Source organism: Pseudorca crassidens, chromosome 15, assembly GCF_039906515.1.
Source record: "Pseudorca crassidens isolate mPseCra1 chromosome 15, mPseCra1.hap1, whole genome shotgun sequence".
Classification (NCBI taxonomy): Eukaryota; Metazoa; Chordata; class Mammalia; order Artiodactyla; family Delphinidae; genus Pseudorca; species Pseudorca crassidens.
This window is the reverse complement of record NC_090310.1, coordinates 3,933,759-4,181,239: the sequence shown is the minus strand read 5'-3', so window position 1 is coordinate 4,181,239 and position 247,481 is coordinate 3,933,759. Positions and strand designations below refer to the sequence as shown.

Genomic DNA, 247,481 nt, shown 5'->3' with positions numbered 1-247,481 from the left:
CAGGGAACACTTGCCTAAGTATTATGTCTGCAGCTCATGATAGAATATGGCAATATATATATGCATACACACATATGAGATGCCGAATATATGAACTGGACAGTGGCCAGACCACATATAAAAGCAGAACTGTGGGGACTTCACTGGCGGTCCAGTGGTTAAGACTCCAAGCTTCCGATGCAGGAGGCGGGGGTTCCATCCCTGGTGGGGGAACTAAGATCCCACATACCGCGAGGCAAAAAAATAATAATAATAATTAACACCAGAACTCTGACCTACCACCTCTGTGAGCTACCCAAGAAACCAACCCCCTTACCTACAGTAAAAAGCCCAGGAAGCCAGACTGCTATCTCTAGTCACATTCCAGGAAGCTAAACAGTAACTTTTATAGCAGTTGGTTCCAAATGACGAGGACTGGATCAATAACTGACAGCTTCCCTGGTTTTTGTACCTGCTTCTAATTAGGACCAACCAACGAAAGTCAAACATGCTCCCCTCCAAAGAAGGCATACCAGATATCTTCCTTTTTCCGCTGTAAAACTCTCGCATTCCTCTGCCTGTCTTTGAGTCTCTACTGAAACAAGTGACAGTGACTGTCTCATTTGCTCTAACAAGCTCTGAATAAATAGCCTTGCCTGTTTTCATTTGGTTGGTCTTCATTTAGTTTCAAAGATACAGTTAATGGTAAATACTTTTCTGTAGATTCTGCTTATTTTGACTAGCTACTGTATTGTGTGGCTTTCCTCTCATTTGCTATTAAAATTTATTATTCAAAATTCACTAAGTGAAGGTAACAGGAATTTAAACTTAAAATGATGCTTTTCAGATTATCAGTGCCACACGAAGAAGAACTTTCTGATTCCTAGAGCTGTTGAAAAGTGTAATGGGTTTCAGGTGGAGGGTCAGAGGGTATTGGAAGAAAATTCTCCTTTGTGATTGTATAGATCTGTGCTGTTCAATACAGTAGCCACTAACTACATGTGACTACTGAGTACTTGAAAGGTGGCTAGTCCAAATGAATATGTGCATTACAGGGAGATCAGCTCGGTGCTTTGTGATGACCTAGAGGGATGGGATAGGGAGGCTCAAGAGGAAGGGGATATGGGGATATACGTATACATGTAGCTGATTCACTTTGTTGAACAGCAGAAACTAACACAACATTGTAAAGCATTTATACTCCAGTAAAGATGTGGGAAAAAAAACCAACCCCGAATGAACTTTTTGGCCAACCCAATACATGTAATAGCAAAAATAAATAAATAAATAAGATGTGCTTTAATTGTAAAATACCCTGAATTTTGAAGATTTGGTATGAAAAAAGTGAATGTAAAATATGTCATTAATAACTTCATAATGATTATATGCTGAAGGAACAATGTTTAAGACACACTGAGTTAAATAAAACACTTAAAATTAAAAAATAAAATGATGCTTTTCATATGCTTCTAACATTTATACTCCTAAAGTTACTAAAGCTTAAAACTTTAGGATATCTTATATTACATAATAGTGTTAATAAATTTGACTTCTTATTTTACAATGTTGCTAGAGCTGCCTGCAGAGTTTAAACAACCAAATATGATATTAGTCTGAAATAGATATTCTCTGTGACATGTGTCTTGTGTGTGTGTGTGTGTGTGTGTGTTGGATGGGGATGTTAGGGGTAAGGAACGTCATTATGTGATTTTGAAAAACCTATAAAATGATCATTTACGCTACTTACTAATATGTTCAAATAGTAAGTTTCATATTAATTAAGGTTTTGCATTATTGGAAGCAACCTGTAAGAACTTTTAAAATATGCTGTTAGGTTCAGCTCATGCTCTTTTTGAAAAAAAGGAAAAAATAATCTTACTTTTTTGTAACATGGGATTGCTTTTCCTTTTGTTTCTAATTCCTGTATTAGGTTTGGACATCAGGGATTTGAGTCCTTTGCAGATTCATCTACATAGTTTTCTACCTTTTGGTTTGTTCTAGAGAGAATTATAAACAATAGAAATCATCTCCTTAAGAAAGTTTAGAAAGATTCATTTGTGAACCTTTTGAGTACAGAACCTTTTACAGGATAATTGTTCGAGGGTTTTATGTCTTTTTATTGTTGTTGTTCTTTTCCTGTTTAATCAACTTTGGTAATATATTATTTTTCTTCCAAATTGTCTTTTAATTCAGTACTTTCAAGTTTTTTACTATGTTATTTATCATGTCTGTTACTTTGAATTATTTAAAATTTCCAGATGTATTTTTAGAGAGTTTTCCAATAACTGGTATCTCTTTTGTACTGATTAGCACAACCAGAGGTTTATCGCTTATTTTTTTCCCAAAGAGAAAGCTTTAGATTTATTCTTTCTCTTCTTCTCTGATGAGAGAGAAAATAAAACTCTTACAGGTATCATCTTCTAACATCAAGATTACATGGAAACTGGGCTTCTCTGGTGGCGCAGTGGTTAAGAACCTGCCTGCCAACGCAGGGGACACGGGTTCGAGCCCTGGTCTGGGAAGATCCCACACGCCGCGGAGCAACTAAGCCCATGCGTCACAACTACTGAGCTTGCGCTCTAGAGCCTGCGAGCCACAACTACTGAGCCCACGTGCCATAACTACTGAAGCCCATGCGCCTAGAGCCCATGCTCCGCAACAAGAGAAGCCACCGCAATGAGAAGCCCACACGCTGCAACCAAGAGTAGACCCCACTCGCCACAACTAGAGAAAGCCCGCGCGCAGCAACAAAGACCCAATGCAGCCAAAAAAAAATAAATAAAATAAATAAATTTATTTTTTAAAAAAAGAACCAATGCTCAAAAAAAAAAAAAGATTACATGGAAACTACTTTAAAAGAAATGGGGAAGGGGATCATTCCAATCCTAATTATAAAATGAGAACTAAAAATGGATGGAGCTATATTGCTTAGGAGATGGATGAAACTGCTGTAATAGAGACACTAAAACAATAGTGCCTTAAAAAAATCATAGACAATTATTTCTCATAAGCCCTTCTAAGAAACTTAGAAAACTAGGCTTCTTCTAAATGACTACTCTACCATCTCTAGGGCATTTTCCTCCTCTCCATGATTCAAGATGGCCATCAACCACATCTGTATGTCAAACAGCAGTAAGAAGGGAAAAGTGTATAAAATATCCTTTCTTTTAAGGGCACAGTCCAGAAGAGGCATGAGTCACTTCTGCTCATATCCCACTGGACAGGTCTTAGTCATATGACCACTGCTATCTACAGGAAGACTGGGAAAAAAAACATCTTTATGCTGGGAGGGCAATATTCCCAGCCCCAAATCAGGGATTCTGTTACTACAGAAGCAAAGAATAGATATAGGGAGGTAACTAGCAGTCTCTGCCATAGGAGGTAAGAGAGGATTCGCAATGTCACGGAGAATGCCACCCAAACAGGTGAAGCAGATTGTGACATGAACAATGAACCTCCCCCACCTCGCTGAGTTGGACTATAGACAGCAATGAATTTTATCCATTTACCCCATTTCACTACAGGACAAAATTTAATCTTGGGGGTGGGAATGATAAGCAGTAATAGCTTACCTGGATATGCTGGATAGAGCTGGAGACAAGGGAATCTAACTGCTCTGATTATAGGTTTTTATGTTTTCAATTTCTTTGAAGAACATAATAAACATACAGTATAACAAATCAAACAATACAAATATATAGAGAAAGCTAATTCCTCAGCCCCTACGTTCCAAAGTAACAAATATAAATAGGCTAGTATCTATTCTTCCATATAATTCCCCTGCCTCCGTGTAATCATATATAAAATCATATAAGGACCATTCACATTTAATATGATTATTAATATAGCTGGGTTTAAATCTCTCATCTTGCTATTTGTTTTCTGTTCATCCCATTTGTTTTCTTCTTTTCATCTTTTCCTGCCTTCTTGTGGATTAATTGAATATATACATATTTTTAATAATTTTATTTATTTATTTATGGTTGTGTTGGGTCTTTGTTGCTGCACGCGGGCTTTCTCTAGCTGCATCCAGTGGGGGCTACTCTTCCTTGTGGTACGTGGGTTTCTCATTGCAGTGGCTTCTCTAGTTGAGGAGCACAGGCTCTAGGCATGCAGGCTTCAGTAGTTGTGGCCCACAGGCTCAGTAGTTGTGGCTCAAGGGCTCTAGAGCACAGGCTCAGTAGTTGTGGCACCTGGGCTTAGTTGCTCTGCAGCATGTGGGATCTTCCCGGACCAGGCTCGAACCCGTGTCCCCTGCATTGGCAGGTGGATTCTTAACCACTGCGCCACCAGGGAAGCCCTATTTATTTTCTACTTTATCAATTTATCCTCCAAACTTATCATTTTCTTTCTATCCTTTTTCTTTCTGTTAATTTCTTTGGGTTTAGTTTGATGTTCTTTTTCTAAAATTCCTAATATGGATGCACAAAAATAAACAGAGTAAAATAATAAAGGCAACTTCTATGTTGAAGTAGAAGAAATTCTGCAAGTCAGAAGAAAATGAAATGCTTCTTTTTAAGTGCTGAAAGAAATAAACAAAACAAAATAAAATCCTGTTGATGTAGAATTCTCCAGTGGACTCCCTGAGTTGAAGGACTGAACCTGAGAGTCCAGGGAGACCAAAGTAGTTAGAGTTCTCAGGACAGGGTGCCAGAGAGGGCTATAATAATGATGATGTCATATAATATCATTTGAAGATAGATTATGATAAATTAAAATGGATGCCGTGAATCTAAAAGAACGACTGAAGTAAGAAAACAACGAGTTATCGTTAATAAGCTGACGAAAGAGATAAAATGGAATTGCTATAGACTGAATATTTGTTTCCCCAAAATTCAAGTGTTGAAACCTAACCCCCAAAGTGATGGTATTAGGAGGTGGGGGCTTTGGGAGGTGACTAGCTCATGAGGGTAGAGTCCTCGTGAATGGGATTAGTGCCTTATAAAAGAGACCGGAGAGTCTGAGCCTGCATGCCACAACTACTGAAGCCTGTGTGCCACAACTACTGAAGCCCGTGCGCCTAGAGCCCACACTCTGCAACAAGTGAAGCCACTGCAATGAGAAGCTTGCGCACCGCAATGAAGAGTAGCCCCCGCTCACCACGACTAGAGAAAGCCCATGCGCCGCAATGAAGCCCCAACGTAGCCAAAAGTAAATAAATAAATAATATGTTTATAAAAAAGAAAATAAAAGTAGAGAAGGTCAAAAATCCAAAAGACCTAGTTGAGAATGACAAAATTATATTACTTTTTGAAGATATAGGAGAATATCTTCATGATTTTAGAATGTGGAAGAGAATTTCCTAAGAAGAACAGAAAAACCATTAACTATAATGATTGATAAGTCTGTATCAAAAGTAAGGACACGGTCAGAGGATGAATGAACTAGCCATAGAATGGGAGAAGATATCAATAATATACATAACTTCAAAGCACATCTGCAGAATTAAGAATGCCTACAAATCAGTAAGAAAGAAGCAGATGATGCAACAGAAAAAAGAAGAGGCCAAAAACACTCGAGAAGGCACTTTCAGGAAGAGAAAACCCAGATGGACAATTAAGGACACAAAAAGGTGCTCGACTTCAGTAATGATCAAGGAAATGCAAATTATAAACACCAGACTGGCACTGGTAATTCCAAGGATGAGCAGGGCTGTAAAATCAGTGGAACCCTAATTACCGGAGGAAATTAATACAACCACATGGGGCAACATTTTGGTATTCCCTAGTGAAGTTGGACGTGCATATACCCCGTGCCCCAGCAATTCCACCTTCAGATATATACCACTAAGCAGGAGTTTACAACCTCAGCACCATTGACTTTTGGGGCCAGATAATTCTTTATTGGGGGCTGGGGGCTGTCCTGTGCATTGCAGAACGCTTAGGAACATCCAGATGCACGTGCACCCTCCACAATTTTACTACCAAAAATTTCTCCAGACGTTGTCAACTATCCTCGGGGGAGGGAGAAGAAGCAAAATTGCCCCCAGTTAAGAACCTCTGGTTTAATCCAATCCGGTAGCTTATGTAAATTGGGCAAGGAATTACAGCCTCATCAGACTAGAGACTTAGATAACAGGCAACTTGAATCCTGAATACATGGCTTGCAAGGTAGCATTGGCTTTCCTTTACCCATAGCCAAAAACGGGGCCATCTTCCACGGGAACTGATGGGGTTCCTTCAGCATCTCCATTTGGAGAGCTGACCTTGGAATCCCTAAAGCAACTATTAAACGGGGTTTCTCCAAACTAGTGGTTACCAGTGGGAAGAGAGAAGGGGGGAGGGGCAAGATAGGGGTAGGGAGTTCAGAGGTATAAATTATTCGGTAAAAAATAAGCCACAAGGATATAATGTACAACATGAGGAAGATAGCAAATATTTAATAATAATGATAAATGAAGTATAACCTTTAAAATTTTTGAATCACTGTATTGTACACCTGTAACTTGTATAATATTATACATCAACTATACTTCTATCAAATATAGTAATAATTATAATACAAAACAAGCAAATAAACCAACAGGGTTTCTCACTCATTTCTTTGAGAAATATTGCCCAGGAGAGCAGCTCCAAATCTCACATTCTGTCTCAAATCTCTTTGCAAACATGGAAACTCACCCACATGATAAGGTAGCCCCATGCTTTCTTGAGACAATAACAATTTAATGATTAACCAATGCCAGCACAGTTAAAATAACACAATGCCAACACTACTAAGCCCCAGATTTCAGTTATATGAGCCCCTGTTATCATTAAGCTTCAACTGAGAAATCAGTGTCCCATAACGAAATCTCCTCTTAGAAAAATTTAAATAACTAAATCTCTTATCCTTAACTTGAAAAAACTCTGCATAACCCCACTCATGTGGGTCTCAGGCGCCTAGATAAAAATCTGCCTTCCTTCTTTTAAAACCTGCACTGTTTTCCATTAAAACTAATGTTTCCTTCAACATCTCCAGAGGTGGATTAATCCTCCCCCAAGGCTATTGTGTTCCCACTTTTCCAAAACCCCAACAAGTCAACCGTTTATCTGAAAAACACATGGCAGCTGTGAGGAGCTTAGAAGTCACCACTCTATCCGCACAACAAGTCAAAAGCTGAACTGAAAAATCAACAATCTTCCCAGATTCATCAGAAAAGTGAGGTCACAGGGCAAGCCACTGCCCCCTAAATTAGAAAGACAGTCGGGTGAATACAAAGAAACACAACTTACCAGAGCAGAAACCCACAAGCAGAAACCTCCAAGGGAGCCAGTTCCGGGGCAGGAAAACCTGGACTGTAATTGATGAATTGCTGGAAGCTCCAGTGTGGATGAGTCTGAGAATCAAAAACTCCATGGACACCCCATCGTCGGGGGGGGGGGGAGGGGTCCCCACGCTCTTGTGAGTTTCCCTCCAGGAGCCTGACCAGGTTCTCACAGTGAATACAGGAGAAAAATCACCTCATGCTTCCTGCAGGGGAAGGGGAGAGGTAACCATTTTTAAATACACCAGAGCATTCTGGTTTCCTTAACAAGGTCTGCCCTCAGGAGAAACTAGTTAACCACAGCCTAAGCTGCTTGGGTCTTATCAGAACCTAACTGACCCAAGGGAGGGAAATACCCAACTCCAGCCCCTCCAACTGTATTAACCCACTGAAGGAGGTGAAGCGGGTTAAAAACCACTTGTGAGGCTCACAGTCCAGAGGCACAGACTCATCAAAAGACTGAATCCTAATCATTGTACTATAAGCATTTCTCCTGCCTCCACACGTTACCGTTACATTACCAAAGGCCAATTTACAACAGGTTTTTGTTTGTTTGGTTGGTTTTTCATTTGGTTGGGGTTTTCTTCCGGCCATGCTGTAGGGCTTGTGGGATCTTAGCTCCCCAGGATCAAACGCAGGCCCTTCTAAGTGCAAGTGCAGAGTCCTAATGGCTGGACCACCAGGGAATTCCCTACAGCAGGTTTTTTAACCGAGTACATCATATCCACCTTTCAACAAAAAATTACAAGGCATACTAAAAGGCAAAAAAAAAAAACCCAAAACAAAAAAACCCCAAACCAAAAACTAACCAACCAAACAAAAAAGACAACAAACCACTTTGAGAAGACTGAGCAGGCATCAGAAGGAGAGTCAGATATGGCAGGAATGTTGGAATTATCAGACAAGGAATTTTTTTTTAATATGGGGTGGTTAGTTGTGTTTTTATAATTAATTTATTTTATTTATTATTTATTTTTGGCTGTGTTGGGTCTTCGTTGCTGCAGGCAGGCTTTCTCTAGTTGTGGCGAGCGGGAGCTACTCTTCATTGTGGTGCACGGGACTCTCACTGCGGTGGCTTCGCTTGTTGCCAAGCACGGGCTCTAGGACTGCCGGCTTCAGTAGTTGTGGCTCACGGGCTCCAGAGTACAGGCTCAGTAGTTGTGGCACACAGGCTTAGTTGCTCCGCGGCATGTGGGATCCTCCAGGACCAGGGTTCAAACCTGTGTCCCCTGCATTGGTGGGCAGATTCTTAACCACTGTGCCACCAGGGAGGTCCCGACAAGGAATTTTTTTAACCTACGATTGGACATGTATACACTACCAAACGTAAAATAGATAGCTAGTGGGAAGCAGCCGCACAGCACAAGGAGATCAGCTCTGTGCTAGAGGGGTGGGATAGGGAGGGTGGGAGGGAGACGCAAGAGGGAAGAGATATGGGGATATATGTATACATATAGCTGATTCACTTTGTTATAAAGTAGAAACTAACATACCATTGTAAAGCAATTATACTCCAATATAGATGTTAAAAAAAATAAAAAATAATGACTAGATACAAAATATATATATATATTCTAAAGGTTTTAATGGAAAAAGTAGTCAACATGTAAGAACAGATGAATAATGTAAGCAGAGGGATGGAAATTCTAAGAAAGAATCAAACAAGGAGTACTAGAGATCAAAACACTGTAACAGAAATAAAGAACGCCTTTGATGTACTCATAAATAGACTGGACGTGGCTGAGGAAAGAATCTCTGAACTTGAGGATATCTCAACAGAAACCTTAAAAACTAAAAAGCAAAGAGAAAAAAAAAGAATTAAAAAGCAGAATAAAATAGCCAAGAACCGAGACAATTTCAAAAGGCATAACACATGAATAATGGAAATACCAGAAGGAGAAGAGAGAAAGAAGGAGAAATATTTGAAGGAATAATTACTGAGAATTTCCCCCAAATTTATGTCAGACTCCAAACCACAGATCCAGGAAGCTGAGAGAACATCAATCAGGATAAATGACAAAAAACAAAGAAAATCCTGCACCTAGGCATATTATATTCAAACATCAGAAAATCAAAGATAAAAGAACAAAATACTGAAAGAAACCAGAGGAAAAAATCAGCTTACCTATAGGGAAACAAAGCCAAGAATTACATCTGACTTCTCAGAAACCGTGCAAGCAAGAGTAAGTATTTGAAGTGTCAAGAGAAAAAACCCCACCAACTTCGAATCCTGTACCCTGAAAAATTATGTTTCACAGGTGAAGGAGAAATAAAGACTTTCTCAGACAAAAATTGAGGGAATTTGTTGTGATTAGACCTGCCCTGCAACCATATGCCATTAGCAAATTGCAAATTGGGACTTCCCTGGTGGTGCAGTGGTTAAGAATCTGCCTGCCAACACAGGGGACACAGGTTCGATCCCTGGTCCGGGAAGAACCCACATGCCACAGAGCAACTAAGCCCATGTGCCACAACTACTGAGCCTGCACTCTAGAGCCCGCGAGCCACAGCTACTGAGCCCATGAGCCACAACTACTGAAAGCCTGCACGCCTAGAGCCCGTGCTCCACAACAAGAGAAGCCACTGCAATGAGAAGCACACGCACTGCAACGGAGAGTAGCCCCTGCTCGCAGCAACTAGAAAAAGCCCACGCGCAGCAATGAAAACCCAACGCAGCCAAAAAAAAACCACAAAATTGCAAGTTAAAACAACAATGAGACACCACTACACATCTCAGGATGGTCAAAATCTTGACCACTGACAACCCCAAATGCTGGCAAAGATGTGGAGCAACAAGAACTCTCACTTATTGCTGGTGGGAATGCAAAGTGGTGCAGCCACTTTGGAAGAGAGTCTGGCAGTTTCTTATAAAACTAAACATATTCTTACCATATGATCCAGCAGTCACACTCCTTGGTATTTACCCAATGGAGCTGAAAACTTACGTCTGCACAAAAATGTGCACACAGATGTTTATAGCAGCTTTATTCATAACTGCCCAAACCTGGAAGCAACCAAGATGTCCTCAGTAGGTGAATGGATAACTAAACTGTGGTCGATCCAGACAACGGAATATTACTCAGCACTAAAAACAAATGAGCTATTAAGCCATGAAAAGACGTGGAGGAAACTTAAATGCATATTACTAAGAGAAAGAGGCCAATCTGAAAAGGCTATGGTATGATGTGATTGCAACTATATGACATTCTGGAAAAGGCAGAGACGGTGAAAGGATCACTGGTTTCTAGGGGTTAGGGAAGAGGGAGGGATGATTAGACTGAACACAGCAGAATTTTAGGGCAGTGAAGTCATTCCATATGATGCTACAATGGTGGATACATGTCCTTACAGATACATAAAACCCAGCAGGGTATACGATTGTCCACTAGTACAAAAGTTTCCCTCAGCCCGGTTTTACTCAATCTTCACCCGCCTTCGCACCACAAGTCTGACATCTTCTGGAGCACTCAAGCCTTCTGGGTCCCTACTTGCCGGTGGCCCTGAGCAAGGCATTTAACCACCATACCACCAGGCACCTGGGAAATGGCAATCACTGTCTCCTACCCTGGAACTAGCTTTCTGAAGGCAGTAGTAACCATGCAATCCATGTTGCTCGTTGTCACCAAGAGGCCAGCCAAGTCAACTAGCGAATGGAATTTTCCACTTCCTCTAAAACCTTCCACAGAGCTGATTTTCACTTCTCGCTCGTGGCACCCGAGGCCGCAAGCTCATTTTATCCCATAGCTAATATCGGTGACAAAGCAGGCCCTGATAAAGAGGGTGAAGATGCCCATAATTACCTTAGCAACGGAACATGCTGTGCATTTGAGTCATATAATCCCATCCCCATAGCAACACAGAATCACAGAATCATGATCCTTTGGAGCCCGGTGGCAATAGCGCTCACTAATCTAACCCCTTAGATTAAAACAGAAATGAAAACAAAACCTTAAAAAATGTCATTTACCGCTCAGATAGCCTTCATATCCTCGTACCCATCCTTTGTTTATATCGTTTATAATGGAGTGTTGATACAAGTAGGATAAGCCTGGGAGTGTCCATTGTGACTGCTGATTCTGAAGCTGATTTCAAATATGAATCTTTGTTCTACAGAATTAGGAACAAAGGGGGGTTGTTTGATGGATGGAAGCAGAGTCGGCCAGAGACGAGGGTAGACATGTTGATACAAGCACCCTTCATTCGTTTATCACTTACGTGTCTCCATAAGTGAGATTATATCATCCGTCTACTTCTGAGGTTGGCACACAAGGAATGAACTTCTCTTTTATCACCTGGAGCTGCAGATTCTAACAGGAATGTATTTTCTCTTCAGTCAAAACACCTTCAGCTCCTGGCCTCACAGCAGCTCTCCTGGTCAGAGGGTAATTTAATATGACATGCAAAGATGGGAGTGACACCTCTTTTTGGTATTTGCTCTACCTTTTTTAAAAAACTAATTTATTTACTTATTTATTATTTTGGGTTGCATTGGGTTTTGTCGCTGCGTGAGGGCTTTTCTCTAGTCGTGGTGAGCAGGGGCTACTCTTTGTTGCGGTGCTCGGGCTTCTCATCGCGGTGGCTTCTTTTGTTGTGGAACACTGGCTCTAGAGCGCAGGCTCAGTAGTTGTGGTGCACAGGCTTAGTTGCTCCGCGGCATGTGGAATCTTCCTGGACCAGGGCTTGAACCCGTGTCTCCTGCATTGGCAGGCGGGTTCTTAATCACTGCGCCACCAGGGAAGTCCTGCTCTACCTTTTGGATGCACCTTGGTATAATTCAGAACCAAGAACTCTGCAGCAGGGTGGTGTCTCCCCATCAAAGCATATGATCAGCTGGGATTTACAGAGCAAGCAAGGAACATCTGAGGTCGGCACTTAATGAATGGATTTCCTCCAGCTGGGCAGGCAAGTGCAAGGAGGGAGGGATAGGGTCTTTCTTATCTGCTGCTGCATCATCAGTGGCTAGCCCAATTCCTGGCATACATTAGACACTGAAATATATATATTTTTTAATGTGGTGGGAGCAGGGTGACAGGTTGGTTTTCAATCTTCCCACTTCTAAAGAACCAAACAAAGCCAACAAGGATAATGAGGAAACAATCCACCAACTATACTCCATCAGATCTCCACAAACTTCCAGATGCACATAAAGGTGGACAAACTGCCTAAAACAACAGATGGACAGGACTTCCGGTTTCAGTCCAACATGTAAGGAGCCTGGGAGTTACCACGCTGTCCTAACAAGCAAAAAACTGAACAAACTGAAAATTCAGCAACTCTTCTTAGATCTATCAAAGAAGTGAGGTCACAAGGCAAGCCACTGCCCCCCAAATTAGAAAGACAGTCGGGTGAATACAAAGAAACAGAACTTACCAGAGCAGAAACCCACAAGCAGAAACCTCCAAGGGAGCCAGTTCCGGGGCAGGAAAACCTGGACTGTAATTGATGAATTGCTGGAAGCTCCAGTGTGGATGAGTCTGAGAATCAAAAACTCCAGGGACACCCCATCGTGGGGGGGGGGTCCCCACGCTCTTGTGAGTTTCCCTCCAGGAGCCTGACCAGGTTCTCACAGTGAATATAGAAGAGACCCCCACCCCACCCCCATGCTTCCTGCAGGGGGAGAGGAAAAGTAACCCTTTTAAAAGACACCAGACGGTTCTGTTCTTAACAAGACCTGCTCTCAGGAGAAACTGCTTAACCAGAGCCTAAGCGGCTGGGGTTTTATCAGGGTCTAAGTGACCTGGGGAAGGAGAAATACCAGCTCCAGCTGGCTCTAGCCTTCTACATGGAGGAAGGGAGATACCCAATTCCCTGTGTGTTAATCTCCTCTTTAGTCATATTGGACTGTGGCCCACCTGAATGACCTCATTTTAATTTAATTACTTCTTTAAAGACCCTGTCTCCAAATACAGTCGCATTCTGAGGTACTGAGGGTTAAGATTTCAACACATGGATATTTGGGGAACACAACTCTGCCTATAACATCACCCTACTAAGAATCTGACACTAAGCTTATTATTAGAGATGATGTACATTGTTCTGTGCCTCCTTTTTAAAGGCTAATCAAGAACATTAGACACCTGTGTTAAATTTTTTTTTTTTTGCGGGTACGCGGGCCTCTCACTGCTGTGGCCTCTCCCGCTGCGGAGCACAGGCTCTGGACGTGCAGGCTCAGCGGCCATGGCTCACGGGCCCAGCTGCTCTGCGGCATGTGGGATCCTCCCGGACCGGGGCACGAACCCGTGTCCCCTGCATCGGCAGGTGGACTCTCAATCACTGCGCCACCAGGGAAGCCCACCTGTGTTAAATTTAAGCAAAAGCATGAAGGAAATCATTTCAGCACCTCTGAGGTGACTTGTTGGCTCTAAAGGTGAATAAGGTGATGGCAACGGTTCTTCAGAGTTTCTCATGGGCAGGTAGATCATTGGGAATCACAGGAGTACAACTGTTCTCTTGAAAAGGCAGTTTGCTGTCCTGGTGGGCAAGCCCATCACGTGGGCTTCTTCCTGTCAAGGTACTTTGAGTACCAGCAAGAAGGCTTTTGTCCTTCAAGGTTCTTTATCCACTACATCGTCTACAATACCAACAGCAGATGAGCAGAAAAATTCCCGGGATTGCTATCAGGATGCCAATCCCTGTGGCCCTTCTTTGATGAGACTGTCCCTCCAACTGCTGGTTAGCAGTATGTGTAAAGATTGCTTCTTTTGTTCTTAATCTTTTTTCCCCCTCACCTTGAGTCCCATGATACTCACAAGTTTAGATTTCTGATGGATCATCTGTGATGGTTGGATCTCAGGTATGTGTATGTATGTATGTATATATATATATATGTTTGGCCTTGCCACGCAACAGCATGTGGGATCTTAGTTCCCCGACCAGGGATCAAACCCGCGCCCACAGCTTTGGAAGCACAGAGTCTTAACCACTGGACCGCCAGGGGAGTCCTCAGGTCAATATTGAAGCTCAGGTACCCAGGTGATGTTGGCTAATTAGGTGTCCTTGAGGATGCCCTGGCATTCTTCCAAGGTGGGGACTGAAAGGCAGCTGGCAACAACTCCACCGGAGGGGCCTGCGGGACAAAACCCCACATAGTGGGGCCACTTCAACCAATCTGGGGACATGCTCTCCAGCTCTTTTGCTTTCTGGAGCCCAACCAGGAAGTCCGGATCAGATCTTATACAGGCTCTTCTTTTAGTCTTTGAGTGGTTTACAGCTTCTTTATTGATGTTCTTTTTTTGCTATGTGTAATATAGTAAGTGCCTTCTACATTCTAGGCATTGAGCGCTAGAGGAAGAGTGGTGAGCGAAAAAAAAAAGAAAGAAAAGAAAGGACTTCCCTGGTGGTCCAGTGGTTAAGAATCCACCTTCCAATGCAGGGGATGTGGGTTCGATCCCTGGTGGGGGAACTAAGATCCCACATGCCACAGGGCAGCTAAGCCCATGCCGCAACTACCGATCCCGCAACTACTGAACTCGTGCGCCTCAGCTAGAGAGCCTGCATGCCTCAACTAAGACCCAAGCAGCCAAAAATGAATAAATAAATAAAATATTTTAAAAATAATAATAAAATAAAAGTTTAAAAAAAGAAAAAGAGAAAACAAATAACAGACCTGGCCCCCCGTCCTTATACAATGACCACAGTAGAGAAGAAAACATTAATCAAATAATCATACTAATACATACATAACTACAAATTGTAAATGGGCTATGAAGGAATGTTTCAAAGGGGAAACTGATCTAGCCTTAATTGTCAGAAAAAGTTTCCATGAGAAAAATAACATTTGATGTGATGACTAGGCAAAGAGTAGGTACTCAGTACATGTTTGTAGAATCTGATTCTTCTCCTAAAAGCTTCCTTTTCAAATCTGGATGTGGAAAGAGCTAGAGAAAGCAGAAGAAAACACAATGGGGGTGGGGTGTACAGTAGAAATTATCTAGAAACTGAAAACCCTCCTGAGTTTTTTGGTTTAAAAGAAATATATTATTTATTTATTTTTTTTGGCTGCGTTGGGTCTTCGTTGCTGCACGCGGGCATTCTCTAGTTGCGGCGAGCGGGGGCTACTCTTCGTTGCAGTGCACGGGCTTCTCATTGTGGTGGCTTCTCTTGTTGCAGAGCATGGGCTCGAGGCGCACGGGCTCAGTAGTTGTGGTTCACAAGCTCTAGAGCGCAGGCTCAGTAGTCGTGGCACATGGGCTTAGTTACTCCGTGGCATGTGGGATCTTCCAGGACCAGGGCTCGAACCTGTGTCCCCTGCATTGGCAGGCAGATCCTTAACCACTGTGCCACCAGGGAAGTCCTCCTCCTGAGTTTTAGATCAGAATCTGAAATTAACAGTCTGTGTGACATTGGGCATGACACTCATCCTCTGTTTTCCACCTATTATGACACTTTGAGATTAGACTGGCTCAGGGTTTTCCAAAGCAGGTACATATACCACTGGTGCTAAGCAAAATTATTTTAATTGACATATGTTTGCATGTTAATAGTTACTTATTTTTAAATGAATATAAATAATATAAGGACCATAAAAAATCCATGATTTCAAAAACAGTATCATTCAGGAGAAGATTCAAGTAAGTAGTGCTGAGCCTTCCACCTCCTATGTTGGTGAGTAAGAAGAACCAGAGTCATCCTCCCACAGTAAAAAACTAGAAAACTGAACATATATATATATATACATATATATATATGTGTATATACATATATATATATATGAAACAGCAGTTTCCAGACATTGGACAGCATGAAGCACAGGACTGGATGCCTGAGAGACGGATAACAAAGGAAATGAGCCCTGTAACTACCCCAGCTTCTGCCCAGAAGCAATTTCCGGACCATAGGCACAAGGAGGGGAGACCTAATCAGAGCCCAGGACCCTTATTGAGTGCAGGGGATAAAGATCAGAACTCAAGGAAACTCAGGCAGCCAGAAATTGTAGGGCATGATTTTGGAAAGCGTAGAATTGAGGTTCAAATTATATGTGGAAGTAAAAGCATAAAAGATGGGGGTGGGGGATGGAAGTATATGATTGTAAGGGTACAACATTATTAGAAGATGGGCTGTGATAAGGTAAGTATACATGTTATAAACCTTAATGAGATAATTAAAATATTAATACAGAGAGGAATAGCTGATAAGCCAACAGTAAAGATAAAATGGAAATCTCAAAATTACTCAGTTACATCCAAAAGAAGGCAGAAAAAGAGGGAGAGGGAACAAAGAATAAGAGGGTCAATTATTCTTGCAAGAATACAAGACAGTAGATTTAGACCCAATCATATAAATAATTATATTAAATCAAAATGGTTTAAACACTTGAATTAAAAGACAGAGATTGTGAGGTTGGATAAAAAGGCAAGACCCAGCGTATGCTGTCAACAGACCCAAAGTTTTAGTTGGAGATGTCAAGACTTCCCCTCTCCCTAACTGCAAGAACAAAGAGACAGAAACTCAGTAAGGATGCAGATTTTAATGCTGATCCTGTTGACATGACCAGAACACTCCACTGAAGAAGAAAAGAATACACATTCTTTCCAAATGTACATAGATTCACTAAAATAGACCCTATCATTGGCCATATAACAAGTCTTGATAAACTTTTTCAAGTTGACAGCATACAGAATATGTTCTCTAGCCACAAAATATTAAATTAGAAATCAGTTAGAGAAAGATATCTAGAAAACTCCCCCAAATAGTAAATTTAAAACACAATTCTAAATAATCCATGAGTCAACAAACAGATCACAAGAGAAGTAACAAAATATTTAAGTTGAATGGAAATTGTAAGAAATATATCAAAACTAAAAATTTCTGCTCTTCAAAAGAGCACCAAGAGAACAAAAAGTTAAGAGAGAACAAAGAGGTAAGAGATTTGAAAGAAAATATGCATATCAAGAGAACAAAAAGGTAAGAGATTTGAAAGAAAATATGCACAGTACTAAGTACTTACATCAAAAATGTAAATGCTGCTGAAAGAAGATATAAATCAGTGGAAACACATTCCATGTTCATGGATTGGAAAAGGGTATTGTTAACCTGTCAATACTACCCAAGGCAATCTACAAATTCAATGCAATCCCTATCAAAACCCCAATGATTTTCTACATTTATTTATTATTTATTTTGGCTGTGCTGGGTCTTAGTTGTGGCACATGGGATCTTCGTTGCGGCATGTGGGCTCTTAGTTGCAGCGTGCAAACTCTTAGTTGTGGCATGCATGTGGGATGTAGTTCCCTGACCAGGGATTGAACCCGGGTCCCCTGCATTGGGAGTGCAGGGTCTTACCCACTGGGCCACCAGGGAAGTCCCCCAATGACGTTTTTTACAGAGAGAAAAAAGCCATCCTAAAATTCATATGGAATCTCAAAGGACCCCGAATAGCCAAAATAATCTTGAGAAACAAAAACAAAGCTAGAAGGGTCATACTTCCTAATTTCAAAACTTACTACAAAGTTACAGGACTCAAAATAATATGGTACTGGCATAAAGACAGACATGGAATAGAAAAAAAGAGTCCAGAAATAAACCCTCAAATACTTGGTCCAATGAATTTTGACAAGGATGCCAAAACCATTTAATGAGGGAAAGGACAGTCTTTTTGACAAATGGTGCTGGGAAAAGTGGATATCCACATGCCAAAAAATGAAGTTGGACCCTTATCTAACCCCATATACAAAAATGAACCAAAGACCTAAATGTAAGATCTAAAACTATAAAACACTTAGAAGAAAACACAGCAAAATCTTTATGACACTGGGGCTTCCCTGGTTGCCCAGTGGTTAAGAATCTGCCTGCCAATGCACGGGACATGGGTTCGAGCCCTGGTCCGGGAAGCTTCCATATGCTGAGGAGCATGGAGAGCCCGCTCTAGGAGCTGTGCTCTAGAGCCTGCGAGCCACAACTACTGAGCCCGTGTGCCACAACTACTGAAGCCCACACGCCTAGAGCCTGTGCTCCACAACAAGAGAAGCCACCGCAATGAGAAGCCCGCACACTGCAGCAAAGAGTAGCCCCCCCTCGCCACAACCAGAGAAAAGCCTGCGCACGGCAATGAAGACCCAACACAGCCAAAAATAAAGTAAATAAATTAATTTTAAAGAAGAAAACCTACAATGAGATACCACCTCACTCCCATTAGGATGGATAATGTTAAAAAAAAAAAGTAAATAACAAGTATTGGCAAAGATGTAGAAAAACTGGAACACTTGTGCACAGTTGATGGGAATGTCAGATGGTGGAAAACAGTATGATGGTTCCTCAAAAATGAAAAATAGAATTGCCGTATGATCCAGCAATTCCACTTCTGAGTAGTATGTACCCAAAAGAATTGAAAGCAGCATCTTGAAGAGATATTATATTTGTACACCCATGTTCATAGCAGCATTATTCACAATAGCTAAAACATGGAAGTAGCCCAAGTGTCCATCGACAGATGAATGGATAAAAAAAACGTGATAATACAGACAATGGAATATTATTCAGCCTTTAAAAGGAAGAAGATTCTGACACATGCCACAACATGGATAAAACTTGAGGACACCATGCTAAGTGAAATAAGTCAGTCCCCAACAGACAAATGATCACACATACATGAGGTACTTAGAGTAGTGAAAATCCTAGAGACAGAAAGTAGAATGGTGGTTGCCGGGGGCTGGGGGGAATGGGAAATTGGGAGTTATTGTTTAATGGGTATAGAATTTTGGTTTTACAAAATGAAGAGCTATAGAGATGGATGGTGATGGTGGTTGCACAACATTATGAATGTATTTAATACCACTGCACTGTATACTTAAAAATGGTTAAGATGGTAAATTTTATTTTATATGTATTTTACCATAATAAAAATAACCAAAAAATGAACATACGTTGAACTAAAGGAACCAGGCACAAGAGTACATGCTTTATGATCTCATTTATCTGAAACTACAGAAAAAGAAATTCTAATCTAAAGTGACAGAAAGCAGATGAGTGGCTGCCTAGCTCCAGGGATGGGGGTGGTGGATTGATGGGGAAGGAGCACAGGGAGTATTTTGAAGTGATGGAAATAATCTCTATCTTGATTATGGTGGTGGTTACATTGGGCATATAAATCTGTCAAAACTGATAGAAATATACCCCTATACTGGGTGCATTGTGTTGAATACAAATTATACTGCAATAACATTGATTTTTTTTTTAAGCAATGGGCCAGAATGGCAGGAAATTACTACTTCTGAAAGCAGACAGAGTTCAAGAATAATTTCCTCCGTGGCCAGACTAGTACAGCCTCATCTCGATAAAGCTGATGGCAATACTTACAGCTCTCGGGAACAAAGTGATGACGCACAAATTATGAAAACACAGTCCTCTGCTATTATAAATGATTTTATAGGTCGCAGGCACATTAAACTAATTGTAACCAGAAAATGAAATCAAGGGAACAGTGCTGTGATGACTCACAGAGGTGTGTGAATTATACCACAGCTCTCTGGAAGGTTCAGAGTAAGCTGGTGTGTGTTTCACACCTTCTGCCCTATTGCATGGAAGTACAGCCAGTACAGTTGATAGGAATTTCCATAGAAGAAATTTCCATGCTTCTTCCCAGGAAAATAGCAAACCGTCACTTGACAATAATTTTGTCTGTAGTAGGTATCTTTTTCCCTTTCTGATTCTTGGTGCTGGTTAACATTAAAAGCAAAAAAAAAAAGTGACTCCTCTTATTGATGTAGAACTTCGTTTTTCCCTCAAACTAAAAATGTGGAGCAAATATCCCTTTATTTCTGACTGGTCATTAACTATTCCATTCTTCTCCCTCTCTTTTTTAAGCAGGCAAGTTTTATTATCAAATGTAACCTTTCTACAAAAACTCAGTAGTATTGTAGTAAGTATTACTGCCTATCAAAGTCTTTCAGAGCTTTGGGCAGACAGCATCTTAAGACAGCAAGTATAAAGAACTGTTTTTCTGAACGTCAGTGCCAGTTATCACCAACTTTCACACAAAATGGTTTTTGTTTCTTATTTTTATTTTTCCTACTGCAGTTAAAGGTCCGTTGCTGGTCAGTGAAGAGGGAATGTTTGACTCTCAATTCAAGGTGTTCATCCAAGTAATGCGAAGTCAACAAAAACAGCAGCCATGTAAATCTGCATGGCACTGCAGCCAAGCTAAGGACATCATGAGTAACTCAGAGAAACACATGCACTCATACAGATGGCCAGTGGGCACATGAAAAGATGATCAACATCGCTAATTATTACAGAAATGCAAATCAAAACTACAATGAGATATCATCTCCCACTGGTTAGAATGGCCAACATCAAAAAATCTACAAACAATAAATGCTGGAGAGGGTGTGGAGAAAAGGGAACCCTCTTGAACTGTTGGTGGGAATGTAAATGGATACAGCCACTATGGAGAACAGTAAAAAACTTAAAAAACTAAAAATAGGACTACCATATGACCCAGCAATCCCACTCATGGGCATATACCCTGAGAAAACAATAATTCAAAAAGAGACACGTACCACAATGTTCATTGCAGCACTATTTACAATAGCCAGGACATGGAAGCAACCTAAATGTCTATCGACAGATGAATGGATAAAGAAGATGTGGTAGGGGACTTCCCTGGTGGTCCAGCAGTTAAGACTCTGTGCTTCCACTGCAGGGGGTTCAGGTTTGATCCCTGTTGGGGAACTAAGATCCTGCATGCCACACAGTGCGGCCAAAAAAAAAGTTTAAAAAAAGAAGATGTGGTATATATATATATATACAATGGAACATTAGCCATAAAAAAAGAATGAATAATGCCATTTGCAGCAACATGGATGGACCCAGAGATTATCATACTAAGTGAAGTAATTCAGACAAAGACAAATACCATATATCACTTATATGTGGAATCTAAAATATGACACAAATGAACTTATCTTTGGTACAGAAACAGACTCACAGGTATGGCAAACAGACTTGTGGTTGACAAGAGGGTGGGGTAGGGGTGAGAGGAAAGGATTGAGAATTTGGGATTAGCAGATGCAAACTATTATATATGGAATGGATAAATAACAAGGTCCTACTATATAACACAGGGAACGATATTCAATATCCTGTGATAAACCATAATGGAAAAGAGCATGAAAAAGAATAAATATATATGTATAATGGGTCACTTTGCTGTACACCAGAAATTAACACAACATTGTAAATCGACTACTTCAATAAAATTTTAAAATAATAAATAAATGCCCACTTGCAATCAGCAAGGAGTCAAGCCTGCTGCTTGCTGTAAGGATTTGGCTTCATTGGCTCAAATTTTTCACTCCACCAAAATATAGGGCACAGGCCCACTGTCCAATCATGTTCGCTGAAAATACTGCAGCCTGAGTATAGACAAAGGTTCCCTGAAGTTGCTAGAAATTGTCTTATTTCTGACGGTTTCAGGATCACCAGACATCTTTCAAACACTGGGCTAGTATGCTGTGTAGTTCACAAAGACCTGAATGCCCACTGGGTAGTATGCCGGGGATGGCTGCGGTGCTCGTGGGTTCAAAAGCACAGAGGGCTGATAAATGGCAGCTTCAGTAGGAGTAACTGCTGCAGGAACTGGAAATGTGTGGGAAGGGGGAGACAGGCGTGGGAACTTACATGGCGATGGGGATAAGTCACTTCGATTTAAAATGCCCCCCATTAACACAAAGCTCATCTCCTCAGCTGAACACTGAAAGACTTCATATCTGTTCTTTATGGTTTTTTTTTTTTTTTTTTTTTTTGCGGTACTTGGGTTTCTCACTGCTGCGGCCTCTCCCGATGCGGAGCACAGGCTCCAGACGCGCAGGCTCAGCGGCCATGGCTCACGGGCCCAGCCGCTCCGCGGCACGTGGGATCTTCCCGGACCGGGGCACGAACCCGTGTCCCCTGCATCGGCAGGCGGACTCTCAACCACTGCACCACCAGGGAAGCTCTTTATGGGTTTTTATGACACTTCTTTTTTTTTAATTTTACTGAAGTACAGTTGATTTACAATGTTGTGTTAGTTTCTGTTGTAGAGCAAAGTGATTCAGTTATACATATACATATGCTAATTCTTTTCTCATATAGGTTATCACAGAATATTGGGTAGAGTTCCCTGTGCTTTACAGGAGGTCCTTGTTGGTTATCTATCTTACATATAGTGGTGTGGGTATGTTCAGCCCAAGCTCCTGATTTATCTCTTCTCCCCACATTTCCCCTTTGGTAACCATGTTTGTTTTTGATATCAATACGTCTGCTTTTGGGCTTCCCTGGTGGCGCAGGGCTTTTCAGCTCTGCTGCTTTGTGGTTCAGTGAGTGGGCTGGTGTGGGCTCATCTGTGGCATCTCAATAAGACGGAGCAGCATCATTAAATAAAAAATAACAACAATGACAATTAACTGAATCTTTGGAAGCATGTGCCGTCAAATGATACCACCCTCTTTCCTGCTATCTGCTGGCCAGCTGCTCATACCTTCTTATTCATTGATGATTTTAGGACCTGTCTTATTCCATGATGATTTTAGGACCTGTCTTATTCTATGCTCTTCCCCTGCCATTTCTGACATCATTTTAAATAATCTATCCACACCCAGGCCTCTTAGTTTCCTGATTCTTCCCCTTCAATGATCGATACTTTCTCTCTACCTCAGTCACCCACTCTCATAGTCACACCCTAGGCTTCATCATTACCAACAACTGCACCATTTCCAAGACCTCACCTTCAAGCATCCCTCTCTTTGATACCCTCCTATGTCTCTAGCTTCTTTCTTTCCCCTGCATCTAAGCAAGTGGCTGGAGAAAGACCCACATCCTTCCTACATGGCCTCATTTTTTTTAATGAATTTTGTTTATTCTTTTTTTAAAAAATAATAAATTTATTTATTTATTTTTATTTTTGGCTGCGTTGGGTCTTTGTTGCTGCACGTGGGCTTTTCTCTAGTTGCAGTGAGTGGGGGCTACTCTTCGCTGTGGTGCGCGGGCTTCTCATTGGGTGGCTTCTCCTGTTGGGAGCATGGGCTCTAGGCACATGGGCTTCAGTAGTTGTGGCACTCGGGCTCAGTAGTTGTGGCTCGTGGGCTCTAGAGTGCAGCCTCAGTAGTTGTGGTGCACAGGTTTAGTTGTTCCGCGGCATGTGGGATCTTCCCGGACCAGGGCTTGAACCTGTGTCCCCTGCATTGGCAGGTGGATTCTTAACCACTGTGCCACCAGGGAAGCCCTACATGGCCTCATTTTAAATTTATGATCCCAGAACTCCAGACCAGCAAGCCTCTGCATTCTGCTCGTCATTTCACCCTCCACTCTTTTTCCTTCACCAACCTCCAAGATCCTCTCCCTGACCTCACTCTCAGCTAACAGTCTTCCTTCTGATTTCACTGAGACTCAGTTCCATTGTATTGAATCTCTGAGCAGCATTTGACACTACTGATAACTCCCTTCTCCTCAGGACATTTTATTTCCTTGACCTTGGGATACCACCCGCTTCTGGGTTTCCTCCTCTTTCACTGCCCTTTCCTTCTCAGCATCCTCCTCTAGATCCTAAATGCTCAAGTGACCCTGGCCTCCCTCAGCTGTCCTCTCTTCTCTATCTACAATCATTCCCTAGGTATAAGTATAGTCAGTCCTGAGGCTTTATATATTATATATGTCTTAGTGAATCCCAGTTTAAAGTCCCAGCCTCAGGGCTTCTCTGGTGGCCCAGGGTTAAGAATCTGCCTGCCAATGCAGGGGACACGGGTTTGAGCCCTGGTCCGGGAAGATCCCACATGCTACAGAGCATCTAAGCCCGTGTGCCACAACTACTGAGCCTGCGCTCTAGAGTCTGCGAGCCACAACTACTGAGCTTGCATGCTGCATCTACTGAAGTCTGCACGCATAGAGCCCATGCTCCACAATAAGAGAAGCCACCCCAATGAGAAGCCCGCGCACTACAACGAAGAGTAGCCCCCACTCGCTGCAACTAGAGAAAGCCTGTGTGCAGCAATGAAGACCCAACAGAGCCATAAATAAATAAATAAATAGATAGATAGATAGATAGATAAATTTATTTTTTAAAAAATCCTCAGCCTCTGAGTTCTGTCTTTCTGAAGCTACACTCATAAATCTAAATTGCCTATTTTTTCATATATTAATTTTTATTGAATTTGTTAATGTTACAGTTTTTGCACTGCCAAACCATGCCTGAGAATTCAAAAAAAGAAATGGTACAACAGACAGCCTCGACTACAATCCTGCAGCCTGTGGAACAAAAACCACATTCACAGAAAGATAGACAAGATGAAAAGGCAAAGGGCTATGTACCAGATGAAGGAACAAGATAAAACCCCAGAAAAACAACTAAAGTGGAGATAGGCAACTTTCCAGAAGAAGAATTCAGAATAATCATAGTGAAGATGATCCAGGACCTTGGAAAAAGAATGGAGGCAAAGATAGAGAAGATGCAAGAAATGTTTAACAAAGACCTAGAAGAATTAAAGAACAAACAAACAGAGATGAACAATACAATAACTGAAATGAAAACTACACTAGAAGGAATCAATAATAGAATAACTGAGGCAGAAGAATGATAAGTGACCTGGAAGACAGAATGTTGAAATTCACTGCTGTGGAAGAGAATAAGGAAAAAAGAATGAAAAGAAATGAAGACAGCCTAAGAGACCTCTGGGACAATATTAAATGCAACAACATTCGCATGATAGGGGTCCCAGAAGGAGAAGAGAGAGAGAGAAAGGACCAGAGAAAATATTTGAAGGATCATAGTCGAAAACTTCCCTAACATGGGAAAGGAAATAGCCACCCAAGTCCAGGAAGCACAGCGAGTCCCATACAGGATAAACCTAAGGAGAAACATGCCGAGACACATAGTAATCAAATTGGCAAAAGTTAAAGACAAAGAAAAATTATTGAAAGCAGCAAGGGAAAACCGAAAAATAACATACAAGGGAACTCCCGTAAGGTTAACAGCTGATTTCTCAGCAGAAACTCTACAAGCCAGAAGGGAGTGGCATGATATACTTAAAGTGATGAAAGGGAAGAATCTACAACCAAGATTACTCTACCCAGAAAGGATCTCATTCAGATTCAATGGAGAAATCAAAATCTTTACACACAAGCAAAAGCTAAGAGAATTCAGCACCACCAAACCAGCTCTACAACAAATGCTAAAGGAACTTCTCTAAGTGGGAAACACAAGAGAAGAAAAGGACCTACAAAAACAAACCCCAAACAATTAAGAAAACAGTCATAGGAACATACATTTCAATAATTACCTTAAACATGAATGGATTAAATGCTCCAACCAAAAGACACAGGCTTGCTAAATGGATACAAAAACAAGACCCATATATATGCTGTCTACAAGAGACCCACTTCAGACCTAGGGACACATATAAACTGAAAGTGAGGGGTTGGAAAATGATATTCCATGCAAATGGAAATCAAAAGAAAGCTGGAGTAGCAATACTCATATCAGATAAAATGGACTTTAAAATAATGTTATAAGAGACAAGGAAGGACACTACATAATGATGAAAGGATCAATCCAAGAAGAAGATATAACAATTATAAATATATATGCACCCAACATAGGAGCACCTCAATGCATAAGGCAACTGCTAACAGCTATAAAAGAGGAAATCGACAGTAACACAATAATAGTGGGGGACTTTAACACTTCACTTACACCAATGGACAGATCATCCAAGATGAAAATAAATAAGGAAACAGAAGCTTTAAATGACACACGAGACCAGGTAGATCTAACTGATATTTATAGAACATTCCATCCAAAAACAGCAGATTACACTTTCTTCACAAGTGTGCACGGAACATTCTCCAGGATAGATCACATCTTGGGTCACAAATCAAGCCTCAGTAAATTTAAGAAAATTGAAATCAAATCAAGCATCTTTTCTGACCACAACGCTATGAGATTAGAAATGAATTACAGGGAAAAAAATGTAAAAAACAAACACATGGAGGCTAAACAATACGTTACTAAATAACCAAGAGATCACTGAAGAAAACAAAGAGGAAATCAAAAAATACCTAGAGACAAATGACAATGAAAACACGATGATCCAAAACCTATGGGATGCAGCAAAAGCAGTTCTAAGAGGGAAGTTTATAGCTATACAAGCCTACCTCAAGAAACAAGAAAAATCTCAAATAAACAATCTAACCTTACACCTAAAGGAACTAGAGAAAGAAGAACAAACAAAACCCAAAGTTAGCAGAAGGAAAGAAATCATAAAGATCAGAGCAGAAATAAATGAAATAGAAACAAAGAAAACATTAGCAAAGATCAATAAAACTAAAATCTGGTTCTTTGAGTTGATAAACCATTAGCCAGACTCATCAAGAAAAAGAGGGAGAGGAATCAAATCAATAAAATGAAAAAGGAGAAGTTACAACAGACACCGCAGAAATACGAAGCATTCTAAGAGACTACTACAAGCAATTCTATGTCAACAAAATGGACAACCTGGAAGAAATGGACAACTTCTTAGAAAGGTATAATCTTCCAAGACTGAACCAGGAAGGAATAGAAAATATGAACAGACCAATCACAAGTAATGAAATTGAAATTGTGATTAAAAATCTTCCAACAAACAAAAGTCCAGGACCAGATGGCTTCACAGGTGAATTCTATCAAACATTTAGAGAAGCGCTAACACCCATCCTTCTCAAACTCTTCCAAAAAATTGCAGAGGAAGGAACACTCCCAAACTCATTCTATGAGGCCACCATCACCCTGATACCAAAACCAGACAAAGATACTACAAAAAAAGAAAATTACAGACCAATATCACTGATGAATATAGATGCAAAAATCCTCAACAAAATACTAGCAAACAGAATCCAACAGCACATTAAAAGGATCATACACCATTATCAAGTGGGATTTATCCCAGGGATGCAAGGATTCTTCAATATATGCAAATCAATCAGTGTGATACACCGCATTAACAAATTGAAGAATAAAAACCATATGATCATCTCAATAGAGGCAGAAAAAGCTTTTGACAAAACTCAACACCAACTTATGATGAAAACTCTCCAGAAAGTGGGCATAGAGGGAACCTACCTCAACATAAAAAAGGCCATATACGACAAACCCACAGCAAACATCATTCTCAATGGTGAAAAACTGAAAGAATTTCCTCTAAGATCAGGAACAAGACAAGGATGTCCACTCACCACTATTATGCAACATAGTTTTGGAAGTCCTAGCCATGGCAATCAGAGAAGAAAAAGAAATAAAAGGAATACAAACTGGTAAAGAAGAAGTAAAACTGTCACTGTTTGCAGATGACATGATACTATACATAGAGAATCCTAAAAATGTCACCAGAAAACTACTAGATCTAATCAATGAATTTAGTAAAGTTGCAGGATACAAAATTAATGCACAGAAATCTCTTGCATTCCTATATGCTAATGATGAAAAATCTGAAAGAGAAATTAAGGAAACACTCCCATTTACCATTGCAACAAAAAGGATAAAATACCTAGGAATAAACCTTCCTAGGGAGACAAAAGACCTGTATGCAGAAAACTATAAGACACTGATGAAAGAAATTAAAGATAATACCAACAGATGGAGGGATATACCATGTTCTTGGATTGGAAGAATCAATGTTGTGAAAATGACTATACTACCGAAAGCAATCTACAGGTTCAAAGCACTCCCTATCAAATTACCAATGGCATTTTTTATGGAACTAGAACAAAAAATCTTAAAATTTGTATGGAGACACAAAAGACCCTGAATAGCCAAAGCAGTCTTGAGAGAAAAAAATGGAGCAGGAGGAATCAGACTCCCTGACTTCAGACTATACTACAATGCTACAGTAATCAAGACAATATGGTACTGGCACAAAAACAGAAACATAGATCAATGGAACAAGATAGAAAGCCCAGAGATAAACCCACGCACCTATGGTCAACTAATCTATGACAAAGGAGGCAAGGATATACAATGGAGAAAAGACAGTCTCTTCAATAAGTGGTACTGGGAAAACTGGACAGCTACATGTAAAAGAATGAAATTAGAACACTCCCTAACACCATACACAAAAATAAACTCAAAATGGATTCAAGGACTTCCCTGATGATGCAGTGGTTGAGAGTCCGCCTGCCAATGCAGGGCACACGGGTTCGTGCCCCGGTCTCGGAGGATTCCACATACCGTGGAGTGGCTGGGCCACAGAGCCATGGCCGCTGAGCCTGCACGTCCGGAGCCTGTGCTCCGCAACGGGAGAGGCCACAACTGTGAGAGGCCCGCATACCGCAAAAAAAGAAAAAAAAAATGGATTCGGGACCTAAATGTAAGACCAGACACTATAAAACTCTTAGAGGAAAACATAGCAAGAACACTCTTTGACATAAATCACAGCAAGATCTTTTTTGATCCACCTCCTAGAGTAATGGAAATTAAAACAAAAATAAACAAATGGGACCTAATGAAACTTAAAAGCTTTTGCACAGCAAAGGAAACCATAAACAAGATGGAAAGACAACCCTCAGAATGGGAGAAAATATTTGCAAACAAATCAATGGACAAAGGATTAATCTCCAAAATATATAAACAGCTCATGCAGCTCAATATTAAAGAAACAAACAACCCAATCCAAAAATAGGCAGAAGACCTAAATAGACATTTCTCCAAAGAAGATACACAGATAGCCAACAAACACATGAAAGAATGCTCAACATCATTAATCATTAGAGAAATGCAAATCAAAACTACAATGAGGTATCACCTCACACCAGTAAGAATGGGCATCATCAGAAAATCTACAAACAACAAATGCTGGAGAGGGTGTGGAGAAAAGGGAACCCTCTTGCACTGTTGGTGGGAATGTAAATTGATACAGCCACTATGGAGAACAGTATGGAGGTTTCTTAAAAAACTAAAAATAGAATTACCATATGATCCAGCAATCCCACTACTGGGCATATACCCAGAGAAAACCATAATTCAAAAAGACACATGCACCCCAGTGTTCATTGCAGCACTATTTACAATAGCCAGGTCATGGAAGCAACCTAAATGCCCACCAACATTTGGATAACAACAATGGATAAAGAAGAGGTGGTACATATATACAATGGAATATTACTCAGCCATACAAAGGAACAAAATTGAGTCATTTGTTGAGACGTGGATGGATCTAGAGACTGTCATACAGAGGGAAGTAAGTCAGAAAGAAAAAAACAAATATCGTATATTAACGCATGTATGTGGAACCTAGAAAAATTGTGCAGATGAGCCAGTTTGCAGGGCAGAAGTTGAGACACAGATGTAGAGAACAAACGTATGGACACCAAGGAGGGAAAGCCGCGGGGGGGTGGGGATGGTGGTGTGCTGAATTGGGCGATTGAGATTGACATGTATACACTGATGTGTATACAACTGATGACTAATAAGAACCTGCTGTATAAAAAAAATAAAGTAAATAAAATTCAAAAAAAAAGAAATACTAAACTTTCTTTGGGTTATTTGTATGGAAATATGTTAATATAAATGTTTCAGACATTACATGAAATTCCTAAAAATCTTATATGTTCTGGTATAATGTTATAAGTCATAATTCTAGTTATTACTTTAAAATGTATATCTCAGAAATAACTAAATTTCCTGTCAATTGCATTATTATGAACTTCCATCAAATCTTTAACTGTGGTCATTTTTAAGTCTTTTGTCATTTACAGACAGTTCTGGGTGTACTCTGATGCTTTTGCAAAATTTCCTATAAAAGGGTTTCATCTTCAAGGAATTCATGGAAAAGACTGACAAGTACAGGTTTCTGGTAACTGACTATACTGCTGAGCTGAATGAATAAGCATTTTCAGAACTCTAATGGAAAACTGATGGATTCATAAAAGTGCTAACAAAAGATCAAGATGGAAAAGAAATTAATTACATGGGACTGAGTGAACTGATGAGGATGATTATAATTTTTGTGACTTTCTGTTTGAATTAAAAAAAACTGTGATGTAAATTTATATAAAAAGAACTTAATGTAAAACAATGTCACTCTTCTCACATATTTTCTCTTGTTTTGGAAAATATAGATATTTTCTGTTAAAGACGTGATTTATGCTGACACGTGATAGGTTGATTATTGTTATTATAAATGAATTAATAAATATTTTTAAGTTTCCAAAAAATAATAGCCTCATCCACCCATCATACAGCATATTAAAACTTGATTCAGAGGGCTTCCCTGGTGGCACAGTGGTTGAGAATCTGCCTGCCGATGCAGGGGACACGGGTTCGAGTCCTGGTCTTGGAAGATCCCACATGCCGCGGAGCAACTAAGCCTGTGAGCCACAACTACTGAGCCTGTGCGTCTAGAGCCTGTGCTCCGCAACAAGAGAGGCCACGATAGTGAGAGGCCCACGCACCGCGATTAAGAGTGGCCCCCGCTTGCCGCAACTAGAGAAAGCCCTCGCACAGAAACGAAGACCCAACACAGCCAAAAATAATAAATAAATTTTAAAAAAACCCCAAAAAACCTTGATTCAGAGACTTCCCTGGTGGTGCGGTGGTTGAGACTCCATGCTCCCAATGCAGGGGGCCTGGATTCATTCCCTGGTCAGGGAACTAGATCCCACATGCATGCAGCAAGTGAGAGTTCGCATGTCACAACTAAGACCCAGTGCAGCCAAATTAATTAATTAATTTAAAAAAAACTTGATTCGTGTGTTTTGATAAGTTCATAGTCTTTTAAAAAGTTATAACAAGGGTTGGAATTTTTAAATCTCCTGCAGGTCTTCAGATTTCTATGCCATTAAATTACAGTTCCACATATTCATCTTAGTTCATTCCTCAATAACATAACTCCCAACAAAATTATGCTGGGAAAAATGCATACTTTTCGGGGAGATGTGTAGCTCAAGGTCTGAGAGATTATTTGTTAAAAGATTTTTGGTTCCCAAATGAAGTCTTCAGATCAACCAAGAATCCTTTGTTTCTCAGTCATCAAGAAACAAAGGATCTAATTGCATATTGATATGTCTACTTGAAGGTCTAGTTCGCCATGTAACATGTGCAAAACATGTTCACGTCTCACTCCAACCAAAAGCTATTCCTCTTGATTTTCCCCATATTTGTGAATGGCACCACCATTCACCCAGCTGCACAAGCCAAAAATCTTGTAGTTATCCTCAACTCCTTTCATCCTCTCTCACCCCACATCCTATCTATCTGCAAATCACTGTTTTACCTTTAAAAGAAATCCCAACTCTGACCATTTCTCATCACCTCCTCCCTGACTGTACTGGTCCAAGCCACGCTCTCTTACCATTTAGAATCCTGCAATAACTTCCTAACTGGCTTTCCTGATTCTGGTCTCGGAAAACACAAACAAATCAACTCACGTCCCTGTTCCCAGTTCTCCGGTAGTTTCCCATCACACTTAGAATAAAATGCAAATTCAATTTAAGACCTACGATTTGGCTCCCGACCAGCTTGCCAAGCCCATTCCCTACCACTCTCCGTCTCACTCACCGCACTGTCATGCAGCCACACAGCATAACGCTGTTTTTCTAAACGCCAGGCGTATTCCCATCTCAGGGCTTTCGGCCTTTGTATACCGTCTGCTTGAAGTGCTCTTCCTCCGGGTGGTAACCACGGCTCACTCCCTCACTTCATTTAGACCACACTATTATCCCCATCACTCTATCCCTTTCTCTGTTTTATTTTTCGTGTGTGTGTGTGTGTGTGTGTGTGTGTGTGTGTGTGTGTTTCCAGAACGCTTCCCGTCTAGGCCAGTATTTTAGTTGGTTAGTTAATTAGTTCACGAGTTATTGACTTCCCAATAAAACATAAGCTTCATGAGAACAGGGACAGTCTATACCGTTTTGGCTCCAATTCCTAGACCAGTGCCTAGCATACAGGAAGCCCTCCGAAATGTGTTGCATGAATGACTTGCCAACGGCAACGGATGCAAATAAATGCATATCCAGGAGATTTCCACGGCTGCCCGCTTCACGCTTCACGCCCTGGAGTTGAAAACTCCAGGGAGACAGCGAGACCTCCTCACGAGGTTGAGAGGCTCTCAGTTCCTTTCGTCCTCCCGCCTAGTGGGGGAGTCAAGACTCAGCGGGCCGTGAGCCGGGATGGAGGAGCGGACAGGCGTCCCTCTCTATGGTGTTACTCCCCAGACCCCTCCTCCCTATCACCCGGCGTGCCTCTATGGTTCTTCCTGTCATTAGTCGGGAGGGGGCGCTGTGCGCAGGCGCGAGGTGACGCCGCGGCAGGGCCGGAAGGAGCGCAGCGGCGGCCTGGGCTGCGGCCACGAAGCTGTCGTGGTGCTCCTGCGGACTAGAAGCTGCGGCGACAGAAGCCGCCGAGCCTGCTTCGAGAGCCGGCGAGTTGAGTGGTAAGTGTCGGCCGCGGGGCGCGCCAGCTATTCGGGAGGTTCTGTGAGGCTAGTGGCGTCTCCGCCCGGCGCCTCCATTGAGCCCGGGGGTGAGGGTGGGGGCGGGGGCTCGTTTGTGAGGGGCGGCGGGGGGCGCTGGCCGGGCTCAGCCGCGGCCCCGACGCGAGCGAACCCGGCGCCGCGCCGGGCGCCGCCTAGCGCCGAGCGTCTGGAGCAGCGGGGCTAGCGGCCGAGAGGGAGCGATAGAGGCGCCGGCGGCCGGCGGACCCTCCTCCGCTCCCGCCACTTCGGGAAGTTTCGCGGGCCGGTAAATCCGAAAGACCGAGTTTCCTCGGCGGCGCCTCACGGGAGGCAGTGGCCGTGGAGCCGAACGCGGCCGGGGGCGCGCGGGGGGGCAACATGCCGTGACTTTGATCTCCGACGCCCTGGCCCGGGCGAGGGGTGGCGGGGGGCTGACGGGCCGCGGTCCCAAACCCTCCCGACTCGGCTCTGGAGGGGCGTCTTCCCGAAAAGGCGGCCACTGCTGCCCAGCCCTCGTGAGGCCTCCCCAAGTGTGTCAGAACCCTGGGCAGCGCGGGGAACGCGAACCCGACAAATGTGCCCGGAGCGCCGAGCGGCGAACGAGGCCGATCTTCCCGCGTGAGATGTGGCCCGAATACCGTGTGGGACGATTGTCGAAAACTTCGGGCCGCTTCAGTCCCGTGACCAAGCTCACTGAGTGCCTGCAAGGTCCCGGTGATGTCCGCTGGGCAGGGTTCCGACATCAGCGAGCCGAAGGCTCTGTAAAGAACTCGGATGTGTCGTGATAAGCGTCTGGGTAGGGTTGTCTCAGGCTTTTTTATTTTTATTTATTTGTTTTGTTTTGGCTGCGCAGGGGCTTTCTCTAGTCGCGGCGGGGCGGGGGGGCTACTCTTTGTTGCGGTACGCGGGCTTCTCATTGCGGTGGCTTCTCTTGTTGCGGAGCATGGGCTCCAGGTGCGCGGGCTCAGTAGTTGTGGCTCGCAGGCTCCAGAGCACAGGCTCAGTAGTTGTGGTGCACGGGCTTAGTTGCTCCGCAGCACGTGGGATCTTCCCGGACCAGGGCTCGAACCCGTGTCCCCTGCATTGGCAGGTGGATTCTTAACCACTGCGCCACCAGGGAAGTCCCTGTCCTAGGCTTTTTGATGCAAAGAGAAGATGACTTACCCTGCTGAGAGAGGGCTGGGCAGACTTTAGTATGCTGGCCTACTGGAAGACCTTTAAGAAATGGCCTTGCTTCGTTGGTGTTTTGTAGAAGTAATTTTTTGCGGCTGGGGGTAGGGAGTGGTTGAATTTAAGGAAATATTTGGAGAGCGTGGGGCCAGATTTTGGACCTCCCCGTAAACTTAAATAGAGGCTTTAGATTTTTCTTCTGAAGACAGGCAGTAGCTAATAAAAGAGAAGTCTTGCAGCCTCTTTGGAGAAGTCTAATAAAGGAAGTTGAGATGTGAGTCTGGGAGACTGAAAGTTTATGAAACAGGATAGATGAGAGAGCCTGCGTTTACTAATTCTGATAGCTCCTGTTTAATGAGGGTTCACTAAATTCTAGGCTATAGTTAAGATCTTTACAGACATCTGTCTTTAGCCAGATACCGTTCTAAGGATTTTCCATATATTAACTCTTTGACGCCTCAGTGCTGTGGGTTTTGTCATTATTCTTATTTTAAAGAGGAAGAAAGGGAGATGCTGAAAAATAGCTTACCTGGTTGCAAAGCTTGTAAGGGTCAGAGCTGGTACTTGAACCCAGTTTGGCTCCAGAGTTCATGCTCCTAATTATCCTGCTATACCTGTGAACTTGTTTGTTCAAGAAGTTCTTCTGGAATATTTACTTTTGCCAGGCTGTGTCCTATGTCCTGAGGCTGTGGCCTCTCCCATTGCGGAGCACAGGCCCACGGGCCCAGCCGCTCCGCAGCATGTGGGATCCTCCTGGACCGGGGCACGAACCCACGTTCCCTGCGTCGGCAGGCGGACTCCCAACCGCTGTGCCACCAGGGAGGCCCAGGAATGAACGTTTTTTAGCAGAGGAGATAGATATTAATCATAGCTTCCTAAATTGTAGATTATCATTGTGGTGAGTATTTTGAAGGAGTGAGAGGTGTGTGAACAAACACTGGGGTTAGTCCAGAAAGGTTTTTCTCTGAGGAGGTGACATTTAAGATGAGGAACTGAAGGATGAATACAGTTAATTTGGTCAAAGAGAGGCAGTGAAGAAGAGTAACCCAGCCAGAGAGAAGAGCCTGAAGTGGAAGGCAGAAGCATGGAATGTTCAAGGACCTGAGCCTTGGTGCCTGCAGATTGGTGAATAGGGGAAGAGGTATGAGGTGGGGCTAGTCAGCAAGGGCCATGTGAGGCAGTGTTTCACAGGCCATGGTAAGGATTTTGGTTCTACCATGATGAGATCTGTGGGGTTTTTTTAAAAAACAAAAACTTAATGCTATATGAAAATTCATCATAGGGTGTAACCTGTAGACAGTATTGGGATAGAAGGGACGGGATATCACGAGTTCACAGAGGATTCAACTGTAATAATATAATTGAAAACATTGATTTCTCCCCTTCCCCTTTGTGGATGAGTATATGCTTGCCTATCCATCCCAGTTTCTTTTTCTTTTCTTTCTTTTTTTTTTAACATCTTTATTAGAGTGTAATTGCTTTACAATGTTGTATTAGTTTCTGCTGTATAACAAAGTGAATCAGCTATATGTATACATATATCCCCATATCTCCTCCCTCTTGCGTCTCCCTCCCACCCTCCCTGTCCCACCCCCTAGGTGGTCACAAAGTGCTGAGCTGATCTCCCCATGCGATGCAGCTGCTTCCCACTAGCTAGCTGTTTTATGTTTGGTAGTGTATATATGTCCATGACACTCTCTCACTTTGTCCCAGCTTACCCTTCCCCCTCCCCGTGTCCTCAAGCCCATTCTCTATGTCTGTGTCTTTATTCCTGTCCTGTCACTAGGTTCATCAGAACCTTTTTTTTTTTTTTTGAGATTCCATATATATGTGTTAGCATATGGTATTTGTTCTTCTCTTTTTGACTTACTTCACTCTGTATGACAGACTCTAGATCCATCCACCTCACTACAAATAACTCAGTTTCGTTTCTTTTTATGGCTAAGTAATATTCCATTGTATATATGTGCCACATCTCCTTTATCCATTTATCTGTCGATGGGCACTTAGGTTGTTTCTACATCCCAGTTTCTTTTTTTTTTTTTTGCGGTATGCAGGCCTCTCACTGTTGTGGACTGTCCCACTGCGGAGCACAGGCTCCGGATGCGCAGGCTCAGCGGCCATGGCTCACGGGCCCAGCCGCTCCGCGGCATGTGGGATGTTCCCAGACCGGGGCACGAACCCGTGTGCCCTGCATCGGCAGGCGGACTCTCAACCACTGCGCCACCAGGGAAGCCCTCCACATCCCAGTTTCTGAACCAATTTTCAGTTGACAGTTGATGAAAAATCTCAATGTTATATATTGAACTCTGTAGCTTCCCCACCGAAATTTTTGAATAATTTTTGGTTTAAAATCTTTTGTATTGTAGAAAGATACTGATAACAGGATTTTTAGAGCTCTTTTAAACTGCTTAAACTCCAGACTAATTGTTTGCATATTATCTGTAATTATGGATGCTATTTTACTGTAGTTTTTTCATTTTGTTTATGTATTGAAATTAATATGCATTGCATTTTCTTATTCTGAACTCATCAGCTTCCTTGTTCTTTCTTAATATTATCACCATCCTCCAGTCACCTGATCTCAACATCGAGGTCAACTTTGACTCCTTGTTTCCTCGTGCCCTTCATGGCCAATTACATACAAAAATCCCATTGAATCTAACCTCTGTGGTCAGTATCTTGTATCTTTTCCTCCCTCTGCTTACTGTTACCTTTAGTTCAGACTTCACTGGCTCTTGCTTCCCGGGTTTCCTGCCACTAGATTACACACTGCAGCTAGGTTGATTTTCCTAAAGCACAGCTCTCTGCATTGCTTCCCATTGATTAGAAAATAAACTTAGAACTCTGCTTCACTTACCTGTTAGCAAACCACCTCCAAGCCTGGTGACTTAGTATAACGGTTTTATTTGTTGGCAGTTTTTTGAGTCGAGAAATTGGGAAGGACTCACCTGAGCCTTTTTCCCCCCCACACACATGCTGTCAGCCAAGGTGGCTGGGACTGGAGGATATACTTCCAAAATGGCTTCTTTATTCATACGCCTTGTCTGAGACTGCTGGAAGACTGGGTTCAGCTGCCCTTTCCCTCTTCATGTAGTGTCAGGGCTTTCCATGTGGTCTCTCCATCAGGGTAGTCAGACTTCTTACATGGTGACTATGGGTTTCAAGAGCCCTAGATGGAAGTGCTGTTCTCTTAAAACTAAGCCTGGAACTGGCAGAGCATTAAGTTTAGCTTAAATATTGCTGTCTCCACTAAGCCTACTCTGACTGCCTGCCCTCTTTCAACTGGAATAGTCTCTGTATTGCACTAATGGGTTTATACTTTGTAGTATACTTAATTGTGTGCATATTTTCTCTCACTGATGGAAGTTCTTTGAAGCAAGATCCATGTTGGATTTTCTTTGTGTTCCCCATGATGCATAACACAAATTCTTTATACCAGGTGGTGAGCCTGCAATAAACATTTGCCAAACTCTTGTAATGTATTTTAATTTTAAATGTTAATGTAAATAATACCAATTTAGTATATAAAAATATAAGGAAGCAAAAAATGTAAACCTATTACTTAGAAATAACCGTTATTAACTTTTCTGTGTTAATTTAATATTGATTACATATTAGTACAGGATTACAAAGAATGGCTACCTAAATGTTAAGATGAGAAACTAGTATTTGAGTTAAAAGCAATAATCATTTATAGACACTTAAAAAAATATGCTAGGAAGAGGTTTTGTGGGTGCTGATATGACATGGGCATGTCAGCTTCTCTTAGCCTGTGCCTGGCTCTTCTTTGCCCACCTTTCCCTAGAACATTCAAAGAGTTAACCCACTAAATTTGAAACATCCTTTATTACCCCAAAATCAGTGTTGCAGAAGTGATGGGCATATTTTTGGAGATTACTCTGGAAAACAGGAACACCACAAAACCCCAGGACCATACAGTATTATATTAGGAGCATCTGGAAGGAAAAGTGGAGAAGTGACATGAATAGAAGAATTGAGAAGAAAATGATTTGTTAGAGACAGACCCAAGGACCCTGGTCACAAGGAAGCAAAGATGCAGTTTTGGAAATCATAAAATTGTGTGAGAGAACCATGGGTGATTCCCATCTTTTCCCGACTTCCTTTGTTCTCCAAATTTTCTATAATGGTATAATACTTTATAACTGAAGAAAATCATGATAAACTGATGGTTGTCGTGTAAGCCATGTTACTTGACTCTGATTGTATATGGCTATGATGAAGAGCTCCAGTCTCTGGCAGAAGAGTATGTTTTTGGAGCCACTCATTCATTCAGCAACTGTGAGACTCTGGAAGTACAGCTATGAATAAGACGTAGTCAAGGGCATATGGAGAAAACAAAATGCGAACTTCTCATCATGTGTTGATTCATTCATACAACGAAGTGAAGGGGATAAAAAAAAAGATCATTAGGACAGTTGTGGGCGGTGGAAGAGAAGATAGAAGAATTGTCATCCAATTTTCTTAAATTCTTACAATATTACTACATAAGATTCTCCACCAAGTAATGAAGTGATGAAATATATCCTAATTTTAAGTTCTAATTTGGAGGCATTAATTGGTATATTTGACTATAGAGTATAATCATAAATGTGTAAATGATTATTTGTATAATTAAAAGCAAGAGGTGACAACTGAAATATTCTTTTTTGGGTGGCATTTCCTATTTCTGAACTCCACTTTGGTGTCTGATCAATAAGCGAAAAGACATACATAGCTTCTTGCTACTTCCAAAGGGAAAACGAAGTTTCTTATAGAAGGAAGTAAAAGTTTTACTGTGAATAGTTGTAATACTAGTGAAAAGTAGCTTGGAAGAGGAGAATAAAGTTCTATCTCCACCCCTCTCCCCCCGTTTGGTTGTATTATCAACATAGTAGTAGTAGTAGTAAACACTGTGCATCTGTTGTTTCCATTTCACAGGTAATAATGTCATAATGTGACACTTGCTATTTGCTAGTCATTATGCTAAACACTTTATATATGTTTAACTCAATTAATTTTAAAACAACTGTATTGTCATTTTACAAATAAAGGAATTAGGCCCAAGAGATTAAGCAGTTTATGCATAGTCACTGATTCACTAATTGGTGAAACCATGGTTCATACTTAGGCCATCTGCTCTGAGCCCAGATGAGAGGACTGAATGTCAGGGAGTTAAATGACCTTTACAGAGAAGCTAGTCAGGAGTAGAAATTTCATCATCAGACTTCTTTTCTCACTGCAGCTTGGGGCCACTGTACTTGCCATTCATGAGGAATCTTGCTTTTAAAGCATCACTAGTAATCTGCTTAACTACAAGCTTGACAGTCTAACTAAATTAGGTATAAAATAAATCACATTTTCCTTTGATTTCCAGTGTAAAATTGAAGGAACCTAGTTATGGTAAAAGAAGAAATAAGCTGGGTTATTGGAATTAAGTGTTCAAAATGCATTTTTAAATTTAATTAATTAAATTTTGGTTGCATTCATTGGGTCTTCGTTGCTACGTGTGGGCTTTCTCTAGTTGCGGCGAGAAGGGGCTTCTCTTGTTGCAGAGCACAGGCTCTAGGCGCCCAGGCTTCAGTAGTTGGGGCACGTGGGCTCAGTAGTTGTGGCTCGCGGCCTCTAGAGCACAGGCTCAGTAGTTGTGGTGCACGGGCTTGGTTGCTCCACGGCATGTGGGATCTTCCCGGACCAGGGCTTGAACCCGTGTCCCCTGCATTGGCAGGTGGGTTCTTAACCACTGCACCACCAGGGAAGTCCCAAAATGCTTTTTAAAAATTGTATTTAATGGGACTTCCCTGGTGGTCCAGTGGCTAAGTCTCCGTGCTCCCATGGCAGGGGGCCCAGGTTCGATCCCTGGTCAGGGAACTAGATCCTGCGTGCCGCAACTAAGACCCGGCACAGCCAATTAAATAAATAAATATTTTTTTAAAAAATTGTATTTGAAAGAAAAGTACTTGAATAGGTGCAGTTGAAATTTGATACCAGGGCTTCCCTGGTGGCGCAGTGGTTGAGAGTCTGCCTGCCGATGCAGGGCACACAGGTTCGTGCCCTGGTCCGGGAAGATCCCACATGCCGCGGAGCGGCTGGGCCCGTGAGCCATGGCCGCTGAGCCTGCATGTCCGGAACCTGTGCTCCGCAACGGGAGAGGCCACAACAGTGAGAGGCCTGCGTGCCGCCCAAAAAAAAAAAAAAAAAAAAAAAGAAATTTGATACCAGAGCTCTTTCCATTATACCATGCTATTTACAAAATCAATAACATCATTATTGTTATTTCAAGTGAGATACTTAAACTTATGCTTGGGTTTATAATTTTTAAACATTGAGATACCTATGTTCAGTTATAGATACCAGAAAGTTCTGTTGTAATACTTAAACATAGTCTTGATATAAAATTTTATAGTATCTTAAGTTGGGAAAATGATGACATTATTTGACTATCTATAGACATCATATAATAAGCCAGGGTCTGGGGCCCACCTCCTCTGAAGTACATGATTTCTCCCAGGAAGGCAAAGAAAATTGAGATTTTCTTAGAGAGGAAGAAAAACCTTGAGTGGGTAGGTTACAGATAGGATCTTGGAACTAAAAAGCCACTGTAGCAGTTATAATTGTCCCCCATTGGTTCTTACTTACTGATTTTCATTCTTGTGATGTCCGTCAGAGTAAAGCAAGAAAATGGTTCAAAAATCAAACTACAGAAAGAAATAAAAGCAATAATTCTCTTGACCCCCAAATACTGTTTCACAGAGGCAACCACTCTCTTTTTCCCTTAGGGTGACTTTTTTCCCTTATGGTGACTTTTTTCCCTCTAAGTTTTCCATTGTTAAATACAACACACACACAAAGAAATTTCACCCCAAACAGCTAAGTTTAGGCCTATGCCTAAACTTTATCTAAATGGAGGCATTCAGTATATTTTCTTTTATGTCTGAATTCCTTCACTCAACCATTATGTTTTAAGATCCATTCATTTTGTGTGTGACTACAATGGCTTGATTCTTGATGCTGTGTATGTTTCAATTGTATGAGCATACCTCAGTGTATTTGTCCATTCCATCATTGATATGAGTCCTTTTCAGTGTTTGGCTGTTAGGAATAGTGCTGCTGTGAACATTCTTGTGCATAGACTTGGTGCGTGTAAGTGTACATTTCTGTAGTACAGATTTTACAGTGGATTGTTGAGTCTTCCAGGATTTATATTTTCCACTATAATTGATAAAGTATCAAGGATTCTTTTTTTTGTGTGTGTGTGTGGTATGTGGGCCTCCCACTGCCGCGGCCTCCCCCGTCACAGAGCACAGGCTCTGGACGCACAGGCCCAGCGGCCACGGCTCACGGGCCCATCCGCTCCGCGGCACGCGGGACCCTCCCGGACCGGGGCACAAACCCGCGCCCCCCACATTGGCAGGCGGACTCCCAACCACTGTGCCACCAGGGAAGCCCTCAAGGATTCTTTTTTGCACAGTTGTGGTACCAGTTTTCTCTCCTACCAATAGTACATGAAAGTCCCCATTGCTCCAAATCCTCAGCAACACTTGGTCATCAATTTTCAGGCTTCTAGCAATCCTTATGGGTATGCAATATCTCATGGGAGTTTTTTGCCCTTTACAAATAAAACAATATATAAAACATGTATGGCTTAATGAATTATTATAAGGTGTTTGTATGTACTACTTAGGTCAAGAAGTAGATCATCCCCAAGCCTCCTCTATGCATGCTGTCCTGAGCATAATTCATTCCTTCCCCCTGAAATTAACCATTAGTCTGATCATTTTCTTGTATTTCTTTATGGTTTTTTCACCTGAGTGCATCCCTATATCTTTTAAATCTAGGGTTTCTCTTCCATTCCTTTCATTTTTCCTTATAATTTATCTGTTGTTGAACCTGAATCATTTGACCTGTTAGTTTCCCAGCACCTAGATAGGTGTTTGTCAGGCTTAAAAAAAAAAAAACATTCCTCCCTGTAGAGCCATTTTAGACATTTTTTCCTGATTCTCCCCCATTAAATACTAAGGAGTAAGATTTTGTTGGGTGGGATTGAATTGGGGAGGATGACAAACCATTGTAATATATAAGATATTTTTACCCCCTTGCAAAATTGCCCCCATTGAGAATACCTGATCTAGATGGCATACTTAATGGTGTAATTCAAAAATTTTGTTTTTCAGATAGCTTCTATTCTAAAAATTAGGCTGTGTACAGATCTGATTGTTTCTGTCAAGACAGTAGATAGTGTTCTTTCCTCAGAAGGCAGTTATGTCTTATTGTCTATGATGTTAGAGTCAATGATATTCAATGTCTAGGTCCAGTAATTTTTTATTTTTTTTTTTCCCACTTGTGGGATCTTAGTTCCCTGACCAGGGATTGAACCTGGGCCACCAGAATGAAAGTGCCAACTCCTAACCACTGGAACGCCAGGAAATTCCAAGGCCCAGTAAATTACTGAGGATTGCAAAATGGTGATATTTTCATTGAATTTTTAAATTAATACTACAGTAGTTTTATAAAGAAATGATTTCCTCATCTACTGTTTGGTTATCCAGTGATATAGTTTATATAGAAAAGGCAAGAAAATGCCTGATTCTTTGCCTTTGTTTTACTAGGTTTAAAGATAATGTATTGGTTGACTATCATCTTCTGAAAATGACTTTAAAAAAATTATGAACACTTTCATTTATACATTTTTCTAAGGTGTTTGTACCATATCAATTATTATCTTTACTGAAGTTCAAAATGTTCCATCTTTGGCCAGTGGAAGCCTCTTCAGGAATTTATTCTGACAGGATTCAGTCTTTGATAAGTAGTCTTTGATAGCTTCCTTGATATGGGATATGACAAGATGTTCCATGTTCATTTTGTATGATTCCTGCCCCAGACTTGGAATTAGTAATTTGTCCCAAAAGCCTTCATCTCTTTCGATGAGAAATAGTATTTCAAATAATCTGGGCACCATGGATGTTCATTGCTACAAGCAGGTCTTGTTTGAAAACTTTTTTTTTTTTGGATGGAAGTAAAATATTTTACGAGTTTATACTAATATTTATAATTTAAATTTAGGACTACAGTGGTTTTACTTAACTTACTTTATTGCTTCTATATTATAATTCCTTTTTACCACACTAAGAATCTTGATTCTCAAGGACACAGGGATTGATAGAATTAGAATATGCAACTTTGTTTTAACACAGCCAAAAGTGTCAAAATGAAAGTCTCAGAATGTCACCACTAGCATGATTACTGTAAACAACTTTAAAATCTTTCATATGCTTCCCTTCCCCATAATTTTTATAATTGTACTGTATCATTCAATCTTAGTTATAATTTAATCTTAGTACTGTAAGTAATTATGTATTTCATGTTTACCACTAGTCTTTGTGTCAGTGTCTCTCTAGTCATTTTGGTTGCCTGAAGCTTGCTTTTCTGTTGTTTCCTCAGGAAAATCTTGTAGGAAGTTCTTGTACATTGTTAAGTTTGTGCACTTTTTTCTTAAAATTAGTTTTGCTGGATATAAAATTTATGGCTCACGTTTTTTTCTAAAGTATCTTAATCTGTTTACGAGTGTCTTAAAGCATCACTGTAAAAATCTGTTAATAATCTTAATTTTTTCTGTTATAATTCTCAAGCCCAGATGCTAAAGGATTTTTTTCTTTCTTTAAAGTCCAGTAATTTTACTAGAATGTGTCTTGATGGTTGTCATTCTGGGTTGCTTTCCTTAGGTATGTACTGTGCTCTTTTGAAATGTTGCTTTAATATTTTTACTTTAGGAAAGTTTTTTTTTTTCAGTTACAGTTTTTTGTGTTTTCTTCCCTTTCAGTTTATTCAAGAGCTCCTTTATCTCCTTTTTTCTATTTAAAATTTTCCTTTCACCTTTCAGTTCTCCTAAAGCAGTATGTGTTGTGTTTATTAACACTTGTGTTTCTTCTAATTTACTTTGCATTCCTAAAACACTTTATTTAATTTCTGTTTCTTTCCTGAGATATGTCACTTCATTTCTGAGTTTTTCTATTTCTGATTTATGTTGTTATTTTATGTCTTATATTATTTTCTTAGTGACCCTTAGGTTGTTACATCTTTCTGGCATGTTATTGTTTATAGGGATGTTTTGCTTCTTGTTTTTCTTACACCTTTATATGAGATTTGACATCAGTTCTTTTCTTTGTTAATTTTTAGTGAAATTAGCTTTTTTGGATTTTAAAAAAAAATTTTATTGGAGTATAGTTGATTTACAATGTTGTGTTAGTTTCAGGTGTACAGCATAGTGATTCAGTTATACATATACATATATCCACTCTTTTAGACTCTTTTCCCATATAGGCCATTATAGAGTATTGAGTAGAGTTCCCTGTGCTATACAGTAGGTCTTCATTAGTTACCTATTTTATATGTAGTAGTGTGTATATGTCAATCCCTGTCTTCCAATTTATCCCTCCTCACCCCCCTAGCACCCTGGTAACCATAGGTCTGTTTTCTACATCTGCAGCTCTGTTTCTGCTTTGTAGGTAAGTTCATTTGTACCCTTTTTTAGATTCCACATATAAGCAATATCATATGGTATTTGTCTTTCTCTGTCTGACAGTAGGACAGTCTCTGGGTCCATCCGTGTTGCTGCAAATGGCATTATTTTGTTCTTTTTTATGGCTGAGTAATAGTCCCTTGTATGTATGTATCACGTCTTCTTTATCCATTCCTCTGTTAATGGATGCTTTCTTGGACTTTTAGAAGGAGATGTAGTTTAGGATAACTTTTTCTAACTTCACAGAGCTCCTCTTCATACAATGTTCAAAATATGGCAGCTTGCTTTTTGAGACTTCTTGATTCTGTTCTCTATGTTTATCTGGACCTAACTTCTCTTTCCTTTGTCTCTATCTTACTCAGTTTAACTGTTCCCAGCATTTTCTTCTCATAGGGCTGTGTCCTGTCAGGAAGCCCTGGTTGATGAGTTTCAAAACTTCATGGATCCTAGACTGCTATATCTTTTTCAGATCTTACAGGGTCAGGGCCTCCTTGCACTTACACACAATTGAATTGAGCAAAACCGCTTCGTAGTATTAGCTCCTTTTTCAGATTGGCCTGTGTGCTTTCCAGTGAATTCCTGTCGCTTATTTGGGGTTATATATTGATACTGTTCTCAGGTTTGAATGGTACCCTGTGCTTTCTGAGGCACCAATGATGCTTCAGAAATTGTGTGGTTCTTGGTGGTTTGTCCTCATGTGCTTGCAGTTTGGAGTCTGTGGAGACTCCTTTGTTTTGTCTTGTTTTTGTGTAAACTGGAATTTTTGTAACCAGGGAATTTTTTTCTGTTTTTATTTGAAAATTTGGGGAGGTTTAAAAGCTATGGTGCCACCATTACTGCCATCTTCCCAGAATTTATTTATTTGTTTATTTATATTTGGCTGCTTTGGGTCTTCACTGCTGCGCTCGGGCTTTCTCTAGTTGCAGCGAATGGGAGCTACTCTTCATTGTGCGCAGGCTTCTCATTGCGGTGGCTTCTCTTGTTGCGGAGCACGGGCTCTAGGCGCACGGGCTTCAATAGTTGTGGCTCACAGGCTCTAGAGTGCAGGCTCATTAGTTGTGGTGAATGAGACTAGTTGCTCCGTGGCATGTGGCATCCTCCCGGACCAGGGCTTGAACCCGTGTCTTTCGCACTGGCAGGCAGATTCCTAACCACTGCATCACCAGGGAAGCCCCCATTTTTCAAGTTGTCTGATTCTTCTTTTCCTTTTTTTTTTTTTTTTTTTCTATTTTCAGTTAACATGTAGGAGTTCTTTATATTTTCTGGATAGGAACCTTTGTTATATGTATTGCAAATTTCTTTTCCCAGTGGCTTGCCTTTTCACTCTTAATAATTTCTTTGGTGAACAGAAGTATTTTATCTTAATGTACAATATTTCAGTCTTTTCTTTGGTGGACAGCCCTTTTTATTTCCTGTTTAAGATATATTTTCCAGCTCCGATTTGTGCAGGTATTTTCTTATGTTATCTTCCAGAAACTTTATTATTTTACCTTACCATTTAAATCAAAAGTTCACCTGAAATTGTTTTCATCTAAGGCATGAAGAAGAGGTCTAGTTCTTTGATCTTTCCTATGCTCCCAAAATATAGTTTTCCAGTACAGTGTCACATAGTTTTAAAAATCATGTTTATCCACTGCTCTGCAGTGCTGCTTTTGTCATAAATCAGTCGTCCATATGTGAATGAATCTGTTTGTGGACTCTGTTCCATTGGTCTATTTTTCTCTTCTTTTGCCAATACCACATTGTCTTAATTATTGTAGCTTTATAATAATAAGACTAAATATCCAGTAGTATAAATTCTCCATGTTTTGTTTTTGTTTATGAATGCTTTACTTATTCTTGGTTCTTTACATTTTCCTGTAAGTTTTAGAATCATCTAGTACATATCCATTTTTTAAATCTAAGGCTGTCTTAAACTTGTAGACCAATTTGGGGAGAATTGACATCTTTACAAACTTGAGTCTTCCAACCCACAAATGTGGTATGTCTCTCCATTTATCTACTCTTTAATTTCTCTCAGTGATGTTTTACAGTTTTCTGTGTAGAGGTCTTACACATTTTTCATGTGTTCATCCCTGTTATTTGATTGTTTTTGATGCTACTCTTTTAAAATGTCTTTTTGTCTAATTGTTTCATACTAGATCATTTTTTGTATGTTGGCCTTGTATCTAGAGATTTTGTTTTTCATTCATTCACTTATTCCAGTGGTATCTCTGCGTACAGTTACACATACAGATATACATAATTTTGTTCTCTTGTAATATTCTAGTATCTTTGATTTCTCTTTCATGTAATCTATCTGGAATTGATGTTGATGGGTGGTATAAGGAATGTATCAAGGCTCATTTTCTTCCCATATAGATATCCACTTGGCCCAGCAATGTTTATTGAAAAGGCCATTCTTCCCACTGCATTTCACTAACACCTTTGTTTTTATGTGGGTGACCAGGTGTATGTGGCTGTGTTTCTGAGCCCTCTGTTCTATTTTTCTATCTTTGCATCAGTACCACAATCTTATCTGCAAATAATGCCACTTTTATTTCTTCCTTTCAACCTGATATTTTATTTTTTATTGCCTGACTCTGCTTGCTACAACCTCCAATACAGTGTTGACCAAAAAATGGTAAAAACTCAGTTTCAGAGAGAAAGCTTTTCAGTGTTTCACTCTTCGGTGTGAGGATTGCTCTAGTGTTTTTGAAACGGCTTTAATTAGATGAAGGAAATTCACTTCCAGTACCAATTTGCTGAGAGATTTTAGTCATGAATAGGTGTTAATTTTGAACACTTTTTTTTTTCAACTGCAGTGACTATGTAGTTTTCTTTTACTCTAGTAATGAACGTTGCATTGCTTTGGTTAGGATTTTTCATTTGTGTTCATGAGAGATTCTAGTCTTTCTAGTAATGTTCTCATCACCGTTCAGTATCAAAATTGTGCTAGCCTCGTAAAATGATTTCAGAAATAATGTTTGCTCTTTTTCTGTTCTCTGAGTTTTTGTAATACTAGTTACATTTCTTCTTCAAATGTTTAGGAAACTTTACTGGGCTTGCTGTATACTTTGTGGGAAGGTTATTAATTACTTATTCAGTTTATTTGATAGAGATCTGTTGAAATTTAATTTTTTTGTTCAATTGTGGTAAATTGTGTCTCAAGGAGTTTATTTCAGTTAAAATTTCAAATTAAGTGGTATAAAGTTATTCATGGTATTTTTTTATATTGTGGAATCTGTAGGGATGTCTTCTTTAACATTCCAGATGGTGGTAATTTGTGTTTTTTCCCTTTTTTTCTTAATCATTCTTAATAAAGGTTTATCAATCTTATTTAATCTTTTTAGATTTTTTTGTATGTTATTTATCTTTTTAGAGAAACCTTTTTGCTTTGATTTTTCTCAGTTTTATGTTTATAATCTGTTTCAGTTTCTGCTCTTATAAGTTTTTTCTGTGTACTTTTTCTGGGTTTAATTTACTGCCCTTTTTCTAACTTCTTGAGATCAAAGCTTAAATCAATGATTTTTGGGTTGTTTTTTCTTCTCTAAAGTATGCATTTGGACCTGTAAATTATCCTCTCAGCACTGCTTTAATTCCATCCCACAAATTTTGATGTGTTTTGTTTTCATTACCTTTCAGTTCAGTCAAAATAGTTTCTAATTTTCAATGTAATTTTTTTAACCCATGGGTTGTTTAGGTTACTTAATTTCTAATACGTAGTAATTTCCAATTTTTCTTTTACTGACTGTTGTCATACAACACATGCTGTATGATTTCAAACCCAGCACATTTGTTGAGGCTAGCTTTATGGCTCAGCATGTAGTCTGTTCTGTAAATGTTCCTGGTGCTTCTGAAAAGAATGTGTATTCTGCAGTAGTTAGGTGGAGTGATCTATAAATGTCAGTAAAGTCAGCTGTTTGATAGTGCTGTTCAAGTCTTCTGTCCAGCTGTAGGTGTGGATTTGTCTTATTTCTTTAAGGTCTGTCAATTTAAGCCATATATATTTTGAAACTGTGTTATTAAGTTCATACAGGTTTAACGTTGTTATATCTTCTGTGAGTTGACCTTATCTGGATGAAATCTCCCTACTTGTTTGTAATAATACTTGTAATATCCATTTTGTCAGATACTAGTGCACTCATGCAGTTTTTTATGGGTTTTGTAAAGAGCAGGGGGATAAAGTAGTTAAAAAGAGAATTTCAACAGAGAACTAGAATTTATTTTTAAAAATCAGATGGACTTTTTATTGACATATAGTTGCTGTACAATATTATATAAATTATAGGTGTACAAATACAGTGATTTACAATTTTAAACGGTTATATTCTATTTATAGTTATTATAAAATGTTGACTATATTCCCCGTGTTGTACAATCAGTATATCCTTGTAGCTTATTTTATACCTAATATTTTGTACCTTTATTTCCCCCTACCCCTATATTATTGCCCCTTCCCCCTTTCCTCTCTCCACTGGTAACCACTGCTTTGTTCTCTCTATGTGTGAGTCTCCTACTTTTTTGTTACATTCAATAGTTTGATGTATTTTTTAGATTCCACATATAAGTAATACTTTACAGTATTTGTCTTTCTCTGTCTTATTTCACTTAGCATAATGCCCTCCAAGTCCATTCGTGTTGCTGCAAATGGCAAAACTTTGTTCTTTTTTTTTATGGCTGAGCAGTATTTCACTGCATAAATATACCACATCTTTTTTATCCATTCATCTTTTGATGGACACTTAAGTTGCTTCAATATCTTGGCAATTGTAAATAATGCTGCGATGAACATTGGGGTGCAGGTATCTTTTCGAATTAGTGTTTTTGTTTTTTTCAGATAAATACCCAAGAGTGGAATTCCTAGGTCATATGGTAGTTCTATTTTTAGTTTTTTGAGAAACCTCCATGTTGTTTTCCATAGTGGTTGCTCCAGTTTATATTCCCACCAACAGTGTACGAGGGTTCCCTTTTCTCCCCATCCTCTCCAATATTTGTTATTTGTGTTCTTTTTAATGATGGCCATTCTGACAGATGTGTGTTGATATCTCTTTGTGGTTTTGATTTGTATTTCCCTGATGATTTGCGATGTTGAACATCTTTTCATGTGCCTGTTGGCCATCTGCATTTCCTCAGATGGACATTTTATAATTAAGAACTACAGTATCTGAAATTAAGGACTTATTAGATGAGTTGTTAACGTTTGATGTTTGCTTTCTATCCTTTTACTTTAAATATTTCAGTTTTCTTGTACTTACACTGTTTATCTTGTAAAACATGCTTAGTTGGGTTTCATTTATCCATTCTGATAATCTGTTTTTTAATTGTAGTAGTCTGTTTATGTAATATAATTTCTGATACAGTTGAATTTTTTAAAGTTGTACAGCATAATGACTTGACTTACGTACACTGAAATGATTACCACGATAAGTTTAGTTAACATCCATCCATATAGATACCAAAAGAAAAAAGTTTTTTCTCCCTATGATGAGAACTTTTAGGGTTTACCTTCTTAGCAACTTTCAGATGCACCAGACAACAGTGTTAACCTTAGTCCCCATGCTGTACATTACATCCCCAATACTTGTTTATCTTATACCTGGAAGTTTTACCTTTTGACCACCTTCATCCAATTCTCCCACCTCTTGTAAACACAAATCTGATCTCTTTTTCTGTGAGTCTTTTTTTATAGTTTTGTTTTTTTTGTTTGCTTGTTTGTTTTTAGATTCCACATGTAAGTGAGATCATACAGAATTTGTTTTTCTCTATCTGACTTATTTCACCTAGTATAATGCTCTCAGGGTCCATCCATGTTGTCTCAGATGTCAGGGTTTTCTTCTTTTTTGTAGTTGAATAGTATTCCATTTTCTTTACCCATTCATCTGTCAGTGGACACTTAGGTTGCTTCCATGTCTTGGCTATTATAAATAGTGCTGTAGTGAACATGGCAGTGCAGATATCTTCAAAGTATCGAGATATGTCGTTTCCTTCAGATATATACCCAGAAGTGGAATTGCTGGATCATGCGGTAGTTCTATTTTAAAATTTTTGAGGAACCTCCATACTGTTTTCCTTAGTGGCTGTTCCAACTTATAATCCCACCAACAGTGTACAAAGGTTCCCCTTTTTCCATATCCTGCTAGCATTGTTATCGTTCATAACAATGAGTTTTTGAATGAATGATACCCATTCTGACAGGCAGAGGTGATTTTGATTTGCATTTCCCTGATGTTTAGTGCTGTTGAGCACCTTTTAACATACCTGTTGGCCATTTGAATATCTTATTTGGGAAAATGTCTATTTAGGTCCTTTGCCCATTTTTAAAAATTGGATTATTTTGGGTTTTTTGCCATTGATCTCTGTGAGTTCTTTATATATTCTGGATTTTAGCACCTTATTAGGGGTTATGATTTGCAGATATTTTCACCCATTCCATAGGTTGCGGTAATTGAGTTTTTAATTTACTTTTTGAAAAATGTTTTTTAGTTCCTTTTTTTGTTTATTTTATTTTAACTTTTCCGGTTTAATTTTACTTTTTTAAAATATACGTTCCATCTGTTCTTTGATCCTTTGCTGATCTTTTGTATGTTCTTTTGTATGTTCTTTTGCAGTAATGGTTTGTTTGGGGGTTTTTTTGCGGTACGCGGGCCTCTTACTGCTGTGGCCTCTCCTGTTGCGGAGCACAGGCTCCGGAGGCGCAGGCTCAGCGGCGATGGTTCACGGGCCCAGCCGCTCTGTGGCATGTGGGATCTTCCCAGACCGGGGCATGAACACGTGTCCCCTGCATCGGCAGGCGGACTCTCAACCACTGCACCACCAGGGAAAGCCCCAGTAATGTTTTTTTTAATTTCTATTTTTCCTCTTCTGTTAGCTTTTTTTATTATTTATTCATTTATTTATTTTATATAAGTTGCTATAGATAATACATTTTTATTTTATTTTTTTGACTGCATGGGGTCTTCATTGCTGTGCATGGGCTTTCTCTAGTTGTAGCGAGCAGGGGCTACTCTTTGTTGCAGTGCGCGTGCTTCTCATTGTGGTGGCTTCTCTTGTTGAGAAGCACAGGCTCTAGGTGCGTGGGTTTCGGTGGTTGCAGCACGCGGGCTCAGTAGCTGTGGCTCGCAGGCTCTAGAACACAGGCTCAGTAGTTGTGGTGCACGGGCTTAGTTGCTCCACGGCATGTGGGATCCTCCCAGACCAGGGCTCGAACCCATGTCCCCTGCATTGGCAGGCGGATTCTTAATAACTACTGCGCCACCAGGGAAGTCCCGTTCTGTTAGCTTTTTAGTTATTCATTTTTCATTTATTTATTTATTATTATTTTGTTGTTGTTGTGCTGGGTCTTGGTTGCAGCAGGTGGGCTCCTTAGTTGCCGCTCGCCGGCTCCTTAGTTGCCGCTTGCCTGCTCTTTAGTTGCGGCACATGGGCTCCTTAGTTGTGGCACACAAACTGAGTCACAGCATGCTTGTGGGATCTCGTTCCCTGGCCAGGGATCGAACCTGGGCCCCCTGCATTGGGAGTGCGGAGTCTTAACCAGTGTGCCACCAGGGATGTCCCCTTATTTTTCTTTTTCTTTTTTTTTTTTAAATTTATTTTATTTACTTATTTATTGGCTGCGTTGGATCTTCATTGCTGCGCATGGGGTTTCTCTAGTTGTGGCAAGCAGGGGGCTACTCTTTGTTGTGGGACATGGGCTTCTCATCGCAGTGGCTTCTCTTGTTGTGGAGCACGGCCTCTAGGCACGCGGGCTTCAGTAGTTGTGGCACGCGGGCCCTAGAGTGTAGGCTCAGTTGTTGTGGCGCACGGGCTTAGTTGCTCCACGGCATGTGGGATCTTCCCAGACCAGGACTTGAAACTGTGTCCCCTGCATTGGCAGGCAGATTCTTTAACCACTGTGCCACCAGGGAAGCCCCTATTTTTCTTTTTAGTGGTGTTTTCACGATAAGCTTAGAATGCTACCTTGACCAGGTATGTGGGAAGAGTTTTGATATTCCCTCATTCTTAATGTACTTTTTTTTTTTTTTTCAGACTCTTTGGAACAGGTAGTCACCATGTTCAGATATTAGCAAGCACATAGCTGTATGTCTGCATTGGAAAATGGCAGAGGGAAACAACAATGAAGAGGTAATTCACTTGAACAACTTCCACTGCCACCGGGGACGAGGTAAGTACTCTCACTTTCTCTCTTTCATCATTGCTTTTTCCCTTAGTGTTACAGTTATATCGTCTTCGAAATGAATCTGTTCTGCACCATGTAAAACCCAGAGACGTTTCATTTTTATATCTCAGGACATCAGGTTTAAATGGACTCATCAGACTAGAATTTTGTGTTAAATGGTGATTCTTGCTGGCATGAATGAAGTTTAAGAACCTTCTATCACAAGTAGATTAGATCTTAAGAGGTAGGAGTATAGGAACTGTGGTAGTTCTCAGTTTTTGAAGGAACAGTGACTGCAGAGGAGTGCACCTCCAGGCCTGTGCATTCTGAAAGTACTGAATCTGCTGCTAAAGCACTTCTGGTCCCTCAGACAATACTTAATTTAGTTTTTGCCAGAAGATTCTGGTTTAGCCTTACAAGGAATTTTAGGACGTGTATTCTTTGACTTTACAGTTTAAAATTAGGGGAAATTCATTCATTCATAAAGGGAGGGGAGCCTACATTTCTCTAAGATTCCTAAATGCATATGAAATTTCCTATCAGATCGTAATTCACAGTTACATCTAGACTAAAAGGAAAAACGTTATGCTGATGAGTAGGAAAAGATCATAAGTATAAATTCCATGGAAAGAGTTTTACCATTTTTTGTGTGTTTTCCCGTTGATAATATTTTGTGCTTATGAAGACTTTTTTTTTTTCAGCAGAAGGTAAATTATATATATAGGGCTTTCAGATAATTTAAAATTGAGCAAATTTTTTATGCAAATAAATTGAGAAAAACAAGTTTGTTTAAGCTATGCAAATTATGAAAACAAAAGAAATACTGAATTTTTTAGGATTTTATTAATGTGTATTCTAACTTGGTAGTGATTATAGCCATAATTTATTGTGATTTAAGAAGTTTTAAATCCTAGTTGTAATTTGTATGTATGATCATTTCCAAATTTTCTGAACGTGTATATCAAATAAATGTTGTGATTGTTTTTTTAACTGAGTCTTAAATATACTTCAACAAAGTCTCTTTAAGAACAACTAATTTATTCTGGGAAATTATTGGCTTTAGAGGTATATTTTTCTGTTGGACACGTTTTGTGTATTTTGCACCCGTTGTGAAGAATTTTGTCATGAGGAACTATACACATTTTAAGTGTATAGTTCAGTGAGTTTTGAAAAATGAATATACCCATATAACCACCACCTCATCATGATGTAGAACATATCCAGAAAGATTCCTATATGCCCCTTTGCAGGTAGTCCTCACCCCACTCCTGAACTAAGGAAACCACTGATTTGCTTTTTGTCACTATACAGGTTCATATAAATAGAATCATACAGTGTTTACTTTTTGTCCTGAATTCTTCTGCACAGCATAATTTTTTTGATTCATCCATGTTGTTGCATGTATCAGTAATTCAATCCCTTTTAATTGCTGAATAGTATTCACCTAAAATTTTATATTCAGTGAAGATAGCCTTAAAAATAAAGATAAAGAAAGGTTAAAAGTACAAGAATAAAACAAAAGATATATTATGCAAACAGTAGCCCTCAAGACAGAGCTGTTAAGTCTATATGTTATTATATAAAGTAGACAATCCAGCCAGAAGTGTTAACACAGATAAAGAGTCTGGGAACATAGAACAATTCTAATCTCTATAGAGTAGTAATATGGTATCAAAATATACAAAGAAAACATTGACAGAACTAAAAGGAGAGTTGGACAAATCTACAATCAAAATGGGAGATTTTTAACATGTTTCTTTCAATAACTGAGAGAGATCAAGCACACAGAAACATTTGTATAAATATGGAACACTGGAAGAACATGATCAACAAACTGGACATAATAAACATATATGGGACTGCCACTGTACTCGGGACAGACCCGGGCGGCTGAAACCCTGTCTGCCCTCCAGGCCACGCACCAGGTGTTGCTGTCTCTAAGCTGAACCTGGTCACCTTCTTTGAGCAAAGAGCCCTGGAATGTGAAGAAAAGGAGACAACAGTCATACACCCAGATTGTGAGTACAGAGAGACCTTCAAGATGGCAGAGGAGTGAGACGTGGAGATCATCTTCCTCCCCACAAATACATCAAAACTACATCTACATGTGGAACAACTCCTACAGAACACCTACTGAATGCTGGCAGAAGACCTCAGACTTCCCAAAAGGCAAGAAACTCCCCACGTACATGGGTAGGACAAAAGAAAAAACAGACAAAAGGATAGGGACGTGACCTGCACCACTGGGAGGGAGCTGTGAAGGAGGAAAAGTTTCCACACACTAGGAAGCCCCTTCACTGGCAGAGACGGGGTGTGTGTGGGAGGGCGGGGGGTGGAAGCTTCAGAGCCACAGAGGAGAGCACTGCAACAGGGGTGCAGAGGGCAAAGTGGAGAGATTCCCGCACAGAGGATTGGTGCCGACCAGCACTCACCAGCCTGAGAGGCTTGTCTGCTCACCCGCTGCAGCGGGCGGGGGCTGGGAGCTGAGGCTCGGGCTTCGGAGGTCAGATCCCAGGGAGAGGACTGGGGTTGGCTGCATGAACACAGCCTGAAGGGGGCTAGTGTGCTACAGCTAGCCGGGAGGGAGTCCGGGAAAAAGTCTGGACCTGCCTAAGAGGCGAGAGACCATTGTTTCAGGGTGCGCAAGGAGGGGGATGCAGATCACCACCTAAACGAGCTCCAGAGACAGGTGCAAGCCGTGGCTATCAGTACAGACCCCAGAGACGGGCATGAGACGCTAAGCCAGCCGCTACAGACACCAAGAAGCCTGTGTACAAGCACAGGTCACTGTCCACACCTCCCCTCCCGGGAGCCTGTGCAGCTCGCCACTGCCAGGGTCCCATGATCCAGGGACAGCTTCCCCGGGAGAACACACGGCGCACCTCAGGCTGTTGCTACGTCACACCAGCCTCTGCCACCACAGGCTCGCCCCGCATTCTGTACCCCTCCCTCCCCCTGGCCTGAGTGAGCCAGAGCCCCCTAATCAGCTGCTACTTTAACCCCGTCCTGTCTGAGCGAAGGAACAGATGCCCTCAGCTGACCTACACGCAGAGGTGGGCCCAAATCCAAAGCTGAACCCCAGGAGCTGTGCAAACAAAGAAGAGAAAGGGAAATCTCTCCCAGCAGCCTCAGGAGCAGTGGATTATATCGCCACACTCAACTTGATGTACCCTGCATCTGTGGAATGCCTGAATAGACAACCTCATTCCAAAATTGAGACAGTGGACTTTGGCAGCAACGATATATATATTTTATTCCTTTTTCTCTTTTTGTGAGTGTGTATGTGTATGCTTCTTTGTGTGATTTTGTCTGTATAGCTTTGCTTTTACCATTTGTCCTAGGGTTCTGTCTGTCCGTTTTTTTTTTAATTACTTAAAAATTTTTTTATTTTTAATATTATTTATTTATTTTAATAACAATTTTATTTTATTAATTTCTTTGTTTCTTTCTTTTTTTCTCCCTTTTCTTCTGAGCCATGTGGCCCACAGGGTCTTGGTGCTCTGGCTGGGTGTCAGGCCTGTGTCTCTGAGGTGGGAGAGCCAAGTTCAGGACATTGGTCCACCAGAGACCTCCTGGCTCCATGTAATATTAAACAGCAAAAGCTCTTCCAGAGATCTCCATCTCAATGCCAAGACCCAGCTCCACTCAACGACCAGCAGGCTACAGTGCTGGACACCCTATGCCAAACAACTAGCAAGACAGTAACACAACCCCACCCATTAACAGAGAGGCTGCCTAAAATCATAATAAGGTCACAGACGCCCCAAAACACACCATCGGATGCGGTCCTGCCCATCAGAAAGACAAGATCTAGCCTCTTCCTCCAGAACACAGGCACCAGTCCCCTCCACTAGGATGCCTACACAACCCACTGAACCAACCTTAGCCACTGGGGGCAGACACCAAAAACGATGGGAACTACAAACCTGCAGCCTGCGAAAAGGAGACCCCAAACACAGTAAGTTAAGCAAAATGAGATGAGAGAGAAACACACAGCAGATGAAGGAGCAAGGTAAAAACCCACTAGACCAAACAAATGAAGAGGAAATAGTCTACCTGAAAAAGAATTCAGAGTAATGAGAGTAAAGATGATCCAAAATCTTGGAAATAGAATGGAGAAAATACAAGAAACATTTAACAAGAACCTAGAAGAACTAAAGAGCAAACAAACAATGATGAACAACACAATAAGTGAAATTAAAAATTCTCTAGAAGGAATCAGTAGCAAAATAACTGAGGCAGAAGAACAGGTAAGTGACCTGGAGGATAAAATAGTGGAAATAACTACTGCAGAGCAGAATAAAGAAAAAAGAATGAAAAAAATTGAGGACAGTCTCAGAGACCTCTGGGACAACATTAAACACACCAGCATTTGAATTACAGGGGTCCCAGAAGAAGAAGAGAAAAAGAAAGGGACTGAGAAAATATTTGTAGAGATTATAGTTGAAAACTTCCCTAATATGGGAAAGGAAAGAGTTAATCACATCGAGGAAGCACAGAGAGTCCCGTACAGGATAAATCCAAGGAGAAACAAGGCCAAGACACAAATTAATCAAACTATCAAAAATTAAATACAAAGTATTAAAAGCAGCAAGGGAAAAACAACGAATAACATACAAGGGAGTCTCCATAAGGTTAACAGCTGATCTTTCAGCAGAAACTCTGCAAACCATAAGGGAGTGGCAGGACATATTTAAAGTGATGAAAGGGAAAAACCTACAACCAAGATTACTCACCAAGGATCTCATTCAGATTTGATGGAGAAATTAAAACCTTCACAGACAAGCAAAAGCTAAGAGAATTCAGCACCACCAAACCAGCTATACAATAAATGCTAAAGGAACTTCTCTAGGAAGGAAACACAAGAGAAAGAAAAGACCTACAGTAACAAGCCCAGAACAATCAAGGAAATGGTAATAAGAACATACATATCGATAATTACCTTAAATGTAAATGGATTAAATGCTCCAACCAAAAGACATAGACTGGCTGAATGGATACAAAAACAAGACCCATATATATGCTGTCTACAAGAGACCCACTTCAGACCTAGGGACACATACAGACTGAAAGTGAGGGGATGGAAATGGAAATCAAAAGAAAGCTGGAGTAACAGTTCTCATATCAGACAAAATAGACTTTAAACTAAAGACTATTACAAGAGACAAAGAAGGACACTACATAATGTTCAAGGGATCAATCCAAGAAGGAAGATATAACAATTGTAAATATTTATGCACCCAGCATAGGAGCACCTCAGTACATAAGGCAAATGCTAACAGCCATAAAAGGGGAAATCGACAGTAACACAATCATAGTAGGGGACTTTAACACCCCACTTTCACCAGTGGTCAGATCACCCAAAATGAAAGTAAATAAGGAAACACAAGCTTTAAATCACACATTAAACAAGATGGACTTAATTGGTATTTATAGGACATTCCATCCAAAAACAACAGAATACACTTTCTTCTCAAGTGCTCATGGAACATTCTCCAGGATAGATCATATCTTGGGTCACAAATCAAGCCTTGGTAAATTTAAGAAAATTGATTTCGTATCAAGTATCTTTTCCGATCACAATGCTATGAGACTAGATATCAATTACAGGAAAAAATCTGCAAAAAATACAAATACATGGAGGCTAAACAATACACTACTTAATAACCAAGAGATCACTGAAGAAATCAAAGAGGAAATCAAAAAATAGCTAGAAACAAATGACAATGAAAACACGGCGACCCAAAACCTACGGGATGCAGCAAAAACAGTTCTAAGAGGGAAGCTTATAGCAATACAGTCCTACCTCAGGAAACAAGAAACATCTCAAATAAACAACCTAACCTTACACCTAAAGCAATTAGAGAAAGAAGAACAAAAAACCCCAAAGTTAGCAGAAGGAAAGAAATCATAAAGATCAGATCAGAAATAAATGCAAAAGAAATGAAGGAAACAGTAGCAAAGATCAATAAAACTAAAAGCTGGTTCTTTGAGAAGATAAACAAATTTGATAAACCATTAGCCAGACTCATCAAGAAAAAAAGGGAGAAGACTCAAATCAATAGCATTAGAAATGAAAAAGGAGAAGTAACAACTGATGCTGCAGAAATACAAAGGATCATGAGAGATTACTACAAGCAGCTATATGCCAATAAAATGGACAACCTGGAAGAACTGGACAAATTCTTAGAAAAGCACAACCTTCTGAGACTGAACCAGGAAGAAATAGAAAATATAAACAGACTAATCACAAGCACTGAAATTGAGACTGTGATTAAAAATCTTCCAAAAAACAAAAGCCCAGGACCAGATGGTTTCACAGGCGAATTCTATCAAACATTTAGAGGAGAGCTAACACCTATCCTTCTCAAACTCTTCCAAAATATAGCAGAGGGAGGTACACTCCCAAACTCATTCTATGAGGCCACCATCACCCTGATACCAAAACCAGACAAGGATGTCACAAAGAAAGAAAACTACAGGCCAAGATCACTGATGAATGTAGGTGAAAAAATCCTCAACAAAATACTAGGAAACAGAATCCAACAGCACATTAAAAGGATCATACACCATGGTCAAGTGGGGTTTATCCCAGGAATGCAAGGATTGTTCAATATATACAAATCAATCAATGTGATACACCATATTAACAAATTGAAGGAGAAAAACCATATGATCATCTCAATAGATGCAGAGAAAGCTTTCAACAAAATTCAACACCCTTTTACGATAAAAACCCTCCATAAAGTAAGCATAGAGGGAACTTACCTCAACATAATAAAGGCCATATATGACAATCCCACAGCCAACGTTGTTCTCAACGGTGAAAAACTGAAACCATTTCCACTAAGATCAGGAACAAAACAAGGTTGCCCACTCTCACCACTGTTATTCAACATAGTTTTGGAAGTTGTAGCCACAGCAATCAGAGAAGAAAAAGAGATAAAAGGAATACAAATTGGAAATGAAGAAGTAAAGCTGTCACTGTTTGCAGATGACATGACATTATACATAGAGAATCCAAAAGACGCTACCGGAAAACTACTAGAGCTAATCAATGAATTTGGTAAAGTAGCAGGATACAAAATTAATGCACAGAAATCTCTTGAATTCCTGTACACTAATGATGAAAAATCTGAAAGAGAAATTAAGGAAACACTCCCATTTACCATTGCAACCAAAATAATAAAATACCTAGGAATAAACCTACCTAAGGAGACAAAAGACCTGTATGCAGAAAACTATAAGACACCGATGAAAGAAATTAAAGATGCTACAAACAGATGGAGAGAAATAGCATGTCCTTGGATTGGAAGAATCAACATTGTGAAAATGACTATACTACCCAAAGCAATGTACAGATTCAATGCAATCTCTGTCAAACTACCAGTGGCATTTTTCACAGAACTAGAACAAAAAAATCTTAAAATTTGTATGGATACACAAAAGACCCCGAATAGCCAAAGCAATCTTGAGAAAGAAAAACAGAGCTGGAGGAATCAGGCTCCCTGACTTCAGACTATACTACAAAGCTGCAGTAATCAAGACAGTATGGTACTGGCACAAAAACAGACATACAGATCAATGGAACAGGATAGAAAGCCCAGAGATAAACCCGCACACACATGGTCACCTTATTTTTGATTAAGGAGGCAGGAATATACAGTGGAACAAAGACAGCCTCTTCAATAAGTGGTGCTGGGAAAACTGGACAGCTACATGTAAAAGAATGAAATTAGAACACTCCCTAACACCATACACAAAAATAAACTCAAAATGGATTAAAGATCTAAATGTAAGGCCAGATACTATAAAGCTCTTAGAGGAAAACATAGGCAGAACACTCCATGACATAAATCACAGCAAGATTCTTTTTGATCCACCTCTTAGAGAAATGGAAATAAAAACAAAAATAAACAAATGGAACCTAATGAAACTTAACAGCTTTTGCACAGCAAAGGAAACCATAAACAAGATGAAAAGACAACCCTTGGAATGGGAGAAAATATTTGCAAATGAGGCAACTGACAAAGGATTAATCTCCAGAATTTGCAAGCAGCTTGTGCAGCTCAATATCAAAAAAACAAACAACCCAATCCAAAAATAGGCAGAAGACCTAAATAGACATTTCTCCAAAGAAGATATACAGATAGCCAACAAACACATGAAAGAATGTTCAACATCACTAATCATTAGAGAAATGCAAATCAAAACTACAATGAGGTGTCACTTCACACCAGTCAGAATGGCCATCCTCAAAAAATCTACAAACAATAAATGCTGGAGAGGGTGTGGAGAAAAGGGAACCCTCTTGGACTCTTGGTGGGAATGTAAATTGATACAGCCACTATGGAGAACAGTATGGAGGTTCCTTGAAAAACTAAAAATAGAACTACTGTACGACCCAGCAATCCCACTACTGGGCATATACCCTGAGAAAACCATAATTCAAAAAGAGTCATGTACCACAATATTCATTGCAACTCTATTTACAATAGCCAGGACATGGAAGCAACTTAAGTGTCCATCGACAGATGAATAGATAAAGAAAATGTGGCACATATATATAATGTAATATTACTCAGCCATAAAAAGAAATGAAATTGAGTTATTTGTAGTGAGGTGGATGGACCTAAAATCTGTCATACAGTGTGAAGTAAGTCAGAAAGAGAAAAACAAATACCGTATGCTAACACATATATATGCAATCTTAAAAAAAAATGGTTATGAAGAACCTAGGCGCAGGACAGGAATAAAGATGAAGATGTAGAGAATGGATTTGAGGACATGGGGAGCGGGAAGGGTAAGCTGGGACGAAGTGAGAGAGTGGCATGGACTAATATATACTACCAAATGTAAAATAGATAGCTAGTGGGAAGCAGCCGCATAGCACAGGGAGATCAGCTTGGTGCTTTGTGGGATGGGGAGGATGGGAGGGAGGAGGAGGAGAGATGGGGACATATGTGTATGTATAGCTGATTCATTTTGTTATAAAGCAGTAACTAACACACCACTGTAAAGCAGTTATACTCCAGTAAAGATGTTTTAAATAAATAAATAAGCAACAAACATATATTGAATGTTGCACCCAGTGTGTTTACCAAAATTGACATTTTGAGCAACAAAACAAGTTTCCAGTTCCTGCACTGCTGGTGGGAGTGTAAATTGGCACAGACATTTGGAAAATTGGTTGGCATTGTCCACTAAAATTGAACATATGCTTTCCCTGTGGCTCAGCGCTTCTCTTAGAATGTACCCAACTGAAATGAGTCTATCAAGATACATATACAAGAATGTTCATAACAGCATTATCCAAACAGGCAAGACTGGAACCAACCCAAATGTCTGTCAACAGAAGAATAAGTAACTTATGATATATTCATATAGTAAATTACATACAGCAACGAAAACTACATACTGTAACATGCAACAACGTGGATATATCTCAGACATGTTGTTTGCAAGGAAGCCAGAATCAAAAGAATGTATTTTCAGGAACTAATGTGAGTAGTTTAGACTACTAACGTGCAAGAAATGTATTTACGAACCTTTGTGATGGTCACTCGGGTATGGGCCTTTTGTGTTAATTCATAGCCTTTGCTCTGTTATACTTTAAAATTTTAAAGTATATTTTTAAAAGCTAATGTGTTTATATGTGGTATGTTGGGGAGTATCTTTGGGCTTCACTGTAAGGTGATAGGTTTAAAACCAACTTTTTAGCTGGGTGCCCCACGGTTGTTGTCTGTGTGTTTTTCTTGGGCCAATTCTTCCAGAGAGGAATCTACAGTGTCTTGAATGTGGAATTCAAGAGTGTTTGCCAGCATTCAGGGAGCCAAGCGGCAGAAGGCAGCCAGGGTCTTACTCATTATGGCTGTTCCAGTGACACCCCTTTCCTCTCTTGGCGTGGTGTCTAGTGACTCGCTGCCTCAGTGGCTCTTCAGAGTGGACCTCCACAGTGTGGGTCTTCTGGAATGGCTGAGTGAGAAGCTTGGCAAATCTTCTCCCCAAAATCAACCGTAAAATTAGACAGAATTGTCTAAAATAACCTTTTCTTTTTTTTTTTTTTTCTTTTTTTTTTTTTTTGCGGTACGCGGGCCTTTCACTGTTGTGGCCTCTCCCATTGCGGAGCACAGGCTCCGGACGCGCAGGCTCAGTGGCCATGGCTCACGGGCCCAGCCGCTCCGCGGCATGTGGGATCTTCCCAGACCAGGGCACGAACCCATGTCCTCTGCATTAGCAGGTGGACTCTCAACCACTGCGCCACCAGGGAAGCCCTAAAATAACCATTTAAAGACTGGAAATGACCAAAGGCATACAGTAATTGAGAACAGTTATTCAGGAAATCTACGATTCTGCAACATGAATTAGGCCACCTCTGATTGGCCGCCCCCGCTGCAGGCTGTGGATTTGAGCCTTATCCACTCTTCTAGAGCTCTTGTCATGTGTAAATCTGCTGTTTTCCAGAATTTTTTTTAAATCTCCTGCTGGCTATTATCTCCTTTTCTCTTCTTTGTGTAATTAAGAGGTTATACTTTTTAAAAGTTCGTTTACTATCATTTTAGTAGGGTTTCAGCAGGTGATGGTGATAATCACTTGGATTCATTATGCAGGTTTTAGAGAAATCCTCTATAATGTACTTCCGCAGGCCCTCAGTTCAGTTGGTTGTTTCTGTGTAGGTAGCATTGGACTTAAAATCAGACCACTTCACTGTGTGTCAAGTACTATAATAAACAAGCATTTTAGGTAATACAGCTATTTGAGGTAGGCAGTGTTATTAGCCTTTCTTTAATGTTGAGGAAATGGATGCCTAAAGAAGTAAATAATGGCATCATATAGCTAGTATGTGGTAGAGCTGAGGCTGGAATCCAGGCAGTCTGACCTTAGATCCCGTGGACGTACCTGTTTTAAACTACTGTCTTGGCATTACCACAGTCCTGTTACAGGAATGAAATGAGATAATTGGTTTTATATTGCTTTTCAGGTTGTTGGGTAACATAAAAATACATGAGGCATTAACCTTGAGAAAAATATTAGAGCTTTAATGGAGGAATTATTAATTTGTGTTATCCAGTAATTCATATCAAACGTGCTTTGTCTTCAAACAAATAAAAGTACTTGGAGACCTTTAACAGAATTATTACATCTATCAATAGATGGTTAGTTTAACTCTAGTTATATTTAAAAGGAAACAGGAAGATTAAAGTGCTTACTGTCATAGATGATAAATGGGTGTTTGACTAAAACACTGAAATATGTTTGAGTAAGTGATATTTAAGGTTTGTGTCTAAGGTGAGCAAATGTTAATATTTTAAATATTAAGTGAAAATTTTACTGTTTCTGAATGAAAGTTTTTTCAGACCTATCAGTTTGAATAAAGCAGTGTTTTATATTTCTTTGGAAGAATAGAGGTGAGATGGGAGGCCATAATTTCACTTTTAAGAAATGAGCAGTCGAGAAGATTTTATCAACAGATTCCTCCAGTCTAGTATAAGAAAAAGTTGATAATCTTGAGCATAGTAATTGTCAGATTTTCTCTGGTGATTCCCAAAATGAATTATTGGCAAAGATCAGCATGGAAAAATGGCTCATTTTAATGCTTGGTTGCATGTGCTGCTTGAGGAGATAAGTTAACACTCCATTAGCTGTAAACTTGGCTTTAAGCTTGACCCTTTTCATGCCAAAGTTGAATTAAAGGACAATGTGATTATGCCCACCTCCTCCTAACAGTGTTCTCTGCCTACTTTTAGACTGGATCAATCTCAGAGATGGACCCATCACCATATCTGACTCCTCTGATGAGGAAGGGGTTCCAATGCTGGTCACCCCAGCTCCTCAGCAGCATGATGAAGAGGACCTGGATGATGATGTCATCCTGGCGGAAGTGAGTTTTCTAAAACTTAACGTGACGAGGCATATTGCAAGTTAATAATCTGATTCTTCAGCCACTCAGTAGTGGGTAGGGGCCTTATAGAACAGCTGAGAGCACCTCTTGTGCTACACTTGTAGCACTATTTGTTTGCACTTGTTCTACATTTCTGAGAACAGCCTCTTTTATACCCTACCTGATGTCCCCTTAACTTAGAAGTCAGAAGCTGTATGTTTTGGTCTATTTCTGGACTTAACTTCTAAACTGTTGCTCTGACTCTTCATGTACTAGTCCACAGTGTTGTAATTACTATGTCCTTATAACGTATCTTAATATCAGATAGTGCCCATCTCCCCTTATTACTCTATATTTTTCAGACTCATCCAGGATATTTTGTGCTTATATTTTAATGCAGATTTTAAGATCAGCTTTTCTAATTCCAAAAGATAGGTAGATAGTTTGTTTAATTTAAAACATATTTTATTGTTATAGAAAGTTTTTATAATATTGACCCTTTCTAACTAAGAACAAGTTCTTTCTGTCTAACCTTTTATATTCCTCAGCCAGAGCATTTTGAATTTTTCTTACAATAGATCTTAAACATTTTTAAGTTTGTTCCTGGTTATTTTATGTTTTCTCTTGCTTTTGTAAATAGCATCTTTTCTTCTGTGTACCTTTTAAACCTTTTTTTTTTAATTTAAAAGTCTGTTGGATTTTATATTAATTTCATAATCAGCTTGTTTTTATTGTCTGTAGTCATTTTTCAGTTGACCCAAGGAATGGTATCTGGTCCATCTGTAAATAATGATACAGTTTCTTCCTTTCCAGTTTTTATACTTGTCTAATTATATTAAGTGATAAGTCTTCAAATTTTTTAAGTAACAGTGGTAATAGAAATAAGAAAAATAGCCACTGACATAAATGGGAATACTTTTAATATTTCTTCTTAAGTGTGATGGTGACTTATTGCTTGAGATACCGTTTTTAAATTATGTTAAGGAAGTAGCTATCTACTTTATTTCAAGTTTTTATTAATGAGTAAATGTAGAATTCTGTCAAATTCAATCTCAGCATCTGTGGAGATTATTATATGATTTTTTAAAAATCCGTTAATGTGGTAAATTACTTTGTCTCTGGGCAGACTTTGCCTGGTAATGGTATTACAGTATTATGGTAATGTGCTATTAGATTCTATTTGCTAAGATTTATTTAGGGTTTTCTCCATAGATCTCACGAGTGAGATTGGCCCATAGGGGTGTGTGTGTGCCTGGGCTGTCCTTGACAAATTTTTTATAAACATTATTCTGACTTCATGAAGAGTCTAGAAGTTTTCTTTCTTTTTCTGTGCTCTGATAAAATATTTTAAATAATGTTGGAGTTACCTGTTCTTTAAAGATTTGGTAGAACTTACCCTAAAGGCATCTGGGCTATTTCTTTTCATGGAGGACGGTTCTTTGAAACTGTTTCAGCTTCTTCTGTGGTGATTGACATGTCTAGATTTTGTGTTGCTTTCAGTATCTTGTTTTGGTCCCTGATATTTTTCTAGAAAATCATTTATTTCTTCGGCGTTTTTTAATGTATTTAATAGAGTTAAACAAAATAGCCTGTTCTTTCTACTTACTCTGAACCTATGGTTCCTCCATTTTCCTTTTCTATTTTAGTGTAGCTGTGGTTTTTTAGCCTTTTTTCTTGATTTAATGAGCTAACCATTATCTTCCCTCCTCCCTTCTTCTCTTCCACCCAGTCCTAAGAACTACTAACCACTTGTGTCTCTATAGATTTGCCTATTCTAGACATTTTATATGAACGGAATCATATACTATTTGGTCCTTTGTGACCAGCTTCTTTCTTTAGCATAACGTTTTCAAGGTCATCTGTGATGTAGGATGAATCGGTACTTCACTCCTTTCTATTGCTGAATAATACTCCATTGTGTGGATATACCACATCTTGTTTAGCCTTTCATCAATTAATGGACATTTGAGTTGCTTCCACTTTTTTGTGATTATGAATAATGAATAATGCTGCTATGAACATTTATGTAGAAGTTTTTCTGTGGACATATGTTTTCGTTTCTTTTGAGTATTGTCTTAGTCTATTTGGGCTGCTCTAACAAGATACCACAGACGGGGTAGCTTATAACAGAAATTTATTGCTCACACTTCTGCAGGCTGGGAAGTTCAAGATCAAGACTCCAGCATGATCGTGTAAAGGTCCTCTTCCTGGTTCACAGCTGGCACTTTCTCACTGTGTCCTCACATGGTGGAAGGAGCTAGGAATCTCCCTGGAGCCTCTTCTATAAAGGCACTAATCCCATTCATGAGGGTTCTACCCTCATGACTTAGCACCTCCCAAAGACTCCCCCTACTGCTGCCATTACCTTTGGTGATTAGGATTTCAACATATGAATTTGGAGGTAGAGGGAGTGGGCACATTCAGACCATAGCAGGTATATACCTAGGAATGGAATTGCTGGATCACAAGGTAAATCTGTATTTTACTCTCCCAGACTGTTTTCCATAGTAGTAGCACCATTTTACATTCCTACCAGCAGTGTGAGTGTTCCAGCTTCTCCATATTCTCACCAATAATTGCTGTCTATCTTTCTTATTACAGCCATCTTCATGGTTGTGAAGCAGTATCTCATTATGATTTTGATTTGCATTTCCCGATGGCTAATGATGTTGGCCTCTTTTCATGTGCTTATTGGCCATTTGTATATCTTTGGAGAAATGTCTATGCAGATCCTTTGCTCGTTTTTTTTTTTTAATTTTTTTAAATTTTATTTTTGGTTGCATTGGGTCTTCGTTGCTGCACGCGGGCTTTCTCTAGTTGCATCGTGCGGGGGCTACTCTTCATTGCCATGCGTGGGATTCTCATTGCGGTAGCTTCTCTTGTTGTGGAGCATGGGCTCTAGGCGTGCAGACTTCAGTAGTTGTGGCTCACGGGCTCTAGGGTACAGGCTCAGTAGTTGTGGTGCATGGGCTTAGTTGCTCTGTGGCATGTGGGATCTTCCCGGACCAGAGCTCGAACCCGTGTCCCCTGCATTGGCAGGCGGATTCTTAACCACTGTGCCACCAGGGAAGCCCCTGTATATATTGTTTTAAACCCTGTGTTTTTTACAATCAGTATTCACTTTACCTTCTCCAGATATTTATCTTTTTATGTTGGTCTTCATTCCTTTCTGCATCTCTGGCCTTAAAACAGAGATTATTTTTACTCTAGCTAAAGAACACTCTTTAGGATTTTCTTTATAGTAAATCTGATATTTTCGTTGAGTATAGAATTCAATGTGTCAGTTATTTTCTTTTAACACAAGGAAGATACTATTCCAGTATTTTTTGCTTCCATTTTTATTTATTTAATTGAAATATAGTTGATTTACAATGTTGTGTTAATTACTGCTGTGCAACAAAGTGATTCAGTTATACGTACATATATTTTTTATATTCTTTTCCATTATAGTTTATCATAGGTTATTGATATAGTTCTCTGTGCTATTCAGTGGGACCTTGTTGTTTATCCATCTGGCTTCCATTTTTCTATTGAAAAGTGAGTCTTATTTTTTCCTTTTGAAAGTAGCGTGTGCTGCTGCTTTAAATTTTTATCTTTGTATTTGATTTCTGCAGTCTTCCTATTGCTGTATCTAGGTCTGTTTGGATTTTTTTTTAATTATCCGGTTTAGATCTTCAGAAATGTAATCAAGCTGCTGTTCTGCTTGAATATTTGTATTTTATCTTCAGATGTTGCTTCTTATCTCTCTCCTCTTTTTCTAGAACTTTAGTTACATAGTTGGGTAAAACCTTTTCACTGTATTATTCTTTATGTCTCCTATTCTCTTATCTAATTTTCAATCATTTTGTGTCTCTATGCATTATTCTATTTTCTTCTGACCTGTCTTTCCGTTCACTAATTTTTCTTTTCAACTGTGTTTATTTAAAATGCTGTGCACTGATCCATTGATTCCTGATCTCAGTTATTGTATTTTTACATTCTGGAATTTCCATTTGATAGTTTATTTTTTTTCTTTCTTTGTAACAGTTTCTAGTTCTCTGGTGAAACTTTCAATCTAGTCTTTTATTTCCTTAAACATGCTAAGCATGTTATTTTAGAATCCATGTCTGATAACTTCACTATTGGAAATCACTGTAGATTTGTTTCTGTTGTCTGTTACTTCTCTTGGTTTTCTATTATGTTGCATCAACTTCTTATATGCCTGGCTATTTTTTGTTGAATAGTAGTATCACTATATATGAAAATTTTGAGGTTCTAGGTGATATTATCTTTCTTCAAAGAGGGCCTATATTTGTTTCTCAAAGAAGGTTTGGGAGACCAGGAAACTCAGATCCAGGGATTTAAACTATTGAAACTAGAATTCAGCTTCTGGGAGGTCCAGCATATTTCCGCTTTACCGTTACTTCAGTGGTGTACCCTTCAAGGAATGACCCTAGAGCTTGAGATTTACCAGAACTCCTCCCCATGGTGAGTTCTGAATTCTGATTTTGTGCACTTAGCTCCTCAAAAAAGATACCAAAAGTTTCATTCAATCTTCTCATTCTTCATCCAGGTCTGGGATTGGCAAATGCATCTGTAGAAGAAAAGTAGCTTATTTTGTTGGATTTCTTCCTCCTGGATCCTGAGGCCTTCAAGTAGATGTTTTGGTTTTGCTTTGATATTTTGACCAGGGTTTCTGCTTTTACTCAGTAGAAGGGTTGATCTGAATGGTCTAGCATGCCATTGCTAGAATCAGAAATCCGCTTTGGTGTCTTTGTCCATGTGCTTTCTGAATCCCAGTGGTGTAGTAACTCTTGATTGTATACAGGCATGTCTCATTTCACTGTGCTTTGCAGATATTGCTCTTTTTTTTTAAAACAAATTGCAGGTGTGTAGCAACCTTGCATTGAGCAAGTCTTTTGGCACCTTTTTTCCAATAGCATTTAAAAAATTAAAGATTTACATTGTTTTTTTAACCATAATACCATTGCACACTTAATAGACTACAGTATAGTGTAAACATAACTTTTCTATGCACTGGGAGACCAGAAAGTTCTTGAGACTTGCTTTATTGGGATACTCGCTTTATTGCAGTGGTCTGGAACCAAACCTGCAGTATCTCTGGGGTATGCCTGTAGTTGATTATAGAGTTGGGTTTTGCCTAGTGGTTCTATTTAAAGAGACTTTTTTTTTTTTTTTTTTTTTGCTGTATGCGGGCCTCTCACTGTTGTGGCCTCTCCCATTGCAGAGCACAGGCTCTGTGGCCATGGCTCACGGGCCCAGCCGCTCCGCGGCATGTGGGATCTTCCCAGACCGGGGCACGAACCCATGTCCCCTGCATCAGCAGGCGGACTCTCAACCACTGCGCCAACAGGGAAGCCCCTAAAGAGACTTTTAAATTAAATAGCTAAATTGATCTAATTTATATTTATTAATGTGACCATTATACTTTGTTTTTAGTTCTCTAATAGTGTTTAATATGCTTTATATTTTTATTGCTTTTAAAAATGATCTTTCACTATACTCCCTGCATTTTTGAGGTTTTATTTTATTTATATTGGGGGCATGTGTCCTTGCTAATAATTTGAAAGGTTTTTATCCTTAGGTTTTTTGGTTTGTTTTTAGTTCTTCTAGTACTTGCTTTTATACTTTCAACTGCTATCCTTACATATGTCCTTATATGTTGATTTATTAGCTTTAAGTGTATCTTTTGACCCTCAGCTTCTCCATTTCCCCTCCCAACTTTTGATGGTTACCTTATTTCTACAAAACCATGATTTAGAACATTTATATTAAATACCTAATTATTTCATTACTACTTTGTTTTCCTGCTTCTCTCTTCTCATTTCATTCACTGTGTAGTACTGATTTTATCATCTGTGTTGCTCATCTACCACTTCTTTTTTCAATAGTTAGGTATCTTAATATAGTTTCTGTACTGCTTATTTTTTATCACTACTCAACGTTGAATGCATTTGAAGTTTTCCTGGACCAGCTCTTTGCAGGCATTTATGTTGGGGAAAGGCTCAGGCACTATTCTTGGCTAGCAGGAATTCTTCCTATGACAGAGGACATTGGGGTGGCAGCGGGTGGGGGAGGTGTGCTTACATGCACGTATGCTTCTTTCTTTCTTACTGCCTGGCAGATACTGCCAGTTTCAGAGCAGCCCAGTTCAAAGTTCTCTCCCTCCTGCCTCACTGACAGCCTGCCTCCAGCAGAGACGTGTGTCTTCATTCAGTCTAACCTCCTCAGAACATCCTTGCTGCCAAATGGAGTGGAGGTTCCCATTGTTCCAAGCAAGGAGTTGGTTTTGCCCGCCAGGCCACACCACCTACTTTGGAAAACTCAGCCTTTCTGAAGCTTTCTCTGCCTTGCCTAAAATCTGGTTAGACTTCCCTCACTAGATTTATCAGCTCCTTCTCGTATATATTGTGATTTGGGATCGCAGATGTCTGCTGGTTTTATCAAAGATTTTCAGTTCTTTGTCTCATTCTCCTCTCTGGATTGGGGTAATTTCAGAGAAGAGAAGGATCAGAGGCATCTTTATTCTGCTACCTTAAAATTGGGCATTCTACTTTTTTTTTTTTTTTTTTCTTTGCGGTACACGGGCCTCTCACTGTTGTGGCCTCTCCCGTTGCGGAGCACAGGCTCCGGACACACAGGCTCCGCGGCCATGGCTCACGGGCCCAGCCACTCTGCGGCATGTGGGATCTTCCAGGACCGGGGCACGAGCCCGCGTCCCCTGCATCGGCAGGCGGACTCTCAACCACTGCGCCACCAGGGAAGCCCAGGGCATTCCACTTTTTACATTTATAAATAACATATGATTGTTTTCTCTATAGAAATTGAAACAATACAGATAAAACTGAAGTCTGTCTTCACTAGCCCCTTCTGCCCCAGAGGTTTCCCAGAGGAACTGTTGTCACTAGTTTGGCATGTATCCTTCCATATCTTTTTCTTTGAATTCATATGTATTCGCGTGTGCGTGTGTGTGTGTGTGTGTGTGTGTGTATGCTTTTAGAAATGGTATGTTTTATGTCTGTATTTTGATTTTTTTTAAGAATAGAATCAGTCTATTCTTGTAACTTTTCTTCACGTAGTAACGTTTATTGGTGATGTTTCCATTTCATTACATATAGAGCTACCTCTTGGAGGGGTGGAGAGTTGGAGAGTATTTTGTGGAGCAGATAAATAATAGTTTACTTAACTATTCGCTTAGGAACAAACTTCAGAATGTCTCCAGTGTTTTTCTTTTTATGTTGCAAGCAGTGTGGCAGTGAATATGCTTCCTTTGGACACATAAGGGTTTATAGAATAGATATTGAAAAACGATAGTGACAAATCATAAGGATATACATTTTTTTTTTTTTTTTTTTTTTTTTTGCGGTATGCGGGCCTCTCCCTGTTGTGGCCTCTCCCGTTGCAGAGCACAGGCTCTGGACATGCAGGCTCAGCGGCCATGGCTCACGGGCCCAGCCGCTCCACGGCATGTGGGATCTTCCCGGACCGGGGCACGAACCCGTGTCCCCTGCATCGGCAGGCGGACTCTCAACCACTGCGCCACCAGGGGAGCCCAGGATATACATTTTTTAAAAAATAAGTAATACCAAATTGCTTTCCTAAATTCACAAGCAATGAATGATAGTATGAGCGTTTTCCCACATCTGTACCAATGCTAACTAAAAAGTTGTCTAACTAAAAATTGTTTGCCAGTCTTGGGGGGGGACCTTGTTTTAATTTGCATTTTGCTGCATTACTAATGAGATTTAGCTGCTTTTCGTGTGTCTGTTGAACGTTTCTCATTCCTCTACTGTGTTGTCATTCTTTCATTATTTTCTGTACTATGCAGTTATTTTTGTTTTACTGGTCTCAGGTGAAATTGTAATTCAAACTATAAGTCATGCTTCAATCAATGAATGGCTGCTTTGATTCTTACAGTTACTATAGTGTGACCAAATTTCAATGTTAAGATAAATGTGAAGAATAGGTCTCATGGCGGAGGGTGTTTTTGTTTTTGTTTCTTTCCTGTCCAACCTCAGAAGCTCAATATAAGTACATAGGGAGGTATAGACACAGGAAAAAAATTGAATTATTATTAAAATTTCATTTTTTCTTAGACAAATAAACCTCAGACATCACGACCCAATCTCATCAAACCAGCTGCCCAGTGGCAAGATCTCAAAAGATTGGGAGAAGAAAGGCCTAAAAAGTCTAGAGCAGCCTTTGAATCAGATAAGAACCGCTTTTTTTCTGTGTGTAACAGCTCGTTGTTTGGTTCTGGGGCACAGGATGATTCTGAGGATAACTACGGTGAATTTCTAGATCTTGGGCCTCCTGGAGTTTCTGAATTCATTAAGCCAAGTGGACAAACAGAAAGAGAACCCAAGCCTGGACCAAGTCATAACCAAGCAACAAATGACATTGTCAACCACAGAGCAGAGCAGAAAATCATTATCTTGAAAGAAGGTAGCCTTCTTTTTCCAGAAAGTGATCCTTTGGACACTCAGAACCAGTCATCTGAAGACTCAGAGACAGAGCTTTTATCAAACCTCGGAGAATCAACTGATATCCTAGATGACCAGGCCATCGAAGAAGACTGCTGGTTAGACCATCCTTACTTCCAGTCTCTGAACCAACAGCCCCGTGAGATAACAAACCAGGTTGTGCCTCAGGAGCGGCAGCCTGAAGTAGAACTGGGCCCACTGTTGTATCAGCATGAAGCCTCAGGGTCAGCTTTTCCAAGACCAGCTTTTCCAAGATCAGAACCCCAGCAGGATGGGATGCCAGGCCCTTCTTCTCCTCAGCCTGCCCATCCTCTGGAAGAGCTTGAAGACCAACAATTAGCAATAGATGATGAAGAGCCAGGTCCAGCCTTTCCACTGCAAGGATCTCAGGAGCCCAATTTGGAAAACCTTTGGAGGCAAGAAGCTCCTGACGTAGACCAAGAACTCATTGCACTATTAGTGAAAGAAACAGTAAGTTTTATTTTGATATGTAAATAATTATACACACTAAGTATACTGAGTTTCCTTTTATTGCAAAAGTATTATTTGTGCGTGGGGACTTCATTTTCTGAATTTCCTAGATTTGTAGACTAGAAGGAGAGAAACTGAAGATTTGAAAATTGAATCAGGATTCCTGAATGTATGCTTAAACCCTCAGCAAGCCCTCTGGGATTCTAGCTGCAGATCATGGTTGCCCTCATGCTGTCATATGAGCAGTCTGCGCAGTTTTTAAAAAGGAATTGAGTTAACTCCAAATTCAAACCCTTAAAGCAGGTTTATAAGATTACCTAGAGCTACACTGTCCAATACAGTAGCTTCATTTGGCTGTTTAAATTTAAATGTCTTACAATAAATAAAATTTAAATTTCATTTCTGGTGGCACCAGTCATATTTTAAGTGCTCAGTAGCCACATAGGGCTGAACAGCTACCGTGTTGGAAAGCACAGAATAGAACATTTCCACCTTTGTACCAAGTTCTGTTAGATAGCACTGACCTAGAAAGTCATGCAGGGCTCTGTGGGCTGCTCTTTGCCTTGGAACAGTCTTTTAACCCTTCTTCCCCCAGGTTTTTTCATCTGGTCTACTAGATTGTGTGCTTCTTGAGGGTATACACTAGAAAGTGTTTTATTTGTCTTTAGACTTCCTTTGCTTGGGCAGAGATGTTCAATATTTATTGGAAGACTATAGAATAGACATGCAGAATGGGGGCAGAGGACCAGGTGATCTCTGCGTACCTTTCTAAATTCCATATTCTGTGTAGACAGATAAATCTGGGCACCTTGTGTGAAGGTTTAAGCCAGACATAAAACTGCTTTACAGTCCTTTTCTAGTCTTTAGTCATTTTATGTACTTTTTGCCATCTGGTTTTTATTGCAATTTGAAACCATACCAGGGGATGAAATATAAATAATGTTTTTTATTCCCTTCTAGGAAGTAAGATTTCCAGATGTAGCACATGGGTATATTGAGGAAATAATTCATTTGAAAAATTACTATGATTTGAATGTGTAAGTATACCACCACGCTTTTTTTCTTTCTTCTTTTTTATTGTGGTAAAATATACATAACACAAAACATTTTAACCATTTGTAAGTGTACAGTTCAGTGGCATTAAGTATATTTACATTTTTGCACAACCATCACCACCATCCATCTCCAGAACTTTTTCATCTTCTCGAACTGAACCTGTGCCCACTCCCTCTCCCAAGTGCATGCCAACCACTGTTTTACTTTCTGTCTCTATGAATTTGGCTCCTCCAGAGACCTCATGTAAGTGGAGTCACACAATATTTGTCCTTTTTCGGCTGCCTTACTTCAGTTAGCGTTATGTCTTTTTGAATCATCCTATTAGAATAGTTTTAATTTTAGTCGTATACAGACTGTTTTCTGGATCTTGTATAGAATCATGCATGGTTATAGAATTAAGATGTTTAGTTAATTCTTAGCATTGATACTACCCATATTTTGGTCAGGATGTTAAAGATATATTCTTCCCTATATTTGTAACAAAGTATTCTGTAGCCACTCTGCCTATATGGAGACAGGTATGGAAGTGTCTTCTTTAATTTTCATTATAAAGTTGATAAGTATGTTTTTTTGGGGGGTTTTTTTGCGTTACGCGGGCCTCTCACTGCTGTGGCCCCTCCCGTTGCGGAGCACAGGCTCCGGGCGCGCAGGCCCAGCGGCCATGGCTCACGGGGCCCAGCCGCTCCGTGGCATGTGGGATCCTTGGCCATGTGGGATCCATGGCCATGTGGGATCCATGGCCATGGCTGCTGGGCCTGCACGTCCAGAGCCTGTGCTCCGCAACGGGAGGGGCCACAGCAGTGAGAGGCCCGCATACCGCAAAACAAAAAAAATAATAATAAATAAAAGTGTCCCAAAGAATACAAAATGAGGGCTTCCCTGGTGGCGCAGTGGTTGAGAGTCCGCCTGCCGATGCAGGGGACACGGGTTCGTGCCCCGGTCCGGGAAGATCCCACATGCCGCGGAGCGGCTGGGCCCGTGAGCCATGGCCGCTGAGCCTGCGCGTCCGGAGCCTGTGCTCCGCAACGGGAGAGGCCACAGCAGTGAGAGGCCCGCGTACTGCAAAAAAAAAAAAAAAAAAAAGAATACAAAATGAAAAATAAGTCTCTTTCCTCTTATACTCTTTCACCTCCTTCTAGTATGCAGAGGTGGAACAGTTGTAAATTTGTAAAGAGCAGTAGGTATTGAACTTGATCAAATTTTTGGCTAATTAATACAGATTATTTTAATTAAAGGTGGATACTAAACCTCTGTCCTCAAAGATTATATTCTGTACCGTAGAACTCAGCAAGGGTGCGAGTGGGAGCTGGCTGCCTTAACCAAGAAGGAAGGGCCCTCTGTCTGAGGTTAGCAGCCCAGAGGAGGTACTTTTTTCTAATTCATACAAAGGCACTGTGGTGCCATTGGCAGCCCTATCTCTCCCCCTCTGTCCAGAGGCAGGCACTGTTACCAGTTTTTTAAACCAAGATGGAATCAAGGTTTCAAATGTATTTGTTTATCTTTTTAGCTTTTTAATTTAGAACAGTCCACCACTTACTTTTTTTTTAATGTTACTGATTTTTTTCCCCCTGTAATTTTTGAACATAAAAAGTTGAAAGAACACCCTGTATCCACCACCTAGGTTATTATCTGGCATTCTGCTGTAAGGAAGATTTTGCCTTTTATTTCTTGCGTGCTTTTTTTTTTTAATTAATTAATTTATTTATTTTTGGCTGAGTTGTGTCTTCGTTGCTGCACGCGGGCTTTCTCTGGCTGATGTGAGCAAGGGCTGCTCTTCGTTGCGGTGCGTGGGCTTCTCATTGCGGTGGCTTCTGTTATTGCAGAGCACGGGCTCTAGGTGTGCAGGCTTCAGTAGTTGAGGCTCTCGGCCTCTAGAGAACAGGCTCAGTAGTTGTGGCGCACGGGTTTAGTTGCTCCACAGCATGTGGGATCTTCCCGGACCAGGGCTCGAACCCGTGTGCCCTGCATTGGCAGGCGGATTCTTAACCACTGCGCCACCAGGGAAGCCCTGTGCTCTTTTTTAAATCTCTGTAGACATAAAGGTTTGTATAAGTGGTGCTTTATAATTTTTTTCTTTTTGAAACTGAATTATTCTAAATTTGACCAGTAGGAGCTTCTTAAGATGCACCTGTGTCTTTTTAGCATGACTCCATTAGTCTTTGAGCACATCCTGGCTTTCTAATAGGCTAAGTTACCCCAGGCTTACCTTGAACTTCTCTGCCGAAAACCTGGAATCTGTCATTTCCCCCAAGAAATCCAGGTTTCTTAGAATGAGGATTGTTATTTATAAACTAACATCTTGGGGCTAAACTTGCTCATCATACCTACTAGCCTGTCATTACTTCTAGGACCTTTTTAAGGGACAAACCAAGAAAATAAGTTTTTTTTAAAATCATGAATTTATATTCAAAATTTCCCATTCAAATTTAAAATTAAAATTTTTTTCTCAATCTTTCTGAATTTTACATTTATGTGTTTTTTTCTTCCACTAAAAACGTAATTTCTAATAACATTAATATATTTATTTTCTTTATCCTAAAATATACATAAAATAATTTTAACATTGTAGTACCGATGTTACTAGTACTAATACCTCTACTGAGTGAAGTAAACAATGTTTTGTAGTTATTTTTGTACTTAAGTATATTTCACTAAGGCAATACAGTTAGAATATAGACTGTGCTGGGCTGTAGATTGATGATTTTGGTCAGGTCTGGAAATTTTGTAGCCATTATCTCATTAAATAATTCTTCTGCCCTGTTCTCTTTTTCCCCCCTTCTGTAACACTTTTCTTCTAACCCTTGTCCATGATGGCTCTTAACATCATCTCTTTGTTTCTGAGATGCATTCCAGATGATTTTTCAGATCTAACCTCCAGCTCACCAGTTGTCTTTTCAGTGGGGTATAATCTGCTAATAAGTCCATCTGTTATGTTTTTAATTTCAGTTTCTATATGTTTTTCATTTCTAGTATTTTTATTCTTTAATTCTTCAGGCCATTCTAATAGTGTTTTATTTTTTGTTTGTATTTTTAATCACTTTAGGTCTTTAAAAACAATAAACATAACTTCTTTGTGTTCTGGGTGTGATCATTCTGACACATGAAGTTGTTGTGAATCTCATTCTGTTGTTTCTCCTGGCCTCATGGTGTCCTGTTTCCTTGCGTTATTTTGTAGATTTTGACTGTGAGCGCATTACTTGAGGTCTTGATAGAAACGGTTCCTTCAAGGAGGATTTGCTTTAACTTCTGTCATGTTCCTCAGGGCAATGTCAGTCTAATACTACTTTAGGTTGTTGTCTGGAAGTTTTATCTTACCTGGGTAGTAAGACTTTAGTCCTGGATGAGGACTGGGTAATCACAAATTCTCAGGAGGAGTTCTGTTTTCCTATCCGTCCACTCAGCATCAGTGTTAAGGCATGCTTTTCCATGTGGTCTCTGAGCTTTGTCTCTTATCCTGTGTGCCCCGTGAAAACTAAGGGCTCACGTTTATTAGGATCAACAAATGCCCTCAGGAAAACTAGCTTCTGTGTTTAGCTTATTTCTCAGGGGTGTCAGTTTCACTTAGATTTGGACTCCTGAAAACGCCTTACTAACTTAAACATTTTGGTGTACTTTAAAAGTTTTATTTTAATATTTCATTCAGCAGTTTTCAATTGGAGACTGCCTGGGTACTTAATTGGTACTTAATCTTCCATACTGCTGGAAGGGGAGGCCATTTTGTTATTTTACACGCCATTCATTCTTCTCAAGCCTTTCCTCCATATTCTGGATTGTGTATAACTTAATTTTTTTATTTTTGAACTATAATACACATACAGAAAAATGCACAAAATAAAGATGCACAGCTTAATAAATTATTACAAATAAAACATTCATGTAACCACCACCCAGCAATCTTCAAAAAATAGAGCATTGCTGCCATCTTTGAATGCTGTATGAAGATATCATGTAGTCTGTATTCTCTCGTGACTGGCTTCTTTCAACATTATGTTTGTGAGATTCTTTCATGCTGTGTATAACTATAGTTCATGCATTTTCGTTGCTAAGTAGTATTCCACTTGTATGAAAATGCTGTAATTAAATTTTTCCCTCTACTTTTTTTTTTTTTTTTTTTTTGCGGTACGCGGGCCTCTCAATGTTGTGGCCTCTCCCGTTGCAGAGCACAGGCTCCGGACGCGCAGGCTCAGCGGCCATGGCTCACGGGGCCCAGCCGCTCCACGGCATGTGGGATCTTCCCGGACCGGGGCACGAACCCGTGTCCCCTGCATCGGCAGGCGGACTCTCAACCACTGCACCACCAGGGAAGCCCCTCCCTCTACTTTTGATGGACATTTGGGTTGTTGTCACTTTTTAGCTATCGCAGATAATGCAGCTATGAGCATACTTGTACATGCCTCCCAAGCCCCTAGTCTTAACCAGACTTGGCCTTCTTTTTTTTTTTTTTCTGGCGGTACACGGGCCTCTCACTGTTGTGGCCTCTCCCGTTGCGGAGCACAGGCTTCGTATGCGCAGGCTCAGCGGCCATGCCTCACGGGCCCAGCCGCTCCACGACATGCGGGATCTTCCTGGACTGGGGCCCAAACCCGTGTTCCCTGCATCAGCAGGCGGACTCTCAACCACTGCGCCACCAGGGAAGCCCAGACTTGGCCTTCTTTACCACCCTGTTGGCTAGTGATACCTTCAAGTAGAAATTTTTTAATTTTGTTTTTTAATTTTGGTCTTGTTTCTCATCTTTGGGAGTATTGGTCTGCCATTACTAGAAGTGAAGGTGCTGTTTTATTCTAAGGTTTTAAAATATTTTCTTTTTGAGTATGTAAACAACATGATGGCAACTGCATTATTTTTAATTAATAAACTTTAATTTTGAAATAGTTTTAAATTCATAGCAAAATTGAGCAGAAATAGCTACATTTTTACAATGAAAAATATCTCCTAGACTTCCACTCAACCAAAAATCAACTGATTGATTGATTGATTTTTGGCTGCGTTGGGTCTTCGTTGCCACACGCGGGCTTTCCCTAGTTGTGGTGAGTGGGGGCTGCTCTTCCTTGCGGTGTGCGGGCTTCTCATTGTGGTGGCTTCTCTTGTTGTGGAGCATGGGCTCTAGGTGTGTGGGCTTCAGTAGTTGTGGCACACAGTCTCAGTATTTGTGCCTCGAGGACTCTAGAGCGCAGGCTCAGTAGTTGTGGCACACGGGCTTAGTTGCTCTGCAGCATGTGACATCTTCCCAGACCAGGTCTCAAACTCGTGTCCCCTGCATTGGCAGGTGGATTCTTAACCACTGCACCACCAGGGAAGTCCAAACTGTTTTTTTTTAACGTACCTTTTTAGTTCTTGGAATGAAAACCTAATTTTTTTTGGAGGGTAAATACAATTTTGGATATCTTTTTCATGAAATAGTGTTATGTAAAAAAATATTTTTTATGGTGTTATTAGTGATTACCTTTAATAAAAATTATTCTATTGAATTTTCCTCTTTGTTAAATATTTTTCCTGTACATAGTTTCACTAGTGTTCTGATAAACATTCTGCATTATTCCATGTAGTACTTTTCCTTTTTTTTGTTATACACGGTATGTTGAAACCCTAAAAGTTAAGATTTGGGATCAGGGATTATAAACAGATTCATGATCCTTGAAACATATTTCCAAAGAGCTTTCCAGGGAATTCCCTGGCAGTCCAGTGGTTAGGCCTCTGTGCTTTCACTGCGGAGGGCCTGGGTTCAATCCCTGGTTGGGGAACTAAGATCCCACAAGCCAAGTAGCGCAGCAAAAACGAACTAACAAATAGCCTTCCTGTGGAGTTGTGCCAGTTTATGTTGCTGTTAGAGATGTATATGAATTGGTTTAATCATTCCTCAACAATATAGAGTAGTCTTATTTTAACTAGGCATAAAGTAAGTAATATTTTAGTTGCGTTTCTTTGGTAATTAGCTATGTACCATTTTTCATGTATTTGTTTACTAATTGTATTTCCCTCCTATGTAAATTGTTTACTCCTTCTCTTGTATCATTGAATTCCTTTTTTTGTTAATATTTTCCTGATTATGAAGCATAATGTTCGTTCATTTTAGAAACTATAAATGTATATACCTAGCACACTTAGTTACAGAATACTGATTTGAATAGGATACCAAGTAGAATTTTAAATAACTTATAGTAAATATTAAAGTAATCTTTTAGAAATTTAGTATACTATAATGTTTCCCTCTCATTCTGTGGATGAATATATTATTTTTTAAGTATCTGCAAAATTAGTCTTCAATGTAATATCGGTAAAGTGTGATCAAATTGACAGATTCTGTGACAATTCTGTTCTCCTACCTCCTGAGTCTCATACATGTCATTTTTTCTAGGGGCTTACTGACTCTGTGCCGTTTGCATCACTGAAAAGCAAATATTCATCCTTAAACATAAATTCTTGTGAATTCCAAAGGAAAGGGAATGTTCAATAATGGTATTGAATCTTTTGAAACTTACAGTATGATTTTCCTGACACTGCTTTCCTTTACGTCCCTGGGCTGTTGAGACTAAGTTGTTAATTCTCAAAACTAAGTTGAATGTTGTTAATGTAGGGCCGAAAGGAGGCCCAAAGCAGAGTTGAACAAGCTGGTATTTTGTGGGGCTGACTCTCAGTCACTTTGTGTGCAGTCTTTAAGTCACCTTTAGATGTAACCAGCTGGTCATTTTAGCAGGAGGGGCCTGTTCACCAGAGAACCTGCTGTGATGGTAACCTACTCTTTGACGCTTTAACTAAGACTTTTCACTCACATGTGATGCAACTTAAGTTGGATCGAGGCAGCAAACAACTATTAAAGAATAAAAGCTTGGAATATTAGCTTGGCTTATTTAGTGGGAGTGCTTTCTCGAAACCCTGTAGCTTGTCAGGTCAGATCAAGCATGAAATAATATCAGTAGGTGGGCAGATTTGAGTTCTGACAAGCATTTCGATATGTGAAGTTTTTAATAGTGTTGAAAATATAAAATGAATTGCTAAGAGAAGAACCTCTAAAATGCGGCCGGGGGTTGGGGGGTGATTCAGAAATTATACCTACTGTTCTATAGCATGTACTTTAGGAAGTGCATAAAAATAGAACATTTTAAAGGATGAGATTTTAAAAACTAGAAACAAGTTTTACTACTTTCTTCCAACACCCTAGCAGATCATCTTCCATGCGTCCCACTTAGGAGACCTCTGGCTTCACTCATGCATGGCTATTCTATTAAAGAAGATTCTTTATATTTGACCTTTTTATCTTTCCCCAAATTCCTGGTTTTGGGGCAGTTTGTTGGCCTGTGGTAGCCACACTTATCAGAACGTTACAAACAGGTAAGATTGGAATGGAGGAGCTATTCCACATCTGGTTTGTAGTATGTCCAGTTGTGCATGTTAAAGGGGTTGTTTGGAACTTCATGCCTTTCTCCACAAATACTGGATTCTTAACAGTGAATGATTCTCAGCTTAGCCTTCAGAGATCTGTATAACCTGTGGTGCTCATCAGTTTGTACTGGAACAAAGAGTCACCATCAGTGACAATGCTTTTAATGGGAAATGTGCTCAGAATTCTTGACTAGGGGTGTCTCCCCTTGCTACTACTGTAATATGGGAAAGGGGTTTTTCCCTCTCCAGGCCTCTGGCATTATGTTTCAGAGACTGGGCGTGGTGATAGGAAGAGGAGAGCTTAACAGTAAGAAGCATGGGACTCCTGGTAGTGATGATGAAGAAAAAGGTGTTGAGATGTGCTGACCGGTCCTGGAGTAGGAGGAAGAGGGGGCTTTGCAGTTGGGCTTTGTATTCCGGCCAGTGCTGAGGGCCCTGAGGGGGATTGCAAAAGAAGCATGCCTCCCTAGTTTTTAGTCCCCACACACTGGCCCTTGGTGAGAAGAGGAGCTGGAGGTGAACACCTTTTCTCTGTCTTCTTCCTGCTAGACCTGTCTTAATTAGAGGCTGCGCTCCTGACACTGGACAGGAGAGACCTGGGGAGAAGGGAGTTGAGTGAGAATCATGGTGGGGCACCTTCGAGGCAGTGGAGTCATCTTCAGAATCTGCAGGAGCAGGGGAAGGAAGGTAGAGGAGAGGGGAAGCCCCGGTTGCCCTGTAACTGGGAAGCTTTCTTGCTACTGAAGTGGCTCGTGCTGCATACCACCAGGCTGTACTTGTCTGTGTGGAATCATCCCAGGAGTACAGTTCGTTGCTTCTTTGGTTGTTAGGGTGAAAGGCCTTCTTAGTTAACATTTGTAAATCTGGGTGGTGATACATCTCTCATGTTATCTTATTCTCTATATCCTTACTTTTGAAGGATTTCATAGTAGTGATAAAAAGACAGGGTTGTTAGTTTGGTATGAAGAGAGTCTGTTCTTAAGCAAACATGGTCTGTTCCTTCAGCCTTACAGTAAACTGAGCATCCCTCAGATTGTCATGGGGATTTATTACCGTAGAGTTAAAAGAAGTATTAATGAATTAGTAGAAGGTCTTTTATGTTCCATTTATTAACTCTTAGAAAACTTTTTTTTTTTTTTTGCTGCGCGCGGGCCTCTCACTGTTGTGGCCTCTCCCATTGCGGAGCACAGGCTCTGGACACGCAGGCTCAGCGGCCATGGCTCACGGGCCCAGCTGCTCCGCGGCATGTGGGATCTTCCCGGACCGGGGCACGAACCCGTGTCCCCTGCATCAGCAGGCGGACTCTCAACCACTGCGCCACCAGGGAAGCCCAGAAAACTATTTTTAATTGTGAATGTAAATACAAACTTTTCTCCATACAGTTCAACCAGTAAGAATTTCAGTGACTTCATTATATTGATACCCAACTAATAGAAAAACTTCGGAGTTTATATTTCAGTATGTATATTACTTTTTAAATTAGCAAGTAAAAATAGAGATTCAGTGTAACTGTCTTTTGTCTATCTATTTGTTTTATTTTTCTGATCTGCAAACATTTTAATTCCCTGATAGGTCAATTATAATGTGTGTCTAGAAACTTTATTTTCACACATTACATTTGAATCAATGGGCAGGTGTGGGATTGGGAAGCACTATGAAAGTAACATCATTTATTTTTGCAGACTTTGTAATTTTCTTCTGGAAAATCCAGATTATCCAAAGAGAGAAGATAGAGTCTTTATCAATCCCAATAGCAGCCTGCTTGCCAGCCAAGATGAGATAAAGGCAAGTTGTGCTCTTGTTTTGCAGTGTCTACTTGGAAATGCTCTGCTCTTTTCATCATTTTTAAGGGAATAAACTGCTTTGTCAAGACACATTTTTTAAGACAATCCAGGAAAAGAGGATTTCAGAATATATATTTTAGTGGGATTTCTCCATCCGAGTCACTTTGAATTCTGTATTTGACTTCTTTCATTGTAACTCTATCTTCCCTTCCCCACAAAGAATTAAACAAATCCTCCATATCTTTAATTCTACAAAGGAAGTTCCTGAGATAAACAAGAATTGGACCGGATTATTTGTATCATTTTAGGTTTTTTTTTTAAACATTTTATTATGAAATTTTCAAACATACAGTAAAGTTAGAAGGCTTTTCCATTGATTACCTATATATCCACCAGCAGGACTATTAAAAGTTAACATTTTACTATGTCCATTTTGTCACATGTCCATCCCTGTGTCCATCAGCACATTCCTTTCATATTTTATTTCATTATAATGCACTTCAAAGTAAATTGCAAAAACATCAATACACTGCCCCGTAAATACTTTAGCATGCAGATTATTGCCTAGAGTTTAATGTCTGTTTACAGTTTTTCTTTTTGTATAAGATTTATATACAGTACATACACCTGTGTAACCAAATCCTGTATCAAGATATAAAGTTTGGTTTTTAGAAATCTTAATCATTGTCTTCATTTGTGATCCAGACTAGCATTTAGTGTGTTAAGCTGTTGAAGGAAAGTATAGTTCAGAACTGCTTCACTGGGATCTGTTGTACCATCCTTCTACTTACCACAAATTCTTTTTGACTCTTTCTTTTATGTATGGGTATTACTCATTTTATTGCTCTTTACTTTTGTGCTTTTCAGATGTTACAATTTTTTTTACAAATTGAAGGTTTGTGGCAATCCTGCCTTGAGCAAATCTGTTGGTGCCATTTTTCCAACAGCATTTGTTCACCTCGTGTCTCTATGTCACATTTTGGTAATTCTCACAAGATTTCTGACTTTATTACTGCATTTGTCATGGTGATCTGTGATCAGTGACCTTTGGTGTTACTGTTGCAAAAAGATTGACTTGCTGAAAGCTCAGATGATGGTTAACATTTTTTAGCAGTAAATTTTTTTTTTTTTTTGTGGTACGCGGGCCTCTCACTGTTGTGGCCTCTCCCGTTGCGGAGCACAGGCTCAGCGGCCATGGCTCACGGGCCCAGCCGCTCCGCGGCATGTGGGATCTTCCCGGACCGGGACACGAACCCACATCCCCTGCATCGGCAGGCGGACTGTCAGCCACTGCGCCACCAGGGAAGCCCAGCAATAAATTATTAATTGCAGCATGTACTTTTTTTTTGTACATATGCTGTTGCACACTTACTAGACTACAGTATGGTGTAAACATAACTTTAACTTTTCTTTGCATTGGGAAACCAAAATATTTGTGTGACTCGTTTTATTGTGATACTAACTTTATTGCAGTGGTCTTGAAACAAACCCGCAGTTTCCCTGAAGTATGCCTGTATTTTGTAGCTGGAAAAAAATTCATTTTTCTAAACATTTTGTGAAAAGAAAATGGCTAAAAAATTGGGTTCAAATCCCCAGCTATACTTTTTCATAGTTCCAACTAGTAAAACTAGTCTTCAGACTCCAGACAGACTGTTTAACCTCTCTGAACTATCATTTCTTCATCTCTATTCAGGGTTGGTATCCTCCTTTAGAGTAATTATGAGTACAAGTCAGATTATTCTATTCTGTAGTAAATAATTCTTCAAATGATTTCCCCCTCGTAGGAAATGCACTGTCTGGCCTCTAATGTTGTGCCTCTCTCTCATTTCAGTTGCCTAAAATAGACTTTTTTGACTATTCTAAATTGGCTCCTCTTGACCAGCGCTGCTTCATCCAAGCTGCTGACCTCCTGATGGCCGACTTCAAAATGCTCAGCAGTCAGGACATCAAGTGGGCCCTGCATGAGCTCAAAGGACACTATGCAATCACCCGAAAGGTGCTCTACTTGGTCTTCCTGCTGGGGTCACACCTCTTGACTAACTACTCCTTCCCATGATAACAGAATGAAGAGTTCAGCTTGTGGAAATTGGCATGGTTTATGATGGTAAAGAGCTAAGGAGTTTGTCAGGGCAAAGGTAAATAGACAAAGGTATTTGCTGATCAGGAAGAACTGAATGAAAAGAAATACATATTAGAAGCAGGGAGGTTCTGGTTTGACCATAAAGACGTGGAAGGTAATGAATTTTCCCATGGAATGCGGATGACTAGAGTGTAAAAGATGCATTTCAGTGCTATTCCTCCCTCATTTGCTTTCTGACTTGGAACTGGCCACCACAATCCTCCCCCAGATGGCTCAGTTAGCAGTTACATGTAGAGTCTGTAAAGGGCCCAGGAACCCAGCTCTGCCCAGGGAGTGGTGGTTTGCCTCAGAAGCGAGTAGGCAGCTAACTGAAAGCTCTCGAGGTTTTGTTTTTTTCTTCTGGGCCCTAAATAAGGTTCCATGTAAGGGCCTCTGTTCCAGGGCTTGGAAGGGTGCTGGTCACTAGTGGGTAGCAGACGTGCTTCATTTAGTGAAGTCCATTGTACAGTGCCCGTTTCATGGCAGTCAGCCAGGATGGAAGAGTGAGCACCAGCAGGTCCTTGACTTGTTCCTCTTTCTCCTGCCTTTAAATCCATTTCTCCTGCTGAAGTTCTGGTGATTCTCAGCAGACAGTGTGCTTTTCTTTCCAGAAGACAAGCAAATGTGGAGTTACTTTAACGGTTAAAATACCCACTGGGTCATAACCTGAAAGAAGGTGAACATCGGTGAATTTGCTGCGTGTAGACCCCTTCCACCTTTAGATTGATAACATTTAGGCAGCTGGCAACAAACTCCTAATTGTAGGTTCATTTTAGGTAAAATTACTCTGAAGGGAACACAGAGATAGTGCCTTCTGTTTCTGAATCTCATTCCCCATGCTAAAGAGGGAATGTTTGTACTGTCATTGAAAAATGAATGAGCTTCCCCCCCAAAATAACGACCTTGAGAAAGAAAGGGGCTCTTTCATCTTTAGGCCCTGCCTGGTGTCTTTACTGATGCTTTGGTGCCTCACACCTTTTCTGAGCTCCCAGGGAGCCTAGATGAGAAGTAAGAGGGCAGCAGCAGGAGACAACCCCTGTGGTCTGGGTGTGGGCTGGTCCTCATTGGTAACGTCCCTGCCGCCATCCTGAGATAAGTAAGAGTAACTGTACTCGCACATGCTTCTCCCCACTGAAGGCCTACTAGTTATATGGGTGGGAGGTTGTAGGGCTTTGTGGCTCAGTTCTTGTTCATACCTTCCTTATCCTTTTCCTTGTTTTTCTGACTCTTTATATTTTTATTGTGTCTGCTTGTTTTAGTGGGTAATTTAAAAATTTGCAGGATTTTGGAAAGAGGTGGGTTGGACTATTTGAATGAATGTAAGGTGTTTAAGGAGAAATAATGTTTGACAGAAGCTAAAATCTGATGTGCTCAATCAGAAAGTCTCCCTGCTCTATGGACATGGTGCACAAGACTTCTGCCTTGTAGGAAGTTACACTCACGTGGACAGGGATGTAGAAAACACACCCGGAGATGCTTCCTAGTTTCAGCAATAGCATGTCTTCCCTGTGCCACTCCCCAAACATGATGATTGCTTTGGGAGGGTATGCTGACTGAAGACAAAGTCAATTCTCCGTGGATTTCTCTTTTTTTTACTTTTTACTATAAACATCAAACACATATAGAAGTAAAGATCATATTGTAAAAAACTCCTGCTTACTGTCACTCAGCTTCAGCAATTATCAGCTCCTGCCCAATCTTGTTGTATTGTATTTCCACCCCTACACACTTCTCCCTCCCAGACTGTTGTGAAGTAAATTCCAAGCTTCATTTCATTTTTTTCATCCATAGGTATTTCAGTATTTATCTTTAAAAGATAAATACAGAGACAAAATAATTTTTAAAACACAATCAAAATACCATTACCGCAGCTTAAAAATTAACATCATCAGATATCCAGTCAGCATTCAGATTTCTCTGAATATGTCAAAAATCTTTAGCTTGTTTGGTCATAGAGTTCCAAGTAAAATCTGTTTATTGCAGTTGATTGATAACTTCTTAAATCTCTTTTTAAAAATCTGTAAGCTCTCTCTCTTTCTTCCCCCTTTATTTTTCCTTACTGCCTATTTGTTGGGGAAAACTGGATTGTTTTATCTTACAGGTTTTCACAGTCTAGATTTTGCTCACTGCACCCCTGCATTGTAATTAAATGATTCCTCTCTCCCCTCAGTTTTGTATAAATTGATGGTTACATCTAGAATCTTGATCAAACTTAGGTTTGATTTTTTTTTCTCTCTCATGAATTTTAATTCTACTTCTGCCACTTTGGTGTGTGACTTTGAGCAAGTGTCTTAAACTTGCAGAGCTTCAGTTTTCTGTTAGTAAATAGTGGATGTCTTAGATGGGTAATGTGAGAATTAGATGAGATAATATATAGCAGGCCTATAACACAGTGCCTCACATATATCAAGTTTCAGTAACAAGTTCCCATCCCTTCACACTTCTCTCTGTGTGCTACAGAATAATTTTCAAACCATTTGACTTAACGGTTACTCAGTGCTATCTTCAGAGTTGGTCCTTAGTGTAGTACAAGAGCACAAGAGCCTTGCGTGGTTCGGCCTCCTTAGGTTTGCAGCGCTGAATTCATGCTAGAGAGGCCTGTGACCAGCAGGGCCCACTTTGGTTTGTTGCAAGCCTGTGGTATGGAGGCCCAGAGTGCAGGAAGACTCTACCCGCATGTGTGTGCACTTGTGGATATTTTAGCTCCACTCTTTTTATGGGTGTATCCTGTGGGTGAGCTTCTTGGAGACCCCAGTGCAGCTGCAGTAATGTTTCTTCTGGTTGTAAAGTTCTGTAGGGACAGAAATGCTGTCAGCACTAAGTGTTTTCAATGAATAACTTCTAAACTGGAGAGAACTGGTCATCCTTAAAATTGACAACAGGAACTACTTCTTAAAATGAATGTTTATTTTTATCAAACTAATTAATTTCCATAGTTTAAAAAAGCAGGGACTTCCCTGGCTGTCCAGTGATTAAAACTCTCTGCACTTCCACTGTAGTGGGTGCGGATTCAATCCCTGGTCAGGGAACTAAGATCCTGCATGCTGTGCAGCGCGGCCAAAAATTTTTTTTAAATAAATAAAATACAATAGTGGCAAAATGCTCATTTATAATTTTGTAAATGGCAGGCTGAAGCCCCCTTCTTCATCCTCTTCTATATGTTTTTTTTTTCTGGTATTTACCTCCACATTTATGAACATATTATTATGCTTGATTCATTTGTTATAGTTTACTCTTTATGGTAGATGGAGGTTCTAGATCTAACACACACTCATCTTTTAGATGCATACAGCTTTTTTTAAATCTGTTTTTAGAATTGTCATTATTATGACTATGGAAATGTTCACTGCTAGGGCAAGTAATGTACTATGATAACGTTTCCTTTTTTTGAATTTTGTATTTTTCATAGAGTTAAAAATCAGTTGCCTTGGTTTTTTCATTTGCTTTTTTTTGTTGTTTTGTTTTTTTGACTCTGGGTAAATCTTTCCACACCCAACAACTTGAAAGTTGTTCTTATTCTAGTTTTGCTTATTGTCTAACCTGTCAATTCTCATTTCTTTTTTTTTTCTTTTTTTCAATTAAAGTTTACTTGCTGTACAATATTACATAAGTTACAGGTGTACAGTATAGTGATTCACAATTTTTAAAGGTTATACTCCATTTATAGTTATTATAAAATACTGGCTATATTCCCTGTGTTGTACAATATGTCCTTTTTAGTTTACTTTATACCTAATAGTTTGTACCTCTTAATTCCCCATCCCTATATTTCCCTTCTCTCCTTTCCTCTCCCCACTGGTAACCACTAGTTCTCTGTATATGTGAGTCTGTTTCTTTTTTGTTATATTCACTAGTTGGTTGTATTTTTTAGATTCTACATGTAAGTGATATCATGCAGTATTTGTCTTTCTCTGTCTGACTTATCTCACTTAGCATAATGCCCTCTAAGCCCATCCATGTTGTTGCATATGGCAACATTTCATTCTTTTTTATGGCTGAGTAGTATTCCATTGTATGTATATTCCACACCTTCTTTATCCATTCATCTGCTGGTAGACTCCAGTCTGTTCGGATTGTTCTTCATGCCTGCTGCATAGCTGTTATCTTGGGAATTCCCTTTGCCTTTTGACAAAGATTAATTTTCTGTATTCTAGATCCTGACAACTTTCTGTGTCTTCCTTTACACACTCATGTCATGCTTGACTGATGGTTCCACTGGATTGAAAATTATTTCCCCTCCTAATTCTTCTCAATAATTCTGCCCCAGATGAGACTACCTCTTTCAGGCAGTTTGTTGAATGCCTGCCATAGGTCACACATTGGGAATGTCACAGTAAATATAGAGGTTCCCTTCCTTCATGGAGCTTAATGCTAGTGGACAGGGCCATCTTTTTTAACCCACCCCTTGACTTCTCTTCTCTGAGGTGGTCGTTCTCAGGGTATTGACTACCCAGGCTTCCTAGATTTCTCCATCTGTGTACTTGAATGGTCATCTCTGTCTCCATGCAGGTAACATATCCCTGTCTCTGGACCTGACCTTTCTACCAGGCTCCACAGAGGAGTCTCTGTCTACTTCTCAGCTTTTGCATCATCACATGACCATTGTTGTGTTTTTAGGTCATCCCTTAAAAGAAGTTTGGCTGTTGTCAGAGATGGCCCCAAAATCTTACCAGACTGTATCCTTGATTCTCAAAACGAATACTTTGAGTGGGTATTTGATTTGTGAGTGTGAGAAGGCTGGAGGGAAAAGTGCCAGAAACAACAAAAGGAACATTTTTAAGATTTTTTCTTCATTATCTGTTCTGTGTTCTTCCTGCTAGGTTTTTGGGGTACTTACTTTGTGGTAGTTACTGACTAGACCCTGAGGACACTGACATGCGTAGAATACAAATTAGCTTCTTTCCAAAGAGTTTTCAGTCTGTTTGAGGAGATTAAAGTTTAAAAAAAAGGCTAAAGCAATGTGATGAGTATTATAAAATAGAGTGAATAAAGGTGCATGAGGGCACTAGGAAAGAAATGAAGATGTCATTTGAACAAGGTCTTAAAGATGCTTTCACTAGAGGAATAATATGTGAAAGGCTAAAAGGTAAGAAAAAGTAACTGTGATGCCTTTTGGTTGTGTAGGTATGAATTATAACTAGCAGGTCTCGAAAGGAAGGAATTCTGATTCTCTAATTTTATTTGTCTACTGGACCGTTAGTCAGTAGGATAAGTAGGGAGTTACCTGGTGGTCTAGTGGCTAGGACTCGGCGCTTTCACTGCCGTGGCCCAGGTTCAGTGCCTGAGGGGAACTGAGATCCCGCAAGCTGAGAGGCACGACCAGAAAAAAACAAAAAAAGATAAGTAATAAATGTTAATATAACTATTAAGGTAAGATTTTGGAGGTGTCTTTAATTTTTAGGCAACATTTTGTTTTAAGGTACAGCTTCCTGACAAGTATGAGTTTGTGTTCATATATATGGATTTTTTTTCCTGCTAACTAGAAACAGTATTAAATGGGACCAAGGTAATGACCTCAGTTCTTGCAGTCAGGAGCCTCTGTGTTTTTTGTTTGTTTGTTTAATATTTATTTATTTGGCTGCACCACGTCTTAGCTGTGGCATGTGGGATCTTTTAGTTGCAGCATGCAGGATCTAGTTCCCTGACCAGGGATTGAACCCAGGCCCCTTGCATTGGAAGCGTGGAGTCTTAACCACTGGACTGCCAGGGAAGTCCCAGAAGCCTCTGTGTTTTATGACAGTGTAGTGTGGTTGAAAACCCAGTAGACTACCTACCAGTTATGAGCTCTGAGTTCACATTCCAGTAATCAGTTGCTGATAAATGACATCTACCGTTTAATTACCTCATTTTTAAAATGCAGATAATAATAACTTATCCTGCCTCCTTTCCTGGGTTTTTGCACATAGCCCTGGTTCAAGGGTGGGGTTTTACCTGTAGATAAAACTTGGTATAAGTTAGTAGTTTTGCAGCTGAGTACAAACATGTGACTTTAAGATTGGTGCCTAAGGATTTGTGGGGAACACCTTGGGTAGTGGGACAGAAAGAAGAAACAGAAAGCAAGGGAGGAGGCACTGCAGCTGTGGAGGACGTTGATCCGGGATATAGAGAGGTGGCAAGATGAATCTTGCTGTTGGCCAGCTCTTGATGGGGTTTCACTGAAATCTGAGGGCAAGGTGATGTCAAAGAGAGGAGCTTTAGTTCCGAGACTGGCCTGACTTCCTATACTAGCTTTAATTAAGGTTTGACTGGGGGCAAGTTCCTTTCTCTAAGCCTTGCTTCCCTCTACTATAAAATAAATAATACCTCCCTCAGAGGATTGTTGTGAGAATTAAATAAGTAAGGACTTGAAAGGGCCACATGTAGTGCTTAGCTTATAGGAGGCACGCACAACGAATGGTAATTCCCTTCTGATTCCCAAACTTAGGAGCTTTGAAAAGGAAGGGAGGTAGGAGGTAGATTAAGATGCAGGGGTGATCCTTAGAAATCATGAATTCTGTCTGGGAAACGCTGAACTGCCAGCATGCTGGGTGGGGCCTGTGAGACATCCAAGTAAAAGCAATTCATTGGTTGGCTGAATGGACAAAAAAGGTGGGAAATACGAACTGGAGAAGGGATTTTGAGAGTCGTCAGCATATGGAAGGTGACCTTACCAGCCTGGATGAAGTGTACCTAGAGAGACTGTCGGGTAAGAAGAGAGCCAAGGCTGCCTTGAGGACTCCCAACATGGAAAAACTAGGTAGAGCAGCAGGCAGCGAGGAAGGAGGAAGTCAGGAGAGTGGAGCAGGCAGCATTGTTCGTGCTGCTGAGAGATCCAGTGAGGTGAGGAGTTAGCCCCGCGTTAGGAAGATTAGCAAGTGGAAAGGTGGGGTAGAGGCCAGGTTAGAGGGAGTTGGCCGCTTGTGGGAGGCGAGGTGATGGAATGATGTACAGATTGCTCTTTTGATAAGTTTGGCTACAAAGAAGAGGAAGAAGAAAAGGGCTGGTAGCTGGAAGAGGAAGGAGGTCAGGGAATGAAAGGTTTTCTTTTTTTTTAAGATGGCAGAGACTTGAGCACCTTTAAATGCCTATTAGAAAGATGTAAAAAGGGGGAGAAGCTAAAGGAATGGAAGAAAAGGGATTATCACTGGCATAAGAATTTTGCACTCCCGTGTTCAGTACAAAGTGGGGATGTGGGTGAAAGCAACGAGAATGTGGGGCAAGTGGAGGAGGGAGTGTTGACCAGGGAAACACCATGTAAGATGCTGCCTGTAAAATATAACTTGTAACCATTTGTTACGTGATTTAACCTGTGTTTATTTAAGGACAGCTTCAGTAGTTTCTGTTTTCTTGTGCACCTTTATCAGTAAGCATTTGGTTCTACCATTATAGCAGTTGTTGAAAGAGAAAATGAAAACAATAAAATGCTACCTGTTTATTTTGCTGCTGCCTTTTCTGGTAAGCCATGTAGGGAAGATAGCTGTGAGTCACAACGAGATTTAGGGATTGCCGATGTTTCATGTACTTTTTTTGTCCCATTTACAGCAGTAACCTTTCCCTTTCTCAATTTTTAGGCCTTTTCTGATGCCATTAAAAAATGGCAGGAGCTATCGCCAGAAACCAGTGGAAAAAGAAAAAAGAGAAAAGAAATGAATCAGTATTCTTACATAGATTTCAAATTTGAACAAGGTAATGGCCAAATGTGAGTGTTGCTGATGGTGTTTGCAGAGCCGTCTGCTCCCACACAGCCTGTAAGGGGAGTCGTGGTGTGGCTGCTTAGAAGTGCCCTGTTACAGCAGTCTGAGGAGTGTCACTGACATGACTGCTCTGATGGCACATTGGTGTTTTTAGAAAGTGGCTAGTTTGTCATCTTTCTGTTTAGGATACACCATGACAGGAAAATTGTGTGTAATGTTAGATTCACATGTGGAAAAGTGTTTGGGGACATTCTTCAGCTTGGGGGGAAAAGAGGTCTTGAAGGTTTGACAAGAATTAACCTTTCACTACATAGTAAAAGCTAGACCAGTGATTGATTGCTTACTGCAGAGGAGTCACTTACACACCTGAGAGAGAGTAGCTTCTACACAGAAAAAAACCAAACAGCTCTTAAACTGCCACTTAAGCTGTTTATTTAAAATTCTGTTATTCATATTGATGAAGTAACTGCTGAAAGCTCTTTCAAAGAGGTTATTTCAGGTCTAACTCCCCACCCCCCGCCAAGGTAAACTTGCTGAATTTTGCAACAAATTTGATCTTAGTTGCTTGTGTCTAAGAAAAGAGTCCACTTCAACTTTTCCTGTAGATTATGTCATAAATAAGAATATTTCCCTTTTCTTTTCTCCTATGTGTCTTTCCGTTACAACTGTAATTAATTTCATGACTTGACTTCAGGTGTGACTAAATGAAAAATCCATGAGATAGTTATAGAGTTGGAAAGTATTTGAATTTTTGAACTCTTCAGGATCTAAAAGAAAACGTCCTAGGCTCTGACTTCTAAGTTCACCAAGCTACTCTGTGAAGCAGTGCTCTCCTGACATGACATTCTCACAGATCTGTGGCAGAATGGAAGTGGGGACTGTGTATAGGTGGTTTTTCATTCAGCTGAATTCATCCACAGTTTACTAGGCATCCCTAATACATAGTCATTTAGTATTTGTTTCTGACTTTCAGTGGTAGAGAAAAGAAAGTACCACTTCACAAGATGATCTACTCCCTTGTTGGTCAGCTATGTCTTTTAGAAAGTTATTCCTTTATATCAAGCCAAAAATGTACCTTCCTGGGACTTCCCTGGTGGCGCAGTGGTTAAGAATCATCTGCCAATGCAGGAGACATGGGTTTGATCCCTGGTCCGGGAAGATCCTGCATGCCACAGAGCTACTAAACAGGTGCGTCACAACTACTGAGCCTGCGCTCTAGAGCCCATGAGCCACAACTGCTGAGCCCACGTGCCACAACTACTGAAGCCCACATACCTAGAGTCCATGCTCTGCAACAAGAGAAGCCACCTCAATGAGAAGTCCACGCACCACAACAAAGAGTAGCCCCCACTCACTGCAGCTAGAGAAAGCCTGCGCGCAGCAACGAAGACCCAACACAGCCATAAATAAATAATTAATTTGAAAAGTAAAGTCGTTCTGAAAAAAATTAAATACTTAGATGTGAATCTAACAATACATGTACAGGACTTATGATGAAAACTACAAAACAATGAAGAAAGAAATCAAAGAAAATATAAATAAATGGAGAAACGTACTGTGTTCATGGATTGGAAGACTCAGTGAAGATGTAAATCCTCCCCAAATTGGTACCATGCTTAATGTAATTTCTGTCAAAATCCCAGCAAGATTTTTTTGTAGATACAGGCAAGGTATCCTAAAATTATCCTAAAATTTATATGGAAAGGCAGGGCACTAGAATAGCTAAAATGATTTCTTTTTTTAAATAAATTTATTTATTTATCAGTAGTTTTGGCTCGAGGGCTCTAGAGCATAGGCCCAGTAGTGTGGCACACGGGCTTAGTTGCTCCGCAGCATGTGGGATCTTTCCAGACCAGGGCTCGAACCCATGTCCCCTGCATTGACAGGCAGATTCTTAACCACTCCGCCACCAGAGAAGTCCCAGTGATTTTTAAAAAGAAAAATAAAGTGGAAGAAATCAGTCTACTGGATTTCAAGACTTACTACATAGCTACAGTGATTAAGACTAGGTGGTCTTGGGACTTCCCTGGTGGTCCAGTGGTTAAAAATCCACCTTCCAATGCAGGGGACCACGGGTTCAATCCCTGCTCGGGGAACTAAGATCCCACATGCCGCAGGGCAACTAAGTACGAGCGCTGTAACGAAAGATCCTGCATGCCGCAACAAAGATCCCATGTGCTGCAGCTAAGACCCAATGCAGCCAAAAAAATTAAATAAAATAAATAAATACTGTTTAAAAAGAAAACCAGGTGGGCTTGGCAGAAATATAGACAGATAGATGGAACAGAATAGAGAACCAAAAACTGGTTTTCTAAATAATGAAAAAAAATGTTTTAATTTTAAAAACTAGTGAGAGTAAAAAAAAAAAAAAAACTAGAGTGAACAAGAGAAAAGAGAGGAAAAATAAAGTGTATCAATGTATAGTAAATATTGATAAAATCAAGAGATTATCAAAAAGGTTTTTTGAGTAAATAGAAAATCTGGGTGGAATAGACAGTTTTCTAGAAAATGTACATTACCAAATCAACCAAAGAAATACAAAAACTAAACCAGACCAACTGCAAGATTTGACACTTGTCATTTTGTTAGCTTTTATTCTAAGTGTTATTTATTGTAAATCTAGGTACTGCTCTTTTCTGTCTTTGAAATTTTCAAAATAAAAAAAATTTTTAAACATGCATGAAACACATGTGCATCTACCAGAATGGCTCGAATTAAAAACTGATGTCATCAGGTGCTGAGGACAATGTGGAGTGATTGAAACTCACATACATTGCTGGTGGGGGGAGAGTGTAAATTGGAACAGACACTTTGGAAAAGTAGCACTGTTTTCTAAGCTGATCCAGCAATTTTACTCCTTCACGTATTCTCAGCTGAGTTGCAGGCATATGTATAGCAGCCCTGGTCATAATAACCCAAAACTGTAAACCTGCCTGTCCTCAGTAGTGAATGCACAGTAAATTGTGGTATATTCACACAGTGCAGTACTGACAGGCTAGGAGAGACCTTCCAGCTGGATTATAATAAGCAGGAGCGAGGGAGGGGTGGAGAGGAAGAAAGTCGGGAAGTGTGTGGAATGTTAGGGAATGGTAAGGAGCCCAGTTTTCCCAAAGAGAATGTGTTATGGGAAAGTCACTAAACGTCCTCTGTAGGACCAGGCCACAGAGGACTGGGATGGCTGCCTGGATTCCTAGCAGAACAGTTGTCTGCATGACTTTGCATTGTCATTTATCTTCTAGGTGACAAAAAAATAGAAAAGAGGATGTTCTTTCTGGAAAATAAGCGGCGACATTGTAGGTCTTATGACCGGCGTGCTCTCCTTCCAGCTGTCCAGCAAGAGCAGGAGTTCTATGAGCAGAAAATCAAAGAGATGGCAGAGGTAGGAAGATGTGTTTGGAATGTGTTTCTGGGATTCTGGTTTGCTGTTAGGGCATAGTATAAAACTGTCTTGTAAGATTTGCCTTTTCTTTCAAGTGGTTCATTTGAATAAACTATAAAACTTTTAAAAGGAAAACAAAACTAGGTTTTGTAATGATACTGACTGAAGTTCACAGTTTCATAAATCAGATTTATGTTAGAGAATTTTAATTGGAGCTTAGTAAACACATCTGTTTCACCTCCTTCACCCTCTAATGGTGGAAATTAGAGGAAATGGAGGAAAAAACAGAGAGATTCCATTTAGCTCTTTAATTCTTCCAAGTATACTATCAAATGTGCAAGTCAACTGGAATATACATATGTTGGCTATTTAATACAAACAAACCTCGGAGATATTGCAGGTTCAGTTCCAGACCACCGCAATAAAGTGAATATTGCAATAAAGCTAGTCATATGAATTTTTTGGTTTCCCAATGCATAGAAAAGTTATGTTTACACTACACTGTAGTCTAGTAAGTATGCAATAGCATTATGTCTAAAAAAATGTCCATGCCTTAATTAAGATATACTTTTATTGCTAAAAAATGCTAACCATCATCTGTGCTTTCAGCGAGTCATAATCGTTTTGCTGGTGAGGGGTCTTGCCTCAGTGTTGGTGGCTGCTGACTGATCAGAGTGGTGCTTGCTGAAGGCTGGGGTGGCTGTCCAGATTTCTTAAATGTGACAATAATGAAGTTTGCTGAATTGATCGATTCTTGCTTTCATGAATGATTTCTCTGTAGCATGCAGTGCTGTTTGATAGCATTTTACCCACAGTAGAACTTCTTTCAAAATTGGAGTCAGTCCCCTCAAATCCTGCTGCTGCTGCCTTATCAACTAAATTTATGTGATTTTCTAAATCCTTTGTTGTCATTTCAACAATCTTCATAGTATCTTCACCAGTAGTTTCCATCTCAAGAAACCGCTTTCTTTGCTTATCAATGAAAAGCAACTCCTTGCCTGTTAAGGCTTTATTATGAGATTGCAACAATTCAGTTCTAATTCTAGGTCTCTTGCTGTTTCTGCCACATCTGCAATTAATTTCTCCATTGAAGTCATCCACACGTATTGGGATCAGCTTCTTCCAAACTCCTGTTAGTGTTGGTATTTTGACATCTTCCCATAAATTATGAATATTCCTCTTTGCATGTAGAATGGTGAATCCTTTCCAGAAGTTTTCGGTTGACTTTGCCCCAGATCCATCAGAGGAATCACTATGGCAGCTATAAGCCTTACAAAATGTATTTCTTAAATAATAAGTCTTGCAAGTCAAAAATTACTCCTTGATCCATGGGCTGCAGAATGAATGTTTTGTTAGCAGGCATGGAAACATTAATCTCGTTCATCTCCGTTAGAGCTCTTAGGTGACCAGGAGCATTTCAGTGAGCAGTAAAGGAATATTTTGAAAGGAATCTTTTTCTGAGCAGTAGTTCTCAACAACGAGCTTAAAATATTCAGTAAACCATGTTATAAACAGATATGCTGTCATCCAGGCTTTGTTATTCCATTTATAGAGCACAGACAGAGTAGATTTAGCCTAATTCTTAAGGGCCCTAGGATTTTTGGAATGGTAAAAGGAGCACTGGCTTCAGCTTCAAGTCATCAGGTGCATTAACCCCTAACAAGAGAGTCAGCCTGTCCTTTGAAGCCAGGCATTGACTTCTCCTCTCTAGCAGTGAAAGTCCTAGATGACATCTTCTTTCAATATAAGGCTGTTTTGTCTACATTTGAAAATCTGTTGTTTAGTGTGGCCACCTTTGGTTAATTACCTTAGCTGGATCTTCTGGATAACTTGCTGCAGCTTCTACGTCAGCATCTGCTGCTTCACCTTGCACTTTTATGTTATGGAGATGGCTTCTTTCCTTAAACCTCAGGAATCAACCTCAGCCTGCTTCAGACTTCTGCAGTTTCCTCACCTTTCTCAGCCTTCGTAGAATTGAAGAGAGTTAGGGCCTTGCTTTGGATTAGGCTTTGGCTTAAGGAAATATTGTGGCTGGTTTGATCTTCTGTTCAGACCACTGAATCTTTCTCCATATCAGCAGTAAGGCTGTTTCACTTTCTTATCATTGTGTGTTCATTGGGGTAGCAGTTTTAATCTCCTTCAAAAATTTTTCCTTTGCATTCACAACTTGGCCAACTGTTTGGTGCCTAGCTTTTGGCCTATCTCGACTTTTGACATGTCTTCCTCACTAAGCTTAAATTGTTTCTAGCTTTTGATTTAAAGTGAGATGGGCCACTCTTCCTTTCATTTGAATGCTTAGAGGCCATTGTAGGGTTATTAATTAGCCTAATTTCAACATTGTTGTGTCTCAAGGAATAGGGAAGCGGGAGAAGAGGGAGAAGGATGGGGAATGGCCAGTCAGTGGAACAGTCCGAACACACGACATTTATCGATTAAGTTCACTGTCTTATATGGGTGCAGTTCATGGCACCCCAAAACAGTTGCAATGGTAACATCAAAGATCACTGATCACCATAACAAATACAGTAATAATAATAACGAAAAAGTTTGAAATACTGCGAGAATTGCCAAAATATGACCAGAGACATGAAGTAAGCAAATGCTGTTGGAAAAATGGCACTGATAGACTTGCTTGATGCAGGGTTACCACAAACCTTCAGTTTGTTTAAAAAAAAAAAAAGGTACTATCTGCAAAGTGCAGTAAAATGAAGTGTGCCTATATGTGTTTTCTAGACCAGCAACTCTCAAGTTTGCCCCATGGGTCCCTGGGTTTCCCAAGACTCTTTAGGATGTCTGCGACGTCAGATCTCTTATCGTGATAAGACGATATTTACCTTTTTCACATTGTTGAATTTGTACTGAGGAACAAAAGTAGTGGTGCCTTAGCATGAATCAAGCCAGTGGCACCAAACTCTACTGGAAATCATTACTTTCTTCACCACCATGCACTCACATTTTAAAAAACAACAAAAAAAGCCCATGTCGTCTAAAAATGTATTTGATGCTTTGATGAAGCAGTTGAAATTATTACTTTATGAAATTTTAACCCTTGAAAACATCTTTTCAATACTCTGTATGACAAAATGGGAAGTACAGTTGTCCCTCCATATCCACAGGGGGTTGGTTCCAGGACCCCCACCACAGATACCAAAATCTATAGATGCTCAAGTCCTTTGTATAAAACGGCTTAGTATTTGCATATAACGTACACACATCCTCCCGGATACTGTAAATCATCTCCAGATTACTTACAACACTTAATACAATATAAGTGCTCTGTAAATAATTGGCAGCACACTGTAAATTCAAGTTTTTCTTTTTGGAACTTTCTAGAATTTTTTTCCCCCAAATAATTTTGATTTGAGGTTGTTGAATCTGTGGATGCAGAACCTGCATATATGGAGGGCCGAATGTATGCATAAAGTGCTTTTGCTGCATACTGGCTGACTATGATGGTTTTCTCAAGGAGAAGCATTTGTAACATCGAATTGCAAGCTGCTGAATTAGGCCCTTCTCCCTACCCCCCCCAAAAAACCCCCTACCATTTTTACTTGAAAAAATGACTGACAGAAAAACTATGATTATTCAAAATTAGGTATTTAGCAGGAATTTTCTCAGAAATGAATGAAGTGATTATTTATGTCCAATGATAAAATTCTGGATCTCAAACAGAAATTGGACTTTTGGAGAATTGTCATCTTGATCCATCCGTCATAGAGTTACCTGTGACTGTATCTGTTACATTAAAATCTGTTAGTGTAGCTTGCAGTTCGAATAGATATTTCACCCATGCATGATTTTATCATAAACACCGGTTCACTGAATTATGTAGACCTTCCAGATGTTGGCACATTTCACAGTATAGTATCAAAACACCACATTTGCTAATATCACTGCCAGCCTCATCAGAGAAGTGTTGAAGTATTGGCAAGATGGTTGTGGTCATCTTTTTGATGTCCAAATTGTCCCTTCTTTGGCCAGTGGCGTCACCTTCAAGTTAGTTCCTCTGTCCTGGACCTAGTCATCTTTCTTTGGCAGTATCCTTGCTTTCTGGCACACCTGGTGATCCAGGTTCAACTTCTGCTTTTCCTAACCTGGACCTGGAATCACCAACTTTTCCAAGATGTCATATTTTCTTTTAGTGGAAGTTCATACTAAGATTTTTATTTCAACTTTGGTTTATAGGGTTTTTTTTACTTCTTTCATTTTACGTAAGCATTTCTTTTCTCTTATGCTGAAAATCTTGGCTCTTAATTACATTACCATAATGGCTTATTTCCTTTATCCTATGTTGTATACTTAGTAGATCCCAAATAACAACCCAGTATTATTACCAATAATGTTGCTAAATACGGTCTAGGATTTATTTATAACTTAGATTAGGAATTTGAAATTAAAATATTATAAAGTTACTTGAAATAAGTGTGTGGTTATGCCATTAACTTGGTAAGCAAAGAAGTTTGTTTATTTTTAAGTTTTAAGGAATTGGTTTTTAATTTCTTTTTCATTTAATTCTGTTGTTCAGTTATGTAAAGTATTTTTAAAGTCAAAACTATAAAACAAGGAACATTCAGAGAGATCTAGCCTCTGTCCTGTCTGTCCTCCCCATGTCCTCTAACTCCCTCTATACATAAACCATTATTAATAGTTTTTGGGTTGTCTTTTCTTATTTTATGTAAAAGCATATATGTGTGTATATATATATATATATTTTTTAAAACCTTTCTTTCTTATTAAAAGGTACACACTGTTCTACTCTAGCCTTTTTCACTTAACTGTGCTTCTTGGCAATGACTCCACAGCAATCCATGGAGATTTTTCTCTTTCCTTTTTAAAACTGCCTAGTGTCCCATTGTCTGCAGTACCAGAGTTGATTCAGTTATTCGCCTACTGAGGGACACTCAGGGTTGTTTCCAGTTTTTTGCTATTATAAATAGTGCCATGATAAATAACTTTGTGCATACATCATTTCATATTTCTGCCCCAGGGTAACTTTGGAATAGATTCCTACAAGTGCGATTGATGAATTGGAGTGTAAATACTTATGTAACTGTTATATGGTGCCAAATTCCCCTCCATGGTGGTTGTACTGTTTTGCATTCCCACCAGTAATGTACAAGAGTGCCTGTTTCCCGCTAACCTCACCAACGGAGTATGTTTTCAAGCTTGGTTTTTACCCACTCAGTTTTTTTTTGTTTGCTTATGCTATGCTGTACTCTTCATAAATGTTTTATGTCAGTCTTTTATTCCTTCTATATTTTGAGTCAGATTTAAGGAAGTTTTCCCCATATATTCTAGTACTTATATGGTTTCCTTTTTCATGTGTAGTGTTCTGATGCATTTTAAATTTACTCTCAGGTAACTTTTTAAACTACTAAACTATGTAACTGAAGAGATGACTATTAATAATAGGGTTTTTTTATGTTTATGAAAGTAAATGCTAAATGGTTTGTGGCATCTTGACTAAATTTGCATCTGCGTGTATGGTTTTTTGTTCCTCAGCATGAAGACTTTTTGCTTGCCCTGCAGATGAATGAAGAACAGTATCAAAAGGTAGTTAAAATCTCACCTAATCAATTTATTCTGGGTATTTTCATTAGCTGTTTTCTCTTCTCACATTTCCTGAGCATTTTGATGACAAATTGGTTCCTGTATAACCTTTGCTGTTGATCTGCTGAGTTTGAGCTTCAGCTAAGTTACAGTCAGGTACTTAAACCATTATAGTCACTCTTGCTTCCAAATTGGATCAGATTTGGAGGGAAGATAATATTGTTAGAGTCGTGCCTCTTAAAAAACATTGCCTGGAATCCATTGGATAGACTCTTAGAACAAAATTTAGAATTCACGTATCACTTATAGGGTTAGAAGGAAGAGATGTGTCTAACCTCAGGACCAGATGGCTTTTGTATGATGTCAGCCATCCTCATGTAGTGGCCTTTTCTAACATGGTAGAAATGGACTAGTGACTGGATCAGTCACTGCCCTTAATAAAAAGCGTAAGTTTTCTGGTACTCGCAGTACTTGAGATGCTGCTTTATATAGCTTCAGTAGTCACTTAAGATAAAGCTTGTGCTGAGTTGTGACCCCATCGCACTCTTGTCTTATAATAAGGAGCAAAATCCAACATTTTTTAAAAAATTTATTTTATTTATTTATTTTTGGCCGTGTTGGGTCTTTGTTGCTGCGTGCAGGCTTTCCCTACTTGTAGCGAGCGGGGGCTGCTCTTCGTTGCAGTGCATGAGCTTCTCATCGTGGTGGCTTCTCTTGTTGCAAAGCACAGGCTCTAGGCGTGCGGGCTTCAGTAGTTGTGGTGCACGGGCTCAGTAATTGTGGCTCACGGGCTCAAAGCGCAGGCTCAGTAGTTGTGGTGCACGGGCTTAGTTGCTCCGCGGCATGTGGGATCTTCCCGGACCAGGGCTCGCACCCGTGTCCCCTGCATTGGCAGGCGGATTCTTAACCACTGCGCCACCAGGGAAGCCCAAAACTTTTTAAATAATATCCCTCATGCCACTTGTCCCTGACTGTTATGTTAACATCTGATTATAGATGTTACAGTTCTGCTGGTACCATGAAATTCATGAATATGATAACTTTATACAAAGGATGATACCAAAGAATACCCCCAAAAAACATGAAAATCTCACTGTCTTTAGCTACGTATTAATATTTGTACTAGCATCTTAAGCTAGATTTATACAGCAGAAACAGCTTGGGCTTCCCTGGTGGCACAGTGGTTGAGAGTCCACCTGCGGATGCAGGGGACACGGGTTCCTGCCCCGGTGTGGGAAGATCCACGGCTGGGCCCATGAGCCATGGCTGCTGAGCCTGCGCGTCCGGAGCCTGCGCTCCACCACGGGAGAGGCCACAGCAGTGAGAGGCCCGCGTACCGCAAAAAATAAAAAAAAGAAAAAAGAAAACAGCTCATCATTGTTTTATGGCTTCTAGGGATTGCTTTTCACCTCAGAATGTACTTGGAGGTGGGGGAATATGAAACATGGCTGCCTCCTCTACTTGCGTGTAGGGAATTTCATGTGTGTTTCTGGTGGCTTGCAGGATGGCCAGTTGATTGAGTGCCGCTGCTGCTACGGGGAATTTCCATTTGAGGAACTGACGCAGTGTGCAGATGCTCACTTGTTCTGCAAAGAGTGTCTCATCAGATATGCCCAAGAGGCAGTCTTTGGATCTGGAAAGGTAAGAACCATACAGTGTGTCCATACATAGGAAATATTCACAGAGTTTGAGGACACCACATTTATAGACAAGTGTAAATGCCTCATGGAAGTGCCTTTTCTGAGGTGATGTGGAACTCTGCTAAGACATGCTAATGTGTGTGATTCCTAGACAGCCTTTGATTTGTGTGATTATGTTGGTTTGAAGCACAGCAGATTTTTTTTCAGGGAATGGTTTAATTCTTCCATGCTCTCATGCCCAGCGCACTGGAGCACCAACTTCTTCAGTTATCTTCTGTTTGAAATTAAAATGAAGGATGAACTCAAAAAGAGAATCTTGCAGGCTGTTTGAACATATGAGGCTGCAAATTAGTATTTTTTTAACAAAATTTTTAAAACATTTTATATAGTTGTATTAAAATGAATAATATTTTTAATTATTTATTATTTTTGGTTGTGTTGGGTCTTCGTTTCTGTGCGAGGGCTTTCTCCAGTTGCGGTGAGCGGGGGCCACTCCTCATCGTGGTACGCAGTCCCTCTCACTGTCGCGGCCTCTCATTGTGGAGCACAGGCTCCAGACGTGCAGGCTCAATGGTTGTGGCTCACAGGCCCAGTTGCTCCGCGGCATGTGGGATCCTCCCAGACCAGGGCGCGAACCCATGTCCCCTGCATTGGCAGGCGGACTCTCAACCATTGTGCCACCAGGAAAGACCCATAAAATGAATAATATTTTATACAAGATTATATTTCTCTGTCCAAAGTCAGTTTCTCTTGACACCAACATACAATATGGAAAGGAGTTTTTTGTCTTAATGAACACTTAAAAACCAAAATTGCTTTTCATAAATGCCCCACCAATAATCAAACCACTTGACATCAATTATTCTAAAATCAGTTGTAATTCAGTCAAGGACTGAGTAGCAGAGTTTTTTTTTGTTTTTTGTTTATAAATGTATTTATTTATTTTTGGCTGCATTGGGTCTTTGTTGCTGCAGCGGGCTTTCTCTAGTTGCAGCAAGTGGGAGCTACTCTTCGTTGCAGTGCGCGGGCTTCTCATTGTGGTGGCTTCTCTTGTTGCAGAGCACGGGCTGTAGGCGTGCGGGCTTCAGTAGTTGTGGCACGCGGGCTCAGTAGTTGTGGCTCACAGGCTCTAGTGCACTGGCTCAGTAGTTGTGGCGCACGGGCTTAGTTGTTCCACGGCATGTGGGATCTTCCCAGACCAGGGCTCAAACCCGTGTTCCCTGCATTGGCAGGCGGATTCGTAACCATTGTGCCACCAGGGAAGTCCCCTGAGTAGCAGTTATTGAGCAGAGTAGTTGTGATTAGCAGAATATAGGCATAGTTTAAAGATATTGTAAGTTCGGTTCCAGGCCACTGCAGTAAAACAAATATCAAAATAAAAAGAGTCACACAACTCTTTGATTTCCCAGTGCATGGAGAAGTTATGTTTACACTATACTGTAGCCTGTTAAGTGTGCAATAGCATTTTGACAATCCCCTTCCCTCCTACCACTCATCTCTGCCTTCCAAGAGGTTCGGAACTCCAGCCTTTCCACAGAGTGTAGAGGGAATCAACTTGCTTATCATGAGTATCTGCTTTTCAGACACTGAGCTGTGACTTTCCTCCTCTAGTCTGCTAAGTGATTTATCTTTCCTCATCTACTTCCCATCTTCATATATTGTGGTTTAGGCTGATAGACGTCCTCTGGTAGAATCAAAGATGGACTTTGTGTTTTTGTTTCATGGTTTTCTTGTTCTGAGTGTGGTTTCTCAGAGAAGAGGGGACCTTTACCATCTCAGAGTCTGTGTTCCAAACCACGATTTATTTGCTTCCCATTGAAAGATGCATTTAACCACTGAGGTTTTTTTGTTTCTCTGAAAACTTGGTTAAATTTTTTTTTTCCCTTTGCCTCCTGACCGTATCATTCTAGTCAGAGCTCAGCTGCATGGAAGGCAGCTGCACATGTTCATTCCCAACCAGTGAACTGGAGAAGGTGCTTCCCCAGACCATCCTGTATAAATACTATGAGCGAAAAGCAGAAGAAGAAGTTGCTGCAGCCTACGCTGATGAGCTCGTCAGGTGGGTCCTCAGAGTCAGAGTGTCACTTGTCAACTCATTCCCTGTTAGGTAGACTGCCTGGGCCCTTTCATTGGTGATGAAAATTCTGTAACAGAGCTCTATCTCCAGGTTTTCTGGCATTTCTTGCTTTTAAAAAAAGAGAATAATTGTATTCATAGAAAAATTTGCAGTTTGTATTTTTACCTACATTCCTTGGCACCTCTTAATCATCTGGCGTATAGGTACAGTCCTTGTGCGTTGGTTAGAGGAAAGATAACATGTGTAAGGAGTTCTCAGAGAGGTATGTTAAATATTGAGTGGTTTGCACTGAGGCAGAACCCAGAATGGCACCTGCATTTCCTGGTGAGAGCCAGCACAAAGCAGAGCCTCAGTCCATGTTTTAATGAAAAGTTAAGGAGCGAAAGGAGGTGTGGCTGTCCAGCTGAAAACTCCATCTCAGTATGAATAATCACATGGAACAAATCAGGCTTTAATATTCTGAATAATATTCCTTCTGCTGTTTTGATTCTAGGTGCCCCTCCTGCAGCTTTCCTGCTCTGTTGGACAGTGATGTGAAGAGGTTCAGTTGTCCCAATCCTCGCTGCCGAAAGGTAGGGAGGCAAATATTTTTTCTAGATTCGTATTTGTATTATGGACTGCCTTTGTGGCACAGATATGTGCTGGGTGTCTGCATGCTGACCCATGAGGAGGATTTGAGTGCTCTCCTTTTCATGAAAGCAAGTGAAGATTGGTTCTTTGTGAAGGGCGGCTGACTTTGTTGCAGAGATGGGGGCCACTTACAGAATTTTAATCACATAGCTCTGGATCCCTGTTTTATGCCATCTGCCTAAAGGGCAGATACTGCAGTGTAAAATGTGAAGGGTTCTGTGTTTATTCCACTGTGCCAGTATTTTTCTTGCTCCTTCACCACCCTCTTATGCTCAAATACTTCTTTTCTGTGTGTGCACATGAGCGTGCACACACTTCCTGCCACTTGAAAAGTCCAAGTGGTATTTCTTTGATTAAAGAATTGGGTGTCATGGTGGCATTTCTGTCACATGCGGTAGATGATTCACTCAGCTGTTCACATAAGGACTGATTGTGTCAGGTGAGACCAAAGCTGTCTAGTCGCCTTGCTGCTGAAAATCTTTCTTCCCTTTAGACTCCTATGGCCATGAACTAAGAATGTCTTGAAATTTGTCAACCATTTATAAGCCACTTAAGAGTTTTTAAGGAATATAATATTGGCATCCACATAGACAAGTATGTTTTAAGCCATTTTCCTAAAATAGAATGATCAGAGTTGAATATTATAATATCTCCACCTTTTGGGGAGTGAAGAAATGAAAGTAGATATTGGAAAAGGAAGAAGAAACTACACTGATAGACTAAAACCTTACTCATTTTGTTTTCAACATTAACATTTCTGTGTAAAATCTGGATATTTTCTTACAATTGATGTATCCATTAGTAATTTGTCCCCACCCCAGGCTGTTGCTATAACAAATGTTTCAGTAGTCTCTGGAATCTTGGAACTAAGAAAGCAGACTCACTGACTGTCCTGTGTGCTTCCAGTGTGTTCAGCTCTAGAATGCCTGGGAAGGCAGTGCCTGAACTAAGATACAGAGAGCAAGGGAGGTAGCCAAGGGAAGAAAAGGGTGGGAGTAAAGTGAAAGTGAAGATGTGGAATGTTGTAGGTCCAAGGAGCAGTAGTATCCTGGACACTGACGTACTGGGAGTGTGAAGAGAAAGGCTTACGAGCTGGGAGGGGCCAGAGCCATGCAGGCCTTCAGCACCATTCTGAGGCAGGAGGATGGGGGAGTGAAAAAGCAGGGAGATCTGTTTGGCTGTTGAGTAATCAAGGTGAGGGATGCACATCACTGTCACCCGCCTCTGGAGTCTCCAGGAATTGCTAGTTTGAGCTAGGAATTATATTTCCTGGTATGATTCCAAATTAGACCTTGCCAATGAAAGTGCTCATATATGATTTGGAATGCCAGAGACAGTTACAGGAATGTATCAGGGTACTTATGAGTCTGAAACAGCATCCCGTGAGTATTTTGAGGATATCCAGCCTGGGATATCAGTAAAAGCCTCCTAGAGGCTCTTAAGATGCTAGGCAGAAAACCCAGATATTCTGCTTCCTCTCTGTGGGAGGAATATACTTGCCCTGCTGAACTTGGAGGGGGCCGTGTAGCTTCTTTTGGCCAATGAAATGGGTGAGAGGTCACTTGGAAAAACAGTGGTAAAATAAATGCTTAGGGGTGATGTCAGCAAGGTGGTGGAATAAGTAGCCCCAAATTCTCCTTCCACCACAGAAACACTGATTCAACAATACATGGACCAGTTTCCTTTGTGAGAAATCTAGAAACCAGTTACAAGGCTCCTGCACTCCATACAGAGCAGTTAGCTGCATTGAGGCCTGTAGGAAAATTAGTGGAGCTCACTCCCCAGAGCCTGTCCCCCAGCACACATAGCACACATGGGAGGAAACACCTAACTCCTTGCTTCTCCTTGGGGAGGCAAAGAGCAGACTAGAACATACATCTAACATTCAGACTTCTCAGAGGGCTTACCCAAGGGGCTGGCTTATGTCTTTCCTCAATCTAAGCACCGACAGGAGGGAGCACCAGGTTTCAGATCCTCAAAAACAAAGGCAGTGGTTTGGACTAGCGTACGCTCCCTCACCTTTGCCCCTTTCCTTGGCTTAGTGTAGAAGGAGCAGGAGAAAACCCCCAATTCCCAGCTTCTGGTTAGGGAGGGGAAGAGTTGGAGTGTGCGTCCAGTGTCCCAGCTTTTTGGGGTGCTGCCCAAGGGGCTGGTTTCTGTCTCACTTGACTCAGCACTGACAGGACCCTGCATACTCAAGAGGCCTGGAAGCTTCTGAGGAAAAAAGAGCTGAGACGCTTACTGCTGCTACAAAGGACCCACAGTATAGCAGACAGAGGCCATTATGTCTCTGTGGCTTTTCCCTCCAGGAGAAAGGAAGAGTGGGACATACACCCAATGTTCTAGCTTTTGAGGGGGAGGGGGGAGCTCTTCAAGGGACTGGTTTCTCTCTTGTCCAACTCAGAGCACTGATGAGACCCACCATACTCTAGATGCCTGAGGTCTACTGAGAACAAAAAAGAGCTGGGCATCTTATAGCCCCTCCAGAGAACCTGCAGTACTGTAGATGGACACCAGAGCGAGCAAGAGATAACAAGCTCCTGAAAAAAAAAAGCCAGCAAAACCTCTCTGAATTGGGAATTTACACACATAGGTCCAGAGAAGGTGCATCCACAGGAGAGGTTTGAGAGTCCTCCATAATTTATAGCCCGACTGATTGGTAAAGGCTTTTCCCCGTACAGGGCCAGTCTAAAGACTGGGAGAGATGGCTGTTTTTCAAATGTATAGATCCTGACAAAGTAACAAGGCACAAGAAGAACCATGGTCTAACCAAAGGAACAAAATAAATATTCAGAAACTGTCCCTAAAGAGATTGAGGTATGTGAATTACCTGACAAAGAATCCAAATAATCATCATAAGATGCTCAATTAGGATGGACCCAGACATTTTATAATCAAATGGTCAAAAGTCAGAGACAAGGAGAATTTTTTAAACAGCAAGGGAAAAGCAACTTGTCATGTACAGTGAGTCTCCCATAAGATTCTCAGAGGAGGGCTTCCCTGGTGGCGCAATGGTTAAGAACCTGCCTGCCAACGCAGGGGACATGGGTTCGAGCCCTGATCCGGGAAGATCCCACATGCCGCGGAGCAACTAAGCCCATGCACCACAGCTACTAAGCCTGCGCTCTAGAACCTGCAAGCCCGCGTGCCTAGAGCCCGTGCTCCGCAGCAACAGAAGCCCACGTACTGCAACAAAGAGTAGCCCCCGCTCGCCGCAACTAGAGAAAGCCCGTGCGCAGACCCAATGCAGCCAAAATATAATAAATAAAATAAATAAATTTATTTAAAAAAAAGATTCTCAGAGCATATCTCAGCAGAAACCTTACAGGACAGAAGAGAGTAAGATGATATATTCATAGTGGTAAAAAAGTAAAAGAAGAAACCCTGCCCATCAAGACTACTGTATCTGGCATAACTAAGTGAGGGAGGAATTAAGACCTTCCCAGATAAACAAAAGCTTAGGGGGTTCCTCACCACTAGGCCTGCCCTACAAGAAATGCTAAAGGAAGTCATTTGAGTTGAAATGAAAGGATGCTAGATAGAAACACAAAAGCACATGAAAGTATAAAGCTCACTGGTAAAGGTGGATATGTAGACAAACAGAATACTGTAACATGTGTGTATATAATCACTTTTAACTCTGGTATAGAACTTAAAAGACAAAAGTATGGAAAATATATAAAATATGTTTATGGATACACAATATAAAAAGACATAATTTGTAACATTAACAGCATGAAATGGAAGGGAAGTAAGAGTAGAGTTTCTGTATGTTGATCACAGTTGTTATCAGCTGAAAATAGATTATTATAAATATACACAGAAGAAAGAAAGGAATCAAAGCATGTCACTACGAGAAATTCAATGAAACACAAAGGAAGACAGCAAAAGAGGAAAAGAGACCAAAAAGCAACAAGACATAGAACAACAAAATTACAGTAGTAAGTTCTTCCCTGTCATTAATAACTTTAAATGTAAATGGATTAAAATTTCCAACCAAAAGACACAGAGTGACTGTGTGGATTTTTTTTTTGGCTGCGTTGGGTCTTCATTGCTGCGTGCTGGGTTTCTCTAGTTGCAGCGAGCGGGGGCTGCTCTTCATTGTGGTGTGCTGGCTTCTCATTGTGGTGGCTTCTCGTTGCGGAGCACGGGCTCTAGGCACACGGGCTTCAGTAGTTGTGGCACACGGGCTTAGTTGCTCTGTGGCGTGTGAGATCTTCCTGGACCAGGGCTCAAACCTGTGTCGCCTGCACTGGCAGGCGGATTCCTAACCACTGCGCCACGAGGGAAGCCCTGGATTTTTTATTTTTTAATCCAGCTATATACTGTCTACCAAAGACTCACTTGAAATTTAATGGCGGACTTACCTGGTGGCACAGTGGTTGAGGGTCCGCCAGCCAGTGCAGGTGACGTGGGTTCAATCCCTCATCCAGGAAGACCCCACATGCCGCAGAGCAGCTGGGCCTGTGCACCATGGCTGCTGAGCTTGCGCTGTGGAACCCGCAAGCCATGGCTGCTGAGCCCATGTGCCACGGCTGCTGGGGCCCACTCGCCTGGACCCCATGCTCCGCAGCAGAGAGCCCACTGCGGTGAGAGGCACATGCACCGTGATGGGGAGAGGCCCCCACTTATGCAGCTGGGGAGGGCCCACCCACGAGCAAGGACCCAACACAGCCAAAAATTAATTAATTAATTAAATTGTATTTTAAAAAAGAAATTTAATGGCACACATTGGAAACAAAAGCATGGAAAAAAATATTTCATGCAAATGATAACCGAAAGAGAGCCAGGGTGGCCATTCTTATGTCATACAAAATAGTCTGTAAGGCAGAACTGTCATAAGAGAGAAGGACATTATATAATGGTGAAAGGATCAATTAACCAGGAAGATATAACAGGGATAAATATATATGTATCCATCGTCAGAGCACCCAAACATAAGAAACAAACATTGACATATCTGAAGGGAGAAATAGGCAGTTCACTAATAGTTGTAGATTTCATTACTCCATTTTTCAATCATAGATAGAACAAGCAGACAAAGAATCAGTAAGGGGGCTTCCCTGGTGGTGCAGTGGTTGAGAATCTGCCAGCTAATGCAGGGGACATGGGTTCAAGCCCTGATCTGGGAGGATCCCACATGGCGTTGGAGCATCCAGGCCCATGAGGCACAACTACTGAGCCTGCGCATCTGGAGCCTGTGCTCTGCAACAACAGAGGCCGCCATAGTGAGAGGCCCGCGCACCGTGATGAAGAGTGGACCCCGCTTGCCACAACTAGAGAAAGCCCTCGCGCAGAAACAAAGACACAACACAGCAAAAATAAATTAATTAATTAATAAACTCTTACCCCCAACATCTTCTTTAAAAAAAAAAAAAAAAATCAGTAAGGAAACAAAGGACTTGAGCAACACTATAAACCAAATGGACGTAACAGATATACAAAACATTCCACCCAACAGGAGCAGAATATACATTCCTTTCAAGTATACATTTTATAAGGCCAGCATCACCCTACTACCAATGCCAGACAGAGATACCACAGGAGAACTACAGGCCAACGTTCCTGACAAATGTAGATGCAAAACTCCTAAACAAAATGCTAGCAAACCAAATTCAACAGCACATTAAAAGGATTATTCACCATGACCAAATGGGATTTATCCCTGGAATGAAGGATGGTTCTACAAAAATCAATCAGTGTGATAGACCACATTAACGGAAGGATAATTATATCATCTCAGTTGATGCAGAAAAATCATTTGACAAAATTCAACACCCTTTCATAATAAAAAACACTCAACAAACTAGGAGTAGAAGGAAATTACCTCAGCATAGTAAAGGCCATGTATGAAAAGCCTACAGCCATTGGTGAAAAACTAAAACTTCTCCACTAAGATCAGGAGAAAGTCAAGGATCACTTTTGCCACTTCTGTTCAACATTAGTACTGGAAGTCCTAGCTGGAGCAATAAGCGAGTAAAAGAAATAAAAGGCATTCAAATCGGAAAAGGGACTTCCCTGGTGGCACGGTGGTTAAGAATCCTCCTGCCAGTGTAGGGGTCACGGGTTCAATCCCTGGTCCAGGAAGATCCCACATAATCGTGGAGCAACTAACCCCATGCGCCACAACTGCTGAGCCTGTGCTCTAGAGCCCACGAGCCAGAACTACTGAAGCCCGCACTCCTAGAGCCCGTGCTCCGCAACAGGAGAAGCCACTGCAGTGAGAAGCCCATGCACTGCAACGAAGAGTAGCCTCTGCTCACCGCAGCTAGAAAAAGCCCTGCGCGACAATGAAGACCCAACGCAGCCAAAAATAAATAAATTAAATAAGTTATTTTTTTTAAAAAAAACCTGTTAGAACTAACAAATTCAGCAAGGTTGCTGGATACAAAATCAACATACAGAAATCAGTTGAGTTTTTATATGTTAACAACAAACAATCCAAAAAGGAAATTAAGAAAACAGTTCCGTTTATAATAGAATCAAAAAGAATAAAGTACTTAGGAATAAACTTAACCAAGGAGGTGAAAGACTTATGCACTGAAAACCGCAAAACACTGTTGAAGGAAATTAAAGGAGATACAAGTATGTGGAAAGACATCCATGTGCATGGATTGGTTATTAAAATGTCATACTATCCAAAGCCATCTACAGATTCAGTACATTCACTATAAAAATCCCAATGGCATTTTTTATAGAAACAGAAAAAACAATCCTAAAATTCATGTGGAACCCCAGTAGCCAGAACAACCTTGAGGAAGAACAAAGCTGGGGACCTCACACTTCCACACTTCAAAGCATGTTGCAAAGCCACAGTGATCCAAACAGTATGTTACTGGCATAAAGACAGGCATAGAGACCAGTGAAACAGAATAGAGAGCCCAGAAATAAATCCATGCATATATAGCCAAGGGTGCCAGGACTACACAGTAGGATAGTCTCTTCAACAAGTGTTGCTGGGAAAACTGGATAACCACATGTAAAAAAAATGAAATTAGACATTATCTTATACCATGTACAAAAATCAACTCAAAATGGATTAAAGACTTAAACAAATGACCTGAAACTTATAAAATTCCTAAAAGAAAACATAGGGGGGATTTTTCCTAACATTAGTCTTGGCAGTAATTTCCTGAATCTGACACTAAAAGCACAGACAACAAAAACAAAAATAGACAAATAGGAATGCATCAAACTAAAAAGCTTCTGGGCAGCAAAGGAAACAATCAACAGAGTGAAAAGGCAGCCCTTTGGAATGGGAGAAAGTATTTGCAACCTACTTATCTGATAAGGCATTAATATCCATAATATATAAGGAATTTCTACAACTCAGTAACAAACAGCAACAACACAAAAAACAAATATGGGCAAAGGTCCTGACTAAGCATTTCTGTGAAGAAGACATACAAATGGCTAACAAGTATATGAAAAGGTGCTCTATTTAACTAATCATCAGGGAAATGCAAATCAAAACCACAGTGAGGTATCACCTCATGTCTATTAGGGTGACCACTATCAAAAAAAAAAAAGCAAAAAATAACAAGTGTCAGCAAGGATATGGAGAAATTGAAACCATTACAGGATGTTGGTGGGAACATAAAATGGTACAGCTGCTATTGAGAATGGTATGAAGTGTCCTCAAAAAATGTAAAATAAAACTACTATACAATCTAGCAATCCCACTTCTGGATTTTTATCCAAAGGAATTGAAGATAGGATCTTGAAGAAGTATTTGTGCTACCATGTTCATTGCATTATTATTTATAATCAAGATATGGAAACAGCCTAAATATCCAGTAGATAAAGAAAATATGGTCCATCCATATAATGGAATATTATTCAGTATTTAAAAAGAAGGAGATTCTACGACATGGATGAACCTTGAGGACATTATGCCAAGTGAGATAAGCCAGTCACAAAAAGGCAAATGCAGTATGATTCCACTGACAAGGCGTATCTGAAGTAGTCAGTCATAGAAGCGGAAAGTAGAATTGTGGTTGCCAGGGGAGCAGAACTGGGGAGTTGCTGTGCAATGGGTGTAGAATTTCAGTCACACAGGATGCAGAAGTTCTAGAGCTCTGCTGCCCATCAGTGCACACATAGGTAACAGTACTGAACTGTACACTTAAAATGCATTAATAGGGTAGATTTCGTGTTATGTGTTTCTTACCACAATTTAAAAAAGATAGAGAGCATATGGTTCACTGTCTCTTTTCCTTCTGCCAAGATAGACATGTAGAAGTAAGTTTGTTTTGAGCTACTGAAATTTGAGTTTGTTCCAACAGCATAACCGAGCACATTCTGACTGGTACAGATCATGAGAACCACAAGTGACAATAGGGGTGGAGAAAAGGAAAGATAGTAGGGAGATAGGATTAGAAAGAGATTTTTGACTGTGGGGGTGGGGAGAAGCCCAGATGACTCACTTTTCTGGTTTGAGCCACTAAGTGGGTGATGATGCTATTCACACAAAATTGGAAATAGAAGAGAAAAAGGTTCCAGGAGAGAAGATCAACTCTGTTTTGCAGATGTTGAGTTTTGAGGGTGGAGGTGTTCGTATTCAGTAAGCGTACTTTTCCCCAGTGCCTGGCACATATCAGGTGCTCAGTGATTATTTGGGACATGACTAGGGTTAGGAACGCAGGAGAGAGATGGGTTGCAGAAAGATTTTGGAGTCAGGAATAAGAAGCATTGAAAGGCGGGAGTCCTGGGGGAAGGCAGAGGGCAGAATGCAGGGAACTCAGGGGGGTTGGGGGTTGGGGTGAGGCCCTCTAGGAGTTAGGTCACAGGAGTTAGAGAATGCTGGCACCTAAGGATGCTGGCAGCATTTGCATTAGAGTCTCATCAAATTTATAGGTGAGTTTATAAGGAAAGTATTACCTTTAAAATGTTGAGTCCTGCTGTCAAAGTTCAAAATAAGTCTTTCCAGTGATTCACATTTTTTTATGTCCCTTAGTAGTGTTCTACAGTGAAGGGAATGCATCATAAAGTGTTATAGATCACAGTGTGCTTCAGAACCTGACCCTCACTTGCGGACAATAGCATTCATGTTCTAGACTTGCTTTCTACCATTAGGGTAAGATCTGCAGTGTTTGGCCCACTGTGAGAAATAAAGGGAAAACTGTCTCATGGGACCTGAGGCAGTGACAGCCGGTTAACGGTTACTGAGAAGTTCCCAGCTGTCCTTTGAAAAGAAGGGAGAACTTAAAAGTAAAACGTTTGATCCTTATTAGGAGCTATGGAAAGATTCGCCACAAGGTGGCACTAACACTCCATGAAGAAAGGTTTTCTCTTGGGCATTTCAAAAGCATGTGTGTCTGCAAAACACTGTCCTGTAAGCAGAATTGACAGAATTCTTTTAGGTTTAGTACCAAAGCAAACCACTCTTTGCATTCAGAGTTTAACATCAAAGAGTCATCGTTTTTAGGACATATGCTTTTACCTTTTTCACTTGTACACATTCTCCTTATGACATTCTTTCTCTTCAGCTACATGGCTAAACCAACTGTTAATCCTTGAGGATTCCTCATCTTCAAGAAATGAGCCACAAGCTAATTTGGGCCCTTGTGAGACTAAGGGCTTCTGCTTCCTTATTGCCGTGTCACTGCCAGTAATCTAAACTCCAGTTACGTTTCCGGGAACTTGTCACTCTGAGATGAGGCATTTATATTAATGCATTATCTGGAGACGGGCTTGAATGCCTGGAATCATTCCCCTGAAATCCCTGAAGAGTTAGTAAGACACTGTATCTTTGATGAAATGGGGGGAGAGTCTTTGTTACATTGATATGATGAAATGCCTTTGTCAAGGCCCTCTCGGCGTCCTGTGTGCTCTCTGATAAAGGATTCATCAGTTTGCTTTCAATGTGCTGCTTTTAGGAGTGGATTGGATGGGTTTGGTGTGGGACTGCAGGGTGTTAGATTAAAAAGAGATTTGAAAGTGATACTTCTGGAATATCTTTTAGGGTCAGAAGCTTCCCTGTTGGGTCTCTTTCTTACTGTCTAGAACCATAACTTTGCTCCATAAACTCAGAGATATGTAAGTAGAGCTTTCCCGAAGGGTAACCAGGACCACAAGGTGGAGCTTTAAGAATACTCACGAAGCAAGTGCTGTTAGGGAGACCATCGGGTGGTAAGACTGTAATCACAGTAGCTGTGAAGAATGCCTAGTTTGGTGTCTTTTAGTGGAGAACGTGAAGTGACTGTGTAACCGCTCATCTTTTCCCAGTGTCACTTATATTTGTTTTTATGTATCTTTCCCACCTGCCAGCTTTCTTCTCTACTCATCTTTTTTATGCTTCCCAGGCACCATCCTATCCTTGGTAGCATTCAGTGTTATTGACTCTGCAGCAGTAAAATATAACCAAAATTCACATCTGCAGTGAACCAGTTTGTTGCTAAAAACAGGCATCTGCAGCCGCCTAAAGCAGCTCAATGGCTGCGTGAAGAGAGTGTAAATGAGCCTAGACCAGCTGTCAGTGCCAGGGCAGCTCCAGCTGTGACAGTGGGCGGTTGGCACTTATTAGCAGCACTATAATTTGAGGCCCAGCCAGTCAGCTGACTCGTGTGCTGAGCACAGGCCTTTACATTTATCTAGATATGAATGAAGCTTGAGCCTCTTGTTTTCATTATCAGGAAGGACCTTTATTCAGGAAGTAATGTTGAGAAGAACCAAATGTCTGGGTAACAAAAGGATTTTTAAGTCCCCAAATGAGGGCTCCTTTACTGGCGTGGAAGTCCATGCTGCATAATGCAAGTCCAGAAAAGAAGTGGGGTGGTGTGGGAATTCCTTCTCAGGCATTTCAGCTGCCCCTGCTTCTCTCAAGGTGAGTCACTCCTTTCCGAGCCCGAGGGCTCTGGCTGAACAGCTTAAGACCTCAGGCTGCAGTGGTGTGCAGGTGTGTCAGGAAGGGTGCCTTGCAGGACCTTAGGCTCCTGGAGGTCCCCATGGCCACCCTATGAAGTGGACACTGAGGTAAAATGGTGGAGCTGAGAACCCAAAGGGGGGCCTCCCTACCGCCCCCAAACAGTCCAGAGTGGATCCGAAAGGCCATCTCTGTGAGCCGTCCTCCCAACAAGCACTGAGTAGAGCTGGCACTGTAGCAGCGAGGTTTCAGGATTTAACTCTGTTTTTGTCTTAATATTTTTTTTCCACTTTTTAAAATTCTCCATAGTAAACAGCGTAGTGAGTCTGTTCATCATAGGCTTCTCAGTCCTTGAAAGATTTTGGTTGATAACTACACACACTTCCTTACTTGACATCTAACCATCAAACATTGTGTTTGAGAAGCTAGGTCTTCCAGTTAGGGGTGTGTGTTTGTGTGTTTCCAAGAAGAATAAAAGCAAAGAAAGGCAAATATTGCTTACCTCTTCCCACCCTGCCTTCCCTAATAAAAGTCAAATAAATACCATCTCTGCTGTTGTTTGCAGTCGTTACTTAAAAGGGAGATAGATATCCACCCAAAATAGGGAAAGGTAAAAATATGCATGCATTAAACTGAAATGCCAGTATGAATAAAACATTTATTTTTGCTTCCCCTCAACTGTACAGAAATAGTTTTTATTTTTGTACAGGCATACCTCATTTTATTGCACTTCACAGATACTGCATCTTTTTTTTTTTTTTTTTTTTATAAATGGAAGGTTTATGTCTACCCTGCATTGAGCAAGTCTGTTGTTGCTGTTTTTCCAACAGCATTTGCTCACTTTGTGTCTCTGTGGCACATTTTGGTAATTCTTGCAGTGTTTCAAACTGTTTCATTATTATTTGTTATGGTGATCAGTGATCTTTGATGTTACTATTGCAAAAAGATTATGACTCGCTGAAGGCTCAAGTGATGGTTAGCATTCTTCACCAATAAAGCAGTTTTTAATTAAGGGGCTTCCCTGGTGGCGCAGTGGTTGAGAGTCCGCCTGCCGATGCAGGGGACACGGGTTCGTGCCCCGGTCCGGGAGGATCCCACAAGCCACGGAGCGGCTGGGCCCGTGAGCCATGGCCACTGAGCCTGTTCGTCCGGAGCCTCTGCTCTGCAGCGAGAGAGGCCACAACGGTGAGAGGCCTGCGTACTGCAAAAAAAAAAAAAAAAAAAGTTGTAATTAAGGTTATATGCATTTTGTAGACATAATGCCATTGTACACTTAATAGTACATTGTACAGTATAGTGTCAGCATAACTTTTTTTTTTTGTGTGTGTGTGTGTGTAGTACGTGAGCCTCTCACCGTTGTGGCCTCTCCCGTTGAGGAGCACAGGCTCCGGATGCGCAGGCTCAGCGGCCATGGCTCACGGGCCCAGCCGCTCCGCGGCATGTGGGATCTTCCCGGACCGGGGCACGAACCCGTGTCCCCTGCATCGGCAGGCGGACTTTCAACCACTGCACCACCAGGGAAGCCCTGTCAGCGTAACTTTTATATGCACTGAGAAATCAAAAAATTCATGTGACTCCCTTTACAGCATATTTGCTTTTTTGCCATGGTCTGGAACTGAACCCATGATATCTCCTAGCTTAGGGGACTGGTAAGCGGGCACAAGCAGTGCCGCTATGCCTGCTTCCTCTTGGAGGCTGGCACAGCCCTTCAGATTTCTCCCCTTGAAGCTCTCAGAGGTTGACTGCTGACTTTTCAGCAGTTGGTGGAGTGCATTTCAGAGCCAAGGTGGTCCAGACACAGCTGTCAGTATGGACTTGGGGCCTGAGGGCAGAGCAGCAGCCTGGGCCTCGGGTTTTCGCCGACTTCCCTCACCCTCAGGAAATGGGCATTGCTCTGTCTTGCCCCCAGAGAACATTCTGGTGCTTCTTAATGAAGCTGCTTTAAAGGGTTAAAATGTTGCCACCTTCTAGGAGACAAATCACAGAACTTCCTGTTCTCTGTAGAATGAAGAGGCTTTGCCTTTCTCCAGCGGCATTGCTTGGGACAAGTACTTTTTTTGCTGGGCTTTATTAGTAAGTTCTCTGTTTTGAGAGTTCTTCTTGAATACAGTTACATGAGAAATATTCATGGATGCACTGCTCTGGGTCCAGCCCTGTGCTGGGTGCCATGAGGCTGTAAATATCAAAGAAATCCATGCTGTTGCTTATGATGCAGCTAAGGAGACAGTCTGGCATAGTGCATAAGACAGGGATTTTGTTGTTAAACCTGCTCATGTTTTAATTCCAGCTCTTCCTCTTCTTGGCTTTGTGACCTAGGGTAAAAACGTCATCTCCCTCAGCCACATTTTCTTTATCTATAAAAGGAGAACAATTACACCTATGTCCTGGAGCCTTTGTGAAAAGTAAATGGCTTGTCAGTTTTATCTCAGTAAATCTACACCAGGGGGGTTGGGCGGGGGGCGTTAAATGCCGTGATGTAGCTGAAGTGCTTACCCCACTGCCCAGCACTTCCTCAGTAAACAGCCGCTGTCCGTACAAGGAAGGCAGAGACTGATGCCGACAGTGTGTACAGGTGCAGTGCAGGCTCAGGTGAGGACAGGAATTCCTAGAAAGGAGGAACCTCTCCCAGGTTTGTAAAATCTTTTACCACAAGAGCACAGAGTTCCCCTAAAGTGGGCAGATGTGAAGTCCCATCAGGGGACCAAAAGAGGACTCCTCACTTACCTTAAATTTTCAAATCGTGTACTCAGAAAATTTCATTTCTTACTAGCATGCCACAATGGAAAGGGGATAGATTTTTGAAGCTAAATTTTTTGCTGACCAATATGTTCTGTCAGAAATAACCACTCTCAGTTCAGCCCACAGTGTTCAAGTTGAGAGAGAACCCTGTTCTGCCCTGGGGAGAGCTGTGTCTTAAAGCAGGCTGCTCGTGGGTTTGCTCTCAGTTGCTTGGTCTGCACCACTGCTGTGTCCCCTCCTTTCAGGTTTCTCCTTGATTTTTTTTTAACCCCTATCCAGAAGGATTGGCATCTCAGGGAATGATATTCAAAGAGATGAGTGTAGGAAGGACCTAGAAACAAAACTGATAGTACATTTTGCTGGAGAACTCAGAATTAGTCACAAAGGGAATATTTTTAAAAGTGTTGGTTCGTCTCCATGATTCGTTGGTAATTGTCTTCCTAGCAGGGTGCTGACCTTGGAGTCTTGACCGTCACCCCCATGTGCAGTGCAGCAGGCAGCCCTGGGGGTTAGGGCTGCCCACCTTTTGCTGTCCTCTTAGCAAATGGACACACCTCCTTGTCTGTCTTCTGTTGTTTTGGTCTCTACTAAGATATACTGTCTGTGGTGCTTGAAGAAAAAGATTCTGTGGATTAATAGGTTTGTATGGGCACTTTGTTAAAATAGGAACTCTGACCCTTTTTCATGGTTTTTATGGCCACCATTAGCCATTGCTTATCAGACTCATAGCGGCCTAACCCTGTTCACAAACCATACGGGGATCAGAAGCTTTGAGTGCCTCTCTTTCTGGAAACCACATATTGTTGAGTGCCTTTAGACGTTTTGCTAAAATAATGCATTTTCCTGTGCCTGTGGCCTCATCAAAGGAGAGATGCATTTTGATTCAAAATCTTTAGAAATCTCACATTAAAAATCCCTCAAGAATTGATAATCTACAGAATATATTTTTATAGAGTCATTTGCCTCCTTTTTGTCTTTCACTAATTGTGTTACTAGGTGTCAGCATCTTAATTTGTTTTAGCGATCCTCATCGTGATATCCTTGAGGAAGGAGTGTGTGTTGTGTGTGCGTGCATGTGTGTGTGTCTGTGTGTGGTGCATGTATGTTGGAGAGCAAAGCAATAGTGTCCCCTCTTTGCATTCTCAGCACAGAGCACTGCAGGGCTTCCAGCCTTCCAGGTAGAAGAAAAATTGTTGCTATGGTAATAACACAAGCTCAGAAACACCCTGTATCCCCCTGGGTGTCTGTGTCAGGGAGGAGGAATGCAGGCAAGGGAAGCGGTAGCAGAGAGGAATGTTCAGGCAAAATCAGAGTGAAGCCTAGGCTAAAGCTGCCACTGGATGGAATTTCTTGTGTTTACTGTTGAATTCGAGGTCATTTTGCGATTGCTGTGTGGTAGCTGAGAAATGTAAATGGTCTTTTACTCCCCAGTGTCCTCCCTGAGTCAAACAGAGAATGAGAAGGGCCTCTGTCATCTCTGTGGTTCCCAAAGGCCACATGACCTTCTCCCAGGCCACAGTTAGAAACGAGTGTGTGTATCTGTGGCCAGTGTACCGCTCCAAGTGGGACCGACCACCCAGACCTACAGCACCCACTGCCCTTCATCTCCAGTATAACAGGTTAAGGAGTCAGCCTTGCTGTCTCACTTGAAGCCAAATGGCAGCTTTTGTGCTCTGCGTCTGCATTACATGCTAATGTCTCTTGAGAAGATGGACTCAGAATCACCTTGGTAACTCAGAGCAGTGCTGAGAAACCAAGTGCAGTCCGCTGAGGTTGGCTTGAGGAGCACGACCAAAAGCTAGTGTGCTGCTCTGCCAGAAAGTCAGAGCCAATCTAGTCAGAGTTCCTTGAGGTGGGAGTTTAGCATCATAGTTACACCCGGCGGAAGTCACAGTACCTGCCAGCAGCGCTCTTGCCGGCTTTTAGGGGCTTTCTACTCCTTGTCCACTCAAAGTCACGCAGCTAGCAGGTGACAACATCAGGGTGACAACCCTGAATCAAATCCAAGGTTTTCTTACTTATCATTGTTTGTGTGTTTTTAGGTGTGATTTTGGTATGATCGTTGGTTTTTGAAGAGTCCTTGTCTTTTGGAGATACAAACTGAAATGCTTACAAATGAAATGATGTGTAGTCTGGGATTTGCTTCGAAATTATACTGGAAGAGGGAGGGCGGGAGAGCAGGCAGGGTTTAGAGAAGCCAGGATTGGCTCTGATCTGATAATTATTAAACATGAGTGACAGGTACGTGAGGTTCATTATATTACCTACTTTTGCATATATTTAAATTTTTTCATAATAAGTTAATTTAAAAAACAGAAATCTAGATGTGTGTGACTTCTCTGTGTCTGTGCTCTGACCTACTTCGCTTTACTACTTTGAGGGCACCTCACTCTTGGAAACTGGCGAGACCCTTCACTCGAATATTCTGTTTCATGGTGTAGTCACTGTTTTAAGAGATGAAGAAAACCTGTAACATAACAGGAAAATGTCAGCAGCTATTTCTGAGAAGATTAAAGGGCTAGTCATCCTGGAGAAGGGAAGGCTGCATGTGTGTAGTTTCTCTGTTGGTACAAGATTCTTCCATACAAGTGGTGGCGACCTGATGTTTTCCAACTTCCCTGAGAAAACAGACTTCAGCTGCCCATCAGGAATCCAAGATGGATCACTAGACTATAATGTAACCAGTGAAACAGGTTCCAGGGGCCTGGGGCCCTGCGCAGAGGCTCACGTACAGCCCTCGACAGATTCTCCTTCCTCTAGGACGACTGGCAACGTGCAGTCTAGCCTCGAGGCCGGGAGGGAGACCAGATGACCTTTCGAGTGTCCTTCCAGTTCAGAGTCTCTGATTTCTAGAATACTGAGGGCTTTCAAACTGGCATTGGCATTTGGTTTTCAAAGAGAAGTAGGCTAAGAGAATTTCTCAGATCAAATCCCTAAAGCCTCATAAAAGCACTTTTCAGTTTTATTTCCCATCAGAAGCATATATATGGAAAGCATTTTAAGTTTCAAAAGCTCCCTAGAAGCTGATCCAGATTCTAGCCCAAAGAGAGTGAAACAGATCGCAATTTTTTTCTTCTCTTGTCTTTGACAGCGGCTTGTCCTTTTGCCTTCCCCTCCCCTCTTCTGTCACATTTTGCTGCTAAAAATCTCTGTAGCTCCCTGTCCTGTGACCACAGCCCTCTTTCTTCCAAGGCCCTCTTGCCTCCCTTAAAACCCTTCTTTTCTCCCCCAAGGCCAGCGCCCACTCTGACCTAACTTTATTTCTCCTGGCTTGGATCTTTTCTCCAGGTGGCACCCTTGCCCCTAAACCCTTCATTCTATGGCTGTGCCTGCTGTGCAAGTCCTTCCCTCTCTAGAGCTCTGGACTCAGTCCTTCCTAAAAAGCTTTGTCCAGCCATCATGCAGAAGCAGCCGACGAGGGTCTTGCCCCTTATCCTCCCCGATGTTACTTCCTTCTTCTCTGAACATGTTTGTGAGCCGCTCCTTCAGCCTAGACTTGTGCCAAGACAGGCGGGACATCACTGCTTGGTTGGAATCTGGTCATTCAGATACTTACTGAGCGCTCCCGTGCCTGAAGAAATGCAAAAGGGGCAGCCACAGCCATAACCTAAGTTCTTGGCAGGGGAGGCCAACTCCTGTGAAGATAGTTAAATAGTGAGATGGTGATGGTGACTGCTCTAGGGAGTCAGAAGAGCGGTCAGGAAATACTCCCTGAAAGAGCAGGGTCTTGGCCTGACTGGGACTTAACGGGTGGTGATGGGGGACTGGTACTCTGACACGAGCAAAACTGCATGAGTGGTCAGCCAGTAGACAAGTGTGACAGAGCAGGAGAAAATGGCACTAGGAAGATAAATAGAGCCCAGATTGAAGAAGGCTTTGCAAAGCAGAGTAAAGACAGTGGATCTAATTCTGGACACTCCAGGGAGCTATTTGCAGGCCTGATGTTGGGACAATGTGATCAAAGTGCAAGGAGGGTGGACCTTGTAGAGCCATGAAAGAGGAATGGGAGTTGGGGAGAAATGAGATACAGAATGTTAGGGGAGCTGGGAAGTCTTGTCAGTTTAGTTATCGTAACGGGTCTGGTGCCGCAAGACCTAGGATCACACAGTGCTCCTGTGGTCCTCGGTTAACAAACCCTCCGGTCCCAAAGCCCGTTTATGTAGTGCCTCAGGTACTTGCTGTGATTTTTTTCCTTCTCCAGAAGGCCTTGATGGGGTTGGATTGTCTGAAGAAACACAGTCTTCTGAGGGCTGATGGGGGGCTGCAGCGGAGGGGCAGCAGCCATCAGGAGCGATGGTGGAGGCGCCAGCCCAGGGCCAGTGGTGGACACAGCCTGGGCACGGGTGTCCAGGAGGCTCCTTCCTCCTGCGGGGCTGTCCCGGAGCACAGCCCCTGTGGGTGTAGGGAGTGTAGTGTGGAGGGAGCCCAAAAATGAGACACTGGGCACATCCTTTAATAGCTGCTGCTTGGGTACAGTTCCATACCAGTATGTTTGGCTTTTTTAGTCCTTGGGTGCTTTTTAAACATGGAAGAAACCACGTAACCATCAACGTTTTTTCCCCACACATTTTAAAAGGCTTGTTTTCCAGCTGAAAGCATGTTGGATTAAGCTTAATTTCTCACTCAGATGGCTTAATTTCCCTAACTCCGATGTGCATACAGAGATTTGCTAAATTTTCCTTTTAACAGCATGCTTTCCCAGCTGCTGGGAGGCCTGCTTTTTTTCTGTGGGCCTCCTGACAGAAGTGCAAACCGTTTAAGGCCTTGTGGTACCAACTGCTGTTTATTACCACAGGGACTTGGACATTGGTGTGTTTTCCCAGGAGTTGCATTTATCTGGGGTTTGTGGCTACTCTCCTGTCCCTCTGAGCCATATGGGAGGCAGGGACCAAGGTTGCGCTGGGCTGCAGTAAAAGCCACAGCCCCTCCTTCAGAGTGAGGTCACCTCCCTGCCCAGCTCCAGTCCTACATCCTCATTACGCAAGGAAGTGAAGTCTGTTCCTTGGATGCGATCTGATTGGAACCATGTTTTCTGGGACACCTCTGCTTAAATCTTTCAGCAGAGAACAAACAGCCTTTTTATGGCTTGTTTTTTAAAAGGTACATTTTCACAAGAATGAGGCTTGGTACTGTTCATAAATAAACACACCCCTTTGCCGCCCAGGCAAAGGAAGAATGCGTCGGGGAACAGTCTGGCTGGGCTTTTGCTTTTCCCTCTCTGAATGCCTGGCGTGCACTGTCCATCCAAGGGTGGCTGAGGGGAGAACACTCTCTTGCTGCCAAAACCACAACAAATGACAACTTTCCGTTCTGTCATCTCTCTCCGCTCCACTGCTGGGCAGGCAATTCATTTTTCTACCATAAAAGGGCAACAGAGCTTGTGTAGAGCCGTGGTGCCTTCTGCACTGCAGTAAGAAAGCAGAAGACAAGCTGGGGAGAGGGACGCATCGCAGTAGGTACAGCGGCACGTTCGCCGAGCCCACATCGCTGCTTCGGCCAGGCTGCCGAGCAGCAGCCTCAGTTGGAGAAAGCAGGGCAAGGAAGGCCTCCCATCTACCTGGGTACCATCGACAGCTCACGCTCGTCTAGTGGGACACAAGTGTGTAGTTCAAACCTTGTTAGGGGGAACTGCACTGAGCCTGCCCAGATGGTTCTATGTTACTGGCATTTGGTTCTCTCCATTTGTACTTGTAGGTGCTGGATTTATAAAGGGAGTAGAGGGGAGTCGTAGAGCCCATACATCTTCACTGTGCAGACGAAGGAAGGGGTTAAGTGCCAGGTTCACGCAGCTTGAGGAAACTATCACACTTTCGTCTTTTGGTTATATATGAACTTCGGGTTCAGGGATAGCTCTCTAACCTGTGTATGTCCTCAGTGGTCCATTAGTGTACAGTTTGACTCAGTTAAAGGTGAGTCACAGAAGTCTTGACTAATAGAAATACAGTTCTTAATTGATGGGTTCAACCAGGGTTTCAAAAAATAGCTGTTCTTTATAGTGTTACCTGTAAAATCCGTGGGTCCTTTAGGTGATTGTAAATAGATGTGCAAAGTCAATAAAGGAATAGGTAGAAAGCAAACACTTAGCAATTTTGACAACATATAGAGCACTTTGGAGAGAGGGGCTGCGAATTTCCTGCCCCATGCAGCCTGGCAAAGGAACCAGGATACCAACTCAACACAAATTGAGCTACAGCACAGAAAATGCTGTTTCAACAGGAGCCCCACGCCAGTCCATGGCCACCCGTGCAGATTGCTGCTCTGGGCCTCTGCCTTCTCTGTGGGGAGCAGCTGCTGCGCTGGAGAGAGCAGGTTCTCAGATTGAGCCAAGAGCAGTGCCCACATCTTTTTGCCTGGCTCCCTTGAAGATTTTCCTATAAAGAAGAACTGCGGGCTTCCCTGGTGGCGCAGTGGTTGAGAGTCCGCCTGCCAATGCAGGGGACACGGGTTCGTGCCCTGGTCTGGGAAGATCCCACATGCCACGGAGCGGCTGGGCCCGTGAGCCATGGCTGCTGAGCCTGCACATCTGGAGCCTGTGCTCCGCAACGGGAGAGGCCACAACAGTGAGAGACTCGCGTACCGCAAAAAAAAAAAAGAAGAACTGAGATTTGCTTTGTCATTTAAACTTACCTTAACTCTAACTGCATGTCTGATTTCAAAGCGAATACTGGAACTGAACTGAGCACATTCCTAAGGGAATAAAAATCATGTCCAAGAATCTTGCTGATCTGGAAATTTGGGAGGAAAGCAAGGATTTTCAAGGTTAAATTTTATTACCCAGATAGTGCTGGTGGTCGGAGTAGATTCTGAGCTCATTGGCTCAGAATCAAAAGTTAACTCAGAAGTCATTCCTGAAAAAGAATATCACTGAGTAGAGATGGCAGAAACAAGCTCAGTGTGAATGATTGATTCAGTATCGCATACCTCAACCTTGTTGGAAAGTGTAAGACTAGTTTAAAACGTTATCCTTCCAGCAGATAAAGCAGTTGAGTAGTCAGTCTTCAAATAGAAATTTATACAATTCTTTTTTAGTATGACCTTTCTAAGTTCTTTATTTCTCAGTAGTGTAAAACTGAATATCTTATTAATCTATCAGAGAGCCAATTGGTATGTTTTTCCTTGGTACTTCGCAAGATCTTCACTGCCCTTGGAGTAAACAGAAAAATGCCCCGAAGAATTCATCTCCACTGTGCCCCTCACACATTCTTCCCTTGTAGAACCTTGGAAGCCCTGGTTTTTTTGTCAGAAGCAGGAAGTGAATTTCATCTTCAAGAACAATTACTAATTCTTATTAAGTGTAATTTTCATAAGGCTAATTTCTCAAGCAAATAGCATTTCTTTCTTGGATTGAGTCTCTCCTTCCCCATCCATCACTCTGTGTATGCATGCCTGGGCGTCCTGGCCATGTGGTGACCAGCTTAGAGACATCAGCCTGCTTGCTTCCTAATTTGGTCAGAGTATGCTTCAGGCAGCCTTGCCTAACTTAGAAAAACACAAACACAGGGAGTAGCTTTGATACAGCAAAGGGGAATTTCCTTTTATCAAAAGACCTACAGTTTGCCTCTTACTTCCTCTAAAAAAAGGAAGTAACACTTTGGGAGGCTGTAGCTTGCCCTGCAGTTCCCTCTTTACGCCTGCTTCTTCATGCCAGCTTCCTCCAGCTAGTTCCTGCTCTTTCATCCTCATCCTTAGTGCCTCTTAGCGTTTACAGTTTAATTTTATTCTTAAGGATACCCATTTTCCACTTGAATGTTCATCAACAGGGAACAGATTACATATGGACATTCATACAATGGCATACACCAGGGGTTGGCAAACTTTTTTGTAAAGGGCAAGATAGTAAATATTTTAGTCTTTTTGGACCATATAAATCTGTCAGAGCTGCTCAGCTTTGCCTTTGTAGCTTGCAAGCAACCGTAGACAATATGTGAACAAATGAACGTGGCTGTGATCCAGTTAAGATTATATTTACAAAGAGAGGCAACAGAACAGATTTGACTTGTGAACCGGTACACCATAGCATTAAAGAGAATGACATGGGTCCAGTTGTGCCAATCTGGAGCTATCACCAAGATGTATTAAGTAAAAAAATTAAAATAAAACAAGGTGTAGAACAGTGGGTATTGTATGCTTATATCTGGGTCTCACATGGGAGGAGGAGGAGATGGGTGCCAACATGTGAATAAAATCTGTGTGGAAGGATAAGTAAGAAGTTGGTTACAGGGAATTGCTTTGGGGGAGGCTTACTCTGAGGGTAAGGCGGGAGAGGGGGAGTACTGTGCGTGTACTACTTTTCCAATTAAAAAATAACTGCACCCATTTTCATCAACCCAGTCATCTCTGAACTTTTAAAACAAAAGGATTTTATTTTATTTGTTTTTAGGGAACTTGAAAAGAATGATAGACATGTGATTTTAAAAACATGCTTGTATATTTTCAAACCCATAAACCTTTCTCCTGGATCCCTGTGAGGGCTGACTTCACCACCCTCAAAAGGAGTGCTTTGCCTCAGGTTGTAGGTGACGTGATGCAATTTTGTGGCCAGTGGAAAGAGCTGGAACTCTGGCAGCTCTGCCTTTCTTCTCGCTGGCCTTTCTGCAGGAGCCCCATCTCTAGCACACAGAACCGTATGCTGCCAGTGAGAAAACCTTGGCACAGAAGTCAGAGCCCCGTGGGAATAGATACAGCTTTCAGTAACTATGATTCAAGGCTGCTTCCAGCTGCTTCCTTTTCCCACAGAGACTATTTCTGACTAACAAGTAAGGATGGGTTCTGATTCACCCAAGCATTGCTATCACCGGCTTTTAAAATGTCTGGTTTTGGTTGTGAAACCAGCAGAGAAAGTTGTTACTTTCCTAGTATGTAAAGCAGTTCACTTTTGGTATGTGAGGGACAAGTGAAAGGTTGTGTCTGCTTAGAAGGTAATGTAGCTGTAAACAGCTCAGGAGTCACAGATGGCTGTCCACCTTGCTTCAGGGCCCCCTCCCCCATCTCCTAAGCAAATGTTTTTCAGATAGCCATGCTCATCCTCTCCCTCTCCTAATTTGCAGGCTTGTTTGCTGTCATTCGGTTCTAATACAAAGATCTGTTTAGGAATGTTGGATATCGTACCTTTTGAAATCCCCCCTTGGAAACAGGGTGGGATGGAGATTTGCAGAGATGGGGGAGCAGTTGCAACAACATCGTCTTCTGTCTCTTGCACTGAAGGGGTACCTGGCTGCCAGACCGGGACCTGTTCTGCATCACTTGTCTTGACTTTCCTGTAAAAGCTTAAGTGGGAAGGTACCAGTTTTGCTGAACAAGCAGGCATTGCCTTTTATAAGTCATTTAAAACACCAGAAAGGTGTTTGAAAGATACTGGCATAGTTTCCTCTGACCTCAATTTCATATACTGGTAACTCTTCAGTGCCTGAGACTTAGCACTGACGCCCTCCCCACCAGGTGGCCAGAGGCATGTGTCCACTCCAGAGGAGAGGAGAAACTATACTCAGCTTGATGAAGGACACTGAGAAGTGCTTCGCCGTACATACTGCCCCTAAAGGGAAGCTGGACGTTGTAAAAAATAAATTTAAAACTCCCCATCACCTCTCTCCCCCACACCCTCCCTGCTTCTCTCTCTCTCTCTCTCTCTCTCTCACTCACTCTCTCTCTCTTACACACACCATACACACACACCACACACACACACGCTTTCCTCTTCTGCCAACACCGCCTGCCTCCCCCCAGCTCTCCCCATTACTGCTTTTAACCTTGAAACCTCTGTTGCACATTTATGCATTCATCCTGTTCCTGCTCTTGCATTATTAATGGGCCTGGAGCAATCCAGCCAGAACACTGACATTACTAATTACTGCTTATAACCGAGAAGTAAGGAGCAGGGAGTAAAGTGGGTCACAAGACGGTGTCATAACAATAAAATACTGCTGTCAGGCAAAATTGCTCGGTGTCTGTGCTGTTTGTTGAGGGTAGAGGTGGATCTTCACCATAAGCCGACCCAGCAGAGACCCTGTTGGTGGAAGGGGAAGTGCTCTTAACATCACATCGGTCACCCCAGTCTCACTGTCTGTGCACAGGGTTAGAGAAGAGGGTGCGTTTCTGTCGGAACTTTGAAACATCCAAAACTCTTATCATGGCAGAACAACCCCTTTGAAAGCGAGCTCTTTGTGCGCTGGTGGTATGAGCCGGACAGGACTGTGTTAATGTGGCAGGAGAGGCGTTGCAGAGAGACTGCGGGGAACCGGCTTCCGCCCTCGCTTGGCCATGTGCCGTGTGCTGGCATCAGCCCTTCACCTCCAGGTCTGAGTCTGCCTACGTGAGTTAAGTCTCCCTCCAGCCCCCAGATCCCAGCTTCGCGCAAATGTGACACGTCGGTGTTGTTGGGAAATGTAAGCTTGGCAGAACGAGCACGTGCACTTACCTAAGGTACAAAAGACTGGGCGGCAGAGCGTTACCAAAGGGCAGGGGCCAGCAGCCCCCCTTCTTCCCTGTGGAACGGAGCCCTGCTTATGCGAGGGCGTGTTTGGTTGACGGCCCCTGTGAGCTGGTGTGGTTTCTGTGAGAGGTGAGGACAGCACCTCCTCCCGTTGTTGCTTCAGGGAGAGGAGAATTTCATGCCGCTGGAGCCGCCTTTAATGTCACCTGGGGAACCTTAGCAAACTGATCTCTAATCAAAAGCCTGCCCAGCTTCTGAGGAACACTGACCATGTCTTCTAGAGTACGAGGAAGTAGAAAGGGACTTCAAAGGTAAGAGTAAACCGTAAGACAGTTGAGCTCTGCAAACGTGGGTTACCTGCCCCTTCATGTATCATTTTCTTGAACGCTTCATTTCTAAATTATTTTACTCAAGTGTGCTATCATGCAATTACAACCCTGAGTCCAGGAGAAAAGGAAAACTACTTTGAAATAATGTTTTTTAATTGTTGAAAAGCAGGAAAAACCATTTTGAGAGGACACAAAGCTTATATTTTTCTTGGAAAGAAAACAGCTTCACGAAAGTGAGCAGTTATTAATCATTTGATGGTAGAACTGAAAGGATGTGGGCTTCTATGTTCCCTGCTTCATGATCTGCCTCTCTTTTCTTTTTCTTTCTTTTTTAATACTAAAAATGCAGCTAGAATTGAGAGAATGTAGGGAGAATGAATCATGGTTCTCAAAACTGAAAGTAAATCCTCTCGCTTTTCCCACATCTCACACACCAGCACGATGCTGAAGCAGGCCGCACGGGAGGGCAGGCACTCCTTCCAGTTCCACGCCCCCAGCTCTCCCAGTGGGCATGAGTGGTCCTGGTGGTGGTGCTACATCCCAGGAACTTATTTTGTCTTAAGGTCTTGACATGAGGGATGGAGCCACGGCAGATCCACTTAAGGAAGAAAGGTTGTTTCCTTAATCCAGTTCTTCGAATGTTTTCATTTGTTTGTTTTTCTGGTCTCTCAGTCAACATTTGAATTCAGAATCTCTTAAATTTTTACTTTAAAAAGCAGTGATCTGGGAATTCCCTGGCCGTCCAGCGGTTAGGACTCAGCACTTTCACTGCCGGGGCCTGGGTTCAATTCCTGGTCAGGGAACTAAGATTCTGCAAGCTGCACAGCCCAGCAAAAAAAAAAAAGATGATTAAAAAACAGCGATCTGAAAAAAAAAACAGCGATCTGCATAGTAATGTTGACTGTTGTCTTCATTTAGGAGCCTGAGTCATACTTTATCAAAAGCAACGCTTTTTGGCTTCCCTGGTGGTGCAGTGGTTAAGAATCCGCCTGCCAATGCAGGGGATACGGATTCAAGCCCTGGTGTGGGAAGATCCCACATGCCGTGGAGCAACTAAGCCCGTGCGCCACAACTACTGAGCCTGCGCTCTAGAGCCTGTGAGCCACAACTACTGAAACTTATGCACCGCAACTACTGAAGCCCGCGTGCCTAGAGCCTGTGCCCCGCAGCAAGAGAAATCACTGCAATGAGAAGCCTGCGCACCACAGCGAAGAGTAGCCTCTGCTCGCCGCAACTGGAGAAAGCCTGTGTGCAGCAACAAAGACCCAAGGCAACCAAAAATAGAATAAATAAAAATAAATAAATTTTTTAAAAAAACAACTCTTTTGTTGATAAGAAAGTAAGATGGATAAATTGAGAATTGGCCCACTGCTAGAGTAACCAGCAAAATTTTTCATAACCCATTCCAAAATATATATATATATAAGAAAGATCTATAAGTACTGATCAGGGAATCTCTCCAAGAAGTGCACTGTCGAGTGTAAAAAGCAAGGTAAAATGGGTGCAGTGTGAGCTTTTTTTCTGAAATGAAACACAGGCTTTCACTCATTAGGCCTTTTTGTATTTCTCAGCATGTACATGTATTTTTTTTTCTTTGACCGGTGTCCACAGAGATTTAAAAAACAAAAACTACCCCAGCATAGAATTCTGAGCTTCAGCTGACCACTTTTTCCCCTGACGTTTAGTCTGTTTGGAATGAACGGGTCGGTAGCTCCTCCTTCTCTTTCTTCATAGTTTCTGAAAATGTGAATGTGTCATATTAAGTAGTTTTCACCCTACTTCATTTACCGTCTGCTTATACTTTTCATAGCTTTTTACTCTACTTTTTCTCTCAATATAAAAATAATTGAAAGAAGGTAAGCATTGCCAGAATTATCTCGGTTTTACACAATTCTGTGCTTTTAACAGCAAAATGAAAGCCTGGTGCCCTCGCTGGCCAGCTGTAGGAATCCAGGACTGGAAGCAGGAATGTCTTCTGTTAAGAATACTCTCGTGACTCTTCCAGGAAAGCTTGGCAGAGCTTCAGACAATGTAGACAGTGAAGTTCCATTTTCTTCACTTGAACTGAAGTGCTCCCTCCGTCTGTTAGACCTGGAGCTGTGTCAGAAGTAAGTGAAATTCACTAGGCAAAAACTTTTGACATTAAAATAAATGTTTTGGGGACTTCCCTGCGGTCCAGTGATTAAGACTCCATGCTCCCAATGCAGGGGGCACAGGTTCGATCCCTGGTCGGGGAACTAAGATATCCTGCATGCCACCGGTGAGGCCAAAAATAAAATAAATAAATTAAATAAAATAAATATTAAGTTTTCTCAGGGAACAGAACACAAAGACTTTGTTCATTGAACAAAGATCTGTTCTCTGATATTTATTTACTGCTCCAGTCATCTCTTTAGTTTCATTTCCAAAAGCCAGGACCTTTTATCAGACATAAGTAAAATTGTCAGAACAGCTGTTTTTTCCTGCTAGAAAACAAGGGAAAGAGTATGATAGGAAGTTAATTGTAGTGTAACTTTGAGAATCCTGGGCATAACCTATGTAAACTAGGCAAGTCCTTCAATTTCTAAGTAACATGGTTTCCTCATATGTGAAGTGGATATGATGACATTCTGTCCGGGCTATCTGAGGATTGAAGGAAGGGATATTAGTAAAATTCTGAGACAGCACCTTTAATCTTTTAAGTCCTTGAAAATGTGGGTAGGTCCATTTATCTTCTCCCTCCCCTCGGACTTGGGAAATAAACAAAAGACGAGGTTTTTACTGTTCTTGATTCCTCCTCATTTGAGGCATTTGGTTTCTCTACTTCAGTCTTCTCTGAAATGATGTTGCTGGATCACTTGGCTTCCTCCTCTGGGGTGAGATCTACTTACCTTAGAATCTTTCAAGGGGCAGAGGAGCTTCACACAGACTTTTGGACCTAGAAGAAACTTTAAAATGTCATTTAGATCCACTGGTGTCAGTGTGACAATCCTTCCACAGTATCTTTGTCCAAAAATTAGATACGAGTATACTCTTTCTTTGGTTTCTGAAAACTCTGCCTCTTCCCTTAATTTCGAGGTTTTGATTTGAAACCTGGTATTCCTGACAGATATATTCAGTTGACCATGGTAATGAATCCAGTTGGAATAATCAGGGCTTCTGCTTTTGTTTTTTAAGATCTTCTATAGGTAAAATTCCTTTACCGCAGATATCCCTGTCTTTGAAAACTTTGTTAAGTTTTCCAAACTCAGCCATCTTAGCTCAGGCTGCTATAACAAATTACCATAGACCGGGTGGCTTAAACAACCAGCATTACTTCTTACAGTTCTAGAGGCTGGGAAGTCTAAGATCAAGGTGCTGGCAGATTGAGTTCTGGTGAGGGCCCTCTTCTTGGTTTGCAGATGGACATCTTCTCTATATATCATTACATGACAAAGAGCAGAAGGAACAGGTTCTCCTGTCTCTCCTTATAATGAATCCCATTCATGAGCACTCCACCCTCATGGCCTTCAAAGGCCCTACCTCCTAATACCATCACATTGGGGGTTAGGATTTCAATGTATGAGTTATCCAAGGACACAGACATTCAGTCCATAACTCCAACTCACAGTATTTTTTAAGAAAGAATTGATAACTACAGTTGCAACAGAACCAAGCAATTTAGACAAATCATGGGAGCCTTTTGTAGATGATTTGGTCTACATTGTGACAGCCTTTCCTGGAGGCACCAGCGGTTCTAACCAGTAGCACTTAATCAGAGAACTGATAACATTCAGACTGTAAACTGCTTACTGTGTGACTGTCAGCAAGTCTTTTACTCTGACTCTCCTCATCAGAAAGATGGACGTGTAATTCCTATTCCACCTTCTCTCAGGGTGGCTGTGAGAAGCAAATGAGGTTCTGTGAGGTGAGAGCACTTTGACAAAGGAGTCAAGAGCTGTTCAGAGACCACGTGGCAGCAGTAGTGTTCTTGAGATTTTTGACAAGTACACGCTTTTTTAGAAATGGAAGATTGGATACCTTCCCTTCAAGACACACAGTGTGTTGGGGTGACCAGTCTCTTTCATGGTTGATTATCAAAGAGAAGGTTAACCCTGGAAGATTGACATGAACAAGGAAGTAAAGTAGAAGATCCCAGGAGAGCAGAAGCAAAGAACTTTTCCAAGATGCATGTGAGGGCTGCCGCCTCAGGATCCAGAGGGGCAAGGATCAGGGAGAGTTAAAAAACTAAGTGGAGATTATCACTGGATAACTTATGTGGAGCCTTAAAAGTGAAGATGTTTATCAAGGCACATTTTTCTAAAGCTCAGTATGGACTGAGATTGTATCTGCGTTCTTTCTGCCATGTTTTTACAGTGTGCTTCACTAAATTTTTTACATAGTTTTCTACAAGATCAGTACTTAGAGTGCATTATAATGCTGTGAATGTAAAGAATTCACATTTGAAAATGTTTTGCTTTTGTCCAAGCCTTCTTAACATACGTATTTAATTACAAGGTATGAGCATTAATGGGGCTTTGAACATTTAAAGCTCTTTTCCTGAGATTAATTTGATTTAATTACTCCTGAGATAGATGTTTGCAGCCTTGGTGACTTGCCATTTGGATGCAACTGTGAGAGAAGAGTGGCTGAACCATGACTTCTGTCAGGTTCAGCTTTTGGCTGTTTATTTCCCTCCCACTGCATACCTTCCCTCTCATTTTCAGCTCGTCACTTTGTCCTTTTGATTTTGGGTGGAAAGAGGAAAGGTAATAGAATTCGCCCCTGTGGAGTTCATCTTGTAGCTGGCTGTATTTTCAAAGTAGTAATGTTTAGTGTACATTCCTTAGTGTCCAGTAACAGAACAGTTTCTGTGGCCCTGCTCTCCCAGACTTAAAAAAGTCCTTCCTTGCACCCTGGGTCCTTCAACCTTGGTGGCCTATGGGGAGGGGAGGAGTAGGCCCAGGCCCACAAAAGAGCCCAGACCCCAGACGGGGGCCAGTGGGAGTCCCCCTCTCCTAACATTAGTCGCATCTAGTTCTGAAGGCAGAGGAGGTCAGGGAGCCTGTGGGGCACGGAGGAGGAGTGGCTGTTGAAGGTCACTGTACTCCTTTTCATCTCAAGCCACCTCCACCAGGGGAGCCACCCCGTGTCCACACATCTGCAGTGGGTGACAATCAGGGTATTTCCTTGGTTCCTACAGCCCGAGTCCAGTGAATGAAGGCTCACTCCTCTTTCTGCTGTGGTCTGGCTCGCTGTAGGAAGCAGAGTGTGGCATGAGCAGCCAGTGGCACGGGTGGAAGGGAGACAGAGGTCTGGCCAGCAGAAGCTGGCTTCGCCCGGTGTGGGACTCACCTCAGCAGTCCCCAGCAGCCTCGTCCACATGCGCCTCGGCAGGAACGGGTGTGGGGCCTGTGGGTGGGGAGCAGTGCAGATGGCCCCAGCAGGAGCCCACTTTTCCTTCTTGGGGGAGCTAAGCAAGGTGCTTCATTGACTTCTTTAGCCACCTCAAAAAAAAAAAAATAAGGCGCACCATTTGATTTGCTAAAGGAAGGAACCATGCAAAAGTAAAAGCTTCGTTCTTCCTTCCTATTTGTGAGGTGCCTTTTGGACAGATGTTGCTTGGGAGCCCATTGGAATAGCTGTTAAGAAATCAGTAGCGCCCCCTTTCTCCCCCTCTGCTCCATAGGCGGGGCACAGGCACCCAGGCCTGAGGGCAACTTGGGGACGCTACACGACCACTCGGGGTGATCTTCGCTGCCACCGACGTAAGCCAAGCTGGAATTTCCAGAAACCCCAGGGAGCGTTGTACAACAGGAGTGGTGGCTGGTGCTCCTGCACAAGCAGGTCAGGGATAACAAAGTCTGGAAGTACTTTCAACCTCAGGGTTTTTTTTTTTTTTAGTTCAGTTGGTTGTGCTGGGACTTGGTTGTGGCAGGTGGGCCCCTTAGTTGCAGCTCAAGGGTTCCTTTGTTGCTCCACGTGATCTCCTTAGTTGCTTCATGCAAACTCCCAGCTGTAGCATGCACATGGTATCCAGTTCCCCGACCAGGAATCGAACCTGGGCGCCCCCGCATTGGGAGCGCAGAGTGTTAACCACTGTGCCACCAGGGAAGTCCCTCAGGATTTTTTTTTTTAATGCAGACTCCCACTTAGAAAGCCCAGCTAATGGAAACACATGTTCGGCCATCACAAATCAGAGCCAAACACTGGCCAGGCTGAACTGCTTCTCTGCCCACTTGTTCTTCACACATCACTGTCTACTTTTATCTAGGCCTTAACTCAGCCATGGCGGCCTTCTCACCATATGTCACTTGTCATATCATAGTGTTGCAATTTTTCTTTTTTTTTAAATTTATTTTTGGCTGCATTGGGCCTTCGTTGCTGCACGTGGGCTTACTCTAGTTGTGGCAAGCGGGGGGCTGCCCTTCGTTGTGGTGTGTGGGCTTCTCGTTGCAGTGGCTTCTCTTGTTGCGGAGCACAGGCTCTAGGCGCGCGGGCTTCAGTAGTTGTGGCTCGCGGGCTCTAGAGCGCAGGCTCAGTAGTAGTGGCACATGGGTTTAGTTGCCCCGCGGCGTGCGGGATCTTCCCGGACCAGGGCTCGAACCCATGTCCCCTGCATTGTCAGGCAGATTCTTAACCGCTGTGCCACCAGGGAAGCCCTGCAATTTTTCTTTAAACAAAAACTACCCCTGTCCCCATCCGGAATTAAGTTAGAAAATCCTGTCTCTCACTTGTCTCTGTGGTAATGGCCAGAGTAATTAGGCTATAAACTCTGCTCGGCTCATCATGAGCTTTGTACAGATTCTATCCCAAGACACTAATATGATTGCCACCCACTTCCCCCAATAATAACTGTATCGCTCATTGATTATCTACTGCTGTGCTCAGCACCCTGAAAACTCTTACCAGTCCTCAGAGTAACCCTGAAAGGCATCATCATCATTCCCAGTTTACCAAATGGGGACACTGAGGCTCAGGGGTTAAGTGCACACCTGTAAATGGCAGAGCCAGGACTGAGGCTCGAGTGTCTGTTTAGAAAGTTCTAGTGAAGCAGTTAAGATCACAGTGCCTGAGTGCCTGTGACCTTGGAGTCTTTACAGGGAGAGTGGAGATAATGTGGTACCTGCTCAGGGTGTGATGAGGAGTGAGGCAGCACCACCAGGCTCTCTTGTTGCTACGTAAGAACAGCAGCTGTTGGTTATTGAGCACACACATTTCTCATTTATGTTTACAGAAATCCTGCCAGGTACTTGTTTTCTCCGTTTTTGTTTTGTTTTTGTTTCCCCGTTTTCTGCGGAAGCAGAGAGGCCAGGACTTCCTCAGGGTCACACAGATCGCTCTGACCCTCTGCTCTGCCGTGCGGTGCTGCACCTTTAGCCTGCGGGCTGGCATTTGCTTTTTGCCATGATTGTAGTCATTCCGTATGTGCACTGCTGTGCCTTGCTTTTTTACTCAACATAACGTAAGCACTTTTTGCGTTCTCTAACCATGTGTAAACATGTGTCATGGATGGCTGTCATTCCATCAATCAGATGTGCTTCAGCTTATTCCCATGCACCCCTGAGCTGGAAATGCAGGAGGCTTTCCGCTTTTTGCTGCTGCAAACAGTGCAGTGCACGGCCTTGTATGTAAAGCCTTCTCTTTTTTAGAATTATTCATGAGGATAGATCTCTAGAGTAGGACTCCTGGGCCCAAGAGAATCAATTTTCTTAAGACTCTTAAGACATAGTTCCAGATTTCTTTCCAGGATTGTATATGGTTATCTTTCCTCCAGTACATGCTGCTTATTTTAAAAGGAAAAATGTCATCTGTTCTTCAGCACAGAGACTGGCTGCCCCAGGCTGAACAGTGACACATGCTGCCTGGCTGCCCTTCAGAGAGGCACTGACACCTTTGAAGGGCTGCTTTGTGAAGTAGCCTTTGAGGTGATTCCGGAGGATTTCAAGACAAAACAGGAATTTTCGGAGTCCAGATTTGAGCAAAAGCAAGTATAGGCCAGCACATCGGTACAGAGTTTGTCCTGGCAGCGTGACACCCACTCTGGTCTCAGTTGTCCTTCTCTGAGTGGACAGTTGTGCTTGCATTTTAGTGCAGGCGTTTCTTGATTGTCCCTGCCGTGAGGAGAGAAGCTGCTGGAGTAAAGAAACAGCATGAGAAGAACCAAAACAAACTGATGGGGCCTTCCCTGGTGGCACAGTGGTTAAGAATCCACCTGCCGATGCAGGGGACACAGGTTCAAGCCCTGGTCAGGGAAGATCCCACATGCCACGGAGCAGCTAAGCCTGCGAGCCACTACTGAGCCCGCGTGCCACATCTGCTGAAGCCTAGAGCCCCTGCTCCGCAACAAGAGAAGCCACTGCAATGAGAAGCCCGTGCACTGTGATAAAGAGTAGACCCCGCTTGCCACAACTAGAGAAAGCCCGCGCACAGCAGCGAAGACCCAACGCAGCCATAAATAAATAAATACATACATACATACATCGGATGTGCCTGTGAACCCGTCATTGTGAGAGTGGGTGCACGTGTTCCATCCTGGTTGCTGTTGGCTCAGGGAGTTTGTCACCTTTGGTCACCTTTGTAGCATCCTTTTTTTAAATTTTATTTATTTATTTTTGGTTTAGATTCTGGTTCTTCCAGCACTACAGGTTCCAGGCTAGCAGTGATTCTGGATTTAGGCTTTGGGAAACATGAGAGTGGGTGGGTTTGAGGTAGAGCTGAGAGGACTGGCTGGTGGGATAAGTTGGGGGGGGGGGGTGAAGAAAAAGGAGGAATCCAGGGTTTTTGCTTGCGCAGCTAGTGGGTGGTGGTGTCCCTTAGTGATACAGAGGAGACTAAGAACAGCTTTGTGGGGAGGTGAGGGGATCAAACTTTGTGTTTCAGACGTGTCTGTGATGCCTTTTAGACCTCCAGGCGGAAATGTTGAAGAGCCAGTCGGATATGCAGGCCTACCACTTAGGGAAGCTGTCAGAGCCAGAGTAGAGCCGGGCACCACCGATCCTGCCTGCGTGGGAGAGCCTCAGAGCCTGGCGTGTCAGCTGGCGAGGGAGTGGATGAGAGGGGACTGCTGGTTTTGCCTGGGAGAGTTGAGGAAACATTATAGAAGTGACTTTAGGATTGGACCTGGAAGGCTGCTGGGTAGCTAGGGCAGAGGAGTGGGGAGAGGCCTCCCAGAAGAAGACACAGCATATTTAAGGTGTGTTTCTGAGGGAAGGGTGGGGCGGTGGCCGGTGGTGAGCCATTTGGTGAAGGGGACAGTCCTTGTGGGAAGAGTGTGGGCGTCTTCTTGTTAACAATAGCAGGTCCATCCAGGGTGGGAAAGGGGATGATATGATCAAATAAAGGTTTTCAGAAGATTATTCTGGCAGCAGTTTGAAAAAAGGACTGAAAGTGAGAAGAGATTGAAGGCAGGGAGGGCAGTAAGAAGACCGCGTAAGGATGCAGCTCAGCCACACACAAGCAATGCAGTGCAGTTAGCGCTGCTGCTTTCATCCTTAGAGTGATGGCGGAGCCACCGTGCTCCCTGCCCTGGGGCTCTGGCAGCTCAGCAGAAAGGTGGGTATGAGCGGGCCAACGTGCTTTGTGGACAGTTGAGGTTCTGGCTTTATCCATCCAAGTGTGTTGGGAGGGCTGGCTCTTTATCAGTGTGATGGTCTAGCTGCTCAGGTTGTATCTCACCAAGGGCAATTCTAAAGACACTCCTGTTCCTGTTTCTGTAAGACCAGTTGTTTAAAATGCACACACTCACACTAATACTCTCATTCTCCTGGTGGCTATTTTTCCTTTCCTTTTTTTTTTAATTGTATCCTGCAACAGCACATTCCACTGGCAGATTCCACAACAGGAATGTTCTTTCACTTGCTTGATTTCAGTGGTTTGATTTTGTGGTCTGTTGCCATAGCGCCTGGAGCTAAGGCCTTATCAAATAACTGCGCATCTGGTGAAGACTTCAACTCCCAGGAACTGGAGGCAAGGAGAACTGTCAAGGGGCTCTCCGGTCAGCTCTCCCAATACTGGGAGGCCTCGCCCAAGTTCTGGCTTCCTAACAGTCTGCTCCACCAAATACATGTCTTTAATGTATCAATAAATACACCATTTTTTTATATAGTATTTTCTCTGTGCTGCACCATTCTGGGGCGAAAGAATTTGTCCAGCACTCTTCACTGGGGCTGGCTGGAACAGCACTGCCACTGCCTGCGTTCATTCCCAGCCCCTCCACCAGCTAGTCGTGTGGCCTTACACAGCCCCCTTCACCCTCTGTCTCAGTTTCCCCTACTGTGAAAATAGGGAGGAGAATAACCCCCTCCTGAGAGATTGGCTGTAAGGATTGAATGACTTAATATAAGTAAGCTGTTTAGCCCATGGGCACTCAGTGAATGTTAGCTGTTATCATTATTCATCCCACTGTGTATCTCATTTCTCCTACTCTTAGATTTGGCAACTTTACTGAGTCTTTTCAATATTATATACTTGTGGCTCCCATAAATTTCCCTGTTGCTCTTCCCAGGGTTCCAATCCCTGTGTGGTCAGGGTTATTGGAAAGTAACTGGAAGCCAACCATACTGCCCATGTTGTTTTCAGGTGCTCATCCTCCGCCCACCTGCAGCATCCTCAGTTTCCTCAGCAGTGTCTATGGACCTGGGTTTTGGTTCTTTAATGCGCTCATTGCTCTGTCAGTTCTCTCGATTTCCCTTTGCCTTTTAAGTGAGAGAAACCAGCTCTCACTTGGTAACCTGCTGTCCAAAAATAGGCTCTGCCACCTTCTGTATGAGGGGGCCTCTCCGACTCAAGTTATTGCTCTAGACCCCCACCCCCACCCCCCACCCCCCACCCCCCATGGGGCAGGGTTTTCCTGCAGCTGTGTTTGGCAGGCATGAGGCCTGGAGGCCCAGGCTGTGATGATAGCGATGGCAGAGCAGCAGCTAAAACGTCTATTAGTCTACTGCTGGGTGCCGCCACCCTGTGGGTACTAGAAGTACAGCGTCTCATTCAGTCCTGTAACTCTGTTATCTCTCCTTCATAGACGAGGAAACTAAAGCTGGGAGATGAGCTGCTCGCCCACAGTCACCGTTCAGTGAGTGGCCGAGGCAGACCACCCACTTCTGCCCAGAGCCAGTCTCCTGACCACCGGGTTGTGTGGGGAGCCCAAGTTGCCTTAATCTGTCTGAATCTCACTGTGCTCATCTGTAGAATGAGATTAACTGTACATACTTGGTGAGGCTGCGATGCTGGTCGGAGGATATCTCGGGCAGATCTTGACCATGTTAGTTCCCGTCCTGAGACTGGGCACAAGCCTTAATATTGTGGATGCTGTTTATTAAATGTGGATAAAAATATTTACGTTGCGTGAGCTCAGATGACATAAAGCTGTATTGCGTATTTCTCTGCATGTGGGTGTTTTCAGTAAATTGAAAGCCTTGTAGATGGCAGTGAGATGGGAAGGTTTCTGAGGACCATTTTCTTACTGGTCTAGCGAGGAACTGACAGTTACAGCAGGCAGTCAGCAGAGGGCCTCAGAGCCTCACAGATAAGCGCAGATTCTGGCCCTCTCAGGGAGGCCAAGGCCAGCCTTCTTTGGCTTCAGTGGGCGTGCAGTCAGGCAAGCCCAAACTGGAGTGCCCATCTCTGAACTTGGGAGGAAACTCCACCACCTTCGATATCAAGATAGGGGCTAGGTGGAAGATAGAAATCACAGTTAATTACAGAAGTACAGTTGCAAAATCTGGTGGCCTGCTAGTTGGGAATACGTGTAGTCTTGCTTTGAGGGTGGGGCAGAGGATTGTGTGGTATACCATTGTATGTAAGAGAGGAACGCATTGGCTCTGCAGGAACCGGGAGGTGAACAAGAAACTATTTATCTAACTCCTTCACACCCCAGTATCCCCTTGCTCTGGTTTTTATTGGGTTCTGCTTCAGTAACCCGTATGGCCTCTGCATGTATAACCCCCTCCCTGGGCAGACTCTTTCCTGGGAAGTCCTGCGTAATGCTTCCAGGATTGTGGACAGCGAATGCAGAGTGAAGTAATGACAGACACACCCGGAAGAGGATTAAGCTGTTTCGCTCTTAACCCTCAGTATTAGCAATTGAATGGCCAGATTCCAGACTGGTTCTTAGTAATTTCTTTCTAATCTGAGGATCCTGATTGTAGGTGTAGTGACAGGCGCTTGGAACAATGCCTTTATAAGTGCTCGTTGTTGCTATAGTTACCAAAAACTGTATATTGACCTTTATTTTTATTTTTTTATGGTTTATTTTGGCCAAGCCACACGGCATGCAAGATCTTAGTTCCCCGACCAGGGATCGAACCCTGGCCTTTGGCAGTGAGAGTGAGGAGTCCTAACCACTGGACCACGTGGGAACTCCCTGTATATGGGCCTTTAAATCGTGGCCTGGATCTTGCATTCATTCCCTTTTTTCCCCATGGAGGTCCCTTTTTTTCTCCTTTATAGTGGAAAGCTTAGAAAAATGGCAGGAAAGCCAAAAGAATGCAGTTATATCACTAGCAATAAAATTTATCTCATGCTCACCTTTAGTGAATGTAGGAGGCATTCATTGCCTGTGCTGCACATACAGTAAGAGCATATAGTGTTCAGAGGGCAGGGGAATCCTTGGTGACTCCTTGATTGGTGTGTGGAAGTGCACGTTCAGCAGTCTCTAAGTAATATGTGTTTGCCCTGAAGTGAACACCTTGACAGTTTAGAAATAATGCTAATACAAAATAAAATCATTTTCAGTTTTCCACACCTTATAAACATCAGAGTACCCTGAAACTGTTGGGTGGGCAGGCCCCACTTGTGTGTGTGTGTGTGTGTGTGTGTGTGTGTGTGTGTGTGTTATACCAATATTTTACTTAAACTGGGCCGCTAGTTAGGTTTTCTTAGGAACGAACGTCATAGAACAGAACAGGATCTGGTTTGTTTTGGTTTGCTTTTGTTTGGCTTTGTCTTTAAGAAACAGCAACCCCTACCCACTGGAAACATAGACCTTGGATGAGAGTATTTCCGGCATTCACTGGTCCCATTTTGGAGCACCCCAGCTGGGTGCACACCTGGTCATAGGCCCAAGGTCAGCCTTGAAATAATAGCAGGGGACAATGGCTGGAGGGGAAGTACTTGGAACCTGAGGCCCAAGGAAGGCCAGTGGCCTTTCTGTCTGTCATGGTTCTCATATTGTACTGTTTGTGAGTCCTTTATTTCTTTACCAGTTGTTAGGCCCGAAGTGCCATTCTTCTGCAAGAATAAGGGCTTAGATGAGACTGGCTTTTTCCAGCACAAGCCTACTCTTTCTAATTGTGCACCTGTCCCCCTTTTGTGCCCTCTCAGGGTGTCTGGGGTGCTGTTTGTGTTCCAAGAGTGCCATCGAAGCTGTGGCAGCCCTGCAGACAGGCAGACAGGACCGAAGCAGTAGGTCTGGAGCAGACTGCGCCACTTTGTTCCACACAGAAATGCCATGTGGACAGAGGCTGCAGGGAAGCAGCTCACTGGCTCTGCTGCAAGTGCTGCTGGGAGATTTCCCCAGCAGCGGTTCTGACATGGCTTACCTTGTTTCAGAGTCATACTCATTTTTTGCACCTGCTGTCAACACTTTCACTGTCAGCTTCGTTTTGTGTTAAAATTTGCATAAATTTTAAAGGTATGAAGCTGGGGAAAAAAGCATTTCTTTCAGATAGAGGTGGTGCTATGAGCTTCATGATCTGTGTGGTCCTGCCTCCTCCATCCACGGAGATACAGCCCAGAAAAGTCACTTCCCTTGCAGGAGCCTTAGATTCTTGTCTCTGACTCACTTGCCTCTGTGCAGGGGGTTAGGGATTGACAAGATGATGGGTGTGAAGCACCCAGTACAGTAAGTAGTATATAGCAGGTATTTAATAAACGATGCCATATCTGAGTCTTTGAGAGTTGATACTTCTTCTTTCCACGCTATTATTTTATTAATTGATTTATTTATTTTTGCTGTGTTGGGTCTTCGTTTCTGTGCGAGGGCTTTCTCTAGTTGTGGCAAGCGGGGGCCATTCTTCATCGCGGTGCGCGTCCTCTCACTATCTCGGCCTCTCTTGTCGCAGAGCACAGGCTCCAGACTCGCAGGCTCAGTAGTTGTGGCTCACGGGCCTAGCTGCTCTGCGGCATGTGGGATCTTTCCAGACCAGGGCTCGAACCCGTGTCCCCTGCATTAGCAGGCAGATTCTCAACCACCGCGCCACCAGGGAAGCCCCCTCCACACTATTATTTTAAAATCAAATTTTAACCTTTCAATTAAATTGTGGGAGTTCTGCTCTGTTACATATGAAGCTAACATATACAAACATTAACCGTTTTACCTCCACATTGCTTTAAAGGCTCCCTTCTTTGTGCTCCTACAAGTGGGTGTCAGCATTTCTTTGAACACTCTTCCCAAGGATTCCTTGACTGGCAGATTTTTCTCATAGCCTGTGATGACTTAGGGTTGTTTGGGTTTTTCCGTCTAAATCTAGCCATATGGAAGAATTTCTTCAGAATCTCTTATCTCCCCACTTCACCTGGTCGGACTTGCCCTCTGGACTGTAGCTGTGGCCTCCTGCACTCAGTCTCCTGACTCTCTTTTCCTCCCTCCAGTATGCCCTATAATGTTGTCAGCCTTGCTGTTCCTTCACATCACCCAGTTAGAACCTGCAGTGGCTTCTAGAGCCCAGGCCTTTGACACTCTTTCAAAAGAAAGAAATCTGGCCTCTGCCTCCTGATTTCTCACAGACCAGACCAGGTCCTCCACGTGCCTGCCTCTGCTCATGCACGTGCCTTCACCTGGACCATTCTCTTCACCTCTTGTCCTGCTGTCTCCACAAAGCCCTCTCCAGTCCACACTGCTTTGTGGATCCACATTAATTAAATAGATAAATTGGCAGGTAAATAAATAGGTAGGTAGGTAGGCAGGCAGAGGCCCTGTTTTATACTTTGGGGCTCCACAGAAGAATCTCAGTAACCACTGACTATTTAACCTGCTTCCCCCTCTCAGGTAGGGCTGGTGCCAGATGTAGTACTGCCCACAGGTGGGGTTTGGTGTTGGAGAGAGTACATCTGTCTCAGCATCAGATTGTTCAGTAAGCTGGTCTCAGGGAGTCCAGTTGGTGCAGAGCGGATACCCACACTGTACATGCGTGTCCCCGTCCCACCATGAGAGTGGGTAGAGAGGCTGATAGATACCACCCCATGTCTCTTGTAAAGACAGAACAAACCTATAAATTGCAGCTTCTTAGGCCAAGGCTTAGGAAGTCTCAGCACTCCTGTAGATTTTACGACCAGGGGATCCCCGGAGGTCAAGTGATAGGATCCAGAGAGAGAACCTCAAGCACAAAGCGCCTCAGCTTCTCACCTTCCATCCTAGACCTCCTGCTCTCCGCAGCTCCCTTCTCCTCCACTCTCCCACCTCTCCTTGCAACCTGTCACCAAGTTCTCTCCAGATCTCTCCTCTGCCCTGCGCTGCTCGCCCAGATCACAGCAGCCTCCTCACAAGGCTTCCACTTCCAGTTTCATGCTCCATACCTGCACTGGAGTGATCTCCTACAGAACAAACTTGGCCACGTTGTCTCCTGTTTAACACCCTCCATAGCCCCCATGGCTCTTAGGATGCACCTTAGGAGGCCTTACACATCTGGCCCGGGATCTAGTTGGCCTCATCAGACTCCTCTCCTGCACATCTTCCTTCTCCCAGCATCATGTTCCAGCCCCACACGACTTGAGTTTCCTCACTAGACCAGCTCTCTCACATCTCTGCTCTTTGTACTTGTTACACCCTCCACCCTCTCCTGGGTGACTCTTCCTGAACCTTTGAACCTCAGCCAGACCCTCTCCTTTGTGCAGCCTTCCCAGGCCCCACCCCTCCCCTGAACAGCTAGAACACCATGTGACCCTTCTCTCTTGTCCCACTCTACGTGACCCTTCTCTCTTGTCCCACTCTACAGTAGCCGATACCTGAACAGAAACACTGTAGGATCCACCTCTTAGCCGGCACCTATTCAGGACCTGGCATAAGCATTTGTTTGGAGGAACAAGTTAGTCAGTCACGAGGAGTAGACACCACCACTCCCTGATGATCTCTGCTTTATGAGAAGACAGCTCTTTTCACAGAGGCCTTTTCCGAGCAGCAGTAACCATGAACTCTTGTACTTGTCTTGGGGGGGTGTGGGGGCCTGGGGAGAAAGGTGGAGAGGGAGCAGTCTCTTGATGGTTAAGGAAAACCACATATACCTTTGTAAAAAGGGTGGGGGCAGGGTGGAGACAGCCAGACCAGCTGGTGAGTGGCAGCAGTTCAGTAGCTGGATGAACAGACAAGCCTAAACCTAGAGCCAAGGTTGTGAATGTTTCCTTGGTGCCAGTGCTCATCCCTCAGCTGTGCCCGGTCCTAAATCTGGTCTGTAAAGTGCAGAAAACCCTACCCCCAGCGCACGCGTGTGTGTGCACACACACACACACCCCTGATGCAGCTCATAGCCATTTTCATTTAGTCCTCACCAACATTATAAACTATTTTTTTAGTTAGCTACCAATATATGAAATCAGATTTTATGTAAAATTTCAGATTTCTGGCTTCTCTTAAATTTAAAGCTTAGGCAAACTGAATCTCGCTTTTGATTGGCCACCACGATTGGTTATTTTCTAGCAGCTTGCATTACCTGCCACCCATATGGGCGTTTTGAGATTGCAGTTCCTGGTCTGCTGTAATCTCCTCCTGAAAGTCAGAGACAGAGTCTTGTTCATGGTTTTATTTCCACTTGCTAATACAGTGTCTAGCTTGCTTGATAAATATTTGTTGAAACCGATTTAATCACACTTTAGTATCATAACTATTTGTTGTTGTGTACTGGCAAGAGAATGCAGGGAGACGGATGCAAATTTAATTCAACATGTATTTTGTGAATTCTGGAAACCTCTTTTTATTCCCAGAAGATATATTGAGTCCGATTCCTGTTGAAATTGGTCAGTAGCATAAACTATCTCTTCATACTCTAAGCACCACATTGCGTTGAGGGGGGTGGTATATTCTCAGGATTACCATTAGTAAAGGTAGAAGTAACTGGTATAACTACAGGATTATTGGGAATTCCCTGGTCCAGTGGTTGGGACTTGGCACTTTCACTGCAGGGGCCTGGGTTCAGTCCCTGGTCGGGGAACTGAGAATCCCACAAGCCACGCGGCATGGCCAAAGAAAAAAATTATTATTCCCCCAAAGTCAGCATGTACTTAGAGGCCCCACTTCCAGGAAGCCACGTGTTCATCTGAATGGAAAATAGATCAGTGGCACTCTCGGTTTTCGGGGACTTAGTCACAGTCTCCACAGCCTGTTCCCATCTGTCCCCCAAAAATCATGACTTAGAGTTTCAGCATGAATGAAGAAGGTCAAAGGGCAGCAGTGTGTGCACAGAGGGTCAGGACCTCTCTAGATCCACCACCATCTAGTGTTTGATCACCATTGAAGGCCACCCTATTAATTTGCTAGGGCCGCCATAACAGAATACCACAGATCGGCAGCTTAAACAACAGACATTTACTTTCTCACAGTTCTGGAGGCTGGAAGTCCAAGATCAAGGTGTTGGCAAGTTTGATTTCTTCTTAGACCTCTCTCCTTGGCTTGCAGATGGCCACCTCCTCACTGTGTCCTCACAGGGCCTTTCCACTGTGAACACAAATCTCTGGTGTCTCTCTATGTGTCCAGATACCCTTCTTCTATAAGCACACCAGTCAGGTTGGCTTAGGGTCTACCCTAAGAGTCTCATTTCAACCTAATCACCCCTTTAAAGGCCCTGTCTCTAAACAGATTCACATTCTGAGCTACTGGGGGTTAGGACTTCAACATCTGAATTTAGGAGGGAGCACAATTCAGTCCATAATGGCCGCCCAAAAAACGCAGTGTCTTTTGTAGCTTGATTCAGGTGAGAAAGCCACAGAAATCAGGGGTGGTTATAATCGAGCTTACAGCTGAGCCAGAGACAAATCTGTTAGAGCTTTAGCAGATGTGTCCCCATGTATTTCCAGGTTGTCCAGCCTTCGTCCAGGCACCTAGGGCAATTGCTGCTGAGCCCGAGTGGAGCCGAGCTTGGGGAGCCTGACAAAAGGCAAATGGCTTCTGGTGAAGTTTTGTCCTATTGTCCATCTGTTGTTTTGAGTATTTGCTGTAAGGAAGGAATTAAGAATGAAAAACAAAGATACTGGCAACACCAGAGCAGGCTACCACTCTGGCAGCTCTCTGCAGGGTCGGGTGTTCACAAAATCACTAGGCCCGTCTAGGGGAGGAGACATGGAAGGGGGGTGTGAGTGACATGGTTCCTATTGAGTAGACCTTCAGCTCTACCTTCCTGGGCTGGGCTTATCTTGCCTTCAAGGAAAGCTGTGGACAGGCTCCTTATATGGCCAAACACTACAAGTTCCCCCTCGGTACACCATATAACTGGAACAGAGAATTGGGGCCACGGATAAAGGCTGAAAGACAGCTTAAAAGAGATGAGAGGGAAGTCACATTTGCAACATATTGTGTTACGAGACCCATTTACAACACCTTAGTTGCACTTTTGCTTCCAAAGGTCACCTTTGGGTGTTTGAACATGAAGAAAACTAATGAAAAAGTGGTTTAGCATTAGTGGGTGGTGGTTAAGCATGCTTTAGGGTCAAATGGTGAGGACGCACCATTGATTAGTTTCTCTCTGATCAAATAGTGTTTGAGATAGTGGTATGCTAAGGTTTGTTTTATACTTGAGTGACTAACTGTACTGAAAATTTAAGTCCAAGAATAAGCAAACAAGAAAATAAAAGACCATTTGTCTTCATCAGCAGTCAGCTCAGCACCCTCGCCTGGTTCTGAATGTCTCTTCTTGGCAGCTTCCTCGACGTGGCATCAGGCGAGCCCTGCTTCCCCGCATAGCTGGGTCCTTCCCTGCATCAGCAAGCAGCCTTTACGGGCAGGCGAGTACGTGCTCAGTGCAGATGGTTCATATACAGTCTTGAAGACCCTGCGCCGGCATTGTTTGTTTGCAAGGTGCTTTCCAAAATGCATTGTTCACCATCTCGTTTTCAACAACAATATTTGGCAAATTTGATAACAAATTTTAGACCTTGATTTACAAGCATAAAGAATTGTAGATTTCACTATTGCTCCCTCCTGTCACCTCACTCTCTCATACCTCTTTGTCCCCTACTGTTAAATATGTTGATGGCCTTTCCCTTGAAGCAAGATGGAGTGATGATTTCACGAGCATTGAGTAAACTCTGCCTGTCCCCTTAGCCATGCTGAAAAGAATGGAGAATGAATATAGTCAACTTCCCTAAAAATTGCCAGTAGTGAAAACTGATCTACTAAAGAACCCATATTACCCGATTTTTTTCTTGTCTGAATAGAGGTATCAGAAAGATCAGCAAAACCAAGACCTGTGTAAGAAGAGGCCAGGGCTTCTCAAACTTTACTGTATATTAGAATCACTCAGTGATCTTGTCAAAATGCAAATCTGCTTAGTAAGTCTAGAGCGGAGCCTGATGTTCTGCAGTTCTAACAAGCTCCCAGGGAAAGACAGTGCTGCTCGTCCTCTGGGGAGCAGTAACTAGGTAACCATCCCCTGAATGCTCTCTGATGTTCTTTATACTATTATGTCCCACAGAACTAAAAATCATTGATTAAACTGCTCGTATTCCTAAGGGAAAGGACTAGTTTTCAGCTGGATAAAGAGTGACTTCCCTGGTGGTCCAGTGGGTAAGTCTCCGCACTCCCAATGCAGGGGGCCCAGGTTTGATCCCTGGTCGGAGAACTAGATCCTGCATGTGTGCCACAACTAAGAGTCTGCATGCCACAACTAAAAGATCCCATGTGCCGCAACTAAGACCCAGCACAGCCTGCATAAAGAAAGAAAGGGAGGGAGGGAGGGAAGGAAAAAAAATTGGATAAAGAGCCATGTGGGCATGTGAGTTCAGTAGGGGTGTAAGGATGATAGTATCCGAAGACATCAGATGGATAGCGTACTAACCAAATACATAGTGTTTTACTGTTTTCTATAACAAAAATATATGAAAACTTACAGCAGAACTGGAGTTGCCAAAGCATGTGAAGTGGGAGCATGGAGGGAGTGAGGCATTAGGAGGGTGACAGCACGAAGCGTTTCTGTATCGAGACAGGTCTCTGTGTTCCTGTTTCTGTGCCTTTCGAGTTGGGATTCTTCCACTTGCATTTTTTATCATGCCCCTGTGTCAAGTTGACAGTTTTTCCTCCCTTTCCTGACCCTTCTATTCAGTCATATTGCTTGAGCCCAAGAGAGGCTTTCCTTTTTGTCACACTTAAGGAGCAAGGAGGGAAAGATTGAAAGCTCACCATTGCTGTTTACTCTGAGGAGGGGGTTTGTTTGTTTGTTTGTTAATGAGGATATGAAAAACTACTAGCTAGGCAGCCGCTCCCTCCCTGCAAGCCTGCTGTATAAACGGCACTTGTGAAGCGGGTATAACTCTACCTCCAGCTAAGTTCGAGGAGAAAACGTTCCTTCCAACACCAAAGGAAAGGGACTGTCATTGGCAACACATCAGCAATCCATGTCACTCGTGGTTTTCTTAACCTGCTTCATAAGAATTAAACAGCCCTTATTGTCCCTCCCATTGATAGCAGAACAGAAGGAGGGAACGTGAAAGTACCAGTAAAGATCAGAAATGACTGCACCCTTTCAATTTTTTACCATTGTTTGCTCTTTCCTTTCTGGGAAGAGAGTGAGGATTCTATCTCCTTAAGATGTACAGAATTTGGGGGCTTCCCTGGTGGCGCAGTGGTTGAGAGTCCGCCTGCCGATGCAGGGGACACGGGTTCGTGCCCTGGTCCGGGAAGATCCCACATGCCGCAGAGCGGCTGGGCCCGTGAGCCATGGCCGCTGAGCCTGCGCGTCTGGAGCCTGTGCTCCGCAACGGGAGAGGCCACAACAGTGAGAAGCCTGCGTACCGCAAAAAAAACACAAAAAACATGTACAGAATTTGGGAGAATTTTGGGTTCTTTGCAGGAAAATCATTCTGAAAACCTTTGCGAGTATGTAGTCCCCTTGATTGCCATCCCTTTTCCAGGAGCTGACCGTGTGCCTGTGGGCAAATTAGATGTTTATAGATGGCCGTCCACTCCCTGGACAGTGAGGAAGGAAGGCCCTGAACTCTGAAGAAAAGAGCTTTGTGGTCAGGCGTAACCCAGGCAGAGTATTGCCAGGGTCCACGGTGGAAGGATTAGGCCCTCTGTTGAAAACATTGCCAATATGTGAAGCATAAAGAGAGCACACAGTTTGATAATTTCAAGCACTGCTGACTATACCCGGCAGTCTGCTTGGCCCCCGATGGGCACTTAGTCGATATTTTAAGTGGATATCAGCATAGAATCTGCCCTGCAAACCTTATGAGCAAAAGAAAAAGAAAAGACAGACATACCCACACTGCACTGTGTGCAAATGTAGGAAACAAGCCCTGAGGAACATCAGGCTGTTGCTGGTGCTCTCTCTAATTGCTGGGGAGTTAGAAACACAAATGGCAGGGGGTGAGAGGAGCAGCAGAGAAGCTGAGTCCCTGCTAGTGAGGTCAGCATTCAAAGGGAGAGCCTCTCAAGAATATACAATGGAGAAAAGACAGCCTCTTCAATAAGTGGCGCTGGGAAAAATGGACAGATACATGTAAAAGAATGAAATGAGAGCACACCCTAACACCATACACAAAAATAAACTCAAAATGGATTAAAGACCTAAATGCAAGGCCAGACACTATAAAACTGTTAGAGGAAAACATAGGCAGAACACTCTATGACATAAACCACAGCAAGATTCTTTTTGACGCACCTCCTAGAGTAAGGAAATAAAAACAAAAATAAATGGGACCTAATGAAACTTAAAAGCTTTTGCACAGCAGAGGAAACCATAAACAGCACTAAAAGACAACCCTCAGAATGGGAGAAAATATTTGCAAATGAAGCAACTGACAAAGGATTAATCTGCAAAACATACAAGCAGCTCATGCAGCTCAGTATCACAAAGCAAACAACCCAATCCAGAAATGGGCAGAAGACCTAAATAGACATTTCTCCAAAGAAGACATACTGATGGCCAACAAATACATGAAAAGATGCTCAACATCACTAATCATTAGAGAAATGCAAATCAAAACCACAATGAGGGGCTTCCCTGGGCAGTGGTTGAGAGTCCGCCTGCCGATGCAGGGGACACGGGTTCGTGCCCCGGTCCAGGAAGATCCCACATGTCGCAGAGCGGCTGGGCCCGTGAGCCATGGCCACTGAGCCTGCGCGTCCGGAGCCTGTGCTCCTCAACGGGAGAGGCCACAACAGTGAGAGGCCCGCGTACAGCAAAAAAAAACAGAAAAACCCACAATGAGGTATCACCTCACACTGGTCAGAATGGCCATCATCAAAAAATCTAGAAACAGTAAATGCTGGAGAGGGCATGGAGAAAAGGGAACCTCCTGCACTGTTGGTGGGAATGTGCATTGATAAATCCACTATGGAGAGCAGTATGGATGTTCTTTAAAAAACTAAAAATAGAACTGCCATATGACCTAGCAGTCCCACTACTGGGCATATACCCTGAGAAAACCATAATTCAAAAAGAGACATGTACCACAATGTTCATTGCAGCTCTATTTACAGTAGCCAGGACATGGAAGCAACCTACTGTCCATCAACAGATGAATGGATAAAGAAGATGTGGCACATATATACATTGGACCATTACTCAGCATAAAAAGGAACGAAATTGAGTTATTTGTAGTGAGGTGGATGGACCTAGAATATGTCATGCAGGGTGAGGTATGTCAGAAAGAGAAAAACAAATACCATATATATGGAATTTTAAAAAGCGGTACTGATGAACCTAGTGGCACAGCAGGAATAAAGATGCAGACCTACAGAATGGACTTGAGGACACGGGGAGGGGGGAAGCTGGGATGAAGTGAGTAACATTGACATATACACACTACCAAATGTAAAATGGATGGCTAGTGGGAAGCAGCTGCATAGCACAGGGAGATCAGCTCGGTGCTTTGCGATGACCAAGAGGGGTGGGATAGGGAGGGTGGGAGGGAGGCTCAAGAGGGAGGGGATATGGGGATATATGTATGCATTATAGCTGATTCACTTTGTTGTACAGCAGAAATTAACACAACATTGTAAAGCATTTATACTCCAATAAAGATGTGAAAGAAAAAAAAAAAACCTCTCAGTTCCAGGCACCCTACCAGAGGTGACACCTTTTCTCATTTAATGCTTATACTACTACAGGGAAATCTGAAAGTGGTAACTCTTTGAGAAGAGACTGCCCATAGCAGTAAATAGCAGCAAATACTTCCTCTTTTTCTCCAAGCCTTCTGCTACATTGTGTTGTCTTTATTCCTTTCATTGGGTTGGGTCAGCAGGTGGGGAGGGCGTGTGAACTTTAAAAGTAAAAGTGGAAGGAAATCCAATGGGATTTACCAGTTATCAGCACAGAAGTGTACCTGAAACCACATCCCAGAAACCAGCACTTTTTTTTTTTAAGGGAATTTCTGAAAACGAACTTCCTATATGTCATTTTTTTCTCCAGTCTGTCCACCCAGCATGATGAGCCATAAAATCCTTCTAACAGAGCAAGTCTGTTTGTCTGTCTCAGGGAAGAGGAAGAAAAAGGAAACTAGAGAGATTGTGTTGTCCTGAGGGGTCCAAAAAAGAGTGAGTGCGGGCCACGTTCAAGGGAACAGGACAACAGACTCCACAAGGGAAAGGCTCACATGTGACCTCTACTTCCTTATGAAAGTCCATTTCTGAAAGGGGAAATGAACGTCATTGGAGAAAGAGTGGGATAGAGGGGTCAACAGGGAGGCGAGCGAGAAGATGAAAAAATGCAGACAAGTAGGGCCTGTCACAGGAGTGCGGGGAAAAGGCAGCCACTGAAGGGAAGTAATGAGAAGAATTGTTTTCCTCCCTGTCCTGCTTTAATGCTCTCATTGGCTATTTCCTACCACAACCCCTACCGCTCCTTCAGGAACATGTTCTCCTCCCAAGTTTTCCAGAAATCATTACCAGTTTCAGTATCAAAAATGGTCATATGAACTGTAACTACCAGTTTTAACAACTCTACGGAGGATCTTTCTTCCTGTATGTATACTCTAAGGCCTGAATACCTTGCCTTAAGCCCAGCTAAAGATAGTATTGGTACTAGTATTGGAAAGATAGTATTGGTGCACTCCAATTGGATATCCACCTAAGAGTTCCTTTTTCTGTAAATTAAAACTGAAGTTTTTAGTTCCAGGAAGTTGCTACCAACTTGTGATCTTATGTTTCATGAATGATGCAATTCTAACCCATCAATAATTAACGAAATTTGAGCCAAGAATTATCTGAGTGTTATCTAGTGGCTGAATGGGCTCAAACTTGAGCCAATGCTTGGTTCCAGGAAGCCTGACACTAGCAGGGCTTTGGATTCCTATCACTGTAGGACTACAAAATGCCAGAAATTCTGTAGTGAACTGTGAAAGACATCACCAGAGAGAAATGCAAGTAGGATGTGCCTCGATACTCAGGCAGAGAGAGATGGGTGTGATGTCATTAAGTAGCCCGAAAGAGAGATTGCCCGTCCCTAAGGCATAGCAGTTTTACCCGCTCTCTTTCATTTGTCATCTTTCCATTTTAGAAACCTAATCTAGTGCCTTAATGACCCCCACCACTCAGAAGCTTCCTATCTCTTCCTCTCTGCCCTGCATGCCAACCCTGGAGCACCCTGGGGCTCTGACCTGTGCCCCTTTGCGTTTGTCCCCACTCGCCCTGGGTGACCTCATCCAAGCTGTCTTAAATGCCTTCTGCATGCCAGAGCCTCATACATCTGGACTCCAGCCCCACCCCTCCCTGAGCTCTTAGCCTAACAAGTTCAAACCACACCGCCAAACAGTTCCCCAAATCCACCACATAAAATCTAAATCTGTCATGTTTTCTTCAAAAAGAACTCCCTTCTCCTTGAGTCCTGGGGAGAAAACAAACATGATTACAATAATGTCCCCATCTTCTAGTTCATCAAATGAGGGAATACAGATAAATCCAGGCTTCACTTGATTAATCCCATTATTAAACATGGCATTTGCTGTTACAGTTCCAGATACTGTGTCTCTGTGATGTCTTCCTTTTCAAGTCTTGTTTTCTTGACAAGGGTTTCATAAAAGTACACTGACAACATCTCATAAACCGTGAATCCTAAAAATTTAAGATGAGTTTGATGAGACCTAGGCACCAGATCGAAAAAGGCAGTAACATACCACATACCTGGTCTCCAACTGCACTAACCTCATGGGTTGGATTTCGTGAGAAAGCCCGTTAATGAGAACTGACTGAATATGTCCTCGTCAGAGAGGCTTGTCGTCTAGTAAAATGAGAAGACATGGCACCTGTCTCCTCCACCCTAGCATCTAAAGACTGTGTTGTTGGGTCTGCATGGTGCTCTGCATAGGCTGGAAGCTCCACCCTCAGGGAAACTGAACACAGAGTCAGGGGATTGACCTAGTACCCCCACAGCCCCCTCGGACTTGTCTGCTGAGGCAGGGTACCACTCCCCGTACAGTGTTGGCCCAGCAGGCGAAGATAATCTGGCTGGGAGAGGGCTGTAAGGTCAAGCCAGGGCAGATTTTGTAGTCATTGCCATTTTTGAGAAGAATTTTCCACAGCTGCCTGTTTTCATCTTCCACACTGAAATAGTGGCAGGAGCTAATCAGAAAAGGCTTTGAAGCATCCAGAATAGTTACCATCACAGTCTGTGATGCTTTGTCCTCCAAGGTGAGCCTAGAGATTTGCCCTCAGATCAGTCTATTTTTATTTGAGATCCAGTTCTAAAACACTTAGTTATCTAGTTTTCGACTCCTTAACAATAGATGGGGAGAAAGAAGGAGCATGCTGGGCAGTCATAGAAACAGCAGCAAAAAAGGGCGCCTCCTGAAAGCAAGGAAAAAACTGCCTATCTGAAACAAACATGAGGACTGCAAAGGCCCAGCAGTCCGGGGACATTCTGGGTAGGGACAGACTTGGTAGACTCCTTATGGCTCAGAGTGGCTGGCATACACCGAGACCATAACTGTGAGTCACCAAGAAAAGATTGAATTGTGTCCTCTTCACTCTAAGAATTTCATCCCAAGTGAAAAGTCCTGGTGTCTGTAAAGCTGTCCAAGAAATACAGAACCACATGTACCCTCGGATCACAGATTCTACAGGGTCCTCTTACACTTATCAGGACACATCTTTCTGAGTATGTGCTATTCTTATTATTTTGATTTTTTATTATTCAAGGTTTTTTCTAAAGTATTCTAAAACTCAGTCATATTTAGACCAAGTCAATGAAATAAATCCCCAGACCTAACCAAAATAAAAGTGTTAGTGAAAGATACACCCCAGAATACACCCACACTCTGTGCTTACACCCTGATCATCGTGCTTTGCTTTTTGATTTGCAAATATGGAGGTTAATCCAGTCCTTCTACAGCTGCTTTTAAATCCTAGGGAGGGTGGGGGCAGTAATAGCAGTTTGAGCCCAGGATGTATGAATGGTGTGTTTTAGTCTTGGGGTGAGGACTGGAACCCCAAGTCCACGAATCTAAATCTAAATCAGTCACACTCTCCACCTACGAGCGCACCATCAGAACCAGCTGCAGAAGACCCCTCTTGTTTTACTGGGTTTTCTGCACCTCCAATCCCTACTCCTATCTCCTCCCCCTTAGACACCCATTTTAAATATTCAGTATATGTCCTTGGATATGTGCGTATCTTGAGAAAATAGAGTTCTATGCCTGTATGATTTTCATTTACATAAATGATATGTGCTGTAGATCTCATTCTGTTCTTTTTTTCATACTGTTTTTGAGGTCTTTTCTGCATTGCTTTTTGTGAATTTTTCTCCTTGCCTGCATAGCATCTTGTTATCCATTCTCCTGTGTACCGTAGCACCTCTCTACCATCCTAGACCCCTGAATGCATCCTTATGGGCCTGGGGAAGCAACCCTAGGTGGAGGTGGCCAGGCAGTTGACACCCTCCTGCTGTACTCAGCGGTTCCGTTTGACACACAGCCTCACCAGCACCTTACGTGGATTGACTTTCTGATTGTTGCCAGTCTGCTTAGTATAAAGTGTTTTCATATACATTTTTCTGGTAATGTTTTTTATTTTTTTTTATGGAAGTATAGTTGATTCATAATGTTTCAGGTGTATAGCAAAGTGATTCAGTTGTGTGTGTGTGTATTCTTCTTCAGATTCTTTTCCATTATATGTTGTTATATTTAATATAGTTTCCTGTGCTATACAGTAGGTCCTTATTGTTTATCTGTTTTATGTGTAGTAGTGTGTGTCTGTTAATCCCAAATTTATCCCTCCTACCTCCTTCCGCCTTTGGTAACCATCAGTTCGTTTTCTGTGTCTGAGAGTCTATTTGTGTTTGGTAAATAAGTTCATTTGTATCATTTTTTTAGATTCCACATAAAAGCAACATCATATAATATGTGTCTTTCTCTGTCTGACTTACTTCACTTAGTATGGAAGCCTCTGGGTCCGTCCACGTTGCTGCAAAAGGCATTATTTCATTCTTTTTATGGCTGAGTGGTATCCATTGTATACACACCACCTCTTCTTTATCCATTCCTCTGCCAGTGAACATTTAGGTTGCTTCTATGTCTTGGCTATTGTAAATAGTGCTGCTGTGAACATTGGGGTGCGGGTATCCTCTCAAATTAGAGTTTTTGTTTTTTCTGGGTATATGCCCAGGAGTAGCATTGCTAGATCATATGGAAACTCTATTTTTAGTTTTTTAAGAAACCTCCATCCTGTTCTCCTTAGTGACCGCACCAATTTACCATCCCACCAACAGTGTAGGAGGGTTTCCTTTTCTCTACACCCTCTCCAAAGTTTATTTATAGACTTTTTGATGATGGTCATTCTGACTGGTGTGAGGTGGTACCTCATAGTAGTTTTGATCTGCATTTCTCTAATAATTGGCGATGTTGAGCATCTTTTCATGTGTCTGTTGGCCATTTGTCTTTGGTAACTTTTAAAGTTGCACATCTCCCCTCTCATATCTTTAACCCATTTTTCTATCATATTTCTTATTTTTTTTTTTACTTCCCAATTTTTGCCAGTTCCCTGTTCATTCTAGACATTAATCTTGTTTCAGTTTTAAGTGCTCCAGATATCTTCTAGTCAGTCACACATCTGTTAACCCTGGTCTATGGTGTCCTCCTTAGGATAAAGCTACTCAGTTCAGTTGCTTCACCTGTGTAGTGGGTGCTTTGCGGAATTGTTTAAGAAATCCTTTCCTAACCGAAGAACACACAGATATTTGCCTGCATGCTCTTCTATTAGCTTTAACATTTGAGGAAGTTTCTATGCCTTCCCTGTCCCAGAGAGCCTTACTGACCTGTGCAGCACAACTGTTAGTCCAGACCTCTTTGGGGATGTTTTCTCATTTTATTATAACTATATTCACCTCTTGGGCTCTTCTGGTAGGGCATACACCATCTGTGGGGGCGGGAAGGAGGTGGAGGTACAGGCTCGGGGAGCAGCCAGGCTGCCTCCTGCGGAAACAGGCCACCGTGAGTGGCCTACAGGGTCTCCCTCTTTGGAAACCTTTGCTCATAAGGTGGAAAGCCTAGGTCAGAGACCTCTGTGAGCTGTCCTATCCAACGTCCACCAAGGGGTATTGTGAACCCTAAGTCCTGACCCTGGGTGCTGGTACCACTGCCAGCTGTACAGAATGCCCCCTGAAACTGCACTCCACCTTAGAATCAGCACTTGCACTGAACTACCTGTGATTGAGGTCTCTGCTTCCTCCTTCCTCCTGTGCTCAGACCTCATGGCTCCTCCTCTACCTGGGCAGCCTGTTGGAACCCCAGCTGCATAAATCTCCCAGCCTGTTGCCGGACCTGCCTGGGGAGGGCTGCTAACTAAGGTGGTCTCCACTCCTTCTCACAGGCCTGTGTGGCGGGGCCTGGTTTCTCTACTTTTCTGGCTTACAGTGCATCGTCACACCAGGCTAAAATACAAGTGAACAGTATGTTCAAAAGACCTTTTTTTCTAACTTTGTCAAAGAAGAAAAAAACAACAAAAGTGTGCATGCTGTCTACTCAGGAATGCCCAGGAAACTGGGCAGCCTATTAGGTGAGGGACATTAAATTACCATTTATTTACCCTTGAAGAGTAGTCATGACTATCCTAGAGGAAAGCCATCAAGGCCAGACCTCGTAAGGAGGCAGTGCGGGGATCTGGGCAAGGTTTCTCAAAGCATAATCTGTAAGCCAGCTGTAGCAGTGTCCCAAGAAGCTGCTCTATGTGCAGGTTAGTGGGCCCACCCAGCACCACAGCGTTAGAATCTGCATCTTCTATTAGCAACCCCAGTGATTTTTGTGCACACAGAAAGTGAGTGCCAGGGTCAAGGGTTTTGTCTGACACTACTGATCCAGAAGCTGAATTTTACACTGACCCGAGCCAAATCCGCACAAGATTAAAAGAGAAAACAGAATGCAGCTAGAGTCCCAGATGTAACTGCCACATAGACACTTAGGTTGGCCTTCTAGCACATGCTGTCTGTCCCCAAAGGCACATCTAAGAGGGAGCGCAAGGCAGGGGACAGGTCCAGTCATCTCATGGCTGTTTGTCACGGCTGCAGGATAGTAGCTGTGACAAGGCCAGAGATACTTGAGCTGGCTGGTGCAGTTACCTCTTCTTTAGAGCATGTGGAGTCAGGCTGACAAATCCTTCATTTCTTCTTTTTCTAACCTCAGGTAGCTCAGGTAATATCCTTCTGTTTCTCAGGTTGTGAGGCTGTTCATTAGGCTGTAGCACTCTTGTCCTTGGCCATGCCTCTCCTGTTTGATTTGTAGACTTGCTCCCTGAGCCCTTCTGCCACTTGTCTGTCTCCCGCAAGAAATACGAAGCATCTCCCGGTTTAACACTGAGGCAGAGGGTCACCTCTCTCCAAGTGGCCTTTATTGTCCGTCTGCCCCTCAGCACCCCTGCCCAGCTAGCTAACACCATGAAAATATAGAGGAGGTCTCGAAGCGTATTGTGGGAGGTACATCTTTTGGTTTTCCTGAAATCTGGAGCCTCCCTTCCAGGGCATGTTGACAGTGGAGTGAGAGCAGGGAATCTTCCTTCCAGGCCAGGATTCCCAGAAGCTCCAGGAAGCCCAGGAGTTGCCTTTTTTTTTTTTTTTAATTTATTTATTTATTTTTGGCTGTGTTGGGTCTTCGTTGTTGCGCATGGGCTTTCTATAGTTGCAGCTAGCGGGGGCTACTCTTCATTGCAGTGCACAGGCTTCTCATTGCAATGGCTTCTCGTTGCGGAGCACGGGCTCTAGGCGCACAGGCTTCAGTAGTTGTGGCGCACGGGCTTAGTTGCTCCACGGCATGTGGGATCTCCCTGGACCAGGGCTCAAACCTTTGCCCCCTGCATTGGCAGGCGGACTCTCAACCACTGCGCCACCAGGGAAGTCCCCCAGGAGTAGCCCTTGGAGTGAGCACTGGGCTTGTTTCTGTCCAAGTTCTAACAATGTTTATTTTTGACAGTCGAAGTGACCTTTTATTAGATCCGCCACTTCATAATACATTGCTTTGCTCCTGAGCCCTCCTGAAGACTGTTGTTCTACCTGATTCTCATGCATTGTTCCTCACTGAAAGCATTACCTCTAGGGTAAACTGGAGATGGGTCCATTTTTCAATTCCTCACAGCTGGTCCCTGGAAGAAAGAGCCTCTCTGATCCTTTAGAGAAACTTTTTGGTTCTTGAATAAATGAATGAATCCTAAGTTGATGGTTTTCAGACTGTTTTAACTGTGACCTATAGTAGGAATATATTTTACCATAGAACCAACACATGCATAAACACATATATGTATAACGAAAACAATAGTTTTACAAAAAACAAATGCCTGACATGTGGTTGCACTCTAGTATCTTCTTTTCCGTTCTAGTTTTTTTTATCATAATCTACTGAAATGATTTCATAACCCACCAGTGGTTTGTAGTCCATAGTTTAAAAATCATAGCTGTAAGTAGCTGGTTCCACACACTTGCACTGTGTTGAGCGTCCGCCATGAGCAAACCCCTTTGGACAGGGCTTAGTCACAACCTCTGCCCTCCTGCCCTTTCAAGGCTGTGAGCGCAGCACAAGGGAGGAGAGGCCCAGGGCCCAGGTGGAGGTGTGGCTCAGAGACCTGAGAACTTGCCAGGAAAGGGGAGCCAGCAGATGGGGGTTCTTTGGGACTTAACTCACTCAAGTCCTTGTAGAGGGAATCCTCTTTAACCTGTTTACTCTGGGTACAGGCCAAAGTCCTTATCATTACCTCCCAGGCCCCAGACACCCTGCCCTCCTTACAGCTTACTGGCCTTTCCACCTCCCTTCTTGCTGTTTCCATGGCCTGGAATTCTTTCCCCCAAACATCACAAAGCTTACTTGCTTTCCTAAGTCTTTGCTTAAATACACCTTCTCAGAGAGGCCTTCCCCAACCACCCACTTTAAAATTATGAATAATTTCCCTTTCTGCAACCCAATGCTAACATTCTTCCTCCCTGTGTTTTTCTCCTAAGCACCTATAATTTTATCTCACTGTGTATTTTACTTATTTGACATATGGTGTGACCTTCCCTCCATCCCCAGTAAATTCTCTGAAGATAGGGGATTTGTATTTGTCCATTTTATTCCCCAATGCCCAGAGCAGTAATCAGATTATATTAATGTCCACCTCCTGGCATTGCCCCGGGTGTTGCTTATATTGTCCCATTGGTTCTGTTAAGTGGACATTCTAGAGAACGTTATCAGTATTTGAACTTACATTTATTTCAGGAAACATTTACCTCCCACTTTTTATCTTAGAAGTCCTGGTCCCTATAGTATAGTAAAGAGCAGGCAGCTGTGGCCCTGATGTAATGGGCTTTTCCCAGTCAGTATTTCTCAAGCGTTACCCTTTTACCAGGCAGCGTAAATCTCTTTAAGTCTCCGTACCTTTATAGCTTTCTATCCCTAGAGGGCAGCATTAGCACAGAAACCAAATTTATAAACCACCTATTCTGATTTGTCACCTAATCCTGGTGGATCCAAAGGAAGGGAGTGCTTGACTTCTTTCTAATCTGTAGGAGTAAGATTTGGAGATTTCTTTTTTCAAAGTCTGCTTCTGTGCATAGAAATGGTAGGGTGTGCATCCAGTGCACACATTTTTTTAAATCTCCATAGTTTGTGTGTGTGACCATCAAAAAATAAGAACAGTATGGAATCTTCCCCAAAGAAGCCCATTCCACAGTAATGTTGCCCAGAGCTGTTGCTCGGTCACACCCAGATTTGAATTTCTACATTCAGAAATCAAAAGGTTCTTCTGCCTCAGAGTGATTATTTACTTTGAGGAAAGAGAGAAACCCCCTGCAAGGAGAGCTTGGCTTCTTGTAGAGGCATGTTGTAATCCAATAATTACAAGACATCATTTAAAGAATTAATGTTCAAATTTTGTTTGTCCTTTAAGAAAAGTGGGCCCAGGCATCATATACCCAGAGAAAACCATAATTCAAAAAGACACATGCACCCCAGTGTTCATTGCAGCACTATTTACAATAGCCAGGTCATGGAAGCAACCTAAATGCCCATCGACAGACGAATGGATAAAGAAGATGTGGTACATATATACAATGGAATATTACTCAGCCATAAAAAGAAACGAAATTGGGTCATTTGTAGAGATGTGGATGGACCTAGAGACTGTCATACAGAGTGAAGTAAGTCAGAAAGAGAAAAACAAATATCGTATATTAACACATATATGTGGAACCTAGAAAAATGGTACAGATGAAGCAGTTTGCAGGGCAGAAACTGAGACACAGATGTAGAGAACAAACATATGGACACCAATGGGGGGGGGTCGGGGTGTGATGAATTGGGAGATTGGGATTGACATATATACACTAATATGTATAAAAGGGATTGACTAATAAGAACCTGCTGTGTTAAAAATAAATTAAATTAAATTAAAAAAAATAGTGATTAAGAAAAAAAGAAAAGTGGGCCCAGGCAGACTGGACTGGTCTTGTTGGGGTGAGAGGTGGGCAGGAGGAACCTGTGATCTGACCTCAGGTGGTAACTGACCTTCCAGAGCCCCTGGGTGGGAGAAGGAAAGAGCCAGGCTGACTGTGATTTTTTTTAATTTATAAATTTATTTATTTTTGGCCGTGTTGGGTCTTCGTTGCTGCGCAGGCTTTCTCTAGTTGCAACGAGCGGGGGCTACTCTTCGTTGTGGTGTGCAGGCTTCTCACTGCGGTGGCTTCTCTTGTTGTGGAGCACGGGCTCCAGGTGCGCGGGCTTCAGTAATTGTGGCACACAGGCTCAGCAGTTGTGGCTCGTGGGCTCTAGAGTGCGGGCTCAGTAATTGTGGCGCATGGGCTTAGTTGCTCCGCCGCATGGGGGATCTTCCCGGACCAGGGCTCGAGCCCTTGTCCCCTGCATTGGCAGGCGGATTCTTAACCACTGCACCACCAGGGAAGTCTTGACCGTGATTTTTGAGTCTTAATCTCTCTAAAGTAGAGGCTCGCACAAGCAGTATAGTTGGTGAAGCTCCTTTCATTGGAAATGAAGAGAGATCAGTTTCCACATATTGGAGCTATAGGAGAAAATCAACAAAGAATGTCTTATTTGAAATATATGCAGTACTTTCTCAAGCACCATCTGCAGGCATTTGGCCATTAGCTTCTTGGTAATAACTGATCTGTAAGTTTTATGCATTAGGTTGGGGAAGGTGATTAGAGAGCAAAGAAAGGAACCACAGTGGAAAAGGCATAGCCTGTATCCTTAAGGCATAAACTCTAAAGAATTAACTGGAAATTGTCTTACATATAGCTTGATTTTCTCATAAAATCATCATTATATTTTGTATAACTATAAAGAAAAAGATATGATAGGGAGGAACTAATGTTCTTTTGGGAAGGGGTTCAGTTTACTAAGAGGTTTCATATGCCTTTTTCCCACGTAAAATGCATACGTCCCAGGAGCAGGGGTGGGGTTGTATTTGTAACTCTGTATGGAGAGGAATGTGCTTTGTCTTGCCAGCCTTCATCTCTCTGTAATTTTTCATACCTTCAGCCCCTTGCTTGTCTCAGACCTAGTGTAAGGCCCTAGAAACCCAAAGATAGCTGAGACACAGTGTAGAACATTGTAAGCTCCTTTCAGTCAGGAATTTTGCTGGCTTACTCACCAGTGTATCCCCATGTGGCACATAACAGGCACTCAAAAGATAACATTTTTTGAATATATGAATTGAACCCTCCATTCCAAGCCTGTCTGTAGTGATCAGCAGGGCATAGTCTGTGCCTGCAAGGAGTGCTTGGCTCCTTGGAGATGTGATGTAACCAGATAATTACAAGACACTATTAAAAGTGCTACTGTGATAGAGTTGGAGCCAAGGGCTCCAAGAGTCCAGAGAAAGAGTGCCAGCTTTTGCCCGTGTCATTTGGGTTTTCCAGAGCCCCCGGTACTTGAAATGAGAGCTGATGAGTAGTTGTTGCCAGCAGAGAAAGGACACCTAGGCAGAGCTTTGCGAGGTTGAGGGTGTTGAGCGTGTGGCAGTGGCAGGAGGCCAACAGTGCTGGCCTTGGGTGCTGGCTCAGGACGGACATGAGACCTGGGACGGCTGTTTCTCTGAGCTTCTCTCCTTCTTCTCTCCTGGCTCACTTGACCATCCTCCATCCTGCTCCCACTCCTCTACCAGATACCCTTCAGGTTTGAGCTGACACGCCACCTCTGCGCAGGGCTGTTCTTCACACCTCTTTGCCCCTCACCTTGCTTTAGTTCCCCTGGGTGCTCCTTGTCTTCCTACAGACTAGACGTTTATCTATTTGGCGATCCACCCACTCCAGCACTCCCAGAATGTAGACTCGGGGAGGGCAGGGACTTCATTTGTTCAGTGATCGTTTGCTCAGAACAGTGCCTGGTCCTCGTGGCAGCGCTCAGGAGGTATTTGTTGAAGGGGGCGAGGGAGGGAAAGTGAAGGTGTCCTTACTCCTTTCAGTGCAGAAATTGTCTGCACTGACTCACAGGGTTGGTGATGGTACATCATCTCAAGCATTCTCACTAGCAAGTCTTCATGTATTCTAATCCTGGCCACCTTTGGGGAAGTGAGCGGCCAGTATTTACAAGTAAAGTTCCAGGGGCTGGTTGAGGGAAGGACCAGGTAACTGATACTTGGTTCTGGTGTGGAATACTCATGTTTGTACATCTAATGGGAATCTAAAAACACACTTCCGTCAGTGCCCCGCCAGACATGCAACTGGCTGAAAGCGACAGGAACAGCTACTTCCTCACGTGTGTCCAGTCCGGGATTACTTTGTGATTAGCAGGTTCCTATCATTATCATTAATAAAAGGTGTCCTCGTGTTTAATCCCAGTCCATCCTGCCTCTTAATGGGTCATTCCCAGCTCTCCAGGAAACGCAGGGAAGCAGGCATCCTGCACAGCTGCAGCTCAGTGTCCACACCTTTGCTACCCTGACGCTTGGTTCTACGTGACCTCACTGACCTTTCGTCTGTGGTCTCCTTACACAAGATGCCCATTGTAACCTCAGGGCTTCCAGTAAACAATGACCTGTTCTTGCTCACAGACACCGTGCTGGAATCAGTGAGAATAGAGTGGGGAGTGTAAATGGATTTGAGCAGACTTGAGTCCATAGCTCTGTGACCTTAAACAAGTTAATTTGCCTCTCTGAGCCTTCCTTTCTCATTTACTTAAAAAAAGGGGGGGGGGTGGATAATGGCCAGTACTTCCCTTGTAGAATTGCTGTGAAGACTAAGTGAAATGTGTGTGTAAACAGCCTGTACCAAAAGGTGTATAGGTCTGAAACCTTGAACCAGGGTCTCGGGTGAGATGTCTGAGTTCAAGACTCTTGTTAAAGATGTTCCATACCATATAGATGACATTTCAATGAGAAACTCATCTAAAGAGCCAAAACTGAAAAAAACAATCTCCTTTTTAAAATAATAATGAAGTCCCTTTCTGAAATCGTGTAGGAAAAGTGGTCCTCTTATTCCTAACAAGAAAAGATAGGTATGTTGCCGTTTGCTGGTCACAGGTCAGCCTCACCTCTGCCAGGCTCAGCATTGGCACAGCTTGGTTCAGGAGGGAGGTTGTGGCCTTATTTGTGGAGGGCTGTGGAGGAAGTCTGCCCAAGAACTGAATCCAGACTCTAGGGCTTGTTCCCCTAAAAGTTATTTACCAGACCCTAGTTCAGTGAGGGGGTCACTGCAAGGTCCTACAACCTAGCAAGCCATCAGCCGCCAGAGTGATCTTTTGAAAATGTGAATTAGATCATTGCACTTCCCACCTATTCAGCCTGGCTTTCCAAACACCTCCCTCCAGCCTCAGCGGCTGCACCAGGATTCACCACTGTCTACTCTCAGCTCTCCCCCTTGGGCTCCAGCCAATACCAACTCCCTCTGTGCTCCTTGAATGAGACAGGCCCTCACCTGTGCCAAAGCCTTCACACATCCTCTCCCCTCTGCCTGGAACACCCTTCCCCCGTATCTGGCTAACTCTGCTCATCCCTCAGGGCTCAGCTTCAACATCACATCCTCACAAAGCCTTTCCTGATCGCTGGGCTAATTTAACTCCGCTCTTCTACAGCACCCAGTGCTTTTCCTCTGAATGTTCCTGTCACAGTTGTAGCTGTATGGATATCCAGTTTGTCTAATGTCTGTTTTCTTCAGCAGAACATAAGCTGCAAGAAGTTAGACACTGAGTCTAACTTTCTTAATGCTGTATCCCCAGCATCTCATACAGCCCTCAACCAATGATAAAAATTCAGCAAATATTGAGAGTGAATAAATAAGCTCGTTTAAAATTAAACTTCTGTTCTCACCTCTGCCTCCCACCCTCACTCAGATCTGCTCCTCCTCCTTCATCACTTGATCCAAGTCCATGTTTTCCCCAACCCAGTCCCATAGACTCTTCAGTTGCTGCTTAACTGTCCTCTTGCCTCTAGTCTCAGCCTCTTCAGTGCATCAGTGCATTTGGAAACGCAAGCCCAGGCAGGTTGCTGCCACGTCTGGATCCCTTCCATGACTTTCTGATAGCTAGGGTAGTAGATGGCACAACTTTGCGATTGCTCTCTGTATTGGAAAAAAATGTGTACAGCAGAATTCCCCCCAAAGTATGTATTTATTTATTTATAAATTATGTGTCTGTACTACTGTTGTAACATACATTGCAAAATATACATAAATACAGAAAATTGTAAAGGGTAGGATGAAATAAATAATTTTATTTAAAAAACAATTTTTTTTTTTTTTTTTTTTTGCGGTACACGGGCCTCTCACTGTTGTGACCTCTCCCGTTGCGGAGCACAGGCTCCGGATGCGCAGGCTCAGCGGCCATGGCTCATGGGCCTAGCCGCTCTGCGGCACGTGGGATCCTCCCGGACCGGGGCACGAACCCGTTTCCCCTGCATCGGTAGGCGGACTCCCAACCAATGCGCCACCAGGGAAGCCCAAAACAAAACAATTCTACTTAATAATATGAAAACCTTTTGTGTTCATTAAAATATTAACACTTTGAATATGTTTCATTGTTGAAATGTTTGATTGAGAGTCTGGTTCTACTTCTTTTTTTGGCCATGCCGTGTGGCTTGTGGGAACTTAGTTCCCGGACCAGGGATTAAACCCACACCCTCAGCAGTGAAAGCACAGAGTCCTGACCACTGGACCTCCAGAGAATTCCCTGGTTCTACATTTTATGTACTTTAATGGCTGTTGTAGCTGGGAAAGGCACTTCCCTAAGAGATGTCAGTCCAGATGTGAGGAGTACTTTATTGGTTGTCTGGATGTTCTCATCACTCATGATACTGTTGTATTTTAATTTTTGTTTTTTTTGGCTGCATCGGGTCTTCATTGCAGCACGAGGGACCTTCTTTGCGGCGTGCAGGCTTCTCTCTAGTTGAGGCGCACAAGCTCAGTAGTTGTGTTGCGCAGGCTTAGTTGCCCCGCAGCATCTGGGATCTCAGTTTGCTGACCAGGGATCGAACCTGCATCCCCTGCATTGTAAGGCGGATTCTCTACCACTGGATCACCAGGGAAGTCCTCACAATACTGGTTTTATTCAGTCCCATGAAGACACCAACTCCTCAAAGAATCCTTGTCTGACTTAGCCCCACCCCCTTTGCTGTCTCTTGTGTGCTCGTGTGTGCGCATGCGCACGTACATGTGTACACTATTATACTTACCTCCACTGTGCTCTACTTGGTTTGCTCACATATCTGACTTCCTTGGCATCCTTGCCGTAGAGAAAATAGAAATCCTCAAATTCCCTTAGTGAAAGGAAGGAAAGCCCACTGATTCTGCCTGAGCTTTGACTTTGCCAAGCTTTATTGATTCCCAAGGGTTCCAGCATCCATCTCATTGCCTGTTTTCCTGTCTTAAAATCGAACTCTTTCTGGCTTTGGCTAACATCCGTATGTCATTTGGGTCTTGAGGTGGGGAGAACCAGTGACTTTGACAGCTGGAAGACACATGTGGCCTGAATGCCCATAGCCCTGTGGCTTCTGGATTATGCTAAGCACTTGTGAATGGTCAGGTGCCCGGGCCTCATCTTTTACTTAAGAGGTGTGAGGATTTACGGCCCCACCAGTTTTTGAGTACCTGAGATGGCAAAGCAGAGAGCTGGAATTTCAGAGATTTGATATGAATTGGCCACAGCCCCATACCCCATATCTTAGGCCAGCAGACTTCTCTCCCCTGGATAGTGAGTCTGGAAGTTTCACAGGAGGAACCATTCAGAAATAAGTGAGCAGTTTCTAGTGTGTTCCGCTTCTGAGACAAGGCTGGAAGTCAAGCAGGAAAGATGCAGGATGCACAGGGAACCAAGAAACTTCAGAGCAGGCCTGGAGGGATGGCGAGCAAGAAGTGCAGAGTCTGGTGACTTGGACCCTTGGTCTCATCTCTCGGGTTCTTTGCCAGCAGCAGGAAGCCCTGCTATGCGTAGATGATGACCTGGACACTGTCTGCTAGTCTTTTAGGAAGCTGTTTCTTTGAAGAAATGTCAGCTCCCTGACAGGGTCATCTGAAACCAAACTTGATCTTCTGCCTTACCCAGTAAACATTATTTAAGCAGCAGAAACTGGATGAAGAGAAGCTGTCGAGTACTTTCTTTAGAGTACAAAGTTAAGAGCTTAATGAATAGTCAAAACACCTTGACGCATCTTGCGCACTAAAGGGCAACATAGCACTTAACCAGAAATCTCTCTGATGTCATGAGGAGCATGGACTGGTAGCTGCTGAGTTAACCAGTGTGTGCATGCCTTCCTCATCAAGAAGGAAGGCGCTGCCTTCTCTGTTGTATTTGGGCCGATGATGAATTCATCTGTTTCCTCCTGATCTGAAAATGCACACAGGCGATGGGAAGCCTCTCCAATTAGATCTGACAGCCAGGATATGCATGTCCTTCATGTTTTGAAGTTACTTGTCAGCGTTGTACTCCACCTTCCAAAATGGTCCTTGGGACTTTCATTAACCTTACTTTGAAGAATTGATTATCTTCACGTTAGAAACATTGAAGAACTTTCTTCTGCCTAATATTGTTTAAGCATTTGTTGCATTTAGGAAGGAACAAAGCCTAGCTGTACTTGAGAGGGGAGAATTACAGCTTAGTGAAGCATACGCTGTGTTTAGAAGAGAGGGTACGTTGTAAAGAAACAACACACAGAAAGGTCCAGATGTAAAATTCACCCAGCCTGCTATTTGCTTGCCTTCTTTTAATTGTGGGTTTCAATGTCTAACTAGCTAGTCTCTTCAAAAGACATTTCATTTTTATTCTCTGGGACCCCTCAGCCCTTCAATGAGAAGTACATGCCTGAAAAACCACACATGGACCTACAGGAGAGCCGCTGTGACATTGGAAGTAAGCAGTGGCTTCGTGGTGACCACTCACAGCTGACTCAGCTTGGCCAGGTCATCTTGCTGTCATGGACCTGTGCCTCACCTAGAAAATGGGTTCTTCCCTTATGAAGAAGGTCCCAGGAATTAATAACTGGATCACCAGGAATGCTGGAAAGCACTCTCTAAATGCCATGCATTGTTTCCAAGATGTTATTCCTGGTGGGTGGCTAGGTTAGCATTGTTTTGAAGGTTAGGATATAGATACTAGCTCATTTATTCTCCAGCTGTTGTTTATCCTCCAGTTTCCCAGAATAGTCAGGCACAAGGTCTTTTAAAAATGTTTTTTTTTTTAAAAAATGGGTTTTACGCTGCTTTACGTTTGGGTGTGTAGTAATGAAGTCAGTACTGATTTAGCTTCTGTTTACTGACAGAGATGTAGGTAGTGGACCAGAGAGCAGCATATCCCTTGGAAGCAACAGCATTTAATAGAGAATCTCTGATCAGCTCATCTCTAACCCCACCCCACCCCATGCCATTGATTGAAGCCTTTTTATGAGAGTTATTCAGGTTCTCAGTTCCTCAAGCAGTCCATTTTATTTCTCTTTCTCTTTTAAAATTTTATATTTTAATTAGGTGTAGTACAAGATACAAAAGATGCAAAGAGCTTACAGTAAGAAGTCTCACCCCACTTTCCAGCCACTCGGGACAATCAGTACTACCAATTACTTGGGTATCCTTTCAGGTTGATTTTATATATCACTATATTCTCCCACCACCACCTTTTTTGATGTAGAAGTGGTAGCATCTTTACTACGTATACTACTCTGCACCTTGTTAGAGTCATCTTAGCAGTATATATTACAGAAAGTTCAGTAGTAAGTGGAGAGTACAGAGGTAGGAGATGTTTCTAGAATTGATGTGAAGATATAATCTAGCACATCTCCTGGCGAGCTCTACCCCAGGTACTTCCAGATGCTAAACATGTACCCCCAACTCCCTGCCTGACATCTCCACTGAGTGTCCCACAGGTCCCCCTGTGTCATTACTGCCAAGATCAAACTCGGGATCTTAACACCTGCCCTCCCTCCTCCCAAGCCAGGCCTTTTCCACTGTTCCCAAGCTCCATCCATGTCGCTATTATCTTGGGTTGCACAAACCAGAAACCAAGGCATCAGGGTGATACCTCCCTCTCCTCATTCCCAGAGCCAGGCCGTCACCAAGCCAGCCAGTTTTACTTCCTAAATTTCTCTTAAATCAGTCAACTTTCCTTCATGTCCTCACCTACCTGACCGGGGCCTCCGTAGTCTCTCTCCTGAATGACTTTAATAGCTTCCTAGAGTCTTACACTTCCACTCTTTTCTCCCTCTGCTCTGTTCTCCACGCAGAATCATCTTTTAAAATCACAAACCTGCTCATGTTACTTCCATGCTTGACACCTTTCGATGCTTCCCTACCACTCTTAGGATAAAGGTCAAACTGATAATCACATCCTACAAAGCGTCACATGGACAGGCTCCAGCGGGCCTCACGAGGCCTATTTTCACTGCCTGCAGTCCAGCTACAGGAACCAAACTCGGCCAGTTTCATCTACCAGAGTCTTTCTCTTACTGTTCCTCTGTCTGGAATGCTATTCTCTTTCTGCTTTCTTTGACTCGTCTTTCTGATCTCAGGCTCCACGTCCTCAAGCCTTCACTGTCGCCCCAGGCCAAACAAAGCTGACACCACCATTTCTTCCTTCATTGTACTTATTAGGGTTGTGGTTTCTATTTATGGAAATTAAATTGCATTAATGTTTCTTTAAATTCCTGTTACTGATGTGAGATGGTTTCTGGCACATGTGAAAATATTTTATAAACTGTGAAGAGTCCTAGAATAAAAATTAGTAATTATTTTGAATTTATGTTTATAAATGAAGTTAAGCTGTGGAGGATGATATCCATGTTTATGAGTGAGGGATGACTGAGGGAATGTCTCCCTTAAGGACCCCTAGTGATCCTAATCTAGACTGTTCTTCACTTCAATTCAACACAAGTGGTCTATGCCAGACCAACACTGGAACGCTGGGCAGAACCAGACCTCAAGCAGCTCACAGTGTTTTATTTTTAAAAAACCAAGATCACATAAATTTATCTTCTGTAGTTTTTTCAGGTGACTCCTGGCATTTTAGAAAACCTCATAAACCTTGGGTGATGGGAGCGACACTTTCTTTTGATCCAAGGAGAGAAAAATTTCCCCATGCTTTCTTATAATGATTCTTGCATCTTCTATTGAGATGTCTTTAGAAATATCCCTGCTGAAAAGGAGAGAGATCCTCTGAAAGAACCAAGCCAAGTGAAGCGTGTTTCGCATTCCCGATTGTTCAACAGAGACGTATATGGGGTCTACTCACCAAGAGCTGTCTTTGTGTCTCTCCTTTATCCCCAGGAAACCTGTAGGAAGTGTCAGGGACTCTGGAAAGAGCACAACGGTCTCACTTGTGAAGAACTGGCTGAAAAAGATGACATCAAGTACCGAACATCTATGTGAGTAACATGATTCAGGGGGGCTTATTGACTGCTTTGCAACTCCCCCATTAACCTGCCTTTTGGGCAGAGGGGGCAGTGAATATTGTGGGAAAAATAAGCTCTGAAGCTACCCCAGGCTAGAATGATCTCAAGGAAGGGACCTAACCCCTGAGCCTCTGTTTCCTCATCTCTGCAGCCTCTTAGAACTATTTCTCGGTCAAATGTAACATAGTAAATCCCTGGCACATATGAATTCAATAACTTTTTCGGTTCCTCTTCTCTTTACTAATAAAATAAAATGTGTTATTACACATTTTAATTAACTTATTTTTGGCCGCGTTGAGTCTTCATTGCTGTGCGCAGGCTTTTCTCTAGTTGCAGCGAGCGGGGGCTACTCTTCGTTGCGGTACGCAGGCTTCTCGTTGCAGTGGCTTCTGTTACCGAGCACGGGCTCTAGGCGCGCGGGCTTCAGTAGTTGTGGCTTGTGGGCTTCAGTAGTTGTGGTTCACGGGCTCGAGAGCACAGGCTCAATAGTTGTGGCGCACAGGCTTAGTTGCTCCGTGGCATGTAGTATCCTCCTGGGCCAGGGATTGAGCATGTGTCCCCTGCATTGGCAAGCGGATTCTCATCCACTCCACCACCAGGGGAGTCCCTTATTACACATTTTAATTAAGTCACATTGCACTACTGTTGCTTATCTGTTTTCTGTAGGAGACTGGTGGCCTGAGACATTAAGTAGAATTACAATCTCCAGAATTCAAAATAATGCAGTCAGTAAGAAGAACATCACTGTGTAGCACTCCTTATGTGTCTGGGCACTTTACAGCTATTAAATACATTGATTTATATAATACAGAAGTCTATTTCTCTCTCATATGATAGTCCAGCCCTGCCTGGCAGGTGGGGCAGATCTGTCCCATGAGGTCATTCAAAGACCTAGGTTTCTTGATCTCATTGCTTCACTAAGGTGGTGTTCTTATCTGCATAATTGTGACTAGGTTGCAGCCACATTTGCACTCCAGCCCGTAGAAAAGGAGAGAGACAGAGACAAGTTGCCAGGCAGGCAGCTTCTAAGCTTTAAGTGAAGCAGAAATTATATATATTACTTCCGCTCATACCCTGTTGGTCTAAACTGAGTCATATGGCCACAACTTGGCTCCAAGGCAGATACCATATATAGTTTCTAGCTGGCCGAATTTTTCTCCAGCTTAAATTTGAAGGGTAAGGAGTGGGTTTTGTGACCAAGAAAATAAAGTGGGAAATGGCTATTTGGGGCAGTTAACAGTCTCCAGGTCTCCACCACAGATAGGTACTATTATCCTCATTTTACAGATGACACAACTGACACACAGAGAGCCCAAGTAAACATGGTCACACAGGTAGTAATTGGCGTAGCAGGAATTTGAACCTAGGCAAATGGCTCCATGACTTTGCTGTTTGCCACAGGTTTGGTAGGCAGAATAATGTTCCCCAAAGATGTCCCATGTCCTAATCTCTGGAACCTATAAATCTTTGGATATATTTCCTTACATGGCAGTAGGGACTTTCCAAATGTGATTCAGGTTATGGAACTTGAAATAGGGAAGATTATCGTGAATTATCCAGGGAAATCCAGTCTAATCACATGACTTCTTAAAAGCAGAGTGAGCTTTTCTCTGATCAGACAAAGATGGAATGATGGACAAAGAGTCAGAGAGACACAAGAAGAGTTTTACCTCCTGTTGCTCTCTGTGAAGGTAGAGGAAGAAGGCCATGAGCCAAGGAACGTGAGAGCTTCCAGAAGCAGAGAATAACCTTCTGTTTATAGCTGCCAAGAAAATGGGGACTTCAAGTCCTACAACCTCAAAGAACTGAATCCTCTGACATTCCAGATGAGCAGCAAACAGATTGTCTCCTAGAACCTCCAGTAGGTAACATAGCCCACCAGCACCTTGATTTTAGTCTGATGAGATCCATGCTGGACTTCTGACCTATAAAACTATAAAATAATAAATTTGTGTTACATTTAGCTAATAAGTTTGTGGTAATTTGTTATAGCAGCAATAGAAAATAAATTTTGGAACCAGAAGTGGAATGCTGCTGTAACAGATACCTTAAAATGTAGAAATGGGTTTGGAATTGGGCAGTGGGTAGAAACTGGAAGAATTTTGAGAAGCATGATAGAGAAATACATAGATTGCCTTGAACAGACCATTAGTAGAAATACAGACATTAGAAACCACCAGTGAGGGCTCAGAAGTAAGTGAGGACCATTATGGGCAAAGCCTAAATTACCTTAGAGAACACTTAAATCACCATGAACAGACTGTTAGTAGAAATATGGACACGGAAGGCAGTGCTGGTGAGGACTCAGAAGGAAATGGAAAACATGTTATTGAAAACTGGAGGAAAGGGAATCCTTGTTATATAATGGCAGAAAGCTTAGCTGACTTGTGTCCAGCAATTATGAAGAAAGTAGAACTTGTAAATGGTGAAACGACATTTAACTGAAGTTTCCAAGCACAGTATTTTTTTTTTTTTTTGGCTCTGCTGGATCTTAGTTTTGGCATGTAGGATCTCTGTTTGCGGCATGCGGACTCTTAGTTGAGGCACGCATGGGGGATCTAGTTCCCCAACCAGGCATTGAACCCAGGCCCCCTGCATCGGGAGCACAGAGTCTTACCCACTGGACCACCAGGGAAGTCCCCCAAGCACAGTATTGAAGAGTAGAAAACGCAAGTGGAAAGAGACAGACTGAGAGGAGAGCTGTTAACAAAAAGGAACAGGCGGGACTTCTCTGGTGGCGCAGTGGTCAAGAATCCACCTGCTGGTGCAAGGGGCAAGGGTTCGAGCCCTGGTCCAGAAAGATCCCACATGCCATGGAGCAACTAAGCCCGTGCACCACAACTACTGAGCCTGCACTCTAGAGCCCATGAGCCACAACTGTTGAGCCCGCGTGCCACAGCTACTGAAGCCCGCATGCCTGGAGCCTCTGCTCTGCAACAAGAGAAGCCACCGCAATGGGAAGCCCGCACACTGCAACGAAGAGTATCCCCTGCTCGCCGCAACTAGAGAAGGCCTGCACACAGCAACGAAGACCCAACACAGCCAAAAATAATAAATAAATAAATAAATAAATTTTTTTTTTTTAAGGAACAGGCTTGATTGTTTCTGAAAATCTCATACTCTCCAGATGATAAAAGACCCTAAAATTAAGAGATTGACTGTCAGGAAAAGCATGCTCTAGAGAAAAAAACCAAGGCTGCCTTGAGAATGTCAGAGTGTTCATTTACACAAAGGCTCTTTGAAGAGCCTGAGAGAGTGACTCACAGATCCCCTCAGTGTAACCAGGGAGCCTCTAGGAAACTCGGGCATTATCCCTCAGCCATCTAAGCAGAAGCCAAAAGTAGAGATGGGATTATCAAGGAAATATCTGTGAATGAGCTTCATGTCTTTTTTTTTTTTTTATAAATTTATTTATTTATTTATTTATTATTGGCTGTGTTGGGTCTTCGTTGCTGTGCACGGGCTTTCTCTAGTTGCGGGGAGCAGGGGCTACTCTTCGTTGCAGTGCGTGGGCTTCTTACTGCATTGGCTTCTCTTGTTGTGGAGCACGGGCTCCAGACACTTGGGCCTCGGTAGTTGTGGCTTGTGGGCTCTAGAGTGCGGGCTCAGTAGTTGTGGAGCATGGGCTTAGTTGCGCCACAGCATGTGGGATCTTCCCGGACCAGGGATCGAACCTGTGTCGCCTGCATTGGCCACCACTGTGCCACCAGGGAAGCCCCTGAGCTTCATGTCTTGATGGAATGAATCCCTGTGACATACATGGGAGACCCACAAGGTTCTTGAGAATTTTATATCAGTAGAAACACTGCCAGGTTGGACTGAAAGAGACAGTACAAAATGAAAGAAGTCTGTCAGACCCCCAAAATTCTATAAGCAGCAAATAGGCTGATTAAAAACTACTCAGCTGCAAACATATGCTACCTTTCTTGAAAAAGGAAGGATTATTCCTCTTCAAGCCATGAACAGAGCTGTGAGCCACAGAGGATTGTGCTCAGAGCTGAAATATAAGGGAGTTTGCCCAGCTGGATTTCTAAATTTATTAGGAATGGTGGCTCCTTTTTTCCTTCCATTTTCTCCCCCTTTGAACCAGAATATCTATAAATGCTGTCCTAGGCCTGTCCCATCATTGTATTTTAGGAGCAGATAATTTGTTTCTTTAGTTTCCCAGGCCCACAAATGGAGAGGAAGTGTGTCCCATAGTGGATCATACCCAGAGTCTCATCTATACCTAATTTAGATGATGAAATTTGAGTTGATGTTATACTGGATGAGATCTTTGGGGTCCTTGAGATGAGGTCACTGTAGTTTGCATGTGGGATGGATATCAGTCTTAGGAAGCCAGAGGGCAGACTATGTTAGAGAAGAGAAAATGGCCTCCAAAGATAATCCATGCCCTAATCCCCAGAACCTGTGGTTTGTTTTGTTTTGTTTTTCATCTCACATGGCAAAAGGCTTTGCAGATGTGATTAAGGTTACAGTAAACAAAAGAAAACTAATTCAGCCACATACATAGTAATCACAAATACCACGCCAACTAGAAAAATCTGGTACTGCTTCGTCACATCCAGGCTTATCCCTGTCAGCCAGCCTTTATATTTTAGAGTGACCACCACCCTGACCAGTGGCATGGCCTTGAGTGATGAACATGTCAAAAAATGTTCTTTTTTCAAAGTCATCATCTTGTCTGGCAGTATTCTAGCAGTTGTGCTATCGCCTAAAACACTTTAAACTTCTCATTTGGAATTGTCTTTCAGCCGGTTTACGAGCCAGCTCCCCCCAAATCTGTTCTTGTCATTGTGGACATGTCATATCTAGTTTGAGTTGGGAGGAACGGATGATTTCTGTTGTTGCTGTTCGAGCCTTTGTTTTGCCTTGAAGAAGGATGTCTTATTCATGAAGTCAGTACAGATTTATTGAGTGCTCACCCTGGATAGCTGTAGTTAAGAACCTTAGGCAAATTTTTAAATCTTTCTGTGCCTAAATTTCCTTATCTGTAAAGTATAGAGCATAATCACATCTACTTGTAGGGTTGTTATGAAGATTAAAATACCCAGAATGGTTCTTGCCACGTGATAAGTCTATATATATAGTAAGTATTAGCTCTTTGTTGTTGTTGATTTCTTTTTTAAGCAGGGAGCCCTGATTTATACATGTGACGAAGCACATAAACAGACGACGTCTTGTATCCAGGGCCTGCTCAAGCCTGCTCGTATGTACTCTCCTTGCAGTTGGTAATGGAGTATTGCCCAGCTCTATAAACTGGTTCTTTTTTTTTTTTTTTCCCTCTTTTTTTTTGCGGTACGCGGGCCTCTCACTGTTGTGGCCTCTCCCGTCGCGGAGCACAGGCTCCGGACGCGCAGGCTCAGCGGCCATGGCTCACGGCCCAGCCGCTCCGCGGCATGTGGGATCTTCCCAGACCGGGGCACGAACCCGTGTCCCCTGCATCGGCAGGCGGACTCTCAGCCACTGCGCCACCAGGGAAGCCCTATAAACTGGTTCTTGATCAGGCATTTAGACTACTCCAAGACTCGGTCACAGACCCAGAGATGTTTCTCAGAAGGAGAAGACTTGATTACTTTTTTTTTTGGCCACACTGTACAGATTTCAGGATCTTAGTTCCCCAACCAGGGATCGAACCCGCCTCCACAGTAAAAGTGCCACGTCCTAACCTTTGGACCACCAGGGAATTCCCAGAGTTGGTTACTTTTTGAAGCACAGCCCCCTGTCTGACTCTCCAGTCAGTTCCTGATACGAGCTCTGTTCAGCATGTTGGTCTGCCGTAGACACTTGGAACACCACTGGGTCCAATAGCAGCTGGAAGGCTTCTCTTGCTTTAGACCCTACTTAAACCTGGCCTTTTGTATCAGCAGTAAATGGATCAGAACCATGTATCCAGATGTTATATATGTTAATTCCAAAATCCAGAAAGGCCTCCCAAATGTCTGACTTCTTTCTTTGTGGTAGGGGATACAACATAACAGCAATGTGTGCGTAGCTTTGGAAGGAATAGCCTGATATATATGCACATGACCTCCAGGCCACCAGAGATTCATAGAGATTAGAGATCTCTGTATTTTCAAGAGATCTATCTCCCACCTTCTGGCATACATACACCATATTAATGTATCGTAAAGTACCTGCTACTTCCTGTTAACTGGGTTCTATTTGCATGTCATTAGAATAGTGGTCCAGTGGATTGTCTGTTGGTTGACAGATGATCAAGGTCCTTGCCAACTGCTTCTGGTGTTCTCGGCTTATTGGTCAGAAAATAAAAGCATTTTCCAGATCATTGGCTGCATACCAGTTGCCAGAGGTTATGTTTATTTGCTCTGGTAAGAAATGACATCTGGAACAGCAGCTGCAATTAGAGTCAGCACCTGATTAGGCTTATAGTAATGCAGTGTTCTCCAAGACCCATTCCTCTATACAGTCCAGACAGAGAAGTAAAAGGAGATTTATTGAGAATCAGCACCCCTTGATGGTGGTGCCACTCTCAAAGATGCTCACAGGAATCTGGTATCACTTTTTGTAGGCACAGGGTACACACAGGGAATCATAAGCAGTTTATTGCTAAATCATAAGATACAGCATAATAAGTGGTATAAGATGGGGCAGGTATTCCAGCAAAACTTGTACAAGAATGTTCGTTAGAAGCACTGTTTGCAATAGCCAAATGGAGGAAACAACCCAAATGTCCACCAGCTGATGAATGGTAAACAGAGTGTAGTATATCCATAGAGTGGAATATTATTCAGCCGTGGAAAGGGAATGAAGATGTTTGGCTACACTGTGGATGAGCCTTCAAAACATGCTAAGTGAAAGAAACCACTTTCAAAAGGCCACATCTTGTATGATTCCATTTATATAAAGTATTCATAGGCTTATGGATATTTGCCTATGTACAGAATAGACAAAACCGTTAGAGACAGAAGGCAGATGAGCAGTTGCAGGGGACATGGGATTGGGGAGAGTGAGTGCTTAATAGGTACAGTTTCCTTTGGGGGTGATGAAGATGTTCTGGAACTAGGTAATGATGATGGATGCACAACATTGGGAATATACTAAATGTCCCTGAATTGTACACTTTAAAATAGATAAAATGGTAAATTTTATGTGCACATTATCACCAAAAAAATGCATACACATGCTCACAGAGGAAAGCCATTTACGATTTTGAATAGTGTATGCTACAAGAAATAAGGACAGATCCCAAAAGGAGTTTCCAACATAATTAAATAGTGGTGAGAACAAATAATCATGGAATCGTAGGATCTTGATTGGTTATGTAGAGGAGGGCAGTGAGCCTTCCTGTTTGAACACAAGGTCAGTCCACACAGCTGCAGCCCAGGCTTCTCTTCCTTTCCTGTGAATGATCACATCCTGTAGGGCTGTTTGCTTCCTGCCTAGTTTAGAATCTTCTTGCCAAATCACCCTCCTCCCAAAAAAATCAACTATGATTTCTCCCCAGTCCCATTTTGCACTTTCACATTACTGGATAGGTGGTCACCACATCCCATAATAGCAGTCCTTTTATGGTACAGGGCCATTCTGGCCCTATCTAGTTCTGTTCTTTTGCAAAAACAAAGGACTTGAATAGATATCCTTGCAGTGTTGAGTAGCTATTTGAACATTATAACCATGCTGAGTTGTATGTGTTTTTCATATTCCTCCATCCTTTTTTTTTTTTTTTTTTGCGGCACTCGGGCCTCTCACTGCCGTGGCCTCTCCCGCTCCGGGCGCGCAGGCTCAGCGGGCATGGCTCATGGGCCTAGACGCTCCGCAGCACGTGGGATCCTCCCGGACCGGGGCACAAACCCGCGTCCCCCGCATCGGCAGACGGACTCTCAACCACTGCGCCACCAGGGAAGCCCCCTCCTCCATCCATTTCTCCCCCACCACACCCAGTATTATTTCACATTGGCGACTGACAGCTTGGTGGAACAGAGCAAGCAAATGCACCCTCTTCCTGGAAAGGACTATATAACCTTGGTTCTCTTTAGCCACTCCTCTCCCACACTACAGTCTAAGCAGCTGCCCAGGGAAGACATGAGCCAGCCCCCAGGCAGAGTGCAATGGCTTAAGGCCACACCTCAGTCTCCAGGGTGCGTGTACACAGAAAGTTTGTGCCATAGAAAATTGTAATTGTGTTTTGGTCACAGCTTTTCATTGGAGACTTTTTCATCAGAACCTTGTGAGTCTTGTTTGTTTTTTTAATAGTAATTTTGGGGACTTCCCTGGTGGTCCAGGGGTAAAGAATCAGCCTTCCAATGCAGGGGACACAAGTTCAATCCCTGGTCAGGGAACTAAGATCCCACATGCTGCAGGGCAACTAAGCCTGCATGCCACAACTATTGAACTCACACGCCTCAATGAGAGACCCCGCGTGCCATAAACTTCAGAGCCCACGCGCTCTGGAGCCCACACGCCCTGCAACCCACACGCCACAACTAGAGAGGAGCCTGAGCACTGCAACGAAGAGACCACGTGCCATAATGAAAGATCCCGCATGCCTCAACAAAGATCCCATATGCCTCAACTAAGACCCGGTGCAGCTGAAAAAGCGGCGGGGGCGGGGGGGGGGGGATAAATAAAATAATAAAAAATAAAAGACAAGAACTTTATTTTAAAATAATAATAATTTTGAATATTTATTTATTTTGGCTGCACCAGGTCTCAGTTGTGGCACATGGGATCTTCGTTGTGGCATGTTTAGTTGCGGCATACAGGATCTTCAGTTGTGGCATGTGGGCTTCTTAGTTGCAGCATGAGGACTCTTAGTTGTGGCATGCAGACTCTTAGTTGTGGCATGCGAACTCTTAGTTGTGGCATGCATGGGGGAATCTAGTTCCCCGATCAGGGATTGAACCTGGGCCCCCTGCATTGGGAGCATGGAGTCTCACCCACTGGACCACCAGGGAAGTCCCAGAACCTTGTGAGTCTTAACATGGAACATTGAGAACTGTCTTCACAGTTGCTGAGCTAACTGAAATCATGAACATGTGTACAATGTTGACAATAATAAATTTACTTTTTTAAAACTTTGTCTCCTTGACTTTGTTTCCTGTTCAGCAAAACTTAGAACTCATTTGTTCTTCTGTAACTTGAACTGGGTTTAAATTCTTTTCAGGCCAAAGTTCTGCCTGCCTTCATTTTGGGCCGTTCAAAGCTTAGACCTAAATGAAATGAATAGCAGCCAATTTCCTAATGTATTTTTCTATTTTTAAACACATATGATCTGGCTTCTGAGGAGCATTCTACAACAGTCTTCTAAATATCAGTAACTAAAACCACTTGCCTGGACTTCCCTGGTGTCGCAGTGGTTAAGAATCCGCCTGCCAATGCAGGGGATATGGGTTCGAGCCCTGGTTCGGGAACATCCCACATGCCATGGAGCAGCTAAACCTGTGCGCCACAACTACTAAGCCTGCACTCTAGAGCCTGTGAGCCACAACTACTGAGCCCACATGCCACAACTACTGAAGCCCACATGCCTAGAGCCCATGCTCCACAACAAGAGAAGCCACTGCAATGAGAAGCCTGCACACAGCAGCTGGAGAAAGCCCGTGTGCAGCAACAAAGACCCGACGCAGCCAAAAATAAATAAATGTATTTTTTTATATATATATAATTTTTTTAATATCTTTTATTATTTATTTATGTTGGCTGTGTTGGGTTTTCGTTGCTGTGGGCGGGCTTTCTCTAGTTGCGGCAAGCAGGGGTTGCTCTTCATTGCGGTGCACGGGCTTCTCATTGCGGTGGCTTCTCGTTGCAGAGCACGGGCTCTAGGCGCACGGGCTTTAGTAGTTGTGGCTCACAGGCTCAGTAGTTGTGGCTCGCAGGCTCTAGAGCACAGGCTCAGTAGTTGTGGCACACGGGCTTAGTTGCTCTGTGGCATGTGGGATCTTCCCAGACCAGGGCTCAAACCCTTGTCCCCTGCGTTGGCAGGCGGATTCTTAACCACTGTGCCACCAGGGAAGTCCTAAATGTATATTTAAAAAAGAAAAAAAAAACAACACTTGCCTGACCACAGGCTCATCTGGCTACTCTTACTAATTAGCAGAAAAACTGGGAGCAGTGGAAGGAAGAAGGCTGCATTCCCTCAGCTTTAGGAGGGAGAGTGCAGATCAGAACTCATCCCCACATTATTACATTCTTTACAATGAAGCAATTAGCTGGTTACACACTGTGTTTGTACTCGGAGAGGAGAGAAGTTCTCAAGCAATGGGATGAGTCCTTCAAGGCTATTCATGCTCTTCTTGGTCTCAGCAGGAATACCTTTTGACTCCTTCCCATCAAGATGATACTTCTTCATGCCAGCTGGGTACAAGCGTCATAGCCTCTGCCTTATACTTTAAGGAACTCAACACAGCAGAGGAAGACACACATAAGCAATAATAGGCAAAGGTGGCAAGTGTTATTTCAGAGTTATGAACAGCACCATTAGAAGTAACTAATTCAGAAGTGCCAGCTCTTGAAAACAAGCCAAGACCTGTCATTTTGACTCTAGATATCAGTTAACAGTGCTTCTGGAAACAAGTTGCCTCCCTACAAGCTTCCCATTGGCCAGGATTGAGTCATATGTGTGCCCATCCCCTAGCTGCAAGGGAGTCTGAGAAGGTATTATTCCAACATGCCAGTTTGTCATAGGAGTGAGCTTTGCCAACAGGAAGAAGTCATAGGTGGCATTGGATCGCCCCCAGCTGTGTCTACCCCAGCCCTATGTCAAGTATGTATTTAAAAACCTAAGATGTGTATGTAACTAAGGTTTACTGGCTCTCCATTATCCAGCTTTGTGTATATAAAAAACATTGTTTAGGAAGACACTGAGTTTTTTCTCTCCATTTTAAGCCTATAGGGACTCCTATAACAAATAGAATAATCATTTTCTAAATACTAGGTGCCAGGCACTTGCCCCAGGGTACCCTGTATCTTATCTGTAATCCTCAAAACACTATGAGATGTTAAAATTAATTAATTAATTAATTTTATAAAACACTATGAGAAAGTTCGGTTCTCCCAATTTAAAAATGAGGAAACTGGGTCTCGAGGCAGTTAAATAATTTACCCAAGGTCATACAACTGAAAAACTGAAGCAGTTCTGAGACTCCAAAATATAGGCTCCTTTTTTTGTTTGTTTGTTTGTTTGTTTGACTGAGTTGGGTCTTCGTTGCTGCGCGAGGGCTCTCTCTAGTTGCGGCGATTGGGGGCCACCCTGCATTGCAGTGCGTAGGCCTCTCACTGCAGTGACCTTTCTCGTTACAGAGCATGGGCTGCAGGCGCACAAGCTTCAGTAGTTGCAGCATGCAGGCTCAGTAGTTGTGGCTCGCGGGCTGTAGAGTACAGGCACAGTTGTTGCACACGGACCTAGCTACTCCACAGCATGTGGGATCTTCCCGGACCAGGGCTCAAATTCGTGTCCCCTGCATTGGCAGGCGGATTCCCAACCACTGCACCACCAGGGAAGCCCAAAACATAGGCTCTTTTCACCCTTCGAATGTCACCAAAAGAGCCAAGCAATCATTATCTGTGGAAAGAAAGGAAGACTTTAAGGGCCATAATATTTTTCTTTCTTTTTTATCTTCCGTGCTATCTCCAATCCTGTTTTCTTTTTTTTAGTGAAGAAAAGATGACTGCAGCCCGCATTAGGAAATGCCATAAGTGTGGGACCGGCCTCATCAAATCAGAAGGCTGCAACCGCATGTCTTGCCGCTGCGGTGCCCAAATGTGCTACCTCTGTCGAGTATCTATCAATGGATATGACCACTTCTGCCAGCATCCTCGCTCCCCAGGAGCCCCTTGCCAGGAGTGTTCAAGATGCTCCCTCTGGACCGACCCCACTGTAAGTGAATGCATGGCTACATGTTGCTTTGTAGGGAAAAAGTATCTATAACGTAATATGACAAAAAGAGATTTTATACATACATAACACATTTTGAATCCTGAAAAGATAGGGAACTGCATAGATAACTACACACAAAAATTGAGAAAGTAGCTAAAAAGCTACTCCTCAGAAAGCAGCATTCTGCAACAGTTTATGAGCAAATTCTTTTAATCCTTTAGGGAATAAAATTTTTCTATGCCATTTGAAATACTTCCGAGGATAGAAAAGTAAACGAATGTTTTACATATATTTGTATAAAGCCAGCATAATGCTGATACCAAAACCTCTCAGAGGTAACCCTGAAAAAGAAATCTACAGATTTATCTCACTTACGAATATAGGTTTAAAATTCTTTAAATAAAATATTAGCAAATAGAAACCATGACCGAGTGAGATTGTTCCAGATGTGCAAGGATGGCTCAGTATTAAGAACTCTGTTAATATAACTTACCATATGATATCTTTAGGTGATAAAGACAAATACACTGATGAGGGTGACTGTAATTTTTGTGACTTTCTGTTAGAATAAAAAGAAAAAAAATCCCACAAGGACTCAGGGGCAAAAAATATACAAACCAATTTTCATTGCAGAGTAAAGGAGCTGTTACAGTGGAGGATTCCTGGACTGAATGTCAATATTATGACATAGTGTGAGTGTGTTTCGTGTTTGGTAATTGCAATCATTGTTGCTTTTGTTGTGGTCATCCATTTACAATGCTTGGTGTCAGTTTATTCATCTCTTATAAAATTAAATACAGTGTGTGTGAAACAAAAATAAATACAAAACAATAAAATCCAAAAAAAAAAAAAGAAGACAAATACAGTCAGCCCTCTGTATCTGCAGGTTCTACATCTGTGGATTCAACCAACCATGTACTGAAAATATTCAGGGAAAAAAATTTCCAGAAAGTTCCAAAAAGCAAAACTTGAATTTGCCACACACCAGCAACTATTTACATAGCATTTACATTGTATTGGGTATTATAAGTAATCTAGAGATTATTTAAAGTATGCGGGAGGATGTGCATAGGTTATGTGCAAATACTACACTATTTTATATAAGGGACTTGAGCAACACTGGTTTTGGTGTCCATGGGGGTCCTGGAACCAACCCCCTGTGGATATCTAGGGATGACTGTATCCGTTCTTGATTTAAGCTTTAACAGTAGTATTAGAAGGATACTATAATATAATTAATATAATTTATAATTAATATATTTTATAAGCCCCATGTTTCAAAACAGTCATTAGCATGTATTTAATAATGAAATACATAGAAACATTCCCCAAAAGTCATATATAAGACTATCACCATTATTTGTGCTATTCAATGCAGTTAGCTGAGAGAATAAGATGAAAAATATAGATATTGGAGAAGATGATCACTAATGCTTATTGAACACCCACTGTGTGTCCAATAAAAAGTTCTAAGCACTTTTTTTTTTTTGCGGTACGCGGGCCTCTCACTGTTGTGGCCTCTCCCGGCTCCGGATGCGCAGGCTCAGCGGCCATGGCCCACGGGCCCAGCCGCTCCGCGGCACGTGGGACCCTCCCAGGCCGGGGCACGAACCCGCGTCCCCTGCATCGGCAGGCGGACTCTCAACCACTGCGCCACCAGGGAAGCCCCTAAGCACTTTTATATGTAAAGAAGAAAAGCAGGACTTCCCTGGTGGTGCAGTGGTTAAGAATCCGCCTGCCAGTGCAGGAGACACAGGTTCTGTCCCTGGTCTGGGAAGATCCCACATGCCACGGAGCAACTAAGCCCATGTGCCACAACTACTGAGCCTGTACTCTAGAGCCCATGAGCCGCAGCTGCTGAGCCCACACGCTGCAACTGCTGAAGCCCACGCGCCTAGAGCCCATGCTCCACAAAAAGAAAAGCCACCGCAATGAGAAGCCCACACTCTGCAACGAAGAGTTGCCCCCGCTCACCACAGCTAGAGAAAGCCCGTGCGCAGCAAGGAAGACCTAGCACAGCCCCCCCAAAAAAAGAGGAAAAAAAAAGGTAAACCTACCGTTTTAAACCTGAGAAAAGACAAAATAATCAACTGAAAAGGCATCAGAAGCAGTGAAAGATAGCTAGATACAAAATAGATATACAGAATGCCATTCACAGTAGCTATATAAATCGTGAAATACCCAGGAAATGAACTTTAACAAGAAGTATGAAGAAAACTATAAAACCGTATTGAAGGACGTGAAGAGACTTGAACATGTGGAGAAATGTGCTTTGTTTTTTTTTTTTTATGTATATAATAACAATAAGTTTCATTTATTTATTTATTTATTTATTGGCTTGTTGGGTCTTCGTTGCTGTGCTCAAGCTATCTCTAGATGCAGCGAGCAGGGGCTACTCTTTGTTGCAGCACACAGGCTTCTCATTGCGGTGGCTTCTCTTGTTGCGGAGCACGGGCTCTTGGCACGCGGGCTCAGTAGTTTTGGGTTGCAGGCTCTAGAGCACAGGCTCAGTAGTTGTGGCACGTGGGCTTAGTTGCTCTGCGGCATGTGGGATCTTCCGGACCAGGGCCCAAACCCGTGTCCCCTGCATTGGCAGACAGATTCTTAACCACTGTGCCACCAGGGAAGTCCCAATGATTTTTAAGTTTGCTAGTCAGTTGTAAGTTGCTCTGTAAGGATGGCAATGTAGTATGTGAGAAGACTTGTTCTACCAAAAAACAATTGAGCATAACAGTGAATAGATACCCTGCCAACTTGGAGCTAGCAAGGAAGCTGCACCATAGCCTGCGGAGGCCTGGGGATAGCCATTGACGAGTCAGCTTTCACTGGGGCAAGTGAGGATGACCTGGATAGTGGAGAAGCGCCTTGTCCCTCAAAGGGGAGACTTGGTATTACAGAGAGATTACTTATATCCAAAGTAATCTACAAGTTTACTGCAATTCCCGTTTAAATTCAGTCGGATTTTTTTTTCTTGAAAAATTACCTGTAATTTTGAAAGTGAGACTAATTTTTACTGTGAAGCTGCACAAATCAAAATCACGTAGACTTGGGCTTCCCTGGTGGTGCAGTAGTTGAGAGTCCACCTGCCGATGCAGGGGACACGGGTTCGTGCCCCGGTCCGGGAAGATCCCACATGCCGCGGAGCGGCTGGGCCCGTGAGCCATGGCCGCTGAGCCTGCGCGTCCAGAGCCTGTGCTCCGCAACGGGAGAGGCCGCAGCAGTGAGAGGCCCGTGTACCGCAAAAAAAAAAAAAAAAAAAAAAAATCACGCAGACTAATGCAAGAATAGACAGATAGATCAAGGGGACAAGGTAGAGACCAGGAACAGTCCCATAAGAATTTAATATGTGACAAAAATATCATTCAAATCACTGGAGAAATTATAGATTCATCCATTCTTTGTTTGTAACTATTCAGTGTTGCCAGGACTAGTTTTCTTGGCGTTTACAGTCTATTAAGTTTAAAACAGAGGTACTTCATGTGGTTGGTACTGTGTAGGAGCAGTAAGAATGATGCAGTGGAGAATGACAGGAGCCGGAGGGGGGAGTCATCTCTGCAGGCCTCTCTGAGAGGCAGCATTTACAGCGAAACCTGCATGCAAAGGAGGAGCAAGGCCGGCCAAAGAAATAAAACAGATTCGGCCTATTCGTGGAACAGAAAGAAGGCTGGTGTGGCTTGCAGGTGGTGAACGAGGGGAGGGAGGTGAGAGAGGTGGGCACAGAAGCAGGCCGTGGGTCTCACTGAGTGTGCTGGGAGCTGTTGCAGGCTCTGAGTACACGAGTGACTTGGCCTAAGCCCCCATAGTCTGTTGCTAGATGGGACTGTGCTCAGAGTTACCACGGCTTCAGATTTTCCAGAGAGGTTGGAAATCTGTATTTTAATGTGAAATCTCCCAATTTTTAAAGATTGATCATTAATCCAAATCTAAAAAACTTTGTAAGTCAAAGATAAAAGTCTTGTAAGCCACCAATCTTTTTCCCTCATATAGAACACCTCCAATATGCCTGATAAGAAAAGGTGTCAGGGTCACAGGCTGGCCCCTGTTGAAAGCCACAGCAGGCCAAGCTGGTGGCCTAATCCTAATCCTCAGAACCCCCCACAGTTTTGTTAAACACTGAGTCCTCTGTGAAAACCCGGCATCTGCATGTCAGGAACAGTCTCCTCCTGGGTGGAAAACTGGGCTGAGGGACCCAGAAATTGCTCTTATCCCACAGCTCCGTGACCCAGTAAAACCCTTAGCGAGCCTGCCCTCCTACCACTGAGGAAATAATTGAAAGAAAGGGGTGACTTTGGAATAAACAGTCATCCTTCTGTTGCTGGTTGAGTGGAGGGAGGTGTGGCCCACAGTGGGAAGTGCTCTCCAAGGTAACCCACACTGCATTTTGTGACAAAACTTCCCAGGCCCTGGCAGTTCCACAGACTCGGTTCCTCAGTCCCATCCAGCGAGCAAACTGGGGGCCTGAGCATCTCTAGGAACTTGGTGAAGAAATAGCGTCCATTTCTTCAGCGGTGCTCCTAAGAAGCATTCCTCAGCCTGCTTTCCTCTCTAGAAGCAGAGAGCAGCGTGGGAGTTACCACGTGTGGCAGGGTGTGCGGCAGGCAGTCTGGTTTCTTCTCAGCCCCATTTTCCTTTCTGCTCTCTCTTGTTCTTCTCCTCCCACCTCCCTTTTCTTCCCACACATGGAATTGATTATAAACGTTTCTCGTGTTCTGTTACCTTGTTTCGGTGCCATAGCATGCAACTGCCCCTCATTTTCATGTTGAATTGTCGTCTTCTACCCTGAGAAAGGTTCTGTACTTGCTCAAAATAAAGTTCGAAAGGAAGGTCAGGCAAATACAAATCCCTCCGATTTCCTCTGGTAGCCACAGCCAGAGATTTTGTTCCATTTGTCCCGTTCCCATCAAAACCGGGATCAGCCCCGTTTCCTTGATTCTCACCAGGAGACCGATTGAATTCCAACCCAGCATCTGTTGGGGCTTCTGGGAACACAAAGCCATTCAGAAGTTCAGGGAAACAAAGCATGCCCTGTCATCCAGCCTTTTCTCTGGCTTAATTAACCGGCAAGGCCAGGAAGAATCTCTCATTTGTCCATGAGGGAGTTATCCCTTCATGGTTTGGAGAGAAGTTGAGTTTTCATCCTTAATGACTAGAGATTGCTTGGGAACTGAACTAACTGCATATTAGAAAGCTGTCAGTTATCTGTTAATTGTCAGAAATAAGCTCAAAACATTCAACCAAGAGTCTTGTAAAAACAAGATGTCTTTTTAAGAAGGAAAAAAAAAAACAGAAGCAAACCAGTCACAACAAACCACAGTTTTCTAGCTTAGGGGTCAGAATGCACAGCCAAATCACAACACATAAATGAACAAACATCATTTTGCAGTGGGGGAATGGTTACCCCGGGACTTTACTGGACCCGTATGTGCTGACTTTTTTCTTGTCCGTGAGTGGTAACTTAAGGGGGTTAACAAGTTACATCTTAACTGTTAGAAGCCATGTTCAGAGCAGTCATCTGGCAGTCCGGATTCTAGAAGTGGGGCAAAATTCGTAAGAGCATTTTCTCTTTAATACAAAACAAAGTCAGTATTTATCTTGGGTTTTGGCTACCAGAAACTGCACAGAATTGTTTTCTACAACTTCTTTGTTTTTTAAATATAAGAATTTGAAGCATGTTCAGTTCAAATAAAACCCTAGGGCTTTAACAGCCAGTTTACAATTTGGCACCATTGTCGTCTAGCCGTTTGGTTAAGAGAATTATTTATTTTTCTCAAGCCTGCAGTGGATTGAACCTGACATTAATATGTGTTAATATATTTAATTCTTTGACAGTCCTCTAAGGCCAATGTATCATCCCAGTTTTACAAATGAAGAAACTTGCAGAAGATTGTGGTCAGTAAAAGGTGGCATGGGGAATTCCGTGGCCGTCCAGTGGTTAGAGCTCTGCGCTTTCACTGCTGAGGGCACAGGTTCAATCCCTGGTCTGGGAACTAAGATCCTGCATGCCAAATTAAAAAAAAAAACGTGGCATGTGTTGATCTCAGGTCTTCTGTTCTCTCAGCATCTTAAACAAAGCTGCTTTCTGCTTTCTCCCCTTAGTTGGCTCCAGCACCACCCAGCCTGGACCAGTGTCTGTCTTCCTGATGGGTCAGGGGCACGGAGGGCACTGGGCACCTTTGAGACCCTTGTTTGAGTGGCCTGGGAAAGGAAGAGGAAATAAAAGTATTTCAGATACAGGGTTGAGGAGGGAAAGGTGGAGATCATTTTAGGGAGTATCTTCAGAAAGATATTCCAGAGTTTAGCTCGGGAACTAATTTTCAGTTTCAGGGTTTTTTCCTTAACTTTTAAAATTTACCTTCGTGAAGAAGATGGTAAAGTGAACACCCATGTTGCCCTATCACTTAACTTCCACAGTTGGCCTTAGCATTTTATTTCAAGTCACTGTTTTAAACACCATTGTTTCTGTTACAACATGGAAGCGGGACCACTTTCGCATTCTGCAGATGAAGAAAACAAGATTCAGGTCACTTGGTAAAACCAGGGTACAAATCCAGGTCTTCAGCCAGCTGTTAGCTCCTTCCACTCCCCAAGTCTCCACTCTCTGTCTGGAACAAGAGGTCACAAGTACGGGAGCTTGCCGATAGCTGCCCGCAGGGCCCCTGCACCCAGTGCGTCACGCAGGCCTCCGTAAAGGGATAGGCCCTCGCTGGACCCTTCCCCATTGAGCAAGCTGCAGATGGTGGAAAGGGGCCTTGACAGTGTCCCCAGTCAGGTTTAGATGTCACTAGAGGATTGTACCAAGGAGGGCCACAGTATGGCTCAGTCCAGTAAACATGGCATGTTGGCATGTGTCATGTTCAGCAGATGCCAGCAGGCCCCAGGCTGAGTGCTTGACCCTGACAGGAGTCCCAACATGGCCACACCCCATGCTGCCTCCAGGTCCCTGGGGGGAGCTCTAGACAGAAAGGTGTTTGCGTTCCAGGCCCCTGTGACCCGAGGAGATAGTTGCAGAAACCAGCAGAGAGCCGTCCAGTCTTTGCTCCTCCCCAACACATTATCCACCTCCGCACCCCCTCCCTGGCCATTCCAGACCCCAGCTGCACAGCATGTGCCACTCCGGGCCGTGCTGCACCCTCCTCCCCCCAATTTCCTGTTGCAGGGGGACAGCTGGCGCTGGGGGGGTTAGGGTCTGGTGTTGCTCGGCGATCTGCAGCCAATCTGGGAATAATTTGAAACTAAATCCTCAGCTCTTTGGAAGCCTTTTATGAAATCATTGCAAGTTTATTAACAACAGCTGTGGCCATACATGACCTGGATCCCAGCCCCAGCCCCACCCCCAAAATTGCAGGAGGGAAGCAGCAGTTGACTTGCACTTCTCAGTCACCTTTTTACAGGGAGGAAAAGTTAAATGGAGAAGAAAAGTCATCACCCTCCCTTCATGGTCACCGGAGGCTGGCAGCAGGCAAGCAGGCTGGCAGCTCTGGTGTCCAGAAATGTTGAAGAAGACGGGCTCAAAAGGATGTTTAAAAGCCTCGCAAGAACAAGCCGTGTGCTAAGTACGCAGACATTTATTTTAGGAACCTTCAGCCTGTGGTTGGCGATTGTTGTCAATATCTGATTGGTGGAAACCTTCTCTTTTTCCCTTTAACCACTTGCAGTTTCTCTTCCTTCTTTTTCTCCCATCCAGACCCTGCTCCATGGGCAGAGCTGTGGGGCTTCATTGTTGAGGGACACGTTTTAAGGAGTTGGGGTTTGGGGTTGTTTTTCTTCATTAAAACCTCTCTGGTGAATTCTCCCTCACTTCCTGCCGGCAGCTGGCGTGCTGAGTCGGTGTTTCGGAGAAGCCGGGCCCCTGCCATCCCCCTCATGCTCTTGCCGTGCCTCACTCCCTACCCACCTCCATGTGAAGTAAGCGTGTCAGAGTCTTCTGTGTTAGGCCAGCATTTCTGTATCTTGCTGAGCTCAGAGGAATTCAGGGAAAGGAAATAAAATCCTCTCACTGTTAAGATGCAACCCCTCATTTCTTTATATAAAGCATTCTTCCAGATCTGCTGGGCTGCAAGACTCCATGTCACTCTCTGCTGTGATCCTTTGTCCTCAGCACTGCATTTGGGGTGCACTGGCCCACTGTGGGTGCTACACATGTTCCTATCCCAGTTCTCATTACATTCAGTGGTGGTCTGTGGGGTTCACTTCTCCTCTAGCCTGGCGTTTCCTTATGCTCAGTCTGAGACTTGCTTATATGCATATTCTGTGGATCTGTTTCAAGGTTTTCACCAAGATGAGGAGGGGCCAGAAAGAGGGCAGAAAAGGCCTACTGGGTCCATCTTAAACCCCGAGCCAAAGGCCAAGGAGAGGAATGCTGGGGTGGGCATGTTGCCCTTGGTGGACATTCACTAGGGCCTGTCGAGGTGTCCAGTGCAGTGAGTCCGGACAGAGTTGTCTTCCTCCCTCAGTTACCCACTGACCAAGGCAGGCAGGATATGAAGGGGAGCTCAGGTCTCAAATGGGCTTCGTTTAGCCTCCAACTTTGTTGGGGTCAGAGCAGTCAGAGGGGCCCCTAACAGCTTGCTCCCAAGGCCTTTGGCCTCTGATTGCCTGCAGAGTCCAGAGCTGCCCAGGCTCCCCTGGGGGCTGTAAGCCCAGAAGCAGCAGCCTGGCCCTGCCCTGGTTCTGATTTCACTCTTCATCATCTACTTGGTGACCTTCAACACATAACTGCCTTGTCAGAGCCTGTTTCCTTGTGGGTAGAATGCTGCCAGCCCCTTGTGGCTGGGAGAGACACTTGGAGAGCAGGCGTGTGTGAACGAGCGCATTACACACAGGGAAGTGGGGACCTGAGTGTGCAGAGTGTGGCCTTCTAGAAGGGAACCTCAGGGATTTTGGAAGTGAGATGTGGATACAAAAACAACCAATGGAAATTAGGCCAAAATCTTCCTAGGAGTTATTTCTGGTGAGGAATTACCTTTCTTTTTTCTTTCTTTTTTTAATTTTTTTAAATTTATTTATTTTTGGCTGCGTTGGGTCTTCGTTGCTGCCCGTGGGCTTTCTCTAGTTGCGGCGAACGGGGGCTACTCTTCGTTGCAATGTGCGGGCTTCTCATTGAGGTGGCTTCTCTTGTTGTGGAGCACGGGTTCTAGGCGTGCAGGCTTCAGTAGTTGTGGCTCACGGGCTCTAGAGCGCAGGCTCAGTAGCTGTGGCACACGGGCTTAGTTGCTCCGCGGCATGTGGGATCTTCCAGGACCAGGGCTCGAACCCGTGTCCCCTGCATTGGCAGGCGGATTCTTAACCACTGCACCACCAGGGAAGTCCCAGGAATTACCTTTTTTTTTTTTTTTTTTTTAAGATGTTGGGCTTCCCCGGTGGCGCAGTGGTTAAGAATCCGCCTGCCAATGCAGGGGACACGGGTTCGAGCCCTGGTCCTGGAAGATCCCACATGCCGCGGAGCAACTAAGCCCTTGTGCCACAGCTACTGAGCCTGCGCTCTAGAGCCCGTGAGCCACAACTACTGAAGCCCATGCTCCGCAACAAGAAAATCCACCGCAATGAGAAGCCCGCGCACCGCACCAAAGAGTAGCCCCTGCTTGACACAACTAGAGAAAGCCCGCGCACAGCAGTGAAAACCCAACACAGCCAAAAATAAATAAATAAAATAAATTTATAAATAATAAATTTAAAAAAAAGATGTTGGGGGTAGGAGTTCATTAATTTATTTATTTATTTATTTTTGCTGTGGTGGGTCTTCGTTTCTGTGCGAGGGCTTTCTCTAGTTGTGGCAAGCAGGGGCCACTCTTCATCGCGGTGCGCGGGCCTCTCATTATCGTGGCCTCTCTTGTTGCGGAGCACAGGCTCCAGACGCGCAGGCTCAGTAGTTGTGGCTCACGGGCCTAGTTGCTCTGCGGCATGTGGGATCCTCCCAGACCAGGGCTCGAACCCGTGTCCCCTGCATTAACAGGCAGATTCTCAACCACTGGTCCACCAGGGAAGCCCGGAATTACCTTTTTATTTGTGTTTTGTTTAACTCTTTTTCCCAAGGTTGCTTTAATGTGTGTGAGAATCAAAACTCTGGCTTTTTGTGGAAGAAGGAGAAAATTCCATGGGACTCCAAGGTATACAGGTAACTTGGTAGCCTCATGAGAAAACATGTCAACAAGGCAAGGACATCTGGAGATGGCCTGGAACAGCGCCCAGGTCAGGAGCGATAGGCGACTCAGTTACCATGAGCCAGTTAAGTCCTGTGGCCTCAGTGATAGAGCCTGGCCTGCACCTTAGGCTTCTGGTTTCTCCCCGAGCTCCCGGCTCCCACTCTGGGTGAGAAGGTTCTGCTGGCTTTGTCTCAAAGGCCAAGTGCTGGGGAGGCCAGTCAGAGACCTGATGTTCCAAGTGATGGCACATGTACTTCTGGGTGAGCTGACCCCAGGAAAATGGGAATTTTCCAGGGAAGTGTCCCCTTCTCTGCTGTACTGCTGGCTGTTCATCTCCTTGAGTAGAGGTGTTTTATTTTGCCCTATTCCCTTCTTTTATTCAGTGGAGAAAGGAGATTTCAGAGTTCTGCCCATCCCAAAGAGAAGGAACTCTTATATTTCAAAGAGAGCAAGATACACTCTTTCTAGAACAAAGCAGGGCCTAAAAATAGTCACCTCTGACAGTTCTCAGGGCAGGCAGAGTACTCTGGGCCCCTCCAGTCATACTGTTCCAGAAGCTTCTATTCAGAAACTAGTGGTTTAAGTGCTTGAGAGCTCAGGCTTTGAGAAGGCCTGGATTCAAACCTTACTATGTGTGGGACTTCCCTGGCGGTCCAGTGGTTAAGACTCCGTGCTTCCAATGCAGGGGGCGTGGGTTCGATCCCTGATCAGAAAAAATATTTTTAAAAAACCTCAGTTTCCTCATTTGTAATATGGGGATTAATTAATAGTACCTAACTCCTGGAGTTGTTATGAAATCTATGTGAGGTGCTTAGAACAGGAGCTGGTACACAGTAAGCCATTATTACTGTCACTGTGCTTGGCACTTTATAAAAAGTGAGATCATTTGCTTCTCACAGTAAACCTGCTATGGAAATGATTAGCCTCCAGGTTAAGTCGTGTTGGGTAGAGGGGTCCCCAGGCCAAGGTCTGTGGAACCCCAAAGCTGGAGTCCCATCACACCAGCTGCCTGCCTGTTAGGAAGCCAGTGTTGCTTTAAGATAAAATTCACTACGGTGGGGGCTGCTCCAGCATGCCGGGATTTCCTGTAAGTGACTCAGGCCCTGCAGGGGGGCTGGAGGACAGTTAATTCTGTGATCCAGCCCACACACCCCTGGCCCTCTCGTCATCTTTATTCCTCCTATTGTTCCCTGTTTCCAGCAGGTTAGGTGTGTCCTAGATTTGCAGAATGGCAAGACTTTTTCACAGGTGTTCTTATTCACCGTGAATGATGACACTTGGGATGCCTAGAATGTTTCCCAAGGGAACTCACCTCTAGAAAAGCCTTAATATCCCCATGTATCACGTATCCAACCCAAGAAGTGTTCTGATGAGGGACCAGTCCTCACGTGTTATCTCAAAATAAACCCTAAACCTACCTTCACTCTTTTTATTTTAACATTATTAACTTTTTAAATTGTGGTAAAGTAAAATTTGCCATTTTTAAAGTGTACAGTTCAGTCTGCCTTCACTTTTTTTTTTTTTTTGCGGTACACGGGCCCCTCACTGTTGTGGCCTCTCCCGTTGCGGAGCACAGGCTCCGGACGCGCAGGCTCAGCGGCCATGGTTCACGGGCCCAGCCACTCCGCGGCATGTGGGATCTTCCCAGACCGGGGCACGAACCCACGTCCCCTGCATCGGCAGGCGGACTCTCAACCACTGCGCCACCAGGGAAGCCCTTCTGCCTTCACTTTTTTTTTAATTTTTTTAAAAATTTTTTTTTGTTTTAATTTTTTATTTATTTATTTTTGGCTGCATTGGGTCTTCGTTGCTGTGCGCAGGCTTTCTCTAGTTGCAGTGAGCGGGGGCTACTCTTCGTTATGGTGTGCAGGCTTCTCATTGTGGTGGCTTCTCTTGTTGCAGAGCACGGGCTCTAGGTGCTCAGGCTTCAGTAGTTGTAGCACGCGGGCTCAGTAGGTGCGGCACACAGGCTCAGTAGTCGTGACACGTGGGCTTAGTTGCTCCACGGCATGTGGGATCTTCCCAGACCAGGGCTCGAACTCGTGTCCCCTGCATTGGCAGGCGGATTCTTAACCACTGCGCCACTAGGGAAGCCCATGCCTTCACTCTTGACTTGAGGAATTTTAAATACTCAAGGGAAACTGCTTATGGAAGGAAATTCTACCCCAGATGAAGAAGAAGTCTTCCCCCTTAGAGTCTAACATATTTGGCTGAAAATGTAATTTTTATCTTTAAAAAAATATATTGAAAAGTGTTTTAGTTCTTAGTTTCGAAATATAGTGTCCTGTGACTCCAACCAGTTGGAGAAAGTTGAAATCTGAAACACTTAACCCATATTCTAGGTGTAACTAACAATTCGCTCATTCTTTATGGTAACAATCACTGCTCAAAATAGTTGAGTGCTGACATTTTCTTGTGAAATACAGACTGTATTTAGACCGTGAGAGCACTGCCTAACCAGGGAAAGCCGGAGCTTAAGGACAAATAGTCCTGAGTCCGCTTAACAAATCAGGAGAGTGATCAGAGCAAAGGAAGGAAGGGAAGAGGCTCCAGGTGGCTCTCTTCAAAAGGTGAAGAACTCAAGGCTCTAAGGCTTCTCCCGCCCCCCAACCCCGGAAGAGCTCTCAGTGGCGGCCTGGGAGTTTCTGCCAGCTCGTGGACCTGGCTGCTCTGTCCTCCAGAGAGCCGGCAGATCCGTATCAGGACGCTCAACTCACACTTGCCTGTGCAAGTGCCTCAGACCCGCCTAAGGGAATTCTTACATTGCATTTATTCAGGGGCGAACTTTTACCAGGAGCGTTTGGATTTATCACAGGAAACTTAGTATTGATAAAAATCGGTCAGATGCCCTGTTCATCCATACCCTTAACAGTGCTATAAGAGACCTGGAATCTTTACTCAGAAAGTATCCCTCATTCTTCATTTATTCTGACAGAAATGTCACAAGACAGTCAGAGGGGAAAGAGGGGGTGGGGGTCAGGGGTTAGTCTTTAATGCTGTGAAATTACTCTTTAGGCCCATGTAGGATTCCAAAGTGGAATGCCAGCTGGAATTGTGATCACAGCACAAAAATAGAAGCTCCATGAGGGAAGGGACCAGGTCTGCCTTATTCTTAGCTGTACATCCAGTTCAGGTCCTGATGCATACTGGACACACGATACATATTCTTGAATGAAAGCATACATATACCCTCCACATTTTCAAATCAAACGACAGGGACCGGGAACCTTCAAAGTAGTTTTCTGTGGATTTTCTCCAGGAAAGGTATTTGAGTGACACTGCCTAGTCCACCGCCAACTAACCATAACTTTGAACAACTTACCTGCTCTGGGACCTTACTTTCTGTGGTAGAAGGAAGTTAGAATGGCTGGTTTCTAAGGTGCCTTCCTGTGCCATCAGAGGCCTTAGGTGTCCCTCTGGGTACTGATGGACATGACCACATTTAAGTGATGTGATAGAAGAGGGATGAGATAGTGGGGGTGGGGTGAGGGTGATGGTGATGTAGTACTAATAGTTATAATTAATAAATGACCAGAGGCAGGAAACCTCACTCATACCATAAAGAAGCCACTGAGAGAAATCTTAGGGCATCTCCCAATCTTTACCACTTTCTCTTGAAACTTCATCTTTCTGAAATCTTTATTCCTGCCATTTTCACAACTTTCCTGTCTTTAATGAGGAGTACTTGCTTTGTGCTGGGTCCTTTACACAATTGAGCTCATACGGTCCTTACAACAGCCCATTTTACAGATGAGATGCCCAGACTCAGATGTTCAGGAATTTGCCCAGGTCACTCAGTGAGCAGTGCAGAGCAACAACTCTCCTACTTTCCATTTTTCTAGATTACTCTTTTTTTTTTTTTTAATCTTTTTTCCTAGGCTTGCCACTGGCACCAAAATAAAGATGTTTGCCAGCTCCTAATCTCGATAGTGGTAGAATTTATCTTGACATTCACATGGAGAGCTTCAGACTGCCTCCACCAAAGCCTGCTGCATTACTGGAGCCCTTAGTGTTGATTGGCTTAGGGATTACTCTGTAGAGTAGTAAGTTTCCTCATTTGGAGTGTTCACAAAGAGGCTGGATGAGCATGTCTTAGGGTTTTTATAGAGTAGGTGTCCAGTACACAATGAGTGAGCGACACTCATGACTCCAGAATCAGGGAGGGGCCATAACTGTCTGAAATCACAAGTTACCATCTTGGTTATGACATTAGTAACTGCCCATTGCCTGCAGACTGCCCATTGCCCAGCTCCACGCTGAGGCTGCTGTGCTCTCCCCTGGTCCAAGGTTTTCCAGGGGTTCTTTCCAGCTCATGCACTCCCTTCTGTGGCCCTCCATTCACCTCCCAGAAGTGCCACGGGTGACGTCAGCCAGTCCAGAGCATCCAATCAGCATGAAAACTCCAGAGTTATCACTGGCAGTGTTCCAGCCCAGACCACGTGGAGAGGCCTCGCCTGATGCGTCGTCTGGGGCAACACACGTTTCTAGCAGGCTTCTGGAAGTCCTGAAACTTGGCTTATGCTTCCCCACCCCACACTGGGCACCACTGCCCTTCTCCTTACTTCTTCCCAGTTTGACTGCCCTTAACTCCTGGAGGAGCTACTGCAAGACCCCAGGAAACAGGACACGCCTGCCTGTCTCTCAGTTTGATCAGTGCACTTGCCACGCTCAGGTCGTGGCTGCAGTGTCAACTCTGCTCTTTGTCGAGCCCCAGCTCGTGGCGGGTAGACTTAAGTCCCATGCCCTCCGTGGCCATGCTGGTTCAGCAGCAGCCCTGCGGCTGGCAGCAAAGACATGCACCGTATTGGTGGTGTTTTCAATCCAGCGAGTGTCCTTTCAGTCCCCAGCCGTTTTGCAGGGCCGCTGAGGAGTGGGTTGAACCCCCAGGACATTACACAGAACAGGCATGGTTCAGGTTGTCTGTCCCGGGCCAGCAGCCCAGTTCACGGTGCCTGGGGCAGGTGGAGATGGGGGAACTGTATGTGGCACAGACCCCTGAGTTTCCCTGGTGAAGCCCACACATCTGCCTGTACCCAGAGCGCCTACTTGGCTCTGTCCCCAGGCTGGGATAATCCAAGTCTGAATTGCCTATTAGCGAAGCAGGCCTACCAAGCCCGAGTTTGAGAAGGGGAGATGGGGAGATCTACAGGGGAGTTGTTCTTAGACTGCTGTGTCCTTCCCTGTGGCCCAGGCCACTGTTCTGCTGGCGGGATGCTGCTCCTTCTACAGCCCACCACTGTCTAGGAGCTAAAGGCCAGCTTCAGGGCTCAGCAGGCCTGCATAGTCTTTTGTCCAGCTCAGTTCGGGGAGCCAGCAAGACTTCCGGGCCCTACAGAGAGCGCTTCTTGCTCAGAGTTTGTAGACTCAAGATCTGAAACTCCTCAGGCCCTGCCCACTCCAGCTCACCCCCATACCAAACCCTTGGGTTATCAGTCTGCCCTCTCCGAGCTGTGGGAAGTTCTTACCTTACAGCTGAGTGAACAGAGCAGGCTCTCTCAGCCCAGCCCCCAGACAGCCACCTGCAGTGCACAGACCCGCTCCTTGGTCCCAGCCTTTCAGATGGGCTTCCTCATGGGAACACCGTCTAATGATGAAGGAAGAAGATTCTCGGGGAACTGGGAATGGGTGGTATGCAAGCCCACGACCTCGCTGGTCAGCAGCAGGTTTCTGGCTTAGCCCCATTGCTGATCGGCAGCAAGCCGGCCTCCCGCGCATTCCGGGAGGGCCTCAGCGCTGCATGGAGCTGGCTGAGAGCAAGCTTGTCATCTTCTTTCCTTTCTCCTAGGAAGATGATGAGAAGCTAATTGAGGAAATCCAGAAGGAGGCCGAAGAGGAACAGAAAAGAAAGAATGGAGGCAAGTGCTCCCCAAGACAGGCCCTGTGCTCACTCCATGTGCACAGGGGACGAGGGGACCCCACTGCCGGCTTGCATCGGGATCCTGGCACTCCACCCAGCCAGGGACCACCGGGGAGTGCTGTCCCTTAGGTGCCCACTTACATACCTCACCCACATATCCAGCTGCCTCTGGGAAAGGCCCTGAAAGCATAGACACAGTTTCAGCAGCTCCTTGATGGCCAGGAGGTCCCAAGGGGTGAGTTGGAGCTTAGGAAGCAAATAAAAGCGAAAGCAGACTTAAAACGACAGTAGGCCCCTCTGAGGTTACAGAGGAATGAAATGGAGTTTCTGTAAGTGGCCATCCACGCCCTGGCTCTAAAGGAAATTCTCTCACAGAAGCTCCGCCTTTTCTGAGCTGGATCAGTCTGCCTCCTTCCAAGGTGATCCTTGCAGAGTGTGACACTCGGTGGGAAGTACGGTTTTGTCCTTGGTGATGGCTGGTTAGGGGGCTATGCACCCATGCGTGCATGCTACGTTTTGGGCTTTAATCGGCCTTATTCTGGCCTGGCCACCCCTCCTGTGTCCACAGGGAAGAATGATGCTGAAAGTTGGAGGTTCCCGGTCTGCCCTCATGCTCCAGGCTGTCAGCCTACAGCTCAGGGCCCCTGGGACCAGGATCAGGATATGCAGCTCTGGTCCCAAGCCAGATCCGAGCACAGTGGGATTTAACTGTTTTCTCTACTAAATCCCATCTTCTTTTCAGAGAATACCTTCAAACGCATTGGGCCCCCCTTGGAGAAGCCTCCAGAGAAAGTCCAGAGGATCGAAGCCCTGCCGAGGCCCGTCCCACAGAACCTGCACCAGCCACAGATCCCCCCCTACGCCTTTGTGCACCCAGCCTTCCCCCTGCCTCCTGTCCGGCCCATGTTCAACAACTTCCCCCTCAACATGGGCCCCATCCCAGCACCCTATGTGCCCCCTCTGCCCAATGTACGAGTCAATTACGACTTCGCCCCTGTCCACATGCCGCTGGAGCACAACCTGCCTATGCACTTTGGCCCCCAGCCACGGCATCGCTTCTGACACCCAGGCCCCACCCCTCCCGGGAGCCCCGCCAAGCATCCTGCGCAGGCTGGAGGCTGGATAGATGCTCCTTTGCCCCCAAGGCTGATGGCTGTGTCCATGCCTGCTAAGTAGGGATGACGGACTTGCCTGTTGAATGGATAGGCTGGATTTCTTCCTGGGAAGGGCCACTGCTCCTTGAAGAGTGATCAGCAGGCTAGTACCCTCTGGGTGCCCGTAACAGGATTGGGCCAGAGATAAGGGGGCAGCAAAACCCTCTTCCTGAAGAGTTCTGCCGTCCTAGCAGCCAACGTGGTGGCCCTGGGCCACAAGGTAGCCCGTCTCTATCACTCACGTCCCTGCAGAAATAGATGAAGGGAAATGTTTGCCTCCATCCCCTCCCCCGGCAGACAACAGAAGTCTCTCAGTTAAAAACCACGTAAGCCTTCCTTACCGTAGCAGTGTGATCCATAAATAAAGTGAAATAACAAGTAGTGCGGTTTCAAGAGAGCTGAGAGCTTGGGACCGTGTCGTGGAGGCCTGGTTCTTCTACCCCCCTCGCTCCGAAGCCCACCTAGAGTGAGGTGCACCCCACTGCCCTGAGCCGGTTGGTCTAAGTGGCAGAGCGATGTCCACAGACCTGGGAGCGCCGCTCAGGTTGGGGTGGCTGTGGACCGTGTCCAAGTGCAGTACCCCAGGCCGCCACCACAGTGATTGTTCCAGGGTCTCGCCTCCCCTCTTGATCCTCTTGGATGAGACCACAGAGAGCCATTTCATGCAAAGGGATGTTTGTAGTTTACCTAAAGAAACATTTGCCGTTTACTCACTTTGAACCTTCCCAGTTTTCTGTGGCCTCTACTAGAGTTTCTCTCCCTTGGTCTCTGCAAAGTCAAAGAAACCTGTTGCCCCGCGCCTGGCAGTTGAGGAGGGTGGGATGGTCCTGAAATTTTTGCCAACCACAAGATCCTTTTGAAGTAGCTGTGACAGAGGCCTGGTGGCTCTCCCAGGGAGCCGTGTTTGCCACCACCCAGGTAATGAACAGATTCTCCCCTAAGGTATGGTGGCGCTGGCTTTCCCCAGCAGGTACATGACCCAGGTTGCGCTTGGCAGCTACCCTTTCCTGAGGTCAGGTGAGTCCCCGCCATGTTCCCAGTTGCCTTTTGCTGTCCAGCCCCAGCCAGGTGTTTGAGCCTCACCCCGGCCACCCGCTCTGCAGTACTTCATGCTCCAGCCCATGTGCAGAGCAGAGGCCTCAGTGGGGAATGAACCTGCCTGGCTCCCTGTGTTGGCCTCCCTTCCTCTTGCTGAAGCTCTGATGGCTATGGGGTTCCCCGAAGTTCACACACACAGACCTCAGAGAGGAGGGGACACACCCGGGACCAGGCATCACTGTCTGGTCGGTCACCCATTGCCATCAGCCTCTCAGATGTTTTTCAGAGATTAAAATGGAGAGGTGATGTGCCAGGTTGCCTGTTACTGCTGTCTTTCCTCTGGGTTTGGGGTTTGCGGATAGGTGGCCCCCTGGGCTTGGGGTGGGGGGCGCATGAAGAGAGGCTACACTGAGTCTCTGCTGCCAGGAGCCTTTCCCTACTGGGCTTCCTGCCCCTGCCCTCGGGGCACAGCAACAGTATTTCTTCAAGTACCTTTAAAGCATGTTCCCCGTGCTTCCCCAAGGGAGGGTCCCTGAGGGCTGTGAACTGCCAACAGATGTCCCACCGGATGGGGAGGGTGACCCCAGGTGCTGTCAACCTGCCCCACCGGTGACAGTGCTCACCCCAGCCCACCAGAACCTTCTGGGTCTCTGACCCGATTCATCATCTAACGAAGGAACCAGCTTCCATCTTTGCCCAGCAGCCCAGGGTACGTGGCTCCACGGAGGTCCTGGGGCAGCAGCAAGGACAGACCTTGGGCTGGTGTTGCATGCCCTTGACACTGCGGTCCAGGAACTGCCCTAGGACCTGGCATGCAAAGGTCCAAAGGTTGCTGCACAGGAGGGAGACCAGAATAATTCCCCCAAGGCCAAACTGAAGACTTGTCTTTTGAGATGAGTTCTGGCTGTTTTTAGCCACACAAGGCAGCTAGGGAACCACTCCTGCCTTTCTGAGCCGAGGGCGCCTGATTTCTAACGTTCCTCCTTGAGCCAGGCTGTGGAGTGGCTCGCAGGTCTGCAGATGTAGCACAGTCACTTTTGCCTCAAGTTCTGACCCAAGCGTGAGCCCCCTCATGTCTGCAAAATGACCCTGTAGGTGCCTCGTGTCTTGGAGAAGCAGTCTGTACTAGTGATGGGGTTGGGGAGAGAGGGCGCCATAACCATCAGACACACCAATCAGTGGCTGCAAGATGCAAACGACAGGACACCCCCAGAGATCAGCCCCTGTCTGGGGGACAGAGCAGTCCCGGAGGCAGCCTGGCACCTTCCCCTCTGGGCTGCCTTGCTTGCTCCCTGGAGCGAGAGACTGCCCAGCAACAGTCCCATTCTTGCCTTAAAACTGGAGAGAGGAATCTAGTATTTGCACTTAGCAAAAGATTTTAAAACTTAAAAAAAATGTGCATGACCTGTCACTTTGTATAAAAATAGCAAAAACGATTAGTTTACTAAATTCTTTACCTTCTGGTAGTAAAAATACATAAAATAATTGTTTAAACTACTGTGTTATGTAAAAAGCCTGTACCATATGTAACTTGGTTTTTTGTAAATAAATGTTTGTGCAGACTGCTCTCTGGTTTAGTTTCTCCACATGGCCTGACCAGGCAGGCCCCACGACCCCACAGAGTTACAGGGGCTGCTCAGACTGAAAGCCAGCGGATTCCAGGGGAGTGATAACACTTCATGTAACACTGCTCACCCAGAGCGGAGGTCGGGATGCTGCTGGAGAGCTGCAGGATCTGATCCCAAAGGAGCCCCGAGGGGCTGGGCCTGCTCAGGAGGAAGACCAGGTGATCCATTATGCTAACCCTGCCTGGGTGGCTGCCCAGGTCGGGTTGGGCACAAAGGGGGTTTTTTATTTGTTTTTCAGTACAGAATCCCCTTCAAGAAAGTATGGTCAGCCCCTCTTCCAGGCCCCTGCAGCAAGCCACTGACTCGGCCCTGGAGGTGGATGCAAAAGGGAGAAACCTCACTCAGGAGGCCAGTCCTGAGAACAGGGAGCCCCTAGGCAGTGAAGCTGCAGGTACACCCCCTTCCACACACTTCCTGCCACCTGCCAGGCCTGGAGGGTACCCTGGGCACGGGTGGATCACAGCACGCTCGGGCTCAGATGTTGAGAAAGCACGCTATCCTCTTCTCCACTTGCAGCTTTTTACTGAGTGACTTTTTTTTTAATTGCACATCTGAAAAAGGTGTACTGAAGTAAACCCAAGACAAAAGTTACCTGCATTACCAGCTTCTAAATCGGTGTATTTTTAAATTTACCCATGCCATCTAGTTCTTGTTCCTGTACATGTTCCATATTTACAGCAATATCATAGACTATTCTACAGTTTCCATCAGTAGATAAGTAATGTTTTTGCCCCGCAATCTACTGCCATCTTTTTTTCCCATCCTCCATTCAAGTAACCAGAGTCACATTCCTCCCTCTTTACCCCACTCGCCCTCCAGCACATTTCAACATGCACCTGCTTATCAGGGCTCTGGGCCTTTGTTGTTACAAAAGTGGTTTCATACTTTTGGCTGAAACTCACTTTTCTCTCTTTGCAGTCATGGAGTACCCTCCAGGTCTGTGGGTCAATATAGCTCTAATTTGTGCCTTTTATGCCTTCCATGATATTTCTTTGTATATATTTGCCAACCATTGCCCCATTAAAGAAAATTTGGATGCTTGCAAAGTCTTGCCACCACACACAACACCTCAGTGAACATTCCCTTTGATGTTGCAATAGATAAATTTCCAGCAGTGGAGTTGTGAATCAAAGAATGGAGTGTGTGTGTATTTTTTTTTTTTGAAGTATAGTTGATTTACAATATTGTGTTAGTTTCAGGTGTACAGCAAAGTGATCTGGTTATACGTATATATATCTAGATTTTTAAAAATTTTTTCCGTTATACTTTTTTTACAAGCTATTGAACATAGTTACCTGTGCTATACAGTAAATCCTTGTTTATCTATTTTATATATGGTAGCACGCATCTGTTAATCCCATACTCCCAGTTTATCCCCCACCGCCTTCCCCTTTGGTAACCATAAGTTTGTTTTCTGTGTCTGTGAGTCTGTTTCTGTTTCATAAATAAGTTCATTTGTACTATTTTTTAGATTCCACATATAAGTGATATCATATGATTGTCCTTCTGTCTGACTTACTTCACTTAGTATGATAATCTCTAGGTCCATCCATGTTGCTGCAAGTGGCATTATTTCATTCTTTTTTATGGCTGAGTAGTATCCATTGTATATATGTACCACATCTTCCTTATCCATTCATCTGTCGATGGACACTCAGGTTGCTTCCATGTCTTGGCTATTGTAAATGATGCTGCTAAGAATGTTGGGGTGCATGTATCTTTTCGAATTAGAGTTTTTGCCTTTTATAGATATAACCCCAGGACTGGGATTGCTGGATCATATGGTAACTCTATTTTAAGTTTTTTAAGGAACCTCCATACTGTTTTCCATAGTAGCTGCACCAATTTACATTCCTGCTAACAATGTAGGAGGGCTCCCTTTTCTCCAGGTATATTTCAGTAGCTTTGCCAGATTCCTCTCCTGCAAAGCTGTGTCAGCCCACCACAGGTGAGAGCCTTGGGCTGTGCTCTTGCCCCTCATTGGCACATCTTTGTGACCATGGTCCACCCTGCTGTCCTAAGTCATGCCCTCTGTAATCTGACCTCATGGAGACATCACTTCTATTTTCACCTCTTTCTTTAGGTAAAACTGCTTTTAGGTCAGGAGCATTTGTCATTGTAATGTCCAAACTTTTATTTTTTCCATCCTTAAAAAAGTGTCTTTTTTTAATATATTTGCCAATTGTAAATGTTTTTAAATGGAAAAAAAAATTGAAAACACAGAAAAGTATAAAGAAGAAGTGCTTTGTTACCCAAAGGTGACTACTAATAATATTTTGATGTGTTTCCTTCCAGTGTATTTATTTTCTGTGATATATATGGTGTATTTCACAAAACCAGTAAGCCAGATGTGCAGATTTTCAGTCTTTCTTGAGCAGTAACAAGGTACGTATGAGCAAGTGCTTCTGAAACATGATTTTTAATTAGCTCCTTGTTTTATAACTTCTTGCTGCAGGCTCTGTTAGCATTCTCTTTGGGCTTATTAAAATCTCTTTCCTGAAGGCTGGTGCACAGCCAACCCTCCCCAGCCTGCTGGCCCTTTGTTCCCATGACCCCTGGTGGGAAATGGTCACATCTAAATCCCCATCTGTGTCATCCCTCTTAGTCAGGATTACGTTGGAGAACCAGTTCCTCTCCCTTCATCAGCACATTTTTGGCAAGGACTGATCACTGGCTTGGCTTGGCTTTGCCTTAGAAGGTGCCAGTTAAAACCCTCGTGGCATTTGTTGAGACGTGGATGGATCTAGAGACTGTCATACAGAGTGAAGTAAATCAGAAAGAGAAAAACATCGTATATTAACGCATATATGTGGAACCTAGAAAATGGTACAGATGAACCAGTTTGCAGGGCAGAAATTAAGACACAGATGTGGAGAACAAACGTATGGTCACCACGGGGGTAAAGCCGGGTGGGTGTGTGTGTGGAGGTGGTGGTGCGATGAATTGGGCGATTGGGATTGACATGTGTACACTGATGTGTATAAAATTGATGACTAGGGGCTTCCCTGGTGGCGCAGTGGTTGAGAGTCCGCCTGCCAATGCAGGGGACAGGGGTTCGTGCCCTGGTCCGGGAAGATCCCACATGCCGCAGAGCGACTGGGCCCGTGAGCCATGGCCTCTGAGCCTGCGCGTCCGGAGCCTGTGCTCCAGAACGAGAGAGGCCACAACAGTGAGAGGCCCGCGTACCGCAAAAAAAAAAAAAAAAAAAAAAATTGATGACTAATAACCTGCTGTATAAAAACTAAAATCCTTGCGGCACTGAGACCATGCCCCACGCCCTGCACACAGTGGGCACCTGTGCACGCGCCACTAAATGGTGCAGGCTTAGGCTGGGCCTCAGGAAGGCGCCACTCAACTGGGTGGGCTTGGGCTGTCAGGGTCCGCAGCAGTGGTGACAAAAAACATGCCACTAAAACACCAGACCGCGGGAACAGAAGACGCAGCAGGAGGCTCCCATGGGCTGGGGAGGTGGCCTAGAGGAGGTGCCTGCAGCCAAGAGGGTGGGGAAAGACCCCAACCTGGCTCCTCTTCATCGCCTAGGGCTTGTCAGTAGGTTGGATGCGGCGACAGGGGGAGTAGCCTCCTGCCCCTCCGAGCCCTGTCTCCGGCCCTCTGGGCGTCGGGTAGCAGACCCGGTGCTGTCCCTCCTCCCCTCCCCTCCAAGCCCCCACCAGGGCCCAACCGAGCTTCTCCCGCCCCGGAGCCAGCGGCCCCCTTCCCCCGCCGCTGCTCCACCCGCTCCTCCGCGGCCTCGGCAGCAGGAAACCACCCCGAGCAAGAGAGCGCAATGGCTAGAAACCGCCGCGGGCAGCTTTGAGCCCTGCTGCGGTTTGTCTGAGACTGCAGCCCCGTAGATGGCCTCCCAGGGTCCCTCGCCCCTAGCGGCCCGAGCTTCCCCCCAGCACGACGGGCGGGGGCTGTCAAGGGCTCCCCGGGGCCAGCGCACACAAACCACCTCGCGCAGCGCCCAGCGTGCCCCAAACCAAGCCTGTGGCCCCCCCCTGTGCGCGGCTCGCCTCTCACGGCTGGAAGAGGCGCCTGGGGGGGACTGTGGCCGCAGCCTTCTTAAATGGCTCTGTCCCTCCTTTCTCTGTTGGCCCCAAGTCTGGTCCTCTCTGTCTCTCTCTCTCCCCCTCCCCCTCTTTACTCATTTCTATCGCGTTTAAGGCCACTTACCAAAAATACATATGATATAAAAACAAACAGAGAAACCAAATTGGAACAAAAGCGAAGCTATGATTATAAAATGAACACAGCCCAGAGTTAGGGCTCTGAATCACCTCCACCAGGCGTCCTTACCCAGTCTTCAAAGGCAGCTTCACCTCGCATGCTGAAACGCATGAGTTATAAGGGTCAATGTCTCTATAAGACGGAGACATGCCCATAGCTCAAGGGAAGGGCACTGTGCAGGCAGAGGCACATCTTGGCGACCTGCTGGAGGCCCGGCTGCCCCTGTCCCAGGCACCCTGAGGGCCAAGCCTGCTCACAGCCTCAGACCTCGGGGAAGCTGACACCTCCCCCACAGACATATCCTTTCTCTCCCTTCTGATGGGGAGTAAGGCCAAAAAGGAAGCCTAGAGCGACCTTAAAGCTGGGCGTTCCTACCCAGCTCTGCCATTTCCTGCCTCTGAGACACAGCCCAGTCCCCTGACCTCTATCCTCATGAGGCACTAACCATCTTTGAAAGATTCCCTACCTTTGGAATATCTTCCACAGTGCCTGCCTCCCTGAAATCCCAGGAGCACCATTCTGCCCAGCTCAACATCTCCAGCACCAGTTCAGGGTCTGGGGTGCTCAGGCAATAACTGTTGGAAGAAGAAATCTGTGAAATGAGGATAAAAAGACCCACCTCAGAAGGGGGATGTAGGGCATCAAATGAGATAGTGTATGTGAAGATGCAGCCCGACCCACAGGAGCCACGCAAATGTTACCTTCATTGTTTTTAGGATCAGAAAATGTGGGTGAGTGTTCCTTCCACTGCTGGTATGGTGGGCAAGTCACCTGCCAGCTGGAGCATCCATTCCCCCATCTGTGAAGTGGAGGGGTTGGCTGGGTAGCCTGAAAAGCCCTCCCTGCTCTAATGGGCTGGGGTTTTACAGGTGTCCTGATGGTGCAGATATCAAGAGCTGGGGTTATGAATCTACAGAGATGTCTCCCTAGAATGTGTTTAATACCATGATAATTGAGCATTATTCATAAACAGCCAAAAAGTGGAGACAATCCAAATGTCCATCATCTGATGAACGGACACACAAAATGGGGTCTCTCCATACAACGGGGTATCATCTGGCCGTACAAGAAAGAAGTCCTGACACCTCCGACAATGTGGATGAATCTTGACAGCATTGTGCTAAGTGAAAGAAGCCAAACACAAAAGGCTGCAGATTGTGTGATTTCATTTATATGAATCAGCAAACCTATATAGACAAAAAGGAGATTAGTGGTTGCTCAGGGTTGGAGGGGGCCATGGAGGGATAGGGGGTGACAGCTAAAGAGTGCGTGCCAAAAAAAAAAAAGAGTGCGTGCCCTCTGCGTTTGGAGCGAAGAGTCTTAACCACTGGACTGCCAGGGAAGTCCCTACAGTCTTTCGTTTTGAGGTGATGAATTTATGGTATGTGAATTATCACACAATAAAGATGTTATTTAACAAAAAGGAGAAGGAGAAGAAAGAGGAAGGAGGAGGGAGGGAGGGGAGAAATACCACTTCTGGCCATGTGGAGTAACAAGGATGACTGGATTCACCCTTCCCCCTTAAGTAACTAAAAAATCAGACAAAATATATGAAACAATAGTCTTCAGACAGTGGACAACAGGAGCAAAGTCAGTGACCCCTGAGACAAGAGAAACAAATGAGGTGAACTCTACAATTTCCCAGCCTTCTTTCTGGAGAGTTGTCCAGGCTGCAGCACAGGAGCAGGAAGCCCTGGCGGAGACCAGTGGACTCCCAGAGTTGAGGAGAGTTGAGAATTTGGTGAGACCGAGAATCCGCAGAGCAAAAGAGCAGAAAAGAGGGGAGAGCTGCTCTAGGGGTCTGCAGAGGGGCCTCCTCTGTCTTCAGCTGACAATTGACGAGTTAATGCATGTGAGGACCCGGTGCCAGGCCAGGAAATAACCAGCAGAAAGAAGCAGACTAAACGACCCACAAAGGCCACACGGCACTGGGAATAGTTCATGTTCCCCACAGCAGAGCAAAGAATCTAAGTGCATGGATCAGGGCTAGAATTCTCAGAAAGATGTCACCACCATAGTAGGCATGAAAGGCTGAAGGGCTGCTTTGGCCCCAAACTTAAAAGCAAGCCTCCAAACGATCAAGCTGTTCCAAGTACTTTAACTTCAATCCAGAGCAAAAACATATGAAGCTAACAGACATTAAAAGAAACGCAAAGAAAAGAAATTCGGACTTCCCTGGTGGTCCAGCGGTTAAGAATCCACCTTCCAACGCAGGGGACGTGGGTTCGACCCCTGGTCAGGGAACTAAGATCCCACATGCCACAGGGCCACTAAGCCCATGTCACAACTAGAGAGCCTGCATGCCACAACTAGGTAGCCCACATGCCACAACTAGAGAGAAGCCTGACTGCCACAACTAAGACCCAACACAGCCAAAAATTAATTAATTAAAATATTTTTAAAAAGAGAGAAAAGAAATCCAGCATACAACAACATGAAAATCTAAATATCTGTCATCGGATCAAAAATTACAAGGCAGGCAATGAAGCAGGAAAATACAACCCATATTAAGGATGGAAGAAAATCAATCGCTAGAAGCAAGAAGATACAGTTAGTGGACAAGGACATTAAAACAGCTGTTATAGATAGATGTAAATCGATTCCCTCAAGAAGGCAAAAGAAGACATGAGCATGATAAAAAAAAAAAGGGTGGGAGGAAACCCACCCAAATTAAACTTCTAAAGATGAAAGTATACAATGTTTTATATTTTTAAAAGAATACCCTGTGTGGAATTAATAACAGATTAGATGCTACAGGGGAAAAAAGGAAAAAAAAAAAAGGTTACTGAACTTGAAGACAGCAATAGAAACTATCCAAAACAAAGAAACACACCAAAAAAAAGTGAAAAAAATAAACAGAAGGGGAAGGGAGCCAGACAGGGCACAGCCTACACCCTCAAAGAGGACAGCCTCTGTGGGGAGGACCTTGGCCCACGTGAGTGAGGGGACTGGCTGACCATCAGCCACCTTGGAGCCCCCTTGAGCACATCTGGAGCTGCAGGGACCCAGGGCCTCCTTGATTACCAGCTCTTTTTCTTTTTTTCTTTTTAATAAATTTATTTTATTTTTATTTTTGGCTGTGTTGGGTCTTTGTTGCTGCGCATGGGCTTTCTCTAGTTGCAGTGAGCGGGGGCTACTCTTAGTTGTGGTGCACTGACTTCTTATTCAGTGACTACTCTTGTTGCAGGGCACTGGCTCTAGGCATGCAGGCTCAGTAGTTGTGGCGCATGGGCTCAGTAGTTGTGGCTCGCGGGCTCTAGAGCGCAGGCTCAGTAGTTGTGGCGCATGGGCTTAGTTGCTCGGAGGCATGTGGGATCTTCCCAGACCAGGGCTCGAACCCGTGTCCCCTGCATTGGCAGGCGGATTCTTAACCACTGCACCACCAGGGAAGTCCCGGTTACCAGCTCTTTGATGAGACTTTATCTGGAGCCCTGGGAGATGTATGAGGTTTTTATTTACACCCCTCAAATCTGCCAGTGGTGCTTTGGGAAAGGAGGAAGCCCAGCAGGCAGGAGCCCCCTGGGCCAGACACCCTGTGTTCCCAGTTAGCAGACTAACCCAAGCACAGTGCTGATGGCACACACCAACACACGTAGGACCCGGCTTCTCACCTCTCAGCTTGGCAAGAAGCTTCAAGAGTGATTCCATCCACGTTGGGAAAAGTGTAAAGAAACAGCCACAGCTGGGCAGGGGCCGGGGGGGAGCGTCTTTTGGGGAGGCCATCAGACTACATCTATCAAAACGTCAAGTGACTCAAGAATTTTAATCCTTCCAGGAATTTACCCCAGAGACTTGTAAAAAGGCTCCTACCCACCATTGTTCCATTCAGCCATGTTTGTGCCAGTCATGACAGATGAGAAAGGATGTGAACGTCCGTGAGCAGGGGACGAGGTAGATAAGACAGGATGTCACAGGGCTGAGCGTGAGAAGACAGAGTGAGGTCTGTCTGGGCAGATAAGGAAAACTGGCATGTGTTAGGTGACAAGTGAACGGACGGAGCAGTGGACGCATACGATGCTGCGTGTGTCAAAAAATAAAATAAAACCCTCGTGCACCATTGCTGGGAATGTAAAATGGTGCAGCTGCTATGGAAAACATTATGGCAGTTCCTCAAAACATTAAAATTAGAATGGCCACATGAACCAGCAATTCCACTTCTGGGTCTATGCCCAAAAGAATTGAAAGCAGGGCTTCCCTGGTGGCGCTGTGGTTAGGAGTCCGCCTGCCAATGCAGGGGACACGGGTTTGATCCCTGGTCTGGGAGGATCCCACATGCCGCGGAGCAACTAAGCCCGTGGGCCACAACTACTAGAGCCCACGCAACTAGAGCCCATGCTCCGCAACAAGAGAAGCCACTGCAATGAGAAGCCTGCGTACCACAACGAGGGGTAGCCCCCGCTCTCTGCAACTAGAGAAAGACCGCAAACAGCAACGAAGACCCAATGCAGCCAAAAATAAATAAATAAATAATTTAAAAATTTAAAAAAAAAAAAAAAAGAAAAGAAAGCAGGGGGACTTCCCTGGTAGTCCAGTGGTTAAGAATCCACCCTTCCTCTGCAGGGGGCATGGGTTCGATCCCTGGTCGGGGAACTAAGATCTCACATGCCATGCCGTGCAGCAAAAGAGAAAAAAAAAGAATTGAAAGCAGGGTCTTGTACACCTATGTTCATAGCAGCATTATTCACAATAGCCAATAGATGGAAGCAACCCAAATGTCCACCGACAGATGGGGCGTACCAGTACAATGGAATAGTATTCAGCCTTTAAAAGGAAGGAGATGCTGGCACCTGCTACAGCATGGATGAACTTTGAGGCCATTATGCTGAGTGAAATAAGCCACTCACAAAAGGGCAAATACTGTATGATTCCACTTGGATGAGGTCCCTACAGTATCACATTCATAGAGGCAGACAGTGTAAGGGTGGGTGCCAGGGGCTGGGGGAGGGGACAGAGTGTCAGTTTTACAAGATGAAGAGTTCTGGAGATTACGGTGGCGTTTAGGTGATGGCACAACAATGTGGATATTCCTAACATCGGTGAACCATTAGAAATGGTTAAGATGGCAGCTTTTGTGCTAGTGTATTTTACCACAATTAAAAGTTATTTAATTAGTTAACTGGAATAAAATAAATACAACGGGGGTCATGATAATAAGTGCATAACAACATAGGCCGTAGCAGCCATGTCGGTGCCCCTCACATATCCCCTCGGCTCCCCCTCTGCAGCAGAGGTGCTGCCTTCCAACCCCCGCGCCACCCTCTGCCCCCCGCCCAGCAGTCCCCCAGCTGCAGGCACGCATCCGTCCTGTCCACACAGGGGAAGTCCAGAGTACAGCTTGGCGCTCTAGAAAGCAGCCCACCATGATGGAGAGGTTTGGTGGTGACAGGCTTGCGTCCCTGCTCCCCAGGGAAGGCTCTGCAGTATGTTGTCCTGATCTCCTGAACCACCCAGAGGGGTTCAGGGCCCGGTGCCCACGGTGCTGCCCTGCCATTGCCTCCCTTCTCGCCTCCTCTCCCTGTCCCCGGGTCACCTCCAAAGTAGTCACTTGGCCTGAACGCTGGTATCCATCTGTTTCTGGGCGAACTGATGACTTTGAGTGCCTGTGTGCCGGTACATACTTGTCATGTTTGTTGATTTTTTTTTTTTTTGGCCATGCTGTGCGGCATGTGGGATCTTCGCCAACCAGGGATCAAACCCGCGTCCCCTGCAGTGGAAGCACGGAGTCTTAACCACTGGATCTCCAGGGAAGTCCTGTTATGTTTGTTGATTTTTTTATTGAAGCATAATTGACTTACAACGTTGTGTTGGTTTCAGGTGTACAACATAGTGTACATTGGATTATACATAGTATACATTACACTAATGTACTATATACGTTACAAAATGATCACCACAAGTCTGGTTACCATCTGTCACCATACAAAGTTATTACAATATTATTGTCTATATTCCCTATGCTGTACCTTTCATTCTGGTGGTATTTATTTTGTAACTGGAAGCTTGTACCTCTAAATCCCCTTCACCTATTTCACTCATCCCCCCAATCCCGCCCTTCTGGCAACCACCTGTTTGTTCCCTGTGTCTGAGTCTGTTTGTTTTGTTATGTTTGCTCATTTGTTTTGTTTTTTAGATTCCACATATAAGTGAAATCGTATGGTATTCGTCTTTGACTTATTTCACTTAGCATAATACCTCTAGGCCCAGCCTCATTGTCGCAAATGGCAAGATTTCATTCTTTTTTATGGCTGAGCAGTATTCCATTGTGTGTGTGTGTGTGTGTGTGTGTGTGTGTGTGTATCACATCTTCTTTATCCATTTTTATCCATTCATCTATTGATGGGCACTTAGGTTGTCTTTATATCTTTTTTTTTTTTGGTGGTACGCGGGCCTCTCACTGTTGTGGCCTCTCCCGTTGCGGAGCACAGGCTCCGGACGCGCAGGCTCAGCGGCCATGGCTCACGGGCCCAGCCGCTCCGCGGCATGTGGGATCTTCCCGGACCGGGGCACGAACACGTGTCCCCTGCATCGGCAGGTGGACTCTCGACCACTGCGCCACCAGGGAAGCCCTGTCTTTATATCTTGACTATTATAAATAATGCTGCTGTGAACATTGAGGTAGATGTATCTTTTCGAATTAGTGGGTTTTTTTAAAAATAAATTTATTTATTTATTTTTGGTTGCGTTGGGTCTTTGTTGCTGCACGCGGGCTTTCTCTAGCTGTGGCGAGCGGGGGCTACTCTTCGGTGTGGTGTGCTGGCCTCTCATTGCAGTGTCCTCTCTTGGTGCGGAGCACAGGCTCTAGGCATGCGGGCTTCAGTAGTTGTGGCACGTGGGCTCAGTAGCTGTGGCTCACGGGCCCAGTTGTTCCGCGGCATGTGGGAATCTTCCCGGACCAGGGCTCGAACCCGTGACCCCTGCACTGGCAGGCTGATTCCCAACCACTGCACCATCAGGGAAGCCCCTTGATTTAGTGATCTTCGGGTAAATACCCAGGAGTGGGATTGCTGGATCATATGGTAGTTCTCTTTTTAGTTTTTTGAGGACCCTCCATACTGTTTTCCATAGTGGCTGCACCAATTTACATTCTCACCAACAGTGCATGAGGCTTCCCTTTTCCCTAAAATTCCTCTCCAACACTTGTTATTTTCTGTCATTTGGAGAATAGCCATTCTGACAGGTGTGAGGTGGTATCTCATTTTGACTTTGATTTGCATTTCCACCTGTTAGGTTTTTATATAAAAATTCCAGTTGTACCACGAACTGGGTGTGTGACCTTGAGCAAGTTACTTAACCTCTCTGTGCCTCAATTTCTGCACCAGTAAGTGGAACAACAACAGTACCTACCATGCGGGGCTGTTATAAGGTCTGTATTAATTTCCTGGGGCCACGGTTACAAAGTACCACAGGCTGGGCGGCTTAAACAAAAACATATATTAGCTCACAGTTCTGGAAGCCAGAAGTCTGAGATCAAGGTATCAGCAGAGTTGATGTCTCCTGGGCCTCTCTCCTTGGCTTGCAGACAGCTGTTTTCTCCCCCTGTCCTCACATGGTCATCCCTCTGTGCCTGTCTGTGTTCTAATCCCCTCCTCTTTTTTTTTTTGGCTGCGTTGGGTCTTCGTTGCTGCACGCAGACTTTTCTCTCCTTGCGGCCAGTGGGTGCTACTCTTCCTTGCGGTGCGCAGTCTTCTCATTGCGGTGGCTTCTCTTGTTGTGGAGCATGGGCACAGGCTCAGTAGCTGTGGCACACTGGCTCTAGAGTTCAGGCTCAGTTGTTGCGGCACACAGGCTTAGATGCTCCGCGGCATGTAGGATCTTCCCAGACCAGGGCTCGAACCGGTGTCCCCTGCATTGGCAGGCGGATTCTTAACCCCTGCGCCACCAGGGAAGTCCCTAATCCCCTCCTCTTATAAGGATACCAGTCATATTGGAGTAGGGCCTACCCCAATGACCTCATTTAATTTTAATCACCTCTTTAAATACCCGACCTCCACAAACAGTCACAGTCTGAGGTACTGGGAGTTAGGACCTCATCATATGAATTTGGTGGGGACACAATTCAGCCCATCATAAGGACTAAGTGAGGTAATGAAGGGCTTTGTACCTGGCACATAGTAAGGGCTATATTCCTTAAATAAAAAATAAGATTTTCTGGGGGCTGCCCTGGTGGCACAGTGGTTGAGAGTCCGCCTGCTGATGCAGGGGACATGGGTTCGTGCCCCGGTCCAGGAAGATCCCACATGCCGCGGAGCGGTTGGGCCCGTGAGCCATGGTCGCTGAGCCTCCGCGTCTGGAGCCTGTGCTCCGCAACGGGAGAGGCCACAGCAGTGAGAGGCCCGCGTACCGCAAAAAAAAAAAAAAAAAAAAAAGATTTTCTGGAAGAGTATAAGTAACTTCAGTGTTACCTCTGGGGGGAGGACTGGGGCTGGGGCACCCTTTGACTTTATACTCTAGGTATTTATTCTCTTAATTCTTTTTTTTTAATATTTATTTATTTATTTGGCTGCGCCGGGTCTTAGTTGCCGCACACGGGATCTTTAGTTGTGGCATGCAGGATCTAGTTCCCTGACCAGGGATCCAATCCGGCCCCTGCATTGGGAGTAAGGAGTCTTAACTGCTGGACCACCAGGGAAGTCCCTATTCTCTTAATTCTTTTTTTTTTTTTAATAAATTTATTTATTTATTTACTTTTTGTGGTACGTGGGCCTCTCACTGTTGTGGCCTCTCCCGTTGCAGAGCACAGGCTCCGGACGCGCAGGCTCAGCGGTCATGGCTCACGGGCCCAGCTGCTCCGCGGCATGCGGGATCTTCCCGGACCGGGGCACGAACCCGTGTCCCCTGCATTGACAGGCGGACTCTCAACCACTGCACCACCAGGGAAGCCCTTATTTATTTTTTCTTGACTGCATTGGGTTTTCTTTGCTGTGTGTGGGCTTTCTCTAGTTGCGGTGAGTGTGGACTACTCTTCGTTGCAGTGCGCGGGCTTCCCATTGTGGTGGCTTCTCTTGTTGCAGAGCACAGGCTGTAGGCGCGAGGGCTTCAGTAGTTGTGGCTCGTGGGCTCTAGAGTGCAGGCTCAGTAGTTGTGGCACACTGGCTTAGTTGTTCTGCGGCATGTGGGATCTTCCCGGACTAGGGCTTGAACCCGTGTCCCCTGCATTGGCAGGCAGATTCTTAAGCACTGTGCCACCAGGGAAGTCCCTCTCTTAATTCTTAAAGTAACAATAATGATAGTAATAGTAAACCTTTCAGAGCAGCTTGCCCAGTTCCAGGTTCCTGGAAGGTGGGTTTCCCTTCCCCTTCTGGGGGTCAGGCCTGGACTGGGGGGAGGGGCAGGGAGAGGAGAGCAATTTCTCTTCCCCCCATCTCCTCACGGAGAATCAGCCTCCTCCTGGTTAAGTTCAGGGGCCCCACTAAAGGGCTGGGGCTTCAGGCCAAATGCTCAGCCCCAGCCTACCCTTCCCAGGCCTGAGCCCCTTCTCCAGGCCTCCTTCTGCCTGGGGAGACCCCATCTGTTCCCTTCTCCTTTCGCTGCTCCGGAGGTCTCAGAGCCCCTCCCCCATCTGACAGTCTTGAGGCCCAGGGAACCAGCTGTCCGTCGCTCAAATGAGGGAAACTGAGGCCAGAGGGTCCCCAGGAAGTCCAGAGTGGCGGGGGTCCCTTTGTAGCCTCACCTACCTTACACTTCAGTGTGAGCTATGAGCCCCAAGGTCACTGGAGGTCACCTCTCATACTTCTCAATTCTGGAAGAGGCCCTGTAGGAAGCAGGGCCCAGCCAGGTCTGGGATATCCTCCACTGAGGGCTCCCCAGAAATGAACAGGGGAGGAGCCTGAGCTGGGGAGGGCAGGGGGCTTGAAGTGTCCTGTGGAGATGCACCTAGGAAGTTCAGAGGCTTCCCCCCACCAGGGGGGACCACCTGTGTCCTGCTGGGGCTGGAGCCCCCAGCAGGGCTTGGGGTCCCACCCCAAGACGGACCTAAAGGACCAACCTGTGGAGATCCCAGTTTACTCTGGCCAGGTTACATCCTGGGGACCGCAGCTGCCCCATCTGCCCGGCCTTCGGCAGTCCTGCCCCTAACAGGGAAAAGAGCCACGGAAGGGAAGAAGGGCTGCCTCTCCTTCCTTTTTTCTTCCTTACAAGTTTAATTGAATGTTTTTCCTTCTGACATGATCTTTTAGGCTCACAATTAACCCCAACGAGTAGCTTGGAGCACTGGCTGCAGCTGCCCAGACTCACTGGGCATTTCTCTAGGCCTTGATGTCCCCATCTGAGCAATGGCAGCCTGGACTCTTGCTGGCCCTCCATGGCAGGCTTGGGGGGAACCCAGCCTCAGAACTGTGGGGCCCACTGGCCCCTGACCCAGCTGGAGGTGAGAGGAGCTGCAGTCAGGGTCTGGGAAAACTGAGGGGAACGGAGTCCCCAGGCACAGTGGTTGGAAGCCTGTGGGCTGAGTCAATGCAGGCTGGTGAGCAAACCGTAAGCTCTTTGTTCCTGTGGCTGGTCCGTGTGCCTGTGCCTGCGTCCACGTATGTCTCTATGTGCATGCGTGTTGTGTGTGCACTGGGCTCCTGTACATGCCTGTGTTCCTGTGTGCACTCACCCATGCATGTACACAAGCCCGTGTGCGTGTGTGCAGGATCACACAGTGACCCTTGTGAACTGGGAATCGCTGAGGAAGAACCGCATCCTTTGCTCTGGAATCTGCGCCCTGGGGGCCCCAGAGCCAATTCTGACGGGGGGGGGGGGCACCTTTCGATCAGGACACGGGGAGTCCCGGTGCGTGCGCAGGAGTGAATCTGGTGGTCCCCACGGTGCTCCATTTGCGCCCCCGGGAGTGTTTGCCGCCTTCCGGTAACGCCTGTCGCCTCCACGTGGGCCTAGAGACAATGGCCTCACTCAAATCCACTCTTCATCCGGGACCCAACCAGGCCCCGCCCCAAGGTTCCTCCCACCTGACCTTTGCTCGTGCGGTTCCCTTGCCCTGGTTGCCTTTCCTGTCCCTAGTATTGGGTTAGGCCCCCCTCCTCCCTAGGTGTGATCACCTCCCCCACCAGCCTTTGCGCCTCATTCGCGGGGTGTGTGTGGGGCGGGGGAATAAGCCCCTGTAACGCGCAGCCACTTGCTCTGCGCCCATTTTTGCAGAACGCGTGGAATTCAGAATCAGTGCCTGGGCCTGGCTGGGAGGATGCGGGGAGGGGTGCCTGCATCATTCCAGGACAGGTCATTCCTGCTCCTGGGCAGGCGCCCACCCCGGGCACCGCAGGGAACCACCTCGCTCAACCTCGCTCAACTGCCCAACTGGGGACCCCTCCCTGAGCCCCTTCCAGTGCATCCCCATCCCTGCAGTCTGGAGGAGCTTGGCTCCGGAGGACTCATCTGTTCCCTTCCACGTCACTGAGACTTTTCTGGTTTCCAGCCTGGCTTTAACAGTGGTGGAGGGTTGGCCGCCTGGACCCCGCTGAGAGCCCGACGTCCCTTTGTAGCCGCCATCTGTGCTTGTCAATCTCGAGACTCCCGCCCCCAGGGACCACCAATCACAGCGCAGGCATCCCAGTTTCGTCATCAGCAGCCAATCAGCGCTTCTGCTGACAGCTCAGGCCCCTCTGGTCCCGCTGCACCCGCAAGACGGCCACACGCCCACGTCCATCTTCAATCACCGCCTACTTACTGGACACCCATGGGGCACCCCGTTCCACCCTCAAAGCTCTGCCTCGCTACTCTGAACCTCAGTCTCCTCCTCTGTAAGATGGGAACAGGTATGCTCTGGGTAACATGATACTGCATAGAAGGGCCCAACCCAGCGTCTGCCTCTCTGGAGTCCCTGCAGGGCTGACCACCTGGAGGTCTGCCAGGGGCCGCGACCACAGGGTGGGCTCAGGACCCAGGTCCCCCCTCGAGGTTGGAAACTTCCTCAGCTTCTTATCTGCCAAATAAGAGAAGTGCCTCCCCTCCTCCCCAAGCTGGGCCTAGGGGTCCTGTTCTCATGAAGGCGTCCTCCCTGGACTCCAAGCTTAGCTCATCCAGCCGACTTCTCCCAGGGCCTGTGCCCACCTCTACCCGGGCCTGTCCTCCAAGGGCGCCCAGACAGCACATCCAGGTCCCAAGGGGCCCAAGCCTGCTGTGTTGGCGTGTGGATGGATGCACACGAGGCCCCTTGCAGTATGGAAAGGGGGCACCCAGGCCCCGCACCTCCAAGCTCGTCAAGGCACACGTGCCAAGGCAGGAGGAAGTCCGCTCTGCTGGTTTGTGTGGGCCTGACCTCTAACCCGGAAACCTGCAGCAGGAGGGTTCCCAGGCCCACCCCTGCCACCTGCCTTCACCCCCAACACACACACACACCAACCCTAGGGGTGCAGACTTGCGTTAACTTTATTTTGCTCTTTCCAGTCTGAAGCTACTATCATGGGCATTTAGAGTTATACAAATGACACTTACAAAAAATAAAAGACCAAGACACCCAGAGTGAGATGCATGGTGGACACTAACCAGAGGGGAAGGGAACTGGCAGGGGCGGGGCTAGGAGCCAGGGACCAGGGGGCTTCCATGGGGCTCCCGGCTGAGGGCGACGCCCAGCTTCATCCTGCCGAGACCCGGGAGTCCAGTCAGAAGAGGAGCACCGATCACACCAGGGGCCCTGGCTGAGGCGGTGAAGGGCCCAGCACCACCAGGTGGGGACACAGGCCTGGGGCCCAGGCACATGGGAGGGAAGGGGCCGGTGAGAGCCCCCTGGGAAGGTGGAGGCAGGTTCTGGATTCAGGGAGGCACCCCACCTACCCCACCACTAGTGGGTGGAGGGCACTGAGGCCCGGAGATGCTGTCTCAAGACTACCCCCCCACCAAGACCCCTTGAAGACCACCCATGGCTACAACCAGGCTTGCCTGGGGCTCCTCCAGCAATAACATTTCACTGAAAAAAAAAAGTTACTGACTTGGTCATTTTCTCCTTCCAGTCAGGCCAGAGTGAAAGAAAAGAGACAGGAGCAGGACCCCCGGACCACAGCAGGATGTGTGTGCAGTGGCCAGGCCCGGGCGGCCACCAAACCAAACCTGCTCCACTCACAGGGGCCTGGAGCCAGCCCCGTCCTGTCCACCAGCTGTCCTCCTGACAACACAGGGATGGCGCCCCAGGGGGGCCACCAACAGGCCTGGGGCAAGAGCTTGGCTCCCGGGAAATGGGGGAGGGGGAGGTTCAGGAGGGGACAGGAGATTCCAGTTACACCCCGCCACTCCCAGGAGCTGAGCTCGGGAAGGCCTCCCAGCCCCCCACTCCTCCTCGGCCTCTTCGGGGAAATAAGGCTCAGAGTTGTCTGAGGTCAGAAGAAAGAAGTTCCAGCCTCGCCCAGGGCAGAGAAGAGAGAGCAGAGGGATGTGAAGTCCCTCCAAGGACCAGGTCACAGCCTCTGGCCTGCCCAGGGGAGGCCACGTGGGACAACAGGTGAGGGCACCATTTGCTCTGGGTTTCCAGTTTGAAAGGCAAGGGGCTCGCCACCCACAGCAGAGCCCACCTGGAGGAGAGAGTTAGCAGGGCGGGTTGGGCAGGGTGGGGAGGGGGATGCCAGCGGCGGGGCCCTAGTACTCCCACAGCGTGGTGGGGTCGATAGTGTCAGCGCAGGCCTTTAGGACCCCCGCGTGGTCCCCCTTCAGGTAATGCCCGCCCACCTTGATGGCCACCTTGTTGTAGTCACAGAACTCGAAGAAGAAGTCCACAGGGCTGTCGCTGCTGCTGGTGACGGAGGAGTCGTTGCCCACCATCCAGTACTTGCCTGTGGAGTCTGGAGCAGGGGCAAGGGGAGGCCCCGTCAGGCCCTGCCTGGGCTCTGCTCCCCACCCTCCAGTCACGGCTTCCAGAATGGGGGTGGGGTCTGTTACATCCACCCAAGCCTCGGGCCCATGCTGGACTGGAGTCCCTTCCCCCGCCTCCCACCAGAATTTTGGTCCCATAACTCGTGTGTGACCCCTCCCCCGCCCAGCCTTTCCAGAATCCCGTCTCCCTCTCTAGCTCTATCTGGGGTGGGCCGGACATCTCCCTCCTGTACAGACAAGAGGGGAAGGGGCTACCCGCCCCCAGCCTAGAGCCTCTGGTGTCCAGATGGGGCCTGGCCCAGGCCACATCACAGGGTGGCCAAGCCGAGCCCCAAAGCCAGGCTCAAGTGGGGCAAGGGTTTGCTCTCTGTGTCCAACATCGGCCCCCTGAGCCCAGGGGGCCCCACCCGGCACTGCCCACAGGAGAACCTGCCTTTGATGTTGTAGGCGCCGTCTCTGAACTCCAGCTGGAAGACGTCGTAGTTGGAGCGGTTGGCGTCCAGGGTGCCTGTGACCTTGCGGCAGCCGATGAAGCCGTGCTCCCCACGGAACACGATGATGGGGCGGTTGATCAGCTTCATGAGGAAGAGCTCCGAGTCCCCTGTCCCAGGAGGTGGAAGAGAAGTGAGCCTCGTGGGGTTGGGCGTGGACACCCAGGGTGTGGCTCAGAGAGGGAGAGCGGGAGTCTGGGGTCACACAGCATGCCAGCCCTAGGGTGAGGCAGGGTGGTGCCAGTCTGGGAGGATGCCCAGCACAGGGCAGGCTTCGGGTGGGGTTCGTAAGTGACCATGGCATACAGTTAGACCCTCCAGGGAACAAGGGCTTGAGGTACGCCCCCAGGTGGCTACCTGCTGTCTCCACCGAGGCAGCCAGCTGGCCGTTCTTCTTGGCTGTCACAAACTTGCCATTGGACGCGCGCAGTATGATCCTCCGATCACGCCACTCAATGTCAAAGTAGCAGCTGGCATCCCTGGGGGTGGCGGGACAGGGTCAGGCGCGCCCCACAGGAAGGCCAGACTGGGCGAGCGCGGGCAGTGACAGGCGGGCAGCGGGGCACTCACTTGGTGGAGGCAGTGGACTGCACACCCCCGGTGGCCGTCAGCGTCCAGTACTTGCCCGAGTGGGTGCGGAAGGCGCACTTTTTGGTGTCGCGGTCGATCTCCAGCTGGAAAGTCTCTTGGTCGGTCTCTTCGTCCTGATTGGCTGACAGGTCCATACCTGCTGGGAGAGCCTCCAGCTAGTACAGGGACCCCCACGCCCCCCCAGTGCTGGCTGACCCTCAGCCCTGCCCGCACACACCAACACAGCAGGGGGCTGCTGAGACCCCACAGTGCGGCTCAGACCCCTCGGCCTTCACCTCAGAGGGCGGAACCCAGGATCCCAGGCAGGACAAGTCAAGGGCCAAGGCCAGCTAGGTCCATTTACACATCACATTCTCTGATTACAGAAGTAATACCTTCCAACAAACCAAATGCAAAAAGATATTGTTAAAAAAAAAAAAAGATATTGTAGAACCAACGGGGAGACTCTCAACATGGTCCAGGAGTAGAGAGCATGGATTAATTATTGTTAATCATGTTGTCATTAAGTAAGAAAATGGCCTTGTTTTTTAGAGATACACACAAACATTTTGAGATGAAATGCCCTGATGTCAGGGATTTGCATTAAATACAACCAGAAGCAATGAATAAAGGGACAGGGAGCTAGCGTGGCAGAATATTGCAGCTGGGAGAGTCGGTATATGGTAGTAGTTCACGATATCCTTCCTGCTTCTGTATACGTGTCAAGAGAGTCATAGCACACGTTCCCTTCAGGGAATTTAGAAAACTCATAAAAGCGAATTCACACACACCCCCACGCCCACCACACCCCCAGAACGCCACCGTGAACGGCGGGCGACCACACACTCCTAGCCTTTTCCCTGTGTGCTCACATATGCATTTTCTTGACCTTCAAGTGCATGCATGCTACAGACCTCGATTTGCAAATGATCTGCCTAACACCTTTACACGTTTCCATGTCCCTAAGTCGTCTGTGAAGGGGGTGGCTTCCGGGGTCTTGCTCCCACAAGCTGCAGCCATGTCGTTTTGCACATCCGTATGGACTCCTCCAGATAAAACCTGAAGTGGGATCTTTGGTCCCAACAAGTTCACATCCCCAAGCGCCATGGATCCTAAGGGCCTCAGCAGCAGGGTGAGTTGGGCCTTGAGGCCTTTATGAAGCCGGGATCAGTGGCGGGCGGCAGGTGTCCTTTTAGATGAGATGAGGCTGGCGGGTGGCAGAGGCTGGCGGGTGGCAGAGCCTGGGGTCTGAGCACCCCCAGGCCCTCCCCCAGGACCCATTCTTAGTTCTCCAGCCACCACCCAGAGGGCCTGAAAGGTGTCAGCCCCATGCTAACCGGGTCTCGTGTCCCATGTCAGCGCCACCCCATCACGAAGGAGAATGAGGCAGAGAGGTGGTGCCCTTGCCCAAGGTCACCCAGAGAGAAAGCTAGGGGTCCAGGGCTCTCGGGAGGAGAGATGGGCAAACTCAGGCCTCCTGCCACGCCCTCTCCCCCAACCCTCCCTCCCCTCTGTGGACTGGTGGATGTGGCCTCCACGGGTCACTCTGAAGCAGACCCTCACAACACTTGGGCTTGACCCTCCAGGCCCCCTGGGTCCCCTTAGCCACAGTGTCAGGGATCTGCTGACTACTGAGGCCCCGGGGGTAGAGGTGAGCTCGATCCCCCATCACGCCCCAGTGAAGCACGGGGCGAGGATCAGCAGGGGCCGGGCCTTCTGGGTGCCCAAGCCACCCAGAGGACGACCATCCTCAAGGCCACACCAGGAGCACAATGTGGGGCTGGGCTCCATCCCTGCTCAGACCTCGCCCAGCAGGCCTGCCCCCCCCCCCCGCCGCTGCTGCAGAGCTGCCACCCCCAGCCTGCCCAGCCACATGGTACCACCTGCCCAACACGTGGCAGGCCGGCTGACGGGAAGGAAAGAACAGACGAGGAGGAGCCCCACCGGGCACCCCTCAGCAGCAGAAAAGACAGACAGGGCTCCCCAGAAAGAGGGGCAAAGGGGGCAGGGAAGGGCCCCGAGTGGCAGTCAGATCTCTAGCACTGACCAGCCTACCTGACATAACAGAGGCTTGCCAGCGAACAAGGCGCTCGCCAGCCTGCCCGAGGACAAACACAGCAAGTGCAGGGGCTCCTTTTCAATGAGGCTTTGGTTCCTGAGAGCTTAGCCAGCCCTGCGCTCCTGCGGACAGCCCTGGGCTTGACTCCTCCCAGCAATTCCACAGAGTTATTTCCAGGAACAAAGGGAGGCTCTGCAGGGGCGGGTACCTCCTCAGGGCCACACGACCACCACCACCTGCTCAGCCACTCAGACCCCGTCCCGCCTGGGTGTGTCCAGTCCTGGAACTGGTTTGATAAACAGGCCTAGGCCAGCCCGCAAGGTATGCAAAGCCGGGGCCAGGTGCCCTTGAGTGCCTCCCCCCACGCAGCCTCAGTTTCCCTCTCTGCCTGTCAAAAGGGCCCGGTCTGAGATGGAAAGGATTTAGCAGCCCCGTGCCAAGCAGACACCAGGTCTTCCGCCCGCGACAGGAAGGGGTGGGAAGAGTATCCCCTCCCCATTCCAGTGGGGTAACTCCTGGCTCCAAGGCCCTGCCCAGATGGGAAAGGCCCCACTTGGAGTGGGGCCTTGGAGTCTCTAATTAGAGCTCGGTTACTATGGGAACAGGGTTTTCTTCGGGATTTTTCTTTTCATCAACAGCAGCACAAAAAACCTGAGTCACAGGCCCACAGGAGCCCTGAGGAGGCAGGAGATGCGGGGGCTCAACAGAGCCCATGGGCACATCCCCCCGACCCGCTCCAGAGAGCACAACTGAGATGCCGGGCCCCGGCGTGTCCCCCCACATCGTGGCTTTCCCCACCTCGAGCCTCTGAGCCATCCTGTACAGTGGCTTGGAGGGAGCACCCCCTCCCTGCCAACACACTTCATGATCCCCATCCCCCTCAGCCTTAGCAGTCCACATATTCCCCTGGCTTGTTCAAATCAGGCACTCTCCACCACCCCCATTCAGTTTAAGGGAGGGGGCCCAGAAGCATCTGTGGCCTCACCTCACCTCCCCTCTTCCCAGTCAGCTCTTGCCACTACCTGACCACTTTAAATCCCTACTCCGTCCTTACACAAGCTGAAATGCCCTGCCTCATCAGGAGAACTCTTACACATCCTGCAAAGCCCAGCTTGACCAGCCCTTTCTCAGCCAGCCAGCCTCACCTTTGAGCGGCTGGGACTGGGCACTTCCTGAGCATGGAGTCCCCAGGGCACAGCTGGCCAGATGCAAAGAGGCTGTGAGACCAGGTGGGAAATGGGGTGAGGCTCTGCCCAGGGTCTGGCTGGAGCCCAGGGCAGGTGAGGCTCCAAAGTAGCATGAGTACTGCTCACTCAGTGGCCCTGCCATCCTCCATCCCTGCCCAAGCCACGTCCCCACCTGTGTGGTCACAGCTACAGCACTTCCCAGGAGCTGGGGTAGACACGTGCCATCTGCCTGGTCACATCAGCTCTTGGGACCCCCACTCCCTGTGGCCGATCCTGCCTCTAATGTAGGCTGTGATGGCCTCCTCCCAGAAATACAGTCTGGCCGAAAAGAATGTGCCCAGGGCAGCCCTGGGCGAGCCCTTTACAAATGGGGAAACTGAGGCCAGAGAGCAGGCTGCAGCTTCAGCAGGGAGCACCCCACCCCCACCAGGCCCTGCCTGTGCAGGCCTACGGGGATGATGATTCACTTCCCCCAGCCAGCTAAACCCAGGATGCTCCTCCTTCCTGGCTGGCGTTTCCCAACATGTGTCGGAAGCACAGCTGAAGCCTCCTTGCCACGCAGGCCTGTCCAAAATGGCCTCTGCAGACACACACCCCCAAGCCCATGCCGGCTCCAGGTCCTCTGGTCATCCTCCACCCCACAAAGAAGACCTGAGGTCAGCCAACATCAGAACGAGATGAGGACCCCAAAATCTGAGGCCAATGTAGCTCCAATCTTTGCTCCCAAATCTCCCTTCCCTTTAAACGCACAGATGAGCCAGCAGCTCTCCTGGTGCAATTTCCGTCTCCTCCTGCCCCATCAGCTTGAATCACACTATGACGCCACCAACGAGCTTTACTAGAAAGGAAAGGGCACCTGCCCAGGCTCACCAGTGCCTGCCAGAAACACCCCCAGGATCTCTCTGCTCCTTTCTGGCGCCAAGGGCTAGGGCCAGGGCCACACGTTCCTGCCACACCTTCCCCAGGGCAGGTGCTAGATGCAGCCCAGCAAGCATGGAGCATGCCTGCATTGATGAACACCCAACCTAGGTCCTGTGGCCCTGCCGGCTGTTCCAGTCCCATCTACCAACCTCACAAGCTTCTGTTCAGCCACCCTGGGCTTTCTGCTCCTTCCTGCCTCGGGGCCTTTGCACAAGCTGTTCCCTGTACCTGCAACACTGTTCCACACACCTGATACATGCTACCTTCTATTCATCCTCAGGTCAGGTCAAGTGTCCTCCTCAGAAAGGGACCTCCCCCATCTAATCTGGGACCCTCATGTACTTCCTGGACCCCCAGACCTTTGCTTGACACCTCTGGGATGTTCCTCATGTCCCAACGAGAACATTGGGCCCAGCAGGGAAGGATCCAGGAGATGCCCATGTGCTCACCACTCAGGCCTCAGCATGTCTCACTTGATAGGGGCTCAGTGTTTGCTGAATAGGTGGGGATTCCTGCCCCACCTCGTACTGTGTGAGACTGGAAAGGGGAGGACCTGTGCCCCAGAGGTTGGGAGGCATCAGGGGGTCCAGATAAGAGCTCGTTCTGGAGCCAAACCCAGTTCTTCATGCTGCTTACTTGCTGTGTGATCTTGGGCACATGGCTGCTCCTCTCTGGGCCTAAACCTGCCCATCTGCAGGATGGAGGAAACACCACCCACTTCAATCAGCACACTCAGGTAGGAAACTGCCACCGGCCTGCAACCTCCTTGGCAGAGCCGGGTCAGGAGGGTGGCCGTCAGAAGGAAGGGGAGGGGGGGCTGGGCAATGACTGGGCTCCCATCCAGCTATCTCCAGAGTCTGGGGTCCAACTTCCCGGCTGGGGGAGCCAGACACCCACAGGTTCCCCCAAAGGAGGGGCGAGGGCGCCAGAAGGAAGAGAAGCCGCCTACGGGGAGAATCTAAGAAGGGGAAGAGGAGGGTTCACTTCTGGCGCGCAGGCCAGTAGGAAATCGCCAAGCCAGCGGGAGGCCCCGGGAGAGGACGCATCGAGTTGCAGCCAGTTGTTCCAGGCGGGAGTCTTGGGGGTGGGTTCAACCGAGGGTAGGGGGGGCTTCCCGAGGGTGCCGGGCTGGGGTCTCCGGGCTCAGGCTGAGACCGCTCTCTGGCTCCCGCAGAGCAGAGGGTACCGGCCAGGAGACGCGCGCGGGCGCGGGGCGGGGTGCCTGGCGGGGCGCCATCCACGCCACGCCGTCCCGGGGCTGGGGCGCGAGCAGAGAGGCCGCCTTCTGGGGTGGCTTCGGACGGGGCACTGGGCCTAGGGGCGGCGCGGGGGGTCCTCAGCAGGGGGGAACCCGCAGAAAGTCGATTCCTTCCCCCGCCCGGCCGCATCTGGTTTTCCCATCTGCAGAGACGGAGCAGGACAAAGGGGGCGAGGGAGGGCCTTGTCGACGAGCCCGCCCCCCTGCTCACAAAGGCCGCGGCCTCGAGCGCGGGGCGGACGCGGGAGGAGGGGCTGGGGGGGGAAGGGCAGACACTCTGGGCACCCCCCCTCCAGCAGAGGCCAACCCCTCCCAGCAGCCAGCGGAGGTGGAGAAAGGCCCGGAGGGAGGGGAGGTGGAAGCGCACCCTGCGGAGATCAAAGGCTACCCCCATCCCGCCCGCGAAAGGCGGCCTTCATGGAGCGGGGGCGCGCCCCGCGCCTGTTGCGACCCCTAGTCTCCCTGGAGCCAAAGGCCCACTGCCGGGGGGAGGGGCACGAGGAAACAGGCGAGGGGCGTCCCCTCCCCACGGGCTAGGCCCACGGATGCGAGGGAGGGATCTGCGCGCGTAGGGAGGACCCAGATCAGGCCGAGGGTTCGGAGGGTGGCACAAGGGGCGGCGTCTAATCGCGGCCTAGGAGCCCCAACCTCAAGGCGGAGTGGGGGTTATGCAGCGGCACCCAAGGATGGGCAAAGCCCCACCCCTCGCCTTTTCCTGGGGATCGGAGCGCAGGTCCCGCGGCGGGGTGGGGTGGCCCGCGCGCCCAGCGGGGGCGCACCGGGCGTCGCTCAGGATTGCAGCGGCGCCGCGGGCGAGAAAGGGCGGGAGGCTGCGGGGACTGGGGTGGGGTTCGCTTTGTGCATGGCCCAGAGAGGCGGGGGACGGCGTCCCCACTCACCCTGGCGCGTGGACACGTTCCTCTCGTTGGCCGCCTGCAGCACGACCTGGGCGCAGCTCTGTTCCAGGGCGAAGAGCTCGTCCTTGCCCACCTTGGTGGCCTTGCCCGCCTTGAGCGTGCCGCTGGGCCCCGACGGCGCCAGGTAGCGGCCTTCGCAGTCGCGGAAGGCCACCTTGCCGGAGCGGAACTCGAGCGTGTAGCCGGTGGCGGGCTCGGGGTGCGCCACTAGGCGCCCGTCGTGGCGCAGGAAGCGGTGGTCGGCCGTCTGCAAGCTGTAGCGCTGGTCCTGGAAGGCCAGCGTGATGAGCGAGTCGACGCCCCAGGGCACGTCGCGGTCCACTGCGATCTCGTCGGCCGGCCGCGCGCTCAGGTGCGCGTAGCGCTTGCGGGCCAGGCTGTAGATGGTGACCTGGGGGTGCATGGCGATGTGCACGCTCCACTTCTCGGCCGGCGACACGGTCTGAGCGAAGCACGACAGGCGGTCCTCGGTGCCGCCAAAGTAGCGCCGGTGCGCCTCAGACTGCAGCGACCAGCGGCCGTCGTCGTGCGCCACGATGAGAAAGCGGCAGTCGGCACTGGGCACCTCGTGTTCGCAGGTCACGTTGCCATCCTTGTCCGCCGCCAGGTAGCGGCCCAGGTGGCTGCGCAGGCACACGGCTGCGCTGCCCGCCTCGTCGGGCGGCTGTTCCAGCGTCCAGATCTGCTTCTTCTTCAGGCTGCTGGCCGACGCATTCACCTTGAACCCGAACGTCTCGGCCGTCAGGTACTTGTTGCTGCAGTTAATGAGACCGAACTGGATCTGCAGGGCCTCGGCCGTGCCGTTGGCGGTCATGGTGGCGGCGGGCGGGAGGCCGGCGCGGCCCGGGAGGTCGGTGGCGGGTCCCAGCGGCGGCGCCCTGCTCCTTTGTTCAGTTGCCGCGGCCGTGCGCTCACCCTCAGCAGCGCTTTACAAAGCCGGCCCGTGGCGCCCGAGCCTCTTTATAGGCGGGGTGACGTCAGCGTCGCGAGGTCCCGCCCCCGCCCCGCCCCGGGGCTCGCCGAGGAGGGGGCACCGGGGCCCAGGGAGCGAGCTGAGTCGCGCAGGGTCCCGGAGGGGCGCGGGTGGGGGCAGGGCTCGCCGCGTTCCCTGCTCGGCCGGCCTCTGCAGTCCCCCCTCTTCGGGCCGCCGCCCCCTCCCCGCCAATGCCAAGGCCTCGCTCTCGCAGCACCTCAGCCTGAGGACTCACCCAGAGCACGGGACCCCTCGGAGGCCCCGCACCCCAAGCCCAGCCGGGAGGAAGGCCGAGCCAGGTTTGAGGTTGTGATAGAGACCGCAAGACCACAGAGCACATCAGTACTAGGGCGGAGCGGCCTGGAGGCTCCTCAGAGGAGGTGGCTTTAGAGCAGAGCCTTGAAGGAGCTGAGAGGGGACCCTCCAAGGGCCTGTGGGCAGAAGAGTGGGGGGCAGGCCAGGAGCTGGGGAGGGGCCTGCAGACCCCAACTCACCCAACCCAGGCCTTGCAGCCTCCAGAGCGGGGGCTGGGGTTCCCCGAGGCTTCCCTCCCAGGACACTGCCCTGAAAGCCACCCAGACCCTTCCCTGTGGCCCAGGCACCCAGCCGGGCTGGCCCAAATAGGTCTCCGTGGTAGTGGCTGAGACAAGTGGCAGTGTGTCCACTCTGAGGATGCAGAAGCCACAGGGTTCTGGTGAGGTTCTCCAGGCATAGAGTGAGCAGCGTGCCCTTTTACTGAGCAGGTCAGAGACGTGCTCCCGCTCAGGCAGTACAGCCCCGAGGGGTGGAACCCAGGAGCCAGCGTGCCTCCCACTTGATACCCACCCCCAGGTCCCCACTGCATTGGACGCAGAGCCTGGCACACAGGAAGGGGCGACGCTGGCTACAGCCCTCCTTTAGGACCTCAGCTCTCCATCCTGCTCCGTCAACGTGGATATTCCCTACAGATGCCCACCCCTGCCCCTGTAGAGGAACACTTCCCTTTTCTGAGCATCTCCAAAGGCCAAGACTTTTGCTGGGACATTCCCCACATGCCAAGCAGGCCCCTGGAATGCCAGCATGACCACAGGCTGCCCACAAGGTCTCGAGGCCAAAGGCAGAGGGCATTGAACTAGCTCCTGGGCTGGTTGGTCTGTGCCTGTGGCTCCCCCCAGGCAACCTCCTCCAGGGATTTTTATCTTTCAGGGTAATTTTGTGTTACTTTCCCATCATTTGGGTCAAATGGGTTTACTGGCAGGTCCTTGAGCCCCAGGCAGGCACTGCCCACAGCATCCCCTCCCACAAAGCTCAGCTCTGGAGAGATGAGAAATCAAGTGTCTCTTTTTGAGGTCATCTAATAGACTTGAAACCCAGGGTCTCGCTGGCTGTGTGACTGTAGGCAAGTCACTTAAACCTCTCTGAGCCTGTTTCACCTTTTGTAGAAGAAATTCAAATCCCCCATCTCAGGGTTGTCTGAGAGTCCCTGAGGGCATGGAGCTCAGCAGACACGGTCCCTGGCCACCCTCAGAACCCATTCCAGTCCCCAGAAAGCCCTCGTAAGGGAGACCCCAACCCTCTGGCCAACTACCAAGGCTCAGAGGAGAGGGAGCTGAATAACTGAAGGTTGGGGGCGGGGTCCATGCTGGCAGCAGGACTGGAGTCTGCTGAGACGTGCCTGCTGGGATGGGGGCTGGATGGCATCTCCCTCCTGGCTCTGCAGCTCCCCATTCTGACCCGAGCGAGTCCCCCTCCTACAACTTAGCAGCATGGAGGCCAGGAAGGAGGCTGGGGTTGGGGGCTCCTGCCTCTCAGTCAGGCCAGGAGTGGGAGCAGGTCCAGGCCTTCCCAGGTGATGCTTTTGGCAGAAAGACTGGTGAGCCCGGCTGGGTATGGTGGCAGCCAGGGTTCCTGCATCGGGCTTCCTGGACTCAAATGCACATCCCTGGTTCGTGGTTTTCCCATCTCTAAAAAGGGCATAATGATAGCACCTGCCGCAGGAGAGAAGCTGAGAGGACAGAAGGCGCTGTGAACGGGACTGAGGGGGCTCCCGGGACGTGGCATTCGGTTTTCAAACCAGGAAGGTCTTGGGCAAACGGAGACAAGTTGGTGACTCCACACATCAGGCACCTAAAAAACAGTGCCTGGCACGTGGTCAGTGCTCATAAATGCCAGCTGGTCCTGGGAACTGTCCTGGGGATGGGCCAGACTCCCTCCAGCCCCCAGGGTCACCAGGAATCCCCAGGACCCTAGTCCCGTAGTCAGAGCGATGGTGAAGTACAAAGCTTTAGGATCAGTCGGCCGGGAGCGTGAGCCTTGTGCCAGTTTGCTGAATAAATTAAAATCAAATGGAGCAGTGTGGGGGAGGGCACATAGAAAGGGGACCTTGGATTTCCCTACAGACGAGGGCAGTCCAGGTCGAGTGAACAACATAGAGCCTGAAGTGTTGGGGAAAATCAGGTTAGTCCTGAGACTGGGGGCAAGGGGTGGTGTAGGGGTGAGTATATGAAGAGCTGAGGTTCGTTTCAATAGGTGTGGAGCTAAATTAGTATATTTAATTTTTTTCTGAACAGACAATATATTCACATGGTTCAAATCTCCCAAACCCTAAAAAGGCTTTTGTCCTCCCCCTCCCCCCATTCCCACCCACTACCTCCATACCTGCTGTTAGATTGTCTCCCTTTCCATGAACTTCAAAGACAAGCAAACCTGCATCTGTATTCTTGTAAATCCCTACATCTTTAAACAGTATTTTCAATCCTGCTTTCTTACTTGCATCTGAACCCAGTCTCTGCTTCAGTACCCGAGTGCCTTCCTTGTTTTCTTTCACAGCTGTGTAATGTTCCACTGCATGAATGTGCCATTTATTTAACTGCTGCCATGTGGATGGACACTTGGGTTGTTGCTATTGATGCCCTGCTTTGGCCAGAACCTCCTCCCAAGAGGGATGCCCTCCACCACAAACCAACATGTGTTCATGTTTCTCTTTACCCAGCAGGCAACTTCTAAAAAATTAAGGCTGTCCAGTCTTGGCTTGAATGCCTCTGGTGATGGGGAGCTCACTCTGTCCTCTGTCCAAAGCCAATATGGGTGATACGTATTTGCCTTGTTCTAGCTTGGGGGGAGATTGGGGGGTGAGGGAGCCCTGGCTCACAGCAGCTGCTGGGAAAGAGGGGTCTCCTGAGTACAGGGAAAACTACCAGATGGCTGAGTCTCATGAGCATAGATCTTTGGATGAGGGCAGAGGGAAGCATCTCAGTTTTTTTTTAATTATTATTATGATTAATTATTGCCGAAAAGCCAATATAGGAACAAAATCTTAGGTCAGTTTGGCAAAAGAGCATTTTCAAAACTCCTTCCCTGCTCTGCACCCATGTTCCCGCCTCTTCCATTCCCCGAGTCTCAGTTACACTGGGCACTTCTGTGTCCAGTGCAGTCACATGGTCCTGTCTGCAGGCTCCACCTTGGGTCCCTCTGGGGAAGGACAGGAACACGGACGCTGTGTCCCTGGGCCCCACGGGAACCCAGGCGCCACCTGAGCTGCCCGGAACAAGGGCATGGCACGGGGAGAACGGAGGTGCTTGGCTGGGGCCAGGCCTGAGCCGCTCCCAGGCTGGCCGCCGGGCGCCCTCCTGCCTGGTCTGGGCAGGAAAATGAGGCCACCAGGAAGGGCTGCTCAGCTAGGCCTGAACCCAGTTCCCCGAGTGAGGATTCTGAGCCACAAAGACTCAGACTCCTCCCCCGTCCAGCAGGCTTGGAGAATTCCCTGTGCCCACCCACCACTGATGGTCAGGGGCTTCCTGAAATGACATCCTGGGATGCATCCCAGCACAAAAGCCAAGGAGCAGAAGCTGGAGTCAGTAGGCCTTGACTTGGCTCCTGGCTCTGACACACACTTGCCATGGGACCTTTGACAGGTTACTTCACCCTCAGTTTCCTCACCTGTCAAATGGAAATAATAATACATGCAGAGTTCCTCATGGACAACACAGAGGTAGGTATAAAAATGGCACAGTGTTTGTAAAAGCAGCAAACAAATGTCTTTACCTGTCAGAAACCCTCCCTAAAGGAACCTCCCTGGCGGGCCAGTGGTCAGGACTTGGCACTTTCACTGCTGAGGGCCCGGGTTTGATCCCTGGTCAGGGAACTAAGATCTCTCAAGCCATGAAAAAGAACTCCCTATGAAATGACATGATGCCTGGGTTTTGCCTTAAACCATTCCAGACAGGGTGGTGGGCACATGGGATTGCATTCCGTGAGTCTCTCTATTTTTATTTTTTGGCCATGCCTCGTGGCCCTGACCAGGGATCACACCCGGGCCCTTGGCAGTGAAAGTGCGGAGTCCTAACGACGGGACCGCCAGGGAATTCCCGAGTCTCTCTACTTTAATAAATGTTTGGACATTTCCATGATAAAAAGTTTTGGACGAGGACACTAAAAATAAAAAATAAAATACCCCAGTCCTCCCTTCCCCCAAAAAAACGATAGTTGTGGTGGGGAATAGATAGGATGTAATGATTGTGCCAGCAGTGATGGCACGAGAAGAGACAACATACTGTGTTTTTTATGTCTGCCTGAACATGTTCATAACAATAATGAACCCTGACATTCTGACCCTGCATCTTCGCCTGTGCCTTAGTCCTGTCTCCTGTGTGTGCTGTTTCGTTGTGTTTGGACCTCATCCTGCCAGCCCTCTCTGTACCTTTATTCAGGAATGTATTATGTAGGTAGAGATGGAGAGGTGATAGGTAGATGATAGATGATAGATAGGAGATATTGATAGATATTTAGATAGAGAAGTGCATAGCTTTATTTCTGAGGGTTTTGTTAATTTGGCTTTTTTTTTTTTTTTTTTTGCTCTGCATCTTACTTACATCCCATGACGACTTGGCCCAGTGAATGACCCCCACCCCCTCCATCCCCAGGGCTGTTTCCACCCCATTCTCTCTGGCATGTGGAAGGTCATCAGATTCCTACTAGGCTGTCACATTGACCTGACGTTCCAGGCTTGATCCCAGGGGCAGATGCCTGCCTGGACTAGCTGGGCCCTGACCTGTGCCTGTCCCGGAGCTGAGCCCTCTCACCTGGGCTGGGGCAAAGCTGCGCTGCCCAGGGTCTCCGGCACCTCGGGCTCCCCATGGCTTCTCCTCGAGGAAATCTTCCCAAGCCCCACTTCTCCCAGCCGCCGAGACCCGGGCCCCAGCTCCCACCGCTCCTGGGGTCACTGGTGCTGGGCTCCAGTTGGGAGGCGGGCATTAAACCACTCACAATCACAGGCGCTGGAGGCACTGTGCCGAGGGCTTTATATGCTTTAACTTTCCGACAACCGGGTGTCATGCCCACTTCACGAATGAGGAGAAGGAGCCTGAGCGGCGGAAGAAACACAACCAAACAGAAAGGAGATTGGTGCCTGCAGGGGCCGGGGAACGGGGAGCGGCTGCTTAATGGGGACGGAGTTCCTTTGGGGGGCGGGGGGGGGACGACAGTGTTTCGGAACTAAGTAGAGGAACTTCCCCGGCGGTCCAGTGGCTAAGACTCCACGCTTCCACTGCACGGGGCGAGGGTTCGATCCCTGGTGGGGGAACTAAGATCCGACATGCTGTGCAGCACCACCAAAAAATTTTAAAAATTAAAAAAAAAAGAACTAAGTAGAGGTGGTGGTTGCACAACATTGTGAATGTATATACTAAATGCCACAGGAGTGTGTGCTTTAAATTTTTATGTTGAGTGAACTTTACCTCAACTTAAGAAACATCAATCAATCTTGGGGAAAAAAAGCACGGAAGCAAGTCACGCAGCTAGGAGTGACAAAATCAAGCCTTAGACTGTCTCCCATTGTCCCCCGCCCCGCCCCAGCACCTCCCACTCCTTGCTGGGGCTCCCCCTTCATACCAGCTTTGCAGTCTCACACCCTGTCTTTTGCCTTCCAGGATCTCAACGCTAGAAACCTCCTGTCACACCTGACCAGGGCTGCCGGCTTTCAGGGCATGGGCCCTGCACTTGGTCTTGACTGTTGTCCAGGGACCAGGGTTTGAGGCCCCTCGAAGCTTCAGTTCCTCGTCTGCAAAAGGACAGGATGTGACATCCTGGGAGTTTCCCGCCAGCATCTCTTAGAGCCGTGAACAGGGGGCTCCCCGTCTTCTCTGAGGCTCACTTTCCCTTCTCTCAAAAGGAGGTAAGTGTGTCCCAGGCATGTGTAAGAGGCCAGAACAGCCATCCACGTTGCAGATGCACAGATGTCAACGGCCCAGCCCCCATAGATGACCGGCCTCAGGGCCCAGAGCCTGTGAATGGTGTCTTTGTTGTTCTGCCCCTGTGGCCCCTCGAGGCAGCCTGGTACGGCCTGCATCCCTGCATCCCTCGCATCCCTCACGAGTGCCCTAAGTGGGAGTAACCGATGGACAGCTGTGCCTTCCAGGGCCACAGGCCACACCCCAGCACTGTCGGGTCAGAGCCAAGGAGGGCAGGACCAGCTGTCACCCCATCTCCAGAAACATCTCTGCCAATAGGGGTTCAGGGCCGCCAGGTTACACGTAGGGAAACTGTGGCCTGGACAGAACAGCGAGGCTCTGGTCCAGCTTTTAGGAGGGACATAGAGCTCTCAGGGGCCCAGTCTGTGGCTCTTCTCAGATTTGCCAAGAGATCTGTGACACCCCCTCCTGCCCCTAAATTGTAACCCTTCTAAGTCAGGAACCAAACCTGTGGGTGCCCACGGCGTGGCCCACGTAGTGAGCTGTCCTGGGCGGTGGGGGAGACCCCAGAGTTAACCGTGAGGTCCAGGAGGGCCCCCAGGAGGAAGTGGTGGCCACGCTGGGTGAATAGGAATTCAGCAGGGCAGAGCCAGGCTGGCTGGAGCAAAGGTACAGAGGCTGACCTGCCCCGTGTCTGTTACCAAAAACGTGTCCCTACAAAGCATTTCTATTTCTGTCGTCCTGGACCAGGAAGCCCCGAGGGGAAGGCCTGGATTGGCCTCAGCGGGCAGCTCAGAGGCCGCACCTGGCCATCCACCTGACAGTGTGGCAGGTGCTGGACCAGCTCTGAGCCCCGAGTGTGTTTTGTAAAGTGAGGCTGTGGCGGCAGTTCCTTGGCAAGTGCCTGGCTAATTAAGAGGGCATTAGCACCCTGGGCAGAAGCCCTCTCCTGCCAAGGCATCCTTGCCAGGAGCAGGGCCGATTCCCTGGCCGTGCCAGGCCTCGGCTAAGCCCCACCTGGCCGCCACCCCACTCCTGCTCCTCAGGGCCTGCGGCCGACCTTCGGGGTCCCCCCGCCCCTCTACCGGTGCCCGTGAACCTCCACAGCACAGGCCGGCCTCTGGCCTCAGGCCTCAGGCCCCGTGTGTCAAATGGTGTGTTCATCCACCCTCCCCGAGCCCGCACGGAACCCTTGCTACGTAACGCCCGTAAGTCCAGGGGCATCACGGTCACCTGCGAGGAGCACGGTGCCCGCTCTTCCCCCACCCAGCGGGCTCTGAGCGCTATTCTGATTGACTTCTGACGCCTGGGCGGGGAGAAAGAGTGACGAGCACCTCCACAGGGACGGCAGCCTCGCCCGCCTCCTCCATTACCCCCAACTCATCTACTGGGGCATACTGGCTGCTTCCTCCACGGCAAAGCTGGCCCCGCCTGCCCCGCAGCTTAAAGCTCTCTCAAGGCTCCCCAGTGCCCAGAGCCCTTGGTGGTCCAGCCTCTGTCCATCTCTCCTGCCTCGCTCTCCTCCTCTCCCTGTTCTCCACCTGCAAACCCCTGCTCGTGCAAAAGACCCACCTCAAACATCCCCCATCTCCTCTGGGGAGGCCCCCAGTGTGTGTGGGGGAAACTCTGGCCCTGTTCCCGCAGGTCCGAGCGTCCCAGGGGTCAAGGCAGGCCTCTTTGTGCAGTGATGGAAGTGTTCTGGACCTGCTCTGTCCAATACGGGAGCCTCAGGTCACACATGTGGCTGCGGAGCATTTGAAACGTGGCTGGTGTGACCGAGGAACCTTTCATTTTGCTTCACTGTGCTTCGCTTACGTGTAAGAAGCGCAGGTCCGGGCACTTCTGCTGCGGCCTGGGCAGCCGGCGCCGCCCCGCCCCGCCCCGCCCCGCCCCGCGCCGCCCCGCCCCTCCCTGGGAGGCTAGAGCAGAGTTTGGAGCTCGGAGGGATATCCCACGAGTTGACAGATGTGACAACAAGCGTCCAGTGCCTCGGCCAGTTGTTGGTGACTTGCCTCTTTTGCCCTCCCCCCTCACCGGCGGCCAGGACTGTGTCTCCCCACCCCCGACTCCAGTGCCACAGCTGCAGCACCCATGTCGGGCCCTGCAACATGCAGCAAACCCCTGACGCGTGCATCCCTGAGGCCCACCCAGCAGCCAGGCAGCCCCAAGCAAGACAGAGGGACCCAGAGGCAGGAGGGGTGGACACCAGACCCTCCCTCACCTTCCCTGCTGCCCAGGCCTTTCTTGGCTCAATCCTCCGCGGCCCAGGGACCCTCCCCGACTCCAGACCCTGACAGTTCCACAAGTGGGCACATGGCCTCCGACCAGCACTCTGGCTGCTTCCCCGAAAGAGCCTGGGGCGGAATCTGCATAGCATTTCGGGAGCGCCAGCTGCCTGGGGGATTCCAAATGCTCAGACGGGGAAGGGGAACCTTTCACTATGTGCCTGACTCAGGGGTCCTGCCAGCCCCTCTCTACCCCACCCGATGCATGTCCAGCCCCTCCATGGAGCCCACCTGCTCTCCTCAACCTGGGGTCTCCTCCCAAGGCCTCCGTGTACAGCTGGGGTCGGGGGAGAGCCAACTCAAGCCCACTTAGACAAGCCCTGTGCCCCCGCTTGGGGGCTGTGTCAGCCTGGAGGAAAAGAGGCTTTTATTCTTGCCAAAAGCCACAGCCCCCAGCCAGGGCACTTTTTAGCCACCCAGAGGGGCACCTCTTTCTAATTCACACAAAGGCTCTATGCAGGCCAGCAGGATTCTGTCCTCACCCATCGTTCCCTAGGCCATTCATGGATCCCTTTGGAAACACTGTCTTTCAGTCATGAAATCTTCACGGCAAGAAAACCACACAAACAACCAACCAAAAAAATTGGGAGTTCCCTGGTGGCCTAGTGGTTAGGTTCCGGGCTTTCACTACCGTGGCCCAGGTTCAGTCCCTGGTCGAGGAACTGAGATCCTGCAAGCCTTGCAGGGTGGCCAAAAAAAAGAAGAGGGAAAGAAACTTGACTCAACTGGATAAATATCAATAACAAGTCTAGTAGTTATGGCAAGAAATAAGAAGCCCTGAAGAGGGGAGTTTCCTGGGTTGGGTAATTCTGATAATAGCTGGGAAAGGACCCTGGAACTTCCCCTACTCCTCTCTCTACCATCCTTACTGAGTCAGCTTTACTCTCAGGCTGAGCCCCTCAGAGTCACAAAATGGCTACCAGGCTTCCAGACATCACATCTTCCCAGCATCATCTAAACTAGGCTTTTGACAAACCCCTTCTCAGTATCATGTTTTTAAATGCATAAGACAGAATACGTAGCATTACAAAGGAAGCCAATTACATTCAAATTGTCAACCTATTGTTTACTTGTGATGTGCTAATATGGACTTTCTTTTAATTCATTAAATAATACCTAGTGGTGGGTTTAAGAACTACCACTACGTGAGTCCAAACGACATTCTGAAATTTCTGCAATAGAGGTACTATGTTCTGAAACCCTCGATGACAGTGTTGGTGGCAAAGCCACAGGCCCTTCTGGGGTTTGCTGTTCACAATCCTAAAGGAGGGAAATGCTGAACTCAGTCAGTGACGATCAGGATGTGATTGTTTTCTCATCCGAGTTCAGAGACTCCAGACTCCCTAACTCCCGCAGCTCTCTGTGGAAGGCTGTTCTTTCCCAGAGCCCTCCTGCAGACCTTCCCTCACTTCTCTTAGCCAAGCTGACAACGTGCTTCTCCCCAAATCCACACCCTATAGAATGACTATATGGTCCAGCAATTCGACTTCTGGGTATAAGCCCTGTAGAACTGAATGCAGGGACCTGAACAGGTATCTGCACACCCATGTTCACAGCACCGTTTATTCACAGTAGCCAGAAAGTGGAAGGAACCCAAGTGACCATTAACAGCTTTTTTTTTTTTTTTTTTTTTGGCCACGCTGAGCGGCTTGTGGGATCTTAGTTCCCTGACCAGGGATCGAACCCGTGCCCCCAGCAGTGGAAGCGTGGAGTCTTAACCAGTGGACCACCAGGGAAGTCCCACTGACAGCTGAGTAGATAAACGAAATGTGGTCCATCATACAATGAAATGTCATCTAGCCTTAAAAAGGAATGAAATTCTGAGACCTGCTACAACGGGAATGGACCTTGAGGACAGTATGCTCAGTGAACACGAAAGGACAAATACTGTAGGATTCTGCTTATATGAGGTCCCTGGAGGAGCCACGTGCAGAGAGACAGAAGGTGGAATGGTGGTGGCCGGGGGTTGAGTGAGGGGGAAAAAATAAAACAAAGAGAACTTACTGCTGCCTAACCTTGTGACTTTCTCTGACGCCACAGTAAGGAAGATGGCAAAGTTCTGGAACAGGACCGACACGCAGGTGGATGGAATAGAAGATTGAGCCCAATTGACTTATCCAGTCATTTGATTTTCACCAAAGGTGCCAAAGAAATAGAGGTCAGCACACGGATGGGGCAGCGGTCTCCGAGCAGGGCTGTGGGCAGCTGCAGCCACCGGGGTGCAGGCCCTTGCTCATCCTCTGTCTTCCTTTCTCTCTCGAGCCTCAGCGTTGTCCTCTGTGAAATGGGTACCATACTGCCCACCTCAGAGGGCTGTGGGGAAATGTCCTGAAAAAGATATGTGTCCACGGGAGCCTGCAGGGCAGGAGGAGTTCAGGGACCACCTGGGGTTTGGTCTGGGGTGCACGGGGGCGGGGTGGGGGGAGACAGGGTGGTGGAGAGGCCGGAGCCTGCAGGTCTGTGCTCAGGGTTTATCCTGGGAGTGCTGGGGAGCCATGGAAGGTTTCAGTGGGAGTGTGGCGTGCTCCTGTTGACACCTGGGGAAGTCAGATGGGAGGAGCAGGCCCCGGGGGCTGAGATGGGCAGGAGGTGCCGTGTACAAGAGGGTGAGTCAGCATGCTGGGGCGTGGGGGCCTCGGAGCCCCACATCCCGAGGGTCACAAGGACCAAACAGGGCCCAGAGGATGTGCTCAGAAAGCAGTTTCTGTTTTGGGGGGAAGAACTTTGACACCGTCTGAGGGGCTGGAAGGGGGCAGCATGAGTAGGACCAGACAGGCACCTGGGGGAGGGTCACAAGCCTGCTCAGATCACACTGGCTGGGACCCCACAGTTCCTCCTGCCTCCCCGCTGCCGTCCCCAGACTCCCACCGCCCTCTAGCCCTCACCCCACAGGCGGTGACCAGCAGGAAGGCAGCGGAGGGGAAGACGGGGTGCGGAGGCTGGGAAGTGCCCGCAGGGGGCAGTTCCCTCCCAGCAGCTCTGGCTGGGCCCTGGCAGGCATCGTGCAGTGGCCAGCGGGCTGCAGTGTCCCTTGCCTTGTCTCTGGCCTAGTTATGGATTTTTTTTATAAAACCTGTGCAAGGCAAACCCTAACAGGAAAGCCTTAGAAGCCAGTGTCTCCGGGCACCCCAGGGTCTGCGCACAGTGACGGTGGAGCCGCTGTTGAGCTGATTCCTGCAGCATCAGTGTCACTGAGGAGCCAGGCTCAGAGCACCTCTGGGGGCAGAGGGACGGAGGCCCCTCCCTACCATCTGCGGTGCCCCCCAGCCCTGGGTAGGAGGGTCTCCGTCTACTCTCAGCAGCGCCTCTTCAAGGAGGACAGTGGGGCTCAGAGAGGTGCAGTGACTTGCTCAGGGATGCCCAGCTAGTCCGGGAGGGGTCCCAAACCTGTGCTCTGTGAGGAGACCTCACTCGCGTGCCCCCAGTGCCTCAGTGTCCCCTCTGTTCCCAGATGAGTGCTCCAAGTCTCCGTAGATGGGTTTCCTGGGGCTGCCATAACAAATTACCACAAACTAGTTGGCTTAAAACAACAGGAATTTATTTTCCCACAGTTCTGGAGTCCAGAGGTGGAAGTCAAGGTGTCGGCAGGGCCGTGCTCCCTCCAGAGGCTCCAGGGAAGGCTCCTTCCTGCCTCTTTCGGGCTCTGGTGGCCCCGGGTGTTCCTTGGCTTGTGGCCAAATCACCCCATCTCTTCCTCTGCCTTCACAAGACCTCCTTCCTGGCGTCTCTCTGGGTCCCAATCTCCCTCTCCTTTCTCTTATAAAGACACCAGCCAATGGATGGAGGGGCCGCCCCCAACCCAGGCTCTCATCCGAGATCCCTAAATAATGACACCTGCCAAGATCCTATTTCCTATCCTAAGGTCACATTCTGAGGTTCCAACGGGAAATGAATTTGAGGGGGGGTCACAGTTCAACCCAGTCCAGTTCAGATGTGGGCCTCGCTCAGGTGCCCCTTTCCCTCTGCAGCCCCTGGGAACCCCGGCATCATTCCCGCCATTTGTGGGCTGCTCCAAGGTAAGGACCCGGCTGTCGTGGTGGCCACAGCATCTCTGTGCTCCGTCCAGAGTCTGGCTTGTTAAATTCCCCATGAGGGCGCAGCAACTCCACCACCACGATGACCCCACAGATGGGAAGGAGCGCGTGCTGGGTGACTCCTTTTAGGAAGTTCAAGAACAGTCAAAGCTAGTCGGGGAGGTGCTGGCCAGGTGGGGCTCCAGGGGGCTTCTAGGAGCTGGAAATGTTCGGTGTCAGCCACAGACGTAACTTTAACTGTTCCAGCGGCCTCATTGACACGGTAAAAATAAACCAGTGAAATCAATTTTAATAATATATCTTATTGAACCCATGAGTATGCCCCTAATATGATCATTTCAATATGTAATCAATATAAAAATTACTGAGAAATTTTTAGGTTCTCCTTGCCCTCCAAACTAAGCCATCTGGCCCACCTACACTCCGTCAAGCCGCACCTGGCCCGCTCCCACCACAGGCCCATCCTGGGCTCCACAGGCTGACATCTCGGCTGGACACATCTCAACAGACACATACTTGTACTCAAGGTAGGTGCACTTTGTGTTGGAAGAAAGAGAGAAAGAGAAATAGACGCGGGGGGCGAGGGAGGGAGGAAGGAAGATGTTGTCCTTGAGTGACTGAGTCCCTGAGTCAGGAGGGGGGCTCTGGTGACCGACCAGGCACAGCCTTCGGGCCTCCCTTCCACAAAGGTGCAGAGTAATGGGGACCAGAGGCCCTGGAGGCTGTGGGGGGGCCATCCTTGGGGAAGCTCCCCTCCTCCAGGCAGCTGCCAGAGGCTGTGATTCCACAGGGCCCCCATGCAGCCCCTTATCTCCCTCAGCTGGTAGCCCATTGTCTTGGAAGGAAGGGAAGGGCAGAGGAAAGTCCCCGAGGCCCCTGCCCTGCCCCACCCTCCCCCAGGCTCCCCCACTCCACCCCACCACCACCCCACTCCACCCCCGCCATTCCAGCTTCCCCACCTGTCTCTGCCCTGGACTGGCCCCTGGAAGCCCCAGACCTCCTCCCAGGACAGCACGAAGATGAGTGGGGAGGACCCTGCATCACGTTAAACTGAAAGGAATTGCGTTCTTTAAAAACTGCACGCTTGGCGTGAGTTTTCAAGATGAAGCGAGAAACAGAGAAGACCTCTTCCTTCCTCTCCCCTTTGCCCCTTCTTTCATTTCCCTTCTGGAACAGCTGAGTCCTAAAGCCACTGGCTGGGGCAGAGCAAGGTGGGTTTCCACGCACAGGGTGGAGAGGGCTCCCATGGTGGGGTGTGCAGGAGTCGGGTGGCCGGCTTGGGGACATGAAGCCAGGTGGCAGAGGGTGGTGGCTGCACCCTGCATTGACCCTGGAGGTGGCAGGAGGGGTTGGATTCTCATGTTCAGGAGAAAGAATCGAGAGGCCCCAGCAACGAGCCCGGGAAGTGGAGAGAGCAGGAGGGGGCTTCCTCCAGGAGGGCAGGGCCACTGACTGGCTGAGGACAAGGGGACAGCCCTGACCCCTCACCTGGAGATGTACCACACGCCTCAAGCTTGAATCCAGGGGTCCTGGCCAGTGTTCCCGCCACCCACCCACCCTCTCCCAAAACTTCAGAAGTGCCGTCAGCTTTGAAACAGTTTAAGGTGTTTCTGGGAAGCGTGAGGTCCTCAAGCCCACCCACACCCCTTGCTGGTCCTTGCTGGGCACTGGGAGGCCCTGCCCGGGCATGGCCCGAATGTCCCCTCACACCCACGCTTCCCGGGGCAGCCTGGACCCTCACCCCAGCTTGCCCTCGTGGCTCTTCACAGTGCTGCATGTCCACCCCTACTGTGTGCCTGGCACGGGCAGGGTCTCATCTAATCCTCACAGCTGTTACCAACCCATTTTACAGATAAGGAAAGTTTCAAGGAGGCAAAACTTGCCTGGGAGGTGGAGGTGGGAACAAAGCCTATACACGCTCTCTAGATACCACTGCCAGGTTTTCTTGCTCAAATCTCCTCCTCCAGACACGAAACCTTAAAACTAAATATGTGATTTGCATTTATGGCTTCATGATGTATCTGCTGGATCCTGCTGTTGTTTGGGATCGAGCACATCACTGATAAAGAAAATAAAATTCTGAACAAAGAATCTCGACTACATTAAAATGGCTCACGTTCTGACCATAAACAGTAAATAAATCAAATCCAATCCAATCCCCTCCCTCAGCCTGCAGGCGACCCTTCCCTGACTTAGCTGCTGAGTCTCAGGTGTGCAGGGAGGAAGGGGGGGAGGAGGCACCGATGATCACACCGTCCACAGCCCTCTCCCCCCTCTTCCCACACCTCATTATTTTTTTTTTTCGGCTACTCCTGACTGCTGTGTGACTTGGCCCAGGCTACCTACCCTCTGTGAGCCTCAGTTTTCTCATCTGTAACAGCTTCACAATCAAGTAACTCGAAATCGGTGAGTCCACCCACCCCCACCTCAGCACGAAGGGCAGGGAGGGGAAACAGCGGCGTGACAGAGTGGCGGGGCCTAGAGGGTAAGTTCCTAGGTGGGAATGGAGCCGGGGCGGGGGGGCGGGGCGCGAGGTCTGGGTAGGGAGACCCGGGTTTTCCCAAAGCGGAACCCCCCAAGGCCTGAGTCAGCGCATCTGGGGCTCACAACAACCTCGACCGCAGTTACTATTACAACCCCCGGGCTGTGACTCAACCGGGCCGCCTCGGTCGGGGCGAGAGCGGGGCTTGCAACCTTGGGACCCAGGCCCCCCAAATTCCTTGCAGTCTGCGGTGGGGGTGGGCTGAGCGGGCCCCTTTCTTTGTGCGGGCGGGAGGGCGCGGTCTAGCGGAGATGGACCAATCCGGGGAGGCCCCAGCTCTGGGAAGCCAATGGCGGGGCTGTGGCCGGGACGTGGGCGGGGCCTGTGGAAGAGTGGGCGGGGCTCCTGCTACCTGCTGTAGTTGAGGTTCCTTTGGGGTCCTGCAGAGGCCGTCGGGTGCCCCAGGGGAGAAGGAGGGGCTGGGGAGAGGGGTGCCACGGGGGAAGGGGCCTGGGATCCAGCAGTGGGATCAGGGCGAGCAGAGGCCCCGCCCAGGATGGGGAAGCCCCTGACTCTGGGCGCGGCTAGGAAGGGGGCGCCCCGGGGTCCGCGAGGCCCTGCAGAGCCACGCCCGGACCGCCCCAGCGGATCCCGCGCCCCCCGGGTCCCTCCTCCCTTTGCAACTCCTGCTACCCGATTACTTCCCGAACCGGCTGAGTCCCGAGACGGCCCTTCCCGTCCCCTTCCGCGAGCAGCCTCCCCTCCCCCCTGGTTTCCTGCTGGCGGAGGCGGCAGTTAGAGCAGTAGGAGGTTTGGGGAGCTTGGAGGCTTCTGGTAGGGCCTGAGTGGCTTCGTTCTGGATGTGGTTTCCGGAGTCCTGGGGTTGGAGCCCCCTCACCAAGGTCCTCCAGCTGCATCCTCACCCAGAGCCCCTTCCGCCCTCCACACCTGAGCTACTGCACCCGCTGCCAGCCAGACAGTCCCCAAGCCTGGATGATTACAGCAGCCGCAACCGCCTAAGGGATTTCCTTGTCAGTCTCCTCTTTTCCCTCCATTGTTCTTCCTCGGGCTCCTTCCCCACATCCATCCCTCCCCTTCTTTTTAGGGACAGTCCAGGTGTTCATTCCACTCTCTGCTCGTTCTCTCA

The 247,481-nt window shown here is 45.2% G+C and overlaps 2 protein-coding genes and 1 long non-coding RNA gene across 18 annotated transcripts; 2 read left to right on the top strand and 1 right to left on the bottom strand.

Moving 5' to 3' along the window:
• Positions 1 to 32,449: 32,449 nt before the first annotated feature.
• RNF216 (ring finger protein 216) lies at positions 32,450 to 204,899 on the top strand. 14 transcript variants are annotated; one of them, XR_010934747.1, is made up of 18 exons: positions 32,450 to 32,595; positions 52,313 to 52,448; positions 64,190 to 64,323; positions 72,420 to 73,277; positions 74,238 to 74,314; positions 83,396 to 83,498; positions 85,329 to 85,493; positions 93,167 to 93,281; positions 96,529 to 96,668; positions 102,171 to 102,221; positions 103,722 to 103,859; positions 105,769 to 105,917; positions 106,429 to 106,507; positions 173,178 to 173,275; positions 184,919 to 185,141; positions 185,775 to 185,833; positions 201,069 to 201,138; positions 201,883 to 202,019. XR_010934747.1 is itself a non-coding variant. In XM_067705430.1 (17 exons), exons 2-17 carry the CDS (start codon positions 52,382 to 52,384, stop codon positions 202,200 to 202,202), a joined length of 2,616 nt encoding a protein of 871 aa, XP_067561531.1. In that variant the 5' UTR covers positions 32,450 to 32,595; positions 52,313 to 52,381; the 3' UTR covers positions 202,203 to 204,899. The 14 variants fall into 14 exon arrangements, 10 of the variants coding, with proteins under 10 accessions (XP_067561531.1, XP_067561529.1, XP_067561536.1 ...); XM_067705430.1 differs by lacking the exon at positions 185,775 to 185,833 and having other exon boundaries at positions 72,591 to 73,277; positions 201,883 to 204,899; XM_067705428.1 differs by lacking the exon at positions 185,775 to 185,833 and having other exon boundaries at positions 201,883 to 204,899.
• A 16,639-nt stretch (positions 204,900 to 221,538) lies between these two features.
• On the bottom strand, positions 221,539 to 231,334 carry FSCN1 (fascin actin-bundling protein 1). Its single transcript, XM_067705426.1, has 5 exons — positions 230,376 to 231,334; positions 224,052 to 224,208; positions 223,839 to 223,960; positions 223,424 to 223,591; positions 221,539 to 222,959 (listed from the first exon to the last, which is right to left on the bottom strand). Exons 1-5 carry the CDS (start codon positions 231,205 to 231,207, stop codon positions 222,757 to 222,759), a joined length of 1,482 nt encoding a protein of 493 aa, XP_067561527.1. The 5' UTR covers positions 231,208 to 231,334; the 3' UTR covers positions 221,539 to 222,756.
• Positions 231,335 to 235,039: 3,705 nt separating this feature from the next.
• Positions 235,040 to 246,348, top strand: LOC137206616 (uncharacterized). Of its 3 annotated transcripts, none has more exons than XR_010934745.1 (4): positions 235,040 to 237,517; positions 241,859 to 241,976; positions 243,787 to 244,379; positions 246,190 to 246,348. It is a non-coding gene; the product is annotated as an uncharacterized lncRNA (long non-coding RNA). The 3 variants fall into 3 exon arrangements; XR_010934744.1 differs by having other exon boundaries at positions 243,370 to 244,379; XR_010934746.1 differs by lacking the exon at positions 246,190 to 246,348 and adding an exon at positions 244,803 to 246,180 and having other exon boundaries at positions 243,370 to 244,379.
• Positions 246,349 to 247,481: the final 1,133 nt, after the last annotated feature.

Coding starts and splice junctions, on each gene's coding strand:
- FSCN1 (XM_067705426.1), bottom strand. CDS start 231,207: ATGACCGCCAACGGCACGGCCGAGGCCCTGCAGATCCAGTTCGGTCTC. Junction 223,961..224,051: donor CAGTCCACTGCCTCCACCAA/GTGAGTGCCCCG, acceptor CGCCACCCCCAG/GGATGCCAGCTGCTACTTTG. Junction 223,592..223,838: donor TGCCTCGGTGGAGACAGCAG/GTAGCCACCTGG, acceptor CTCCTGGGACAG/GGGACTCGGAGCTCTTCCTC.
- RNF216 (XM_067705428.1), top strand. CDS start 52,382: ATGGCAGAGGGAAACAACAATGAAGAGGTAATTCACTTGAACAACTTC. Junction 96,669..102,170: donor AAATCAAAGAGATGGCAGAG/GTAGGAAGATGT, acceptor TTTGTTCCTCAG/CATGAAGACTTTTTGCTTGC. Junction 102,222..103,721: donor ATGAAGAACAGTATCAAAAG/GTAGTTAAAATC, acceptor GGTGGCTTGCAG/GATGGCCAGTTGATTGAGTG.